This window comes from Microcaecilia unicolor, chromosome 1, assembly GCF_901765095.1.
Source record: "Microcaecilia unicolor chromosome 1, aMicUni1.1, whole genome shotgun sequence".
NCBI lineage: Eukaryota > Metazoa > Chordata > Amphibia > Gymnophiona > Siphonopidae > Microcaecilia > Microcaecilia unicolor.
Window position 1 is genome coordinate 735,223,489 of NC_044031.1, and position 288,358 is coordinate 735,511,846.

General features: G+C 43.7%; 3 protein-coding genes across 5 annotated transcripts in view; all 3 read left to right on the forward strand.

Moving 5' to 3' along the window:
• The first annotated feature begins 41,595 nt into the window (after positions 1 to 41,595).
• On the forward strand, positions 41,596 to 59,528 carry ARPIN (actin related protein 2/3 complex inhibitor). Its single transcript, XM_030189675.1, has 6 exons — positions 41,596 to 41,966; positions 46,021 to 46,096; positions 50,178 to 50,310; positions 50,726 to 50,932; positions 55,962 to 56,125; positions 58,199 to 59,528. The coding sequence occupies exons 1-6, from the start codon at positions 41,875 to 41,877 to the stop codon at positions 58,205 to 58,207; spliced, it is 681 nt and encodes a 226-aa protein (XP_030045535.1). The 5' UTR covers positions 41,596 to 41,874; the 3' UTR covers positions 58,208 to 59,528.
• An 11,388-nt stretch (positions 59,529 to 70,916) lies between these two features.
• On the forward strand, positions 70,917 to 194,853 carry LOC115459869 (AP-3 complex subunit sigma-2). Of its 2 annotated transcripts, none has more exons than XM_030189676.1 (6): positions 70,917 to 71,091; positions 76,062 to 76,153; positions 106,958 to 107,069; positions 165,230 to 165,301; positions 182,486 to 182,593; positions 193,809 to 194,853. In XM_030189676.1, exons 1-6 carry the CDS (start codon positions 71,023 to 71,025, stop codon positions 193,935 to 193,937), a joined length of 582 nt encoding a protein of 193 aa, XP_030045536.1. In that variant the 5' UTR covers positions 70,917 to 71,022; the 3' UTR covers positions 193,938 to 194,853. The 2 variants fall into 2 exon arrangements, with proteins under 2 accessions (XP_030045536.1, XP_030045537.1); XM_030189677.1 differs by lacking the exon at positions 70,917 to 71,091 and adding an exon at positions 72,587 to 72,685.
• A 54,099-nt stretch (positions 194,854 to 248,952) lies between these two features.
• The window catches only part of LOC115459871 (aminopeptidase Ey-like), a 188,222-nt gene continuing 148,816 nt past the window's right edge, over positions 248,953 to 288,358 (forward strand). The window contains exon 1 of one of the 2 annotated variants that reach the window (XM_030189679.1): positions 248,953 to 249,006. The gene's annotated coding sequence lies outside the window, so the exon portion shown is untranslated. Of the gene's footprint in view, positions 249,007 to 249,037; positions 249,301 to 288,358 lie in introns of those variants that run through there. The other variant, XM_030189678.1, reaches the window with a different exon arrangement.

Consider the following 288,358-nt stretch of genomic DNA (forward strand, 5'->3'; position numbering starts at 1 on the left):
AATTTGTTGAAGAAACAAGTATTTTTCTAACATTTGTTCTCCAGTGTAATAGGAAAGAGCCTCAGCAGGAAGGGAGGTTAGAGGGGAAGTACAGGACCATGAAGGTCAGGGGAGAAGGAAGCAGCAAACCACAGCAGAATAACACCAGCAGCAGTGGGAGGCAGTCAGTGGGCACCCTGTTTCAAAATCCATGCCCTGTAGTCTTGGGGAGGACGAATACCCCCCCCCCCCCCCCCCCATTGCATGCCCAAACTATGCCTATGGTTAGCATTTAAGATAATTGAAACAAGAAAGGATGAGTGACTAACCCATCTTACACTTGGGGCTGACACTGCTGCCAAGATATAATTTCTTCCGTGTTAAATTGTTGAAATTGTCAGTCTTTGATTTAAAGCAAGGAGAGGAGTTAGAGGCCATTTTACTAAAATGCTTTAGAAAATGAGCTTAGTGTGTTTTAACGCAGTAATTCCTTGCACACTAAGGCCTAGATTCTATATATGGTACCCAAAAATTTTAGCACTGAAAAAAGCATTATTCTATAAGCCACGCTTAAAGTTAGGCGCAGTTTGTAGAATAGCCCAGGAATCATGCCTAACTTTAGGTTCAGCCATTTGCACCAACTGAAACGTGGTGCAAATGTACGCACCTACATTAGGTGTGTATCCCCATTATTCTATAACAATGCGCATTCATTTTAGGAATGCCCCCATTCCACCCATGACCCCCCCCCCTTTTCAAATTGTGCATACATTTAGGGGTAGACCCTACCAATTAACACTAATAATTATCACCCAACTATTGGCATTAATTGGCTCAGCTAATTTAGTTGTGCACGCATCTCGGGATAGCGTGCATTTTGCATGCAGAAATTTGCGTGCCATTTATAGAATCTGAGGGAAAGGGGCAATTCTATAAATGGGCATCCTTTTAGGCACACTGAGGCTTCTTGGTGAGAGCCTATTCTACGACAGCATATGGACTCCGGGATTCTGTTATGGAATACTAGTGCAACCTGGTATCGGGGTGCCTACAAGCCGCAAGGGCAAGCATAATTTAGATTATTCAAGTGGCAGCTTCTCCCATGTGAATACCCTCCTTGCATTTATACACAATCACCGGATTCTATATACTGTGACTGAAATTGTGCACACAAATTTGGTCGTATTCTGGATTTGTGCGGGCAATTTAATTATTTAACAAGCCAACCAGTGCCAATAATTGCTACTTAAGCAATTATTGATACTAATTGGCATTAATTAGAATTTACGCACACAACTTGCTAGGTGTATTCTGTAAAGAGGTGCGCATAAATTCTACACACTGCCAAAAAGGGGGCGTGGATATGGGTATGGAATGGGCAGACCGTGGACGTTCTGAAAATCTACACGCAGGGTCATAGAATACACCTGCTCCGCGCATTACTTAGGCATCGGTATTTACACCAAGTTTTACTTGGCGTAAATGGATGCGCCTAGAGTTAGGCGCTGGCATGCCTGCTAGGCATACTCTATAAACTCGCTAAGTGTATTCTATAAATTATTTCTAAATGTAGGCGTGGTTGACAGAATATGCCTAGGTGGAAATATTTTCAGTGCCAATTTTCAGGCACTATATACTACTACTACCAGGGCCGCCGAGGGGGGGGGGCAGGGGGGACAAAATTCCCCGGGCCCGGGCCTCCAAGGGGGGCCCAGCGCTGCAGTCCCACCCGCCCTCCGTCGTCGACCGTCTGCCACCGGGCCGGGCCCCTTGCATTGAAATCACAGCGCCTCTCACCTCCATGTGAAAGCGCTGCAGGCAGCAGGGCAGTATTTCACCTCCCTTCGGGCCTCCTTCCCTCCCCGTGTCCCACCCTCTTCTGACGTAACTTCTGCAGGACACAGGGAGGGAAGGAGGCCCGAAAGAAAGCGATCTGCTGCCCTGCTGCCTGCCGCGCTTTCACATGGAGGTGAGAGGTGCTGTGATTTCAATACAGGGGGCCCAGCCCGCTGGTGGATGGAGGGGGAGTGGCGGCGGGGCCCCGGGGGTGGCCTTGCCCCGATACCGTCCCAGTCTCTCGGCGGCCCTGACTACTACTACTACTTATCATTTCTGTAGCGCTACTAGATGTACGCAGCGCTGTACACTTGAAGAGACAGTCCCTGCTCGAAAGAGCTTACAATATAATTAGGACAGACAAACAGGACAAATAAGAGATAAGGGAATTACTAAGGTGGGGATGATAAAATAAGGGTACTGAACAAGTGAGTAAGGGTTAGGCTTAGGAGTTAAAAGCAGCATCAAAAAGGTGGGCATGTAGCCTAGATTTGAAGACGGCCAGAGATGGAGCTTGATGTATCGGCTCAGGAAGTTTATTCCAGGCATACGGTGCAGCAAGATAAAATGAATGGAGTCTGGAGTTAGCGGTGGAGGAGAAGGGTGCTGATGAGAAATTTACCCAGTGAACAGAGTTCCCGGGGAGGAATGTAGGGAGAAATGAGAGTGGAGAGGTACTGAGGGGCTGCAGAGTGAATGCACTTATAAGTCAATAAGAAGAGTTTGAACTATATGCAGAAACGGATAGGGAGCCAATGAAGTGACTTGAGGAGAGGGCTAATATGAGCATAGCGGCATTGAGAATATAAGTCGTGCAGCAGAATTTTGAACAGATTGAAGAGGAGAGGGATGGCTAAGTGGGAGACCTGTGAGAAGCAAGTTGCAATAGTCTAAGCGAGAGGTGATAGTGTGGATGAGGGTTCTGGTAGTGTGCTCAGAAAGGAAAGGGTGAATTTTGGTGATATTATAGAGAAAGAAACAACAGGTTTTAACAGTCTGCTGAATACGTGCAAAGAAGGAGAGAGAAGAGTCAAAGATGCTTCCCCCCCCCCCTCAAGGTTACAAGCTGATGAGAGGGAGGATGAGAGAATGTGGGAAGAGGAAAGGTTGGTTTAGGGGGAAAGATAAGAAGCTCAGTCTTGGTCATGTTTAGTTTCAGATGGCGGTGAGCAGTGGTGTACCAAGGGCGGGGCAGTCCGCCCCGGGTGTCAGCAGGTGGGGGGACATGCTCCACTTGCGCCGCAGTCCCCACCTGCCTACCATCTCCATCGACAGACGGCCCTCGATAAGCATATGTCACATGTGATTGGAGGCTGTCTCACTCTCGCATGCTGTGAAGCCCCCATCTTCGCAAGCAGAATGGTTAAAGCAGCAATCTGTTTCTTTCAACTTCCTGCCAACCTTCTTATTTCCTTAACCAATCTCATGTAGAAAAGACCCAGGAGTCACTGCAACTACAGGTAGGATACAACCAATGGGAAGATGCTGGGGGCAGGAATACTTAAAGATAAGTTACAGACACGGGAAGGGAGGAGGTGAGGGAATGGTGTTCTGCCATGGTGCTAGTGATGCAGAACCAGCGGAGACAGTGAGTGTCCAAGAAAGCAGGGTGCTGGGAAAGGGATAGGGGGGAATGGGACCTGATAATACCTCCTTTTCTGTGGTTTTTGCAACCTCATTCAAGGCGGTTTACATAGTATATACAGGTACTTATTTGCTTCTCACAGGTCTCCCACTTAGCCATCTCTCTCCTCTTCAATCTGTTCAAAATTCTGCTGCACGACTAATATTCCACCAGGGTCGTTATGCTCATATTAGCCCTCTCCTCAAGTCACTTCACTGGCTTCCTATCCGTTTCCGCATACAGTTCAAACTCCTCTTATTGACCTATAAGTGCATTCACTCTGCAGCTCCTCAGTACCTCTCCACTCTCATCTCTCCCTACACTCCTCCCCGGGAACTCTGTTCACTGGGTAAATCTCTCTTATCTGCACCCTTCTCCTCCACCGCTAACTCCAGACTCCATTCCTTTTATCTTGCTGCACCATATGCCTGGAATAGACTTCCTGAGCCGGTACCTCAAGCTCCATCTCTGGCCGTCTTCAAATCTAAGCTAAAAGCCCACCTTTTTGATGCTGCTGTTAACTCCTAACCCTCATTCACTTGTTCAGAACCCTTATTTTATCAGCCTCACTTTAATATTCCCTTATCTCTTGTTTGTCCTGTTTGTCTGTCCTAATTAGATTGTAAACTCTTTCGAGCAGGGACTGTCTCTTCATGTTCAAGTGTACAGCGCTGCGTACGTCTAGTAACGCTTTAGAAATGATAAGTAGTAGTAGTAGTACTTATTTGTACCTGGGGCAATGGAGAGTTAAGTGACTTGCCCAGAGTCACCAGGAGCTGCAGTGGGAATGAAACCCAGTTTCCCAGGGTCAAAGTCCACTGCACTAACCACTAGGCTACTCCTCTACTCCAAGAAGGCTGCTGCAGTCTGTGGAAAAGAGTTGGCAGCAATTGCAAGAACTTTACATGATGACTAGTAAAAGAAGCCCGTTTCAGAGCAAATGAAACAGGCGCTAGCAAGGTTTTCCTTTCCAATACCCCGCTCCCTCCCTCCCTGGCCAACCCCTTTCTTTGTTCTGGCATTGCTCCGCCCCCAACGTCATGACGTTTGTCGCGAGGGCGGGGCCCGGGGCGATTTCCCACCCCACCCCCGCCTCCCTCCCTGCCAACCCCTTCGTTCTGCCATTGCTCCGCCCTCGAGGGCGTGGCCCGGAGCGATTTTGGTGGCTTCACCACCACGAACCTTCGAACCTTTTTGAAGGAAGTCAGAGCTTGGCTTCACTGACGTCACTGTCCTCAGAACGTTGAGGGTGAGTTTTATTATAGTAGATGTGGAAGTACTGGGATAGGCTGGAGTGGGGAGGGAGGATATGGAGACTACAACCTTTTCACCTGTGTATTCATTGGCTGCCAGGTCCCCTTCCTCCATGGGCCACACTGTCAAAGATTACAGGGCTTTCATTTCATAATATTTATATTCCGCTCTTAACCAGAGAGGAGTACAAAACAAAAAACATAATAAAAAAATAAACAACAATCAAAACTATCTATAGCTACATGCAGCACACAAAGTCTATCCACAAATTATGTGCACTGGCACCTGAAATAAAGTTCAATTTGGGGACTGCTTCAGCAAGTGCTGTTTCAATAATCTCTGAAACATGGCCACTTTTTTCTGTTTCCTATTGACAACAGGCATTTGAAAGATATGTGTGTTTGTCTGCAGACAATACTCCCTGGGGGACAGTGAAAAACAGGAAGAGACCCAACAGACAAATACCATTTGCGAGGGCATAAGTGTGTTATATATGGAGAGGTACATGGAGTCATGGAGTGCAAGGGTAAATTTGTAATACTGGCAAACCTTCAGCCTTGTACCCCTCTTAAATTTTCAGGCCTCTAGTTCCAGCGACACCCCTCCCCCCCAGGATTACAATAATTAAAAACTCAACAATGATGATTATTCCAACACCGTCTTCCTCAGAGCGATCATGTAAAAACATATAATTAGACATAATGAAAATGATATTCAAAGCCACATGCAATCAACAGTGAGTGCCAGATACATAAGTGACATTTTCTTGCAGCATGGGGAACAGATAACTTTTGGCTGTTTGGCTATTTGATTTACTTATGGCCATAGCTATACAGTCTATATTGTCTGAGTGGAAAGACAGTGCAGTCTAGTCTGTGAATGTGTGTGTGGGGGGGGGGGGGAGGGGGAGGGGGAGGGAGAACTGTGCGTCTCGCTAGGAGGTAGGAAGAAATTGCTGTAGTTAAGAGACTGGGACTTGTCAGTGTTTAGAAAGATCTGGACTCCATTAGACTTGTTTTGTCAATAGGTTGATATATAAAGAGGATTGACTTTTGGCCTTTGTTAAAAGGGACTATGTGGTGTATTTGTTAGACCCTGGGATTTTTGGGGGGGATTTATTATGTTACTAGTAAAAAAGGCCCGTTTCTGACCGCAATGAAACGGGCACTAGCAAGGTTTTCCTCGGAGTCCCCTGGTCCCGGCCATCCTTCCATCAGAGTCATACCTGAGCTCCGTCTGCACCGAACCCGGCGCCACCGTTTGCCTGCTGTTGCGCTCCGCCCCCGGTTTCTCACAGGGTGCGGAACTCGGGAGGAGGAGGAGGAAGAGGAGGAGTGTGGAAGAATAGCGTCACGGGGGCAGGATTCCGGAGGATGGAATGAAGCGTCACGGGGGGGGGGGGGGGGCGGTGCGCCTAAGGAGGGAAGTGACACGGTGTTGGATTGACGAAAGGATGCGGTAAGAGGCCAGTGCCATTGTTCCGCCCTCGACGTCATCACGTTGTGACGCGAGGGCGGGGCAAACACTCATGGCCAAACTGGATATCTAGACCACCTCAAGTTTCCAGCTTGAGGCTTCATTCTAACGTTGGAGGTGCGTTTTATGTCCAGATGGGGCATGGCTATGGGGGAGTCTATCAGTGAGGGTCAGTGGTGGTGAGACCCTATAGAGATGGTGCGTGGTTGAGGGCGAGTGTATGAGTCAGGGTGAGTGGTGCTGAGTGAGCTTCAGAACGTTGGAGGTGGGAATTGTTTATATAGATATTGTGTTTATATTTGTTTTTTGGCACCTCTGTGAAAATAAAAAGTTTAAATTTAAAAAGAAAACAAACACAGACAATCGCAACTATTAGATTAAGGGTTAAAGGGACTACAGTGTTCCCTCCCTCTCCCCAATGCAGTAAACTTTTATGCAACAGTAGAAAGGAAGAAACTGTGTCTATACAGAGAGATATGGGATTTCCATAAAATTGTGGATAGGAAAATTTTCTAATGCAAGTTTATCACCAGTTGCATAATTCTTTTTTACTCAAATGTTAGAATCCGCATTCTCCTATTTATTGTTCAACCCGATTGTTTGCTTATGAACCAAAAGAATCCCAAGATCTCAGTGTGCAGTTTCATACATTGCCTCCAAACGATAAAACATTATAAATGCAGAAATGACTAAGTATTCGCTTTTTAACCTGATTGAGCAAGTTTCCATTTTTCTCAAAAATCACTTTAGTTCATGAATAGTTGGCATAATATCGTTCCACAGTTTGTATCCCGTGTAAATAATAGCGGCCCGTCGTGAGCTCTCAAAATGTAAAGCTTACAATGGGGCCAGTGCCAGGCGATCCTGCTGAGAGGATCATACCGACCTCAATGGAACAGAAAAGGCTATTAAGGGCTTTAAGTAATCTAGTCCAATGCAATTTAAACACACTAATTCTATAAAAGTTGCCAAAAATTGCGTGCAAAAATTTGGGTGTGCGCATTTTAATTAAATAATGAGCTAATTAGCAATTGGCTTTTTAACAAGCAATTACTGGCACTAATTAGATTTAAATGGATTTTATGCTCGAGCAAAAAGAGGGGGTGAGGGTCATGGGTGGAATGGAGGTGTTCCTAGCATTTACGTGCGGCTTTGTAAATGGGGGAGGGGTGTAAATTAGAACCCTAAAATTAGGGACTTGGGGCCATTATTGGCACTAATTAGATTTAAATGGATTTTATGCTCAAGCAAAACTAGGGGGCAAAGAAAAAGTATATATATAAGTACATAAGTATTGCCACACTGGGATAGACCAAAGGTCCACCAAGCCCAGCATCCTGTTTCCCAACAGTGGCCAATCCAGGTCACAAATGCCTGGTAAGATCCCGAAAAAGTTCAATATATTTTATGCTGCTTATCCCAGAAATAGCAGTGGATTTTCCCCAAGCCAATTTAATAATGGCCTTTTTAAAACCCCGCTAAGCTAACCGCCTTTACCACATTCTCTGGCAATGAATTCCAGAGTTTAATTACATGTTGAGTGAAGAAAAGGTTTCTCCGATTCATATTAAATTTACTAGAAGGGTCATGGGTGGAACAGAGGTGTTCCTGGCATTTACGTGCAGCTTTGTAAATGGGGAGTAAATTAGAACCCTAAAATTAGGGATTCGGGGCCTTTTACTAAGCAGCGGTAATCACTAATGTGTGCTTACCACAGGTTGAAATCAGATCGGTGCGTGCTTCTCACACGCTAAAAAAATAATTTTTATTTTTTTAACACTGGGGCATGTATGGGAGCGGAGAATAGGCATGCGCAGTGCTAGTTGGTTAAAGCAGCTACATCGCCATGTGCTAATTGATTAGTGCATGGTTAGCATGGGAGCCCTTACTGCATAGAAAATGGGTGTCAGTAAGGGCTCCCGGGCTAATGACCATTCACTAATTGGGAAATTAGCGTGTGGTTATTAACAGGGGAAATAGGAAACGTGGCCATTTGACAGCAACATTAAAAGTGCCCTCAATGCTTGTGGAACCCACGCACTAGTCATAGCGCAGGCCACTTTCTAGCATAGTGGCCTCATGTATTTTTTAAATATATATTGTGTTTCTTTTTTTTTCTAGAGTTTGTATTTTTATTTCATTTTGTTTTGTCATATTTGATGTACTGATTTATATTTTAAGTTGTAGCTACAAATGTTTAAGGAGCCCTTTTACTGAAGCTTAGTGTGCGCTAAATACTAAGATGCTCATAGGTATAAAACGGGCTGCTTAGCATTTAGCGCATACTAAGCTTTAGTAAAAGGGCCCCTAAGTGCCAGTTTATAAAAGTGTGAATAGTCCTTCTAAAATGGCCACCATTGGCTTTCTTGGGGATGGAGAATAGACAGAGCAGGTGAGGGATTGGTATTTATTATGGTACTAGTAAAAAAGGCCCGTTTCTGGCTGAAATGAAACGGGCGCTAGCAAGGTTTTGCGCGGAGTATGTATGTTTGAGAGAGTGTCTGTGAGAGTGACTGTGTGAGAGTGAGAATGTGCAAGTGTGTGTGTGTGACAGAGAGTGGGTGTGAGTGTGTCTGTGAGAGAGCGTGTGTGTATGTGAGAATGAGTGTGTGCGAGGGCTTATGTGAGACAGTGAGTGTCCTTCCCTGTCCCCCCTGTCAGGTGTCAGGACTGGGGGGACTGTGGACAGTCATGAAGGCAGCCCCTACCAAAATAATGAAAGCAAGACCATTTGTATAATAATCACTGCATTCCAGAGAACAAAATGGAGCAAGTTCCCACATGCTATCTTTTGCTTTCTGTATTCAGTAGCTGACAGGCTTGCTAGACTTACCTAAGTGGCTGCAGCTGCAATACACTGAAAAGAAAGCAAGGAAACCTATGAGACATAGATACGGCCGTCCCCTTGGCCTCTGACGCTCCTCCCTTCTTCTATTTGACTTCCCTCTGATAGGTCTGTCATTCGGTGTGACGCTCCTCCCTTTTCCTGTTTCAGTTCCCTTTGATAGGTCAGAGCGGTGCAGCTGTGACACTCCTCCCTTCTCTGATAGGTCAGGGCGGGGCAGAGATGTAGTGTGCTTAAAAATGGTTACAGAGCTTCGAACATACGAACTGTTGAAGCCTCAGAGTGTGCTTTAGAACGTTGAGGGTGCTTTTTATGTGCAGATGGGCGTGGCTGAGACTGAGGGTGAGTAGTCCGAATAGCCTAGCCTACCAGGAGGACAGGAGTTCAGGACAGATGGAGTGAGCTTCAGAACGTCTGAGGGGGGATTTTATTTATATAGAAGATATTTTCTGTCTTCACACCCATTTTGGATTTTGTAGTGTATTCTGGGCCCCTTTTACAAAGCAGCGGTAAGCCCAAAACGGGCTTATCGCTCGCTAAAAAGGAAGTCCCGCCAGGCTACCACAGCGTTCCCACCCCAGCGTGTGTCATATTCGGCGCTACAAAACTATTTTTATTTTTATTACGCTGGCATATACCTGGCAGTAATCGGGCAGTGTCACGTGCTGCCTGCGAGAGCCCTTATCAGTACCTCAGTGGGTGGTGGTAAAGGCTCCCCCCCCCCCCCCCCCCCCCGAAATGGCCGCATGGCAAGTGCTTCACTTGCAGCACGACCATTTCCTGAAAAAAAAGGAAGACCTAACTTTTACCTGCTGTGGTAAAAGGGGGCCTTGGTGTGTGTCAAAAACACGTGTCGATGCTAGCGCACGCCCCTTTTTGCTGCAGCTTGGTAAAAGGGGCCCTCTGTGAGTCATGCACATAACTGTGCGGCCCGCCCACATTCCGCTATCAGATATACACACACTTACAGAATAGTACTAGTACTACTACTTATCATTTCTATAGTGCTACTAGACGTACACAGCGCTGTACTGTTGAACATGAAGAGACAGTCCCTGCTCGACAGAGCTTACAATCTAATTAGGACAGACAAACAGGACAAACAAGAGAAGGAGGAGTGGCCTAGTGGTTAGGGGGGTGGGCTTTGGTCCTGGGGAACTGGGTTCGATTGCCACTGCAGGGCACAGGCAGCTCCTTGTGACTCTGGGCAAGTCATTTAACCCTCCATTGCCCCAGGTACAAATAAGTACCTGTATATAATATGTAAGCTGCATTGAACCTGCTATGGGTGGGAAAGCGTGGGGTACAAATGTAAGAAAAAAAAAAAAGGGAATATTGAAGTGAGGATGGAATATTGGCAACACACACATAACTGTCATGCAAATGTTAGTACCTACTTTATATAATTTCTCCCTACATGTGATTTAAATAGTATTTATTAAGACTTTTATTTATTGCCTTTCTGAAGGGAGTCACCCAAAGTGCTATGCAGCAAGTTGTACAAAAAAGAAAAAAAATATCAAAGCTCGAAATAGCCAAGCTTCCCAAATATTGCACTGGCATCCATTCTTTGTTATTATTGATTTTTATGAAACAATGATTTGTTGGAAATGGAAAAATTTCATCCTGGTGTCTCTGTCTCCTGCTGCTCAGGATGCTGGTAGGTATTACTGCTGCCTGCCAGTATCATTAACAACCAGCACAGAGGAGGAAGATGTAAGGGATATCTCCTCTTCCTCTGGGAGGCAAGAGACTTTTGGAAGAGGGGTGGGGGAGGAGAAGGCAGGCAGGAGGGTGATCAGGATTCCAGGGGGTTGACTTTAGATATTAGTAGTTAGATCTCTCCCCCACCCCAACCCCAGGTTGTGGCCAGAGCCTCCCTCCATCCAGAGCCTTAGGCTTCTTGACTGAGAGGGAAAGGGTGGCAAGAGCCTGATCAGGTTGATGGAGGAGGTGGGGAAAAGGAGGCCGGCGACGCAAATACGGAGCAGCCGAACCTAACATGGCGGCTGCCTCGTGTTGGCCCCCGGCCTGAATCACCCTTCCGGCTTCCCCGCTTTCCCAGGTGACGAGGAAGGGAGACCCTCAGCGGCATTGGCGGGGAGACCGGAAGTGGGCGGGACCTCAGTGGGCGGCCTCCGTGCACTGCTTAAATGATTGCCGACGAGACAGAGCGGGTCTCTCGGTGGCAGGCAGGCAGTGCACGGGTTCCCCCCCCCCCCACACCCTTCCCTAGAACGTTCTCGAAGCGGACAGGTGGGCCGAAGGGATAACTTTGCTGTACTGTTCAGATAACTGTGGGGGAATCGAAATGTTAATTTGTATGTCATACCACCAGGGTATAGAACGTTAGCGAGCCTGACCATGTTAAGTTTTACGTAACCAGTAATAAGTTTGTTAGCCACTCCTATGCACTAATACCTTTGCGATAACTGCATGTCATACCGCTAGAGTACGGATTGTTAGCGAGCTTTTCATGTTAAGTTTTAATGTATCCAGTGTTACGTTTACTAGCCACTTCGATGCACCAATAAATGTCTGCGATGACCGTATAGCTGTGGGATTGCGGGAGGCCCAAGGGGGATGCCGTAGGGTATTACCGTTTGTCTCCAACTATGACTGTTCTTATCAATTTTGTATGCTGTCACAGCAGCGGACGCACCCGGGCCCGAGAACCTGGGATGCACCAGTGCGACAGGCAGAAGGAAGATCGGCGCTTCTGGCAAGGAACTGGGGCACTCATCGCTAGCAGACTAAACACCTTGCTGGTTCACATGGCAGGTGGAGCTCTGGGCTAGGAGTGCAGTTCCGAAACCGACAGACGCACGGCCACACTGGGGGCGGAGCATGGCTGGCCGCAGCGCCGGATTGAGAAGCGGGCTCTCTAGCTGGAAAGCATGGCGGAGAGCCGGAGCATCGACAATACCAGGTCTAGGGCTCGGGTGCTTCCTAGGGATTGTCAATGTGTTTTGATTTGTTTACAATAAAGCTGTGGCCATTTATTCCCAAAGAAAAACTCCTGTCTCATGCTTGGTCTGTGTGGCACGATGGGTTAAGATAAGGGAGGGGGATGAGAGCGAGTGCAACCTGCCCATGTTATGGGCTGCCGTAGCTTTCTCTGTTGACAAGCGCAAAGCCAAAAGAAATAATGAAAGAAAACTACATAAAGTTTGAAGAAAATGAAACAGAACAAATGAAAAATCAATCAAGGCAAACATTTTTGCTAAGCTTACCCCTATTTGTGTGAATGATCTTTATAAATATACTTGAGATTTGAAAAGCAAAAGAGCGATTTGTTTGGAAGAGACTACATAAGATGAAACCTTCCCCCTTCTCCTATCTCATCCTTCCCAGCTCACTCAGTCCCTGTTCACCTGGACTTGGTCAGCAGCCATGGTAACCACAAGGGGACCTTGCCTGGTCTCCCACCCCTTCCTCACACCAGCTCTGGCTGGGTTGGGTTCCTGTCAGAGACAGAAGATGTGCCTAATGAAGGCCGGTCACTTGGCGAAACGGTGTGAACATTGCAGCTGCTGCAGACACTGCAAGCATGCATCAAATTTGGGGTTTGTCTGTCAGAGCTGATACTATTTCATACTTAGTTGGGATCCGCATTTACCCTTTACCGTGACAGCAGCAAGCAAAGGGTGTCTTAAGTGTTGCAAGCAGCATTCTGAAATGTTTTCCACAGCTATGGAGCAGAGCAGAGGAAACTGGTAGGCAGTTCTTCATTGGAGGACAGATGAGATTAAAAAATGAGCAGATCAAAGCAGCTCTTTGCCATTTCAGAAATCTCTCGAATTAGTGTCTGGTAAGAAGAGGCTCCCACTGAGCGAAAAAGGAACCAATTGCAATGCAAAAAGTGCAGAATAGGCACATCTCACCTAAATTCAGGGCTTAGAAAAACTTCCATCAAGTTATGTAATCTATATAAACTAGCCATTAAGCCCGTAAAAACGGGCGAGTATTGCAGCCCTCCTCTCTCCCCTGGCCTCACCCCGTCCACCGATCCTCCCCCCCCCCCCATATCCCAGCAACCCTCCTCTTTCCCTTGGCCTCCCCTTCCCCCCATGTCCAGCTACCCTCCTCACCGCCACTCCCTCCCCCCTCCATGCCAGGCCCCCTGCACTGACCTGACAGCGCCTCTCACCTCCGTGTGACAGCGCTAAAGGCAGCGCCTCCACACGGAGGTGAGAGGCGCTGTCAGGTCAGTGCAGCAGCCCGATACGGAGGGGGGCAGGAGTGACGGAGGTTGGTTCGCGCGATGTTCGTTTCCAGGCGGCAGCGGTGGCGTCCGACAGTCTGACTCCGTTTCCCTCTCTGTTCCGCCCTCTGACGTCATGACGTCTTGACGCGAGGGCGGGACACAGAGGGAAGTCTGTACTACGCATTTGCAGGTGAGTCAGTCACTTGCCGTTTATATGTTTGATAATTCTCACCTGCAGCATTCTGAAGCTCACTCTGTGGGAGGGAAACGCTTGTCGTGTTCTCGAGGACCTTGGCATTCTGTCAGGCTTCTTCCCCGGGAACCCTGGGTACGTGAGTCCTTGGACCACGGCCGAGGAGCGGCAGTGGCAGGCAAGATGACCTTCAGAGCAGAGAAGAGACAAGGCTGGACTGGAACCCCGGAATGGAGTCCTGTACTGGAACACTTGAGCCCTCAGGTTCGAGCAGCCAGTAGGGTTTACAGGAAAACCAGAACTGGAACCAGCAACAGGAACAACCAGAGTCAGGATCCAGCAGTGCTCCCAGGTACCTAGGCTAATGTGAGACAGGCAGGCAGGGAATGTCCGGGATCTGGCAAAAGTCCGAGACAGGTGGCTGGCAGAGAAGATCTGAGTACAGGCAATAGGCAGAGACAGGTGGCTGGCAGAGAATAACTGAGTATAGGCAATAGGCAGAGACAGGCATGGTCAGGTTCAAAGCAGGAGTCTCTGGGCAGGCGGCTAGCAGAGCAGTAGATAGGTACAGGCAAGGGTCAGAACCAATAGCAAGACTAGGGCTGAAGCTCCAGAAACCAAGGAAACCCCACCGGGGAAAACCAGAGGCTAAACTCAGGAGACCTAGAAGCTGTACACAAGCTAACAAGCAGAGCAGTGCCCAAGCTAACTAGGCAAACACTAGGAACTCACACAGAGCAAACACAGAAGAACTAGTAAAGCTGTACACAGGCTACCAAGCAAGGCTGTGCCCAAGCTAACTGGTCAAACACTAGGCAATCACACAGAACTGGACAATGTAGCCGTGCACAGAGCACTCTAGCATACCAGGGACCTTATACGATGCAAAGGCTGCAGTCTCTACGTGATTAATAAAGCCCTTCAACACCAGAGACACAGCTGCAGCAATCTCTAAGTAACTATGGAGGCTGTTCAGGCACAAACCACAGAGCAGGCAGAAAGCACAGTGAAACACAGATAGGCTTCCCACACCCAGGTGTAGTGTAGTGAAGCAATTAGAGTCTTGCTGGAAGCAGCCAGCACACAGAGAGAGAGAGAGAGAGAGAGAGAGAGAGAGAGAGAGAGAGAGAGAGCTAACCCAGGCAACACCCACAGGTGCAGTATAGTGAGGCAATTAGTGTCATGCTTCTGGATGCAGCCAGCACAGAGAGCCAGAGCTAGCTCAGAAAGGACAGACAGAAGAAACAGGAGCCAGCTAGGAAGCTGACCCCCAGGAACAAGGTAAGTCTGAGGGTGGTCATAGCCACAGACATGACAACGCTGAAGCCCTGCACTGTTGGTAGGCTAGGCTGTCAGCAACACTCACTCTCACGCACCACTCACTGTCACTCTTAGACCCGCCCTCAGCCACGCCCCGTCCGCACATAATTCACAACCCCAACGTTCTAAATGAAGCCTCAACTGGAAGTGTGAGGCCTCGAGATATCCTTTTTGCCCATGACTGTGTGCCCCGCCCTCGCGTCACAACGTGATGACGACGAGGGCGGAGCACTGACACTCAACGAAACGCGATCTCCCCCTGCCCCTCGACGGCCATTTTTCATACGGAACCCGCATCACGGAGCAGACAGGTGCCTGGAGGGGGGTTGGGGGACAGCTGGGTCGCTGACGATGGGTGGCTGCAGGGGGGCCCGGGGGACAGGAGGCTCGCTGGACACCAAAACCTTGCTAGCGCCCGTTTCATCTCTCACAGAAACGGGCCCTTTTTACTAGTCTCTATATAAAAGACAGCTAAAGTGATTACGTCTTACCCAGACTTTTAGGTCAGCTGATGCTTGGAGTAACTAGTACATATCAGCTGTTGTAATATGCATAATACTCCATATAAAGATATTGCTCCCCTGAGACCTCCAACACGTGGTGGAGAAACTCATCTGGTCACTTTCCAGCCATGATTTAAGCATGAATGAAAGGCAAAAAGCTAAACTGCCTTATTAATTAGTTAAGGGGTTCTTTTACTAAACCACAGTAGTGTTTTTAGCTCATGGTAGAAATCAGCTGGCGGTAAACGCTGAGACGCCCATAGGAATATAACAGGTGTCTCGGCGTTTACTACCAGCTGATTTCTACCGTGAGCTAAAAAAACACTACTGCAGCTTAGTAAAACACTCCTTAAATTTATTTGAACACTTTTCTATCCCACTCTTACAAATATATGTATTCTGATGTATATTTGTAAGAGTGGTGTATAAAAGTGTTTAAACAAATAAAAACAGTGTTTAAATAAATAAAAGCAGATAAGAACCTCATAAACTCATTATTCATCCCCTCTGAATCAGCATCACAGGTACCCACTACTACTCAGGAGGAAACGGCCATGCCTTCAATGTCTTTGTATTTATTTATTTACTAGTAAAAAAAGGCCTGTTTCTGACACAAATGAAACGGGCACTAGCAAGGTTTTCCTCGGAGTGTGTGCGTGTGTGAGAGTGACTGTGTGAGAGAGAGAGAGTGACTGTGCGAGTGTGTGTGTGTGTGTGTGACAGAGAGAGAATGAGACTGGGTGCGAGTGTGTGTGTGAGAATGACAGTGTGTGCGAGTGCGTATGTGAGACACAGTGAGTGTGAGAGAGAGTGTGTTTCACACAGATACAGTGTGTGTGAGAGAGAGCGAGTGTGAGAGTATGTATGTGATACACAGACTGTGAGACCGAGAGTGTATGAAACAGAGTTTGCAGAACCCCCCTCCCCCTCCCCTTTCTCCCCTTCCCCCCTTCCGAGTTCCAGAAACCCCTCCCACTTCTTCCCATCCAAGTTCCAGTACCCCCTCCCACTTCTTCCCATCCCCCCCTCTCCCCTTCCTGCTCCGCCTCTCCCCCCCCTCTCCGAGTTCCAGGACCCCCTCCCCTTCCAGTTCCAGGACCCGCCCCTCCCCTTCCAGTGAATTTCCAGGAATCCTTCCTTCTTTCTGCCTTTCACCAGCCTCAAACGACGACTACTTCTGTTTCCTCATCAAAATTGGAGCTAACTCGGGACCCTCACACCTGTCATTCACTAGTTACTGTCTGGTCTGCATTTAATTTTGCAGAGCTCACTTTCTTAATGAAACTTACTGCTTCAGTTAAACTCGCAGCATGCACTCTGGATCCTACTCCCTCCACCTGGTACTGAATTTGCATGCTTGGGTTACCCCCCCCTTGCTTTATTAATTATTAATAACAGCTTGTGCTCTGGCACAGTCCCATTCTCTTGGGAAAATGCCCTGGTCCACCCTGTTTCCAAAAAGCTTACCCATGATCCCTCTGTTCTTTCCAAATACAGGCCTATTTCTAACCTGTCCTTTTTGTCAAAACTTGCTGAAAAAAAAAACTGGGGGGGGGGGGGGGTCATAGCTTCTTCAACATATTGAGGAATAAGACCAGTGCCGGAAGACTTGTACAGTCCGTACCCCTTACTGAAAATGGCAAGGACAACTCAAGATCAAGTATGCACATGTTACATCGTATCATATCTTGTTGGGCAGACTGGATGGACTGTGAAGATATTTATCTGCTGTGGTCTACTAAGTATGTGACTTTGTTGCACTCTCATCAGTCAGGCTTTAGACCAGGACACAGTACAGAAAATCTCATTATGACACGTACAGAAAAAGGAAATTGTATCAGAGGGAGGCAGGATAACTTAACTCTTCCTCCTTACGTTTCTCCAATGTGTCTTGTCACACATGGACTTTAACCTTCCACAACATCACTCTGTATTTGTTCATACCGGTATTGGCGATCGCCTTTACGGAACTATGTAAGCCACATTGAGTCTGCAAATAGGTGGGAAAATGTGGGATACAAATGTAACAAATAAAAAAAAATAAATACATCAGAGGAAAGGTTCTAGGGACGGCTGCAGGCAGTGAGTGAGAAGCCCTGCCATTGCCATGACCTTTATGAAGGTAGATATTTGTGTGTGTGTTGGGGGGAGGTTGAGAGAAATAGATGCAGGATTGTGGAAGGAAGGAAGTGGAGGAGAGTAATCGGGGGGGGGGGGGGGGGGGGGGGAGGGAGTCTTGTCTTGGTAGGCCTTAGGTTTAGAAACAGGCAGCCTCTACCATTAGGTGACCCTGGGTATATTGCCGGGTAACTACGCCACCTGCTGGATTCCCTAATTACTCTGCAGCAGTACCAGAATCTTCAGCACTGTACCAGAAAGAGATTATAGGGTTGCTAACTTATTCACCTGACAGGGATGGAACCGGTCTTGGGTTTATTCCATTGCATGTAGGAACCTGTAGTTCTGATTTCCCCATTGCATCTCCTAAGAAAAGCAAGACTACAAGTCCCTGCATGCAGTGGAAAGTGATAGCTTGAAGATATGTCAGATAAAAGTAGAGGCTAACCGAATTTCAGTTTTGGTGCCTTCCGAATTCAGCCATGTTTTGGTTTTGGGCAAAAATCTTCATCCCTGACAAAAAGAGACCACTTTCCACTCTCTGCTCCCTCCCCCCCCCCCCCAAAACGGACTGAAAGCTGGCACCCTCCCATCACCAGTAGGCTTTTTCTGGATCTACCTTGGAAGCCCGGGTGATCTAGTGGCCTCATTGGGACAGGAGCGATCCCCAGTCATTCCTGCCCATGCTAGCTCCACAGTCAACATGGCTGCTGTGACTTCCCACGGCAGCTTCACGAGACTGCCATGGGAGGTCACAGCAGCCATTTTGAGATTGGAACTGGCATGGCTCCTGCCCGTGCCAATTCCAAGTTTTGGTTTTGGCTGAAAATGTGCCAAATTTCAGCCACATATTTGTTTTTCACTGAAATTGAAAACCCTGGTTTCGGTCATCCACTAGATAGAAGGGACAGTAGAGGAGATAGAACTGAGTAGATGGGTGGGAATGGGATCAGAAGAACAAGTAGTGAGTTTGGAATTCAGTTTCCTCCTATCTCGGGGTTGAAGAAAGGATGTGAGAATGAAGTTGGGGAAGGGGGAGATGGAAGTAATCTGCTGGAGAAGAAAAGATGACTTAACCTGATTATGATAGATAAACAACAAAGCAGTGGAATCAAATGCATTTTTTTGGAATAATACCCGACATGGCCACGTTTCGCCCTCAGGCTGCGTCAGGGGTACAAACTATAAAAACAACACACAAATGTAAAAACATATATAACCATTTAACAATGTCATAAACATGATTCAACTAATAAAAAGCTATAATCTGGGCAGAAAATGACGGAGCGAGGGGGTTGGAAGTGGAGTCCCTTTGAGGAGGGAGTTCAGTGTGGCAAACAGACAGCGAGAGTTGGAGGTAAGAGAGTTTATGAAATGGACTTAGTGCTCTTGTTTCACAAGCACAACAGTGGACTGGAAGGAGGTTAGCAAGAACTATAGCTGCGTGATGCAAGGTTCCACGTTAGGGGTCACCGACCAGAAATGGGATATAGGAGTCATCATTGATGATATGTTGAAATCCTTTGCTCAGTGTGCTGTGGCAGCTAAGAAAGCAAATAGAATGTTAGGTATTATTAGGAAAGGAATGGAAAACAAAAATGAGGATGTTATAATGCCTTTCTATCACTCAATGGTGCAACCGCACCTCGAATACTGTGTGCAATTCTGGTCACCGCATCTCAAAAAAGATATAGTGGAATTAGAGACGGGCAACAAAAATGACGGGACAACTTCCCTATGAGGAAAGGATAAGCAGCATAAAATGTTATTGTACAGTTTTGGGATCTTGCCGGGTACTTGTAACCTGGATTGGCCACTGTTGGAAACAGGATGCTGCGCTTGATGGACCTTCAGTCTGTCCCAGTATGGCAACACTTATGTACTTGGGATTCTGAATGGAATCTTGCTACTCTTTGAAATTCTGCATGGAATCTTGGTATTCTTTAGAATTCTAGAATCTTGCTACTCTTTGGGGTTCTACATGGAATGTTGCTATTCTTTGTTTTTCTGCCAGGTACTTGTAACCTGGATTGGCCACTGTTGGAAACAGGATGCTGGGCTTGATGGACCTTCAGTCTGTCCCAGTATGGCAACGCTTATGTTCCTACGAATTTGAAATGTATGAAATCAGTATGGGTGTGAATTTTTAGCCCAAGACTCTCTGCATAGCAGGCACAGGAACATAGGTAGTGGTTTCTGAAGGTCTGCCAAGGCTGGGGTTTGGTATGTCTTACAGGACAGTAAGTGGGAGGAGTGAGAGAGTCCAAAACACAAAAGATTGTAGTGTTATATAAAGCATGGAAGATTGTAGTCTCACAGTAATGAACCTCACTCCTAAACCTGAATGGAGTATGATCTCAGTGTCTCAAATTTATTAGTAACACTCCTCGTAGTACTCACTTTGTGCCAAGGACAGCGTCTGCCTGGAGTTCATAGGATGTAATAAGCATAGGCAGTGTATCAAGGTGTGCGTGGAAACTGCTTTTAATCAGGTCTGTTTATCCAAACACACGGTGCTTGTGTTAGTTATTATTTATGCAATATAATAACAGTAATTCTTCAAACCAGCTTCAATTTAACAGATAAATTTATGTACATGAAAAATATTGCTAATTGCTTGACTCAGTTTTGCAGCTGGATTCTAAAGCTGCAATAACCACACTAGATAGCAGGTGATAGGGATTGGGATCCAGGTAGGAACAATCCCGAGCTGACAAAAGCTACCCCGGCTAGGCACTCCAATTTATTTCTAGGTTGCACCTCTGTTAATTCCATCTGCTAGATACTGTTAAACTTTCTGGCTGTGGAATCTGTTACACTGAATGGGCTCAGTCTTGTGCTTGTTACTCATATAATGAACTCATGGAGAGATAGCAAAGGGGGTGAGTAATCCTTCCCTGCCCCTTGGACATTCTCAAGTAGCTGGCCTTCTCTTCCACTCCCCTCTGCTCCCCAGCCTGCTGTGATAGATCCAGCATATATGGGGTCAGACCAGCATTGCTGGGGGCAGGCTTAAGTGTGGGGGAGGGGAAGGCCATTGTAGATGAGAGAATAGGATCTAGCCTGCTCAGGGCAGCTCCTTTGTATTCACTTTTTGTGTGGGGAAAGGACTCCAAGCTGACAATGTGCTCTCATCAGGCAGCCAGGGAAGCCAAAGTGTCTCTCACACACTCCCCTTTACTGAATTAGGGGTTCCTCCCATTATAGCCTTAACCTTTCTGGGATACTGATGGGGACGGCCGAGGGGGCCCCTATGTAGATCTGTGCCTGTATCTGTTTTTGTCCGAAATTTGCTGAACTTGCAAGTGAGTTTCACAGCAATTTACAGTTAATAAATAAAACAAAACAAGATGGTACCTTTTTTTATTGGACTAACTTGATACATTTTTTGATTAGCTTTTGAAGGTAACCCTTCTTCAGATCAGAAATAATCAGAAATATGGCCTACCTAGCTGCCCATCCATGCCATGAGCTTTTGAGGACCAGAGTCCACTTCGTTAAATGCATTTGCTGAAGTGGACTCTGGTTCTCAAAAGCTCATGGTAAGTCTATAAGGTACTACCTGTCAATTTTGTTATAACAGACTGAGTGTACTTAGTGGGCTACTGTTAAATGTGCTATTTTACCAGTAATTCGTGCTATTTTAACACAGGTCCCATTTTATGCAATGAGACTTAAATTGAAATCACTGCCATATGTAACAAAGGTGAGCCAAGTATAGGGCAATCAAGCCATTGTGACATCACTGATGAGGTTGGCTCTTAGGCATTGGTGGAATTAGATATTATGACATCACAATATCAGCTCCAGTTACCAGAGAGTGAAACTGTTCACACTAAGGGAGGAAGTAATCAATGTGGGCTACTGTTAAGGCAGGTTAACTTACCACTAACCCCTGCTATTTTAGCACAGGCCCCATTTTATGCAATGAGACCTAGTTACTAATAACCAGGGTCAACGGTAGTCCATGCTAATAATTTCCTCTGTTAATTAAAGAAAAAAATGTCTCTAGAAATCAAAATCACTGCTATATGTAATAAAGTGAGCCAAGTATAGGACAATGAAGCCATTGTGACATCACTGATGAGGTTGGCTCTCACGCATTGGTGGAATGAGACATGTGGAGGGGCATAATCGAAAGGGACGTCCAAGTTTTGTTGAAGACATCCTCGTAAAACGTCCCGATGGAGGGGTGGGGAAACCTGTATTATCGAAACAAGATGGATGTCCATCTTTCATTTCGATAATATGGCCAGGGACGTCCAAATCTTAAAATTTTGGTCGTCCTTAGAGATGGTCGTCTCTAGACTTGGTCGTTTCTGATTTTCGGCGATAATGGAAACCAAGGACGCTCATCTCAGAAACGACCAAATGCACGCCCTTTGGTCATGAGAGGAGCCAGCATTTGTAGTGCACTGGTCCCCCTGACATGCCAGGACACCAACCGGGCACCCTAGGGGGCACTGCAGTGGACTTCAGAAATTGCTCCCAGGAACATAGCTCCCTTACCTTGTGTGCTGAGCCCCCCAACCCCCCCTAAAACCCACTACCCACAACTTTACACCACTACCATAGCCCTTACGGGTGAAGGGGGCACCTAGATGTGGGTACAGAGTGCTCGCTGTTTTCTCCACAACCATAACAGGTAGGTGGGTATGGGCCTGGGTCCGCCTGTCTGAAGTGTACTGCACCCACTAAAACTGCTCCAGGGACCTGCATACTGCTGTCATGGACCTGAGTATGGCATCTGAGGCTGGCAAAAAATATTTTGAAACATATTTTTTTGAGGGTGGGAGGGGGTTAGTGACCACTGGGGGGTCATCCCCAATTCTCTCTGGTCATTTCGGGCACCTTTTTGTGCCTTAGTCGTAAGAAAAACATGACCAGGTAAAGTCGTCCAAGTGCAGGTCAGGGACGCCCTTTTTTTTTCCATTATGGATCAAGGACGTCCATGTGTTAGGCACGCCCAAGTCCCGCCTTCGCTACGCCTTCGATACGTCCCCTTGAACTTTGGCTATCCCTGCGACGGAAAGCAGTTGGGGACGTCCAAAATCGGCTTTCGATTATACCGATTTGGACGACCCTGTGAGGACGTCCGATTTGTGTTGAAAGATGGGCGTCCTTCTCTTTCGAAAATGAGCCCATATCACATCACAATATCAGCTCCAGTTATCAGAGACTGAAACTCCCCACACTAAAGGGAGAAGTTATCAATGCGGGCTACCGTTAAAACATGCTATTTTACAATTAACTCATGCTATTTTAGCACAGGTCCTATTTTTATGCAATGAGACATAGATACTAATAACTAGGATTTACAGTAAAATAACACATCTTACTGGTAGCCCATTTGATAACTATGCCCCTAACATGACCACCCCCTTTAAAGTTGCATTTAACATGTTTGTTATGCTGTAGCTCTGTAGAGCAGTGGCACAGCCAGACTTGACATTTTTTTTTTGGAGGGGCGGGGGAGGCCCAGACTTAACATGAGGGGGTACTAGGCATATAGGTGTGAGCAGTGCTTGGTATACTCCTAAATAATACCTTAGCGTGCACTTGATGACCAATTTCTACATAAACGGTCTATCCTGCGTCAATCATAAATCCCATACATACTTATGGAAACTTTGGGCTCCTTTTAAAAAGCCACGGTAGTATTCCCTTTCAGTTCGTATGAGCTTCATCACATTTGCTGCAGGGGAATCACTACCCTGGCTTTGTAAAAGGAGCCTTTTGGAAACACTGACATTTTAAAAGTAAAAGCAAAATTTGCATTATCCCATAACTTAAACTTTGCCATTAAAGTAGACTTCAGTCTGGTCAACATCTCAACACACATCCCAGTATCTTGCAAAATAATTACCACAATGGTACATATCTTCAACTTTGCTTTATAATAAACAACTTAATAAGCTGTGTTAATAAAACAAGCGAATACTTTTGAAGTTGTAGTTTAAATCTGTAGCCTAAGAAATCTAATATAAAAAATACCAACTCCTAACACTGCACACTGGACTATCAAGCTGTTAAACATATATTTTGCATCCACAGAAAAGGCAAGTACTATAAATATTACACCAGGCACTAAAACACCAATGCACTACCTACTGAAAAAAACAAAACAGGACTGCAACAAGATATCTACACAGACCCTACATGTTAGCAGAATACCACACCTTGGTCACACACATAAAACACCAAATAAGAAACAAGGGACCACAAATCAGTAATAAAGATATGAAGGCAAAAATATGAACTAGAAACCTCAAGGTCAGATTCTGCACACATCACTAATAGAGAAATAGAAACTTAAATGCAAAATATCAGAGATGCACATTTCCAAAAGCTAACATTTTCCAATTAATAAATTAAAAATAAAATACTTTTTTTTTACCTTTGTTGTCTGAACATTTTATTTTTCTATTGTCTTTGGTCCCAGTATCTCGTCTGCTTTTCTCTATTTTTTTTCTTGTCTTTGCAGGATCTCCAGTCCATTTGAAATTTCCTCTCTATTCTCTATCCCTATCCATCTTGTTTGCATATCCCCTCTGTGTTGCTGTCCGTGTCCTTTTCTCCATATTCAACATCTCCCCTCTGCATTCTTACCTTGACCCTCTCCCCCATGGTCCTAATCCTCCCCTTGTGATCAGCATCGCTTCTGTATCACTATCCCTCACTCTCCCCAATCAGCATTGCCACTGTATGACCCTATACCCTCTCTGCCCAGCATTGTCCCTTTGTGTCCCTGTCCCTATGCTCCCTTAGTACCCAGCATCTCTTTTCTATCTCCCCACATCTCTCTATGTGCCCCTATCTCCTTTTCCCTGTTGTTCAGCATGTCCCTATGCCCCCATCATGTCTAGCATTTCCCTTCCATCTTCATATATCCCCCACCGTGTCCATTGTCTTCCTTCTATCCCCTTTGTTCAGAATCTTCTTGCTATCTCTCACCTTCCATGTGTCCACCTCTCCCCTATCCAGCATCTGAACTCTCTTCCCATATCCCTCTACAGGTGTCCCATGCAACAGGTCTACTAGTGTCCAACATCTTTCATTCATATCCCTATGCCCTCATCATGCCCAACATCTCCCCCTTGAATCAGCATCTGCCCTCCGTATACCTTTTGACTGCCCTTCCTACCCCATGCCCAACAATTCCCTTTGGTCTCTTTTATGTTCCCCCATGTCTTCCAGACTGAACATCTCTCCCTCTGTTTTCTCTTCTCTCCATCTCCATCCAACATGTTGGACCCCAGGGAGGGAAGGGGTCATGTCTTCATCTCTCCTTTCCTCCTGTCCCAGCATCTCCCCATTTCCCAACCCCTCTTCCTTTTGTGCAGTATGGTTCTCTCCCTTCCCTCCATCCCTAGGTCGAGTATCTTCCTCTCTCTCACCCCCTCTGCGGTCTGGCAGCTAATTCTCATGTCTTCCTGCAAACGTGTCTCCCCTCAAGCAGTAACGTTCCATGTAACACTACCGGCACCGGTCCCGAAGCTTTCCTTCTGCCCCTGCAGCAGCAGGAAGTTTCGACAGCAAGAGGGAAGGGGAGCTGAACTCGGCAGAGAGAAGGCTTCGGGACCGGAAGCGCTGTACGAAACGCTACCGGGGACACGTTTGCAGGAAGGTGAGGGAGGGTGTTGAGAGTTGGGGGCGATGTCGGTGAGGTGAGAGATGCTTACCAGAGGCTTTTGTGTTGGCGCTCTGAGTCTCTCTGTACCTCTTGGCCTTCCCTGCTATACGTCCCGCCTCCAATGATGCAACTTTCATCCTCTTCCGCAAAGGCGGGATATGTGGCTGAGAAGGCCGAGGCTGTGAGACAGACTGTTTTAATCGCTGCAGTGGCAGTGCCGTTACCGACAGCGATCAAGGGAGTAGGAGAGATTGAAGCCAGAATGCCGAGGGGGAGGGGGAACCGCTGTGTTGTTCTTTGCTGTGTTTGTGGCTGGGGAGGCCTCCCCAAGCCTCTTATACCAGGCTGCAGGGGGGCCTGGGCCCCCGAGGCCTCCAATAGCTACACCCCTGCTGTAGAGGCCAGTTTGACTGAGCTGGAAGCCTAAAGCACGAAGCAGGGAGAAAACTTAGTGTTCAGGAAGGGCCTTAAATGCTTCTTTTCTACCCTCAAGGTCCACAGTAGGTTTCTGTGTTATTCCCTTGCTGCTATCCCCTTTCTACACAAATATTTTAAGGAAAAAAAATATATTAGAAGGTATGAAAACGCTTGCAGCACACCAAACTCATTTTGCAAATAAAGGCTGCTCGCTCCCTCTGTGTCATTTGATGTTTTGTTTCCCCAGTTTTGCTGTTTTTCACATTCTTGTACTGTCTCTTGCTCTGCGCTCTTTGTTTCTTTCAGGCTGCTCTTCTTTTCCTCCATTTCAAGCCTCCCTCCTCACACACATTTCCCCTTGTTTTCTCTCTTCCCTCCCCTCTGTTCTTTTGTTCTACCTCTCTCTACCCTCCTCCTTTCTCCCACTGGATCTCCCTCCCTCCCCCTTATCTCTCTCTGTTTTCTTTCTCTCCTTGAATATCTCTCTTCCTTTATCAGTCTGGTTTTTTTTTTTCTCTCTCCTTATTCTTCTCTACTGTTTTTTTTATTTTTTTTCTGGTTATTTCTTGGCATCAGTCTTTATTTTATTTCTGACGTGTAGAATTTTTGTTGGCCTACTTGGCCCCTGAGTACAAAAGCACAAAGCAAATCAGCCTCATCTGCCTAGCAATGCCTCTGAACTGGGGCAGCATGAAGGGAGGGAGGAAGCAGGGAGAGATGAGGCACAGAAATTCAGTAACCACACAAAGACAGAAGGGATGGAGATTCTCGCAGCACCCTTTCGGCTCCTGATGCAAGAAGTAAATTTCAGTTTACTGGAGTCCCTATTAAATTAGTGTCATCATCTCTGAAAGTTCTACATTCAGTGCCAGCGGCTGATCCATATGGGTGAATTACTGTTGCAAGATGCCCCAGGCTCCTTGCATGTAGTAGCTGAGGGTAGATCTTAGCATAAGCCCCCTGCAGGTCAGAGCAGGGAGCTAAGCAGGGGAATATAATCGGTGATATACTATAACAGGTATTCAGTCTTTGCAATCAAATATTTTTTATTTTTGTTACATTTGTACCCCGCGCTTTCCCACTCATGGCAGGCTCAATGCGGCTTACATATTGTATACAGGTACTTATTTGTACCTACTACTACTACTACTATTTAGCATTTTTATAGCGCTACAAGGCGTACGCAGCGCTGCACAAACATAGAAGGAAGACAGTCCCTGCTCAAAGAGCTATGTAATAAAAGTGAGCCAAGTATAGGACAATCAAGCCATTGTGACATCACTGATGAGGTTGGCTCTTATTGGTGGACTGAGGCATTATGACATCACAATATTAGCTCTGGTTACAAGAGACTACTACTACTACTTATCACTTCTATAGCGCTACAAGGCGTACGCAGCGCTGCACAAACATAGAAGAAAGACAGTCCCTGCTCAAAGAGCTTACAATCTAATAGACAAAAAATAAAGTAAGCAAATCAAATCAATTAATGTGTACAGGAAGGAGGAGAAGAGGGTAGGTGGAGGCGAGTGGTTACAAGTGGTTACGAGTCAAAAGCAATGTTAAAGAGGTGGGCTTTCAGTCTAGATTTAAAGGTGGCCAAGGATGGGGCAAGACGTAGGGGCTCAGGAAGTTTATTCCAGGCGTAGGGTGCAGAAGGCGCGAAGTCTGGAGTTGGCAGTAGTGGAGAAGGGAACAGATAAGAAAGATTTATCCATGGAGCGGAGTGCACGGGAAGGGGTGTAGGGAAGGACGAGTGTGGAGAGATACTGGGGAGCAGCAGAGTGAGTACATTTATAGGTTAGTAGTAGAAGTCTGAACAGGATGTGAAAACGGATAGGGAGCCAGTGAAGCGACTTGAGGAGCGGGGTAGTATGAGTAAAGCGACCCTGGCGGAAGACAAGACGGGCAGCAGAGTTTTGAACCGATTGGAGAGGGGAGAGGTGACTAAGTGGGAGGCCAGCAAGAAGCAGATTGCAGTAGTCTAAACGAGAGGTGACAAGGGTGTGGATGAGAGTTTTGGTAGAGTGCTCGGAAAGAAAGGGGCGGATTTTACGGATGTTGTAAAGAAAGAAACCACGATATAATACCCAACTCATCTATTATTACTTAGACAATTCTTTAAACCATTTCAAGCGGTATTCTTTGTATAAGATCTATCAGATACCTCTGTCACCACCATTCAGGCTAATATGAGCCAGGCACTTTTATGGTGGGCAGATACTCCTCATTTGATCTTATTTTTCTCATTACAAATTCAATTCAAACTTTAATTTAAATTCTACTTAGCTTTAAAATTGTAGTGTCACTATATCTATATCTCTTCCTTCAATTTTTTCTTAAGTTTTATTACGGAGACAATCAATCCGACATGAACTCATGTTTCGCAATAATAGCTGTTTCAAGGTATGTCTCCTACAAAATAGAACATAAATGATTAAGCTATATATCTTCACTATATGATAGATTTAAACAATAAAATACCTTATTTAAACTGGAATATATCACCGTGCTTTTTTCTCCATATATCAAAAATGGCCGCGGCGTTTTTACTATTTATATAGCACATTACGTAACCACTTTACGTCCAGTCATCTATTGTACCAATCCCAGAGTCCACACTTATAGCTCCTCCCCTTAATTCAAATCAATGACATCCATTCGATCTCCCGATTTAAATCTCCATTGAGAATACTGACCATTTAACCCTACTCTGTTTTCTTTTAACCTGTTTTTAATCCACCATAGAACACTACCTCTTATCCCATGACTCTCCAATTTCCTCTGGAGTCTTTCATGCGGTACTTTGCCAAATGCCTTCTGAAAATCCAGATACACAATCTCAACCAGCTCACCTTTATCCACATGTTTGTTCACCCCTTCAAATAAATGTAGTAGATTGGTGAGGCAAGATTTCCCTTCACTAAATCCATGTTGACTTTGTCTCATTAATCCATGCTTTTGAATATGCTCTGTAATTTTGTTCTTAACAATAGTCTCTACCATTTTGCCTGGCACCGACATCACTCACCGGTCTATAATTTCCCGGATCTCCTCTGGAACCTTTTTAAAAAATCAGCGTTACATTGGCCACCCTCCAATCTTCCGGTACTACACTCGATTTTAAGGATAAATCACATATTACTAACAATAGCTCCGCAAGCTAATTTTTCAGTTCTATCAGTACTCTGGGATGAATACCATCTAGTCCAGGAGATTTGCTACTCTTCAGTTTGTAGAACTGCCCCATTACATCCTCCAGGTTTACAGAGAATTCATTACGTTTCTCTGACTCGTTAGCTTCGAATACCATTTCCGGCACCGGTATCCCACCTAAATCTTCCTCGGTGAAGACCGAAGCAAAGAATTCATTTAATCTCTCCTCCATGGCTTTGTCTTCCCTGATCACCCCTTTTACTCCTTGGTCATCTAGTGGTCCAACCGATTCTTTTGCAGGCTTCCTGCTTTTAATATACCTTTAAAAAGTTTTACTATGTGTTTTTGCCTCCAACGCAATCTTTTTTTCGAAGTTCCTCTTAGCCTTCTTTATCAGCGCTTTGCATTTGACTTGACATTCCTTATGCTGCTTCTTATTATTTTCAGTCGGTTCCTTCTTCCATTTTCTGAAGGATTTTCTTTTAGCTCTAATAGCTTCCTTCACCTCACTTTTTAAGCACGCCGCCTGTCGTTTGGTCTTCCGTCCTCCTTTTTTAATACGCGGAGTATATTTGGCCTGGGCTTCCATATTGGAAAACTAAACAAGCCAGATTAGTACAGATTGATCCTGCAGTCAATGCTAACAGAAAACCATGTCTCTTTCACACACGCAGAGCACAGATCATCATCCAGTATAGATTAAGCAACTACAAACTAAAAATAGAAATACAAATTAAACCGAACCCACAAGAAACCAGACTCTGCAAACAGTGCAATACCAGAGAAATAGTGATGTATGTCACCGGTACTATGCAAAATATAAAGACAGCAGACATAAATTTCAAAAAAACTGATGTATTCCAGTCACTACATTACAAATTAAGAAATACAACTAAAATATGTAAAACATTTTATAATTTTAGTGGACTAAATATATTTTTCAGTTAGCTTTCAGAAGCCAAAACCTCTTTCCCATCCTGACCTAAGAAAGGAGGTTTTGGTCTCAAAGTTAGTCAAAAAGGTATTAAAATTAGTCCAATAAAAAGATATCACCTTATTTCACCTTATTTAGTTATAAATGTTTATAAACACAGCTACACACTACTTTAGCTAGAGAATGATATGGGGACAAAGTTTGTCCCTGTCCCCGCAGGTTCTGTCTCCATCCCTACCCCATTCCTGGAGGTTCTGTCTCCGTCCCCGCAGGTTCTGTTCTCATCTACAGAAAACTTGAACACTTTTATAATTTTATATTTAAATCTTTTAAAGTATAAAAAAAATATGCTATGCAACTGTTTATAAATCACAAATAGAAAACCAATAATAACAACAAGCAACTATAATAATCCCACCACCACCCTCTACCCTTCCAACCCCCAACAATAGCTTACTTCTACCCCAAGGAATCCTGTGCAGGGGGTACAAAATACAACCTGTTCTATATGCCCTAGCGGGAGAGCAATATGCCCGATCTCAAGATTCAGTCTAGCTCTCCTGTCTTCCACAGTCCTTCCTGAAACAGAAAATGTCTTCTCAGAAGAGGTGCTGGTAGCAGGAATGTACAGGATCCCCCATGCAAATTTTGCGAGTTACCGTCAGGATGTTTGCCTGTTTTCCCCCAAAAATCAAAATATTGTCTGCATCACTCAAACATAAGTAATGGTCCAGTTCATTAACAGGCTTCAAAGTAGAGAATGACACAGGGACAATGCTTGTTCCCGTCCCCATGGGCTCTGTCCTTGTCCCTGCGGTTACCGCTGATCACCGTGTCATTCTCTAGCTTAAATTAAAAATAAAGTTCCCCACCCAAACTTTGAGGAAAATAACCCTGCATAGCCCCTGAGCTGCAGCAGAATAGATGTTCAGGATACAAGTGACAGAGCTCTGTACTTTGTGACCTAGACTGGTCATCATTGCAGACAGGATGCAGGACCTGATGTACATTTGGTTAGATCTAGTATAGCAGCCCTTATATTTTGTGAGTTATTACATAGTTCATAAGCTTCATCTCATTGTTCTATTGGTATGACGCTGCTTTTAACTCCTAACCCTTATTCACTTATTCAGAACCCTTATTTTATCATCCTCACTTTTAATATTTCCCATCCTTCCGCAGATTACTGAAGACCCATCTATTTGAGACAATTTACGGAAAAAACCAAAACACATAGAGCCCACACTCACTTACATCAATGCATCACATATCCACTTATGATCTCTCACCCCCCTAATTCCACATTACTCATACATATACTTACAGGAATATGTACACCATGTGCCTATGTGTCTTAACACTGCCCTTAAGATTCCCATTGTCTCCTCCCAAACTCTCCCTGTTGATGTCCCATTGTGATATTCCTAATGATAATTCGATTATCTCGCATAACTTGTACAATGTAACCCATAACCAATTTGTAACAACTGTATTCTCATTGTTCATATCTTATTGTAAGCCACACTGAGCCCGCAAAGAGGTGGGAAAATGTGGGATACAAATGCAAACAATAATAATAATAATCTCTTGTTTGTCCTGCTTGTCTGTCCTAATTAGATTGTAAGCTCTGTCGAGCAGGGACCATCTCTTCATGTTCAAGTGTACAGCGTTGCGTATGTCTAGTAGCGCTATAGAAATGCTAAGTAGTAGTAGTAGCCTCTGGGATTCCGGAATCTTGGTACACTTTGAGATTCCGGAATCTTGCTACACTTTGAGGCATATTTTCAAAGCACTTTGGGAGGCTAAGTTCCATAGGTTTATATGGAACTTTGGGAGGCTAAGTGCTTTGAAAATGAGCCTCTTTGTCCTTATCTCTTGTTTGTCCTGTTTGTCTGTCCTAATTAGATTTTAAGCTCTGTCGAGCAGGGACTGTCTCTTCATGTTCAAGTGTACAGCACTGCGTACATCTAGTAGCGCTTTAGAAATGATAAGTAGTAGTAGTATGACCAAATGATGGATTGGGGGGGGGGGGGAGACAGAATGATGGGGCAGTTACCAAGGACAATCTAGAAAGGGGTGCTTGTAGGGTCAGATTAAGGATAAAGGTAAAGGATATAGAACAGTAGGAATAGGAAGGGGTCATGGCTGGAGTACTTCCTGTGACCCAGGGCATGATTATTCATACAGTAGGTATAATTCTGTATGTTTCCATAATCCTCCTGAGGCAAAATCATAACAGTTAATGTTTCATTTTGTATATATTAAAATTTGCTTCTGGGTGCAACATAGTAACAGACAGCAGTTAAAGACCAGAATGGGTCATCTAGTCTGACCAGTGAGTCAGGTTACGTTTCCTCCATCATGCCTTTGTTTAGGATTATACCTGCAACTCCATGCAGGTTACACCCTTCTATGTTATTTGTTTTTCTTTGATCCCACCCTCTTGCTAGATAGGGACTCTATATTTATCCTACACCTTTTTGAATTGTCCCAACAACCTCAGCATCCAGTAGAGCATTCAAGGCATCCACCACCCTTTCTGTGAAAAAGTATTTCCTGATGAAAGTGCAAAGAGGTAAACTTAAGAGCAACATATCATGTCCTTTAGCTCTCTAGCGTCCTAAAAAATTAGGACAGAATGTGTGAAGTAAGAGGAAAAAGTCTCCTGGGGCTTATGAATTACAGATCTGGCAAATAAACATTTTTCCCTGTCTCCTCTCCTCTCTCCATGATCTCTGCAGTCTGCTGCCTAGGAAGGGAGGTGCTGTATGAAGCAAAATGATGAGGACTATTGTCTGCAGGGCACCGGCTAGGAGAATCAGGGACAATACAAAACAGCACCAAAATCTGGGAGCTGGCCCTTCTATTAACCATACTGTACCCTGTAATTTTAATTACTAAAAACAGCAAACTTTGCCTGAACCCAGGTAAAACCTGTAGGTCCTTAACACAATTGGACACACACCTGACATCAACATCTCTTTTGGGAGATACAAACTCACCCTTAAATTACAAGTCAGGAATCTTGGGGCACAGCTAGATTAAACACTTACACTGATCCCCTAAATCCAAGCAACCTTCAGGAACTGCCTCTCTCCATGTATTGAGAAGGCAAGTGTTGTCACAGTGGTTCACACCACAATAACATCAAAGCTAGTTCAGTAGCATTCCTATGTCGGCAGCCACCCAGGGTGGATTGCTGTTCTCACCCCCCCCCCCCCCCCCCCGGCGCATCACCTCCTCGGGGTGGAGGGAGCAACTGTCAGTTCTGCCGGTTCCCTGCCCTGGAACAGGAAGTAACATCAGAGGAAGCAGGGAACCGGCAGAGTTGACAGCCATGGGGTTGCTCCCTGCACCCCTTGCAGCGTGCACCTGGGGCGGTCCTCCCCCACTGCCCCGCCCTTGGTACACCACCGAGCTGGATTACTGCAATGCACTCTGTACTGGTCTCACTACAAAGGGTTTGCATCAGCTCTAATTGATTCAGAACGCTGCAGCAAGACTGATAGAAATTTGTAAACAATGTGTTCACATCGCACCATTTTTGTAAAAACTTCACTGGCTACCAGTACGATACAGGGCTAATGTCTGATCTTCAAGACCCTTAAAGGAAATGGGTCAGAGTGCTTGAAGAACAGGACCTCCCTCTACAAGCTTCAAAGGTCACTAAAGTGCTCCCAAGGAGTATTCCTAACCACATCGTCTCCAAATCACATCGCACGTTGTGACACCCACCAAAAAGCCTTCTCCAGAGTATTCCCCACACTCTGGAATGTATTAGCTGTAAGGCTTCGCTCAGTGCAAAGCTATCTTTACTTCAGGAAGCAAGTGAAAGCTTGGCTTTCCTCTCAAGTCTTTAATGGAAGAAGCAACGAACTTGCTAGTCACAAGCACATGTACAAGGACAAAAATCAGCTACAACATATTGTAGCAGGCTTTCCTTATCCACTCCTACCCTATGCACCTTTCTGACTTTTACGTGCAACTTTCTTAAGTTAGAACCCTTATTTTCTAACTCCTGTTGTTCTACCTTATCTCTCAATATGTTCCACCTATGCCTACATTCCATGCTGTCAGTCAAGATGTTTTATTGCATTCCATGCTGACATTGTAAGTAGCATAAACTGTAGTAGTATGGCATAGTATTTGAATATTTTTACTGCTGTAATTGTCTACTGCCTATATCCAGACTGTTCTTGCTGTACATCATCTTGGGTGAATTTTTCAGAAAGGGGGTAAATAAGTCCTAATAAATAAATAACTTTTGGGTGAGTAGAAAATGTTCCAATATTCTAATCAAGATCCAATCTTAAACAGTAAATCTATTAAACTTCACACAGTGGTCCACAGTCTTAGAATCTGGCTTAACTCTGAGTTATTTGGGGATTTTCAGACTAACCCCCCACACCCTTTTTACAAAGCCGGGCTAGCGGCTGTCGGTCTTGCTGTGCAGCATTGTAAAAGGGGAAGGGGTAAGCGTTCAGTCTCCTCAGTATTCAGTAAACTATGATTTTTTTTTTAAATTCTTTATTTATAATTTCAAAATTTTACATCACAAGAAAAACTTGTTACAGAAAAAACAGACCCAAAATAAACATTAGGATAAAATATCCAAAGAAAACTTTTATAGTCATATATTGTATGTCTTCTTTAAATCACAAATAAGCAGATAAAGGGGGGGCATGAAACAGAAATGGGGAATCAAAACAGGTATAATTTAAAGAAAAAGCTTAACACGCATTTTCTCACCTATTACAAATACTTCTAATCAGTTGTTAGCTTCCGCAGGTAGTTTCCTTGAATCCAGAAACACTCTTAATTGCTCTGGCTGAAAAAATATATATTTTAATCCTTGATATTTCAAAACACACTTACTAGGGTAATTCAAATAGTACGAACCACCTATATCTAAAGTTTCCTTTCTCATACTCAGAAACAATTTCCTAAGTTCTTGTGTCTGCTTTGTCACATCTGTAAACTATGATTTTTATGACAAATTTGTTCTTACTTGTCAGCTGATGACACATTGCTACTCGAATACCTGGATCAGATAGGAGTAACAGAGACTGTGCTAAATTGTTCTGTGAATTCCTTTCAAATAGAAGTTCTTCTGTCAAGCAAAGCAACCAACTTTCCAACTACTGGTCTCCTAACTGCAGGGGTCCCACAGCGATCTCCCCTCTTATCTTCCCTGTTTCATCTCTTTATGTCATCCCTTGCCTCAATACACCCGGGTCTTAATGAACTACTATTATCCTACACATAGTAGATGACGGCAGATAAAGACCTGTATGGTCCATCCAGCCTGCCCAATTAGATAAACTCGTTACATATGGTATGAAGTGATACATCATATGTATATCTGATCTTGATTTATCCTTGCTATTTTTAGAGCATAGACCGTAGAAGTCTGCCCAGCACCGGCTTTCCTACTTAACCTCCTATAAGCTTCTTTGAATCTGATCCTTCTAAACAGGATTCCTTTGAGTTTGTCCCGGATGACATCCTGCTTCTCTTACCAGTGACGGCATCAAAAAAAGACCCAACGTAGTCGGTAGAGAATGGCATGACTGCTGTCAGCACCTGGGCCCTAACCAATAAGCTGAAATTGAATGCACAAAAAAAAAAACCAAGGTCCTATGGTTCCGAAATCAGGGAGTTGAGTTCCCATCATCAATATATTTGGCCAATGGTCAAAGCTTTACAGTTGAGTCTGAAACCACAGTACTAGGGGTCTTGCTTGGTTCTTCACTCACCTTCTCATCCCATATTAACCATTTATGGAAGAAAAAACATTATTCAAAATGAGACAACTATGTCTAGTCAGATGATTCTTCAATCAAAAAGCCTTCACACCAGTGGCGTCGCGAGGGCAGCTGACACCCGGGGCGGGTCGCCGCTGCGCACCCCCCCCCCCCGGGTGCAGCGCGACGCACCCTCCCCCCTCCATAGCGCAACACCCCCCCCCGCCCCGCCCGTGAGAACATACCTGGAAGGCGGTGAGGGGCGGGTGAGAGGGCCAATCCACCGAGAGCACGCCGCTGGGGGGGTGTCGGCGCCTCGCTGGTTCCTTGCTCTCTCTGCCCCGGAAGTAACCTGTTCTGGGGCAGAGAGAACAAGGAACCAGCGAGGCGCCGACACCCCCCAGCGGCGTGCACCCGGGGCGGACCGCCCCACCGCCCCCCCCCCCTCCTACGCCACTGCTTCACACTACTAGTCCCAAATGTTAGTCCTATCTCACTTGGATTACTGTAACGTTCTATTTATTTATTTATTTGTTGCATTTGTATCCCACATTTTCCCACCTATTTGCAGGCTCAATGTGGCTTACAATGTATCGTTATGGCATTCGCCATACCAGATTAGATAACAGTTGGTATTACATAGAGAACATGGATAACATAATAAGATTAAGCAAACAGATATGAGAGGAAAACAATTCCAAGTACAGGTAAAGTGGAGAAGTGTTACATTTACAATTACTGATCATTGTGATATGCCTTGTTAAAGAGGTAGGTCTTCAGAGATTTACGAAAGTTAGTTTGTGTATAGTTTTTAGGTTAAGCGGCAATGCATTCCATTGCTGCGTGCCCAGGTAAGAAAAATTTGACGCATGCATTAGTCTGTATTTTAGACCTTTACAGCTGGGGAAGTGAAGATTCAGGAATGTGCGGGATGATCTTTTAGCGTTCCTGGGGGGCAGGTCTACTAGGTCTACCATGTAGGCTGGGGCATCTCCGTGAATGATTTTATGAATGAGAGGGCATACCTTGAATGCAATTCGTTCTTTGAGTGGGAGCCAGTGTAGCTTTTCTCTTAGGGGTTTATTTGAATATTTTTTGGCATTAAGTATCAATATCAGAAAAAAAAAAATGCAAATCATACAGAATACAGATTAAATAGATATACCAGTGTTTCAACTCATCTCAACAAACTGCACTGGCTTCCCATAGCAGAAAGACACAGGTTCAAAGCTGCTTGTTTAGTTTTTCAAATCCTACAGCGTTTCACCTCTGAACTGCTGACTAAGACAGCTTGGCTACCTCTGGTTCAGTCTAACAGACTGAAAGAACAACTGATACTAGAGTCACCGTTTCAAAAGTCTACTCGATATCAGAAGATTTACAGCTCTCTATTCCCCGTACTTGGAGTTAAAATATGGAACAGTCTACCTATTGCCAACAGAACAGAAAACAGCTATCTTAACTTCAGGAAGAGGCTAAAAACCTTTCTCTTCTCTAAGACTGCTTCATAACAATCCATTATGACTTCTACCTCCTGGTACCACCCACTATCTTTTCTTATAATATTTTTGATCTCATACATTACATCAATGATATCTAATTTTCTCATACCTCACACTAACACTATCTGCTTTTGTCTCACCTAGATTGTAAACCGCACTGAACCCTGGAAAGGGGATATTAGTGGTATACAAGAATTGATTTGAATTGAATGACTTGCAAAAGGTTGTTCAGACGGGGAGGGGAGTGTGCAAAGGGTCCCTGTGTGCATAATCATAGCAGCTTACTTTGACTGTCACATGCTGTACCACTGGCCAAGGCTTGTGCAGCAAAGGAAGGCCTTGTAAGGCTCACAACTGCCCCCCCCTTTTCCCAGCCCACACCCCAAACCTTCATGCTTTGCATCTCAATTAGCCCACGGTGACGGGTAGGTGACGTCAACTGGCATAGGGCCTTCACCAGGCTGTGATACCAGTTGAACTAAGGTGGCCCATCAAAGCACCTGATAGAGGAGTCAAGGGAACCCTTAGACACATATTTATTTTATCACAATTGTAAACAGCAGGTGAGCTTGCCCATAAGTGTAACTAGCATCAATCAGGGATCAGCAACCATGTCTTCCGTGCGAGTTAATACCCATGCTTAACCCCTCTCTGCATTCCTGGGACATTAATGTGTGCGTACAACCTGATTAGGCTTGAGGTAACTTTCCGCATCGGCTCCTGTGTCATTTGCACTAAACAGCTTCTTGGTGTCTCTCATTTCAGTATGCACTGTCGGTAGCTTTTAAGAATTAAGAAGTATAGTTTTTTTTGTTTTGTTTTTTTTGGGGGGGGAGGGACATACAGGGTCGGTGAGAGGGTAGTGGGCACATTAGGCATAGCTTTAGCTTAGGTCACCTCAGTTAACTTCCAGGCCCCTAATCTTCCCCACCCCCAATGTGTGCTTTCAAAGATTAAACTTGTTTTGTGTATATGTATTTATTTACCGCCTTTTTGAAGGAAAGCACTGAAGGCGGTGTACCAGTGGCGTAGCCAAGGGTGGGCCTGGATGGGCCCAGGCCCACCCACTTTGGGCTCAGGCCCACCCAGTAGCAGCACACCTATGATGTGGCTGGCAGGGATCCTCCCTAAGCCTCACCAGCCCAAAACTCCCAACAACTGTCCCTCCTGCATACCTTGTAAATAGCAGATCTTCGCCTGCAGCGAGGAGTGACTGATACATGCTGTGGGGCCAACATGAGCAGTGTGTATTAGTTGCTGCATGCGAGGGAGGGAGGATGTTTGAGAGACCAAATGGCATGCAAGCGAGAGAGGGAGAGACCAAATCAATTGTGGGACAGGGCAAAGTTATTCTGCCCACCCATCCTGGGCCCAGGCCCACCCAAAATTGGGTGTCTGGCTACGCCCCTGCAGTGTACAGTAAGAATAAATCAAACATAAGCAATAGACAATTACAGCAGCAAAAAGCGAATAGAATGTTGGGTGTTATTAGGAAGGGTATGGAGTCCAGGTGTGCGGATGTTATAATGCCGTTGTATCGCTCCATGGTGCGACCGCACCTGGAGTATTGTGTTCAGTACTGGTCTCCGTATCTCAAAAAAGATATAGTAGAATTGGAAAAGGTACAGCGAAGGGCGACGAAAATGATAGTGGGGATGGGACGACTTTCCTATGAAGAGAGGCTGAGAAGGCTAGGGCTTTTCAGCTTGGAGAAGAGACGGCTGAGGGGAGATATGATAGAAGTGTATAAAATAATGAGTGGAATGGATCGGGTGGATGTGAAGCGACTGTTCACGCTATCCAAAAATACTAGGACTAGAGGGCATGAGTTGAAGCTACAGTGTGGTAAATTTAAAACGAATCGGAGAAAATTTTTCTTCACCCAACGTGTAATTAGACTCTGGAATTCGTTTCCGGAGAACGTGGTACGGGCGGTTAGCTTGACGGAGTTTAAAAAGGGGTTAGATAGATTCCTAAAGGACAAGTCCATAGACCGCTATTAAATGGACTTGGAAAAATTCCGCATTTTTAGGTATAACTTGTCTGGAATGTTTTTACGTTTGGGGAGCGTGCCAGGTGCCCTTGACCTGGATTGGCCACTGTCGGTGACAGGATGCTGGGCTAGATGGACCTTTGGTCTTTCCCAGTATGGCACTACTTATGTACTTATGTAATAGAAAGTATGGTATAGTATACTACTTACAATGTCAACACAATACGTAATAAAACATTTTAATAGACATCGTAGTGTATAAGCAATGATGGAACATATAGATAGGTAAGAGGAGTTAGAAAATAAGGGGACTAATTTAAAGAAAGTTGCACATAAAGTCAGAGAGGTGATTAAATATTAGCTCAGCTAGGGTAAGAGTGACTAATGTCCTGCTGCAGTATGTGCAGACCATGCCACTCGTATGTGTGAGACTAACAGGTTAGTTACTTCTTCCATTAAAGGCCTGGTTGAAAAACCAAGCTTTCAGTCTAGTGTTAAGTGGAGCCTTTCAGGGCGAGCATTCCAGAGTGTGGGGGCTACTCCAGAGAAGGCTTGCTTGTGGGTACCACAGTGTGTAATTGTTGGAAGGACAGTAATAAGCAGTGAATGAATTGAAAAGCTTGCCCTCCATTCCCTTCTCAGTCACCCTCCCAGCAGCTCCCTCCTTCATCACAACTGATTGGCTTCATACAAGGAGAATAAGACTGATGGTGCATCAGGCCTGCATTCTCTTCTGTCACAACTTTGGCCCAACTGATGCTTGGAACAACTTAAAACACAACTAGAGGAGGAGTAACCTAACGATTAGCTCAGTGGGCTCAGAACCTGGCAAACTGGGTTCAGTTCCCACTACAGCTCCTTGTGACTCTGGGTAAATCACTCTATTGCCCCAGGTACAAAAACCTAGATTGTGAGCCCACAAGGGACAGAGAAAGTGCCTGTATGTAATATGTAAACCACTTTGGTGGTACCACAGAAAGGCTTTGCATTAATCTTTAAAAGCATAATGCCCAATCATTCATTTTTACAAGATCATTCTGAAAGAATTCAAGCTGGTGTGATCATGAGTTTGATTATCAAAATGCTGTGAAAGGAAGGAGGGGAAAACCTACACACACACACACACACACACACACACATAACGAGGACAATTTACAAAAATGTCATTTACCCAAGTAAGGGCTTCTTTTATAAAGCCATGCTAGTGATTCCTGCGCGGCAAATGAGAGAAAGCCCATAGCAATTGAATGGGCTTCCTGTCATTTGCCACACAAGAATTGCTAGTGTGGCTTTGTAAAAGAAGCCAATGAGCTATTTAAAATTTGCTCACGCTTCCTTCAGGTAAAAGTACACATTGATGGTTCTGAGTCTGTGTTAGGGTTACCATATGTCCGGTTTTACCCAGACATGACCTCTTTTTGAGGACAGTGTAGGACATATGGGCGGGTTTTTCCAGCCTGCCCATTTGTCCGGGTGTGCGGACAAACAGGCAGGCTGGAATCTCCCACTCTAAAAGAGGACAAGTCTCCCTCTTGCTACCAGTGCTGCTTCAAAATGGCTGCCAAGACTTCAAGCGGCAGCCTCGCAAGACTTGCAGAAGTCTTGCACAAGGTCACCGCTTGAAGCGGCATCAGCAGCGAGTGGGCAGCAGTATTGCTGGACAGGAAAGGAGGTCCTTTCTTGCCCCGAAGAGACCTCTAGACCACCAGGGTGCGATAAGGTAGGGGAGGGGATGTGGAATGTGGATAGAGCGTAGGGTAGTGGGGCGTATCTGACTTTCCCTGGTAGGGGGGGCCAGAGCCCGAAGTGCGGGGGCCGTTTTTCGCCCCCCCACATAGGCTTCCATTGGCAGCATGGGGGGGGGGGGGTTGGCGGCGGTAGCGGGGGCCAGGGCCAAATGTACGGGGGCCAGGCACCCGTTGGCCCCATTACAGATACGCCCTTGGTAGTGAGGGAGCTGAAAAAAAAAGGTGGGTGGAGAGAGTCTGGAAAAAGATTTTTTTGGGGGGGCAGAAATATATAGAAGGGGATGGCTTTCTTGGGGGGGGGGTGAAGTCAAGGTGACTTTGTAGCGTGGGGCAGGGGCGTATCTGCGTGGGGCCACAGGGGCCTGGGCCCCCGCAGATTTCGCCCTGGCCCCCTCCCCGCCGTCAACCCTCCCCCGCTGCTTACTTTTGCTGGCGGGGGGCCCCAACCCCCACCAGCCGAGGTCCGACCCGCAATCTCCATATTTCGTCATCCTCCGTGGCCATGTGCTTCAAGGAAGTAACGCTGCAGTGCTGATTCGTTGAATCCAGTTCGGGGTCGGACCTCGGCTGGCGGGGGTTGGGGCCTCCCGCCAGCAAAAGTAAGCAGCGGGGGAGGGTTGACGGCGGGGAGGGGGTGGAGAGAGGCGGCGGGGGGGGGGAGGGAGGCAAAAATGTGCCCCCCCTCTCTGGCTCTGCCTCTGGCCCCCCCTACCGCCGGATTCCAGATACGCCCCTGGCGTGGGGGGGGGGGGGGGGGGAAGGAGCGTGACAGAGGGTGTCCTCTTTTTTTTTTTTTTGTCAGGGCAAATATGATAATCCTATGTGTGTGGCTCTTGGGATCTATTGTACTACTTTGATTGCTGCTGCTCTATGCGACCACCGAATCTTGCTAATTGTTGGGCCTATCCTCCTGGGGCGCACACACATCCTAAACGGGAGCAGACAAATGTAGAAAGAAACTGCTTGCTGCCCCCTACTAACGTTTGAGATCCCCCGCGCTCCCACAGAAAAATAAGCGTAGCGAGAGTGCCTCTACAGGAGAACCTGCGCATTACACGCCAGCCTAGAAAGCAATTGTGGAATATTCCATCCGTTACCGACCGGCGGGTCACAACTATTACATTAGCGCAGCACGAGTCATTTCTTCCCGGAATAGAACACGTTTCCTTCAATACCGGACAACAAAGCACCTAAAAACACTCTTAATGAGTACACGTTCAGACATCTGAGGTCACCCTGTGGAAACAGGCACAACAGGTTGTCTTGAGGCACCCCTACCTCCGGGCTGAGCGTGACGCGTCCCGGCTTCTTGCTGGGCCCCAATTCACAATCAGCAGCATCTTCTCTCTAGGTTGCTTGCAGGAGCTCGCGCTTACGTCGTCGGATGTCACGATGAGCCGCATATATCACAACAACGCCCTACAGAATAAGCCCGTGCATGCGGAGAGCGTATCCAGCGCCTGGGAACCGCATATCTATCAGCGGTAGGAGGTTCTCGCTCCCCGGCCTGGGCTTTGCTTTTGGATAGTGGGCGATAGGCGGGTTAGTCAGCTGGTCTCTGCTTGCAGGAAACGGGACAGCAGGCGCTGTGCTTGCAGGGAAGGGGGGGATTTAGTTCAGGGCAAGTTATTGTAGGATGCTGCAGTACCTGGAGGGCTGAGAAAGTTTATATCTGAGGCAGCAGAAGGATTAGTCCGACTAAGATCCCAAGTAGTAGCAGTGGGATTTGAATCCTGGCTTCTCTGGGTCTTCTTGGCCCACTTCTCCAACTAATTTTAGGCCAGGTTGAATACAGTCCTACTTTTTCCCCTCGTGCATTCACAGTGATTATGCATAAGGAGATAGTTGTGCACATATTGGGGTTTCAGTATCTGAAAGCTTCGTGCATAGTCCTTCAAGATATCCAGAAAATCCAGTTGGCTGTGGGGTCCCCAGGAAAGATCTATAAAGCCTAACCCTATTGCCTGCATTGATTGTAAATTCTGCGCTGGTCTGCTGTTACTTTCTCCCAGAAATGGAAGCCCGAGGGGTGGGGGGATTACATTAGAATTGGATCAAGGGGTTTTGAAAATTTGGAGCTGATTGGCTACTTACCTAACATAACCTTGGAGGGTGGAAAGGTGAATTTTATTAGGAAGTGCATGAAGCTAACCACCATCTCTTCTGTCAAGGTTGCTAGGACAATGGAACAATCTATAGCAAGATAGATGCAGAGCAGCCAAGTTAACCTGTTCCAGCAAGGAGTTTTATACCAGTCCTTGATTTCTCACAGTTCCCATCAGGGTGGATTATGGGTAAGGCTGGCAACTGGATCCAGAATCGCAGGACAGGATTGATCCAGTTCCAATTTTCACATTGCAGTTCCCTGAGTAAAGCAAGACTACAAGTCCCTGCATGCAGTGGGATAAACCCAGGGCTGTGAATCTGAATCCACTTGGCATCCTTAATTATGGGACATGTACTACCAAATTCCACCAGTTGACATCAGTGCTGCAAGTACACCAATGAGAACTGCTGATGCTTTCGGCTCACTTAAAAAAAAGCTCTATACATCATCAAGACTCTTTAACGTCCCCTTTACAAGCATTTATTTTTTATTAACTATTTTTGTCTAATGTCTTTATATTTTTATTTTTAGAAGTTTCTTATAAAACAGCAGGTCTTTGAGGTAATGAGTAAGTGCAAGAAATAACAATATCTGCTGCTGAATCCAGATTTACCAATTTAAAAAAGATAGGCGGGAATGTCCATAAGCCTCATTAATATAGCACCAGTTTTTCAAAGAGCAGAGGAAAGCATGATGCTTGAAGACCTGTATTATAAGAAACCTCTAAAAATATAAAGACAGACAGACAAAAATATTAAATGCGAAGGATGTTAAAAAAATGGAAGCGGTGCAAAGAAAAGCTACGAGGATGGTATGGGATTTACGTTCCAAGACGTATGAAGAGAGGCTTGCTGACCTGAACATGTACACCCTGGAGGAAAGGAGGAACAGGGGTGATATGATACAGACGTTCAAATATTTGAAAGGTATTAATCCGCAAACGAATCTTTTCCGGAGATGGGAAGGCGGTAGAACGAGAGGACATGAAATGAGATTGAAGGGGGGCAGACTCAGGAAAGATGTCAGGAAGTATTTTTTCACGGAGAGGGTGGTGGACGCTTGGAATGCCCTCCCGCGGGAGGTGGTGGAGATGAAAACGGTAACGGAGTTCAAACATGCGTGGGATATGCATAGAGGAATCCTGTGCAGAAGGAATGGATCCTCAGAAGCTTAGCTGAAATTGGGTGGCGGAGCAGTTGGGGGGAAGAGGGGGTGGTGGTTGGGAGGCGAGGATAGGGGAGGGCAGACTTTTATACGGTCTGTACCAGAGCCGGTGATGGGAGGCGGGACTGGTGGTTGGGAGGCGGGAAATACTGCTGGGCAGACTTATATGGTCTGTGCCCTGAAAAGGACAGGTACAAATTCAAGGTAAGGTATACACATATGAGTTTGTCTTGGGCAGACTGGATGGACCATGCAGGTCTTTTTCTGCCGTCATCTACTATGTTACTATGTAAATAATGAATAAATGATTATAAGGGGGATGTTAAGGAATCTTGATGATGTGTAGAGCTTTTTAAGTGAGCTGAAAGCATGGACAATTTTCACTGAAATTTGAGCTTGTTTGTTGGTTACATCCTATACTGAATTCTCCCATTCCTCTCTATATATTTTGGTTCTGTATTTGTTGGCAGGCTCTTGGGTATCTATTAAGTTCTAGCAAAAAAGTATGTTTGTGTATGGGATTGATTTTTTTTTTTTTTAATTAGATTTCATTTATATTTATCTCTCCCTTTGGGGTTCATAGACTGTGCAAGTTTGCCAGGGCAGGGTTGTAACCATGGGTGAGCCTGGATAAGTTATGACCTTTCTGCTTTGTGAGGCCCACTGAGTCAGTGGCAACAGCATAGGCCAATAAGAGGAACACTGGAGGTGATGTCAACATCCACAGTACCTTCTGCTCATCCAGTTTAACCTCAGTCTCCACCAACGTGTTTTCTGGCTACACTACAGCCCCATGTCTTTGGGATGCAAGCTTAAAAACCAGGAGTGGCCATGAATCCTGGAATTGAGCAACTTGGCAGCTCTGCAACCATAGATGTTGCCAACCTCCCCCCACCCCCGGCCTATCTACCTTATTTGTTCGTATGTACTGTAGTCCTGAGTTTTACTCCATGAAGGGCAGTGTAGTCTTAACAGACCGACGTTACTGCTGGCAGGGCACTAGTTAATCCTGTTCCTTTTGTAATCTGTATCTGACCAAACAAAGGCTGAGAGTGAGGGAAGGCATCTGATGACCAGAAATGTGGTGGCATCCAGTGGCCCTTAGTGAGCTCAAGTCCCATTTCAAACTCCTGCTTCATGGCAGGCGGAGTTTACTTTTTGAGTTAAACTCAGTGGTGTGCTGGAGCAGGCTCTCACAGGCTCTCGAGAGCCGTTTGTTAAGTTTTTAAGAATTTTGGGAGCCGGTTCTCCATGGCTACTTTAACAAATGGATCCCAAAATGTGGGCTTGGGCCCCTCCTGAATTCTCCTTTACTTTGCTGGCGAGAGAGAGCCTCCTGTTAACAGTTTACCAGCACACCCCTGGTTAAACTCATCTTGTAACAACCGCTTCTGCTTAGGAAGTAGTACAGGCAGACACTGAAGTGCCTGGTCTGTATATGGGAGGAAATATAGTTTTATTCGGTGTATTAATATACGTAATTTAATTGTAAATGGTGCTGCTTTGACCAAAGTTGATACTGTGTGGTATATATATTTTAATAAAGAAATGTGGGAAAGAGTTGAATACAGTGGCTCCTTGATAACGGGTGCAGGGGAGGATAAATGAAAGCTAATTAAATGAAAAGTAACAGCGGCAAGCATTGCGCATTCTGCTGACGCACCACGACCAGTGGCCTAAGTTCTTCCAGGCAGTCCCTGCGAAGCAGGAGGAAGCACGCTTCTTGTTCTCAGATCTTCTGATGTTGAACTCTCTTTCAGAAATTGCCTCACCCTGAATGTGAGCCGCCGATAGGACTTTATACCAGCCTGGCAATGAATGAAATCGATTACTTGAAGGGTTTGTGTGCACATTGCTTGCGCTTACTCTTGGAGCGTGTATGCTGTCAGGACTTTATTCTACTTAGATTTTCTTTCACCTTTTTTTTCTAGTTCTGAAATGCTCTCGCATATTTTTTAAGGATATGGTGGTATATGATCTTCTGGAATGTATATCGGGTTTGTGGTACTAATTCTGTACATGAGAAGGCAGCAGCTAAGAGCTCTCTGACTCCTTGACCAGCTAGTTGAGTACAGTAAGTGTAATCATAGGCGTAGTTTGAGGTGGGTGGTACTGCCCCATCTCCCAAATCCTGAAGGTGCTAATACTGAATTGCCGCCCCCCCCTCCCCCTACAGCTTGTATGGCATCCTTATCCTGTAAAGTAAACTGAAAAACTGCACCTATGTCTGACCTGTTTTTTTTTTTTTTTTATAATCCTTTCCACAGTGGGCATGGTGTGATCCTGGAGGGTAAGCTGGTTGACTTTTCTCGTCATGCCATATCTGACATTAATGGCAGGAAGGTGAGAAACAATATGTGTTACTTGACATGCCAGAGCCTTGATCAAGTGGGTGGCCATGTAGCAAGAACACTTGAGGCTCCTCTGTGCTGGATTCAGTGCTGCTACTAGGGCAGACTTTTTTTTTTTTACGCCTTTTCTCCTTCTCACTATGCCTCCTTGTTCCCACTCTGCTGCTCCCTCTGATTCCTAATGAGTAGTAAAGCCACCCTTCTGTCCTCATCATGCAGGTTGCTGTATATGCTGTTCTCTCATAAGCAGAGAATTCTTTGGGAAGCCTGATAAGTAAGAATTGTGAAACCATTGTGTGAAAGAATTAAACCAAATAAACACATTGCTACATTAGGGGGTTTGTTGTAAGAACATAAGCGTTTGCCATACTGGGACAGACCGAAGGTCCATCAAGCCCAGTATCCTGTTCCCAACAGTGGCCAACCCAGGTCACAAGTACCTGGAAGATCCCAGAACAGTACAATACATTTTATGCTGCTTATCCTAGAAATAAGCAGTGTATTTTCCCCAAGGCCATGTTAATAATGACTTTTCTTTTAGGAAGTTATCCAGACCTTTTTAAAACCCCGCTAAGCTTTTACAACACTCTGGTGCATTACTTTCCTATCCCCCCCCCCCCCCCCCCCCCCCCAATTTTGTAATCCTAGCACCTAAATATAAACACAGTTTGCATGCTAAGATGATAGAATCCTAATCTGGGTGGGTACTAAGCAGTATTGTACAAGCTTAGCAGTCAACCTGCATAATGCACAACTGCAAGGGGGGCATCGGAATGGGCAGGTCCCACACTTAGAATACCGTAAGTTACTCGCTAAAATCAGAACTTTTAGGCACTAAGATTTACACCTGCCTTGTTCACGGCGTAAGTGATAGTTCCTAAACGGTGCTGCGCAGATGCAGAGTTGTTCTCTGTTCTGTGACAGAAACGGGGTGCCCAGATGCCATTACAGAATTTGCACTCGGTGATGGCTTTCCAAATTTTGGACGACCTTTATGAAATTGAGCCATTTGTGTTTTCAGCTGATCTCTCTGTGGAGACATTATCTTCTGAAGAATTCACCCTACAGAGATAAATTTTCAGGCAGAGTAGATGTATGCAAGAACTGGGACCTGGAATAACATAGGCAAAATCCCTAACTGTTTGTAGTTTCCAGCGCTGTATTCATATTGGACCACTACACATTACTTGGGTTTGCCAGCCTGTCTTTCACCTGATTATCAGTAGCAAGTCCTAAAATCTTCCAAGCCAATTACCTGTTAACCTTGACAATAGTGACAAAGGCTTTCACTTCCGGTGTCATGGAAGCAAGGGGCGCCAGTGCATAAGGCATCGTGACTTGCCAACAGTTACTTGGCCCCCTGAGGAAGCTAATCGTAAAGTGAAACAGGGAGCCCCGTTGGGCAAAATTGTATAAGCTAAGTAACATTATTAATTCAGGCAACTGCCTAACATCACGCTTAAATGACACTCTAATGGGCCTTTATTTAACCCCCATATAGAGCTTTTACTTTCATACAAGTGGAGTTTTCAGACCGGTGATAACTGAGTCAATTGAATGCTGGCATTGAGTACAATTATTACACTGTTGCCAGGCTATGACTACTGAGGTTGTTTCTCCACTTTAAATAAGAAAAAAAAGTCTAGTTTGTCACTGGATACCACACGTTTGAACAAGACTGTGTTAGTTAAGCATATTTCAGCTCATTGTCAGTATTTTCACTCATTCGAGATTCGCTGAAGATTTGGTCTTATACTATCTGTATTCAACCCTGACAATAGTCAATCTAAGATTGGATCCTTCACAGAGCTGTTCATTTAGTGGTCTGGCCTCTTCACTGTGGAATTCATTGCCAGTCAACTTGAGGCTTGAGGGCTCATATGAAAACTTGAAAGAAGGGTGTTAAGCCTACTGGAGTGGCCTATGGTTAGTGGAGCAGGCTTCGATCCTGGCAACCTGGGTTCGATTTCCCACTGCAGCTCCTTGTGACCTTGGGCAAGTCACTTAACCCCCCCTCCATTGCACCAGGTACAAAAACGTAGGCGTCCTTTTACTAAGCTGCATTGAAAAATGGCCTGCACTGGTGTAGGCATGTGTTTTGAAAGTGCGCAGATCCATTTTTCAGTGCACCTGTAAAAAAAAAAAAAAGGCCCTTTTTTTTTTAAAGCCGAAAATGGACGTGTAGCAGAATGAAAATTGGTATGCGTCCGTTTTGGTCCTGAGACCTTACCGCCACTCATTCACTTAGCGGTAAGGTCTCATGCATTAACCGGGCAGTAATCGTCAGTCAGTGCAGTACAATGCCGATTACTGCCTGGTTAGCACCGAACGCCGGAAAATAAAATATATTTTCTGGTGCGCATAGTGAATGCACGTAAAAAATGGAATTACCGCCTGGGCCATGTGGTAGCCGGGCGGTAGTTCCAAATTGACATGCGTTGTGCGCAAGTAGGCGCCAACGCGGCTTAGTAAAAGGGCCCCTTAGATTGTGAGCCCTCTTGGGACAGAGAAAGTACCTTCATATAATGAGTACAGCGCTGCGTACTTCTAGTAGCACTATTTAAATGATTAGTAGTGGTCTCTACGCAGGCTTTCTCCAGTTATTTATAAGTTTGCTGTTTACTGTTACTATGATTAAGAGCCTAGGGCAGTTAGTAACTTACAGCAGGTATCATGGTTTTTTTTTTTTTTTTGTGGGTGTGTGTGTGTACAGTTGTTCAGGCAAATTTAGTTTTACTTGTCTTATATCAACCCTGGTTGCTGATTATTTGCCAGTATTATACACCACCTTGATACAACTTTCCAAAGAGCAGTCTATCAAATAAGTAAGTAAATATACCTGTCCTGAATATCTGGTTGATAGTTATAGCTATATAAATCCAGGTAATGTTTTCCTAGAAAAATGATGATATGGCCAAGTCTTTGGGAGGGAAGGAGTTGGAAAATCTAGGACTAGGGGGCATGCAATGAAGCTACAATGTAGTAAATTTAAAACAAATCAGAGAAAATTTTTCTTCACTCAACATGTAATTAAACTCTGGCATTCGTTGCCAGAGAATGTGGTAAAGGTGGTTAGCTTAGTGGAGTTTAAAAAAGGTTTGGACGGCTTCCTAAAGGAAAAGTCCATAGACCATTATTAAACGGACTAGGGGGAAATTCACTATTTCTGGGATAAGCAGTATAAAATGTTTTGTACTTTTTTGGGATTTTGCCAGGTATTTGTGACCTGGATTGGCCACTGTTGGAAACAGGATGCTGGGCTCGATGGACCTTTGGTCTTTCCCAGTATGGCAATACTTATGTAGCCACCAGGCGCTTGTTGATTGATTATAATAGCACTTGGTTCCACTGTGAGTACTGCAGAGGCAGAGAGATATTGGAAAATTAGCAGAACTGCCAAGTTACCCAGTTCCAGGAGAGAGACTTTTTGGCTGGTCCTGGTTTTAAAGTTACATCCCAAAGCAGTGTGGGATTTGTAGTCCCTGATGCTGCCTACTGAAATAAGTGTTGTAGATCTCGTAATGCACCACTGTGAGGATGTCAGAAATCTAGAACTAGCCTTAAATCGCCCTCCTGGAACCGGGTAGCTTGGAAGCTCTGAATTTGGTGTTGAGAGAATAAGAGCACCTCATAGCTATTTTAATTGAAAAACGGAACTTTCCAGATCTGAGCTCCAAACATTTAGTAGGTATCTCCCTGCTGCAGAAACTTTTGTAATCAGTTGGAACCTTCAGTTATTCCCTTACTTATTTGGTTAGATCATCCAGGCTGGCACAGATGTAATTTTTCTTTCCATTTTTGCCTAAGGGTCTCGTAAAACTGTTCTTCGGTCAATCAGTTCTATCCACACTGTTGTTGCTTTGATAAGATGCAGGTTGGGCTTTACCATTTTCGTAATGCTCAGATTGATGAAGATCTTGAATCTGTTTTTTTTTTTTTTTTAAAGGCTGCTGTTCGGCATAAACAGATTATCACAGTAGTGTTTCCACTTGATGTAAATTTCCAACATCACTGGGGTTAAGATTAAATTACTTCTCTTATGCTATTTATGATCTTCGCTCTGTTCCCTCCAGGAGCGCTGGTACATCCTATACTTGAAACCCAATAAAATCCATCGCCGGAAGTTTGACTCTAAAGGAAATGAAATAGAACCAAATTTCAGTGAGACCAGGAAGGTGAACACTGGCTTCCTCATGTCCTCCTTCAGTAGGTATTGGCAGTGTTTTCTGGTTTTAAAATCAATTTGTTGCTTTCAGTAGTTTGATTTCTACCTTCATTTTTTTTTTTTTGCCTATGCTGAACTCCTCCCTCTGTCACATCAGTTTTCCTTCCTATATCAGTCTGTCCTGTTTCCATGTACTTCTCCTTTCCAGCTTTATCACATCTGCCTCTCCTGTTCCTGCCTCAGCGAGTGTTCCATTACTGGACTTGCCACCTCTCCTTTTTCCTCACGTTCATCATGTCCTTAGCTGCCTTCCTTATCTCACTGGTATCACTTACTCCATTTCTATCAGATTTTGCTTTTGTCTTCCACCTAAAAATCTTCCAAAAGCCATCGGTAGTATACTCCAGCCTGGCATTTTACTGCACTTAACGTTTTGCGCATTTATTTTCCTTATAGAGGTGGAAGCCAAAGGCGAGACAGACAGACTGTCTCCAGAGGAGCTCAAGAGCTTGGTGAATAAAGCTGAGCTGTTGAAAGTAACTGAGAAGCACACCCCCACTGGGACCGTGGCCCTGTGGTTAGCAGAAGCAGAGGTGGAAAAGAGTGAGCTGGAGATGGAGGAGGAGCTTCGCGTAAAGACCCAGGGAGACAGTCCTTTCATAGGTGCGGGGCCTAGACTTGCCTTGACGCTGCTTTTATATTCCTAGATGAATTTGTGGGAGCATGTTGAATTTGGGGGAGAGGGGAGGGGGTGCTGATGACTCTTAATTTTGTGTCTGTAGGAGAGATGTTAAAAATATTGCAGGCAACAAAGATATCATGCCATCTGTTCACATTTTTGAACACAGTATTTCCTTTCCAAATTAGATTTTCTAAATTTAGTGCGTGTGCAAAGATTCTAGAACAGAGTAACAGATCCAGTGGTAAGGATTTTCAGTCCCTTGCATTCTTAGGCAAGTTTTGGACTAGCTCTAAAATTGAAACCCTGTTTATCTGTGTGCTAAATTTCGGAGCTGTTCAGTATTAGGTGAATATCAATCTTATCTTTTTTTTTTTTTTTTTGGGGGGGGGGGGGGGTGGAAGGGGGACATGGTCCCAGAACGTTTCTTTTGCTTCTTCAAGCTTCCAGCTGAATTAGAACTAGAGCTGGAATCTGGTACTGTGAGCCTTCATTTTCAACTTTTATGTTGCCACCCGGGTCACCTTGCCCAGTCGTCAGCCAGGAACCCTGCAGTCATGGGTTCTAAACCCAGGCTACTAGGTGTCATTGTTTTGTGATGAGTTGGGCTCTCTTCTCCTCAGAAGCTTGCGAGTTTTGTCTCTGCACTGGCTGGCCCACGGAGCAGAAAATCCGACCCAGGAACTGGATCCAGATCCTAAGGCAGTGTGGAGCACTACCCTGGGCCAGCATTTAGAATGTAATCTTGTTTACCGAAGTTATTGCAGGTGTTTCAGGCCTCACTGGAGACCACAGAAGACAAATTTGCCAGATAATCTTGAAAGTTAGCAAAGGTCAACACACTAATGAGAATAAACCGTATTGAAGTTACAGCCATCCACATTTCTTTTCCAGAGTTGAAATGTTCCAGCAATGTGATGCTGGTCACTGGGAGAGCCAAATGATTTAATGAATGGACTGGACTGTTTTTGTGCCTGCAATTGCAAGGGAGGCGTTGATTGCGGGTTGGCTGGCATTTTTTTGTTTTATCAGCACTTCTAAAGCTTTTACACTATGCTCTGTTGTTAGTGTGAGCGTTTTAGTGCTGATAGTTAAGGACTTCTGAAGAAGGCAGGTTTGCCGAAATGCAGCCTGTGTTGGGTCAATATGTCTATATAAAAAAAACTTTTTTGTGAAATGGAGAATTCTCAGAGTATTGACTCACCCAGGCGAAACAAAAGTATTGCCTCTAAGGGTGGATAGGTTTCTCGATCGTAGAACAACTCCAACAAATTTTTCTTGGAGTTGTTCTATGATTGAGAAACTAGGCCACCCTTAGAGGCGATACTTTTGTTTCGATTGGGTGAGTTAATACTCTGAGAACTTCTCCATTTGACAAAAAAAATTTTTTAAATATATATATAGAAATTTTTTTATTTTTTATTTTTTGTTATTTCTGTTTAAAGAATTTAGTTGGGTCAGTCCTCTCACATTGCACCGTCATTTTCTCTGGTGGTTGTTTTTTTTTGTTTATAAATTTTACCAGAGCAGATCTGGTGGGAATTACATTTTTTTTTTTGTTACATTTGTACCCTGCGCTTTCCCACTCATGGCAGGCTCAATGCGGCTTACACGGGACAATGGAGGGTTAAGTGACTTGCCCAGAGTCACAAGGAGCTGCCTGTGCCTGAAGTGGGAATCGAACTCAGTTCCTCAGTTCCGTTTGATATATTGGGTCAATATGTCTGCATATCTCTGCAGTTTTGGACAATAAACTTTTGCCTTGCTCCAGTTGACATTGTGTGTAGGGCATCTTCCATATTTGTGCTGCTGCTGTGCTGGTTTCTGGAACATTTCTTGTTTACTGTTTTTGATTTAATTTTATCTTTAACATATATTCCACTCCCCCTCCCTTTCTTCCTACCCTGTCTTTTCTGAATAGATTATAGCTGGTATAACTATATCCCCAAAACAACCCACTGTAGAGGCAAACAAGTATCTGCTCAAAACAAGAGTTATTACATTAGAAGTGTCATGGCCGTGCCTCCACCTTTATGTACCGGACTCACCTTTTCTTCTGGTGGTTGGGCTCTGCATCTTCTCTGAACTGCCTTCCTGGCACTGTGCCCCTCCTGTACTAATCTCTCTTAATCTTCTCTTATATATTGATTGGAATATAATATTTTTAATCTGAGAAACAGGCTGTATGCTAGAATTGTTTTTAATGCTCTAAAGTAATTTATTGGCTTTTTTCCCCCTTGTATTTATTTTCCCTACTTAAATAGTAACTTAGTAAATGATGGCAGATAAAGACCTGTACGGTCCATCCAGTCTGCCCAACAAGATAAACTTATTTTACATGGTATGTGATACTTTATATGTATACCCGAGTTTGATTTGTCCTTGCCATTCTCAGGGCACAGACCATAGAAGTCTGCCCAGCACTGTTCTTGTACTAAAAGTTCTGAATCTAACGTTGAAGCTTCTTAAAATTTACACTCCAGCCCATCCATATCTATTCGTTCACAATCAGGGCACAGATCGTAGAAGTCTTAAAGATAATTTTATTTGCCTTTGTTCTAGCTTCTTTAGTTTTGCTCATTCTTCTTTCCCTCATTTTCTCCTTTGGAACTGTCAGCATTTTTGAGATCCAGGACTTTGAGCTGCATGTGTCTGTTCTCTGCTTTAGCATTTCTATCACGGAGAGAGTAGTGGATGCTTGGAATACCCTCCCGCGGGAGGTGGTGGAAACGAAAACAGTAACTGAATTCAAACGAGTGGGATAAACATAAAGGAATCCTGTTCAGAAGGAATGGATCCTAAGGAGCTTAGCCGAGATTGGGTGGCAGAGCCAGTGGCGGGAGGCGGGGATGAGGCTGGGCAGACTTATACGGTCTGTGCCCTGAAAAGGACAGGTACAAATCAAGGTAAGATATACACAAAAAGTAGCACATGAGTTTAACTTGTTGGGCAGACTGGATGGACCTGCAGGTCTTTTTCTGCCGTCATCTACTATAATATATATATATATATATATATATATATTACTATCAAACCATATCATCTGATCACTGGTGCTTAAGTGGGCATCCACCCCCACACATTAAACAAACTGGGATGGATTCAGTAAATGGCGCCCAAATTTGGGTGCTGGAAAATATCGGCACCCAGTGCTAGTCTTTTAAAGGCGCTCCGGGATGAGCAGTTTTTATAGAATAACGTTAGGTGCCAAGTTCCGCATCCAGCTTTGGGCGTGAGGGCTGAAACTTGGTGTAACTCCTGGCATACAAGTTGGGCATGCATCTGCAGTATTTTATAACACCGTGCAATTTTTCCAAATGCTCCTGACCCGCCCATGCCCTCCCCCCATGGCCATGCCCCCTTTGGAGTTACATGTGAAAACACTTAGGTGCTATCCTATAACTGGGCATGTTAAGTGTATTTGCGCCATTTCAGCCCCCATTTCGGCGCCTTGCATCTGTTGGAATGCATTTCCTTGGCAAAATTTGGGTGCCTAATTAGCACCTATTAGGCACCATTGATAGAATTCCCCAGACTGTCTCCATTAGCAAGCACTAGGTGCAGCATCTCCTTCTGTGGTAGGCAGGTTCCTTCCCCATTTGTCTGAGTAGAGCCCTTTGCAAGGCATTCACAATTTTTCATCTATCGATTTTTTAATTATTTTATTAGATGGGATGCTCCAGTGCACATTTGGGAGGTTAAAGTCTCCCCACCTCTCCTTTCATTCCCACTTCTTCAATATCTGATAAGATTTTCATCCAGCCTCTTGAGTTGTAGATTTGTGCATCATGCTAGTGCAGATTAAGTACCGTCTCCTGTGCCCCTGCATTCCAGTCACTTTACTGTTTTGGACATAGAGAGCTACTCTTCCCTACTGTTTTGTTATCTCTGACTCTCTTAAATAGAATTTGTTTGCTATGGCTGTATTCCATGTCTCCGTAATGGCCGCAGTATTCAAGTCCATTTCTACCATTAGGGCTTCCAGATCTGTACCCTTATTACTTAAAGTGTGAGCGTTTGTGCTTGTAGCCTTCCATCAGTGTTTTGGGTGGCTTCTTTGTACACTTTCTGATCCCTTCTTCCAGTTTGCTGGTGAGGGATTTAAGATTAATTTCTCCGTTATCATGATTCTTTTACTGGGGGGAAGAAATCCACTTAGCATTTACGGGGAACGCACTCTTACCTAAAACATTTATCCAAAAAGAGCAAGGGGGGGGGGGGGGGCGGGTATATAGGCACACTATTCAACAGGACATACTTTTATTTATTTATTTTTTAAAGTATGCCCTTCACATTTTTTTTGCTACTTTTACAGTGTGGCCCCTTTTAAATACAGAATAAAGGTTCAGAAGTACTTTTCCTGCACTTGTTGCTGGGTCTTATGTTTGCAGCATTTTGTATGAGGTGCTGTGGATTTCTGCATTGGCCTCACGTGGTTTGGTAGCTTTGGGGTGGGGTGGGGGCGGGGTGACATCCCAAACTCTTTCTCTTCCATGTGTCTCTGCCCCCCTCCCCCCCCCCCACGCAGTCATTTTAAATGCCTGGCTATATATTGTTTGGATCCTTTTTCCTGCCACAGAAAGATATTGTCCATCAGTAAAGAAAAGGAAGGCCTGACATGTAAATTAGTGTGTTCAGAATAACATTTCTTTGGTTTAATGGCAGATCCATCTTACCCCCATGTGTTTCCCAAATTAAAATTTTTCTTTTCTAATTCACATCTTAGTAGTTTACATATCTCAGGTGAATTGTTCCAACTTTAATTAGAATCCACTGTAATTTATCTTTGCTGCCTTTAATTAAGGACTTCTGCAGATTAACTTGAATTCTCGATAGTTTTAGTCTGATGCTTCCTTAGATAAACATTTTCCAGCCTGTTTTCTCTTTCCCATGTACCTCTCAGAATTTTGCAGTCTCAGAACACTTTTGGGGAGAGATAATGACACGCACACGTTACTGTTTTGATATCGTATCTCATATTTTCCCCGGAATAATGCTTTGCTTTATCTCCAGCATCTCTAGCTATAATAAATGCTGGGACAGTGACCAAATGCAACTTTGCTGGTGATGCGCAGGCAGGAGCTTCCTGGACCGACAGCATCATGGCTGTGAAAACCCAAGGAGCGGCAGAAACTGAGCTCCGGGGACAAGGTGATGGGGCAGAAGATGATGAATGGGTAAGAAAATGATAGCCTTAAGCAGAACAGTACAGTAATCGTCTTTAGCATTTTTATTTTATTGATTTGATAGATCAGTATTTATAACTCATCACAAGGACGTATGTGCTCACAGTTCACGTACCCAAAATACTAATCTGATACTGTTCTTTTTCATTTCCTTGATAACCTAGTGGTGGAAGTGTCGGTTGCAGCTTTCCCATTTAGAGGGTTAGTTACTATGGGCCCCTTTTTACAAAGTGGTGGTAAGTCCAACGCGGGCTTACTGCTCGCTAAAAAGGAAGTACCACCGAGCTACCGCAGCAGCCCGGCAGTAGTTCCCACCCCGAGCAACCGCCATATCCAGCGCTGCCCAGTTATCACCAGGTTAGCGTGGGAGCCCTGACAAAATTAGGTCTTAATAGGCCACAAAATATATTTATTTGAAGTTTGAACAAAGATCCTGAACAAAAGAATATACAAGTATAAAATTATAAATTTACCATATATTATAATGTAAGGTTTTTTTCTGTTTGTTTTTTTTTAATTTTGAAGCTGGAGTTGGTATATACCGACTCCAACTTCACACAAAATTGCTTCTAACTCTGACTCCACAGCCCTGGTGGTAACTTCTCACGCAGTAATTTTTAAAAAATGGCCACACACTCATGGCAACAGAGGCTACGCAATACAGATACTGTGAGTAAATCATTTTGGACTCTTGCGCAAGAGTGCGCTGAGGCCACTTTTTTACCGCAGCCATAAAAATGGCCTTGTTCTATTTTTTTTTTTTATATTAAAGGTCACGTGCTAATGTTGACATTAGCACACGGCCATTAACATAAATTAGCATGTGTGCACTTAATGCTACCCATTTTGTAGGCCGTAAGGGCTCGTGGTGCTGTTCCTGTTCTGTCCAGTGCAGTAATGTAGCTGCACTAACTCTCCACTTCTCAGACATGCTCCCTCAAAAAACTTTTTTTTTTTTTTTTTTTTTAGTGAATTTGGCGTTTACCACAGGATGCCTGAGTGCATCCCACAGTACACCATTTTAAGTTGCGTTAGGCGTGTGTTAGTGCCCAACGCAGCTTAGTAAAAGAGCCTCTTTATTAAAAAGACATCATGGCCATGTTTCGCCATCTCATTGCATCAGGAGCACAATTAGATTGCAAATTCCAAAATAAAATAATGCAATGCAGCAAATGTTTGGAACAGCAGTTTCACATTCATTCACTGCCTAGCAGTATCATACATGTAAACATTTGTTGCATTGCATTATTTTATTTGGAATCTGCAATCCAATTGTACCCCTGACATAAATCAGAGGGCAGAATGTGGCCACGTCAGGTTTTTAATAAAGTGACTTGTTCGATATATATGGTAATACTGATAATTTGTGGTGATGTGACTGAATTATATTTTGTGACCTCTGAAGTGCGGTTTAGCCACAGGAGTCCTTATGAATATAGAATTCTCATTCATGAGAAAAAACAGAACCAAAAGTAGGGTGGGCTGTCTCTTCCCAAAAAAACAGCAAGGGAGACAATTGTTCAAATATATGAACCTTTATTAAAAGTCACCAAATGACTCGACACAGCTGCCGTGTTTCGGCACCTTAGCGCCTGCTTCAGGAGTCTTATGATGTATGTTATGAAAAGGTAGATATCTCAAAACCAAATGCAAATTGGTTCATCCAAGATTCAAGAGGACACTTCCAACAAAACGCCAGCGTAAGCCGAATGGAATCCTGTATTTTGGAAGAACCAGCCTCCCCCACCCTACTTTTGGTTCTGTTTGGTCGACGTTCGTAGGGACTGAGTGTTCCTCCATTCTTCATGGTTGTTTCATGTCATTCATGAGAACATACCATATTTAATCTAAGAAAAAAAAGCTTTTAAGTAACTGGATACTACTTGAGGAGTGAAGTTTTCACATGGTTTATATTACTACTCACTATAAAGACCAGAGAACACCTGCCAACATATGTAATCTGTCCTTGTCTGTTGATGGTCTCACTTACTGCTGCTAGGTCTGTGTGTAGAGTCTTATTAATTAAATTAGAATTCATTGCTGGCTGTTCTTTTGTTTTCATAGGAAGACTGAGAGTGGTGGTATATATTGAGAAGAAACCAGGGTCTTGCATACTTCTCTGTTGACGTTGCCGTGGCTTGGCAGTGCTGTGATGGGAACACTAAGAAAAGGTTTTCCTATTGAAGTATCACTTGAGCATGAACAAAGGACAATGGTTGAAAAACTCTTCAAATCTAGTCCCCATAGTCTGCCAATCTCCTAAGGATCATCTCCGCAGAGATATGTAAAGGTTTTGCCCATCTGTTTGTTTTTTCTTCAATTTATTATCAGCTGTACTGCTTAACCATTATTTTGCATATCAGCTGTGGTTTTTTAGTGTTACTTTAGCTATTTTAAATCATATTTCCACCCTATTTTATCACAATTTACGAAGATTTAAAACTTAATTGGAAACCTCAAAGATTTCCTGCTTCCATCTCCAAAATATTATTTATGCTTTGTGCAGATGAGGTGAATTTTAAGCAGGCAGAAGCAACTCATACCGATCCTGCTTTAGTACAGAAAAAACACCCATCTGTTGCACATTTTTTTCTGAAAATCCATTTCAGATAAAGAGCAGATGCAGTTTTATTTGGGAATAGTTCACAAAACCAAGCACCACTTTAAGGGCCCTGTTTACTAAGGTGCGCTAGCATTTTTAGTGCATGCACAGAATTAGCACGCTCTAACTGTGTAGGCGCCCATAAGAATATTGTGGCTATACAGTTAGCGCGGCTTAATAAACGGCCGTAAGTTTTATTTTTTTTTGGTGCACTTTAGTCTGTAGTTATGTCTTGTAAAAATATATAGTGATCAAATAACCAGTTGAGAAACTTTATTACAAAGCACAAGGGACCAACACATTCCAGCTCTCCTTTCTTTTCGTGGATACAACGTGCAGATGAATTTCGGTCTCGGCAACATGGTTGGTCATTCCCAGAGTTGGAGAAAACCAAGGCAGAGGTGACAGTATTCAGACGCAACCCTTTCCCAGCAGAACGACGTTCACACACTAAGATAAACTGTAGCTTTCTCAGAAATAGTTCATTACATGAATGCTTATTTTTCGGATATGTAGCCTCAATTGCAGAGGGAGAAAATATTTAAACAAACTGAGTATTTACATTTAAAAAAAAAATCATATCCTTGTACCTAAGTTTCGATGTAGAAATTAATAGATGCTTTCTCAGATTTTCCATCGTGTAGAACAAGCGTTCTGTTTATCCTAAAACACTGTCAGCTAAAATGAGTGCATTCTTTAAGGATTGAATGATATTCTGGTAAACTCTGATACCGCACAGTTGTTATACTTGTAACACTTTCACTTTGAATAAAGATGGTACTGGGAGAACAATTTGTGTAATGAAAATTCTAGTTTATTAAGAATTTCTATAAAAGAACCAGTTTCGTTTCTGTAATTTCCACTAAGACACTTAATATAAAAGTGTGAGAGAAATTGCTCTTGTAGCTGGTGTCAGCACCATGGATCGAGTCTTCAGTTCACCTCTTGGATTGTGGCTGAAACCAGTTTGTACCAGATTGATTCACTACTTGTACGTGAGGGGGGTATCTTGGGGGCTTCCCTTACTGAGGAGTGTGGACATCATAATTCTCTATTGTTTAGCACAACAGTTCAGGACCACTTGTCGATGCACGGGCCATGCAGTAGTGATCAGAGTCTATAAGCAGGTACGGATTGTTATCACAAGGTTAACTGTCTTGTGATAATATTTTTTAAATAAGTCATAGCAGGTTTTGAGAGCCATGGTTTTACCTAAGCTCAAGAGGGTTTTGGAAACTGTTAACCACAATGGTAAGAGAACATAAAGAGTTGCTCTACACGGTCATACCAAGGGTCCATCTAGCCCAGTATCCCAGCAGTGGATAATCCAGGTCACAAGTTTGCGTATTAAAAAGCTTACATATCCTGCCATTTCTGAGTGCAGGTCATAGCAGCTAACAATTAAAACAAATACAAATCAAACATATAAACGGCGAGTGACCGAACTCGCTCGCAAATGCACAGTAAAGACCCTCTCTGTCCCGCCCCCGCGTCAATACGTGATGACGAGGGCGGCGGGACAGAGAGGGTCTCTACTGCGCAAGGGGAGGGACGAAACCGCCGTCGCTAGCGCTTCCTCCCCCCCCAAGGTCGCCGCCACCACTCCCCCCACCCGGAGTCGCCGCCGCCACCCACACGGGCCGGGCTCTTGCTCCACTATAGAAACAGCGTCAACGCAGCACTCAGCTGAGCTGCCGTCGCCCTTCCTTCCCTGCCTGTGTCCCGCCCTCGCCCACGAGGGTGGGACACAGGCAGAGAAGAAGGACGGCAGCTCATCTGAACTGTGTGCTGCGTTCCCGCGCTGTTTCAGTAGCGAAGCGAGGGCCCAGAAATCTTGAATTTAGTCAAAGACAAATCAGATCAAATGTAAGGGGGGGGGGGGGGGTAGTAAATTCCAAAGTGAAGGTGCAAGAAAAGAGAAGGCAGAGGAATGGGTAGATTCATAGTGTGCATTCCTAGGAGAAGGGAGAACTTACTGGTGAGAATCTAGTGAACGAAGAGCACGGGAACGGGTGTAGGCAGTGGTGTGCTGGAGCAGGCTCTCACAGGCTCTCGAGAGCCGTTTGTTAAGTTTTTAAGAATTTTGGGAGCCGGTTCTCCATGGCTACTTTAACAAATGGATCCCAAAATGTGGGCTTGGGCCCCTCCTGAATTCTCTTTTACTTTGCTGGCGAGAGAGAGAGCCCCCTGTTAACAATTTACCAGCACACCCCTGGGTGTAGGGTTTAACTACAGAGGCAAGCTGGTGTACCAAGTTGCTTTGCGAGTCAAACATAACACTTTGAACATACATCTGAACTGTACTGGGAGCCAGTGTAACTGGAAAAAGAGGGGAGTGATGTGGTCGTATTTTTGAGCCTTCCACAAAAAACGAGCTGCAGAATTATGCAAAGTTTGTAACCTATGAAGATGAGATTCTACAGAAAACTGAATTACAGTAATCTAGACGTGAAATAACAAAAGCGTGAATAAGGGTGTGAGGAGAAGCAAAATCTAGAAATTGTCTAATAGATCGGAGATGACGCCCCTGGTAAAGTCCCTAAAAGTAACTAGATTCCATGTTAATTATTCCCAAGGATAAGCATTGGCTTTCCACAGGTCTACGTTAATAATGGTTTATGGACCTTTCTTCCAGGAGCTTGTCCAAATCTTTTTTTTTTTTTTTTTAAACCCAGCTGCATTAACTGCTTTTACCTCTTGCCGTGGTACTGAGTTCCAGAGCTTAACTATAAGTTGAGTGAAAAAATATTTTCTCGTATTTGATTTAAATGCACCGCTATGTAATTTCATGGAGTGGCCCCTAATCTTTGTACTTTTTGAAAGACCAGACAAAAGAGTAGTTTCCGTTTCTTAACCTAATTTCCGATCGGAAGACTGGCCTTTATAGCATGATCTTTAGCCCTCTAACTTTGAGCCATTAGCCCAATATTATTCTAATTTTGTTACATACAGAATGCTTATCCTGAATGCAGGTCATCTGTTCTGTAAGTCTTATAGAAACGAAACCCCCTGTAAGAAAAACTAGCAAACCTACACCTGCTACTAACAAATTGAGTAGGTGTTTACTGTATTATAACAATTTACTGCAATTTGTGTAACGTTTTACCAGGCGGAGGATGACCAAATTTTGGTTTTGGTTTCTCCACTGAAACCGGACTGAAATCCAGGTTCCGATTTCAGCTGAAATTGCTAGATTCCTGGGGAACCCCACTCACTATTCATTCTTCTCTATTGAGTCTTATTTAAATTTCTTTTTTTTTGTTACATTTGTACCCCGTGCTTTCCCACTCATGGCAAGCTCAATGCGGCTTACATGGGGCAATGGAGGGTTAAGTGACTTGCCCAGAATCAGAAGGAGCTGCCTGTGCCTGAAGTGGGAATCAAACTCAGTTCCTCAGGACCAAAGTCCACCACCCTAACCACTAGGCTACTCCTCCACTAGCAACATTCCATGTAGAAGTCGGCCCTTGCAGATCACCAATGTGGCCACGCAGGCTTCTACATGGAATCTTGCTAGTGGAATAGCAACATTCCATGTAGAATCTCCAATAGTATCTATTTTATTTTTGTTACATTTGTACCCCGCACTTTCCCACTCATGGCAGGCTCAATGCGGCTTACATGGGGCAATGGAGGGTTAAGTGACTTGCCCAGAGTCACAAGGAGCTGCCTGTGCCTGAAGTGGGAATCGAACTCAGTTCCTCAGGATCAAAGTCCACCACCCTAACCACTAGGCTACTCCTCCACTTCTAACCATGCTGTATTTCATCTCAAAAGTGAGAAAAGACCAGAATTACATTGTGAAAGAATGGCTCAGCATGTAGGAAAATCAAGATATGGGAATTGAACAGTTTGTGTATGGATGTAAGTAAAAGGTCACTGTTGTGCCAACACTGGCATTATAAATCAAGCAGTGGGCTTAACATGGGCGGAAAAAAAACTTCTATTTTCTTACTTCTGTTTCTTATTATTCTTGATTAGGAGCTTTCTAATGACCCAGACTGATTACTGTCAAGACAGAAAGCTGGGCTCACCAGCCACATCTTCTGTTCTGGAAACCTGGCAGGCATCAGACAGCTGTTCCCCAACTGAAGCAGCCTACTCTGAATCGGAATATAAATTAAAGGGGAGACAAAATTGCCCAGTGCTGACAAAGCAGTGCTACTGGGTTCTTAGAAAGATTGGGAAATGATGTGTTAGTTAGAAAATCAAGTATATAGAAAAGTGAACTTCAGAAAATGCAAAACTCTCCTGGAAGAAATTAAGCTAAGACACGCCCAAAATTGGCCTGCACTGGTATAGGTGTGTGTTTTAGACGCACGCTGGTCTATTTTCTCAGCGTGCGTGGGAAAAAGGGATTTATTTTTAAGGTGCCGGAAAATGGACGTGCAGCAAAATGAAAACCAGCACGTGTCCATTTTTGGCCTGAGACCTTAACACCACCCATTGACTTATCGGTAAGGTCTCTTGCGCTAACTGGGCAGTAAGTGTCCAGCACGTGCCAACTGCCGATTACCACCGGGTAAGCGAAAATACTACTACTACTTATCATTTCTATAGTGCTACTAGATGTACGCAGCGCTGTACACTTGAACATGAGACAGTCCCTGCTCGACAGAGCTTACAATCTACTTAGGACAGACAAACACGACAAATAAGAGATAAGGGAATTACTAAGGTGGGGATGATAAAATAAGGGTACTGAACAAGCGAGTAAGGGTTAGGAGTTAAAAGCAGCATCAAAAAGGTGGGCATGTAGCCTAGATTTGAAGACGGCCAGAGATGGGAGCTTGATGTACGGGCTCAGGAAGTCTATTCCAGGCATATGGTGCAGCAAGGTAAAAGGAACGGAGTCTGGAGTTAGCAGTGGAGGAGAAGGGTGCAGATAAGAGAGATTTTCCCAGTGAACGGAGTTCCCGGGGAGGAGTGTAGGGGTACTGAGGAGCTGCAGAGTGAATACATAGTAACATAGTAGATGACGGCAGAAAAAGACCTGCACGGTCCATCCAGTCTGCCCAACAAGATAACTCATATTTGCTGCTTTTTGTGTATACCCTACTTTGATTTGTACCTGTGCTCTTCAGGGCACAGACCGTATAAGTCTGCCCAGCACTATCCCCGCCTCCCAACCACCAGCCCCTCCTCCCAACCACCGGCTCTGGCACAGACCGTATAAGTCTGCCCAGCACTATCCCCGCCTCCCAACCACCAGCCCTGGCACAGACCGTATAAGTCTGCCCAGCACTATCCCCGCCTCCCAACCACCAGCCCTGGCACAGACCGTATAAGTCTGCCCAGCACTATCCCCACCTCCCAACCACTAGTCCCGCTGCCCACCACCAGCTCTGGCACAGACCGTATAAGTCTGCCGAGCACTATCCCCACCTCCCGATCTTGACTAAGCTCCTGAGGATCCATTCCTTCGGCACAGGATTCCTTTATGCTTATCTCACTTATAAGTCAAGAGGAGGCTGAAGTGTATGCAGAAATGGATAGGGAGCCAGTGAAGGGACTTGAGGAGAGGGCTAATATGGGCTACCACATGTTTGGGTGTGCACCAAAAATGGAATTACGGGGCATGCGGTAGCTGGGTGGTAGTGCCAATTTGATGCACATAGGCACCTATGCACCTTAGTAAAAGGGCCCCTCAGCAACCTTTTCTAATTCTGCAATATCTTTTTTTTTCAGAAGCGGTGAGCAGAATTGCGCATATTATGAAGTGATACAAAGGCATTACTATAACGTCAGTTTTGTTCTCCGTTCCTTCCCTAACAATTCCTAACATTCTATTTCCTTTCTTAGCTGCTAGTGTACACTGAGCAGAAAGTTTCAATGTATCATCAACAATGACACCTAGACCTTGATGTTTTATTTCCTGTAGTACAACCCTCTACTATTGGGTTGCCCCTATATAATTTGATGTATATGTTTTCTTAGTAATAGAAATTATTAAGCACAGTCAGTGCAATTACTTTAATAAACAGTTTTACATCACTGATTTGCCTGGCTTACGTTAAAAGTGGGGAAGCCACCAGACACTGGGAGCCAACAAAATCAATCTGCGTTTGCTGTTCATGGATCTGAGTCAAGGCCAGGGGTGTGGGAATTCCTGTAAGCCCCATTGAACCTACCAACAGGTGGGAAAATGTGGGATACAAATGCATAAATAAATATCAGATATAAGCTTGCAAGGCTTTCCTGGCATGGGCATGTGCAAGTGCTTCCACCTGGGTGCCTGTTACACCTCCTTGGTCCAGTGAGAGAGAGCAAAAACTATGAAGGGAAGGTGGGAGAGAGTATATCTCTGACTTATCCATGGAGAAGCCCTGTTACAGGTAAGAAACCTCATTTTCCCTATTGCCAAGCAGGATATAATCAGCCACTCCCCAGTGGAGAGGGCAAGTGCAAATAATATTTATGTAGTTAATGGGCAGGCCTGCACCAGGTGCTATGCTATGGCAGGTTGAAGCAAGTAAGACAAATGCATTCTGGAAGGCAATCTGTTCCAAGGAGCTTTTAGGTCCAGAGGACAGACCCTAGTAAGACAAGGCTGCAAATGTAGGACCAGAGGATCATGTGGCTGCTTTGCAGGTGTCAATTATGGGGGAAGAGCGAAAATTGTTTATTGACATGGAATTTACTCTAACGGATTCCTTTCAATGGTAAAAGTCATGGGTGAAGGAGTGACCCTTTGAAGGGGGGCAGACTCAAGAAAAATGTCAGGAAGTATTTTTTTCACGGAGAGAGTGGTGGATGCTTGGAATGCCCTCCCGCGGGAGGTGGTGGAGAGGAAAACGGTAACGGAATTCAAACATGCGTGGGATAAGCATAAAGGAATCCTGCTCAGAAGGAAGGGATCCCCAGAAGCTTAGCCGGTGGTGGGAGGCGGGGATAGTGCTGGGCAGACTTAGTCTGTGCCAGAGCCAGTGGTGGGAGGCGGGGCGGGGATAGTGCTGGGCAGACTTATATGGTCTGTGCCCTGAAAAATACAGGTACAAATCAAGGTAAGGTATACACAAAAAATGGCACATGTGAGTTTATCTTGTTGGGCAGACTAGATGGACCGTGCAGGTCTTTTTCTACTAATTTTTTTTTTGTGATAAGATAGATCAGCTCCTGCAGTGTCACCTGTTTCAGGGTCTGGAAGCATATTAGTTGAGGATAGAAAGAGATTAAGGCTCATCCTGGTTTATGAACAAAAAGGCGTAAGCAAGGGGGGGGGGAGGAACAAAGGAATCATGCCAGCAGTGACTCGGGTTATATAAATAAAACTCAGCAGGTAATAAGCTAATTATTTCAGTTAGCCACCCCGAGAGAACAAAGAGAATTAATAAAACTTAATGTGCACAATGAATTATGGGGATAATAGATTTAATTAGCTTTAGTTGCACGAATGTAAATGTCTTTCTTACACATATAATGAATTGGAGGGGGGGGGATGACAAGGAGTGCATCCCCTGGTTCCCCAAAATTATGATCACTTTGAGCCTGACATTCCTTGGAGTTTGAGGTGAAGCTCACTATTTCTGGGTGAGGGGCTATAGGCTATAAGGTATTTCTGGAATATCAAATAATTAGGTCCCCATCTGATGAATTGCAGGAGGGAATTCCACCATTTGGTACAGAGATAAGAGAATCCCGACATGTAAAGTGACTTGTAGATCACATTTTTGCAGATGAGATTGTGGAAGGTTAGATAATCTCTTGCTAATGGTGGAGATGAATTAAAGGTTGCATATAATCGGGGGTTAAACCATATAGAGTTTTGAAAATAAATTTGCATAGTTTGAATGTTAGCTTTAATTGGGAGCCAGTGTAACTTTATAAGCCAAGGGGCTGCACTTTCAAATCTCGTAGCCTTGTAGACTAATCTGGCTGCTATATTTTGAGCCGTCTGCAGTTTTTTTCAAGGAAGATTCCTTACAGCCAGCATAAATGGCATTACAATAAAGTGTTATAATACTAATGTTTGTACTAAGGTTCTAAACATATCATTAGGGAAGAGATGCCTAATTCTTTTTAGTTTTCACATTGCTTTAAAGGTTTTTGTGATAGCTGCTTGGACTTGGATGTTGAATAACATGTAGGAATCAATTATTATACCAAGGATTAAAACTGTTAGTATGTACTGAGTGTGGTAAAAGCTTCTGTTATAAGCACCGGAAGGGCAGTGAACATGGTAAAGCTGATGGCCTCTCCAGAAAGGAAGAGCCAGAGCCACCCTGTTACTGGACTATTGAGATCCGATCAGCAGGAGAAAGTGACGCCATGCTAGCAAATGGTGGACTAAAGTCAGAGCTCCGAGCCAGCAGCCAGTGCAGAGCAAAAATACGATAAAATACCGGGAGAGAGGTGGAAAATCGACTCGGGGAGTGGAAGGAGAAAGCACCCGGAGGCGGGTAATGACATTTGCGAAGCACAAGACACCCAAAACCGAGAAGTTAGCGCATTGCCGGAAGGCACAGAACGGAGAAATGCAGGCGGGAAAAGATGGCACCGACAAGGAACGGGTGGAGCAGAAAAACACGGGGCAGCAGGCGAAGGGCAGCTTGGAAGCAGGAGTGGAGGTGGATCCAGAAGTATGGGGCCAGTTATGTAGCTGGTTTCAAGAGATAAAAACAGATCTTAAGGAAGTTCAGCAGGATTTTGCCCAACTGCGTGCAGATCTGCGAGGTGAAATCCAGGAGCTGGGTAACCGCGTGGCGGAAGTGGAAAACACAGTGGAAGAGCAAGCAGAGACCCTGAGCTCCGTTGAACAGCAACTAGCAGATCAAAAAACAGAGACTAAATACCTCGCGGAAAAACTGGAGGATCTGGAGAATCGGAGCAGACGCTCCAATATTAGAATCCGCGGACTGCCCGAAATGCCCGAATATCTTAACTGCGAGGAGGTAGTGCAGGCAATTGCGGCGTATCTGTTAACAACTACAGAGAAACCTCCAGATAAGTTAGCAATCAAAAGAGCGGGCACACTGGGCGATGGGAATGCGGAAAGCGAATCAACCCAAAGATATAATAGCCTGCTTCACGGAGTTTAAAATAAAAGAGCTTGTGATACGCAAAGCGAGAGCAGTAAATCCACTAATATGAGACAGCTTGTCAATTGAAATCTATCAGGATCTATCGGCGGCAACCCTAAAACGACGAAGTGAACTGAGACCTCTAACAACACAGCTGAGAGAGGATGGCATTGTATATAAATGAGATCCGATCAGCAGTCTGTAGAGGCCGCAGTCCACTTTTAATCACTTATATATACTTTATTTATTGTATTTGTACCCCACATTTTCCCACCTTTTTGCAGGCTCAATGTGGCTTACAGAGTATAGATATGATAATGTTGTTACATGATTTAAAAACAGTCGATCGTAAGCAGAGGTGAAAGAGGATTTAGATGGAAGGTGTTAGGTAAGGTCGTGTGAGAGGTGTATTTTTGGTGTACTTGGGTGGTTTAAGGAATGATTTGTTCCATTGAGGGTGACTTTTGTAGGCTTTGTTGAAGAGATGTGCTTTCAAAGCTTTGTGAAAGCTGGTTAGATTGGTCATGGTTTTCAGGGCCATGGGTAGTGCGTTCCAAGCAGTGGCGTAGCCAGAAGTCAATTTTTGGGTGGGCCAACAGGTTGGATGGGTGGGCACTAGACAGTGGTTTGCTGGTAAATGTTTAAGAACAGGCTCTCTCCCCGGTCCACCTCTGCGCCCCCCCCCCCCCCCCCCCCCCCAACTTCCCTCAATATTGCAGAGCTGGCTATGGCTGGGGAGAGAGCCTGGGGTGGGGGGAGGCAATGCATTACTCTCTCCAGGAAAAATAAAATTAAATGATCCCAGGTTCCAATCTAATTCATGTTTAATGTGGGATAAAATGCCATAAATAAGTAAATAAATAAAATCTTTTAATGTTGAGCACCTGATTCTCAAAGTGGACATATTCCAAACACTATAATGAAAATAAAATGATTTTTCCTATCTTTGTTGTCTGGTGACTTTGTTTTTCTTATCATGCTGGCCCAGTATCTGATTCTGCTGCTATCTGTCCTCTTAACTCCGTTTCCAGGGCTTCCTTTCAATTTATTTCTTTACTTTCCTCCTTTCTTCTTCATTTCTTGCTCTACATCCGTAAGTAAAAGCTGGGTCCTCCGCAGACTTGACTGTCCAGTGGATCCAGCTTCTGCCTATTTTCTCAATCCATGTGCAGTTTTTCTTTTCTCTTCCTTTTCCCTCATATCATCTCATTCCTCTCTCTTCCCTCCCCTCCATCCATGTTCAGAATTTCTTCTTTCTCCCCTCCATCCATGTGCATCTCCTTCCTGTCTTCCCTTCCTTCACCTCCATCCATGTGCATCTCCTTCCTCTGTCTTCCCTCCCCTCCATCCATGTTCAGAATTTCTTCTTTCTCCCCTCCATCCATGTGCATCTCCTTCCTGTCTTCCCTTCCTTCACCTCCATCCATGTCCAACAAATCTCCCTGCCCTCCCCTCCATCCACCCATGTCCAGGAACCCTCCTCTCTCCACTGCCCTCCCCTCCATCCACCTATGTCCAGCAACTCTCCTCTCCCCTGCCATCCCCTCTATCCACCCATGTCCAGCAACTCCCCTGCCCTCCATCCATCCATCCATATCCAGCAATTCTCCTCTCTCCCCTGCCCTCCCCTCCATGTCCAGCAATTTCTCCTCTCTCCCCTTTGAGCTTTGACCATCTCTCTCTCATTCCCTCTCCAGCACTCTCATTCCCCCCTCTGTGTCTCCCTTACCCAGTCTCCTAAATTCCTCCCCCATCTTTCACCCACTTCATTAGTCCCCCATACTCCGTACTCACCACCCCTCCCAGACCCATCCTTCCCTCTGCTTACCAACAATAAAGAACGACAACGTGGATGCAGGCAGCAGCTCGGGTTGCTTGCTGTGTTTTGAGTAAACGGCGACGGCTGCGCGGGGGAGTAGAAAAAAAGATTTTCTAAATGGCTTTCTTCCTTCTCTACTCGCAGCGGCGAACTGGTGGGCGGCGGCAATAAAAGTATAAAGCAGCCAGGCTCCTCGACTCCGTCCCGTCCTTCGCTTTCACTTCCCTGCCCTCCCAGCGTCCCGCCCGAAAGGAAATGACATCAGAGGAAGGCGGGACGCTGAGAGAGCAGGGAAGTGAAAGTGAAGGATGGGACGGAGTCGAGGAGCCTGGCTGCTTTATACTTTTATTGCCGCCGCCCACCAGTTCGCCGCTGCGAGTCTGGAGAGATCATCATCAGCTGAGCCAGAGTGGGTGCTGTTTCTGCCCTGGAGCCGTGGTCGCTAAGCTGGTGCAGTGTGTGGGCGCTTGGGTGGGCGGGCCTGAGGTGAAATTGCGTGGGCCTGGGCCCACCCTGGCCCACCCGTAGCTACGCCCCTGGTTCCAAGACTGTGTGCTTTTGTATGCAAAGGTAGTAGCATAAGCCTGTTTGTATTTCATTCCTTTACAGATGGGGAAGTTCAGATTGAGTCCACTTTTAAAGGTAATCACTTATATATACTGTCATCTACCAACATTTGCTTATTTCCGATCTGACGAAGAAGGGCAACCTTCGAAAGCTAATCAAGAAATGTATTAAGTTATGTCCAATAAAAAAAGGTATCAACTTATTTTCTTTTACATGTTTTATTTCTATTGATTGCCAGCTACAATAAGTTTTAAGCTGTTTTAGTGATATGCAATGAATTCCTTCAAAAAGGTGGTAAATAAATCCTAATAAATAAATTTTATTTGTTGCATTTGTATCCCACATTTTCCCACCTATTTGCAGGCTCAATGTGGCTTACGGAGTCCTGTTATGGCATTGTCATTCCAGGATATCAGATACAATTAGTGATGTAAACAAGTTAAGTAAAGGGAGAAAGAAGAGCTTTAGGGGGAAAGTACAGAGGGTAGATAAAATCCCCTTCTTTCTCCACTTTCTAAAGCACTGCCTATCCAACTGGACCAGCTTTAGACTTTTTACAGATGGACCCCCCCCCAATAACGGATAGGCTCGTGCAGTCTCGTGCACTCAATCTAACCTCCTTGCTCGCGGCATATCAAAAAGTAGCAGGGGCCAGGCACAACAGAACAACACTCCTTGTTAAGGTAGGATCCGGGAGATCCGACTTTTATGGGTAGTTCCTGCCACTGTTCCCTGACGGCCCACTTTAACTGTAACACCACTCTGTGCCGTGTGTCTCCTGTGGCGGAAGTTGGGTTTCGCCGCTGGAACCGGAGCTGGCGTTTTGTTGACAGTTTTGGAGTGTGTTTGATTCGGGTTGTTTTTTATTTAGCCAGGGAAGATGATTAAAGCTATCTTGGTATTTAATAACCATGGGAAACCACGTCTTATGCGCTTCTATCAGCATTTCGTAAGTGTGTAGTGCTGGCCGCCAGATGGCGATGGGGGGAGGGGAGTCCCGTGTTAGGGGCAGCACTGGGACACAGAGACTACTGGGATGATGAGCCCAGGCCCTGTTATAGAGCAGCGACCTAGAGAAATTGTTTAAGCTGACAGGGTTCAGATAACTCATTTGCAATGCCAGTTTTCACACGTGTTGAGAGCATAATACATACAATTATTAAACTATGATTCATTATGGAGTTATTTTCTAGTTACCTTGATTTGCATAGTAAAAAAGGTGGTTTTAGCAAATCAAAATAATAAATGATAAACCGATAAAGTAGAGATAACAGTATGATAAAATTACAAGGTGGAGAGAGCACAATAATAAGGACAGCTCCCTGGTCAGAAAATGTTGGTAGTCTGGTGGCAAGATTCAGCCTATTTAACTGATGCTTCCCATAGGACAAAGTGTATATAGAGATTTTATGCTGCATGCTTTTCTGAGAGGTTTTTGATTTTCTCTGTCAGCTTTGGGCAATGTAAATCCGATACTATTTGTATAGTATTTGAGAAGAAACATTTCTGTTTGTTATAGAGTCTGTTTTGTTAGGGTTTCCAGTTCCATTTTCTGTTTCTGGGTTCTTATTCTGAAGTTAGAGGGGATTTGTGTTTTGCTTGTGTGATCAAGATGAGGTGTCCTGGTACTGTGTAATTTTTATGTAGGGATCTATAGTAGTTCAGTGTGTTCAGTTTTACAATCTGTATTTGCCAGTAGGAGGTGCATTGGGATTTTAGGGCACATTTCACTGTCTGCAGTAGTGTGTTTTCATAGATTGAGTTGTAGTTGTTGAGTTCTGCTGTTTGGTGTTATTGTTGGTTTTCCTGTTACAAGCTTGTTAAGTTTGTGCTGAATGTTTTTGGTTTTTGTTGGTGTTTTATGCTACTTCACTGAATGCCTCATAGTGGAAGAAGTTTGTGTTGTGGTTATTGAGATGACACCATAATTTGTTCTTTTTGAGTAGTATGGGAAACATCCTAATACTGGTTTTCCTCTGTTGTTGTGGGTGTTTCTGTATTTGCAGCACTGGAGGTGTAGGATTTCTGTTGGTGTCTTAGACTTCACAAGAGGACTGGTTGAATGTTGCTATCAAATCATTCTAACAGTAGTTCTACGGTCTGTGCCAGAGCCGGTGATTGGGAGGCGGGGATAGTGCTGGGCAGACTTATACGGTCTGTGCCAGAGCCGGTGGTGGGAGGCGGGACTGGAGGTTGGGAGGCGGGGATAGTGCTGGGCAGACTTATACAGTCTGTGCCAGAGCCGGTGGCGGGGCTGGTGGTTGGGAGGCGGGGATAGTGCTGGGTAGACTTATACGGTCTGTGCCCTGAAGAGCACAGGTACAAATCAAAGTAGGGTATACACAAAAAGTAGCAGACATGAGTTGTCTTGTTGGGCAGACTGGATGGACCATGCAGGTCTTTTTTCTGCCGTCATCTACTATGTTACTAGTGGGGAAGGCTTATATTCATCCAGAAGTTTCTCTGTCACATGACTGACAAGTTTTTCTTATAGTATGTTTGTTGCCAGTTTTAAACTCCCAGCTGCACAATCTCAGGCCAAGGTATACTCATCTTCTTGTTTATTTAGAAAGAATTTTAATCTGTGTTGAATTATTTTGCCTAAATAGAAATGTTCCATTTCCCATTTTACTTATCAGGCCCATGATTTGCAGCAGGTTGCTAGCAGGTTTAGGTTTTTTTGTACATCTTCTGGGGTAGGAGATCAAATGATCAGATCATCTCTGTGTTGAAGTGTTTAATGTTATTTAGTTATAATCCGGAGGCTGAGGATCTCTCCAGTACAGTGAGGGAGATCATCGATACAGTTGTTATAGGGGATGGAGTTAGGGTTACATACCTGTCTTGGTCGTCTTTTCCTCTCTGTCAGTGTCTGTTTGCACATTGTTGTTTTGTTTTTAGGTTACAGATGATGTGTGTGTATATTTATTTTGTTCTAATTTCCTATGCAGATTCAGTTCTACCAACATAATCATCAAAAACATGTTAAAATAAAACAATACAGTTAAATTACAACAACATTTTTTGTTTTCTCTTTATCTTCTCCTTTTTCTTTATCCATTATCTTTTCCTTTAATGTTTTTGGTCTCATGCATTACACCAATGGTCTCTAATTGTTCTCATACCTCACACTAACATTATCGGCTTTCGTCTGACCTAGAATGTAAACTGCACTGAATGAGTGGTATACAAGAATTGATTTGATTTGATATCTTACTTATACTCTTCCATTTTTCTTTTCCTCCCCTCCTGCTCCTAAATCACTCATTTGTCTCCACTTCACCATAATTCTCTAATTTTCACCACTTGCACTCCTCCTCCACACCTCTCTTCTTGCTTATTTTTCTCTACACCACCTTCTTTCTCCGTCCTCTCTCCACTTCTGCCCCTTCCCACCCATCTCTCACCCTTCTCTCTCATCCCTTCTTTCCCCTTCATAACCTTATTGTCTTTTTCATCTTTTCTCCTTCCTTTATCTCTCCCTCCTCAAATCCACCTCTCATCTCTCTCCTTTCTCCCATCTGTTTTCTTCCTCTCCTCTTCAACATTTTCTATTTCTGCCCTTTCTTATGGCACACACTCTCTCAGTTTCCTTCCTGTCCTGGAACCTTTTCTTCCCTCTTTTCCCCCTCCCAGGTCCAGGATCAGTTACTCTCTCTGCGCCCCCATAAGGTCCAGCATCTCTCCTGTCTCTTTTTCATCCCTCCCCCCACCACCTCCAAGTCCTGCATCTCTTCCCTTCCTCCTCCCAACTGACCAGCCTCTCTCCCTCTTCTTCCTGCCCCAGGATCAGCACCTTTCCCTCCCTGCACATCCCCACCCCAGCGGAGCATATTTCCTCTTCTCTGTTTCCTCCAAGTTCAGCATGTTGCCTCCCTCCTTCTCTTCTTGCCCCACGGCCCAGCATCTCATACTTCCCTTCCTGCCAGGTTAGCAACAGCTAATTTAAAAGCGAGAATCATCATTGCGGAGCCTTTCTGCTCCCATGCCGCTGAAGGACCTACTCTATAAGGTAACACGAAGTGCGTGTCTGAAGGTGTGAGATGACAGGGCTTCGGTAGCATGGGAATGTGAAGATCTCTATCACTGCCCTAATAGGAAGGAAGTTATGAAAGGGAGAGAGGCTGTTGGGCAGGTGGGGGAGAAGGGAATAGAAAATGGGGTAGCAATGAAATTTAGACAATGCTTGCCTGAAGCGTTTGGGGGGACATTCCTTCTCCCCCTGCCCAAACTATGCCCACGAAGAGTACATGGATTTAATTATATCTTAGGGTTTTTTCCCACTAGTTCCAGTATGCAGTAGTACAACATTGAGGCCAGGATGCCCAATAGAATGTAAAGTTTCTTGAAAGTTAATAAACTGCAAATATTTTCATCAAAGAGGTGCTTTTAATAAATTTATTAATCACTGTAAGGAAAAGATGTGATTAGTAGTTCAGTGCTTTGGGAGCAATCCAGTCAGTCTTGTGAGCAGACTTTTCCTTTTCAGTAGGAATTATAGTATTCATTTGTGGAGGACATTCTAGAATAGTTTGATGTTACTCTTGGTACACATCCCTCTGTAATTGGTTAGTGATATCCTCATTTGCTCAGTCATCTTGCAGTCTCTGGCTTTCAAATTGTCGGTGTAGTTTTCTGCAGTCCGGCTTTCAAATTGTCAGTGTAGTTTTCTGCAGTCCAGTACTGTGAGGCATGTTTGAAAACCAGCTTTATCAAGTAGGTAAAAGCTGTCAGGGACTCCTACTACCAAAGCCAGCCTGGGGACTGTGCAGCAGCAGAGGAAGCCAGTGACTGTGCTGCTTCCTTTTTCTTGTAGGATTCACCAGAGAGGAGGAGCAGGCCCAGGATCATTAGAGGCTTTCATAGTCTTCCCGTACCAAGAACAGATGCATCATAAGTGCAGATGAACCTTTATATTTATACTCAGTGGAAATAGCAGAAGAAGGGGGTACTGGGGACAGAGAGGAACTAAAGTTTTCTAATGCAAAAAACTACTATATAGAGGTTAAATATACTCTATCTAGTGCCAAAGCTGTCTTGGTGGGTATATCTTAACCTACACCTTCCCAATTGTAGAGGAATTAATTACAAGACCTACTAAGCATCCAGTTTCTCCTTTTTGGGTAGCCAGCTTTGGAACGCTCTACCAAGACCAATCCGATTTAATAAACGACTACTTACCCTTTAGAAAAATGCTGAAAGCTCATCTCTTTAAGCAAGCCTACCCTAATGACCCAACATAATCTTACCAACCTCCACTCCCAATTCTGTTCTGACTTAGATACCGACCTCCCATCTTTCTCTTCTCCATCTCTCCTTACTTCTATCCCTCCTTATCCCTTTTCTCCCAAATCATACTATCCTATCTTGTCTAACCTCTCTTTTCCTAGTCATGTATTATCAAGCTCAACTTATCATACACTACCAAGCCCAACTTTACATTGTTTCACTACTGTTTTTGAAATTTCTATTCTATAACTTTGTATTGCAAATTACTATGTAAGCCGCATTGAGCCTGCATTGTGTGGGAAAGCGCGGGGTACAAATGTAATAAATAAATAAATAATATATAGCTTTAGATATTCTAAAGTGGGAAAAGTTGAGAAGTGTGTCACTGTAGGAGAATCTACTATTCCACTTTAGTATGGCCTCAAACACTGTGATCACTCTCCTTCTGGATACAATTCTATGTTTCTGAAGGTTAGGGAAGCAAAAATCAGCCCTTGTGTTAGGCTTTCTTGCTGCTGCCCTTGTTAAGACTGCTGAGATAAACGGAATTACGTTAAAAGGCGGAGTCCTACTAAAAATACAAGAGCATTGCTTTCGTTCTGCTACTCCTGCTTATATTGCATAATACTTCAAAGTCGGACCACATTTCATCCTAACCAACTAGAGGTTTCTTTTCTTGTTCTCTCTAAGGCTGAAGACATGCAACAGCAAATAGTACGTGAGACTTTTCATCTGGTTTCAAAGCGGGATGAAAATGTTTGTAACTTCTTGGAAGGTGGAAGGTAAGTTCCTAGGGTTCAGATCTTGGGCCCCATATTACTCAGTATCTTTGTTGGCAGTCATCAGATTTAATTTTTTTTCATGTGTGCGGATGACATACAGCTGCTTACTACCTTGGATGACTACTTCCGTTTCTATCTCTAGCTTCTCCTCTAAGATGGTTAAAATTGCCGACAGGCAAACTAGAAGCAGATTAAGATTAAAGCTTGGAAAGACTTGTTGCTATTTGTTATCTTGATTCTCTTCATCTTCCATACTGTCCATGCCCTCTTGGTGGTGTTCCATAGATTCTTTAAGACTTGGTTAAAATGCTTCAAAACTTGCTTGATAAGCATCTTGCCTTGGACCTATAGATTACCAGCATCATTATAAAATCTCTTTTTATTTGAAATATATACTGTATGTTGTTTACTTGATAAGGGGTCTTCACATTCTCCATATGATTCTTGTAATACTTGTGATTACATTATATCAAGGCTTGAAATCATCCCAGTGGAGAAAACTTCAAACCATCCAGAACACTCTAGATAAGTTACTGTTTGGGGCTAAGAAATATTATATTAGCTTTCTCCTCCGTGATGAATATCCTATTCTATAGGATCCCTTCAGTGGTGTGCTGGAGCAGGCTCTCACAGGCTCTCGAGAGCCGTTTGTTAAGTTTTTAAGAATTTTGGGAGCCGGTTCTCCATGGCTACTTTAACAAATGGATCCCAAAATGTGGGCTTGGTCCCCTCCTGAATTCTCTTTTTCTTTGCTGGCGAGAGAGAGAGCCCCCTGTTAACAATTTACCAGCACACCCCTGGATCCCTTTCCAAATTCTTATCATATATCAGATTTTCTATTCCAGCCTACCACTTTTCTTAGCTGTCAACTCATTCCTCTTGTCCTTAGTGAGGTCTCCATTCATCTCAACTCAATCTGTTAGTAATTCATCCCCCTCCCTGCCCAGTAAAATTGGGCTTGACTGTGCAAGAAGCTCCTGTCCTAGTACCCTCCCTTTGAATAAACTTTCTTTGGATATAAGAATTGAATCTTCAGTCCAGGGGATCTTGTTTCAATTGTGCTTTCTTCCAGCAGTAATCCTGCTGTCCTTTTTGTGACTGGCTGGCGATCTTGCCTAATTTCATGGCACATTGTGGCATAGCCTTGTTTGCCTTCCCTCTTATGTGTTTGTGTTATAATTGTGTGTAATGCATCAAATTGTAGTAAAGCTCCTTATGACTTTTTTATGAAATGTCAATAATACAAATCGAGCAACACACTTGTACAGAAGAGCATCACTAAACTTTAAAACTTAAGAAGGAAAAAAACTAAACAAATTTCAGTCTAGGAAATTAACCATTAGGGCTCCAGCCCACAACTTAGGGATCCAGTAACAAAGGAGGAAACAAAGAAAAATTATAATGAAAGAAAAAAAAAAAAAACCAGGCCTTCATGCTAGGCAGCAGAGAGAAAAACCCATGTTACAACCCCTTTAAGCCCTATGTCTGGGAGCTTGATACAGTAAGAGGCCAAAAAGGAAGATAAATGAGAAGGGTTCCAAAAACATATTTTGTAGACTGATAACATTATACATTTGCATAGAAATTTTAAATAGAAAGTTGCACTCAACTGAAGAACACCAGGGCAAAACAATAGCAGTTGTTTCTGCCTTTTTGTGTGTCTCATGACATACATCAGGAAATACCATTAAACTGCACCCCATAAACGATTTCCCTCTATTCTTTAAGTGTTGCTTAAACTTCCAGTCTCTATCATAACCGTTACCAAAATTTACCACCAATGTCACATAAAACAGGGTTAGCCACATTTCCTGAAATTGTCTTCAGAGAATCTACTGTTATATTCCGCAGTGTTTCTGAACTTCCATGATGTTTAGATGGTGGATAATAGACTTGCAGGATAGATAGCTTCTCAGGCTGTGCCATAAGACCAATCTCGGAGAAGTATCTCATAGCCACTTCTTTAGGTGATACACTTGAAACCTAGGCAAAGTTAATAAGTCGCAAATTTACACTTCTAATGTAATTTTCCACTGATTCCAATTTTACTCTCACTGCAGATAAATCTGTAACCAAAGCCAATTGAACTTCTTGAGTTTGATAGTTGATCCAAAGTCCTAAGTTTTATTTCCAACTATTTAATCTTTAAGATCTCAGATTCTCTCTTGTTAGGATATTTTATCCACAAGTCTTTAACTTTGAAAAGTTAAAGAATTCACCACTGGAAGCATAACTTTTGGTAGGTCAGAAATTACTAACCAAACAGAGTCTAATGTCATTACAAGTGGCTTACTCATAAGAGTTACAGGGAGAGAAACAGTAACATTGTCAGCAAATCCCCTCACTTATTCTTCAGCGGCTCCAAGAGCTTTCTGAATTGGCTATTCCCCACTGAGCACTTTCGTAGCCTCTACACTCTGAAGCTGATCCGCAGCCTTCTCAGCTTGACCAAAAGCCTGGGCTGGCCCACTTTCTTCCCCTCTAACTGCTAGGAGCCTTTCTGCTTCCAAGCATTGTACCACAGGGAGATGAGAACTCATTGCTCAGGGCTGTAGATGCAGGGTCCTTTCTTCTGGGCTTAGTGTAACCTCTGGCTCATGGGGTCAGTCCACTTCTTCTTTTGGGGAACCTGGCCCCAGCAAGTTCACGCTCAGACCTTCACTTATCTTTCTTCCTCGGATCACATAAGAATCAATTGGGCTGGCAACAGGGATGACAGGGACCTGGGCAGACCGCCCTGACTGATGGCCCTTGTGTTTCCCCATTGAAAATAGGAAGAAAGAAGCAAGAAAGGTAAGAGACCCACTGCACAGGCTTAATATGTGGCCACCATCTTGGATCCTCGGGTGTCAGCTCCTTATCTTTTTTTTTTTTTTTTTTGCCTTTTATCAAGTTCCACCTTCTGTGCTATGTAAATTTTATATTACCCCTCGATATTTTATATATTTGTAAACTGCTTAGATTGGTCAGGATTTGTGGAATATCACATGTACAGTGGGGGAAATAAGTATTTGATCCCTTGCTGATTTTGTAAGTTTGCCCACTGACAAAGACATGAGCAGCCCATAATTGAAGGGTAGGTTATTGGTAACAGTGAGAGATAGCACATCACAAATTAAATCCGGAAAATCACATTGTGGAAAGTATATGAATTTATTTGCATTCTGCAGAGGGAAATAAGTATTTGATCCCCCACCAACCAGTAAGAGATCTGGCCCCTACAGACCAGGTAGATGCTCCAAATCAACTCGTTACCTGCATGACAGACAGCTGTTGGCAATGGTCACCTGTATGAAAGACACCTGTCCACAGACTCAGTGAATCAGTCAGACTCTAACCTCTACAAAATGGCCAAGAGCAAGGAGCTGTCTAAGGATGTCAGGGACAAGATCATACACCTGCACAAGGCTGGAATGGGCTACAAAACCATCAGTAAGACGCTGGGCGAGAAGGAGACAACTGTTGGTGCCATAGTAAGAAAATGGAAGAAGTACAAAATGACTGTCAATCGACAAAGATCTGGGGCTCCATGCAAAATCTCACCTCGTGGGGTATCCTTGATCATGAGGAAGGTTAGAAATCAGCCTACAACTACAAGGGGGGAACTTGTCAATGATCTCAAGGCAGCTGGGACCACTGTCACCACGAAAACCATTGGTAACACATTACGACATAACGGATTGCAATCCTGCAGTGCCCGCAAGGTCCCCCTGCTCCGGAAGGCACATGTGACGGCCCGTCTGAAGTTTGCCAGTGAACACCTGGATGATGCCGAGAGTGATTGGGAGAAGGTGCTGTGGTCAGATGAGACAAAAATTGAGCTCTTTGGCATGAACTCAACTCGCCGTGTTTGGAGGAAGAGAAATGCTGCCTATGACCCAAAGAACACCGTCCCCACTGTCAAGCATGGAGGTGGAAATGTTATGTTTTGGGGGTGTTTCTCTGCTAAGGGCACAGGACTACTTCACCGCATCAATGGGAGAATGGATGGGGCCATGTACCGTACAATTCTGAGTGACAACCTCCTTCCCTCCGCCAGGGCCTTAAAAATGGGTCGTGGCTGGGTCTTCCAGCACGACAATGACCCAAAACATACAGCCAAGGCAACAAAGGAGTGGCTCAGGAAGAAGCACATTAGGGTCATGGAGTGGCCTAGCCAGTCACCAGACCTTAATCCCATTGAAAACTTATGGAGGGAGCTGAAGATGCGAGTTGCCAAGCGACAGCCCAGAACTCTTAATGATTTAGAGATGATCTGCAAAGAGGAGTGGACCAAAATTCCTCCTGACATGTGTGCAAACCTCATCATCAACTACAGAAGACGTCTGACCGCTGTGCTTGCCAACAAGGGTTTTGCCACCAAGTATTAGGTCTTGTTTGCCAGAGGGATTAAATACTTATTTCCCTCTGCAGAATGCAAATAAATTCATATACTTTCCACAATGTGATTTTCCGGATTTAATTTGTGATGTGCTATCTCTCACTGTTACCAATAACCTACCCTTCAATTATGGGCTGCTCATGTCTTTGTCAGTGGGCAAACTTACAAAATCAGCAAGGGATCAAATACTTATTTCCCCCACTGTAACTGTAAATGTAATATATTTAGGGGCCCATTTTTAAAAGAGAAAAATGTCTCAAAAATGGCATAAAGTGGCATTTATCGCGATTTTCAAAACTCAGATTTGAGATGTTTTTCTCTGCAGTGTCTCCAAATCACAAGGGAGCGTGTTGGGGATGGGATTTGGATATTCCTAAAATTTTGATGTTTTTCTGCCATTATGGATCAAAGAGAAAACATCCGGAGCTATAAGTTAGATGTTTTGGTCTAGATCGGTTTCAGTCACAACTAAGTCCCTGAATTAAGACATGACCCCCTACCCCTAACTCCCCCAATGGTCACTGACCCCTCCCACTCCCCCAAAGATGTGAGAGAAACAGTAAATACCAACCTCTATGACAGCTTCAGATGTTATGACCAGTCCTTTTACAGCAGCAAGTAGGCCCCTGAAGTAGCATAGTGGTCGATGCAGTGCACTGTAGAGAAGGGGACCTAAGCCCATATCCCACTCTAACCATTACACTTGTGGTGGCATTCTTCGTGGACTGGCCACACAGACATTCCAGCAGAGCAGTGAGGCACTGCATAAAAAGTCCCAGGGTACACATTTCTCTGTTACCTCCTTATCCTGTATGGCGAGCCCTTCAAAACCCACCTAACATCAACTGTACACCATTACAATAACACTTATGTCTGCAAGTGTCACTTATATGTAGGTACAGTAGGTCTTAGGTAGATTTTGGAGGGCTTGCCATACGGGATAAGAAGGTAACAGAGAAATGTGTAACCTGGGACCTTTTATGCAGTGAACTACAGTGCCTCCTAGGGTGCCTCACTGCTCTGCTAGGATGTTTGTGTGGCCAGTCCACGAAGAATGCCGGTCCCCCATACATCCCAATGGCTTGTTTTTGTGCCTTTTTCTTTGGATGGTTTTAAATTTAAAAATGGTCCAAAAAGATAGACACAATGAGCACAAAAACATCTAAAGTTGGACATTTTTCTGGTTTGAAAGTGGCTATGTTCACTGCTGGATTTTTGGACATGTTTTGCAAAACGTCCAAAATCTGATTTAGATGTCATATTGCTATCAATAGAAATCAAACAAAATAAAACATGGAAAAAAAATAAGATGATACCTTTTTTATTGGACATAACTTAATACATTTCTTGATTAGCTTTCGAAGGTTGCCCTTCTTCGTCAGATCGGAAATAAGCAAATGTGCTAGCTGACAGTGTATATAAGTGAAAACATTCAAGCATTACTATGACAGTCTGACAGGGTGGGAGGATGGGGGTGGGTCGGAGGTATGCATGGGGACATCAAAGCATATCATTGATATTCTAACAGGATGGGTGTGGATAGGTGAGGGGTGGGGTGATCAACGGAGACATACAGCTTTATGGTTTATAATGGGCTAGGAACCCCAGGTCCTTGTTAAGTCCTTTCTGTTGGGTGTTAAAATATTCAATCATTCTGACATCCTCTACCCCACCCCTCACCTATTCCACACCCATTCTGTTAGAATATCAATGATATGCTTTGATGTCCCCATGCATACCTCCGACCCACCCCCATCCTCCCACCCTGTCAGACTGTCATAGTAATGCTTGAAGGTTTTCACTTATATACACTGTCAGCTATCTGACGAAGAAGGGCAACCTTCGAAAGCTAATCAAGAAATGTATTAAGTTATGTCCAATAAAAAAGGTATCATCTTATTTTCTTTTCCATGTTTTATTTTGTTTGATTTCTATAGATTCTACATGGAATGCTGCTATTCCACTAGCAACATTCCATGTAGAAGTCAGCCCTTGCAGATCACCAATGTGGCCGCGCAGGCTTCTGCTTCTGTGAGTCTGACGTCCTGCACGTACGTGCAGGACGTCAGACTCACAGAAACAGAAGCCTGTGCAGCCTTCTACATGGAATGTTGCTAGTGGAATAGCAACATTCCATGTAGAATCTCCAATAGTAGCAACATTCCATGTAGAATCTCCAATGGTATCTATTTTACTGTCATAGTAATGCTTGAATGTTTTCACTTATATACACTGTCAGCTAGCACATTTGCTTATTTCCGATCTGAGGAAGAAGGGCAACCTTCGAAAGCTAATCAAGAAATGTATTAAGTTATGTCCAATAAAAAAGGTATCATCTTATTTTCTTTTCCATGTTTTATTTTGTTTGATTTCTATAGATTCTACATGGAATGTTGCTATTCCACTAGCAACATTCCATGTAGAAGTCAGCCCTTGCAGATCACCAATGTGGCCGCGCAGGCTTCTGCTTCTGTGAGTCTGACGTCCTGCACGTATGTGCAGGACGTCAGACTCACAGAAACAGAAGCCTGTGCAGCCTTCTACATGGAATGTTGCTAGTGGAATAGCAACATTCCATGTAGAATCTCCAATAGTAGCAACATTCCATGTAGAATCTCCAATGGTATCTATTTTACTGTCATAGTAATGCTTGAATGTTTTCACTTATATACACTGTCAGCTAGCACATTTGCTACCTTCGAAAGCTAATCAAGAAATGTATTAAGTTATGTCCAATAAAAAAGGTATCATCTTATTTTCTTTTCCATGTTTTATTTTGTTTGATTTCTATTGATAACCTTAAGAGTGGACTAACACGGCTACCACATTCCTCTACTTAAGATGTCATATTGAAAATGCCCCTCTATGTAAACATTCTGATTTTCTCAAAAGCTGTGGCTTGAAATTTATCTGAGATAGTTTATCAGATTTCATTGCATTCTATAAATTGTCAATGAGATGCATACCCCTCCATACCCGGTATTTTAATACTATTTTATAAATGCAGTCATCACAGTAGGTAGTTCTTGTGTATATGTTGTTTAGTATATTTTGTGAGAATTAATTTATTGTTAATAAATAAGTATACTAGTTTTCTTTCAGATACTTTTGCCCAGAAATCATACCTGAGTGGTATTGGGGAGGGGTATTCTATACCCTTTAATAGGTGTCTCCCATTGGACACACTGTAACATCAGCATGAACTTGCTTATCCCTGTGACTTTGATCTTATTTATGTTTATTACTAGCCTTTGAGCCCGTAAAAACGGGCTATTATAGGAAGGGGGGGTTGAAGGGCCCGCCCCCGTCGCCGAGTTTGCCGCTGCCCCCCCCCGAGCAGTCACCACCCACCTTCCACCCGGCCGGACCCTCGCTCCGCTATTGAAACAGCGAGGGTCTGGGAACGCAGCACTGAGCTCTGCTGAGCTGCCGACGTCGGCCTTCGTTCTTCTTCTCTGCCTGTCCCGCCCTCGTGTGACGTAACATCGTCGAGGGCGGGACAGAGGCAGAGAAGAAGAAGGAAGGGCGATGTCGGCAGCTCAGCAGAGCTCAGTGCTGCGTTCCCGGACCCTCGCTGTTTCAATAGTGGAGCGAGGGCCCGACCAGAAGGTGGGTGGCGGCGGCGACTCGGGTGGGGGGAGCGTTAGACGGCGGTGTCCCTCCCTCAGAAATGCGCAGTACAGACCCTCTGTGTTCCGCCCCCCCGTCATCACGTATTGACGCGGGGGCGGGGCAGAGAAGGTCTCTACTGCGCATTTGCGAGTACGGTCACTCGCCGTTTATATTTGTTTGATTCTCTCTGCTTTTTGACCTCCTGTTTTCTGTCTGTCCCATTATTTAATCCAGTTGAACTTAGCTACATCTATTGCTATTGATCGTTTTTTCAATTTTTATTTTAAACATTTTCATCACAAAAAGGAAATAGCAACAGAATAAGAAAATACATTCCCATTCCTTTTCTTTCTCTTGTTGTTGATGGCCATCTGTGAGAAATGAGCTGCTAATAATTCTTTTTGGCATCCTTCCACTCTTTGTCAAGATCGTTTCTTCTTCACCAATCCAAATGCATTAAAGGGAGACTGTCACATTGTTTAAAATTTCCTGTGAAACCTAGGGCTTGATTGATGCACATTTTGCTGCTGTTCAGCACCATTGTTTGGACAGCTCCTGTAACAAACAAGATAGATCACAATTAACAACATGTTTCATATTTTTGAAACTCACTAAAAACAATTTTGTAATGGGTGCTCTGATAGTAATTACTTCTCATGACATCAGAATAATGCAAAACATAAAACTGAAACAACAGACACCGCATTGAATTCAGAAAAATAGATTTATTTACACTCGCAAAAAAAGCTTCAGTCTTAGCAAGAATAGACATCAAGGTCTTAGGACTGAAACCTTTCCTTAGTATTGTAAATAAAGAGGGGCATTTTCAATATGACATCTGTGAAGAAACAGTGTGTTTTAAGCCTGTAAAATGTGTTAGATATTTTCCTGTTTTAATTATGTCCTAAACTGTATTTCTCCTATTTGGCCAGCAGGTGGTGTTTCTTTGCTGTAAAGCTGTTATAGGGAACTGAGGGCCCCTTTTACTAAGCTGCGTAGGCGCCTAAGTGCGCCAAATTGGAGTTACTGCCCGGTTACTGCGTGGACCTTGCAGTAATTTCAATTTTGGCGCATCTGAAACTTTTTTTTAAATTTTCTGGCACGGGTAGTGGATGCGCACCAAGTGGCATCTGATGCGTGTAGGTCATTACCGCCCAAATTCTTTACCGCTGGGTTTATGGTTGGCGGTAAGGTCTCAGACCCAAAATGGACGCGTGGCAATTTTGATTTTGCCGCATGTCTATTTTCGGCAAAAAAAAAAGAGAAGGCCTTTTTTTACAGGTGCGCTGAAAAATGATTCTGCACGTGCCCAAAACCCGCACGTGCCCAAAACCCGCACGTACATTACCGCAGGCCATTTTTCAGAGCGCCTTTGTAAAAGGACCCCTGAATGTTCTTTTTCTTTAACACAAGCTGGAAGCAAGCAGCAGTATTTTTTTAAAACTTTTTGAGTGGCCTGGAGTTTGAAAAATTACCCAGGAGTACTGGCTGTTTTCTTCAGTCTTAGCCCAGGGAAAAAAAGAGCAGGATTTCTATGCTGAGGCTCTGTAAACAAACAGTTATATATCCTGATCTTCCCAGGTGCTTTTCAGAAAAATAAGCAAATGTTTAGTTAGTGTTATAATTGATCCATATTTCAGTTTGCTAATTGCACTATTTTGTTCCTCTGTTCAGTTTTTTTAAAAAAGTAAGTAAACAATATTTAGTTTATTGCTTGTCTGTCTGGACTGATAAAGAATCCTGGTGGTTTGTGTGTTGGGTCTGTGAGTGCTTTCTGGGAACTGTGGGACCACTGGGAGTGAGTGTGGACCCAGTAACCTAGAAATCACTGGGGATAATTTGAGAGCGGGAGACTCGCCCAGAGTTGGTTGTGACCCTGTCGGTGGCAGGAGGGTGCTAGTGTAGAGCACAAGCAGCAGGTGCAGGCTGACCTGAGCTATGCTAGGGATAGACTCTCTAATTGACTGTGGGGTATCCCCATGCGGGTGACTAGTCGTTTTGTGACAACTAAATCCAGTTTTGGACAGTTTGCGATAAATGTCCAAAAATCTAGTATCGAACATGGCCATTTTCAAAAAAAGTCCAGCTTTTTTTTTTTTTTTTTCCGAAAATGGCCATCTGCTACATGTCTTTGTGCTCACTGTGTCTATCGTTTAGGACTGTTTTCGAAAAAAACCAAACCCAAACCTGTCTAAGGGAAAAACACACAATAACAAGCCATTGCAATGTATGTGATGCCAGCACTCTTTAGTAGACTGGCCACACAGACATCCCAGCAGAGCAATGGGGCACCCTAAGGGGATGTCACCATTACCATCTTATATTGTATGGTGAGCCCTCCAAAACCCACCAAGAACCTACAGTACCCAACTGTACACCACTACAATAGCCCTTATGCCTGCAGGTGTCATCTATATGTTGGTACAGTATGTTTTTGGTGAGTTTTGGAGGGCTCACACTTTCCACTACAAATGTACCAGTTAGAATGGGACTAGTGGAAAAAACGTCAGGAGAGCCGAAACACAGGCTAAATTGAGCCCAGATAAAGAACTGCAGCAACATATGAGCTCCGCTCGAGCGCTACAAGATCTCTCGCGGTTTGCTTATACCGGAGGCGCGGCGGAGCCAAAAAAACAAGATGGCGGAGGCTCGGAAGGCAAAAGAGCCAACGAGCAGAGAAAGCCCCAGATCCCCAGGAAATCAGCCGGAACAGCTGAAAGACACGGAAATAGAGGGAGAGGAGGTCCCAAACTTACAAACATGGCTGCAAAATATTAGCGCAGACCTAAAAGCCCTGCGAGCTGAGGTGGCAACGCTCGGGGCCGATTTACGAGGGGAAATTCGAGAACTGGGCTCGCGCCTAGAGGATACAGAGGCACAAGTGGAGGCTCATAGCGAAACGCTGGGCGCAATCGACCATCAGATGACAGAAATGCAGGGTGAGCATCAACAACTGCTGGAAAAAATTGAAGATCTGGAAAATAGGGGCCGTCGTAATAATCTAAGATTTCGGGGCCTCCCGGAGACGCCAGCATACCAAGAGTGCGAGCAAGTGATTCAAAAACTGGTTAGTGACCTATTAACAGCACATGGAGATGCGGTGGAACCAGAAACAGTACAGCTGGAGAGGGCACACAGAGCGCTGGGACCAGCGCGCAAGAATCAATCTAAAGATATCATTGCCTGCTTCTCCAGTTATAAATTGAAAGAAAAGGTGCTCAAAATGGCAAGGCAGGCCCCAGAATATAAATGGGACACATATGCAATCGAAATCTATCAAGACCTAGCAGCAGCGACTCTGAGGAGGAGAGGCGAATTAAAACCCTTCACAAGATATTTAAGAGAGCTTAAGATTCAATATAGATGGAAACATCCCTTTGCTTTGGTCTTCTATAAAGAAGGGAAACTACATCAGATTAAAACAATACAGGAGGCACGCATAATTTGTCCAGAGGCAGCGGGCCAGGAAGAGAGACCGGCAACAACCCCTGGGAAACAACTCACTCGGAGCTTTGCTCCGCCAAAGTGGCAACGAGCAGGAAAAGGCCCAAGGAGACTACAGCGCCAGCAGTCAGCGTCACGAATCACTTGAAACAGTGGAGACTGATAAACTGGAACAAAATTTGATGACAATGTAAATGTTTCTGATGAAAGAGTTGCACAAGTTGAGCAACTCTCCAGACATGGTTGAAAGGTAGTTTTGTTACTGTTGTATATTGGAAGATTGTGGGAAGTTGTAATATGGCTCACTCCTCCTACTTTAGACACACACTGGGTTACACAGAGGTGTCTACACTATGCAGGGGGACAAAGGAGGGGGGAGGGGACATAACGGAGGGGAAGGGAAAGAGTGGGAAAAGCAGAGATATGATATATGATATGGTTCATAGGCATAGATTGATCAAAACGCATGCGGTGATAGAAGATGACCAACATGCACACTAAGGTATAATGGGAGACATTAAATGTGTATCACTCAATGTACGAGGGTTAAACATACCTAGAAAACGGCAGCTACTATTTTGGGAACTGCAGAGGCTTCAAATAGACATAGGGTTGATACAGGAGACACATCTTAAACCCCGATATGAACAGTTATGCAAGCATAAACTTTTTCCTTCCATTCATTTTGCTTCTAACACGGATGGTACGAAAAGCAAGGGAGTGCTTATAGCACTTAGTGGCAAGAAGCCCTGGGAAATAAGAAAGGTACAAAAAGACAGGGGGGGGGGAGGTACTTGCTGATCGTCCTAGCACTAGCTGGACGAATATACACGATGGTAAACATCTATGGGCCTAACATACCACAAGGAGACTTCTTTACAGAAATAGATCAGGTAATTACTAAAAATATTGAGGGGTCCTTGCTAATAGGAGGGGACTTCAATTTGACAATCAACCCATCCCTAGATAATTCAGCTTCCACAAAAAACTATGCCAAGCAAGATAGGAAAAAATTTCAGGACTTTATAACACATTGGCAGCTATTAGATTACTGGAGAAGGGATAATCCCGGACAGCGGGCATACACATACTTTTCAGCAGTGCATCAATCCTCCTCACGAATAGATATGTGGCTAGGGGATACTTCCCTCGTGGGGGTAGCTGGAGATCTGCAGATCCTCCCCAGTACTTGGTCTGACCACTCACCGGTGACACTCCAACTTACAGGGCAGGGACCGCACCAAAAAAAAAGAACTTGGGGCCTGGATGACGCATTGCTGATAGATCCAGCTAATATCTCCCAAATAGAACAATATATTAAAGACTATATTCAGTTTAATGATAATGGGGAGGTGTCGCCAACCACTGTTTGGGAAGGGCTCAAGGCTGTCATTCGGGGCCATTTAATAGCACTGCGATCGCGGGTGTGGAAGACACGTTGTGCTAGAGAAACTGAATTGCGCCAACAGTTGGCTACAGCCGAGGCAGAATTACATCAGGGGATAGATCTAGATCTCTCTAGCCGCAGGGCACGGGTGCTTGAACTTCGTAATCAATTACATGACCTTGAATTAGCAGACCTGGCGGAAAAATTACAATGAGTTAGACAGACACACTTTGAATTTGGCAATAAGCCCAGCAGGCTTTTGGCCCACAAACTAGCACAACAAGCTAGCAGGAACTTGATAGGGGGCTTACGAGATGAGGGGGGCAATATCCATTCAAACAATGAATTCTTAGAATCAGCATTCAGGGGATATTATAAGGCTCTTTATAGCCCAGAAGATGAAGGGGAACAGGAAGAAATTACAAAATATCTTGAAGATGTCGATCTTCCGACACTCCCTGAGCTCTCGGCCCACAAGCTAGGAGTCCCTATCACCTTGGAAGAGGTGGAACAGACAATCCGTGATCTGTCCCTCAATAAAGCGCCAGGTCCCGACGGATTCACTAATAAATTCTACAAACTGTTCGGGAAATTGCTAGCCCCCATATTACTTAAAGTGTTTAATTCACTAGATAAGTCAACAGGTTTACCACCCACCTGGAACTTGGCCACAATTACAGTTCTGCCAAAACCAGGAAAAGATCCCCAACTATGTAGCTCTTATAGACCGATCTCTCTGCTTGGAGTAGACTATAAAATATTCTCTAAGATCATGGCCACCAGATTGCAGAAATGTCTTCCTTTACTCATACATGAAGACCAGGCAGGGTTTGTGCAACATCGCCAAACATTTGATAACATAAGGCGAACCTTGCAAATATTGCAAGGGACACAAATTACCAAAACACCCCTATGTATACTATCGCTTGACGCGGAGAAGGCCTTTGATCGGGTCAGCTGGCCATTCCTCTTCGCGGTCTTGAAGAGAGTGGGCATGGGGGGGAAATTTGTAGAATGGTTACATCTTATATATAAGACACCAGAGGTAACTGTTCGTATCAATGGGACTTTAACTCGACCTTTTCAACTCCATAGAGGCACTAGGCAGGGATGCGCATTATCCCCATTGCTATTTGCCCTGGTAATGGAACCATTGGCGACTAAAATCAGAGCCAACCCAGACATCAAGGGCCTGAAGGGGGGGGGGGATTTGAAACTAAGATCTTATTGTTTGCAGATGACATTTTGCTTACCATAAAAGATCCAATAACAGCTTTCCCGATCATAGGGGATGAAATAAAATCATATGGGGCTGTCTCCGGATTTAAAATCAATTTTGAGAAGTCAGAAGCTCTTGATGTAAACTTAAATAGTACCACCCTAAAATTGTTGAAAGAGCAGTTTCCATACAGATGGGCCAGTAAGCACATTAGGTATCTAGGGGTTAACATACCACGCCGCCTAAAAGAGTGCAGGACTTATTCCAGGAACTAGAGCGTTGGGAAGGCTTGAATTTATCCTGGATAGGTAGGATTAATGCTGTAAAAATGGTGGTTCTTCCAAAGCTCCTGTACCTATTTATGGCCCTCCCAATATCCATCCCAGACTTCTTTTTTCGGGGTCTACAGGGTAGAGTATTCTCCTTCATCTGGAGGAAGAGACCACCACGGGTACGGCGGGAGACAATGTATCAGTTTAAAGACAGAGGGGGGATGGGGGTGCCCTGCTTTCGCAGTTATTACTATGCAGCACACCTGCGTATTCTGGCAATCTAGCTACAAGACACAAGGAAAATTTGGACCTGTATAGAACAGAGCTGGCTAGACCCATACCCACTCCGGGCAATACCCTGGTTACCGATACATAAGCTTAAGGAAATAACTAAAAAGAGCCCTTCAATTATCCAGTGGCCACTCACTATTTGGTGTAAGATTAGGGAACAATTTTTCCCGGAGCGCATGTACTTTAAGCACACATACTTAAGATTTGCCCCACGGTTTGGCCCGGGTAGAATAGACACAGCATACAAGGAATGGGAGAACATGGGTCTATGTGAGCTGGGACAAATGCATGATCAAGGTCAGACACCATCATTCCAAACACTTTGTCAGGAACATGAACTTTCCCCACTGCAGGCATTTCAATATTGGCAGGCAAAAGATTTTATTAGCCGGAGAGCAGCAGAGGAACTCAGTCTGGAAGAAACACAACTGGAGAAGGGATTGACGGGAGGAGGAGGGAGAGGGGGTGTCTCCAGGCTCTATAAAGTGCTACTAGCTCGTACCTATCCGGTAGAGTACTATACACACAGATGGGAAACTGCACTTGGGGCCTCATATGACCCCAAACAATGGGCCTTGGCCTTCCGATCATTGCTTAGAGTATCAGTGTCCAGCGCTATGGTAGAAAATGGGCACAAAATTTTATATAGCTGGTACTACACTCCCAGCCGACTGGCGAAAATGTATAATTCGGGCTCAGCCCTATGTTGGAGGGACTGCGGGATGGAGGGGGATATGTATCATATTTGGTGGTCCTGTACTCATGCAGCTCAATATTGGAAAAAGATATTGGCTTTTGTAAAATCAGTGACAAACATTCAATACCAGATGGGCATGGATTACTGTCTTCTACATTTTAGACCGCCAGCAGTCAAAAAGCATGTACACCAATTTGCCACACAGGTGTTTGTGGCGGGCAAGCTGGTATTGGCGGCAGCTTGGAGGAAACCTCAGTTACCTGACCTGCCATTGGTGCTGGAAAAACTGAATTACATCCAATTGATGTCAAAACTCACCGCAATGCGCAAAGGACAATTGGCACACCACATGAAGATATGGGACCTTTATAACACTTGGCTATCTGCAAATGTGAACATATAGAACCAATTACACAAACATTCTAAGGGGTGGGAGGGAATAGGGAGGGAGGGTAAATAAGGTTTCTATCTTGCTTAGCAATCGATGTTCATAGTCTCAGCGAAGTAAGAATACCAAAGTTGTATTAATTCACTGTGAAACTTGATCTATTGCTATTGATGTTAATTGTGAAAAATGATATAAATAAAAGATTGAAAAAAAAAAAGAATGGGACTAGTGGACTTACTGCCCAGAAATGCCAAAAGATCGGCCCGCAAATTCCTCAATCTGAACTTCCTCAGCTGTAAAGGAATGAAATACAAACAGGCTTATGCTACTACCTTTGCGTACAAAAGCACACAGTCTTGGAACGCACTACCCATGGCCCTGAAAACCATGACCAATCTAACCAGCTTTCGCAAAGCTTTGAAAACACATCTCTTCCAAAACGTCACCCTCAATGAAACAAATCATTCCTTAAACCACCCAAGCACACCAAAAATACCTCTCACACGACCTACCTAACACCTTCCATCTAAATCCTCTTTCACCTCTGCTTACGATCGACTGCTTTTAAATCATGTAACAACGTTATTATATCTACACTCTGTAAGCCACATTGAGCCTGCAAAAAGGTGGGAAAATGTGGGGTACAAATACAATAAATAAATAAATATGGGCTTGGGTCCCCTTCTCTACAGTGCACTGCATTGACCACTATGCTACTTCAGGGACCTACTCGCTGCTCTAATAGGACTGGCCATAACATCTAAAGCTATCATAGAGGCTATTATGTACTGTTTTCTTCACATCTTTGGGGGGTGGGAGTGGGTCACTGACCACTGGGGGAGTAAGGGGGTTATGCCTTAATCCCTGCAGTGATCATTTGGTCATTTAGGGCACCTTTTGGTCACTTAGCCACGATTGAAACAAGTCTAGGCAAAAATGTCTTAATTTTGACCTTAGACATTTTTATTTTGTTCCATTATTCAAGAAAGATGTCTTTTGGTGCCACTCATATCCTGCCCAAACAATGCCCCCAACACGCCCCCTTGAAATTTGGACAAACTGTGGAGCAAAACATTTAAAATCAGGGTGTTTATAAATGCAACTTGGATGTTTTTGAGAGAAAAACATCTTTCTGCGACCTTATGATTTTTATTTTTTACATTTTTTTTTTTCTTAATGAGCTCCTTTTTTTCTGATTCCATTGAGGTTCCTGCTGCTTCAGTTTAATGGCCTTCATTTAACTGGTGATCATTGTGTTCATCCCCATCTACAAGTAGTACATCTGTTTTCTTTTTTGCTGTATAGGACTTTTCTTCTAATAGCAGTTTTTACCCCAGATCTCACAGGAGTGTAGCAACTTCTAAAGTTACATTTTTAAAATTGTAGAGTCAATCTTATTTTTTCTTCCATTGTCTGTGTTTAGCCCAGTAATTTTCTCTTGCTCAGTCTGAATCAGCATCTACAGTTATGATTCCATGTGCCATTGTGCATGATTAACTAGCATATTTACCTCTATTTTTATCACCCTTCCCACTTGATTTATTCATCTTAGTGATTGTTCCTGGCTGGGAGCCATGCATTACAACAACCTTTGGAAAACATAAATTGTGGATCCTGATTATGGCCAGTAGATACTGTTAACTTGATGGATAAAGCTTTCTTCTTGTCATTGACTGTGAACATGTTCTTCACAGCATTTCTAGCTGTTCAGGAATCAAGTATCAGCACCACCAGTAAGTCAGCCCAATGTAGTAATTAAAAACATATAAGAAACCTAAGGGCTCTGTTTACTAAGCTGCGTTATAGGTGCGTTAGTGGTTTTAATGTGCATAACCATGTACGCGCATTAACTGTGTATATGCCTACAATATCCCTATAGGCACCTACACGGTTAGCGTGTGCGCTAATTGTAGGCACGTTAAAAACACTAACGCACCTTAGTAAACAGGGCCTAAATCCCAAATAAAGAGGTAAGTTGAATAAACTATGAATTCACAAAAATATCTTAATACTGACCATGAGAGAAATAACTTCACAGTTTGATTGGAAAACGTTTGACAAATTTTATTTTATATCTCAATAAAAGAAGTCATTCTAAAGGCTCATGTTGCACTTTTTCTGATTCTTTACTCCTTCAAGAACACATTTTGTGTAGGGATTTTTTTAAATACAAAAGTGCTCCATAAAAAATGCTGTCTTGCGATTTTAAATTAAAGAGAACTTGTTTGATTTAGAATACAGGGGTACAGCCTTCACCTTGGCCCTAGATTTCACCGGTACTGCTTCTTGCCAGCATATTTGGACCAAATTGGACTTTTTACACCTGTCCTGATGTACCTCCCCTGATCTGGCCATTAACTTGCAGTGCATTTCCCTTCCCTCCCTTCTCCCTCTGATCCTTTTGCCTCCTATCCTGTCGTTGAAATTGTAATTTGTTTCCTCAGTTCATTGTAAGCCGCTTTGAGGCCGCTTTAGTGGTATTAAGCGGGGTATAACTGTTCTGAATAAATAAATAAAAAAATATATGAAATGGGAACAGGTTCATATAATTAAACCCTCCATAGGCACCCTTAGTACATTTGTATGTTTCATTGAATCCCTAAGCAAACAAAATCTGACACAACCTCAACATTGTAAAAACTGAAAAACAATCAAAAAGCGAAAAGGCAACACCAAATATTATTTTTGTTTTTTTCAGTAACAAAATATTGAAAAACAAATCCAACACCATTAAAAAAAAATCTAATATTGAAAAAAGTTTATAAATTTATACTTTAGAAGAATTTTTGGTAATTGGGAATGAGGTATCAAAAAACTTATGCAAGAGACCCATCCAGTTCCTTTTATAATCATCTGCCTCGTTCCTCAATTATTTTTTATCAACTTGTTGAAGATACTCAGTATCCATAATAATCCAGTGTGATCTTGAAAATTTCAAGCAAAATTCAATAATTGACATAAAGTATTCCAGAATTTTAAGTATAAATTCAAACTGTACCGAGAAATTTTGGTAAGATGCACTAAATGCTGCACAGCCCATTGTTTGTGCAATTTAAATAATGAACTAATTAGCACCAATAATTGGCACTCATTAGATTTAATTAGCATTTACATGTGTAAATTTAGGCACACTGAAAAAAGGGGTGCAGAAATGGAAGGGTCATGGGCGTTATGTGGCGTTCCTAAAATTAATGTGCCATTTGCACTACGTTTCAGTTGGCGCAAATGGCTGTGCTAAAGTTAGGTACAGTTCCCCGGCATAAGCGCTATTCTGTAAACCACTTCTAACTTTAAGCATGGCTTTATGCTTTTTTTTGGCACCATATGTAGAATCTAGCCCTTAATGCACGCTAAGGGGGTCTTTTACTAATGTGTGCTAGTGTTTTTAGCTCGCACTAAAAATCAGCTGACGCACTGAGATACCCATTATATTCCTGTGGCCGCCTCAGCATTTAGCACCAACTGATTTTTTTAATGTGAGCTAAAAATGCTAGTGCACCTTAGTAAAAGATCTCTAAATCCATTAGTGCAACTTAGTAAAAGGATCCCTCTGAGACTCCTAACCTCTTTTATATTTTTTATGTACTTTTAACAACCATGGGCTTCTGTAAGCAACAGTCTGAACATTTGTAAATGAAAATAATGCTTGGATAGCTAGGGTAGGCTACAAAGGATCGTTGAAGCTTTCAACTGTGAGAAATATTAAGAAATTGAACTGTTGAATCTCTGCTAGAACTGCCCAAAAATGGCCATATTTATAAGGCAGAATCCAAAGATAACTGCAAACTGTTGAAAAGTTTAGCTGATACTGGAGTAGTTGTCCACAGAATTGCTTATACAAAGATGAGGAGAGTCGTCAAAGAAACATTTTTCTCGATCTCATCACAAATATACTTGCTAAGTAAGACTGAAATAAGCCTGAAACTTTTTAGATTGATAAAACAAAAATTGTTCTGTCATAACTACACAAGATACTTTTGGAGTAAAAGGGTGAAGAATTTGAAGAAAAGGACTCCTTGCCAAGCCTTAAGTATGGGGGGGGGGGGGGTAGATTTATTTATTTATTTGCTGCACGTGTATCCTACATTTCCCCACCTATTTGCAGGCTGAATGTGGCTTACAAAATCTAGTATGCTTTGGGTTATGTGGTAGCCAGTGGCATAGAAAAATATTTTGTGTGTGGAAAGAAGAGTGGATTCAACTAAATATCAATATATCCGAGAAGCTGTCTCACAGCCTGTGAAGAAATTGAAGCTGAAAAAGAGGTTGGTTATTTTAGCAACATAATGATCAAAAACATACCTCAAAATCAACAACCAAGTATGTAGAGAAAAGAAAGAAAGTTCTGGATTAGACTTCACAGTTATTGCATGCATGGAAGAATTCTGCAAGGTCAGCAAGTCTCTCCTTGTGTGGTTTGCAACGCAAATCCCATACCATTTTTGTAGCTTTTCTTTGCACCGCTTCCAGTCTTTTTACATCTTTAGCAAGATACGGCCTCCAAAACTGAACACAATATTCCAATTGGGGCCTCACCAACGACTTGTAGAGGGGCATCAACATCTCCTTTCTTCTGCTGGTTATGCCCCTCTCTACACAGCCTAGCATCCTTCTGGCCACGGCCGTCGCCTTGTCACATTGTTTCTTCACCTTCAGATCCTCCGACACCAACACCCCAGGGTCTCTCTCCTGAGTCGAGCTTACTAATCTCTCTGTATGTGTGTGTGTATATATATATATAGTTTTATTTATTCAAAGGCAAAACAACAATATGCCATGTACTTGCTATAAATACTTACCTTATATAACCATAGTTTAATATTCCCCCCTCCCCACGCAGACTTAATGTCCAGAGTAAAGTCAGGGTCATGAGTTAGACCTGCATAAGGTCAGAAAAAAACCCCCAAAAAGTGAGAACAAATTTGGGAATCAGAGGCGTAGCCAGGTTTTGATCTCAGGGGGAGCAAACTTTTATAAAATAGGCGCCGGTTGGTGTCAACTACAACAGTGTCTGTGTTGTTGCTCAGGGGCTGTAGCGGGCACTGATTAATATAGGCTTTCTCTGTTGCGTCCTGCCTACAAGGAAACAGTAAGTTACATCAAGAGGCAGGACACAGAAGAGATCCCTGGACTGGCCAGAGCAGGCAACCTGTCTTCTTAACTACAAAGTAAAAATATTCAAGTCGTGACCATCACCTCAGGAATAGCTCACACATTCCTTCCACTGCTAGACACCTTGTTTAAATCAGATGGGTGTTTGTGTGGTGATTCTACAGGATGTGAAGAACACTAGTCCTGAGCATTTTTATTTTAGGTGACAAGGGCCACCAAAGGCGGCCCTTGCTGCAGAGCCTACTTTCAAATAGGGCTAGACATTTTGTGAAATAACACAAACCCCTGCAAAAAGACACCCAAAACCGATACTGAAAACTTACCACACCATAACAGCCCTAACCTATGTATGAAAAGATGGTACTATAAATATTACAGTGGGACCTAGAGAAGTGTTTCCCTAGGTGATCCTGTCTCTCTGTACATTGGATGTTCAGTGTTGCGTGCATCTGGTAGCACTATACAAATGTTAATAATAATAATCCTGGAGTACCCCATTGCCATTCAGGTTTTCAGGCTATCCACAATGAATCTGCATGAAAAAGATTTGCATGTAATGGAGGCAGTATATGCAAATCAATTTCATGCATATTTAATGTGGATATCCTGAAAACCTGACTGGCAAGGGGGGTACTCCAGGACCAACTTGGGAAACACTGCCCTAGAACACAAAACTTACCACCTCATAACAACCCTAACCCACCTATGAAAAGACAGTGCTATATATATTACACTGGGCTCTAGAGCACCAATTAACCTACTATTGGGAAACTGAAACAAGCTGCACTGTTACACATCCCTACACAGATTTTACGTGCTAGCAGAATCCTTTACCTCAGGCATACATGCAGAACATGGACAGACCCTCATCTGTATAACATAAGAGTAGGCATACTGAGTCAGACCAATGGTCCATCTAGCCAAGTATCCTGTTTCTAACAGTGGCCAACCCAGGTCACAAGCACCTGGCAGAAACCCAAATTGTGACAATATTCCAATCTAATATAGAATAGGGAGCCACAAAAAAAAACAAAAAACCCAAAACAAAAGAAGCCAGCAACAACAACAACAATTGAAATAGAGAACCCTCTCCTCTCTGCCCAAGGAAGCCAGACTCTATAAATAGTGCAATACTGGTAAAAAAAAAAAAAAGAAACAGAAATGCATTTTCTCCTGTACTTTGCAAAATAAAAATACAAAAAATGTACATTTTTACAAAGCAGGTACGTCTCAGTCCTTACAAAGTATTAAATAAAAATAGTTTTTCTACCTTTGTTGTCTGGGAATTTGGCTGGTCCCAGTCTTTTTTTTTCCATGTTCCATGAGTCAGCCTTACAAATTTTTCCAGGTTGGCCTTTCCATTTCTTCTCTTACCTCTTGTCTTTTTCTTTTCCATCACTACATCTGTTTGGCACTGATCTTTTGTTTTATGTCCCCACTATTAAATAGCTGTGTATAGAGCTGCCAAGTGATCCAGTTCCTGAAGGGAGATTTTTCAACCAGTCCCAGTGTGAACTCACATCCCAAATTCATGTGGGATTTGCAGTCCCTGATTCTACCCATCAAAATCTGTGCTGCAGTACATCCAAAATGACTTAAGAAAATGCACTGAGACCCCTGCAGGGTTGCTAATTTGAAGGTATCGGAGATGTGCATTTTCAAATACTGTCATATTCCTAATATCAAATTGAAAATAAAATACCCTTTTCTCCTGTTTTCTACTCTGTGACCTACCTCCTCCCCCTTTCCATTAGTGCCCTGTGTCCCTATCCCCCTCCTTTTCAGTAGAGCACCTATCTGCCCCCCCCCCTTTTCAGTAGTGCCCCTGTGTCCCCATTTCTTCGTTCTCCTAAAAGGTAAACTACAAAACAGATGAAAGTGTGATTTAACGTGCCCCAATGAAAGGAGAGTTTAATTCTACTTTCATTTAATTTCAATATATTCTATCTTCCTATGGCAGATTACAACAGCAACAACAAAAATAAATCCTTTATCCTCCACCTTTTAAGACACAATGGGGCTCATTTTCACAGCACTTAGCCTTCCAAAGCTCCATAGGTTTCTATGGAACTTTGGCAAAGATTTTGCTTATTTCCGATCTGATGAAGAAGGGCAACCTTCGAAAGCTAATCAAGAAACGTATTAAGTTATGTCCAATAAAAAAGGTATCATCTTATTTTCTTTTCCATGTTTTATTTTGTTTGATTTCTATTGATAACCTTAAGAGTGGACTAACACTGCTACCACACTCCTCTACTTATGGAACTTTGGAAGGCTAAGTGCTTTGAAAATATGCCTCTGTGTATCCTGCTAGATAGTGATGGCACAAGGGAAGCAAGTTTGGTCCAGTGAACACTAACTCAAAATAACATGTTCCTTAGCTGGGCCCTAGTATTACCATATTAAAAATGCGACCATACCATGCCTGTGGCTATGTTCCACTAATGTTAAACGATTAACTGGATTTCTGACTAGGGACACAAACATACACTTATTTATTCAATACCACAATTCCTCATGTACAGCCACAAAACAAATTTTTAGGGTGGATAGTATTCCTTTTAGTATTCCTCTTATTATTGACCAAATAAAGAGTTTTTAGTTTTGACACAGTGTAAGTCATCACAAGAACAAAATATAAGAAAACCAATGGAGTGCATTAGGGATTTATAAAACAAAAAGTGAGGAGAGTGAATAAGGATACCAAAAAATTATTTATTCACATGAAAAATACAAAATAATATAATCTGCATTAAAAATGACCCGACACGGCCGTGTTTCGGCCCAAAGGCCTGCCTCAGGGGTCTTTGTAACCTCGGTAAATATGACTTGGAATGTGTGCTCCAAGGGAAATAATAAAACAAAACTCTCTTGGGTCTCCTCTCTTCTAAAAAGTGTTAAAAAACAAAACAACTTGTTATACTCCTCTCCGAAGAGATGTGTACAAATGTGAGATATATTGAAAAGCAAAAGAGATCTGCTGAAACAAAATATTTATTTTTATTTTGACTTATAAAACCACTTGCCCCTGAAACGTGTTCAAAACAGAGTAATCCATTTGTGTACCTAAAGGGTAAACTACAAAACAGATGAAAATGTGATTTCATGTGCCCCAATGAAAGGAGAGTTTAATTCTACTTCCATCTAATTTCAATATATTCTGTCTTCCCATGGCAGATTACAACAACAGTTAAGATGATGAACACATCAGAAAACAGGATATCTTCACTGAAATCTGGATATTTGTATTGTATAGAAGCACAGTGAAGAAAAATCAAACTATAGAGTTTATAATTGCGATTTCTACCAGCTACAATAATTTTTGAAGCTGTTTTAGTGATATTCAATTGTTACTACATCTACATTTCTCCTCCAGCTTTTAAGGCACTGCCTATCCAACTGAAACAACTTTAGACTTGTTACAGACATGGACCAACAATAAAGAACGACAACATGGATACACAGCTGCTAATACATTTGGCTTGCTTTATTTCGCGTGAACGGCAATGACAGCTGCGCAGGGGAGTGGAAATAAATCAACCAAACTGGCTTCAATGCTTACAGTGGACTAGATGGCTCACTTCCACTCCTGTCTATTAAGCTTTTTCTCCCTTCTCCACCCCCTACCCATTGACCGTTGACCGACCAACCGACTTCCTTGGCCAGCTTTTTCTCCCTTCTCCACCCCCCACCTCCCTCTCTTCAGCCCGCTCTCTCCCTTCTGCACGGTTATTTTTACTTCCCTGAAGCCTTTTCCCTCCTGCTGCACCGGAGATTCAGAGTCAGCTGTTTGCCAGCATCGGGGCCTCTCCTCAGGCGCGTCCCGCCTACTCTAAGCAACTTCCTGTTTTCCGCAGAGGTGGGACGCGCCTGAGGAGAGGTCCCGAAGCTGGCAAACAGCTGACTGTATCAATCGCCAGTGCTGGAGGGAAAAGACCAGGGCAGTAAGAACAACCACGCGCTGCGGATGGGAGAGAGAGCGGGCAGGAGAAGAGACAGGAGAACAACAGATGCAAGACTCACGCGGGGGGGGGGGGGGGGGGGGGGGGGGGGGCAGGGGAGAAAGATTTTGCATGTGGCGCATAGGTGACATTTTTTCAAAATATCTGCTTAGGGCAGCGACCGCTTCCCCTTCACCCCCCCTAGCTACGCCACTGTTGGGAAAATAGTCTAAATGGTATGGACAGCTGCCCTCCAAGTCGTACAAATATTCCATACGTTATGATGATATAATACGCCTATGTTTATCAGCAGTAAGTTGGGACATCAAGCAGTAATCCGTGTTTTTTTAAAAACGGTCTCAATTGGTGGAACAGCAGATTGTTTCCAGAGTTGTGCCAATACTGTCTTAGCTGCCGTGAAAGCATGTGTCGTCAAAGAGTGTATTTCCCTTATGATACCAGCAACCTTATGATGTAATAAACAGCACAAAGTGGAAAGATGACTGGCAGAAATGTAATAAGTTCTTGAAGCAGTGCTGTCCAAGATAGTTGCACTGCTGGGCATGTCCACCAAATGTGGAGAAAGGAACCTTGCTCAGTGCGATATTTTTGTTTGTTTGCTTTTATACAGTAGGCGTAGGGTATCTGCCTTGTTGGACTTTTCAACATAGGCACCCCTTTTATAAAATTACCCCAAAGAGGGTAGGGTACTGGCATATACAGTGGGGGAAATAAGTATTTGATCCCTTGCTGATTTTGTAAGTTTGCCCACTGACAAAGACATGAGCAGCCCATAATTGAAGGGTAGGTTATTGGTAACAGTGAGAGATAGCACATCACAAATTAAATCCGGAAAATCACATTGTGGAAAGTATATGAATTTATTTGCATTCTGCAGAGGGAAATAAGTATTTGATCCCCCACCAACCAGTAAGAGATCTGGCCCCTACAGACCAGGTAGATGCTCCAAATCAACTCGTTACCTGCATGACAGACAGCTGTCGGCAATGGTCACCTGTATGAAAGACACCTGTCCACAGACTCAGTGAATCAGTCAGACTCTAACCTCTACAAAATGGCCAAGAGCAAGGAGCTGTCTAAGGATGTCAGGGACAAGATCATACACCTGCACAAGGCTGGAATGGGCTACAAAACCATCAGTAAGACGCTGGGCGAGAAGGAGACAACTGTTGGTGCCATAGTAAGAAAATGGAAGAAGAACAAAATGACTGTCAATCGACAAAGATCTGGGGCTCCACGCAAAATCTCACCTCGTGGGGTATCCTTGATCATGAGGAAGGTTAGAAATCAGCCTACAACTACAAGGGGGGAACTTGTCAATGATCTCAAGGCAGCTGGGATCACTGTCACCACGAAAACCATTGGTAACACATTACGACATAACGGATTGCAATCCTGCAGTGCCCGCAAGGTCCCCCTGCTCCGGAAGGCACATGTGACGGCCCGTCTGAAGTTTGCCAGTGAACACCTGGATGATGCCGAGAGTGATTGGGAGAAGGTGCTGTGGTCAGATGAGACAAAAATTGAGCTCTTTGGCATGAACTCAACTCGCCGTGTTTGGAGGAAGAGAAATGCTGCCTATGACCCAAAGAACACCGTCCCCACTGTCAAGCATGGAGGTGGAAATGTTATGTTTTGGGGGTGTTTCTCTGCTAAGGGCACAGGACTACTTCACCGCATCAATGGGAGAATGGATGGGGCCATGTACCGTACAATTCTGAGTGACAACCTCCTTCCCTCCGCCAGGGCCTTAAAAATGGGTCGTGGCTGGGTCTTCCAGCACGACAATGACCCAAAACATACAGCCAAGGCAACAAAGGAGTGGCTCAGGAAGAAGCACATTAGGGTCATGGAGTGGCCTAGCCAGTCACCAGACCTTAATCCCATTGAAAACTTATGGAGGGAGCTGAAGCTGCGAGTTGCCAAGCGACAGCCCAGAACTCTTAATGATTTAGAGATGATCTGCAAAGAGGAGTGGACCAAAATTCCTCCTGACATGTGTGCAAACCACATCATCAACTACAGAAGACGTCTGACCGCTGTGCTTGCCAACAAGGGTTTTGCCACCAAGTATTAGGTCTTGTTTGCCAGAGGGATCAAATACTTATTTCCCTCTGCAGAATGCAAATAAATTCATATACTTTCCACAATGTGATTTTCCGGATTTAATTTGTGATGTGCTATCTCTCACTGTTACCAATAACCTACCCTTCAATTATGGGCTGCTCATGTCTTTGTCAGTGGGCAAACTTACAAAATCAGCAAGGGATCAAATACTTATTTCCCCCACTGTACATGTGTATGTGTGCATGTGCGCACATTAATACTATTACTAACTATTTAACATTTCTAAAGCACTGCTAGGGTTACGCAGCGCTGTACAATTTAACCAAGAAGGACAGTCCCTGCTCAAAGGAGCTTACAATCTAAAGGACAAAAATGCAGTCAATCAAATTGGGGCAATCTGGATTCCTGGATAGAGGTCAATGGTTAGGTGCCGAAAGCGACATTGAAGAGGTGGGCTTTAAGCAAGGATTTGAAGATGGGCAGGGAGGGGGCTTGGCATATGGGCTCAGGGAGTTTATTCCAAGCATAGGGTGAGGCGAGGCAGAAAGGGCAGAGCCTGGAGTTGGTGGTGGTGGAGAAGGGTACTGAGAGGAGGGAGTGGAGGAGTGGCCTAATGGTTAGGGTGGTGGATTTTGGTCCTGGGGAACTGAGGAACTGAGTTCGATTCCCGGCACAGGCAGCTCCTTGTGACTCAGGGCAAGTCACTTAACCCTCCATTGCCCCATGTAAGCCGCATTGAGCCTGCCATGAGTGGGATAGCGCGGGGTACAAATGTAACAAAAATAAAAAAATAAATTTGTCCTGTGATCGGAGGTTACGGGTAGGGGCGTAGGCAGTATTCCGGTTAAATCCTAAATATTATGGGGATACTATATTTCTTATTATTCTCCCTAAACATTACATATACCAAACAGTGGAGAAAATATATACATTCATAAATCAGTATTAAAGAATTTAAAATAAAGGTGAATGCGTCAGAATCTTACATGGTTTAACCCTTTAGTGTCCAATGTTCCCATATGGCTTATTACGGGAACATTGGACGCTAAAGGGTTAAGCTATCAACTGAAAACCAAGATTCCAATCGTAGCACCAGTGTCCGATGGATTCAAATGTCTATACCAGTTCATTTATAACTATCAACAATAGCTCTATACTCATGCGTAACTTAATATTTAAATCCTGGTATTGGGTTCTGATTCCTTCAAAAATCTTGCTGGAACAGATGTCTCTTCTGTATACTCCATTTTGTGATTATAAAACACTCATAACAACAAAAAAAACTGTCCACTCCAGTGTTTCACTAGGTTGCTGATCTCAACCTAGTCCTATATTTTGCTGTATAGTGTCCTCAGGAGAACACACTGCAAAAACGTTAGAGCATACTGGGGACTTATTTGGGCGAAATTGTGTATTATTTTTCATCTGCCTGAGACTGCAGCAATCTCTTATGATGTTGTGATACTGCGTGCCTCTTCCCCTACTATTACCCTTCTTGAGTCAGATAAAAAACTGTTTAATATTCTGTTAGCTGTCGCTTTGCATTTAATTGTTACACATTGGAAAAATAATTCGCATCTGGATTATAACGAATGGTGGAGTTACGTATGTGTGATCCGAAAATATGAAGCACTTCTTGCCCATAAGCATCACAGAGTGCAGTCTGTCTTGAAGACCTGGGCTCGCCTAGACTTATTTTGTCAGGCATCTCGTAGCACTACTTGATCTTGGCCTCTAGGTATTGTCCTGGAACGTATATGTATTTGCACTTGGAAGCCATGGTGTTTTTTTTGTTGTTTTTTTTTTTTTTTCATTCTTTTTGTTATGTGTTGTTTGCTTTTGTATATACTTTTCTGTTGCATTTTGAAAACCTTTAATAAAATGTGATACAAAAAAAAACCAAAGCAATCGCACTTCACTACTCATATCTTCCACTTGCTTGCCTACCTTATCAAAATGGTTTTCATATCTTATTGTTACCACTAGGAGGGAAAACCTGCTGGGCATAACTTGTCCCTGTATTAGAAAGACCAAGCGCCTGCACTTTTCGCATATAGACTTTCCCGCCCATCTCTGACGTATATAGAACCTTTATGATGTAATGGACCAATTTTATGTTAAATGGATAACCATTCAGTTTCTTTATTTAAGCCCATAGGGTATCATTCTTGGATGCATCTCCCCCCCATGCAATGTAGAAATTTGCAAAAGGACTATGTGGAGGGGCATTTTCGAAAGGGACGTCCATGTTTTGATTTGGATGTCCTCGCAAAACGTCCCGATCCAGGGGCGGGGAAACCCGTATTTTCGAAACAAGATGGACATCCATCTTTCGTTTTGAAAATACCGTCAGGGACGTCCAAACCCTTAAATTTGATCTTCCCTAGATTTGGTCATCCCTAGACATGAACGTTTCTGATTTTCAGCGATAATGGAAACCAAGGACGACCATCTCAGAAACGACCAAATGCAAGGCATTTGGTCGTGGGAGGAGCCAGCATTTATAGTGCACTGATCCCCCTGACATGCCAGGACATCAACCGGGTACCCTAGGAAGCACTGTAGTGGATTTCATAAATTGCTCCCAGGAACATAGCTCCCTTACATTGTGTGCTGAGCCCCCCAAAACCCACTACCCACAACTGTACATCACTACCATAGCCCTTATGGGTGAAGGGGGGCACCTAGATGTGGGTACAGTGGGTTTGTGGTGGGTTTTGGAGGGCTCGCTGTTTCTTTCACAAATATAACAGGTGGGGGGGTGGGGCTGGGTCCGCCTGTCTGCTGTGATGGACCTGAGTATGACATCTGAGACTGCCATAGAGGCTGGCACAAAATATTTTGAAAGATGTTTTTTGACAGTGAGAGGGGGTTAGTGACCACTAGGGGAGTAACGGGAGGGCATCCCCGATTCTCTCCGGTGCTCATCTGCTCATTTCGGGTACCTTTTTGTGCCTTAGTCGTAAGAAAAACAGGTCCGGGTGAAAAAGTTTAAGTGCTCGTCAGGGACGTCCTTTTTTCCATTAAGGGTCAAGGATGTCCAAGTGTTAAGCATGCTCAAGTCCCGCCTTCGCTACGCCTCCAACACGCCCCCTTGAACTTTGGCTGTCCCTGCGATGTAGTGCAGTTGGGGACGTTCAAAATCGGCTTTCGATTATACCGATTTGGACGTTTCTGTGAGAAGGATGTCCATCTTCCGATTTGTGTCGAAAGATGGGCGTCCTTCTCTAGAAAATGAGCCCGAAAATGTAATTCAGTTATTGAATGTTGTGCCGTGCACCAGTTCTCCACTAGGGGATGTTGATTTCATATGGGAGGACTAAGATGCTCTGCTATACCTAATTTAATTTTATGGTTTGTTTGCTCTATATACCAGAGAGAGCAAGGACATTTTATCCTGTGTACAGCTTGACAAGAGTCACAGTGTTCCAGTTATGCATTTTTCTGTAAAATGGTTCCTGAATATGATGTTAGAGGGTGGGTGTACCTATGGGCAGAATCTGGGCATGTCTTTAGCAATCTAGGCATCAGGATTTACACCAGCTCTGTGGCTGATATAAGTGGCTATTTCTAAATTATCTGTGCATATTTATGCTGCTATGCTACTATTTTATAATGCAAAGTAGGGACCTGCTTTCCTTTATAGACTAGGCTCTAAATAACTGTATTATTTATATCCTGCCTTTACCCTACAATAAAAACATACATATTTAAAACAAGAATGAAAACAGTATACAAATTAAAACATAAAAATACAGCCAAAGAAACAACTACATCAAAGGTCCAAAAAAAGCGATCTTATCCGAGCACTGTTCCATATGTTGCCCTGAACAGATGACATTTTAACACTCTTTTAGACATTGAGTTGCCTCCTAGGCTTCCCTTTGTAGAATTGCCTTGAAAATATATATATAATATGTGATAAACCAGAAATTGAATTACATCGTTCAGTCTTTATTTTTTTTTTTTCAGTTTGATTGGTGGTTCTGATTACAAATTGATTTACCGCCACTACGCCACACTGTACTTTGTGTTCTGCGTGGATTCCTCAGAGAGTGAGCTGGGTATTCTGGATCTCATTCAGGTGATTCTCTTTTACTGATTTTAAATTCATTAAAAGTTATAGGGCCCTAAGGCGTGTTAACGTTTTTAACATGACTACAATTAGCGCGCACGCTAACCATGTAGGCGCCTATAGAGATATTGTAGGTGCATACACGGTTAATGCAATTACATGGTTAACGCACATTAAAAACGCTAATGCGCCTATAACGCGGCTTAGTAAACAAAGCCCAAAGCTATTTGTGACCATCTCTGGGAAAAGGTGATTAAAGTCACTAGAAACAAAAACTGAGATTTTAATGAATCCTGTAAGAGCAAACAATTTGTAATACAGCAGTCCAAACCCCATCCTTTCTGTGAAAAAAGTAAAAACGTTACAGGAGTTCAAACGTAACTTTTGCAGACTGCTTGTGGACCCATGACTTGAAAAATTAACTGTTCTCAACATTTTGAATCCTCTGTGATCACATGGCCAATTGTGGCACCTTGTTCTTTGGCAGAAAGACCTGCTGACTAGCCAGGTGGACTTCTGGCTGTGCTTCCTGACATATGTGCCTGTTTCTGAGTGTGCTGCAGAACTGTTGCTAAGAGTGTCTAGAGCGAGAGAGCCTGGAGTTCTGCTTTAATATAAAAAGGAGTCTTGGAGGAGGAAAGAGAAGGAGAGTACTGAGGTGAAAAAAAGCACGTAAAGATCCATAGGAGATGTGTAACTTCCTCAGTGAAATATTTAAAAACCCAAAGATAGCGCTCTCAGCTCAGGTGCTTTTATGAGCGTGTACAGTGCCGAGTGGATACCATGAAACTGCACGAGTAGTCCTGTAAGTTGTTCGAATTATGAACTTTTGTGAAAGATGGGAGATTTTGTGCATTTTTTTTGTTTGTTTTTGTTACATTTGTACCCCGTGCTTTCCCACTCATGGCAGGCTCAGTATCTGAGCATGCCCTGTAAATGCTGTACATTTCTTCCTTAATTTAAGTGTAAAAGCTGTGCCTTCGCATCCCCTAGACTGTAACTGAGGGGTCCTTTTACTAAGCCGCTGGAAAAAGGGCCCTGTGCTAGCGGTGGAGGCCGTTTTTCCCATGCGCCATGGTCCTTTTTTACCCTAGCGGATAAAAAAAAGCCCCCAGCATACATGACCATGCAGTGAGAGAACTCTTACTGCATGGCCATGCGGCAGGGAGCTCTTACCGCCACCCATTGAGGTGGCGATAAGGGTTCCCACGCTAAGCCGACAATAACCAGCAACGCGTATCAATGCCCAATTACCGCCGGGTTATCGCCACACAAGCCATTTCCGGGGGGTTTCTTTTTCCCCCGGAAATGGCGCATGCTCGGGGGCAGGACTACCGCCGTCGGCCACGTTGGGCCGTCAGTAGTCCCAGAAGAGCAAGCAGTAAGCCTGCGTTGGGCTTACCGCCACTCTGTAAAAGGGCTCCTGAATGTGAGTCTGTGCTAGATGTTGCTGGCTAGCCAAGTTTAAGTTTGTGGAATTTACACAAGGTGGCACTGTGGTACAGAAATCTAATCCACTACTTCTTAGCCAGCGTTCTGTTGCTCACTGATGTATACCATGGAAAAAAAAAGTCACCACTGCCGAAAGCTCAGGTTCAGACCAGCACCTGACAGCAGCAAGAGAAGAGAGGCAGCAGTGGCTCCTTCCTGAACACATAGGAAGTTACACATGCCTTCCTTCATACAGCATGAGCCTCAGAGTATTTAGCACACACATTATATGCAACTTCTTTTCCATAGAGCCCTTCTACCCTCTGGAACTCTCTGTGCTTCCTTAGCTTTTCTTGTGGCCATATCGGTCTCTCCCATGTCCACTCTGCCTGCTATGTGGAGGCTGGAGTGCCACTCAATAAATTTCAAAATATAGGTGTGGCTTGGACTTGAAAATGTCAGGAAAAGCTGGTCTAATCCAACTCATCTTTTTAATATAAGGATTCTGTGCATCTTCGTTTCTGCAGCATATACATCCTAAAGGCTAGAGAGACCAAGAGGGGCATAATGGAAAGGGATGCCCAAGTTTTGTTGAGGACGTCCTCGCAAAACGTACCGATGGAGGGGTGGGGAAATCTGTATTATTGAAACAAGATGGACGACCATCTTTCGTTTCGATAATACGGTCGGGGACGCCCAAATCTTGAAATTTTGTTTATCCTTAGAGATGGACGTCCTTAGACTTGGTCGTTTCTGATTTTCGGCGATAATGGAAACCAAGGACGCCCATCTCAGAAATGACCAAATGCAAGCCCTTTGGTCGTGGGAGGAGCCAGCATTCGTAGTGTACTGGTCCCCATGACATGGCAGGACACCAACCGGGCATCCTAGGGGGCACTGCAGTGGACTTCATAAATTGCTCCTAGGTACATAGCTCTCTTACCTTGTGTGCTGAGCCCCCCAAACTCCCATAAGACCCACTACCCACAACTGTACACCACACTACCATAGCCCTTATGGGTGAAGGGGGGCACCTAGATGTGGGTACAGTGGGTTTGTGGTGGGTTTTGGAGGGCTTACAGTTACCACCACAAGTGGGGGATGGGCCTGGGTCCGCCTGCCTAAAGTGCACTGCACCCACTAAAACTGCTCCAGGGACCTGCATACTGCTGTGATGGACCTGAGTATGACATCTGAGGCTGGCAAAAAAATATTTTGAAAGATGTTTTTTGAGAGTGGGAGGGGGTTAGTGACCACTGGGGGAGTAACGGGAGGTCAGCCCGATTCTCTCCGGTGGTCATCCAGTCATTTCAGCCACCTGTTTGTGCCTTGGTCGTAAAAATAAAAACAGTATCAGGTAAAGTCGTCCAAGTGCTTGTCAGGGACGCCCTTTTTTTTCCCATTATGGATCGAGGACATCCATTTGTTAAGCATGCCCAAGTCCCGCCTCTGATACGCCCCCTTGAAATTTGGCCATCCCTGCAACGGAAAGCAGTTGGGGACGCACAAAATTGGCTTTCCATTATACCGATTTGGATGACTCTGGGAGAAGGACGCCCATCTTCCGATTTGTGTCAAAAGATGGGCGTCCTTCTCTTTTGAAAATGAGCCTGCAAGTGTTTCATACCATGTATTCAGCATTGTGGTTTTTAAAAGCCATTTGGTTACAGTGAAAAGCAAAATTATTGGCCTCTCCTTTTCTGTTAGATACAACATTTCAGGCTAGCTGTGTAAGTTGACTCGCTTGACGTGCTCTGTGAGGTAACTGTCTCACAGTTTGCCTCTTCCACTTTTTCTTATTAGTTTACTAGTAAAAAAAGGCCCGTTTCTGGAGCCAATGAAACGGGCGCTAGCAAGGCTTTCCTGTGCTCCCCCCCACCCGTCGTCGATGTGGGTGAATTGCTCCGCCCTCAACGTCATAACGTTTGACGCGAGGGCAGTGAATTGCTCCGCCTCCACCCTCAACGTCATAACGTTTGACGCGAGGGCGGGGCCCAGAGACTGTGATTTCCGAGGCTTCAGAGCTTCGAACATACGAACCTTGGCTTCAGTGAAGTCAGCAGCCAATAGAACGTTGAGGGTGAATTTTATATATATATAGATAAGGTGTTCCTGTTGTTAGTATTATTTTTAAAAACTTTTGTAGGGGTGTGATATGTCTAGCAGCACCATATATATATATATTTTTTTTACCTTTTCCTCTCTGCATAGTCACATCAGAATGCTGATTTCTTTTAGCTCTCTGGGTTCTTTCTGATCTTCGAGTGAAGTAAGTGACTAAAGACTGAAAGAGTCAAAGTGGAAATCAGTAAAATGGAAAATAAGCAATATAAAAACTTGTTTTAAACAATGTGTTTTATAGCAACAGCAAAATACACACAGATAAGTCGTTGTGACATATAACATGGGGGTATGCAAGGAAGTTTATAATTATAAGTGCATATAATTGTGTGCTTTCCCCTTCCCTCCTAGGCTTGGTTCATGATCTAAACTCCCCTCCACCTTTTCCATACACTTCTCCAGAAATAGTATACTGCAGGGCCTAACTCTGGGTCTGATGGAGTTGTGAGTGAGCATGAGGATTCCACAAGTAAGCGCATGCTTTGAGTGGAGCAGCCTAATGGTTACAGCAGTGGGCTAAGAACCAGGGATATTAGTCATGCCTTCTTCACTCTCCAGTGCCTCTGATAAGAACATAAGAATTGCCCACCAAAAGTCCATGCAGCCCAGTATTCTACTTCCAGTAGTGGCCAGTCCAGGTTACAAGTTCCTAGCAACAATCCAAGAAGTAGCAAGATTCCATGTCTCCTAGACCCAGGGATAAGCAGTGACTTTCCCCAGGTCCAGTTTGTGGACTTTACATCCAGGAATTTGTCCAAAATTGTTTTTTAAATACAGCTACCCTAACTCCTTTTACCACACCAGAGATAACAAGGGTAGCCTTCTCCAAAGGGTGAAATTTGCGGGCAATGTATTTGAGTTATAAATCTAGAAAGATCTACGTGTAAAACAAATTTCACAAATGAAAAAAGTAACAGAAAATATTTACCGGTTGATCTCCCATGACAGCAATTTTTTTAAAATGATGACTGCGGGTACAGAATTAAGAACATAAGAGTAGCCATACTGGGTCAGACCAATGGTCCATCTAGCCCAGTATCCTGTTTTCCAAACAGTGGCCAAGCCAGGTCACAAGTACCTGGAAGAAACCCAAATCCTGGCAACACTCCATACTACAAATCCCAGGTCAAGCAGTTGCTTCCCATGTCTGTCTCAATAGCAGACTATGGACTTTTCCTCCAGGATTTTGTCCAAACCTTTTTAAACCCACATATGCTAACCGCTGTTACCACCTCTTCTGCCAAAGAGTTCCAGAGCTTAGCTACTCGTTGAGTGAAAAAATATTTCCTCCTATTTGTTTTAAGAGTATTTCCATGTAACTTCCTCAAGTGCCCCCTAATCTTTGTACTTTTGGAACGAGTAAAAAATCGATTTACTTCTACTCGTTCTATACCACTCAGGATTTTGTAGACCTCAATCATATCTCCCCTTATCTGTCTCTTTCCAAGCTGAAGAGCCCTAACCTGTTTAGCCTTTCCTCATACGAGAGGAATTCATCCCCTTTATCATTTTAGTCGCTCTTCTTTGAACCGTTTCTAATTCCGCTATATCTTTTTTGAGATACGTTGACCAGAACTGAATGCAATACTCAAGGTGCGGACGCACTGTGAAGCGATACAAAGCCATTATAGTATTTTCTGTCTTATTCACCATCCCTTTCCTAATAAATTCCTAGCATTCTGTTTGCTTTTTTAGCTGCCACCGCACACTGAGCAGAAGATTTCAGCGTATTATCTACAGCACCACCCAGATCTTTTTCTTGAGTGCTGATCCTCAAGGTGGACCCTAGCATCAGGTAACTGTGATTTGGAATATTCTTTCCAATGTGCATCACCTTGCATTTGTCCACATTAAATTTCATTTGCCATTTGGACGCCCAGTCTTTCAATTTCCTAAGGTCTTCCTGCAATATTTCACAGTCCGCACGTGTTTTAAAATAGTTTTGTATCATCTGCAAATTTGATCACCAGTCCCAGTACAGATCCCTGTGACACCGTTCACTCTCCTCCATTGAGAGAAATGACCATTTAACCCTACCCTCTGTTTTCTGGCCAATAACCAATTCCTATGCCACACTAGAACCTTGCCTCCTATCCCATGACTCTTTATTTTTCTCAGGAGTCTCTCAAGAGGAACTTTATCAAAAGCTTTCTGAAAATCTAGATACACTACATCAACTGACTCACCTTTATCCACATATTTATTCACGCCTTCAAAGAAATTAAGGTTATCAATAGAAATCAAACAAAATAAAACATGGAAAAGAAAATAAGATGATACCTTTTTTATTGGACATAACTTAATACATTTCTTGATTAGCTTTCGAAGGTTGCCCTTCTTCCTCTTCTTCCAATTAAGCAAATTGGCGAGGCAAGACTTCCCTTGGCTGAACCCATGCTGATTCTGTCCCATTAAACCATGTTTGTCTACATGTTCTATAATTTTATTCTTTACTAGCCGTTAAGCCCGTAAAAACGGGCGAGTATTGCAGCCCTCCTCTCTCCCCTGGCCTCACCCCCCCCCCCCCATATCCAGCAACCTTCTTCTTTCCCTTGGCCTCCCCCCTCCACCCATGTCCAGCAACCCTCCTCTCTGCCCTGCTCTCACCCCATGTCCAGCTACCCTCCTTGCCGTCGCTCCCTCCCCCTTCCATGATCGCTCTGCTGCTGCCTGCAGCGCTTCCACATGGAGGTGAGAGGCGCTGTCAGGTCAGTGCAGGGGGCCCGAAATGGAGGGGGGAGGGAGCGGCGGTGGGGATTGGGGGGGGGAGGTTGGTTCGCGCGATGTTCGTTTCCAAGCGGCGGCGTCCCACTCTGTTCCGCCCTCTGACGTCATGACGTCTTGACGCAAGGGCGGGACAGAGAGGGAAGTCTGTACTGCGCATTTGCAGGTGAGTCGGTCACTTGCCGTTTATATGTTTGATAATAGTTTCCACTATTTTGCCCAGCACCAACGTCAGGCTTACCAGTCTGTAATTTCAAGGATCACCCCTAGAACCCTTTTTAAAATTCGACATCACATTGGCCACCTTCCAATCTTCAGGTACTGTGGACAATTTTAACGACGGTTTACATATTACTAACAGCAGTCGGCCATGTCTGGGAACAGACATTGAATTTCCGGGGCTATTTGCAACTGTGGTTGTTGCTGGAGCTTATCCGGGTCCCAGCCGATATTCAGCTGGGACCCGCAAAGACACTTATGCAGGCTCTAGCTGAATATTGGCCGGGACCCGCAAAAGTATGTGCAGGTGCCTCTGCCCCTCCGATTACCTCCCTCCCTGAGGCAAATCAGAGCCCAGACCCCTCTGGGCCTACCTGGAAGGTCTTTGGTGGTCTGGGGGGGGGGGGGTCATATGGTCAGCACCAATGCCCGCTTACTCCTGCCCATTGTGAGTCTAGCTACAAAATGGCCACCATGACCCCTAGCAGCAGCCTCACAGTACTCCTGCCCATATGATCCTCTCCTAGACCACTAGAGATTTTCCAGGTAGGCCTAGGAGATGGGGGGCTAAGGTTCTAACTCACGTCATCTTTGTGGGGGGGGGAGGGGGGATTGGGATGGTATGTATGTGTGTGTGTGTGTGTGTGTTGGGGGGGGGGGGGTAACCAGATGCCTGGAAGCTGGTACTTGGAAGTTAATAGCTTTTTTGTTGTCTTAACTTTAGCCACTTAACCAGTTAGCAGTCTAATTATGGCCGCTAACTGGTTAAGTCCTGGCTCCACCCAATCTCCGCTCATGGACTATTCTTGCACCAACTTGACAGTGCAGGGGCCTCTCCTGCTCGGTTAAATTGTTTTGAATATTGAGTGGTTAGTTTTCTGTTGATGTTTACTAGGGCTGTACAATTAACACGTTATTATCGCAGTTAACGCGCTAAATGCTTAACTAGCGTAAAATATTTTAACGCAGTTAATGCATTCCTCTGTCGCCCCATCCCCTGAATCCAGCTTTTCCCCGGCTTGACTCCCTGGCCTCACCTCCTCCCACTGGCTTACTTATTTTAGATGGTCTGGAGCTCATGCGACAATTCCCTGCTTCTCTCTTTACAGTGATCGTAGTGGCAGCAAGCAAAAGACAGGTACAGGGATGTTCCCCTCTGTTTGCTGCCGCTGGCTCTGCCAGACCCAGAAACAGGAAGTTAGCTATAGATAGTCTGGAGCTCTTGTGCCGATCCCCTGCTTCTCTCGTTACCGTGGCCCTAGTGGCAGCAACAGGACTTCCTATTTCTGGGTCCGGCAGAGCCAGTGGCAGCATGCAGAGGGGACTGTCCCTGTGCCTGTCTTTTGCTTGCTGCTGCTATAGCCACAGTGAAGAGAGAACTACTACTACTATTTAGCATTTCTATAGCACTACAAAGCGTACGCAGCGCTGCACAAACATAGAAGCAAGGGATTGGCGCATGAACTCCAGACCATCTAAAATGAGTAAGCCAGTGGGAGGGGGAGAGGACAGGGAGACAAACTGGGGCAAAGCTGGATACAGGAGCTGGGGAAAGAGACAGGGAAACTCAGGATATGGAGGATGAGGACAGGGCAATACAGGATATGGGAATGAGGTGAGTCGGAGCAGTGCACACTATAGGGAAGGGAAGAGAGACGGAGCAGTGCACACTATAGGGAAGGGAAGAGAGACAGAGCAGTGCACACAATGGGGAGGGGAAAAGATGGGGCAATGTAGGATATAGGGGAGACAAAGCAATAATAGATATTTGGGGGTGTGGAGAGATAGATGAGGCAGTGAGGGATGATTTTGTTTTTTTTGGTAGTGGGGAAAGGAGGAGAGACGGAGTGATGGTAGATGGTTGGAGGGTGGGACCGAGACAGACTAATGTTGGATGGTGATGGTATTATGAGAGGGAAGAGATGTGTGATACTGAACAGTGGGGGAGAGAGACAGGTGATGCTGGATGGTGAGAGGAAAGAGAGAGAGATGGGTCGATGGTGGATGATGGAGAGAGTCAGAGAGAGGAACAATGCTGGATGGTTGGGAAAAGAGGGAGAGAAAGGGGTGATGCTGGGTGGCAGGGATAGATGTGGAAATGGGGGATGAAAGAAAAAAGAAAGAAGGGAGATGGTGGTAATGAACAGAAGGTAGGAGAAGGGAAGAGAGGGAAAATACACATAGATGGCAGGAAAAGGAAGAGAAGAGAGAAGGAAAGATTTGCAGCCTATGGATGGAGGGAAAGGGAAGAGTTGGAAACTAGATAGACATGAGAAGGATTCGGAAAAATGGAAGAAAGTTGAACACGAAAGATGGATATAGGGCAGGGAGTGAAGAAGAAAGGAGGAGAGAAAAGTGAATGGACAGGAGGTCTTGGAAAAAGAGTTCGGAGCACAGAGAAAGGGAACAAGATGATTAGAAAATTAAAATCACCAGACCACAAAGGTAAGAAAAATGATTTTATTTTCAGTTTAGTAATTGAAACATGTCAGTTCTGAGAATTTACATTTTGCTGTCTATATATTGTACTGAACAGGAGGAAATGTGAGGGGGATGTTTTACGAAATGAATCGCAAAATCAAACATTTTAATCATCATCAATCGTGCGATTAAAAATTTTAATGGATGAACAGCCCTAATGTTTATTATTGATAGCCACAAGCATTGGTCTTTCAATATTTTTTGCAAATTGCAGAAGTACTATCTCTAAAAAAAAGTTTTGCCTTTTTGCAGATGATACCAAAATGTGCAATAGGGATAGACACCCTGGAAGGTATGGAAGACATGAGGAGGGATCTAACAAAGCTTGAGGGATGGCAGCTAAGATTTAATGCTAAAACATAAAGGGTCTTGCATTTTTGTTGCCAAAATCCGTAAAATATAGGGAGTGAAAGGGAAAGGGGATGGATTTAGAAGAGCGTGATGTGGGGGTAATAAGTACCTTTCTGTTCGCTGGACTGTCTGCTTCGGATGACTTGAAAATAGACAGGAGAGGCTCGCTCACACAACGGGGATGATTGGGGAGCTGCCGATAGCGCTCTAAACTCTGGGAAGTTTTCAGGCTGTTTAGCCATCCTTCTGGCTTACATAGTAACATAATAACATAGTAGATGACGGCAGAAAAAGACCTGCACGGTCCATCCAGTCTGCCCAACAAGATAACTCATATTTGCTGTTTTTTGTGTATACCCTACTTTGATTTGTACCTGTGCTCTTCAGGGCACAGACCGTATAAGTCTGCCCAGCACTATCCCCGCCTCCCAACCACCAGCCCCTCCTCCCAACCACCGGCTCGGGCACAGACCGTATAAGTCTGCCCAGCACTACCCTCACCTCCCAACCACCAGCCCTGCCTCCCAACCACCGGCTCTGGCACAGACCGTACAAGTCTGTCCAGCACTATCCCCGCCTCCCAACCACCAGTCCCGCTTCCCACCACCGGCTCTGGCACAGACCGTATAAGTCTGCCCAGCACTATCCCCGCTTCCCAACCACCAGCCCCGCCTCCCGATCTCGACTAAGCTCCTGAGGATCCAATACTGCAATAAGCATTTCCTACCTACTATTACAGCCTTACTCAGCAGTAATCTCCCACCTGTACCCACTGAACCAAAGGCCATTGCCCTCCCAAACAAAACTCCCAGAGGGGACAATAATACTGCTCTTTGTTATAAAGCTGCCAAATACTATTGTATGTGCTTCCAGAAATATTGCATTTTCCCACAATTTGTTTATTTATAGCAGTATTTATATCCCACATTTTCCAAACATATTTGGTTCAATGTGGCTTACAAATTTAGTTGGAAAGGTGGAAAATTACAATTGTAATAGGAAGGAGGGATGTTTGAGAAGAATGACAAGATAGAAACATTTTAGAAGAATTTTTAGAGAATTGTATATTAGGAGATTAGATAGGTAAGTAGATGCTTGAGAGAGATCTTGGTTAGGGAGGTGGGGGTAGTTGGTTGACATAGGGAGTGTTTGGGTTAGTTGGTTCGATTAGGGAGAGGTTGGAAGAATCAGCTAGCATGTTCGTTTTTATTGTATGTAGGTAGGAACTTTTTGAATAGGTAGATCTTGAGGTGTTTCCAAAAGATGGTATACAGTGTTAAGGACCTTAGGGATTTGGGAAGGGCATTTCACAGCTTCCAGGAATTAATTCAAAAATCTGTATATTCTTGAAAAAGGAAAGTTGGTAACCCTAGCTTCCTAAGCACATTTGACAGGATCCCCCTAAACATCTGGTCCCTAGCATGTGCCTAGTTTTGCATATGCCTTACTCTAGCCCTGGCAACTGCCGATATAGGACAGCAGAAACCCCGAAATGGTATAAATGTCGCTTAAAATTGCACGTCTAAATTTGGGCCTGCACCCAATTTGCACTTGCAGTTTGATTAACGAATCATATTAGGACCAATAATTGGGTGCTAATAATTATCAGCACTATTTGGCTTTAATTGTGTGCATAAATTTCATTTTTGGTCACATGGATCCATGCATAAATTTTATGCGTGGTTTTGAAAAGAGGGCGTGGCCATGGGAGGGTCATGGGCGGATCAGGGGCATTCCTGGAATTTATATGTGCTGTTATAGAATATGGGGGATCCGCACCTAATTTAGATGCGAAGATTTACAGCAGGGTTTATTTAGTGTAAATCCTCGTGTCTAAAGCTAGGTGCTAACCCCTGGATTCTATATAATGTGCTTAGATTTCGGTGATGAAATCGGCACGGATTCTATAACACCATGTGTAACTTAATTGGCTTAATCTAATGGGCGTTGATGATAACACTTAAGCAATAATGAGCACTGATTGACACTGATTAGAATTTAGGCGCACAACTCGCTAAACATTCTGTAATGATATGTGCCGAATGTCGAATGTCTAATGTGCAGAGGCAAAAAGGGGGCGTGGTTATGGGCGTGGAAATGGGTGTTTCATAGGTGTTACAAAATTTAGGCGCCTAGTTATAGAATATGGCCCAGTGTGCCTAAATCTATGCGCTGAGATTTACACCAGGTTTTCGTTGTCATAAATGGATACGCACAGATATTGGCGCTGAAATATCAACTCAGCATATTCTGTAATCTGTGCCTAAATCTAGGTACCACGCCAATTTTTTTTAGGCGCGATATATAGAATCTCCTCCTAAGGGCCTTATTCTGTAAAGTTTTTGCTCCTAAATTTACACTTCTAAAATTTATGCTTCTAAGTTTATGAGCATAATTTATGCTTCTAAATTTATGTTCCTAAATTATGAGCCTAATCTATGCTCCAAAATAGATTATGCTCATAATTTAGAATAATACATTTAGGAGCGTAAATTATGCTCCATAAATAATGTCATGAAACACCTAGCACCCACCTGGGGCTAACCCTGCAGCCACCTGAAGGGTCTGCTACTGCACTGCTCAGGCCGCCTACACCTGTGCGTGTGCTTTACACCTGCATACTCTCCACCCCACCGCACTGGGGTTTCTCTTGCCTCTGTACGAGTCTCCGACCTACAGGTTATTTCCTAGGTCGTTTCTAAGGACACTGGGCCACAATCCCAGGGGCCCACAGTTCCTAGAAAACGCCCAAAGATTAAGAACACACCAGGATTCTTAGTCCAAGACAACAGAGCTAATAAACTAATAAGTTTATTATCAGAAAAGTGAACAGTGAAAAAAGGTGTAAACAGCAAACAATAACAGATAAATTAACAAATATCAACATTAAACCTAACTAGACACTTTTTTACTACCTGAGTAGTACCTGGGGAGTTTAGGAAAATAACTGCTCACAGGTTTTGAACAGGGTCTCTCAGTGCAGAGATCTCTACTCTCCACATTGCCTCTCTGAGGGAATCCAGCACATTCTAGCTGGATTTTGTACTTCAGGGCCAATCAGAGCCTAGAGCATTAGCACTGAGGGGTATTTGGCCAATAGCAGTGCAGGTTACTTTCCCTCAGGGCTTAAGCTGAAAGAAAAAGTCACCTCTGCAATAGCTTTAAAGCAGACATCACCAGCTGGCCAAACAAGAGAAAGACGTCATAAAAATAGTAACAAATCACAGGCATGAAAATCTCCTGTTTCGCCACACATAAATTTTAGGAGTGTAAATTTAGGAGCATAACCTTTATAGAATAAGGCCCTAAGTGCATTCTATAAACGATTCCTAACTTTCAGCGTCATTTATAGAATAGCGTTTAGCGTGTTATTTTTTCAGCACTGCTTATAGAATTTGGTCCTAAGGGGGTAATTCTTTGTAGGTTGCCTAAAGTTAGGTGCTGGGATGCTGCATACTAAGTGTGAATTGTATAGCAGTAGTTGTGTACACAATTTTCTTTATAGAATACAAGCCTAAGTTTGCAGTTCTGCAGCTAACTTTAGGCCTAAGCACTTGTGCTAGTCAAATGGCTGGTGTAAATGTGTGTGCCTAACTGTAGGCAGTTAGGTGCATGACTGCTAGTATTGTATAACATGTGCATGCCCCTGACCCACCCTAGTCCCACCCTGACCTCTTGCAGTTGCATGCTATGGATTTTGTGCTTTCATTTTTTAGAATACCGAATATGGGCTGCTATGTGCATAAATGCTAATTAGTGCCAGTTAGCATCAGTTAATTCCAATTATAGCAGTTATTCTATAACTTGGGCACACAACTTTGCACATGATCTCCTGGATTCTATATAGCAGTCATATTCTGGATTTGCCTGTGCAATTTAATTAGTTTAACAAGTCAATCAGTGCTGATAATTGCCAACTAACAAGCAATTATTGACACTAATTGGCATTATAATTTATGCACACAACTGTCTAAGCGTAGTCTGTAATGTGATGCACATAAATTCTGTCACATAGTTGAAAAGGGAGTGTGGACATGGGCATGGAATGAGTGAGACATGGGTATTTCTAAAATCTACGCACGTCATTATAGAATACACCTGGTCCGCGCCTAATATAGGTGTCGGCATTTACACCAATTTTACTTGGTGTAACTGCCTACAATTAAATTTAGTCACGCGGATGGACACTTGGCGTACTCTATAAACTGCGCTGAAATGTAGGCGTATTCTATAAATGTAGGTGTACTTTATAGAATACGCCTAGATGTATTTTTTTCAGCACCGATTTTTTAGGCCTGATATATAGCATTTAGTCCTATATGCCAATTTGGGTGCTCAAGTTTATAGAATGAAGGTGTGATTGAAGAGAGGATATTGCAGATCATTTGGCTGAATGCCCGATGACAGACTGAAAGAACTGTTCATCCTTATAAATATCTATGAGACATGAGCCCTAGACTAGCACTGTGCTGTAATAATGACTAAGTTGTTTCACAAAAAATGATAAACTCCCATGGGTGGAGTGATACTAGACTTGCCTCACTGCTTCATCGTTCTTCAAAGAGAAGTTTATCTATGATATGATACTTGTATTCCACCAAGGTTCAAAGTGGATAACAGAAACATAAATGATTATAAAAGAAAACAGAGAAAGAAAATATTATAATTACTTTTTAAACAGAGGTTTTCCATCCCCTTTTAAAGTAAACATAGATTTCAACTCATTAGACAAAGAGCACCAGATATGAATATCATGGTATATAAAATATACTTAGCTGATGATTTTCATTCTGTCTGTGCTTTATGATGATGAAAGAGGTTCTATGAGTGAGCTGTGTAATGAGCATACTCTTTGAAATCCATCATGTAACTGAAGAACGCAGTCCTATTCTTGGAGGGGGGTAGTCAAATGGCCACATAGCAAGAAAGTGAATGCCCTGAAAGGAGTTGCACAAGTAGTAACATAGTAACGTAGTAGATGACAGCAGAGAAAGACCTGTACGGTCCATCCAGTCTGCCCAACAAGGTAAACTCGTACGTTCTACTTTATGTGTGTTCCTGACTTCGATTTGTATCTGCCATTTTCAGGCACAGAAATCTGCCCAGCACTAGCCCCGCCTCCCACCACCAGCTCTGCCACCCAATCTTCGCTAAGCTTCTGAGGAACCATTCCTTCTGAACAGGATTCCTTTATGTTTATCCCACGCATTTTTGAATTCTGTTACCATTTTCATCTCCACCGCATTCCAACTATCCACCACTCTCTCCGTGAAAAAGTACTTACCGACATTTTTCTTGAGTCTGCCCCTCTTCAATCTCATTTCATGTCCTCTAGTTCTACCGCCTTCCCATCTCTGGAAAAGGTTCGTTTGCGGATTAATACCTTTCAAATATTTGAACGTCTGTATCATATCACCCCTGTTTCTCCTTTCCTCCAGGGTATATATGTTCAGGTCAGCAAGTCTCTCCTTGTAAGTCTTGTAACGCAAATCCCATACCATTTTTGTAGCTTTTCTTTGCACCGCTTCAGTTCTTTTTACATCCTTAGCAAGATACGGCCTCCAGTACTCCAGGTGGGGCCTCACCAATGACTTATACAGGGGCATCAACTCTTCCTTTCTTCTACTAGTCACACCTCTCTCTACAGCCTAGCAACCTTCTAGCTACGGCCACCGCCTTGTCACACTGTTTCGTCGCCTTCACATCTTCAGATACTATCACCCCAAGATCCCTTTCCCCGTCTGTACATACCAGACTCTCACCGCCTAACACATACGTCTCCCTTTGGATTTCTATTCCCTAAGTGCATCACTTTGCATTTCTTCGCATTGAATTTTAATTGCCAAACCTTAGACCATTCTTCTAGTTTCCGCAGATCCTTTTTCATGTTTTCCACTCTCTCCCCGGTCGGTGTCCACTCTGTTACAAATCTTAGTATCATCCGCAAAAAGGCAAACTTTACCTTCTAACCCTTTGGCAATGTCGCTTACAAATATATTGAACAGAATCGGCCCCAGCACCGATCCCTGAGGCACTTCTCTACTCACCTTTCCCTCTTCCGATCGAATTCCATTTACCACTACCCTCTGGCGTCTATCCGTTAACCAGTTCCTAATCCAGTTCACCACGTCTGGTCCTATCTTCAGCTTATCTAGTTTATTCAAGAGCCTCCTGTGGGGAACCGTGTCAAAAACTTTGCTGAAATCTAAGTAGATTACGTCTACAGCACATCCATGATTCAATTCTCCGGTCACCCAATCAAAGAATTCAATGAGATTCGTTTGCCACGATTTACCCTTGGTAAAACCATGTTGTCTCTGTTCTTGCAACTTTTTGGCTTTCAGGAAATTCACTATCCTTTCCTTCCTCTGCCATCATCTACTATGTTACTATGTTCAGCATCATAGGGAGATCTAGGAAGAGTGCTGGGGGTGACCTGGAGGGGTGGGTGAAGAATGCTGTGCTTAGGCATTTTACTGCATTGCAACTAGTACTGCATGATATATAATGTGTTTTATAGCAAAGAACAATATTCATTCTTGGGTAAATGAACTTAAGTTCAGTTTATACTTGCTGTCACTAGTGCACTAGTACGCAGATCACTGGTGCTTTGGGGTGTAGAGTTAATTTGAATATTTGGTGCTTTGATGTGTGGAGTTAAAAGTTAGAATGGCCTACTTAGCCTATTTTGCAGTGTTTTACAGAAAAACATCCAAAAAGCAACACGAAGTGGCAGGTGGACATTTTTTTTTGCCAAAACGTCCAAATCGCTATTGTTGAAACCCATTTTTAAGACAGCTTTCTATGCAGTTCATATTCAGAACATCCAAATCACAAGGGAATGTGTTGGGGGCAGGATTTGAGAGTTCCTAAAACTTGGAGGTTTTTCTGCCATAATGGAACAAAGCAAAAACATCCAGGGCTAAAAGTTAGACATTTTGGTCTAGACTTGTTTCAATCATGACTAAGTTACAAAAAGATGCCCTAAATGAGTACTAGAAGGATTAAGGCATGACCCACCCCCCCAAAGATGTGAAAGAAACAGTACATACCGGCCTCTATGACAGCTTCTAATGTTATGGCCAGTCCTATTAGAGCAGGCCTCTGGAGTAGCATAGTGGTTGGTGCAGTGCACTGTAGAGAAGGGAGCTCTTACTTGTGGTAGAAAGTGTGAACCCTCCAAAACCCACCAAAAAGTTACTGTATCCACATATAGGTGACACCTGCAGGCATAATGGCTATTATAGTGGTGTACAGTTGGCTACAGTAGGTTTTTGGTGGGGTTTGGAGGGCTCACCATACAATATAAGGTGGTAATGGTGAAATGTGTACTTGGCACCTTTTATGTGAAGTCTACTGCAGTGCCCCCTAGGGTGCCCCATTGCTCTGCTGGGATGTCTGCGTGGCCAGTGTACTAAAAATGCTGGCTCCTTCTACATCTCAATGGCTTGTTTTTGTGCCTTTTGCCCTTGGATTTTTTTTTTTTTTTTCAAAAATGGTCCTAAAGGATAGATGCATTGAGCACAAAAACATCTAGCAAATGGCCATTTTTGAAACAAAAAGTTTTAATTTTTCTGGTTTGAAAATGGCCATGTTCGCTACTGGATTTTTGGATATTTTCCACAAAATGTCCAAAATCGGATTTAGACATATCAAAAATTCCCCTCTAATTATCCTCATTTGCTCTTTGCCACACCTTCTTCCTGAGATACTTGACAAGATGTTAGATGGTAGCTGTGACCTTGGGCAAGTTATTTAGAGGGGCATTTTCAAAAGAAATGTCTAGTTGGAATTTGGACGTCTTTGTGAAACGTCCAAGTTCGGAGGCAGAGAAAAGGTCATTCTCCGAGGACAAGCAGGCTGCTTGTTCTCATGACTGGGTGACGTCCGCGGCAGCCCCCACCAACCGGAAGAAGCTTCGCGGGCGGTCCGCACGCAGGGCACGCCCACCGCGCATGCGCGGCCGTCTTCCCGCCCGTGCGCGACCGTTCCCGCCAGTCTTGTTTTTTCCGCACTGGAGAGAGTCGTGCGTCGCCGCTCTCTCTTGTCAGCCCCGGAAAACCGTCGCGTTTTCGTGAATTTCTTATTTTTTTGTTTGTTTCTGGTTCCCGCGCGTTCCGGACCCTTTTCTTTTTCTTGTTTAAAAAAAAAAAAAAAGAGTGAACGCGCTTGTTTTTCCCTCGTTTTCTAGCGGGGGCGTCGCGTTGCGGCCTTGTGGCCGCGCGGTTGATTTATTTTTCGAGGTGTGATTTACTGCCACCATCGACGACTTTAATTTCGCCGACGCAATTTTTCCGTCGATGTCCTCGAAGGTCCCGAGTGGATTTAAGAAGTGTGGTCGGTGCGGCCGGCCTATCTCGCAGACCGACACCCACGCTTGGTGCCTCCAGTGCCTCGGGCCGGAGCACAATATCAAGTCGTGTTCTTTGTGTCTTGGTCTCCGGAAACGGACTCAGGTTGCGAGGCAAGTTCTTCGGGACCGTCTTTTTGGAACTTGCGCCGGCCCCTCGACGTCGACCTCGACGGCATCGGTATCGACGGCTAGTTCTTCGGTACCGGTATCGATGTCTGCGAAATCGGCACCGATGGCATCGACCCCAGGAGCACAGGTCCCGTCGGCCCGCCGGTCCTCCGGTGATGGTAGGGGTGAGAGGCCGCATGGGCAATCGGCCCCGGTCACTCCCTCTGCCCATGGCCCTCGGGACCGAACCCTGTCTGACCCGGTCCCTCGAGACCGAGGGGGATCGACCTCCTCCTCCTCCATTCCACCTGGCGCCGATGACGGGCACCGCAAAAAATCAAAGAAGCACCGTCATCGGTCGCCTTCGATGCATCCGGCTCTCGGTGCCGGCGAGGAGTCGACGCCGAAGCGTCAGCGTCGAGAGGAGAGGTCCCCTTCGGTAGTGGCGGTACCGACGCGTCAGGGTGCCAGCACTTCGGTGCAGTCTCCTGGACCCGAGCAGCTTCCGGCACCGACACCTCTACCGGCCCCCCCGTCTTTCCCGACAGCGGGCCTGGACGAGTGCCTTCGAGCCATCCTTCCGGGGATCCTGGAAGGGCTGATGCGCCAGGCTGTGCCGGCGCCGGGGGTGCTTGCGCCCTCGGCGCCGTTGACTGTGGCGCCGGCGAGCTCTAGCCCGGTGCCGAGGCCTTGCCGGTCTCGACCACCACGCAGATGGAGTCCCCGTCGACGTCGATGGAGGGAGCTTCGTCCCCGCCGGCGCGGGAGTCCACCGCTCGATGACACCGAGGCCTCGGTGCCTCGACGTCGAGCCGGGCCCGGTTAAGGACTCAGCTACATGAGCTTATGTCTGATACCGAGGAAGAGGCCTCGTGGGGGGAAGAGGAGGACCCCAGATATTTCTCCTCAGAGGAGTCTGTGGGCCTTCCCTCTGACCCCACGCCTTCACCAGAGAGGAAGCTCTCGCCTCCTGAGAGCCTCTCCTTTGCCTCCTTTGTAAGGGACATGTCCATTTGCATTCCCTTCCCCGTGGTCTCTGTGGATGAGCTGAGGGCTGAGATGCTCGAGGTTCTCGACTATCCATCACCACCTAGAGAGTCCTCCACGGTGCCGTTGCACAATGTCCTCAAAGAGACACTGCTTCGGAACTGGATGAGACCATTATCTAATCCCACCATTCCCAAGAAAGCAGAGTCCCAGTACAGAATCCACTTGGACCCAGAGTTAATGCGGCCCCAATTGCCCCATGACTCGGCGGTCGTGGATTCTGCTCTCAAGAGGGCACGGAGTTCGAGGGATACCGCCTCGGCGCCCCCGGGGCGGGAGTCTCGCACTCTGGACTCGTTTGAGAGGAAGGCCTACCAATCTTCCATGCTCGTGACCCGCATCCAATCTTACCAGCTCTACACGAGCATCCACATGCGGAACACTGTGAAGCAACTGGCGGACCTGGTTGATAAGCTCCCGCCGGAGCAGTCCAGGCCTTATCAGGAGGTGGTCAGGCAGCTGAAGGCGTGCAGAAAGTTCCTGTCCAGGGGTATTTATGACACCTGTGACGTGGCATCTCGTGCTGCGGCCCAAGGTATAGTGATGCGCAGGCTCTCAAGGCTGCGTGCCTCTGACCTGGACAACCGCACCCAGCAGAGACTGGCCGACGTCCCTTGCCGGGGGGATAATATTTTTGGCGAGAAGGTCGAGCAGCTGGTGGACCAACTGCATCAGCGGGAAACCGCCCTCGACAAGCTCTCCCACCGGGCGCCTTCAGCATCCACCTCAGCAGGTGGACGTTTTTCCCGGGCCCGGCAGGCTGCGCCCTATGCTTTTGCCAAGCGTAGGTACACCAGCCAGCCCGAAGGCCTCGTCAGGCACAGGGACAGCCCCAGCGCGCTCGTTCTCGTCAACAGCGTGCGCCTAAGCAGCCCCCTGCGCCTCCACAGCAAAAGCCGTGGACGGGCTTTTGACTGGATCCACGGGAACATAGCCGCCCTCAAAGTGTCCGTGCCGGACGATCTGCCGGTCGGAGGGAGGTTAAAATTTTTTCACCAAAGGTGGCCTCTCATAACCTCCGACCAGTGGGTTCTCCAAATAGTGCGGTGCGGATACGCCCTAAATTTGGCCTCCCTTCCACCAAATTGTCCTCCGGGAGCTCAATCCTTCAGCTCCCATCACAAGCAGGTACTTGCAGAGGAACTCTCCGCCCTTCTCAGCGCCAATGCAGTCGAGCCCGTACCACCCGGGCAGGAAGGGCAGGGATTCTATTCCAGGTACTTCCTTGTGGAAAAGAAAACAGGGGGGATGCGCCCCATCCTAGACCTGAGAGGCCTGAACAAATTCCTGGTCAAAGAAAAGTTCAGGATGCTTTCCTTGGGCACCCTTCTGCCAATGATTCAGAAAAACGATTGGCTATGTTCCCTGGATTTAAAGGACGCATACACTCACATCCCGATACTGCCAGCTCACAGACAGTATCTCAGATTCCGCCTGGGCGCACGGCACTTTCAGTATTGTGTGCTGCCCTTTGGGCTCGCCTCTGCCCCACGGGTGTTTACAAAGTGCCTCGTGGTGGTGGCGGCGTATCTACGCAAGCTGGGAGTGCACGTGTTCCCATATCTCGACGATTGGCTGGTCAAGAACACCTCGGAGGCAGGAGCCCTCCGGTCCATGCAGTGCACTATTCAACTCCTGGAGCTGCTGGGGTTTGTGATAAATTACCCAAAGTCCCATCTCCAGCCAGCCCAGTCTCTGGAATTCATAGGAGCTCTGCTGAATACCCAGACGGCTCAGGCCTTCCTTCCCGAAGCGAGGGCCAACAACCTCCTGTCCCTGGCTTCGCAGACCAGAGCGTCTCAGCAGGTCACAGCTCGGCAGATGTTGAGACTTCTGGGTCATATGGCCTCCACAGTCCATGTGACTCCCATGGCTCGTCTTCACATGAGATCTGCTCAATGGACCCTAGCTTCCCAGTGGTTCCAAGCCACCGGGAATCTAGAGGATGTCATCCGCCTCTCCACCAGATGCCGCACTTCACTGCTCTGGTGGACCATTCGGACCAATTTGACCCTGGGACGTCCATTCCAAATTCCACAGCCGACGAAAGTGCTGACGACGGATGCATCTCGCCTGGGGTAGGGAGCTCATGTCGATGGGCTCCACACCCAGGGTCTGTGGTCCCTCCAGGAAAAGGATCTGCAGATCAACCTCCTGGAGCTCCGAGCGATCTGGAACGCACTGAGGGCTTTCAGAGATCGGCTGTCCTGCCAAATTATCCAAAATCGGACAGACAATCAGGTTGCAATGTATTACACCAACAAGCAGGGGGGCACCGGATCTCGCCCCTTGTGTCAGGAAGCTGTCGGGATGTGGCGTTGGGCTTGCCAATTCGGCATGCTCCTCCAAGCCACATACCTGGCAGGTGTAAACAACAGTCTGGCCGACAGACTGAGCAGAGTCATGCAACCGCACGAGTGGTCGCTCCATTCCAGAGTGGTACGCAAGATCTTCCGAGAGTGGGGCACCCCCTCGGTGGACCTTTTCGCCTCTCAGACCAACCACAAGCTGCCTCTGTTCTGTTCCAGACTTCAGGCACACGGCAGACTGGCGTCGGATGCCTTTCTCCTTCATTGGGGGACCGGCCTCCTGTATGCTTATCCTCCCATACCTTTGGTGGGGAAGACCTTACTGAAGCTCAAGCAAGACCGCGGCACCATGATTCTGATAGCGCCTTTTTGGCCCCGTCAAATCTGGTTCCCTCTTCTTCTGGAGTTGTCCTCCAAAGAACCGTGGAGATTGGAGTGTTTTCCGACTCTCATTTCGCAGAACGACGGAGCGTTGCTGCATCCCAACCTTCAGTCCCTGGCTCTCACGGCCTGGATGTTGAGGGCGTAGACTTCACTGCGTTGGGTCTGTCTGAGGGTGTCTCCCGTGTCTTGCTTGCCTCTAGGAAGGATTCCACTAAAAAGAGTTACTTTTTCATGTGGAGGAGGTTTGTCGTTTGGTGTGAGAGCAAGGCCTTAGAACCTCGTTCTTGCCCTGCACAGAACCTGCTTGAATACCTTCTGCACTTATCAGAGTCTGGCCTCAAGACCAACTCAGTAAGGAATCACCTTAGTGCGATTAGTGCTTACCATTATTGTGTGGAAGGTAAAGCCATCTCTGGAGAGCCTTTAGTCGTTCGATTCATGAGAGGCTTGCTTTTGTCAAAGCCCCCTATCAAGCCTCCTACAGTGTCATGGGATCTCAACGTCGTCCTCACCCAGCTGATGAAACCTCCTTTTGAGCCACTGAATACCTGCCATCTGAAGTACTTGACCTGGAAGGTCATTTTCTTGGTGGCAGTTACTTCAGCTCGTAGGGTCAGTGAGCTTCAAGCCCTGGTAGCTCATGCTCCATATACCAAATTTCATCACAACAGAGTAGTGCTCCGCACCCACCCAAAGTTCCTGCCGAAGGTGGTGTCGGAGTTCCATCTTAACCAGTCAATTGTCTTGCCAACATTCTTCCCCAGTCCTCATACCCGCCCTGCTGAACGTCAGTTGCACACATTGGACTGCAAGAGAGCATTGGCCTTCTACTTGGAGCGGACACAGCCCCACAGACAGTCCGCCCAATTGTTTGTTTCTTTCGACCCTAACAGGCTAGGGGTCGCTGTCGGGAAACGCACCATCTCCAATTGGCTAGCAGATTGCATTTCCTTCACTTACGCCCAGGCTGGGCTTGCTCTTGAGGGTCATGTCACGGCTCATAGTGTTAGAGCCATGGCAGCGTCAGTGGCCCACTTGAAGTCAGCCACTATTGAAGAGATTTGCAAGGCTGCGACGTGGTCATCTGTCCACACATTCACATCACATTACTGCCTCCAGCAGGATACCCGATGCGACAGTCGGTTCGGGCAGTCGGTGCTGCAGAATCTGTTTGGGGTGTAAATCCAACTCCACCCTCCAGGACCCGCATTTATTCTGGTCAGGCTGCACTCTCAGTTAGTTGTTCTTCGTAGGTCAATTTTCTGTTGTATCCTCGCCGTTGCGAGGTTCAATTGACCTGGGTTCTTGTTTTGAGTGAGCCTGAGAGCTAGGGATACCCCAGTCGTGAGAACAAGCAGCCTGCTTGTCCTCGGAGAAAGTGAATGATACATACCTGTAGCAGGTGTTCTCCAAGGACAGCAGGCTGATTGTTCTCACCTACCCTCCCTCCTCCCCTTTGGAGTTGCGTTTTCATCATTTTTGCTTGTCATTCAACTGGCGGGAACGGTCGCGCACGGGCGGGAAGACGGCCGCGCATGCGCGGTGGGCGTGCCCTACGTGCGGACCGCCCGCGAAGCTTCTTCCGGTTGGTGGGGGCTGCCGCGGACGTCACCCAGTCGTGAGAACAATCAGCCTGCTGTCCTCGGAGAACACCTGCTACAGGTATGTATCATTCACTTTTTTGAAAAAAGATGGACGCCCATCTTTGTTTTTGAAAATACCATGGACGTCCTTAGATATGGACGTCCTTTGGATTTGAACGTCTTTGATTTTCAGCCATTTTCGAACACAAAGACGTCCAAATGCAGGATGTCCAAAACAGAGGAGGAGTGGTTTAATGGTTAATGCAGCGGGCTTTGATCCTGGCAACATGGGTTCAATTCCCACTGCTGCTTCTTGTGATTTGTGAGTTCAGTGCTATGGATTTTAGGTGCCCATTGTTATAGAATAGTGCATAAGCGGATGTTCATGCAAGTCCTAACTAGTGCCAATTAAGTCCAGTAATTGATAGTATCTAATTGACTGGCTAGTTTCCATGCACATACGGGGATCCGTGCCCAGATTTGGGCAACCTATGTAGAATCTGCAGGTTAACCTTCCATTACCCTAGGTACAAATTTAGGGACCCTATCTACAAATTTAGGGGCCCTTTTACTAAAGCTTAGAGCGAGCTAAGGTATAAAATGGGCTTCTTAGCATTTAGCACATGCTAATTTTGTTAGCGACCGTTAAGCTTTAGTAAAAGGGCCCTTTAAAATGTAAGGTCTCTGGGCAGAGAAATATCTGCTGTACTCGAATGTAACTCGCCTTGAGCTACAACTGAGAAGAGCTAAATCCAATTAAATGTGTGGAAAAAAACTTCAAAATTGTGGAAAATTTTAATTTAAAAATGTTCTCCTTGTTAAGATATTTAGCACTAGACTGTTATGATCTTAAAGAGCAGCTCAGCATAGCCGAGACAGCGCTAAAATGATTGATATAGTACATCTATTAGATTGTAAGCTCTGTCGAGCAGGGACTGTCTGTTCATGTTCAAATGTACAGCGCTGCGTACGTCTAGTAGCGCTTTAGAAATAAGTAGTAGTAGTAGTTGTATAGCCTGCTGAGGTATATTGAGTGTGTATAATTCTGCACAGAGGATTCAGTGTTCGGTGTTGCTTACATTTCCAAACAGACTATTATTTTTGCAGCTCAGTATTTTAGTGTAGTTCCTTTGGATGAGTGAAACAGTTATCTGTACTAAACACAGCTATGAGATCCTTATGTAATGCCTGACGTTCTGACCACATCTCTCCTCAGATCTCATCGTTGGCTTCCTGTAGAACAGCATATTATTTTTAAGGGTCTTTTTCTTGCCTTCAAGGCCCTCCGTATAGGCTTACTGCTTTACCTCTCATCTCTCACTATCCCATACTACCTTTCTCGTATACTCCTTTCTCTTTTCTAAAGGTCATATAGTTGCCTATGCTCAAAGCCCCACTGGGATTTTTTTTATGGTGCATGCTGTAATGGGGAGTTCTGGTTTATACCCAGATAGTGATGGGAACCACTACTTAAACATTTATTTGGTTGGGACCAGGGCTGGGACTGGTTATCACTGGAGGGCCATTTGCCACTTCTCATACTCTTTCCTTTTCCTCCACTTTCACAATGTGATTCAAGAAATGCCTATGTTGTGGTTCTGAACCAACTGTTTACTGATATTCTTTTGGGAACAAATACATTGTGGCAGCAGCAGGTATAAGGCAGAATTATTTACAATGTCTCTGGACACTTCCAATCCCAGAGAAAGTTCCTCAGTTCCTCTTTTCTAGTTTACATAACTCCCAGCGTACTCTCACACCAGTCCCACTACTGAAGGTGCAGGGGATATCTGTAATACAGTAAAGGATTTATAACCTGTTTCACTTACACTTACCACCTGTTTATGACTGCAGTCAGGCTCAGTTGCAGGTACTTGATATCTGGTTCAGCTCAGACATGTTTGGATCCTCATGTAGGGCTTTGGGCTGGAAGGACTGTCCCCTAATTTGTATGGTCAGTGGCTGGGAAGGCAAAAGAGCCAAAGACAGCTAATGCAAGTGTGGTACAGGGTTTTTTTTTTACTCAGGAGAGTTTCTTTACTTAACCAGTTCCCGCCATCCCTCTAATATTGGGTGATTAGATCCTCCTTCCTTCTAGAAGAGACTGGAAAGCCTAAGGGTTGTGTAGTGCTCTGCTCAGCAGCTACTGATGTCAGAGAAGGGTAAAATCACACTACTTCTAGTAGAGTTCCAGTGGTCCTACATAAAATAAGAAAAAAGGGAAAAAAGACTAAACGTCAGCCGGCGTGGCTAAACAGTAAGATAAAGGAAATCATTAGAGCCAAAAAACAATCCTTCAGAAAGTGGAGAAGAGAACCAACTGAAAGTAACAGGATAGATCATAAGGAATGCCAAGCCAAATGCAAAGCGGAGATAAGGAGGGCAAAAAAGGACTTTGAGAAGAAATTAGCGTTGGAAGCAAAAATACATAGTAAAAATTTTTTTAGATACATTAAAAGCAGGAAACCGGCCAAAGAGTCGGTTGGGCCGCTGGACGAAAATGGTGTTAAAGGGGCGATCAAGGAGGACAAAGCCGTAGCGGAGAAATTAAATGAATTCTTTGCTTCGGTCTTCACCGAGGAGGATTTGGGGGGGACACCGGTGCCGGAAAGAATATTTGAAGCGGGGGAGTCGGAGAAACTAAACAAATTCTCTGTAACCTTGGAGGATGTAATGGGTCAGTTCAGCAAGCTGAAGAGTAGTAAATCACCGGGACCTGATGGTATTCATCCCAGAGTATTAATAGAACTAAAAAATGAACTTGCGGAGCTACTGTTAGAAATATGCAATCTGTCCCTAAAATCGAGTGTAATACCGGAAGACTGGAGGGTAGCCAATGTTACTCCGATTTTTAAGAAGGGTTCCAGAGGAGATCTGGGAAATTATAGACCGGTGAGTCTGACGTTGGTGCCGGGCAAGATGGTGGAGGCTATTATTAAGAATAAAATTGCAGAGCATATACAAAAACATGGACTGATGAGACAAAGTCAGCACGGATTTAGTGAAGGGAAGTCTTGCCTCACCAATCTAATGCATTTTTTTGAGGGGGTAAGCAAACATGTGGACAATGGGGAGCCGGTTGATATTGTATATCTGGATTTTCAGAAGGCGTTTGACAAAGTGCCGCACGAAAGACTCCTGAAGAAATTGCAGAGTCATGGAATCGGAGGTAGGGTATTATTATGGATTAAGAACTGGTTGAAAGATAGGAAGCAGAGAGTAGGATTGCGTGGCCAGTATTCTCAGTGGAGGAGGGTAGTTAGTGGGGTCCCGCAGGGGTCTGTGCTGGGTCCGTTGCTTTTTAATGTATTTATAAATGACCTAGAGATGGGAATAACTAGTGAGGTAATTAAATTCGCCGATGACACAAAATTATTCAGGGTCGTCAAGTCGCAGGAGGAATGTGAACGATTACAGGAGGACCTTGCGAGACTGGGAGAATGGGCGTGCAAGTGGCAGATGAAGTTCAATGTTGACAAGTGCAAAGTGATGCATGTGGGTAAGAGGAACCCGAATTATAGCTACGTCTTGCAAGGTTCCACGTTAGGAGTTACGGATCAAGAAAGGGATCTGGGTGTCGTCGTCGATGATACGCTGAAACCTTCTGCTCAGTGTGCTGCTGCGGCTAGGAAAGCGAATAGAATGTTGGGTGTTATTAGGAAGGGTATGGAGTCCAGGTGTGCGGATGTTATAATGCCGTTGCATCGCTCCATGGTGCGACCGCACCTGGAATATTGTGTTCAGTACTGGTCTCCGTATCTCAAAAAAGATATAGTAGAATTGGAAAAGGTACAGCGAAGGGCGACGAAAATGATAGTGGGGATGGGACGACTTTCCTATGAAGAGAGGCTGAGAAGGCTAGGGCTTTTCAGTTTGGAGAAGAGACGGCTGAGGGGAGATATGATAGAAGTGTATAAAATAATGAGTGGAATGGATCGGGTGGATGTGAAGCGACTGTTCACGCTATCCAAAAATACTAGGACTAGAGGGCATGAGTTGAAGCTACAGTGTGGTAAATTTAAAACGAATCGGAGAAAATTTTTCTTCACCCAACGTGTAATTAGACTCTGGAATTCGTTGCCGGAGAACATGGTACGGGCGGTTAGCTTGACGGAGTTTAAAAAGGGGTTAGATAGATTCCTAAAGGACAAGTCCATAGACCGCTATTAAATGGACTTGGAAAAATTCCGCATTTTTAGGTATAACTTGTCTGGAATGTTTTTACGTTTGGGGAGCGTGCCAGGTACCCTTGACCTGGATTGGCCACTGTCGGTGACAGGATGCTGGGCTAGATGGACCTTTGGTCTTTCCCAGTATGGCACTACTTATGTACTTATGTACTAAAATAGTAGAAGGCCTTCTGCTTAAATTACACTAATCTTGGGTTGCTGTTGGTCCAGTAAAGCATACTGAGATGATTGGAGTTCTCTCAGGTCAATACCACTGGACATGCTTTTCTATAATATTTTGACATCTTTTTTTATTGGACTAACTTAATACATTTTTGATCAGCTTTCAAAGGCAACCCTTCTTCAGATCAGAAAATTGTATTTATTATTTATTTATTAGGATTTATTTACTGCCTTTTTGAAGAAATTCACTCAAGGCAGTGTACAGTAAGAATAGATCAAATATGAGCAATAGACAATTACAGCAGTAAAAAATATTTAAGTAACAATACAAAGTATGGCATAGTATACTACTTACAATGTCAGCACAATATGTAGTAGAACATTTTAATTGATAGTGAAGGGTAAAGCAAAGATGGAACTTATAGTAACATATAGTAGATGACGGCAGATGAACACATGTAAGCCCTCTAGGAACAGAGAAAGTACCTGCATATAATGTGTACAGCGCTGCATAAGTCTAGTAACGCTATAGAAATGATTAGTAGTAGTAAGTGATTTGCCCAGATTCACAAGGAGCTGCTGTGGGAATTGAACCCAGTTCCCCAGGTTCTCAGGCCACTGCACTAACCATTAGGCTACTCCTCCACTCAGTAGTTGCTCTTTCTCTCTATTAACTGGTCATATCAAAAATTCCCTATAAAAAAGACAGAAATAAGTGTTATCTCAATCAATAAAATAGCTATCTGATGACCATCCTTTTCAAGTTAGGCACTAGGTAGTTAGCTACACCTGACTATGTCAAATGACTGATCACTTATGTAATCATTTTCCTGGCACATAAGGTAAAAGATCTGTTTTATGGTAGTCATAGATGTATCTCTTATTCATTTTTGCGTGGGACTAGGTCCTAAGAATAGTTGTGACTGAGAAGAACGATGACCCTAATGCTTTGCCAAATGAGAGGGGGAGGAAGTGTTGGCATTCTCAAGACTGCTGGATGAGTAGCAGGGTTTGAGAGAGAGAGAGCATTTCTGTTGAATCAAAATCTTTTAGTATAAAGAGAGATATGAGTGCTGATGAGGACTTGGTAAAAGGTGTACAGAAATGTATCAGAATGTGAATGTAGCCTCATACCTTTTTTTAATTACATTTGATAACAGCAGTAAATGCATGATGTCAGGAGATCATTGAGTAAATACTAATTCTCAATACTGAAAATTCTTGTTATTCATGATCAAATTGTCACTAAAGGCAAACAAAATCAATGTACTGTTAAACTGTGTCATGTACAAATAGAGAAAACATATTTTCAAAATAGTATTTAGATTAAAATACAAGAACAATGTGAGAGAGAAAAACAATGGAAAAACTGCCCAAACACCTTCACTTGATCAATGACCTGTCTCAGTGGTAGGTATGACCAAAAAGGCAAATCCAACACTTATATTGTTCAGAAATACTTTATTGTTGCTGATACAGGTCACTCATAAGTACGTAAGTATTGCCACACTGGGACAGACCAAAGGTCCATCAAGCCTAGCATTCTTTTTCCAACAGTGGCCAATCCAGGTCACAAATACCTGGCAAGATCCTGAAAAAGTTCAATGCTTTTTATGCTGCTTGTGTCAGAAATAAGCAGTGGAGTTCCCCAAGTCAATTTAATAATGGTCTAGGGACTTTTCCTTTAGGAAGCCATCCAGACCTTTTTAAAACCCCGCTAAGATAACTGCCTTTACCACATTTTCTGGCAATGAATTCCAGAGTATAATTACACATTGAGTGAAGAAACATTTTCTCCGATTCATATTAGATTTACTACTTTGTAGCTTCATCGCATGCCCCCTAGTCCTAGTATTTTTGGAAAGAGTAAACAAATGATTCACGTCTACCCGTTCCACTCCACTCATTATTTTATAGACCTCTATCATATCTCCCCTCAGCTATCTCTTCTCTTCTCCAAGCTGAATAGCCCTAGACGCTTCAGCCTTTCCTCATAGGGTAGTTGTCCCATTCCCTTTATCATTTTTGTCACCCTTCTCTGTACCTTTTCTAATTCCACTATATCTTTTTTGAAATGCGGTGACCAGAATTTCACACAATATTCAAGGTGCGGTCGCACCATGGACTGATACAAAGGCATTATAACGTCCTCACTTTTGTTTTCCATTCCTTTCCTAATAATACCTAATATTGAATTTGCTTTCTTATCCGCCACATCACACTGGGCAGAGGATTTCGATATATCATCAGCAACGATACTGAGATCCCTTTCTTGGTCAGTGACTCCTATTTATTTATTTAGATTTTGCTCACACCTTTTTCAGTAGTAGCTCAAGGTGAGTTACATTCAGGTACTCTGGATATTTCTCTGTCCCAGGAGGGCTCACAATCTAAGTTTGTACCTGAGGCAATGGAGGGTTAAGTGACTTGCCCAAGATCACAAGGAGCAGCAGTGGGATTTGAACCGGCCACCTCTGAATTGCAAGACCGGTGCTCTAACCACTAAGCCACTCCTCCTAACATGGAACCTTGCATTATGTAGCTATAGTTCGGGTTCCTCTTTCCCACATGCATCACTTTGCACTTGCTAACATTAAACGTCATCTGCCATTTAGACGCCCAGTCTTGTGAGGTCATCTTGTAATTTTTCACAATCCTCTCGCGATTTAACAACTTTGAATAACTTTGTGTCGTCAGCAACTCGTCCCTTGCTTTGACTGGGCAGCAGCAGGAGTCTTAGGTGCACATTGTTGACAAGAACGAGCGCGCTGGAGCTGAGCCTGAGTAGACTGACAAGCTGCAGGAGTGTACCTGCGCCTAGAGTAATAATAGGGGGCACTCCTTGACTTGCCAAAAAAACCTCCTAGATAAGGAGGTGGATGCAGAAGGCGTCCGGTCGGAGAGAGAAGAGATGGTATCAGTGTGTTTCTTGATCTGGTTAGCGACCTCCTCAACCTTCTCTTCCAAACGTTTATCTCTCTGGCAAGGGGCATCTGCCAACCTCTGCTGAACAGAATATTCCAAGTCAGAAACATGCAGCCATGAGAGTCTGCGCATTGCTATATTTTGAGCAGAGATCCTTGATGCCACATCAAAAGTGTCCGTAAGTGCCCCTGGCTAAGAACTTTCAACATGCCTTCTGCTGCTTGACCAACTGGTGAAAAGGCTCGGCCTGCTCCGGAGGGAGCGTATCAACCAAGTCAGACAGCTGTCTCACTGAGTTCTGCAAGTAAACACTTGTGAAGAGCTGGTATGACTGAATGCGGGACATGAGCATAGAGGCCTGGTACATCTTTCTCCCAAAAGAATTCAGGGTTCTAGCTTCTGTGCCTGGGAGAGCTGAGTCATAGTCCCTAGTACTCCTGGCTCTTTTGAGAGCGGATTCCACAACCATGGAGTCATGAGGCAACTGAGGCCGCACAAACCTAGGCTCACAGTGGATCTGGTACTGGATGTTGATCTTCTTGGGGACAACAGGGACCGACAGAGGGGGCGCTCAGTTCCTAATGAGGATTGCCTTGAGTACCTCGTGGAGAGAAGCCGTCACAGCCTCCTTAGAAGGGGTGATGTAGTCCAGGACCTCACAAACCTAGGCTCACCGTGGATCCGGTACTGGGTGTCGATCTTCTTGTGGACAACAGGGACCAACAGAGGGGATGCCCAGGTTCCTAACAAGGACTGCCTTGAGTACCTCATGGAGAGGAGCCATCACAGCCTCCTTAGGAGGGGAGGTATAGTCCAGGACCTTGAGCATCTTGGCCCTGGGCTCATCCTCCACTTCTAAAGGGAATGGAATAGCATCAGCCATTTCTCTCACAAAAGATGGGAAAGAGAGGCTCTCGGGTGGAGAATGTCATCTTGCAGGTGATGGAGAGGGCTCAGAAGGGATCCCATAAGACTAATCAGAGGAAAAGTATCTGGGATCCTCCTCTGATTCCCATGAGCGCTCCTCGTTGTCGGATAAAAGCTCCCTACGAGATGACCTAGACCGAGCCTGCCTCAATGCAGAGGAACCATGTCTTCGAGAGCGACGTTGAGACACCGGCTCCCACCTTGATTCCGACAAAGCTTCCTCCACTGATGTCCTTAGGGTGCCAGCTTGGGTGACGACACTGGGGCCACAAGTGGCGCTGGCATCGGAGGCCACACTGCAGGCTGAGGACCAGGCGGGGCCGCAGCAGAAGGTATGGCAGACGCAAGCACCCCCAATACCGTAGTACATCGCTGCATGAGGCCATCCAGCAGCTCAGGGAGCAAGGCCCAGATGCGCTCATCTGAGGGCCGACCTTGGGAAAAGCTTGGGCATCGGATGAGGCCAAGGTTGTAGAACCGCTGGGGCTGATGTGAGAGCAGGATCTTGGCTGCTTGGAGACAATTGCATCGGCACCTCCTGGATGGAGGGAGAGTGGTCCTCCTGGCGCCGACATTTCTTGGGTGCCGCGTCCCTCAGTGCCCCGGAGCTTCCAGCACCATGTATCAAGGGTGACCAGTGACGGTGCTTCTTGGCCTTTGCCTGAAGCACGCCACCCATGCTCCTCGTTGCCGATAAGGATGACATTGAATCCTCACGTCGCCTCGGGGTCAGGTCCAACGATGGCCGGTCCTGGGGGGCCTGCACAGCAGGAGGCCTTTAGACAGGTGGAGACCCACTTGATGCTTAACTGCTCCCAGTGTCTTGAGGTCTCGAAGCAGCCATTCTTACCGATGCTCCCGATGAGGAACCAGAATTGGCTCCAAAAATCTTTTCACTTTGAGCCTCCCGGGAAACCTGGGTTCTCTTCTTCATTCGAAGACAGAGAACACAGCAGGGCTATGATCTGGCCCAAGACACTGCAGACACCAAGAATGCGTGTCTTTTCCTGAGATGGTCTGGTTGCACTGGGTACAACGCTTGATGCCATGGGCGTCTTCATGAACATGGATGGAAAGACCTCGCCGGCCAAATCAAAACGGCTTGATGGTGCCGGAAAAAGGGGCAAAGGCACGAAAAAAGATGCACCTGACCAGAGTCAGGGCCTAAAAGCAGCCCTCGTTGAAAATAAAAGCAAATGTTAATGTGGGCAAAAAAGACTGAAAATAAGGGTACTTTTTTTTTTTTTTTTTTAAAAGAAACAAACTGAAGGAAAAGAAGTAAAACAAAGGCCAAAGGCACACTAAAAAAATCTCTAACCCGGATGAGTGAAGAGAGACCAAACAAACGCAACTTCTCTTCATGCGGAAAAAACGAAACAGAGGACCGCATTCACATGGCAAGTGGGAAGGCACTTGCAAATGTGCAGTGGAGTGCGTCTCGTGCTTCACAAAGCTCTGTTTTTTTATTTGGGCAAAAATGCCGGACTGGACAACACAGATCGGCGTCTAACCACACTTGAGAATATGAGAGCTTGCTTGTCCTCGGAGAATTCTACTGTAGAGTTGCCTTGCTGAGATTTAGTATGATTTTGTACTGTGGGGTCACCATTTGAAGGTACTCAGCAAAACTTGGTATGTGAAATATTTATTCTCAAAGAGATACATAGCAGTTCATGAGATTGGTGCTGATTTTGATGTTGAAGTCCCTATTGTGCTTCCGTTTTGACTCCTGTATGGAACTCTTTATGTGTAAGGATCAGTATTTGGTATCTTACTCTGTGTGATATTGGAAGCTAGAGTTTGACATATGACAGGGCTGATATATGGGGAAGAGGAATGGTAGGTTGCACACTTCACCGTCAGAAGTCTGCAACCTTTCCTTTCTCGTTTCAGACCACTATGAATCAGTTTGTTCATTGTTAGTGGAGTTTGCTGCTGGGGCATGCAATTGAATGGCCACCCAGCTAGATGTTGATACCATGCAAAGCCCTGACATCAGTGTAGGCCGTTCCCTCGATAAAGAAAATAGTGTCTATATTGGAAGATATATCATTGTACAGTATTACAAATTTCAGTCTGTGCTAAGGGCAGTGCTGGTGGTTAAGAGCGGTCCTCCATTACTGCCTTGACTATCAAGGAAGTTGCTAAGCTCTGGGCTATAGATCATTTGGAAAGTCCTGACAGAAACTAGGGAGAATTTTTGGCAGCATGTGTTCAACCCAGCAAATGGAGAATGAGCAGAGATGACTTTTTGAAATACCAAAATGTGTTGGTAAGAAGATCTGCTATCACTCTTGACTCTATTTTGTGTTCTGACTTTAGTCAAGGCATCTTAAGCTGTTTTGAGATGATTCAGTCCTATCTAATAACTGGCAAAAGGAACAGCTTCAGCAGAGTGAAATGCTGAAGGCTCAAGATGGCAATGTAGTACTGTTTAGATTACAAGATAGAGACTCTGCAGGCAACTAACCTCTCTGATTCAGGATAAAGATGTTTTTCACAGGAGGCTGGAAAATTGTAAAAATCAGGCCAAGAGATTTAATCTGAGGTTTTTGAACTGTTCTCTGCTGCAACCTCAGAGACATGTTTAGGAGCTATCTATGTGCAAAAATATTTCATCAATGAATAGCAAGGGAGGAGGGAAGCTGCCGCTGGGATCATTCAAGATGTAAAGCTGCTCCAGACAGTTTGGACCTTATTTATTTTATGTCTCTAAAAAAATTGTTATTAATATATAAAGAGGCATATTTTCAAAGCACTTTGGGAGGCTAAGTTCCATAGGTTTCTATGGAACTTTGGGAGGCTAAGTGCTTTGAAAATGAGCCTCAAAGCATTCTAAGCAAGTACAAGAGAAAAGAACAGCATTTGCCAATCAGTGACCAGAAGCAAAGAGCAGAGATGGTCAAAGGCAGAGTGCAACCATAAGATGACTTTATTGATTCACAATAAGCTGACATGGCTGTGTTTTTGGCACATTGTGCCATCTACAATAATGGTAAAACATAAACAAAACTACAAATAATCAAAATCATAATAAAATATACATATAAGGAACCAAAAATTAAAAATCGCAAAAATCTGCTTGAGCATCACACATATATAATAAAATAGGCCAACAATAAAGTACTTAAATGCTATAGAAGGGAGAAGAGACTTTATCAAACTAAACATACATAAAAAGATTTTAAAAATAAAAAGAGTACCTTAAAGAGACATATACTTTTTGTTCAAAAAGAGGATTAGAGCAACATCTGATTAGAACATTAAAAATAGTTTAGTCGGTATGCTTTTATCTATTGTAATGCATCGTCACAGGAAATAAAATATAAAATCTTTGCACAGAGTGTATATTACTAAATAAAAAGGGAAAACCTGCCATGAGTGGGAAAGCGTGGAGTACAAATGTAACAAAAAAAAAATGCAACAAATGAAATTCACGTTGACATGTTTCTTCACTTTTATCTTGAACATCCAAAACTTCACCATCCAGGGGTGGACTGACCACTGGGGCAAGAGGGCAGTGCCCAAGGAACCACAGCAGTAGGGGGCCTACTACTACTACTATTTAGTATTTCTATAGCGCTACAAGGCGTACGCAGCGCTGCACAAACATAGAAGAAAGACAGTCTCTGCTCAAAGAGCTTACAATCTAATAGACAAAAAATAAAGTAATCAAATCAATTAATGTGTACAGGAAGGAGGAGAGGAGGGTAGGTGGAGGCGAGTGGTTACAAGTGGTTACGAGTCAAAAGCAATGTGCAGACAGGGGAGAAGATAAGCGTAGATAAGCGTAGATTCTATTCTGAGTTGTTAATTGGGGATATCAGCACTCCAATAGAATGCCACCTTCTGAGGCTTCATGCTGAAGGGGCATGCCAAAAGGGTACATCCTGTCCCTTTTTTGTGACCCTTCGTGCGTCCCTTCGTTCATGAACCTTGTGCATAACTCTAAAGCGGAATACTAACGTCTTTGTAAAGAGTTGTTTGTACGTACTTTACTCTCATTTTCCCTTGCATGACATTTTAACTTTAATTACCTCTCATGTCAAGCTTAGGTAAATGGTTTATGTTCTTACAGATTTTGTGATGAATTGCTGAGTTACATGTATTAATTAGTTCTTAATTTCTGGCACAATATCCCAGTATTAACCTGAGTTAAATGACGCTTAAAACACCAAGATTGGAGGTATATTGATGACAAATACTACACTGAAGACATCCAGATTTCAGTTCCTACTAAAGGACCAGGGTCAAACGGTTATGCTTTTAGTAACAAATTCAAAGTTTAGTGTCAGACACAGACAACTGATAAATAAACTGATCGTGAATTTAACACATCCTATGTGCGAATACCTATAGGATATGTTAATGCACGATCTGTTGTCAACAAGGTAGAAAAGATCAGAGAATGGGTGAAAGAAGACCAACTAAGACTACTGTTTATTACAGAATTATGGCTTCACCTTAAATATGACCCACTTCTACGTGAGCTATGTCTACCAGGCCATAAAAGAACCCACTTAACTAGAGATAAGAAGAAAGGAGGTGGGGTAGCCATCATTTATAAATCTTTCTTCCACATACACATTTGATGAATTCTCATCCCCCTCACAAGAACATAGTAACATATATATTAGCTTACAGAATATCAGGTGACACGTTACAAGGGCAACTTGGCATATATTATTGTATCATCCTCCTGGAAACTGGAATAATGTTCAGACTGATTTTATGGATTTTGTATCAAATGTTTGAATAATTTTTCCTGTGTAATTCTACTAGGGGATATTGATTTATACTTAGAAAACACTATGGATCACAAAACCATTGAATTAATGAACTTGTTACATTTATGGGACTTTATTACACCTGAGGCTTACTCTTCCCATGTAAAAGGCCATCAGTTAGATCTGTTAGCTTACAGGTTTATATTGAGTAATGACTACTTTTTAGAGAACCATATCTGGTAGGATGTAATATGGTCAGATCGTAGTAAACTCACCTTCACTCTTCATTGGTTAGAAAATGGAATACACAGTACTCAGGAACAAATACATACTTATCATACTAGAGGGAAAATAGATCCATAGACATTCTGGTCCTCATTGCTAAATCATTATAACACACTTACATCTAACAACATTAACTTTATGTATGACTAGGATGAGGTAAGCAAGTTAAATCTTGATAACATAGCTCCTCTAAAAATCAAAAATAAACCAAAAAAGAAAATAAGGCAATGGTACAATCAGGAGCTCAATACAATGAAAAAACTTTATAGGAAATTTGACCATTTCTTTTCTAATTTCCTATAAAGTTTTTTCATTGCTTTTCTAAGAGTAAGTCAGGTTCAAACAAAAAAAAACTGTGGAAAAAAGCACAAAGAAACTATAAATGCAAATTATTAAAAACTAAAACGGAGTATTATAGTAAACTAGTAAAAAAGCCCTGTTTCTGATGCAAATGAAACGGGGGCTAGCAATGTTTTCTTCTGTGTGCATGTGGGAGTGTGTGTGTCCCTGCCCTCTGGCCTCTCTCCCCTCTCCCCTCCCCCCTCTGAGTCCTTCACTGTTACAGAGCCAGCGATTTGATTTCATGCTCTGCTGTTTTCCTTCACTGACTGTGTTACAGAGAGAGCGGGGCAGACACTCATAGGGAAACCGGATATCTCGCCCCCTTCACACTTCCGGCTGGAGGCTTTATAGAACGTTGGTGTTGTCTTTTATATAGAGAGATATGTAGGGGTAGAAAACACTGATGATTAAAAATTGTTTGAATGCTGAACAATTTATTTAACACCCAAAGCATAACTTTAGTCTTGAACATTTCACCTTCAGCAACAAATTGGCTCATTTGGACATAAGATACCAAAAATTAGGAAAGACTTTATTAACCCGAAAATGTCCATAGTTGATTTTTTTAAAATGAGTTAGAGTTCTAATGATCAGATTAAAGTAAATAGAATTTGGGACTCTTTCAAACTTCCATCAACTTCCACTTTTAATGTTTAATTTCTTTTATTGATTTTTGATACAGATACAATCAAGAGCTCACAACATAACAACAAGTAATATTTTACAAAGTAAGACAATACCGGAGCTCACATGTAAGAAGTGGCAATCTATATAGTAACATAGTAGATGACGGCAGAAAAAGACCTGCACGGTCCATCCAGTCTGCCCAAGAAATGTGCCACTTTTTTGTGTATACCTTACCTTGATTTGTACTTGTCTTTTTCAGGGCACAGACCTTACAAGTCTGCCCAGCACTATCCCCGCCTCCCACCATTGGCTCTGGCACAGACCGTATAGAATCAAATTAAGTGAAAACAAGAGAGAGGGAGGAAAAAGGAAAAGAAGAGGGAAAGGGGAGCTGGAGGATACAAATCAAAGTATAAAGCATGCATATGCCAAAAAATACATCAAATTTAGTACTTACCTTTGTACCGTATCAAAATAAGAGATAAGTGGTAGCCATTTTTCCCTATATGAAGCAAAACGAGAAGATTTCTTTGCAAGGTGTGATTCAAATTTGTAAATTTGGAGCACTAAGTTCCACCATTCCTGGTAGGTAGCCTGATGTAAAGACTTCCAATGGGAGAAGATTACCTTCAATGCTAAAGAAACCAGGGTGCTAACAAGAGCCCCTTCACTAAGAGTCAGCAGACTCTTGTAATACTGATCCCTGAGAATCACAAATTGATAAGTGATTGAGCCAGCAAGGTGAAAAATGTCTACTAGCTGTGACCAGATTCCAGCCAATACTTACAAAGGCACACACAATCAAAGGTAAGATGCTTTATAGTACCCACTTGAGACTGGCAAGACCAGCATATACTAGAGTTAGAGGAATTGATAACATGCAATTTATATGGCGTCCAAAGAGATCTATGCATAAAGAAATACATAAACTTCCACTTTGAAATCACTATTGTTAAAATATGCCTGTGCAAATTGTTTATTAGGTAGATGTCCCAATTATCTTATGAAATTATCACCAGACTGGTTTATTAATTACGTTACCCAGCACCTGATCTACATGTTCTCCAATGGCTATTTCCCAACAAGCAAAGGAAATATCATACTTATGCCTATCCCTAAAAATCCTATGGCAAAAAGAAATGAGGTTACAGATTATACCCCCCCCCCCCCCCCCCCCGTTTTACTAAGTCATGTGGCAATGCCAACACAGCCCATTCAAAGTGCATTACTGCACCGACAGCCGCTAGCACAGCTTAGTAAACGGGGAATAGACTGGTTGCTTCAATTCCACTATTAACAAAAACAACGGAGGGATTGGTGGCAAAACAATGGATTACCTAAATCATCGTTCTATTTTACACGAATCACAATCTAGATTTAGACCACGATATAGTACTGAAACAGTGCAAACTACTCTGACAACAAGATTTAGGAACCTAATCAGCAAGGAACAGAAAATTCTGCTATTGCAATTTGACGTGTCCAGTGCTTTTGATGTGGTGGATCATACCATATTACTAAGAATACTGGTTTGAGGGATTCTTAAGAAATTGATCTTACGGGACTTCCGGTGACGTCACCAGCCCAGATGGCGGTCTAGGATCGGAGCTCCTGAATAAACCTGTGAATCCAGCTAACTTGAGCACCTAAATATTGCTATTTCACCCTACTTACTTGTCGGAGGTGATCTGGAGTGTGACCAGCGACGAGATGTCTCAAAAATCGAAAGCTATAGCAACCAAAAGTGGAGCGCGGAGCAGCGTGCGAGTATCCAAGATGGATGGACGCCATGCTTCCTCACAGAACGAGGAGCCGTCGGACTCCGAATCCATGAGATCAGACGAAGACGCAAGTAGTAGTCGGGGACCGCACTTTGCGAGGCTGTTTCGCGATCTCCGCAAGGATTTGGCGCTCATGAAAACTGATATTGTAGAGCGAATTGATAATTTGAGAGGCGAGATTAAGGAAGTTGGGTCCCGTATTGACGATCTCGAAGTACGGGTCGAGGAACATGTGGAAAATGTGCTGCAGATGCGTCAGAGAGAGGACGAACTTGCTACTCAAATAGAAGATATGCAGTATAAAATGGATGATATCGAAAACAGAGGCTGGCGCACTAACTTGAGATTTCGAGGGGTACCGGAAGCGGGTAATCAGGAGGATGTAACACGCATAGTACAAGAGCTATGCACGCAGATCCTGATGGCCGCCCCTGGCAGTGGGGTGCCTGAAATTGAGAGAGCTCACCGTGCCCTGGGAAAGCCTGTGAATAATAAACCAAGAGATATCGTGGTACGATTCTGGAAGTACACTGATAAAGAACAGCTGCTTACCCTGGCCAGGCAGAAGCCTGAACTTAAGTTCAATGAGGCTCCAGTGGGAGTTTATCAAGATCTTTCTGCTTTTACACTGCAGCAGAGGCGAAGCATGAAACCTATTTTAGATGTTTTGAACCAACACCACATCAAGTACCGATGGGCATTTCCCTTTGCGCTATGCTTTGAGGTGGAAGGCAAGCAGCATAGATTACGCACAGCTGCTGGTGCCAGGTTGATCTTGCAACAAGCGGGCCTTATGGGCCCGGAGCCTGCGACTCCCGTAGCGACGGCGAACAACAGAGAGAAAATACGTCAATGGCAACAGGTCTTTAATAAGGCCAAAAAACAAAAAGTGACTGAGACCAACTTGCCACCATGAACTGGTAAATTTTACTTCCTCTTTACGGAGAGATGACATTTCCTTTTTGACTTTGAGACAAGTGGGATGTGGTTTCAATATAGGGTGCCTGCGGAGTCATAGCTTAGGTTTTGGGGGGCTTAATGGTTCTGGGCAATTTGGGGGAGGGGTATGGTGACCTTGCTTGGGAAGTGTGAGAATATCAGGGGGTTCTTATCCTCTGTTCGGCTCACCTTGGGGATGTTTTGTTGTGTTCTGGGGCAAGGGGGAGGGAGTGGGTGGGTTACAATGTTTCCTTACAGGGTTCATAGTGTTGGATTGTTGACATGTGTTTGGCAGGATGGGACTTAACTTAAAGATAGTTACGCTAAATGTGAAGGGTCTTAATGCTCCAAGAAAGAGACAAGCGATTTGGCAGTAATTAATTCGTTTACAACCGCAGGTAATAATGCTGCAAGAGACTCACCTAAAGCGTGCCCATGAACATTTATTTCATCATGCCTTATACCCCAAGATTCTTTTTGCATCTGACATTTCTAATAAAAAGCAGAGGGGGGTTGCACTGCTCTTTCGGAAAGACCTTCCGGTGCAGATCCAACATGTGAAACGAGACTCTCAGGGTAGATTTGTCTTGGTCCGAGGGGTTCTTGAAAATAAAACTGTAACCTGGGGTTGTGTGTATGGCCCTAACACAGGGCAACCCTCCTTCTACAGTTTGCTTAAAAAGCAAATTCAATCATTTGTAGAGGGACAACTTATCCTAGGTGGAGACTTTAACGCAACCCTGAACCCGGCCATGGATAAGTCGGGCCCTGTGTCGAAGAATGACAAGATTAATGCTAAACACCTGAATAGTTTTTTGCAAGACTTGGGACTATATGACTCTTGGCGAGACCTTCACCCCATGGACAGAGATTACTCTTTTTATTCTCAAGTGCATGCTTCTTATTCCAGAATTGACTATCTTTTTCTCGACAAATCTCTGGGGGGCCAGAACAGAACTGCTCATATTGGAAGTATTACGATATCAGACCACGCAACATGTGTGGTATCATTAGAATGGTCAGGTGGTGTGACACGAGGTTCTCATTGGATGTTTAATAACACTATGTTAAGCCAAGATGCTATATGTAAAGAATATATTAATGTATTTAAGGAATATCTACATTTTAATATGAACTCGGGCCCATCCTTGTCAGTGGTATGGGATGCTCTTAAAGCGGTGTCCCGAGGTCACTTTATGAAAGTAGCAGGGAAACTTAAAAGACAGAAAGAAGCTGAGATGTTATACTGGAGGGGACAGATCAGAGAACTGGAACTTAAACATAAAAGTACGGGCTCTATTAGAGTTTATAAATCATTGCAACTAGCCCGCCTGCAATTGGAGGCCTTGCTGTCTAAAGATCTTGCATTTCTTAATGAGAAGTTAAGGTTGGGAGGATATGTGGAACGTAACAAGATCAGTAGACAATTAGCTATAAAATTGCGAAAATTGCAGGCTGAACGTAATGTATTTAGAATTAAAGGCCAAGGTGGAGACACCCTTAGAACATCTCAAGAGATTAGAGACAGATTCTGTAACTTTTATGCAGAACTATATACCCGTGACTCGTCAATAAGAGATGAGGCTATCCATGCATACCTTGGGGCGATGGAACTACCCTCTCTTACTCCAGAGCAAAAGGTAATGCTGGAGGCTCCGGTTGAGGTGCAGGAAGTTCTGGCAGCCATTAAAACATTGAAGAATGGTAAGTCACCTGGACTGGATGGATACACGGGTGAATTTTATAAGGCCTTTGCACCTCAGCTGGCGCCTCTTTTAACAGAGGTTTTCAATCATGTGCGCTCTGGAGGGGACCTTCCGCCTACAATGAAAGATGCATGGATTGCAGTCATTCCTAAACCCCAAAAGGATGTTTTAGACTGTGCATCATACCGTCCTATATCGATATTGAATGTCGATGTCCGTATCCTAGCTAAAGTGATGGCCGTTAGAATGAACTCTGTCTTACCAACCCTGGTTCATCCAGATCAGGTGGGGTTTGTCCCTAATAGGCAGGCTTCAGATAATATCAGGTGTACTCTAGACATTATGTACATAGCGAAACAACGTGCAATACCCTATTGTCTACTTAGTATTGATGCAGAAAAGGCATTCGATAGGGTACACTGGGCCTTTCTACATAGCGTACTAGAGCGGTTTGGTTTTGGGCCTTATTTTAATAATTGGATTAGAGAATTATACTCAAAACCAAAAGCAAGCGTCAGGATCAACGGTCAGACATCTTCTTCCTTCGAGTTACAAAGGGGCACCCGTCAGGGATGTCCTCTCTCGCCTTTATTATTTGCTCTAGTGATGGAGCCATTAGCCCATAGTATTAGGACTGACCCTGAGATTCGGGGGGTGGGAGCAGGGGGGTGGGAATCTAAAATTGCTCTCTTTGCTGACGATGTCCTATTGACCTTGTCGTCCCCCCTGGAGTCAATACCGAAGGTGTTTCAGGTGATGGAGAGATATGGTCGGGTATCAGGTTTCAAAATTAATATGACTAAGACAGAAGCATTAGCTATAGGACTGGCAGAAAGGGATTATTGCACTTGCCGACACCTTTACCCTCTGAAGTGGAAGGCTAAGGGTATAAGATACCTGGGAGTTTTCATTACTCGTACCTTTGAGGAAATAAACAATGCCAATTATACTCCCTTGTTGAAAACTATCCAAAATGATTTAGCTAGGTGGGATTCTTTAAACTTATCATGGTTTGGCAGGATAGCTACTGTAAAAATGAACGTTTTGCCTCGGCTGCTCTACCTTTTTCAAGCTATACCGTTGCCCTTAGCAGAACAGGTACTCCTGTCAATGCAGACCCGGATACAGAAATTTGTTTGGCATGGGGGTCACCCTAGAATTCCCTGCTCTGTTTTGTATAAAGCCCGTAAAACTAGAGGCGGGTTAGGGGTCCCTAATTTAGTATTATATCATAGAGCAGCCCAAGCTAAGGCAGCAGTGGAATGGTTCCAGGAGCCTGTACATAAACTATGGGTGCGGCTAGAACAGTATATGATCCGCAGTCCGCTGAAATTGGGCCATCTGCTGTGGCTGCCGCCTAGACATAGACGTCTGGGATTAGACTTATGCCCTATCATTCAGTTTACACTATCATGCTGGGACAGGTTAGAGCGAGTGAAGGACTTCTATAACTCCAGGCTGTCTCCTATAGCATATAATATGGCATTTACGCAGGGGTGTACTCCCTCTACATTTACTAGATGGAAAAGACAAGGTTTAGATTTGTGGGGGCAAATGGTGGAAAAAGGAAGTTTTATAGCTTTTGGGGAACTAGCAGAAACATATCATTTGCCTTCCAAGGATAACTATGCCTACTGTCAACTCATTCATTTTCTTGGCAGCCCAGGGATCAGGGAAAAACTGTTTGGAGAAGTAACATTTTTAGAGGAAATGTGTGTAAGAGATTTGGGTTCCAAGGGTTTGATATCTTTGTTATATAGATATCTGAGGGATGCGCTACCGACATCTTGTAGACACCGCATCAGTTGGGAAAAAGAATTAGGTATTTCATATGAAAAAGGGGAATGGGAACGGATGGAACGTGCTTCGGTTCGTGTTTCTCCTGCAGTTAACATTCAGGAAAATAGTGTTAAAGTATTGTATCGCTGGTATCTAACACTGGTGCGACTGAATCGCATGTTTCCAAAGGTCTCGCCTAAATGTTGGAGAAATTGTGGGCAATCGGGTACACTAGGTCATATCTGGTGGACTTGCAAGAAGGTTAAAGCGTTCTGGAAAGCGATCCAATACAGACTCCAAGTGTGGGTTAGATCTATTATGCCTTGGGACCCGGCAATATTCTTATTTAACAGGCCTATTTTAGGGATATCAGCGGAGGGGAAGGCGTTGGCGCAAGCCTGTTTTTGTGCAGGGCGTGTGACTATTGCCAGATCCTGGAAGCAGTGTAATAGCCCCTCAATAGTGAAATGGACACATCTGTTGGAGTACATAGCTGAACAAGAACGATTAATGGCAAGGGAGAGAAATACAATGACTAAGTGGACGAAGATATGGACCCCCTTTGTATCTATGGGGTAGTCAGGGGACATGTCAGGGCATGTGTATGATCAGACTTGTATGAACCTTGTGGGGGCGGGGGGAGGGGGTTCAGGATGGTTTTTTTTATCTTTGTACAAAAATATAACTGGGTCACATTTGTTTGATTGTGGGGGCTTTTGCTATTGTAGAACCTCCACAGCAGATGAATCTAATTGTTTGGTAATGTAATGTTGCACTGTTTTGTACAATGTATGATTGCTGGATTCATCAATAAACACTTGGTTTAAAATAAAAAAAAAAAAAAGAAATTGATCTTACCAGAAATAGATCTAAAAATGAATAATGATGTATCAACTCCATGGATTTCAGAGTGCGGTGTGCTGCAGGGATCCCCTATCTCCCCAATATTATTCAATGTCATGCTAGCACCACCAGAAAAGAAATTAAATAACATAGGCTTTAACCCTTTTCATCTATGTAGATGACATTATCATATATGTCCCTATTATTAATGACATTTCGGAGATATTAAACATATTATGGATAGGTCTAGATCTAATGGAAAAATGAACTGTGACTTTCAAACTCAAATAGAGAAAAAACTAAATTCCTGGTGCTATCAAGTTCACACTCATACACCTCTTATCCCAATTTCACAATTGATCAAACTGTCTATTGTATAGATGTAAAATTAAAATTTCTAGGAGTTGTTTTTGACCAGCATTTTTCCTTCGAAGACCAAGCTCATGTAGTAATTGCTAAGATGTTCAAGACAATGTGGAGATTAAAAAGAGTTAGAACTTACTTTAACAAGAACTCATTTAGATTACTGGTTTAAACTCTGACACTGTCATAATTGAACTATTGTAATACAAAATATTTAGGAAGCAAAGAATCTATACTTGCTTCAGACAGCACAAAATACAGCAGCTTGATTAATTTATGGGACACTAAAATTTAATAAGACCACTCCTTTAATTGTTGCATTACATTGGCTGCCAATCAGAGATCAAATTATGTTTAAAATAGACTATATGCTGAGTCTAATTGTCCTGTCAGCCAGAAATGCAAAGCCAACATCAAGAGAATATCTGCTATTACATTAACCTAGTGAAAATGTAACATACAAGACTGTTTATACAGCTGGATTTGGTTATCTAGGTTCCAGATGGGAGAATCTCATTCCAAAGTAAATCAGAAGCATAAGCTCCTATCTTCTATTCCAAAAAGCTTAAAAATATATCTGTTTAATGAATACATAGAGAAATATTTTTTAATGTAGAAATCTCATTCCAGTATATGTATACTGCTATATTCACTGTTTTATTGTAGCCATATTGAACTGAAATTTGCTTTTTGGATGATTTGGGATATACGAATAAATACATTTTAATCATTTTTGATAGGTGGTTAGGGGCCATGACCCTTAGTGCCTGTGGGCCCAGATCATTGTCAGTCTGTTCCTGGCGCCATCTGTGGTCAGAAGCATAGGAAGCAATAGAGTTGGTTGAACAGACATGGGACGTTATTAGTGACATATGGGTTGGCCTTACAAAGGGTACGACTGTTGGAGCCTCAGTGGCTGTTCACACAGTTAGCCATCCTGTAGTCCTGGGAGAAGTCAGTCGCACCCTCAAGTGTACAGTGGCAGAGAGCAATGCATGACACGGCTGTATGGGTGGTCATGGCGAGAAGTAAGATGATGAAATGGGAGAAAAACTTCATTGTGACATATGGAAGAAGTTTAGGGAGTTGCATCCAGATCACCTGACCAACAAGTAGGTGGTATTGAACTGCACCAGAAAGGGATGAGGAAGGGAGGAGTATAGAGAAAAGTATTGATTATCTGGTGATTCTCAGATGGTCTTGTTTTTATAATGCAAGCTTGTTTGTTACTTTTGATCTGTACTTTTAGTGAAGTGCAATGTTAATTGGTTTACTGTTATGCTTGATGTTTACGGATCACTAAAAACAAGGCAGGTGCAGGGATTTACACCAAGGTTTCATTGATGTAAATGGGCACACTTAAACGTAGTTGCTGTTTCCAGCAGTAAGCACTATTCTATAAACAGCACCTAACTTTGAGCATCATTTAAAGTTTCAAAAAAAATATTGAGGGGGCATTTTCGATAAAACATCTAATCAGATTTTAGACGTAGGTCCCCTTCTCTGCAGTTCACTGCACTGACCACTAGGCTACTCCTTTTGCTGCTGTAATAGAAATGGCCATCATTTCTGAAGCTGTCATAGAGCCTGGTATGTACTATCACTGTGACATCTTAGGGGACTGGGAGGGGGTCTGGGGGAGTAAGGGGAGATTATGCCTTAATCCCTCCAGTGATTATTTGGTCATTTATGGTAACTTTTGTTTACTTAGTCATGATTGAAACAGGTCTAGCCAAAAAAATCTTAATTTTGGCCCTAGACGTTTTCATTTTGTTCTGTTATTACAGAAGAATGTCTGTCTTTTGGTTCCGCCCAGGTCCTGTCCAGAACATGCCCCCTTGAAATTTGGATGAACTATGGAGCAAAACGTCTAAAATCGGGTGTCGAAAGTCGCAGCTTGGATGTTTTTGAGAGAAAAACATCCTTCTGCCACCTTATGACATTTTTTGTTTTAAAAATGAGCCCCATTGATGGACATGGATGGGATGGGAGGACAGTCATAGGCGCCCCATATAAGAGGCTTGGGGAGGAGCCCAACCGTGACCTTCCCCTGGCTGCTGCCCCCCCCCCCCAAATGCAGGGCTGACTGGTGCAGCAGCGCTGCAGCCAGGCAGTTCTCAGACGGTCCCTCCCCTCCTTCCTGCCCTCAGCGCCCCGATCGACAGCCCTCCTCTCCGTTCCTCCCCCGCTTGCGCGTGTTTAACCCTTTTACTTTCAGGCGCAGCGACGGCAGTGAAGAGGACAACACAGTGGGCTCGCCTCCAGCTTCTCCCTTCCCTCACACAGTGTCCTGCCTTCTGCGATGATGCATTTCCTGTTTCCGTGAGGGCGGGACCCTGTGTGAGTGAAGGGAGAAGCTGTGTTGTCCTCTTCACTGCCGTTGCTGCGCCTGAAAGTAAAAGGGTTAAACGCGCGCGCGGGGGGGGGGGGGGGGGGGGGGGAAGGAAAGGAGAAGAGGGCTGTCAGGGAGCTGAGGGAGAGCAGGGAGAATCGCTGGACCTGGATGGGAGAGCAGGGGGAGAGAGATGGCTGGAATTGGAGAGGAGGGCAGGGGGAGAGAAGAGATGGCTGGAATTGGAGAAGAGATCGCTGGATAGGAGAGGAGGGGAGGGCAGGGGGAGAGAAGAGATCGCTGGGCAGGGGAGAGAGGAGAATTGCTGGACATGGATGGATGGAAGGGGGAGGGCAGGGGAGAATGGAGAGTTGCTGGACATGGATGGATGGAGGGGAGGGCAGGGGAGAGAGGAGAATTGCTGGATATGGATGGATGAATGGGGGCAGGGGAGAGAGGAAATTTGCTGAATATGGGTGGATGGAGGAGAGGGCATAATGTCACGAGGTGCAAACTCGTTGAAGATGGTAGGAAGAACTGAAACAACCCAGCATCTTGTTTCTCACTATGCTGTTTCTTGAATTTTATGTTTCTCCTCTCCTTCCATCTTTCCAACCATCCAACAGTGGCTTTGAATTCAGTTAGTCCAAGACTTTCAGCTAGCTGATTAGCTTTCTCCATAAGCAGTGGACCACTGACAGGAAATTGTCTGCTCCTGACTCGAGAAAACCACCGAAGAGCATCTTCTACCTCCTCAGCTTTTCCCGCCCTTTTACATTTCCTGTGTGGATTTGTATTGTTTTGCCATTCTTCCAGAAGCTGATCTTTCTGCTTCAAGACACGTGAAATTTGACTGGGATAGATACCATATTCTTTAGCAATAGATGCTTGACTTTGTTTGTTTTCTAATTTTTTAAGAACTTCTGTTCGTTCAGCCAGTGTTAAAGTCTTACAGTTCCGCCGTGACGACTCCGACTCCAGTGTACACTCTAACAACATTCTTTCGCTTATTCTGCTGTGGCAGTTAAAGGGGTGGTAAATTTGAAATCTCGTTGGTTGTCACTCGCCAATCATCTTTCCTGCAGAGGAGCGGTCTTAAACCATGCATATAAGCGAATCTTGCACTTATCAGTGGTGCGCTAAACTGAAGTTTGTCCCCATAGAAATTGATGGCGCCAAAAACGGGACCGAAGTACGGCATACAGTTAAACAGAGCATGCGCTTATCTGACGTGCACTTAAATGGAGTGCACTGTGTGTGTATATAAAAAAAAAAAATATATATATATATATATATAAGATGTGAAGTCCAAATTTGTTTAGGTTTGCAATGGAAAAGGGATATCTAAATGTCCTGAATTAGAATACGTAAAGTATTTTACGGAAGGATTACAGTGCACACTTTCCCTTTGAAAACTTGTCTAACTTTGGTCTGTGTGTTTGTCAGCAAATGCCCAAGTCACAAAAATGATTTTGCCAGTGTGTGTAATTCATGTGAAGTTATCCCCCAAATTGTGCACACAATTAGTAGAATAAAGTCAGTTGCGCACACAACTTAATTCAATAATTGGCTGTTAATTGGAGTTAATGGCATTAATTGGTCCTACTTGGCAACAATTAGTACTTCTGCATGCAACGTCCCATAGTCCCTGTTTTATAAGTTGCGCAAACAGATTCCCAGAGTGCGTAACTTCAAGGTGGGTGTGAGCATTGGAGGGGCATGAGTGGGTCAGAGGCTTGTTAGGCCATTTGGTGCACATATCGTTTACACACCTAGCTGCTTACAGTTGGGGTTGGTCATTTACATCAGCTTGCATTTAACATTAGGCACAGAGATATGGACTTAGACTTGTATCTTATAACAGCAGTTCCACATGGAAGTGCCATTACCGAATTCACACGTTCAGTGTGCATCATCCTTGCACCTAAATTTTGGTGCCATTTCTTTAATTTCCCCCTATATGACCATGGTCGGTAATGTGAATTGTTCCACCCTGTTTAGGCATGGAGGAGAAAATGTCCTGGACCCTTGGGTAGGAGTCATTATAAGGAGTATTATCTTTTAGAAACAGAACAGGAAAATAAAAGGCTGATAGGTGCTTAGACCTTGACTGTAAATGATAATGTGTTAGTTTCTGCATTGTACAATCTAACTGATAAGATGAATAATCTGCTTTGGCACATTAACAGTGTCTGATACCTGTTGCACTGTTTCCTTGATTTCTATTTTTGTCAGAGGTTTCCTGTGGGACCCAGAGTTTTTAGTCTTTGAGCTCATTACCCCTTGAGCTTGCTTAATTATTTACTTAGGAACAGTTTAAAAAAGACAGTGTCCATATAGGGATTCTATTAACCAATAGTATATATATAACCATAGCAGTCGTAGGAATGAAGCCAGTGCACTTTCATACTTCTACAGGCATTTGCAGCTAGTTCATTGCCTTCCATCAAATACATTTGCTTGAACTTGAGAGAATATTTGCATATTGTGCCCAGTTTTGTGATGCTCCAGGAAAGCTTCCTTACACTTTCCAATTCTAAAGTAGCTTAATTTATGATGGTAAAAGAATAAGCCACGCATGGCCCTGCATAGTGTCCACATTTTTTACATCTAAATCCCTGAGTCAGAGACAAATTGATCGCAGCCTTGGCAGAATGAAGCCAGCACAGTTCATAGATCAGATCTCTTTTTTTGATGTCTGCTACGCATTACAAGAATGTCAGTATGCTGAAATTTTTGTGAGGCAGTTGTCAGTGATGATGCTGAGTTTTGACTTTTCAGTCTTGGAGTAGTAGCTAGTCAGATAATAGAGATGTGGGAATAGAAACTGGTTAGGGAGAAAGGATAAACTCCACAACCCTGCAATGTATTCCAGATACAGGCCCCTATTTACTAAAATACATTATCGGTCAGGAAAAAGAGTGTCAGGTCACTTGATGCAATTATGACCTTAAGAGCTATGAGGGCAGGCATGAGTGGGGAATGCTCTTGCCCCAAAGACCATTTGCAGCACTTCTGTTCTTACACCTTTGCATGTTTTCCAGCCCATTTGCAAGAAATGGTTGACTTGATGTCAAACATTAGCCGTTCATTTGTTGAGTGACTTGATGTAACTGCATTTATATTTTCTGAATTGCTTAGAAGGGGTGTGGGGAAACAGCTAAGGTGAAAGCCACTGTGCACATTCACGTAATTACTGTATGATGTTAATTTTTCTCTACAAGGGTTCTCAACCCAGTTTCCAGGGCATACCTAGCCAGTCGGGTTTTCAGGATACCAACAAAGAATATGCTTGAGATATATTTGTTACAGTGGACGTAGTGCGTGCACATTTATCATATTCATATTCACTGTGTTTATCCTGAAAACGTGACCTGCTGGGTGTGCCCTGAGGGCTAGGGGTAGAGCCCCTGTTCTAGAGTCAAACATTATGGAGAGGTCTGACTCCCTATAGGGATGTCATGTGAAAATAGAGTTCCTTAAAATGGTAGTGACATGGAAAGAGAAGTAATTAATTACCTACAGCAGTTGCATAGAGGCAAGATATGTCTTTTCTTCAGTGGTATAGGAACAGGTGCACAGCACTGCAGAAAAGGGAGGCAAAAGACTGTTACAGATCATTTTGGTTGCATTTTAAAAAGGATAATATTTGCTGAGTTTTTCTTTGTTTTCTCTGTCTGGGAGTTCATTTAAATATTGTTTGAGCATTGTAAGGCTTTAAAAAAAAACTTTAAACTTTATTAGTATTTTGTGGAAAACTCTCATAGCGCTTCACAGCTGCAGGAACACAGATTACAGGCCTTTATTTTTATTCATATAGGGCCTCTTTCATCAAACCATGATAGCGGCTCCTGGTGCAGTAATGCCGACAAAGCCCATTTACTTTGAAAGGACTCCATTGCATTGCTGAGCGGGAAGCGCTAGCGTGGCTTGGTAAAAGAGTGGAGGAGTGGCCTAGTGGTTAGAGCACCTGTCTTGACATCCTGAGGTGCCTGGTTCAGATCCCACTGCTGCTCCTTGTGATCTTGGGCCAGTCACTTAACTCTCCGTTGCCTTGGGTACGAATTTAGGGCCCTGTTTACTAAGTTGCACTAGTGTTTTTAGCGCACACTAAACGCCAGAGTCGCTCCTATGTTCCTATGGGCAACTTAGCATTTAGTGCATCCTAATTATTAACGAGTGCTAAAAATGCAAATGTGCCCTTAGCGCTGCTTAGTAAACAGGGCCCTTAGATTGTGGGCCCTCCAGGGACAGGGAAATATCCAGTGAACCTGAATGTAACTCACCTTGTGCTTCTACTGAAAAAGGTGTGAGCTAAATCCAAATAAATAAAAAAAATAACCCACATTATCTCAAAATGGCCCATTCTAGCAAGTTACAAGATAGCAGCATCCACAATGAAGGCAAGAAGTTATAAGAAGATTGAAAGATTATTATTTTGCAACATAAGACTGCAGACAAGGGAATTTAAATAGAGAGGTTTAAAGCAATATTTTAGAATAGGTAGTTTTATTATTTTGGTTGCTTGTAGTTTCCAATTTACTGTCAAATTTAATCTTTAAAATAGGACTACTGAGAGAGTTACACTGGAGGGAATATATCCTCAGGAGATTCGACACTAGATTATTAAACCTAAACTACTAATCCTTTATATACTATTAAATCACTATTAAATCACTATTTGTGAATTCCTAATCTGATTTCTAAGGCCAATTAGGGGCCTAAGGCCAAAGTGTGATAGGTTTGCACCTACCACACGTAAACAGCAAACATTAACATGCGGTAAGTGCAAGGCCTGTGTGGTAAATATCGTGGGGGGAAGGGGTGCAGACAGTTAATGGACAGGTACCACGTTACATGCCTGGACTTATAGCACTGTCATCCGGGGCATGTAACATTGTGCCTGTACATTAACTAGTTTCAACAGCAGCAAAACACATTGGGCTGGCTCTTTTTAACATCTTTGTGAGTGATATTGCAGAAGGGCTGTCTGTTGAGGTTTGTCTCTTTGCGGATGATAGCAAACTCTGTAATAGAGTGGACACCCCGTGGGTGTGGATGACATTAGGAAGGATCTGGCGAAGCTTGAAGAATAGTCCGATGTTTGGCAGCTAAGATTTAATGCTAAGAAATACAGAGTCATGCACTTTGGTTACAAGAATCCAGGGGAGCGGTACAATACAGGGGGTGAACTGCTTCTATGTACGAAAGAAGAGCAGGATTTGGGGGTGATTGTGTTTGATGACCTTAAGGTCTCCAAACAGGTAAAAAAAAGCGATGGTCGAAGCCAGAAGGATGCTTGGCTGCATAAGGAGAGGGATGACCAAGGATAATGGTATATAGAGCTTTAAGAAGCACCAGTAAGGCAGTGAACCTTTACCAACACATTAAATATAGGAAAATGAAGAAGATGGCTATGACTAGACCATGAACGGATTACGAATGAGCATGGAGTATTTAAAAAGATGGGGGGGGGAGGGGAGGGGGGAATAATAGTAATAAGGGGTTCAATCACGGAATAATGTAAGGTGTTACTATTGGAATTACGGTTTGAGTTTAATGTAACAAGCTGACTGGTTCTTTCAATGTACAGGGCAAAAGTGAAGGTAGTAAGGGGGGAGGGGGATAAAATAGGGTACTGTTATAAAAACAAAAACTGATGATAGCAACTTAAGATTAATGTACATAAGAATGATAGCTTTACAATTTGTTATGTATGTACTCTAATGGATGTGTTACCAGGTGGAATCATCAATAAAAATGTTGACACATAAGGAGAGGGATGACCAGTAGGAAAAAAAAAAGAGGTGCTAGTACCTTTGTATAAGTCTCTGGTGAGGCCCCACTTAGAGTACTGTGTGCAGTTCTGGAGACCACACCTACAGAAAGATATAAACAGGAAAGAGTCAATCCAGAGGGCGACTACAAAATTGGTAAGCAGTGTCAGTCATAAAACATATAGGGACAGCCTTAGGAACCTCAACATGTATTCGCTGGAAGAGAGGCGGGCGAGAGGGTATATGATAGTGTTGTTTAAGCACCTCAATGGCGTTAATGTACAGGAGGCGAGCATTTTCAAATAAAGGAAAGCTCAGGAATGAGAGGGCGCACAATGAAGTAGGCTTAGGAGGAATCTAAGAAAATGCTCTTTCATGGAAAGGGTGGTGGATATGTGTGAAATGGCCTCCGGGCACTGTTGTGGAGATGAGGACTGTGTCAGAATTTAAGAAAGCATAGGACAGGCATGTGAGATCCTTTAGGAAAGGAAGAGTTAGTGGTTACTGAGGATGGGCAGACTGGATGGGCCACTTGTCCCTTATCTGCCGTCGTATTTCTCTGTTTCTATGTTTCCCTCAGCCATCTCTTTTCCAATGTGAAGAGCCCTAACCTCTTTAGCCTTTCCTTATATGAGAGGAGTTCCATCCCCTTTATCTTTTTGATTGCTTTTCTTTGAACCTTTTCTAATTCCACTATATCTTTTTTTCCACCCTGCAATTTCAATATTTTCTCTTTGCTTGTATTTTATTTATTTGTAGCATTTGTATCCCACAGTTTCCCACCAATTTGCAGGCTCAATGTGGCTTACATTTGTCATAATGGCGGTTGCCTTGCAGACCATCGCCATTTCCGGATAACGGAGTTACAAATAGTATTGCGTTAAGGTGCATACATACTTAGTACTAAACATGTAACATAACATAGTTAGAATGGATCAAGTTGTATCCTTTTCCACTTTCTATTTCAATATTTTCTCTATGCTTATATTAGTGTCCCATTGGTTATCATCTATCCAGAAGATCTCTGAGATGTCTAGTATATCTTCTAGTTAGTGCCATACATTCTAATTTTTCAATCTTATTGTTAGATTTCTGGCATTTGCATAAAGAGAAATGAATCTATGATTTTTAATCCCATTCACCTACATTATTAGTAGTTGATGCAGGTAATTTGGAATCATTCTCATTCTTCTGGTCTTCAATCACGTGAAAACAATTAACGAAATCACTAACTTTCGCAAATCGCTGAAAACCTATCTTTTCACCAAAGCCTATCACTAGAATCCATAACTAATTCAACATAACACCACTCATCCCTTACTATGATTATCTTTTATAATTGCTTGATTAGACTACTTATGATCCTGTTATCCTTCATATCTCTGTAACATCAATTGTATCTTTGTACCCTGATATGGTGATGCCATAACAGGTTTCTGTAAGTCACATTGAGCCTGCAAATAGGTGGGAAAATGTGGGATACAAATGCAATAAATAAATACCCAATATATCTGAGCTTTTCAAAATAAACTGAAGCTAAACACAAACCAGTTAAACTACTCCGAGACCAATGCACCATAATGCAAATATTTTGTAAGTGGGACTATAAGTGCTTTAAAATGTGCAAGAGAGCGTGAAATACACAAACCACCAATAAATTGGGCATTTGGGCCTTCTATGCAATAAAGTTGCACGTGTAGTCCACTGTGCAGAAAAGTTCATTTAAATTCATTATTAATGAACTGCTGCAATTAATAATTTGTAAAAATAAGCATGCAAAGGTGGCTTTGCAAGGCTGTTTTGGCAAAAAAAGATATTTACATAGCGTTACAAGGATGCTTATAAACCACCAACTCTAAGTAGGATTCAAAACGGGATACAACAAAATAAAAACTGATACAACCATCAGAAATTACAAATAGCAAACAAAAATTTAACTATAACATAAAAATTTCATTAATTACACCTTTGGAAGTGAAGTTTATTTTTTGGTCCATCCCCAGGGCTGAAATCTAAGCAAAATGTTGCTACACAACTCATTTGAATGAGTACCAAATTTTTGTGTGAACAAAACCACTAACCTATTGGTTAGTATATCTTTCTCAAAGAAAGTGGATGTGGAAAGCAATTCAGAATTTAGTGTTTAAAAATAATATGAATTATGATGTTGGCCAGCTGCTAAATTCTAAAGCTGTTTCCATTTCAGCTTCAAGTTTTACCACGGGGATATGCTAGTTTCCCTGTTTTCACAGTATCCTTTGAATACACTTCTCTCTGGACTATGCACTCCTGAGTAACTGTTGGCTTTCCTCTATGATTTAGTTAAGTAGTTCCCAAACCTGGCTACTGAGATCCCTAGTCATTCAGGTGTTCAGTATATCCACAATGAATATGAAAGGAATACATTTGCACATATTGGGAAAGTGTGCTTAGAAATCTATCTTACGCCTATCCATTGCAGATATTCTGAACACCTGACTGGATGGGGCGGCCCCTTAGCACTGGTTTAGGAACTACTGATCTAGTTTAAAACCTGTTTTTTTTCCCCTCCTTTTTAATTGTTATTAGCAGCATCCAGGTTACAGTCTACTGAAGGTGGAGCCCATCCTGTTGGACTAGGCTGTCCTTTCCCCAAAAGTTCCCCTACTGCTAAGAGATCTAAAGCCCTCCTCTCTGTGCCATCACATCATTCGTGCATTGAAATTCTGGAGCTCAGCCTGCCTTTGGCTTTCACATCCTCCCTTTTGTACTTTCCCACTTCACGAGTACCCTCATGTAGCATGACAACTGGCTCTTCCCCAGTACACTCTGCAGTCCTGTTTAGGTGGTGAATGAGGTCCACTGCATTAGCACCAGGCAGCCAAGTTACTATGTGCTACTCATGTTCACTAGACACTCATTTATCAAGGATCCTAATTATCACCAATAATAGTGGCAGTCCTAGCTCTAGAAGCCTGTAGACATTCCTAGAGATGCATCCTTGATGCAAATGGGTCAGGCATTACAGGTCCATGGTTGATAGGATCACACTCTGCCATTCCACATTGATGCTATCATTTCTAGTACCCTGGCTCCTTCAAAAAACATATGAGCTGGCACACTTTGGGCTCTCTGGTAAAGCATGCTGTCAAATCTGGTAAAAGTAAAGTATTATGTCCTTGAAATAGAAAATGATGGCAGATAAAGACTATATGACCTACAAATCTGCCCATCCATACTAACTATACGTTCCTTTCCCTTAGAGATCTGTTTGCTTTTCCTATACTATCTTGAATTTGGATACAGTCTTTGTCTCCACCACCTCAACTGGGAAACAATTCCACGTATCCACCCTTTCGATAAAGAAGTATTTCCTTACATTACTCCTGAGTCTATCACTTTCACCTTCATCCTATGCCCTCGGGTTCCAGAGCTTCCTTTCAGTTGAAGGAAACGTGCCTTCTGTACATTTATGTCACAGGGATATTTAAATGTCTCTGTCATATGTCCCCTCTCTTGCCTTTCTTCCAAAGTTATACATATTGAGATCTTTAAGTCTGTTCCCGTATTCTGTGTCAGACCACTGACCATTTTAATAGCCACCCTCTGGATCAACTCTATCTTGTTTATATTATGAAGGTATGATCTCCAGAATTGTACACAGTACTGTAAAAGGGGTCATACCACAGACTTATACAGAGTCACAATCTCCTCCTTTTCCCTGCTGACCATTCCTCTGCCTATGCACCCAAGCATCCTTCTGGCTTTTGCTGTTGCCTTTGTTACCTGTTTAGCTACCTTAGGATCATCAGATATGATCACCCCCAAGTCCCACTCTTCTTTTGTGCACAGAAGGACTTCACCCCTATGCGCCATAACTCCCCAAATGCATGACCTTGCATTTTATAGCACTAAATCTTAGCTGCCAAATTCTGGACCAAGCATTGCTAGATCTGTCCTCATGTTTTTCATACCAGTGTGTGTCTACCCTTTTGCATATTTTGGTATCATTTACAAAGAGGCAAACTTTACCATGTGGGATAAACACAAAGGAATCCTGTTTAGAAGGAATGGATTTGCGGAATCATAGCGGAGATTGGGTGGCAACGCTGGTAATTGGAGAGTAAAACCAGTGCTGGGCAGACTTCTATGGTCTGCACCCTGATCGTTGCTGAATAGATATGGATGGCCTGAAGTGTAAATTTTAAGGGGCCTTGACATTATTTTCAGAACGTTTAGTACAGGAACAGTGCTGTGCAGACTTTTACGATCTGTGCCCTGAGAAAGGCAGAGACAAATCAAACTCGGGTATACATATAAAGTATCACATACCATGTAAAATGAGTTTATCTTGTTGGGCAGACTGGATGGACTGTTCAGGTCTTTATCTGCCGTCATTTGCTATGTTAATATGGTAGCTCTTCCATACATGTTAAAAAAAAAATACAGGATTAAGACCTAATTCTTATGGAACATCACTGGTAACGTCCCTTTCCTTATGAGCGCCAATTACTACTAACCTTTGTCTCCTTCCACTCAACCAATGTCTATCCCAGTCGGTCACTTTAGGACCTATATTGAGGGCACTCAGTTTACTCATTAGTCGCCTATGTGGAATTATGTACACACATCTAGCACTCTCCTTTGGACATCCGGTCAGAGAGATTAATCAGATTTGTCTGACATGACATATCTAGTAAAACCATGCTGCCTTGGGTTCTGCAATCCATTGGATTCAGTAAATCTCCCTTTTATATATACATCTCTGCCAGTTTGGCCTCTAGAGACTGAATTTCTTCCCTCACAGGTAGGAGAACTTTGTACCTTGGAATTCTGTTCGGGGATTAAGCAGCCACCTCAGTAATTGTATTACCGACAACACAGAGTCACTTACTACCACCTCTTCATAAGTGCCTCCCTGCTGTCTCCAGTTGTGACAGCACATAGTCACCTAAAAACAAGAGTGTTGTATGTGCAATTTTTACATGAAATGGAGTAGACCTATATTTCGGGACACACCAGGTTTTCTGGATATCCACAATAAATGTGAATGAGAGAGGTTTGCATACAAACAGGCAGTGTGTGCACATTTCTCTCATGCATTTTCATTGTGAATAGCCAGAAAACCTGGCCTGCTTGTGGACCTTGAGGACTGGAATTGAGTAGTCCTGCCATAGGGAATGGATCTTCCCATGTGAGTTTGCTGAATACTTCCAGGAAGCCTGACTTTGCCACTGTCAGAGAAGGGATGCTGGGCTCGATGGACCTTTGGTCTGACTCGGCATGGCACTTCTTGTGTTAGAAATGAAGTTTGCGTCACATACATGAAGGAATTGTGATGTGAAATGTTTGCATCTCTTTGTTTCTTTTCCAGGTGTTTGTGGAGACACTGGATAAGTGCTTTGAGAACGTGTGTGAGCTGGACTTGATCTTCCATGTGGATAAGGTATGTCCTAAGCTGGATGCAGTTACAGACTTTGAAGACGCCTCTGGTCTCCTCTTTTACATAAATGACCATAATCTTGCATGACCAAGAGGATCTTCTGTAAGTAGTCCCTGTACTGATCCTGAAGCATTGCATGATCAAGGATAGTTTGCTTTTCTTACCCCTGTGAGCTGGGCAGCATAGACAGTGCGGTACAGTACAGCCATACAATGTAGCAGGTTTTAGATCCCCCAGGAATAAAATTCGGATTTTCAAAAAAATCTTTTCTCAGTTGACCAGTCTCTTAGGTGGGTTGAAAACCAAAGTCCTCTGAGTTCTTGGTCAGGAAGAAATTGCTGGTGACTCTGAATAGAATGTACCGAATAGGACTACACAAGAAGCTTTCAACCTTCACAATACTAAGCCCTCCGGTAACTTCATGTGGACTCCCAAGTTCTTACGGTATACCTGTATTTTAGCTATTCAGGTTACTAGATAAATTCAATGGCTAGTTAAATGAATTCATCTTAGCCATTGAATTTATCTTGGTAAATTCTTCCTCCAAATTTGAGATCTTTCTCAATTTGAACGGCCAACATTTAGCTGCCTTGCAAAGCTAAACTGCTAGATTTAGCTAGACCATGGGATTTAGCTGTTTGACTTAGCTTTTCTCTCCCTTCCTCCATGTCTTTGAGCGGGGGGGGGGGGGGGGGGGGGGGGGGGGGGGGCTTGACAAATTCTGGGTGCCAAGTTGCTAGAAATTGCATTCTGGCACCCAGGATTTTACATCTCCCAGTGTTACTTTATTTTTATTTTATTTTTTTAACAATGACTGCTTTCACTATAGAAACAGCACTGCTCCTACACTTTGCAGCCCATAGTTGGTTCTCGGTAAGTTTGGGCTGTGCAGTGTTGCAGAAGAGCCAGACCATGCAGTGCAGATTGTAAGAGCAGTGCTGTCAAGGTGATAGGAACAGGTAATGAGCTGCACCATCTCTTTTTTATTTATGTAGATATTTAGCCTGTCCTCCCAATTAAGCTAAGAACAGGTTACAAAAGAAACATATATAATTAGCATAAAATAAACTAATAACAGCATAAACTTACAAATTAAGTAGAACACTTAACATATAAATAGTAATTTTTTAGCCATCAAATTACCCTATGTATAAGATTTAATTCGAGTACAGTTTTTATAGCTTTCCTAAACTCCAATAAATCATTAACAAATCTGCAAGAAAGAAGCAATTTGTTCCAAAGAAGAACTACAGAATAGGAGTAAGCTTAAGAGCGCAGTTGCTCAAGGTGACAAGATTTAGCTGGAAGAAGAGCAAAAAGCCTATCACCCTGAGAATGCAATGGGCGATTTGGAATCTACTTTAAAACCTTGGTCAAAAAATAGCCAGGAACAGTCTCATGACAAATTTTAACAACAATAACCATCAATTTAAATTTACATTGTTTTTCAATTGGTAACCAATGCAGAGGATGGAGGAGTAGCCTAATGGTTAGTGCAGCAGGCTTTGATCCTGGCAATCTGGTTTCGATTCCCACTGCAGCTCCTTGTGACCTTGGGCAAGTCACTTAACCCTCCATTGCCCCAGGTAGAAAAACTTAGATTGTGAGCCCTCTAGGGACAGAAAAAGTACCTGCATATAATGTGTACAGCGCTGCATACATCTATTAGATTGTAAGCTCTTTGAGCAGGGACTGTCTTTCTTCTATGTTTGTGCAGCGCTGCGTACGCCTTGTAGCGCTATAGAAATGCTAAATAGTAGTAGTAGTAGTAGTGGTAGCGCTATAGAAATGATTAGTAGTTAGTTAGTTAAAGCTGTGAGATTTGGTGTAATATGATCATAATGCCTTGAATTTTGTCAAAAGCCATGCAGCAGCATTTTGAACTTGCTGTGGTCGTTTCAAGCTCTTCAGTGGAAATCCCTGAAACAGCTTCTTGCAATAATCAAGTTGTGACAGAATATAAGCATATATCAACTGCGCTAAATCAGACTGAGAAAAATAACAAATTTTCCTAAGCTGTTGTAAATAGAAAAAACAAGTACAGAGAGCAAGTCTGCGGACTTGATCGTCTGCCATAAGGGTCACTCCATCCCAAAACAAACTAGACTGGGTGAAAACTGGAATGGTGCCAACTGGAAGCACACTAACCCCCATATATTATAGATTTTAAATCTTAGCTAAAAGGCCAAAGGTCTAGCCTTGGCTTAGAACTTTCACTTGAATGAAAACCAAAAAGGCCAAGATGTGATATGGAAGGGGGCAATAGGGTGAATCTGTAGGTCATGAACTAGCTGCACAGTCGAGTGCAGGAATCCACTTATCTCAAAGAGAAGTTGCCTCACCTCTTTTCAGATGCTTTATTGTTTGGAGATAAGATAAGGAAGTTTTCAAAGAAATTACTGATCGACGTTTTTCACCTTTACACTATCATTTTAAAGTTATTTTCAGTCCTTTTTTTTTTTTTTTTTTGCAAGTTAGTTTGCATAAATACCAAAGGCCATTGTAAGTCCTATGCAACAAAGGGATAGATTTGTATAATTACTACTTTAAAATGTATGAGCTTTCTAACGAGAGAGACCAAGGTAACCTTTCAGCAATAACGTGCCTCAAGTAAAGATGACCAAATTGTCTGTGACTTAAGACTGCACTCGCAGACTTCACCTACAATCCAAATGTTTCCTGTTGGCTGGATTTAGTAGATCACAATCCAAGATCATCCAAAACCATGGAATAAATTGCAATATCCCTTGTACACTGTCAGGCTTATTTTCGAAAGAGAAGGGCGCCCATCTTCCGACACAAATCAGGAGATGGGCGTCCTTGTCTCAGGGTCGCCCAAATCGGCATAATCGAAAGCCGATTTTGGGCGCCCTCAACTGCTTTCCGTCGCGGGGACGACCCCGGGATTGGTATCATGGAATGTTGCTACTATTTGGTTTTCTGCCAGATACTTGTGACCTGGATGGCCACTGCTGGAAGTAGGATACTGGGCTGGATGGACCATTGGTCTGACCCAGTATGGCTGTTCTTAATTTCTTATTTGTGCTGTTCTTCGGTGAGTTCGTTGTTTCCTGTGCTCCGAGCGCTGGTTAATGCAGGTGCTATTCTGGTTCTAATTGCCTCTAGCGCCTATGTTTGCTTCTGAGCATCGGGGCCTATTTGCAGTTAGATGTGTAACTGTAAATTAATGCTAATTAGCACCAATGAATGCCAGTTATCACCAATAATTGGTTGTTAGTGCCAGTTAGCAGCTAATTTGTTAAGTTACATGCATAATTGTAGGCATCCAGTTTTGTGCACACAAGGTCATAGAATGATGGAAATATTGATTAACTAGTAAAAAAGGCCCGTTTCTGTAAGAAATGAAATGGGCGCTAGCAAGGTTTTCCTTTGAGTGTGTATGTTTGAGAGAGTGTATGTGAGACTGACTGTATGAGAGAGAGAGAGTGAATGTGCGACTGTGTGTGTGTTACAGAGAGAGAGTGAGACTGGGTGCGAGTGTGTCTGTGAGAGAGTGTGTGTGTGAGAATGAGAGTGTGTGCCATGGGCCCCCCTCCCTCCCTCCGAGTTCCAGGGTCGTGCCCCTCCCTCCGAGTTTCAGGGTGGCCGCCTCCCTCCCTCCGAGTTCCAGGGTCGTCCGTCCCCTCCCTTCCTCCCTCTGAGTTCCAGGGTCGTCCCCTACCTCCCTGTCTCTCTCCGAGTTCCAGGGTCGTCCCCTGCTCCCTCCCTTCCTCCGAGTTCCAGGGTCATCCCCTTCCTCACTCCCAAGTTTCAGGTTCCCCCCTCCCTCTCTCTCTCTCCTAGTTTCGGGGTCTCTCTCTCCTAGTTTCGGGGTCTCCCTCCCTCCCTCCCAGAGAGCCTCCTCCCTCCCAGTTATAGAAATGCTAAATAGTAGTAGTAGTAGTTTCAGGGTCCCCCTCCCTCCCAGTTTGAGAGCCCCCCCTCCCTCCCTCCCAGTTTCAGGGTCCCTCTCCCTCCCAGTTCTAGGGTCATTGTCCCTCCCTTCCTCCCTCCCTCCCAGTTCCAGCCACATTCCTTCGAAATTTGTAAAATCATCTGTTTCGGTGGCCGAAAGCAGCGTTAAAAGGCGTGCAGCCTCGGCCCTTCTCTCTCTGTTAGCTCTGGTCTCGCCCTCATTGCGGAAACAGGAAATGAGGGTGGGACCATAGCTAACAGAGAGAGAAGAGCCGTGCCTGAACGCCTGGGGGTGGCGACCTGGGGGCGTGGTGTTGCGGCAGGGGCGTGGCCTCGTGTTGGTGCCGTACCCGGAACTACGTGATGCATCGGTTTAGTAGCTGCCTGGAGCCAGAGAGCAGGAATGCCTCAAACACGGAGTCAGCTTCAGAACGTTGGAGGTGCGTTTTATTATATAGGATTGTGTTAAAAGCCGTTTTCCCTGGCTTTTGTTGTATGACATTAAACAGATTTAACATAAAAGTTTAAAATAGCATAGGAAATTGTTTCTGCCCAGAAAAGCACAGTGGGAAAAATGATTTCTATGTTTAAAAATGTGCTTTTTCATGAAAATTCCTTGTGACCCCTTCTGAATGAATTTCTTGGCAGACTGCTGCATTGCATGGCTTCCAGCATGATTGGCAAGCCTCAGAGACCAGTGGAATTGTAGCACATGGCGTCCTTGTGAAACTTTCAGGGCCCATTTCTCCAACTCATAATTATTTGTGGTGTTTTATATTCTGAGCTGAAAATCCTCCAACCTGTCTTTCCAAGCATAACAATAACAATTTTAGCAGAAACGCCCGTAAAAAATTGATTCACTGGAACAATTAGCAACGAATGTCTGAACTTTATTATGCAGCCAAATGGCACTGATAAAGTTTGAGGTAGTGCTGACATAACTCATTCGATAAAGGCTTTAAAAAAATGTTTTCTCTCCCTTTAAACCCTGCTGTTTTTGGTCCTCCCTTCTCAAACAGCTGCAGAAACCCTCACTGGCTTGAGGGCTGTCTCTTATGTGGCAAATCTTCCTAAGTTTATCAGAGATTATATACTGCTCTGTCGGTGTGATTGAAAAGGTTTAACAAGCTACACTTGATGATGTTAATAATCGACTACATTTATGAGTATCCCGGTGCAAATACAGCGATAGAAATACAAAGGGAGAATTGTAACACAGTAAATGACAGCAGATAAAGACCTGCACAGTCCATCCAGTCTTATAGTCATTCATGATTAAACACTAGTTGGCAATTTCCTTTCATGCCAGCCACATACAGCCAGTTAAGTATGACACAGAGGGGCGTTTTCAAAAGAATTGGGACATCCTGCTCATAACGCCCGCAAAAAATGTCCATCTCGCAGCCATTTTCAAACAGGAAAAAACGTTGGGGATTTCCTGTTTGAAAATACACAAGAAGAACATCCTTGAACTGAAAATGTCCAAAATGAACAGCCATTTTCCAAAATGAAACATACAAAATATGAATGCCAAAAAAGCAGGCACAAAAATATCTGTGTGGCATCATTTGTACAAAAATGGCTACATGGACATCACTGCAGAGCAGAGGGGCAGCCCAGTGGACTTTAAACAACGGGACCCAGGTAGAAATCTCTCCTTAATTCCATTATATGTTATTGTGAGCCCTCTAGGAACAGATAAAAACCTACTGCACCTAAGTGGCAGAAGCGGCTAAAAAGACTGGGATTGGCAGCCGCAAAATTGGAGATTGCAGCTCATTGGAAACAAAGATTAGGCCCCACAATCACAGACTGGAAAATGAGAATTAAGAGCATTGTGGGCCTAGAGCAACTGACTGACAAGAGACAAGGCAGATATAAGCCTGATGCAAAAGAGTGGACACAATTAGAGCGATTATGTAGTAGTGATGTGGTTATACAGGGGATTCAGCCATGAAGGAGAATGTAGTGGGTAGGGAGAAAACTATCAAAAATTGTGAATTCAAGTTGAGTTGGAATTTGATTGTTTGGAGAATATGAGCAAGTCTGTAGGTTGTATTGGCAAACACTGTATTATTTATGTTGTGTTTAATAAAACTTTTCAAATTAAAAAAAAAAAACCTACTGCACCTAAATGTACACTACTACAATAGTCATCTTACTTGTTAGGTGTCTTATAAATCCAGGTACAGTAGGTATTTCTGTGTTCCAGGTGGGCTCACATATTTGTACAGAAATAAGAGTTAAAGTGGGAGTAAACCCCACTGGGCTCCTCACCACTTCATGCACTTTGTTCTATTTGCAGCCTTCTGCTAGTGTATGGAATGGCTCATAGATTTTGGCAGCATACATCTCTCAGTATGTCTGATCCACGTTGTGCCGGTACTCTCCCGCCGAGCTCTCATTTAATTCTCACTAGAAATGCATGAGACTACAGACACTGCAAGGCTCAAAAACACATTGAGAGCTACACAGTGCCTGAATCTGAGCCCTTCCAGGCAGGGCTGTCGAGACGGGGGGGGGGGCAAAATTCTTCTGGCCCAACGCCAGCAAGCTTCTTCCTTCCTGCCAGTTTCCAGGTCTGTTTTATCTAACTTCCTTGTTCTCCTTCTGTCTGCCACCCAGGACCCGGATGATTGCATTTACGCGATATCACGTGAATGCAATCAGCCGGGTCCTAACTCCAATCCTGACACACAGGAGCAGGAGAGGACAGCAGCAGTCAGAGACAGGAAGGTCAGGGTAAAGGGCATAGAGCGACGGTCTTGAGTGTGGGGGGCGGCCCGGAACAGTGGGGAGCTGGGGGTGGATGCGGCAGTCCAGCCCTGCCCCGCTCCGGGCCCAGCTGGTTTTCTCGGCGCTCCTGCTTCCAGGCATTGCAAGAAGTCACTGCAGATAGAGTAAAGCAGAAGAACTAACAAGCGAGGAACCCCGTGGCTTTTACCTTCTTTGATCTCAGTGGCCAGTCACATTCTGCAGGCCACTCAAAAAGTCTGCGTAGGGATAACTCTGTGCAAATTCTGCCTTGTTCAGTTAAGCAGAATTCCCTCATGAGTAAAAATCACCAAATAACAAAAGGAGGGGGGGGGGGGGGGGGGGGGTGGAAATGGGACTTGATATACTGCCTTTTTGTGGTTTTTGCTACTACATTCAAAACGGTTTACATATATATACAGGTACTTATTTGTACCTGGCGCAATGGAGGGTGAAATGACTTGCCCAGAGTCATTAGAAGTTGCAGTGGGAGTAAAACCCAGTTCCCCAAGATCAAAGTCTGCTGCATTAACCACTAGGCTACTCCTCCACACAAAAATTAATCCAAGACGGAACAGATCAAAGATCAAGAAAATTCAAATCTCAGTGTCTGACAGGTCAGCCATTTTCTTTCCCCAGCATGTATGCAATTCCGTTCTTTAAATCTGAGGGCCTGAGTGCACAAAAACTCAGTCCAAGGAGGCCTAAATTTAAAGGCAGGTCTAGAAACTAACAATGCTTCCTATTTTGCAGGGTTTATTTAGAGTTTATTCATCAACATCCATTCTTACGTTTGAGCTTAGCAGTGTGCTAGCTCTCTCAAACAAGCTTTTTTCATTTGGCTTCCAAATTCTATTAAAGGTGGGTTTGATCTGGGTAGAGATGATACTTTAATCCTGATGCCCTAATAACCTGTGTAAACTGCCTTATATATAGGTATTGAAAAGCCTTACTCATAGATTACTTTTAAAAGGTGAAATTACATGCAAAAAAAAGGGGGGGGGAGCAAGAGAGACAATGGAGGGATCAGAATGGTGGGGGGGGGGGGGGGGGGGGGGGAATCATAGAGACGAGCAGAGAGAGCATCATCAGTGACTGTCCTTACTTCAGAAAGTTTCAAAAGCAAATTTTCGCCTTGAAATTTGGTGCAGAGCTCATGGGTAAAAAGTACATGTGATCCTTGTCCAGATGTGGACAATTTAAAATTTGCTGCACAGTAATTAACATAGTAGCAGCAATATCATTTGTGATGAAAATTGTTCTCTCCATCAAAGGTGGGATTGTTAATAACAGGTGAAACTTTATGAAAATGGAAAAGCAATATGAATAAATTGGTCTGGCTGAATATTTCTGTCAGTGCAGTTAAATGTATACACTGGGTTTACAATGCATATACTTTTACCCATATAAAAAAAAAAGGACATTGGGGAGGAAGAAAGAATCCATGCATGCTATTTTGGAACATATACATGTCATTATCTGCTACTTGGCTGCCTATACAAAAGCACCAGAGCAGAGTACACATATAGGTTTAATGCACATACTGCACATGAATGTTGAAAATGAAAAGTAACCTTGTGGTTTGCCTTTGAAAATGAGGATAAACATATGCACGTAAAAAATGCCCACCTAGTTCGTGACTATGCTGGCTATTTGAAAATTGTTGCTTATACAGTGGGGGAAATAAGTATTTGATCCCTTGCTGATTTTGTAAGTTTGCCCACTGACAAAGACATGAGCAGCCCATAATTGAAGGGTAGGTTATTGGTAACAGTGAGAGATAGCACATCACAAATTAAATCCGGAAAATCACATTGTGGAAAGTATATGAATTTATTTGCATTCTGCAGAGGGAAATAAGTATTTGATCCCCCACCAACCAGTAAGAGATCTGGCCCCTACAGACCAGGTAGATGCTCCAAATCAACTCGTTACCTGCATGACAGACAGCTGTCGGCAATGGTCACCTGTATGAAAGACACCTGTCCACAGACTCAGTGAATCAGTCAGACTCTAACCTCTACAAAATGGCCAAGAGCAAGGAGCTGTCTAAGGATGTCAGGGACAAGATCATACACCTGCACAAGGCTGGAATGGGCTACAAAACCATCAGTAAGACGCTGGGCGAGAAGGAGACAACTGTTGGTGCCATAGTAAGAAAATGGAAGAAGTACAAAATGACTGTCAATCGACAAAGATCTGGGGCTCCACGCAAAATCTCACCTCGTGGGGTATCCTTGATCATGAGGAAGGTTAGAAATCAGCCTACAACTACAAGGGGGGAACTTGTCAATGATCTCAAGGCAGCTGGGACCACTGTCACCACGAAAACCATTGGTAACACATTACGACATAACGGATTGCAATCCTGCAGTGCCCGCAAGGTCCCCCTGCTCCGGAAGGCACATGTGACGGCCCGTCTGAAGTTTGCCAGTGAACACCTGGATGATGCCGAGAGTGATTGGGAGAAGGTGCTGTGGTCAGATGAGACAAAAATTGAGCTCTTTGGCATGAACTCAACTCGCCGTGTTTGGAGGAAGAGAAATGCTGCCTATGACCCAAAGAACACCGTCCCCACTGTCAAGCATGGAGGTGGAAATGTTATGTTTTGGGGGTGTTTCTCTGCTAAGGGCACAGGACTACTTCACCGCATCAATGGGAGAATGGATGGGGCCATGTACCGTACAATTCTGAGTGACAACCTCCTTCCCTCCGCCAGGGCCTTAAAAATGGGTCGTGGCTGGGTCTTCCAGCACGACAATGACCCAAAACATACAGCCAAGGCAACAAAGGAGTGGCTCAGGAAGAAGCACATTAGGGTCATGGAGTGGCCTAGCCAGTCACCAGACCTTAATCCCATTGAAAACTTATGGAGGGAGCTGAAGCTGCGAGTTGCCAAGCGACAGCCCAGAACTCTTAATGATTTAGAGATGATCTGCAAAGAGGAGTGGACCAAAATTCCTCCTGACATGTGTGCAAACCTCATCATCAACTACAGAAGACATCTGACCGCTGTGCTTGCCAACAAGGGTTTTGCCACCAAGTATTAGGTCTTGTTTGCCAGAGGGATTAAATACTTATTTCCCTCTGCAGAATGCAAATAAATTCATATACTTTCCACAATGTGATTTTCCGGATTTAATTTGTGATGTGCTATCTCTCACTGTTACCAGTAACCTACCCTTCAATTATGGGCTGCTCATGTCTTTGTCAGTGGGCAAACTTACAAAATCAGCAAGGGATCAAATACTTATTTCCCCCACTGTAATTTGATTTCATAGTTATATTGTTATAGCCTTCAGCGCCACAATTTATGAAGCCTTTTCCTTAGATAAACAGGGATTGTGACAGCTCTTTTGTTGATCTCTATATTTTTCTGGTTGGAGAGCAAGAAAGGTGAATGGAAATTTTAGTTCTGTTGTCATTTTTGTTCAGACCCTGTCTTCTGCTTTTCCTCTGAAAGTCAGTGGCCCACGCTGAGTAGAGGGAATGCTTTCAAGTAAATCAATAATTTATTTAAGAGAAGATTTCCCTTAACTCTCAAAGAATCACATACGGATGACTAATAATCAAAATGTAGATCCACTGAATATTTATCATCTGTGGGGAATTAGAGGGAAGGGGGCAGCAGGCAGGTTGTTAGGAAGAACAGAGGTGGGAACAGACCACTTACACTCGGAGAAAGAACAGCTAGGAGGAAGGTGATTATGTAGCAGTGGAACTCTTCCCTGTATTTATAGTTTAACAGGTATAAGTACGCTGATCCAAAAATCTTTTAAATTATTTTATAGCCCTATGAACATTTACAATTCAATACAATACATTAGTTGCCAGAGAACGTGGTGAAGGCGGTTAGCTTGGCAGAGTTTAAAAAGGGGTTAGACGGTTTCCTAAAGAACAAGTCCATAAACCGCTACTAAATGGACTTGGGAAAATTCCACAATTCTGGGAATAACATGTATAGAATGTTTGTACGTTTGGGAAGCTTGCCAGGTGCCCTTGGCCTGGATTGGCCGCTGTCGTGGACAGGATGCTGGGCTCGATGGACCCTTGGTCTTTTCCCAGTGTGGCATTACTTATGTACTTATGTCCTCTACTTGGCTCACTTTTATTACATAGAGCAGTGATTTAACCTATTGTGATGTCATAGTGGCTCATTCCACCAATAAGAGCCAACCTCATTAGTGATGTCACAATGGCTTGATTGTATAGAATGTTTGTACGTTTGGGAAGCTTGCCAGGTGCCCTTGGCCTGGATTGGCCGCTGTCATGGACAGGATGCTGGGCTCGATGGACCCTTGGTCTTTTCCCAGTGTGGCATTACTTATGTACTAATATGTCCTTTTCTATTCCGCTAGATACTATAAGTTCACTTAGAATTTCAGTAATAAGAAGCTGGAAACAAAAACAGGAAGAGGACATCGTCACTTAAAATGTAAAATAAATTAAATCATCACATGTAATACATTTTTCAAAGCACATTAGACTTGCAGAGTTATGTGACAGCGTATTTTCAAAGCACTTTGACTTACAAAGTTACATAGAGGGGCATTTTCGATATGACGTCTAAACCTGATGTTGGACATTTTGCTGACAACATCCAAAAATCAAATGATGAACATGACCATTTTCGACCCTGAAAGTCTTATCTTTTTTGTTTCAAAAATGGTCATTTCCTGGACATTTTCTATACATTTTGTGCTTAGTGTCTATCTTTTTGGATCATTTAAAAAAAAAAAAATGTCCAAGGGAAAAAGGCACAAAAGCAAGCCATTGGGATGTATGAGGGACTGGCATTCTTAGTAGACTGGCCACACAAACATCCCAGCAAAAGCAGTGGGACACCTGAGGGGACACTGCAGTGGACTTCACATAAAAGGTCCTAAGTACACGTCTCACCCTTACCCTCTTATATTGTATGGTGAGCCCTCCAAAACCCACCAAAAACTTAACTGTACCCAGTTGTACATCACATCACTACAATAGCCCTTATGGCTATTTGGGTACTTTAGGTTTTTGGTGGGTTTTGTGGGGCTGATGCTTTCCACCACAAGTGTAACAGAGTGGATTATGGGCCTGGGTCCCATTCTCAACAGTGCACTGCACTGACCACTAAGCTACTCCATGGACCTGCTTGCTGCTCTATTAGGACCAGCCGTGACATCTGACTCTGTCATAGAAGCTGGTACGCATTGTTTCTTGTACATCTTTTGTGGGTGGGAGGGGGTCAGTGACTACTGGGGGTGTAAGGGGGGTTATTAATTTATTCTTCAAGTGGTCATCTGGTCATTTAGGGCTATCTCAAAATGTCTTAGTTTTAGTCCTGGATGTTTTTGTTGTGTTCCATTATGGCAGAAAAATGCCCAAGTGTTAGGAATGCCCAGATCCTGCCTCTGACACACCCCCTTGTCATTTGGACGCACTGCAGACGAACTTCATACATAAACATCTGCAACATAGGTTTCAAAAATAGTAATTTGAAAATTTTGGCAAGCAAAATGTCCAAATGCTGCTTTATGCCACTTTTTAAACGTTTTTCTCTTTTGAAAATGAATCCAATTGTAACCTATGAAACTTTGTAAGTCCAAGTGCTTTGAAAATAAGTCCTATAGGATACTATCAGGCTCATTTTCGAAAGAAAAGGACGCCCATCTTTCGACACAAATCGGAAGATGGGCGTCCTTCTCACAGGGTCACCCAAATCGGCATAATCGAAAGCCGATTTTGTGCGTCCCCTACTGCTTTCCGTTGCAGGGACGACTAAAGTTCACAGGGGCATGTCGGAGGTGTAGCGAAGGAGGGACTTGGGCATGCCTAACACATGGGCGTCCTCGACCCATAATGGAAAATAAGGGTGTCCCTGACGAGCACTTGGACGACTTTACCTGATCCTGTTTTTCTTACGACCAAGCCACAAAAAGGTGCCCGAACTGACCAGATGACGACCGGAGTGAATCGGGGATCACTTCTCCTTACTCCCCCAGTGGTCACTAACCCCCTCCCACCCTCAAAAAAATGTCTTAAAAATATTTTGTGCCAGCCTGTATGCCAGCCTCAAATGTCATACTCAGGACCATCTCAGCAGTATGCAGGTCCCTGGAGCAGTTTTAGTGGATGCAGTGCACTTCAGGCAGGCGGATCCCGGCCTCCCCTACCTGTTACACTTGTAGTGGTAAATGTGAGCCCTCCAAAACCCACTGTACCCACATCTAGGTGCCCCCCTTCACCTGTAAGGGCTATGGTAGTGGTGTACAGTTGTGGGTAGTGGGTTTGGGGGGGGGGGGGTTGGAGGGCTCAGCACACAAGGTAAGGGAGCTATGTACCTGGGAGCAATTTATGAAGTCCACTGCAGTGCCTCCTAGGGTGCCCAGTTGGTGTCCTGGCTTGTCAGGGGTACCAGTGCACTACAAGTGCTGGCTCCTCCCACGACCAAAGGGCTTGCATTTGGTCATTTCTGAGATGGGCGTCCTTGGTTTCCATTATCGCCGAAAATCAGAAACGACCAAGTCTAGGGACGACCATCTCTAAGGACGACCTAAATGTCAAGATTTGGTCGTCCCCGACTATATTATCGAAACAAAAGATGGACGTCCATCTTGTGTCGATAATATGGGTTTCCTCGCCCCTCCACTGGGATGTTTTGCGAGGACGTCCTCAACAAAACTTGGGTGTCCCTTTCGATTATGCCCCTCCACGTAACTTTATAAGTCTATGTTCTTTGAAAATGAGCACCATAATGATTCAAAGTTTTTCCTGTCAAGAAGTTTTTGAAACAGTATAGTCTTCAGCTTCTTTTGAAAATACATATAGAGGGGCATTTTCAATATAATGTCTAAATCCAGTTTTGGATGTTTTGCTGAAAACGTCCAAAAATCAAGTGGCATAAGAACAGCCATACTGGGTCAGACCAGTATGGTCCATCTAGCCCAATATCCTGCTTCCAGCAGTTGCAGATCCAGATCACAACTACCTGGCAGAAAACGAAATAGTAGCAAGATTCCATGCTACCAATCCAAGGTCAAGCAGTGGTTTCCCCGTCTCTGTCTGAATAACAGACTATGGACTTTTCCTCCAGGAACTTGTCCAAACCTTTTTTTTAAACCCAGATCAACTACTGTCACCACATCCTCCAGCAATGAGTTCCAGGGTGATGATAAAGACTGCCCATGTGCTTCTGTGTGACAATGGTTACATAGTAACATAGTAGATGATGGCAGAAAAAAAGACCTGTATGGTCCATCCAGTCTGCCCAACAAGATAAACTCATTGTATGTGATACCTTATATGTATACCTGTCCTTGATTTGTCTTTGCCATTTTCAGGATACAGACCATAGAAGTCTGCCCATTGGCGTTGCTTCCCAATTGCCAGTGTTGCCACCCAATCTCCACTAAGCTTCTGTGGATCTGTTCCTTCTAAACAGGATTCTTTTGTGTTTATATCACGCATCGGTGCTAAATGAACTCTTAAAGAAGAATACTTGAGACATCGGAATTTGAAAGATGAAGAAGATACCAAAGTAAAATTTGGATTGAAGGAGAAATGGGGTTGTGACTATTTTGAGTACACCATGTGCAAAAATGTTTCCATTTTAAAGAGTAAGATTTCTGAGTGGAATGTTTGTTGGCTGCTTGAAGAAGCTCTTGGATCACTAGTAGGAAGTCAGTCGAGTTGAGCCCTTGATCCTCCAAGCTGTGAGAGCTTGGATGGAGGAGTGTCCAGTCTTGCTGTGAATGAAGCTTTTATTATATAATTCATTAAGGTGCCAGGGCAACAGATATTGGGAGTAGTGGGCAGCCCCATCCCTGTCCCCTGGAAGAAGCCCCTTCCCGAAGATCTTTATACTTCTGACAACAGGGGAATAAAGCTAGATCAGGCAGCCCAGCCAGATTTAAGATTTCTTTTGGACAGCCTGGAAGGAATCCACCCAGAGGGGGTGCAGGAGAGCAGAAGGGGGGTGGGGGGGGACCTGTGGTGACCAAGCCGAGTGCCTCTAGTTATTGCCCATGGGTGAAGACGGGGGTGGGGCTGCAGATCCAAGCATCATGCGCTACCAGGTCTTGGTCCATGAACTGGATACCTAAGAGGCCGTTGGGCTCTACCAAGCAGCATGGCCTCAGCCTGCATTGCTGGGAGTTAGGTCTAGGACCAGATGCACCATCTCACACAACCTAACCTTTGCTGGAGGTAGAGAAAATACTAGTGTTTTCCACAGAGCACCAGCCCTTATACCACTGAGGTCTTTGGAAAACTCACTTTCCCTTGATGATGCAGCAGGACTAAAGGAAAGGAAATTAACAGGTACAACAATGTTTTACCTTTTCCTGAACTAATACCAACTCCCTATATGTATTTTTGTGAAGGAGGTATGTTCAGGGTGAAGCTTAGAAGTTATATTTTCTAAATCGGTTTACTCCTGAATTGTGGCTTTAAGTGTGCATACTAGGGCAAAAAAATATTTCCTTTGAGGACTTTTTATTTTTTAATAAGAGTTTCCTAGAGGAGGTCAGGGAGTACTCTGAGGATGGTGTCAGCCATGAGAGATTGGAATTCTGGAATTCTCTCCTGCTGATCAGGGCAACTTATTTTCAAAAGCGTGGGTTTCAAATTGGTGAAACCTGAAAGCTGCACGATCGTGGTTGGAAATACTACTCTGTAAAATTGTGCTTATTGGTTATCTGTGTCACCAAGAGGATCAAGCACAGAAAATAGTCAATTGTACTAAATGAATTGAAGTACCCTGAATTTGCATGTATGATCCGTGCCTGAGAAAATGTGTTTGCACCAATCGGAAGCCAAAACCTTTGGAGGTGTGTACAAGGTTGGATCCAGTATCCTCGCTGTTATCTTGTTTTTGTACTGCTTGTACTAAAATATACTATTTTTTGTGCTTGCTTTGTCTGTGTAACTCTAGTAATTCTGATTCTCACTCTTATCACTTTTAAAATATATTTGTAACTGTAAAAACTGTGATATAATCAAAGTGTACAGGAGCCACCAGTAGCTTGAATTTTGAGCAACACCAATTGACCTTCTTAATGTAAATGTCTGTTTCAAATTGGAAACAGTTTGATTTAGCAAGCATCAATTATATCAGATCCTGTTTAGTAAGATAGGTTACGTGACCTGTCATTCTTATATCTCTGCATCTCCTTTCATTGGGAACATGTAGATACAGATGTTTGTTTTAATTGCACCAGAAATAATTTATGCAATGGTTTTCCTTGTGTGTTAGTATGGTGTCTGTTGCTGACAGGTACAACATGACCTCAGTAGATCTGCTGATGTTTACAAAGAATGAAAGGGGATATATTGTTTTATAGACTTTTAAATTGAGTGGTTTCATTGGATGATCTAGCCCATTAAGTATGAACCTTAGAAGAAAATTTAACCCATAGCGTCCATAAATTTTGTTATGATTAACTATAGTCAAACAAAATAAGCACGAAACTGATAAGCTCCAGAACATTTGCCTCACTTCACATTCTGGTTTAGAGAAATGGAAGACAAAGCGCCCCATAACAACTAGGTTACTGGAAATTCATAGGCATTGTGAATGGGTTGTGTTGAGTTGACAACCATATGGATGTGCTGTGTGCATGTGGTTTCTGGCTCTCTGATCAGCCTGTTTACAATATAAGATTAGAATAGGAGAGGGATAACTACACAAGGCAGTTTCCTTTGATGTCTGATGCCCATGGTTAAATGTATCCACAAATTCATGCAACAGCTTCCCATTGCTTGCAACGTGAACTGTCGTTCCAAGTGCTGAATTGTATACTAAGAAAGTCACAGTTAGTGGTAGGTTTGAGTATTCTTGGTCGAATAGCATCTTTGCTGCAATAAATTTAAAGCATGTTTCTGTAGCGGGTGTCCAAGAAAACATTAAATACATGGAGCAATTACCAAGGATATTCTGGATTCTACTTAACATGAGGTGTGTTGATATGCAAAACAGCTGAATTTTTGGGTGGCTGTGCATCCACCTAGTTTGTGCATATACCCTTTCATTAGCTCTGAAGGTAACAATGGCAGTTGTGTTTTATATAGTGATATATATGTAAGTGCTTTACAAGCATGGATTTAATCCTCATTTTAGGTACCTTGTCTATGTGAAAGGCTAAGTTGGCCATACAGAAATTTTTAACGCTAGATGCTGATAGATGTTACACGTTAATGAATTGGACAGGAGTACTGTCCTTCAGGATATTAAACTTGTTACACCATTTCATTTTTGTCTGGATCTGAAATGTACAGGTTTTGAAACAAAGGCTTTGCCTGTGTCTAAAAAATTATTTCTGTCTGAGTGGTGGCAAGCACTAATAATAGTTTGATAGGGTTACATCATCAACATAGCTAGCTTTAAGCCACTTAATGTTGAAATGTTGCTTTACCAAATGGATTTTGCATTAATTAGCAAGGAAGATGTTTTGATGTTGGTTCTTTGCTGGAATTATTGTGTGGTCCTTCATGCATCAGCACTGAAACCCAAGTCCTGTATGTCTCTTGTTTCTTCAGGTTCATTACATCTTGCATGAGGTGGTGATGGGAGGGATGGTGCTGGAGACCAACATGAATGAAGTAGTTTCTCAGATAGAAGCCCAGAATCGACTGGAAAAGTCTGAGGTAATCGACTCACTTAAGGCAAACTATTAAAGTTGCCACTGATTATAGTCTCAAAAAAAAAATTTTACCTACCGTATTTTTCGGACTATAAGACGCACCGGACCATAAGACACACCTAGGTTTTAGAGGAGGGAAATAGGAAAATTTTTTTTTTTCCTTTTTCCCTCCTCTAAAATCTAGGTGCTCCGGTGTGTCTTGTCCAAATCCCTCCCTCCAAGTTCGGGATCGCCGTCAGGGTTACCTCCTCCCCCCCCCCCCCCCCGGCCCTGTCACCACCTCTCCCCTTACGCAATCTTCCCTGGTGGTCTAGTGACGTCGGGGCAGGAAAGAGCCCCCTCTTTCCTGCCCAGCGCGCTGCTCTCCATCCTCCTGTATGCATTGCTGCCTGACGGTCTCGGCGAGATTCAAAATGGCCGCCGAGAATTGAAGTCTCGGTGGCCATTTTGAATCTCGCCGAGACCGTCAGGCTGCATACAGGAGGATGGAGAGCAGCGCGCTGGGCAGGAAAGAGGGGGCTCTTTCCTGCCCCGACGTCACTAGACCACCAGGGAAGATCGCGTGAGTAAGGGGAGAAGTGGTGACAGGGCCGGGGGGGGGGGGGAGGAGGTAACCCTGACGGTGATCCCGAACTCGGAGGGCGGGCGGCCTGCCAGCCAGCCAAATCTCTACCTTCGGACTATAAGACGCACCCCCCCATTTTCCTCCCAAATTTTGGGGGAAAAAAGTGCGTCTTATAGTCCGAAAAATACGGTAATCCAAGAAAGACCAAAAAGAGCTCATACAATGTTGCATTCTTACCAGGATAAAAGAGCCACGATGTGAAGTATTTTGAAGCTATTGTTAATTGTGTGGTGTGGCTATGAGGGTCTCAGTGTATGTAGTAAGCCGAGCTGCTACGTTCGCTTTTCCAGTGAAGAGCACTCCTCTTGGTTTGTATGGATGTATTTTTTTTTAAAACTTTTGGAGAGAAATATCTGATTTATAACTAGATGTGAAGAGTAGCTAGAAAGATTGCATCAGCATACTTTGTTATTATGTTTTATTTTCACAGTTGGAAGTCAAGCCCAGCCTAAAATAATATCCACTTGAAAATAAAGGCAGACTGATGGCCACCATCCGTGCTGTCACTGGTCTTGAAATAGTTAGTTGTGGTTTTGTAAATGCTTCTTGGGCTTTAGATTACATTGTCCCCTTTTTCACAGCACTTTGGTATTTCACAGAGCCCATTATTTCCTTTCTGACATGCATCCTGGTTGTCTAACAAAAAATATATATTGGCATATAAGGTCTAAGTAAAAGGTTATTTAACACTTGATTCTACCATTTCATTGCATTCAGCACCTAATTTAGCTACATTGAGTGAAAATCCATTACAGTTTCTTTGTCAAATTTAGCAAGCTGACGTAGTTAAAAGCTACTCTATTGCTATTGGTGGTCATGTTATTTTCTAGTTTGTAGTTGTGCCATTTTGGTTCATTGTGTCATTAACAGCAGTCCAACTACTAAATCTTTTAATACCTTAAACAGATATTTTTAACATACAGTGTGAAATGGGATATGTGGGTGTAAAGCACTAAAATCGTTCAGATAGAGAAATCTCATGATTTGTTTGGGTGGTGTACATGAAGAGAGCATCAATTTTTTCTTACTGAGGTGTGTCATTAGTAAGGCCTTACTTGGATTACTGTTTTCAGTTTTAAAGGCCATATCTCACTAAGGATATAAAAAGACTTGAAGCAGTACAGACGAAAGCAACAAAAATAGTATGGGGTTTGTGCCAGAAGATATATGAAAATAGACTTGAATACCTGAATATGTATACCAAAGAGGAAAGGAGGGACAGGGGAGATGTGATACAGGCATTTAGGGCCAGTTTACTAAGGTGCGCTAGCATTTTTAGCAGCACCCTGTCAAAAGAAACCAGACAAAAAAGTTCCAAACAAAAAAAGTTCCGGACATAAAAGTCCCTGACAAAATGGACTCCTGACAAAAGGGCCTGATGAAATAGATTTACTGAGAAAGTCCACGGCTTGTCTCTTGAAAGTCCTGGCACCTGCCTATGGCTTAACTTCACTATCCACACTTGGTATCTAGTGAGAATCATAAATCTGCTTGACATGATAATCCAGCGTCATTAAGGAGGTTTCCCTGCCCTGTTTTGTGTAGAGTCTATTTTGTCTTTGGGTTTTTTTGGGAGGTTTTTTTTTTTGTCATGATCTATTTTGGTTTTAGTCTGTTTTGGTGGGTTTTTGTTGTCGGTTTTTATTTATTTATTTATTTGTAGCATTTATACCCCGCTCAGTAGCAGGTTCAGTGCGGCTTACAATGTACAGTACAAAGTATTACGGAGATGATGGCTTACAATGTATGGTATAAAATATAGCAGAGATAACACAATTGTATAGAGTGGGACAAGAGGAAGAGATGTGGGGGGAGGGATTATGGTAAGGGTGGTGTTAGTGGTGTGCGTTGGTTCGTGAGTTATGTTGGGTGATTTGGATAGGCTTGTTTGAAGAGGTAAGTTTTCAGCAGCTTTAGGAAGGGTAGGTGTTCATTGGGTGTTCAGATGTGTCTTGGTATTGCGTTCCAGAGTTGGCTGCCTGTAACGGAGAAGTTGGATGCGTAATAGGTTTTGTATTTGAGACCTTTGCAATTGGGAAGGTGAAGGTTGAGATATGTTCGAGAAGATTTGGATCCGTTTCTGGCTGGAAGGTCGATCAAACTGGTCATGTAACTTAGAGCTTCTCCATGGAGGATCTTGTGGATCAAAGTGTGGACTTTGAAATTTATTTTTTTTTGTCATGGTCTATTATGTCGGGGTGCCATTTTTAGCGCATGCACAAAATTAGTGCACGCTGTGTAGGTGCCCATAGGAATATTGTGGGCACCTACACAGTGCGCGCTAAAAGCACTAACGCGCCTCTAGCGCAGCTTAGTAAACGGGGCCCTTAAATACTTGAAGGGTATTAATGAACAAATCTTCTCCAAAGACAGGAAAAATATATAACTACAGGAATTTCACACTTCAAAAAAGGCATAGAGTAGTATAACCTTCGCACAGCAGCAAGTACTGGGCAGAGTAGTTGGACCATGCTGGTCTTTATCTGCTACCATTTACTGTTACTATGTGCTAAATTTGCCAAGGAAATCATTCACTACCAGAATGACTTTTTGCTAGATACAGCAACAGAAGATAGTCCAATGTACAGTACCCAAAAGGGCCATGAATTACTGAGAACACTTTTAGTTTCCTTGAAAAGGAAAGCAGATAGGCCCTGTGGTACCATGAGCGAGGATGGGCCGTGGAGCCCGGTAAAACAAGCCACACACACACACATCCACAAGTTACGGTGAAAACAAATAATATTTTATTAACGGTTTCCGGGAAGGACTGCTGTTTACTTCACAGGAGGGGAGAAACAATATCCAAAACTAACTGTAAGCACAACGTCTTTGGGTGGCCTGCTCCTGCATGGCCACAGCATACCTGAATGTCTTTTCCTCAGCAACTACTACTACTACTACTACTATTTAGCATTTCTATAGCGCTACAAGGCATACGCAGCGCTGTACAAACATAGAAGAAAGACAGTCCCTGCTCAAAGAGCTTACAATCTAATAGACAAAAAATAAATAAAGTAGCAGTTCTTACTAGTCTCTGACCTGGTTCCTGGATCCAGAGTTCCAGTACAGTCTCTAGCAGGCACGCAAGGCTGACCTGCAGCAGGTCAGGTCAAAACTGAAACTCTTCAAGGTTCCAAGCTGAGCTTTTGACCTACCTGCACGAAGTGGTTGCGGTTTCTCAGCTTCAGGGTCAAGGTTTCGAGGTTTATTAGGAATTTACTATCCTGCCCATCATAGATACAAGTCTATTAGTTACAGAACAGAAAGGGGAAGTACCTGGCAAAATCCATGAAAAGCTGAATACATTTTATGATGCTTATCCCAGAAATAAGCAGTGGATTTTCCCAAGTCAAGTTAATAATGGTCTATGGACTTTTTCTTTAGGAAGCCGTCCAGACCCTTTTTAACCCCGCTAAGCCAACCACCTTTACCACATTCTCTGGCAATGAATTCCAGAGTTTAATTTACACGTTGAGTGAAGAAACATTTTCTCCGATTCATATTAGATTTACTACTTTGTAGCTTCATCGCATGCCCCCTAGTCCAAGTATTTTGGGAAAGAGTAAATAAATGATTCACGTCTACCCGTTCCACTCCACTCATTATTTTATAGACCTCTATCGTATCTCCCCTCAGCCGTCTCTTCTCCAAGCTGAATAGCCCTAGACACTTCAGCCTTTCCTCATAGGGAAGTTGTCCTATTCCCTTTATCATTTTCATCGCCCTTCTCTGTACCTTTTCTAATTCCTCTATATCTTTTTTGAGATGCGGCAACCAGAATTGAACACAATATTCGAGGTGCGGTTGCACCAAGGAGAGATACAAAGGCATTATAACGTCCTCACTTTTGTTTTCCATTCCTTTCCTAATAATACCTAACATTCTAGTTTCTTTCTTAGCTGCTGTAGCACACTGAGCAGAGCATTTCAACGTATCATCAACAATGACGCCGAGATCCCTTTCTTGGTCGGTGACTCCTAATGTGGAACCTTGCATTACGTAGCTATAGTTTGGGTTCCTCTTTCCCACATGCATCACTTTGCACTTGCTCACATTAAACATCATCTGCCATTTAGCCGCCCAGTCTCCCAGTCTTGTAAGGTCCTCTTGCAATTTCTCACAATCCTCTCGTGATTTAATAACTTTGTGTCATCAGCAAATTTAATTACCTCACTAGTTACTTCCATCTCTAGGTCATTTATAAATATGTTAAAAAGCAGCAGTCCCAGCACAGACCCCTGAGGAACCCCACTATCTACCCTTCTCCATTGAGAATACTGACCATTTTATTTGTTGCATTTATATCCCACATTTTCCCACCTATTTGCAGGCTCAACATGGCATACATAGTACTGTGATGGCGAAATACAGAGTGGTATATTTAACCCTACTCTCTGTTTTCTATCCTTTAACCAGTTTTTAATCCACAATAGGACACTACCTCCTATCCCATGACTCTGCAATTTCCTCCGGAGTCTTTCATGAGATACTTTGTCAAACGCCTTTTGAAAATCCAGATGTCACTTCCCCCTTTGGTGAGACTAGGGTTTTAAGGTGGACCTGACACTTGGGTTTCTGCCACTGTTGGAAGCAGGATACTGGGACAGATGGACCTTTGGTCTGACCCAGTATGGCTACTCTTATGTTCTTACTAGTGGAACCCAGCCCGTTTTCCTTAACAATGAAACGGGCCCTAGAAAGGCTCTCTTGTAAGCGATTGTTTGTGTTTCCCCTGCCCTTCCCTCCATGTCCAGCGATTCTTCCTTTCCCTTCCCTCCCCTCCCATCCCCTCCCCTCCATGTCCAGCGATTCTCCTCTTCCCTGCCCTCCTGTCCGTGTCCTGCGATTCTCTTCTCTCCTGTCCTCTCCTCCCATTCCATCCCATCCATGTCCAGTGATTCTGCCCTGCCCTCCCTTCGATGTGCCACGATTCTCTCTTCTTTTGTTCCTCATCGTTTTCTGGCTGGCTTCCCTTCCGTTGGTAACATCCTGACGTCAGCTTGCCTCCAGCGTTCCCCTCCCTCTCACAGCTCCGCCCTCTGATGTCATGTTTTGATGCGAGGGCGGGGCAGTGAGGGGGAATGGAACACTGGAGGCTGGCTGACGTCATCAGATGTTAAGAAACCCAGGCAGCCAGACAGCGATGGAACATTGGAGGTGCACTACCGAAGGCCATAAAAACAACGCAAGACCTAACTATCTTCCGAAGGCTACTGAAAACAGACCTATTCAAAAAGCCATACCACAAACAACCATCTTAAATATGACATAATAAGACTATAAACGAACCAGATACTACTGAAATCTTAATTAATCATACCTGATTGATTAACATCTTAGCTATTAGTAAACAAGAACTATCACTTCAATCCTTATATCGAATATGGTCTCTCCATTGTCGATGACCTAATGTATGTTATAATTCAATTATCACTCAGGAACCTTCATGTAATACCATAATGTATTCCTCTTTATCATGTATGTATGCACATGGTATATATATATATATATATACACCATGAACTGTTCCATGTATATTATGTTCCATCTATATTACCATATAGGTATGCACCTTAACGTAATACCATATGTTATACTGTTACCCGGAAATGGCGACCGCCATTACGGCAAATGTAAGCCACATTGAGCCTGCAAATTGGTGGGAAAATGTGGGACTCAAATGCTACAAATAAATAAAATAAATAAATGTTCTTATGTGGCAGCATCCTATAGACTCACTCACAGATGCAATAACGCTGTAATAGGATGCAGTTACTATTAAGGTGTTAAAACTTAAATATTTGTATGTTATGCCTCTTTCTTCTACTGGTTGCAATGGTGACATTTAGAAATGGGAATCAAGTACAAAACTGAACCCAGTCCTCAGCTATGTGGAAGTGTGTTGCAGGGGGCTCTAAAAATTGTACTGACCCTACTTTGTTCTTATCCCAGCATCACTGCATCTCTCTGTACTTCTGGTGTTGGATGGAAGGTGGAGGAAGGGGCAGGGGAGAGGGAGGGTGTATTTTTAAGTCTACCCTAGGCATAATTTGGATGGTTACAGCTCTGGGGAGAGCAAAGCGGTAAGAGAGGAGTGAGCAAAGGAGGTGAGGATAGAGCAAGAGCAGGCAAGGAAGGTGAGAAGATGGGAGAGAAGATGCTTTACAGAGAGTGAGAGGTGCTGAGGATGGAGCATATATCCAGAGTAGTGAAGAAGGGGAGGGAGCAAATGCCCAAGGGAGGAAACACAGGGAGAAAGGAGAATGGAAATCCAAGAGATTTGCACAGGAGGGAGAGAGAAGAAAATAGATACTTGGTAGAAGGAGGGACAGAGAAAGAAAGTGGGGGGGGGGGGGGGGTTGAGGGAAGGAAGGAGGGGAATATGGGGATTTCCCTAGCTGTGGGAGTGTTCTACTGAGATGGATGTCATAGGAGGAAAACAGTTTGTGTTGTTCTTACCCTGGAATTAATCTAGCAGCTGCAGAAATAGTGCACACGGTCCATTTCAGTCCCTGGTGCAACTTCTGATGCTGTTGGATACATTCCAGGAATGGTGAGAAGAGAGAGTGAGGAGAATGCAGCAATTCCTCCCCCCCCCCCACCCCCCCCCACCCCCACCCATGTCTGTGCCTTCTGTTGTGGCCTGCCAGGAGCTCTCTCTCTGTTAGTCCAATGCTCTGGATGGCCTGATTTTAGAGAGGGAGAGAGAGAGGTAGAGGCAAGGAGAGGTAGGCTGAAGGAGGGGTGAAAGGGAATCTTAGCTAGGGAAAGAGTGAAGGAAGAAATGTGACTTAGGGATAGAGAAAAGGGAAAAGAGGGAAAAAAAGGAAACTGAAGGAGGAGTCTTTGGGTGCTAGGTAGAAGAAATGGGAGAATAATGAGGCAGTTAGAGGGAAGAAAGGAATGAAAAAATGGAAAGGAGAGAAATAATAAAAAAAATAGTAATGGAAGAAAGACACCAAAAAGGCAGAAGGAGGGTAGGGAAAGATGGAAAGAAAAACCAGATTCACTGTTCATGAGGCTTTTAAGTGAAAAAGTTTGCATGTATTGAAGAGAGCCGTTATTTCTGAACACGCTAACTTCTAGTGCTATAAACTCGCAAGCCACGTTGCAATCTAGCTGATGTTTTGCTTTCAGGTAGTCTAAATAGGCTCTGTAACCAATATATATATATTTTTAAGTATTGAGAGGCAATTAACATTACATGTTTATTAAAAATTTTGATATACTGCCCTTAGCAAATCACAGCAAAGCAGCTTAAAATTATGCAGTAGATAAATAAAACTTAGGCCCAGCTGCACAAAACTTACTAAGCCAGTAGCATGCTTTTTTTTTTTTTTACTGTTCTAGCCGGTTTAACGAGCACAGAGTTCAACGAGATATCCACAAAAGGGTCCTGTGGGCTCTTTTCCTATCACTGTAGCAGCCAACGAAAATTGTATGCAAAGTTATTTTAATTAACTGATTACTATTCTTATGTGCATCCCGAATGATGCACAGCCATTTTCCGAGCAATGCAAAGAAAGGACTCCCTACCTTTAGAATTAAATTTGTACAGGTGATCAGGAGCTGTCGTCGTATGACCGCTGTTTCTTGGCAGTGTGTAGTCAACAGGAGGATCCGAGGGTGAGTGTAGAACTACCACAGTTCAGAGGCCCCTGCTCATACGTGGAAGGAGCCCGTCTACAGCATGATAGGCTTTGGGTAGTAGCAGGTCAGGTTTTTCTAGGCGGGCACAGGCACTGGCTCGGTTTTCTCAGCTGCTGCAGCCCCAGCTCCTTGCTGCCGGGCTGAAGAGCACAATAGGGAGGATTAACAGCACCTGCTTGGTCTTCTCGGTGCAGATCTGTGCCATGAAAAGTACTTATGCCGTTGAAAAGTTTGAAAAAAAAACCTATACACGGCTTTCATACATGCAGCTTGTGGATTTATTTTTACTGGCTAGAAACAGATGCAAATATATGTGTAGACATTGGACATACTGTCCCTCTTTAGGCTGGATTTTCAAGTGGAAACCCCATATAGGGGTTTCCTTTCAATCTATTTGCGGTCAGGATGTGCACGGGCAAGAAAAATTCAGTTGTCTTTTTTTTTTTTCATGGATTGTTCCTGATTTTGGTTGTCCTTGATTAGTTTCATACATTCATTTTAATAGAGAATTTTTAGTACATGCCGTCCCAGCCACTCCTCAACTCTGCCCATTCTGGAACTTTGGAAGGCTGAGTGCTTTGAAAATATGCCTCATACTGAGCCTCATACTGAGCCAAATCAACACCAGTTTTGGCCTCTTCTTAAGTCCCACTTCTTCCTTCAGGCCTAGGTCATTCCCTTTCTCTCTTCCGTATGATCCTTAATTGCTGCCTGCCCTGGTACTGGTCCTCTGACCATCCTTCATCTCCTGCCTCTCTACTCTGCTATCCCTGTTATTCTTGGAGTTGTAGTTCTTTTCTGCTTCTCTGAATTTGTATTTTTGTGCACCGCTTTGATTGTTTGTGAAGAGCGGTATATCAAGTGTTCAATAAACTTTATATACCATACTATTTTGCAGTAAACTAATCTAAAAGCTGGTGAAAGTGAATAAGACCTTGCCTAGCCCATCGAGTGAAAAGTCCCCCACCCTGCTCACCTAAAAAGGAAGGGTCAAATTGATGCCTTAGCTTTGTGCCCGAATTTTGTTTTCACTAAGCACCAAATATTCAAAAGGTGTTATGATTGGAAATCAAGGGAATGTATTTTTTATTTAAGTCTGAGATCCACAGTAAATGCTTTAAGTTAAAGTTTGAAAAACACTGTTGTTCCAGCCTCACTGGAATCTTATTAGGATATGCCTCCCAATCTAGCAAATGTGTCAGCTCAGCCACCCAATAATACCAGATATTACTAAGGACTGCCCAACCCCCCCCCCCCCCCCCCCCCCCCCCCCGAATTTGTTGGTTGCCACAAAAGGCTTTTTGAAAGTCATGGGAACTTATTTCCCACCAAATAAAGAGCAAAATGTCCCATTGGAGGCTAACAAGACGAGGGTGCAGAAAAGTTTGAAATAGAAAAAGGAGGTATGGGAGGACATTCATCTTTATAACAAATATGCAACCCCATCATGGTAACCATCCCCCCTTTTCATCTAAACAGATCCATCTTTAGCTTGTTCAGTAAAGGAGTATGATTATGTCTGTAATGCAGACTAAGATCCTTGGTTAATTGTATACCCAAATATTGAAAGCTCCCCTTGGCCCATTTAAAAGGAAAAGATTGTCACAATCTACCCTCCTTAATGTTAGACTGTTAGACCCACCAATTCAGATTTATCTTTAAACCTAGCTAGGGACCCGGAGATTGAAAGCTCCTTCAAAATATTTGACAAAGCTGTAAGGGGCGACTAATATACAGTAAAATGTCATCTGTAAAAAGGGAAATCTTATGCTCTTACCCTTCAGCTGAGATTGCCACTATATCCAGATTTGGGTTTCTGCCAGGTACTTAGGTGTACCCACTTAACACCAGCCATTAACCTGGCTTAAGTGATCATGCCTAATTTTTGGCACACCAAAACAGTTTTACACCAGTATTCTATAACATCTTAGGCACATCTAAGTGCTGTTATAGAATTGGCACCAATCTCACCCCATCGTGGCACTTAATTTTTTTTTTGGGGGGGGGGGGGGCAGGAGAATAACTTCTTTAGAAACACACAGGCAGAACAGACAGCAAAGGTGATCCAGGGAATGAGGAACAGACTAGAGTTCACCAGAACTGATTTCATTAAGGAGGGACCCAACTTGGCCAAGTTTCGGCTTTGCCTTCGTCAGGGGTCACCAGACTCCTTTAAAACAAATGCTGAAAGGTTCAGCAAAAAGACACATCTTCAGTAGAGTGTTGCGAGCATCACCTTCTTGTTGCATCTGTTCATCAGCATTTGTTTTGACGGAATCTGCCCTGACAAAGGCAAAGCCGAAACTTGGCCAAGTTGGGTCCCTCTTCAATAAAATCTGATTTGGTGAACACTCGCCTGTTCCTCATTCCCTGGATCACCTTTGCTATCTGTGCTGCTTAATTTGAGATGCCAAGTTATAGAATTACCTTCTTTATGTTAAGGCCAGAGGCATTGGTCTCCAGTAGATTTCTTCCTTTATTCTCTGACATGTCTACTCAGGCTGTCTTTCGTCCATGCATTGCAAAATATGTATGATTGTTCTGTTGCCACTTAGCAGCTTTCTTCACCAAAAAAAGAAGAACAGGTCACAGCATTTGGTATTAGGTATGGCAGCCTGGGAACGTTTAACTCTGGTGCTTACAGTTAGCATTTTTTGAAGTGAAGAAATGGATTTTAACTTAGGTACTGATACCTTCATAAGACTAAGATGATAAAAGAAATTGATTTAGCACGTTTATGTAATGACGTCTAACTGGTGGAACTACACGCTGCATAGAACTTTATTACCATGCTTAGAACTTGGAAATTCTAATATGACATAACCAAGTCATAGTTTGTCCAAAAAAATCATCTACTGCAGCTTGTTACTTGTATCTTTTAATTTCATGAATCAACAGGTGAGGTCAGTGTTCTTAACACATGTTTTCCCCTCTCTTACAGAGTGGTCTTTCAGCAGCTCCTGCACGTGCAGTGTCAGCAGTGAAGAGCATCAACTTACCAGAAATTCCACGCAACATTAATATTGGGGATATCAACATTAAAGTTCCCAACCTGTCACAGTTTGTATGAGCGCTGGGTGGAAACTGACCAAAAAGATGCTCGTGATACACTCCTGGAGCGTGGAACTTCATATCTATAAAAAGACATTTCTCCAAGCCAGTCCTGCAGGCTTCTGTTTGGGCTGAACTGGGCTTTTAGCTGGCGTGTCGGAACAGATGTCAGCCAAGATAGGATAGTGTTACATCAGTGTAGACTCTATAGTGACTATTTATATTCTTTTGTGTGTGAGTGTAGAGATTTATGATTTGGATTGGACTGGATGTATTTTAATTACTCACCTTTCCAGATCCAAGCTCAAAGTGAGTTACAAAACAGGCACACAACTTATTTTCTTGTCCAAGTGGACTTACAATCTAGGTAGTACCTGAAACGGTGAAAGACAAAGTGAGCTGCCCGAAGTCATAAGGAATATCAGTGGGAGAAGAGGAATTTGAACCCTGGTTCTCAGCTTCTTGCTCTAACCACAAGGCTGCTACTCCCCAGTGCATCCACTGTGCCATCCTCTTTATAATGTTTATTATTATGACCAATCATTGTGCATGTTGTGTGTGCTTTAATGATGCAATGGATTCAGAATCTAGGACAATGATTTGCAGCCTAATTGGCCTGATTTTCTGGATATCTGTAATGAAAATGCACTATAGACTTGGTATATGCAAATCTATCTCATGCATATTCATTGCGACGATCAGAAAACTAGACCAGCTATGTGCATCTGGAGTACTGGGCTGAGAAATACAAATGTAGAGTTTAATTCTCTTTGCACTATAATAGAGAACCAGCCTCATGTATACATTACAGGAGCAATTTTCATTCTCCCTGTTGAAAATACCTGTAGACCTACACGCTCATTTTTAAAAGGAAAATCCTCATGTAGTTTCCCTTTGAAAATCTGCCTTACACATCATGAACTAGATTCAGTAAATGGCACCCAAACTGCCCCCAAAAATCTGCACGGAGTGCTATTCTATAAATGACGCTTCGCGTTGCGTGCCATTTATAGACTAGCGCTTAGAGCCAATTTCCACGCCAAACTTTGGGCATGAGGGTTTACACCGATTGAAATCTGATGGAAATCTTGTAGCGTAAGTTAGGCGCAAATCCCCCGTATTCAGTAATACTGCATTCATCTTTAGTGAACGCCCTGACCCACCCATAGCCACACCCCCTTTTGAGTTGTGCGCTAAAAGATTTACATACGGATCTTTATAGAATAGCGCTTAGCAAGATGTGTGTACAAATCCAGATTGTTGCCAATTAACACCAATAATTGATTATTAGCACTAATTAGTTTATCAATTTAGTTGTGTAGAATAGCGTGTAATTTTGTGCATCTAAATTTGCACGCCAATTATAGAATCTGGGGGCGTGTGTACTTTCCATCCTGTGACCTAACACATTCATACTTCATTTGCACTAGAAGGGGGGGGGGAGCAATTTTTAAAAGAACTTTTTATGCATTAAAAAACTTTATGCATTGAAAAAGCCTATCATCTCTGTGTACAATTTTGAAAATTATCTTCTGTATATATGGATGAGATTGTGAGGTTAAATTTCAGCTGAGAAATGTACTTCAAAGTATTTTTGCCCCGTAATATTCTCAGAGACCCTACAGTGTGGATCACTTTTTAGCAGGATCCCACATTACAAAGGCAAACTGTTTCTCTTTTGTAGACCTAGGTTGCTGACCTGATTTGCTTTGGGAGAGTTGTGTTGAATTACTAGTTTTCACTTTCCTGATACTTTTGTTTTCTCAAATGTTACTTTCCTGTTTGATGGCCTTTAAAGCGTATATGATAAAATGTGTGACCGGTCAGTTGCCTCAAACAGTTCTGATGTGTGGATGGTGAGGACTCCTATCCTTTTTAAATGTGTTCCGAACAAGGATTGCTCGACATGTCACATGCTGCCTTTGTTAGGTATTTTCAATCAGTCCAAAATACTATGTTTATGGGTATTTATTAAATTTGTCATCATTTGCTCATTTCTTATCTGAAGAAAAGGTTATTGCCTTTGAAAGCTAATCAAAAAATGTATTAAAATATTCCAAGAAAAAAGATATCCTTTTTTTTTTTATATCATTAAATTTTGTAAAATTTGTCCTATTTCTGTTCCTGAGCATTCCATTTTACATGTAGTTCTCAATTTGTTTGTCATGTGTTCAGTCACTCACTGAAATGAAATAAACCTGTGCTACCGAAATGTCCAGCTGAATTTTCGCCAAACTTTTATTACGTAGCTTTGAAGCTGACGGATTCTCTTAGCATCTGAACGCAGACTCTAAGGGGTAGATGCTTGAAAGGGCGCCAAAAATATGGGCACTAAACACCAATTCCTTAACAGCAATTGCTGTTATAGAATAGGGCGTAAGTGTCCATGTGCGCACCTCAATTTAGGCATGAGCACTCACGCCATGTCATAGACTGGTGTAAATAGTGGCACTTAAAGTAGACAGTCGTGCGTGTATGTGACAGTGTTCTATGATTTACACATGCAATTGAAAGCCCCGCCCATGCACACGCCCCTTTGTAGTCACATGCTAAAGCATTTAGTAGCTATCCCCTAAACTCTATAAAGGTAGCCCAAATTTGGGTGTGCTGGGCAGATGTGCATTCAAAGTAATTGATTAACAAGCCGCTAACAATTATTGGTATTGGTACCAGTTTGCGTTCACAGAGAGAGTGGTGGATGCTTGGAATGCCCTCCCGTGGGAGGTGGTGATGAAAACGGTAACGGAATTCAAAAATGAGTGGGACAAACAGAAAGGAATCCTGCTCAGAAGGAATGGATCCTCAGAACCTTAGTGGAGATTGGGTAGCAGAGCCGGTGGGGGGAGGCTGGGCTAGTGCTAGGCAGACTTCTACGGTCTGTGCCCTGAAAATGGCTCCGCATGTTTCCCTACTCCTCCCCCTGCTTGGTTGCGATTCGTTCGTTGACTTCTACTATTATAAAACGCACCCTTAATGTTCTGAGGGCAAAGGTTCTGAACTCACAGCACAATGTTAAAGGGTTCGTACGACGTCATGACGTTTCACGCGAGGGCGGGGCACAGAGTCATAGTGGGATGGCTCACCACCATGAACTTACGAACCCTTTATCGTTGTGCTGTGAGTTCAGAACCTTTGTCCTCAGAACGTTGAGGGTGCGTTTTATTATAGTAGATGTACCAGGAAATTCTTTTTATTGAGGCCGGTGTCACCTAATACAATTAGGCAAATTCTGTATCTTTCTGCTACATTTTCTTGGTGATACTTGCATATCTCTGTCTCCATAGTACAGAATAGTCAGTTGGTACTGACACTTCATTTATAGTGCTGTTCTTGTGCTTTTCTCCTTCACCACAATTGTCCACATGTCTTGCACTAGTCTTTAATCTATGGGAATTAGAATGTCCCAGGTAATCAAAACGTTTCCATTCTCCATAATTCTGTCTGGGTTGTGATCCAAATATTTTTCTTGCACATTAATCTTAGTATATACATAGCTTTCTCTGTATACAGTTTTTCTGATGTCTGTTTATCACAGCCAGCAGTGAAATGTGTGACCATTTCCAGTTGAGTATTACACAATCTGCATTTGTCTGTTTTACCAGGCTTATTTTGTACTGTGCTGCTTTGCTACATAGTGCAGTACGTTTTAACATTGTTTGACAGAATACTTCGATGAAGTTCAGAGAAAGCAGGTTCAAGACGAAAGAAAAAAAAAAAAAGCCAACTTCCTTTTTTTTTTTTTTTTGAAAATACAGCTGTCATCTATGAAATGTAGCAATTGAATTTGTGCAAAGTACAACGAAACTATAAACGTCAGCCAGTTATCTGTCCCAGTTTCTAAGCAATCTGTTACCACATTCAGTCATAAAGATGATTTCACGAAGTAGGTTTGACTCCAAGGGGTTATTAGCCTTCTTTGTCTCTTTGGAGAACTTGGCCAGCAATAGAGCTCCGTTGTGCTATGCGCTGTTCAAAAAGGACTTCTGTGGAGCAGTGCTAGATGTGACTCTTTAAATGCTGCTAAGAAAAAATTCTCAGGACGCTGTTGAATAAATTTGCATTGGTTACCTTCTAAAAGCATCTCTACAATTCAAGGGGCCCTTTTACCAAGCTGGGGGGGGGAAAGGACCCTGCGCTAGTGGCGGGGGCCGGTTTTTTTTCTGCAGCTGGTAAAAGCCTGAAAAAAAAAATGGCCGTGTGGTGAGATAACACCGTGTGGCCGTGCGGCGGGAAGCCCTTACTGCCACTCACTGAGGTGGTGATAAGAGCTCCCGCACTAACCCAGCAGTAGCCGGGCAGCCTGCGGCGATGCCTGATTACTGCTGAGTTATCGCCACGCAAGCCATTTCTGGAGGCCATACCTTGCTAAAGATGTAAAAACACTGGAAGCAGTTCAAAGAAAAGCGACAAAAATGGTATGCAGTTTCCCTAGCAAGATGTATGAGGAGTACAGAGTTACTACTACTATTACTACTACTTAACATTTCTAGAGCGCTACTAGGATTACGCAGTGCTGTACAGTTTAGCAAAGAAGGACAGTCCCTGCTCAAAGGAGCTTACAATCTAAAGGATGAAATGTCAAGTTGGGGCAGTGTAGATTTCCTGGATAGAGGTATGGTGGTTGCACAGGAACAGAAATCTTACCCCCCCCCCCCCTGCAAGAATTTAACCTGTCCCCACCCCTCCCCGCAATAATTTAATGGCATATAAAAGAAAATTCCGGTCAGCTCTCTCAGACTCTCTCTGGATTTGAGCCACAGCACTGCAGGCAAGGAAGGAGTGGAAGCTGGAACTTGGAACACTCTGGTGCGCACATGTAAGATTTGTCTCTGATTCACTGGCACTGTGTGCTGAGAAGTCACCACATGCATGCACCAGTAGGTCAGGTGACATCTGATGCCCGTGCCTGTGTCAGAACTGAGGTCTGCACATCAGCCTGGGAGCAAAGAGAGTTAATAGTAACAAAGTAAATGGCAAATAAAGACATGGACAGTCCATCCAGTCTGCCCAATAGTCACACTCATTATCAATTCATGATTAAATCGAGTGTGATATTATATACTTCTTTGGTGATTCTGGGACATAGACCATAGAAGTCTATGCAGCCCTATCCTTATGTTCCAACTGCTGGAGTTGCCATCAAAGCCCACTCCAGTCTATTCGTCTTCTCATTTGTGGGACACAGACCGTAGAAGTCTATCCACCACTGTCCTCATGTTCCAGCCACTGAAGTTGCTGTCTAAGGCCTTTCCAGCCCATTCTAAACCAGATTGCCATATATGAGACACATACCATACAAGTCTGCGCGTTATCAGCTCTAGTTCATCACAGCCAGAGTCGCCATCTAAGCGTCACTTGACACATCCACACATGCAGCCATGTAAGGTTAGTTTTTTTTTATAACTTCTATTTTCTAGTTAGAGATCCTCTGTGTTCATCCCATTCCTTTTTTTTTTTTTTAATCTTTTTATTGTCAACAAAGCCAATTCATATTCTTAGCAGGCTATAAAGTATGGAACATTAACATAGCATCATCATAAACTTTAACATCATCAGACATTATCACAGACCTGAACTCGATGCTTTACCTGTCTTTTAGCTGATAAGAAAATAAAGAAAGAAAACCAAAGATCCCCCCACTTTCCCTGCTCATTTACCCCTCCCTCCCTGTGTCCGGTAATTATACAATAGAAGCAGAAGTGGTGGCCGAAGGCGCAGCAGGTAATCGCTCCAAACACCGTTTCCATAAGCCACTATATTCTCAGGAGGACCTTAGGGTCAAAGTGGCACTCCTCTGGCCCTCCCGATCCGCCATCTGGCACATATGGCCATACCATTGTTCTATGGGTGGGGCAAGTTGGCTCGTCCAGTTCTGCAGGATTACCTTTCTGGCCAAGAGCAACACCAGCAAAACATATTTACACTGGTTTCTGTTAAGACCCTGACCCTGCAACTGCAACTCAATATCAGAGCCCATCAGCAGAGTCCCATAAGACCATTCATAGGAGCCTGCCAAAGCATCCTCCAAAACAGTCAAAACTTTGGGCCAGTAATCCCTGAGCGTGACACATTCAAGAAATTGATGAACTAATGACCCTAATGACCCTCGCCCCACACGACACCTATCACATACATCCATCTTCCACAGGCCCATGGATTTACCCCTACTTTTAGTGATGTAAGCATTATGTAGTATTTTAAACTGGATCTCATGAAGGCCCACATAGGGCGTGAACCAAAAAGCTAGGCCAAAGCACCGGGATAACTCATGATCAGAGACCTCCACCCCCAAGTGTGCACATCACTCCATCGCCTGTGCTCCCTCCCCATTCTCTACCAGAGGGAAAGCGAGTTCTGGGTGGCAGGCACCTGCAAAAACATGTCTAAAGCCATGAAAGAAGCAAGGCCATAATCTCGCCCCTTCAGAGAGGCTAGATAATGTCTAAGTTGTAGAAAAGAATAAAAGTATCTTTGTGGTATGTTCCAGGCAGCCTGACATTGCGAAAAGGTAGGGCACTGTCCCTGTCTCAGTTCCACCACTTGCCCCATATACCTGCAGTCCCCTTTCAACCAACACCTAAAAGGAGACCCAGGCTGGCTAGCAGCAAAGTCGGGGTACCGCAAGATCTCCAAAAATGGAGATGCTCCTTTCGCTCCCCCTATTCTGGTTCTCCACCAATCCCATGCCTTCTTCAATGGGCGCGTGAGGGGAGAAACATAAGCTTTCTTGTTTCTGCAATGGAAAGCATTAAACACAGAAATAGATATGTCCGTGCTCTCCCTCAGGTGTGAATTTAAATTGTCCTATGTGAAGCTCATGTACCCACCTCAAGACCGCTGCCACATTGTACAGGCGAAGGTCAGGTAGACCCCCCCTCTACTGCAATCCCGAATAACTTTGTTGTAGCCTATCCTTGCTCTGCGCGCCCCCCACACAAAGGAAGATATTGTCCCCCAATAAACTAGATCATCCCTATGAAGGACCCACAGGGGCATCATCTGTCCTGCACATTTTTCTTATACATAATACTCACTTCTGGGTGGAGATAAATCCCTAAATATTTCAAGGGCCCCATAGACCAAGCAAAGGGAAAGTCAGACCAGTGTTTGCAACCACAATTTATCGAACGCGCCATGGCTTCTGACTTTTCAAAATAAATTTTGAGCCTCGAGAAATTGCCAAACCGTTGTATTAAATTCACCAAGACGGGAATCCCCCGGGACGCCTGTTCCAAAAAAATCAGCATAGCATCTGCAAAAAGATTGATTTTATATTCTTGTGACCCCACCCAAATGCCCTCTAGCTCTGTTGCTTGGCGAATCTTGCAGGCCAGCGGTTCCAGCGCAAGGACAAATAACATAGGAGAAAGGGGACACCCCCTTTTTGAATTCTGGCATCATTTGTGTCTCTACCACCTCCTTAATGGAAGACTTTCCACATTTGCACTGTTAAAGCAAAGAGGAGGAGACAGCACTCAAAGAACTTGGTATTCGGTGGATGAGAGGCTGGTGCAGGTGCAGTTTACACTTCTACCGGAACCCCTTAAGAATTGTTACTATCCCCACAGGAACCCCCTAGAACTGCTTCCTTCCCTGCGGGAACCCTGTAAACCCCATTCCCATGCAAGTCTCTAATGAGGAGAAACTTGATGACTTGAGTATGTATACCCTGGAGGAAAGGAGAACCAGGGGTGAAATGATACAGATGTTCAAATATTTGAAAGGTATTAATCTGCAAACAAACCTCTTCCAGAAACGGTAAGGTGGTAGAACTATAGGACATGAATTGAGATTGGAGGGGGGCCAACTCAGGAATAATGGCAGGAAGTATTTTTTCACTGAGAGAGTGGTGGATACTTGGAATGTTCTTCCGCGGCAGGTGGTGATGAAAACCGTACCAGAATTCAAAAATGTGTGGGATAAACACACAGGAATCCTGTTTAGAAGGAATCAATCCAAAGAAGCTTAGTGGAAACCTGGTGGCAACACTGGTAATTGGGAAGCAAAGCCAGCATTAGACAGTCTTCTACGGTCTGTGCCCTGATCGTGTCCTGGATGGGATGGACTGGAGCTTTTCAAAGGCTTTGATGACATCTTCAGAAGTTTTAGAACAAGGACAGTTCCGGGCAGACCTCTACTGTCTATGCCCTGAAAATGGAATGAACAAATCAACATCAGGTATACACATGTATCACCTCATACTACTACTACTACTACTATTTAGCATTTCTATAGCGCTACAAGGCATACACAGCGCTGCACAAACATAGAAGAAAGACAGTCCCTGCTCAAAGAGCTTACAATCTAATAGACAAAAAATAAATAAAGTAAGCAAATCAAATCAATTAATGTGAACGGGAAGGAAGAGAGGAGGGTAGGTGGAGGCGAGTGGTTACAAGTGGTTACGAGTCAAAAGCAATGTTAAAGAGGTGGGCTTTCAGTCTAGATTTAAAGGTGGCCAAGGATGGGGCAAGACGTAGGGGCTCAGGAAGTTTATTCCAGGCGTAGGGTGCAGCGAGACAGAAGGCGCGAAGTCTGGAGTTGGCAGTAGTGGAGAAGGGAACAGATAAGAAGGATTTATCCATGGAGCGGAGTGCACGGGAAGGGGTGTAGGGAAGGACGAGTGTGGAGAGATACTGGGGAGCAGCAGAGTGAGTACATTTATAGGTTAGTAGAAGAAGTTTGAACAGGATGCGAAAACGGATAGGGAGCCAGTGAAGGGTCTTGAGGAGAGGGGTAGTATGAGTAAAGCGACCCTGGCGGAAGATGAGACGGGCAGCAGAGTTTTGAACCGACTGGAGAGGGGAGAGGTGACTAAGTGGGAGGCCAGCAAGAAGCAGATTGCAGTAGTCTAAACGAGAGGTGACAAGGGTGTGGATGAGGGTTTTGGTAGAGTGCTCGGAAAGAAAGGGGCGGATTTTACGGATGTTGTAAAGAAAGAAACGACAGGTCTTGGCGGTCTGCTGGATATGAGCAGAGAAGGAGAGAGAAGAGTCAAAGATGACCCCAAGGTTTCGAGCTGAGGGGACAGGGAGAATGAGAGAGCCATCAACAGAAATAGAAAACGGGGGGAGCGTGGAGGTGGGTTTGGGGGGGAAAATGAGAAGCTCGGTTTTGGTCATGAGTTTATCTACTCAGGCAAACTAGATGGACCATACAGGTCTTTATCTACCATCATCTACTATGTTACTATGTTAAATCATAGAAAGATTTTTCTCTACATTTTATAATTAAGTTGTTGAATCTGTTGCTGGAGGATGTGATCAAGGCAATTAACAGGGTTGAAGAGAGGTGTGGATAAGATCCTGGAGGAAAAGTCCATAAAAAATGATTAGCCAGATAGACATGGAAGAACCATTGCTCATCCTTGGAAATTTGCTCGAGAGAAAGATTTATTTTTTGGGATCTGCTGAGTATTTGTAACCTGATGCAATGGACCTTGTGCTGTGATAGTTACACATCTCTGTCAAAGTAGATCATCAGATCTCAGAACAAAGGAACTGGGGGGAGAGGAGGATTGGGGACTGTTGATTGGAAGACAATCTCGTACATGAAGTACCCCAAAGAATGCCATAGAAAAAGTGCATAGGAAAGGGTATATCTCAGCATATTTCTTGCAAGGATATTTAACATTTGATACAAGCAGGCAAACATTATGAGCTGCCTTTCGTCAGCTCGGCATCCAATCAAGGGAAACCATTCCATCAACATTTTTTTTATCGGTGTTATTGGTAGGGGTGTTGGAGCCTTAGACATTCCCTCCCTTTTGCATTGGAAGATAAATTGAACCATAGAGATGCTCTGAATTGCCACAAGGATCCTATGGTTATTCTGCTTGGTGACTGATAATCTATGGGTGCCCTCATATTGCTCATCCTAGTCTTCCATGATAGTTGAGTATGAGAAGTTACGTATCTGAGAGCCAAATTGCCAAACTGATTTTCAGCATGGGACTATCTTGTTATATCAGCATATAGGACCAGAGACCTGACAGAGGTCCACAATCCTTTTGAGAGGTAGCATCTGTACACACGAGCTGTACTCCTGTCTTTTTATACTCTGAAGAACTTGCCTTGAGCCAGAGAAAAGCAAGAAGAAGTTCTTATCCAATTTATTGGCACATATCACCCAATGGTATGCTGGAAGAGGCTTGTGGAATCCTCTTCTTAAATTATTAAAAATACCTTCTCATTGATTGGAAGAGAGATAGGGAGAGCCCCTTGAGAAGAAATTGGCAAAACATCATTGACTTCCTTATTTCAAGCTTTATAGTACCCTCTTGGAACATTATCATCAGGGCTTTTTTTGAGGGGGTACTTGGGGGTACTGAGTACCGGCACCTTTTCCATTGTCTGCTAAAATTGACCCATGGTCCACAAGTTTGAAAGAAAAAGCTCAGGCTCTACACAGCAATTCTGCCTTGTCATAGGTTCTGTGACTGGTTGCAGGGGGGCTGGCTATTGTGGGGTGGGTCCCTCAGTGATCACCCCACCTCTGAAGGGTGGCCTATCATTTGAGTACCGGTACCTTTTTTGCTAGTACAGACACACCGATTATCATGATGTACGTGTAGCCATCAAACTAAGATACAATGGCATGAATAGTCCTAAAATGTTATATTTTATCTACACTTTATACAGACAATGCAAAATAAATGAATACATTGCAGTCTTTAAAGATTGTCTAATATGTTTTTGCCATGTATCCCTGATATTTTAGTAGTGCATTCGAGAAAGAGATGAGGAATATTTATTTTAATTTTACCTTGGTATGAAGGAGTTAGCAAACATTTCTTTGTTTAACTTGTTTTAGTCTTACAGAGGTTTTCCGACAGGAGAATGTGTCGACTGAAATATGTTCCTAAATCAGAAAGATAAATCCTGTATGCAAACAGGATTATAAGAAAAAGGTTCCAGGCACCCTATCCTAATTTTAGTGTCACTTCTCTGCCTTATAAGGTGCTCTTTCAGTGCACTGTCTTTCAAGAAACTCTTGTAGTTTGGCTTCAAATGGTTGAACAGGCATTCATAGTGAAGCAAGGGAAGATGGAGAGTAAAAATCAGAAGGTTAATTTACCAAAAATGAGAATGGGGAAAGAAAGAAATATGCTACCTCAGCACATGTGTTGAAACAGAGTGCAGCTATTAATTAAGCTTATGAGTTTGGCTATGAAGGAGCAGAGGCAAACACCTGCTGGAAAAAGTATGTTGTTAATTGAGATGTGTCATGTTTGAGCTCTTCCTTGGTCATGCTGTGACATGAGTTAGTGCTGGGCTCTTATATAATGCATGTATTTTTATCTTTAGCACTTTCTGTAAGTCTTTGTTTTTCTCCCCCTCCGTCCAGAGTCATTCACAAAGATATCATGCATGACCTTCAGTATGCTTCCTATCAACCCTGTACAAAGAGTTACATGAGTGGCACGGCCAAACAGGGTGCAGATATGGAGGGGTGCAAAAATTGTTCTTAGCTAACCATCTCCTCTCATTGGCGGTGGTGGTGGTTCTACTAGGTGAGTCTCAAAGGGTGCAACTATAGTTCTGTATGGTCCTGTTCTCTATGGCTGAAAAAGTAAGCTTACTGACTATTTCCAAAGTTTCTTTGCATGCTAGGTTTCTTCATCCAACGTGTAATTAAACTCTGGAATTCATTGCCGGAGAACATGGTGAAGGCGGTTAGCTTGACAGAGTTTAAAAGGGGGTTAGACGGTTTCCTAAAGGACAAGTCCATAAGCCGCTACTAAATGGATTTAGGAAAAATCCACAATTCCGGGAATAACATGTATAGAATGTTTGTACGTTTGGGAAGCTTGCCAGGTGCCCTTGGCCTGGATTGGCCGCTGTCGTTGACAGGATGCTGGGCTCGATAGACCCTTGGTCTTTTCCCAGTGAGGCATTACTTATGTACTTATGTACTTATATATGCTACTTTATCACTACAAGGTGTTGCCTTAGGAAACAGTAGTCCCCCTCTCCCCTCCATTCTATAATAGGTTGCCTAAATCTTTGCCGTTTGCATGCTTAAATTTATAGAATAGTGCCATTCAGATGGATAAGTTTACACAGCTGCATAAATGGCAATAGCCTGAGTGGCATTCTGTAATTATGCACTAAAATGGCTTACTGTGTAATTGCAAGGGGCATGGGTGTGGCCAGCATTTAGAAAATACTGCAAGTTATGTATGTAAATGCTGCATTCAGGTGCACTTATTTTTTTTATAAGCAATTTGTGTTTTGCTCACACTTTTTTCAGTAGTAGATCAAGGTGAGTTACTTTTAGGAATTTCTTCCTTGGGCTCACAGTCTAAGTTTATTCTTGAGACAATAGCAGGTTAAACATCTTGCCCAACATCACAAGGAGCAACAGTGGGATTTGAACCAGACACCCCTGGCTGTCAAACCCAGTACTCTAACCAATAGGCTACTCCTCCAGCTGCAGCAAAACTAATCATTTGAGACAAGTTGTGCAATAGCTAAGTTCTATGTTATACAAGAGGGGCGGTCCATTCTCAAGAGAGACCATTTTACTGTGCTGCATAAGAGAAATATTACCTCAGTTCCACCTAGCAATACTACAGTTCATACATTTAGTGCAAAAGCAGCACTGGGTTGTGCAAAAATTTTCATTTATAAAACGCAACTTAAGCAGAGAGGTGTGGTAGCCGTGTTAGTCCACTCTTAAAGGTTATCAATAGAAATCAAACAAAATAAAACATGGAAAAGAAAATAAGATGATACCCAGAGCTCGAGAAACTGAGGAAAATCATAAGAGACCTACAGCCACTACTCCAGGAAGATGAATTACTGAAAGAGATATTCCCATCCCCACCAGTGCTGGCCTTCCGACAGCCACCCAACTTAAAACGCAAGCTGATCAGAAGTAAACTTCCAACACAGATGGAAAAAGAAAAGGGCACGTTTCCCTGTAACACAGCCAGCTGCAAACTATGCCAAAACATTTCACAAGACCCCACAGTCATTCACAAGGGAAAAATATTCAACATAAAGGACTATTTTACATGCTCATCTTCCAATGTGGTATATATCATTCAGTGTAAAAAATGTAACGAAGGATGCTATATTGGAGAAACAGGCCAGATGCTTAAGACAAGATTCAATCTGCACAGACATCACATGAAGAACGCTGGTGCCAGTCAGACCCCCACCCCTGTGGGCCAGCACTTTACAAGACCAGAACACTGCACCAGTGATTTCACAGTAAGAACACTGAAAGGTAATTTTAAAACAATACAGGAACGTAAGACCTTTGAAATAAGAATGATTGAATATTTTGACACCCAACAAACAGGACTTAATAAGGATCTGGGTTTTCTAACCCATTATAAACCATGAAGCTGTATTTCTCTGTTTATTTCTCTGTTTATTACCCTCCTCTCACCTACCAACACACATCCTGTTAGAATATCAATGAAATGCTTTGATGTCCCCATGCATACCCCCACCCTCCCACTCTGTCAGACTGTCAAAGTAATGCTTTGATGTTTCTCTTATATATACTATCTGCTACCACATTTGCTTATTTCCGATTTGACGAAGAAGGGCAACCTTCGAAAGCTAATCAAGAAATATATTACGTTATGTCCAATAAAAAAGGTATCATCTTATTTTCTTTTCCATGTTTTATTTTGTTTGATTTCTATTAAAACATAACTGAAACTATGCTAGCTACCCTTTCCTGTGAAGTAAGCTGTCTCATAGGCACTTTAAAATTTAGTTCAAAATGACATCACTGAGGCTAATGATTCTTCTGAGTAGGTTTTGCCAATTGAGATTCAGAAATATACAAGACATGTTCATCTGAATTAAGGGAAGCAAACAAGGCAGTGGTAGTGGATAGATATCTACTCCCTGCTGTGGAAGGTTTTTACTAACTGTGGGCAATAGCCCACCCAGTTTGGGTTCAGGCCCACCTAGCAGAGGAGGCAGCGGAGCGGAGGGAGCAGACTGAGCTCCGATCCTGCATCTGCCTTCCTCTCTCTCACAGCAGCGCTTCCCAGATCGCAGGATCTACCTCCCTCCGTCTCAGCACTCAGCAGCAGCGGTAGCGATTCATACACGCTGCCTCCTGCTTCTAACCTGGAAGCGTCTCCTCTGCCGCGTCCTGCCACAGCAGAAACAGGAAGTTGTGACAATGGGGGCGGGATGCGGCAGAGGAGACGCTTCTGGGTAGAAGCAGGAGGCAGCGTGCATGAATCGCTACCGCTGCTGCTGAGTGCTGAGACGGAGGGAGGTAGATCCTGCGATCGTGGTGGCGGTAGGCAGCGTCTGGGAAGCGCTGCCGTGAGAGAGAGGGATGCTGATGCAGGAACGGAGCTCAGCCTGCTTCCACTGTAAATTTTTTGGGGGAGAAGAGGGCGGGCAGGTGGAATGGAATGGGAGGGAAGGATGGGGCAAAGGAGAATCGCAGGACATGGATGGGAGGGGAGGGCAGGGGAGAGAGGAGAATCACTGGGTATGGATGGCTAGAGGGAGGGGACAGGGGAGAGAAGAGAATTGCTGTGTATGGATGAATGGAGGGGCAGGGGAGAGAAGAGAATTGCTGGGTATGGATGGATGGAGGAGACAGGGGAGAGAAAAGAATTGCTGGGGATGGATGGAGGGGACAGGGGAGAGAAGAGAATTGCTGGGTATGGATGGATGGAGGGGACAGGGGAGAGAAGAGAATTGCTGGGTATGGATGGATGGAGGGGAGAGGAGAGATGCTGGACATGGGTGGATGGAGGGAGGAAAAAGGAGAGAGGAAGGTTGCTGGACATGGGTGGATGGAGGGGAGGGCAGGGGAGAGGAGGGTTGCTGGACATGGATGGATGGAGGGAAGGGCAGGGGAGAGGAGGGTTGCTGGACATGGATGGAGGAGAGGGAAGGGAGAGAGAAGAAATGCTGGACATGGATGGAGGGGATGGAAGAGTGAGGAAGGAGATGAGATGAGGGAAAAGGAAGAGAGGAGAAAAACTGCACATGGATGAAGAAAATAGGCAGAAGCTGGATCCACTTCTGCGGAGTCTGCGGAGGACCCAGCTTTTACTTACAGATATAGAGCAAGAAATGAAGAAGAAAGGCAGAAAGTAAAGAAATAAATGGAAAGGAAGCCCTGGAAACGGAGTTAACAGGACAGATAGCAGCAGAATCAGATACTGGGCCAGCATGATCAGAAAAACAAAGTCACCAGACAACAAAGGTAGAAAAAATCATTTTATTTTCATTATAGTGTTTGGAATATGTCCACTTTGAGAATCAGGTGCTCAACATTAAACGTTTATATTTATTTACTTATTTATGGCATTTTATCCCACATTAAACATGAATTAGATTGGAACCTGGGATCATTTAATTTTTTTTTTCCTGGAGAGAGTAATGCATTGCTTCCCCCTTCCCACCAGGCTCTCTCCCCGGCTATAGCCAGCTCTGCAATTTTGAGGGGAGGTGCACAGGTGGACGGGGGGGGGGGGGGGGGGGGGGGGGGGGGGGGGGGGGGGGGTTGCAGAGGTGGACCAGGGAGCGAGCCTGTTGTTAAACATTTACCAGCACACCACTGTCCACTGTCTAGTGCCCACCCATCCAACCTGTTGGCCCACACAAAAATTGACTTCTGGCTATGCCACTGGCTAGAACATGCTTGCCACTGGTATCATGGAATCCTGCTACTCTTCTGGGATTCTGCCAGCTTGGGATCTGGATGGCCACTATTAGAAGCAGGATAGATTGTCCTTCGGTCTGATCCAGTGTGACTGTTCTTATGTTCTTAGAAGCATTTGCAGGCTGCCTTTTAATATATTGTATATTGTAATTTGTATTTAAGATGAAATGTAAGACATGGTTTTGAGAGGTGGGCTTTGCTCATTATTACCCCCAACTTTGTTGGAAAGTGTAGTGGATTCAACAGTAAATATTTGACTGCTTTTTATACCACTGTTAGTGCCATCTCTGTTCTTATATTTTTTACATGCTGTTTTTGCTTTGTATTTAATTTTCTTGGGAGCCATTGGTTGCTACATTTTGTTTTATGAAGTGCATTTTATCTAGCAAAAAAGATGCCGGTGCTCAAATGCTAGGCCACCCTTCAGGGGTGATCACTGAAGGACCCACCCCACAGTAGCCAGGGCCCCTGCAACCAGTAACAGAATCTATGACAAGGCAGAATTGGTGTGTAGAGCCTGAGCTCTTCCATTAAAACTTGCAATCCATGGGTCAATTTTAGCAGACAATGAAAAAGGTGCCAGTACTCATTACCCCCAAGTACCGCCTCAAAAAAAGCCCTGGTTTTATGGTACATTAACGCCAGGCACCAACGAAGTTCAGTAGGGCAGTTAAATCAGTCTTAATATTTATCATTTGCAATAGGCAAATGATAGAAAAATCCTCTGAGCTTGCGCTCTCAGGCAGTGAATACGGAGTACATGTTTCCTGGATTCTGGAAGTTCCTTATTATTGAATAGAGAACACAAAGGTATCAAACATTCTGATGCAAACAGCAAATGGAACCTGCAGGCACTGACCTGGATGTTGAAGGAAAGCTGATGCTAGTCAAAGGTAAGGCACATCCCATCGATGTGACCAGATTTTGACAATGTAGTGACTTCCAGAAAGGCCACCAGCTAGCAACACAAAAGAGGTTTATTTCAGGAACAAGAACACAAAATGATAGCAGCTCATCCACCCATACATGGCAACTCTTCTTCCAGCACTGTCTGTGTGGTTTACTCTGTAATCGGAGGAAAAGTCTCAAGCAGATGATGGGACACTCCTTTGTCAATATAAGTTGACTTATTGGGAGACCCATGTACTCATCATAGGCTAAAAAAGTCGCATGTTGAAATTCTGACAGCTAGCCACGGCCCGACTTTGGCCAAGGTTTCGTCCTCCTGCTTCAGGGTCCACGGTCGCCAGCTGGTGCCTGCAAAAAAGTGGATCAATCAAACCACACAGTCCTGTATACATAACCATATTACTTGTCCCCTTAGGAATCTCTTACTTTCTTTTAGTTGGATCCGTGTTTTAACATCCAACCCGATACACAAAATGGCGTGGGTTTATAAGGACTCTGACATCACACGCCATCGTCTAAGCCCCGCCTCATGTCTTGACTGTCATATTAAAGGACCAATCATTGAACCTAAAGTATATTTTTCAGAAGAACTGATTCCATTCAATTCTGATATTTAACCCCCGTGGTTGAGTTGTTTTGAGGCGGAAAGCTAAGTCTCTTTTTTAGTTTATGACATTGAACAGTAACAGAGAGACATTACAATAAAGATAGGAGGTTTTTTTTTAGCCTATGATGAGTACATGGGTCTCCCTAATAGTCAACTTATATTGACAAAGGAGTGTCCCATCATCTGCTTGAGGCTTTTCCTCCGAATACAGAGTAAACCACCCACAGTGATAGAAATCCTATATTTGATTAGTTGTTTGAACGGAAGAGATTTTCTACAACCTTCACTGTGATATTGAACTCTTCTTAAATCACATCAAACTATAGCTCCCAACCTACTACAGTATTACAGGTGTGAAAGTTTACAGAAGAAAATCTGTATAGTTCCATAGTTTGGTGCTACCGTTGATCAGTTTTACACTTATGCTAGCACCCATTTATGTAGAGTTGGGGACAAATCAGCAGGATGGCCATGAACAAGGGTCCATTATGCTTTAGTTTTAGATCCTGCTGATAAGTTATTGACACTGTAAAGAAACAACAGGGTCAATATTCAAAAGCCTTTATCCAGGTAGTAGTTATCCAGATAACTTTGGTCTTCGCCCCTGAGGTGCTCCAAAACTACCTGGGTAGCGGTGATTTTCAGCACTGCTACCGGATAATTATCCGGATTACTTAGGATAGCAAAAAGGTGACCTAAATGTATCTAGATAAGCAATCCAGATAGGGCCAGATTCAGGAAATGGCATCCAAAGTTAGGAGCTGTTAAAATCCACTCTCAGTGCTAATGCTATAAAGGTCACTTAGGGGCTGAAGATCAAAGGTAAATGCAGATGCTAGAGGCCACTAGCACGGGCATTTACCAGTGTGGGATGAAGAGAGGGCCATGGCGTGACAAACAAGGAGCTTGTCAGGGAATACTGCAGAGCTCATTGTAATTATATTTAAATAAGATCTTCGCTATTCCGTCCGTATGATCAGAGCACTGCGCTTTGGTCGTATGGGTGGAATAGTGCTTTAAACCCTACACCAGCTTGGAGCTGGCATTAGGGTTAAAGCTCCTCTCTTTCCCCCCACCCCCCACCCGGTCCAAGCCAGGCAGTCTGAGCTGTCACTGTCAGTCCTGACCCCGGACCCCCTAATGGCTAAGGCCCTGGAGGTCCAGGGGCCCCCCCAGCCAAGCGCAAAAGCCCCTGCCCCCCAGATACCAACATGCTGCCATTTTGGAGATAATGCTGGTATAGGGGGTGGTTTGGAGGACACTAGTCCACTCATTATTTTATATACCTCTATCATGTCTCCCCTCAGCCGTCTCTTCTCCAAGCTGAAAAGCCCTAGCCTCCTTAGTCTTTCTTCATAGGGAAGTCGTCCCATCCCCGCTATCATTTTAGTCGCCCTTCACTGCACCTTTTCCAATTCTACTATATCTTTCTTGAGATGCGGCGACCAGTCGAACTGAGGTGTTCTGAATAAGCTGTAGCTTATTCAACATCTTTGAGGAAAACCCCAAGTATAGCACGTTGCAGTAATCTATGAACAATATTACCAACATCTGAACCGATACAGTAAAGGATTGATGATCAAAAAATGCTCTGATCAGTCTTAGTCGTCACAATTTTAAAAATGTGTTTTGCCACAAACTGTTTATATTTACTTTTTAATATATTTATAAATGATTTAGAGATGGGAGTAACTAGCGAGGTAATTAAATTTGCTGATGACACAAAGTTATTCAAAGTTGTTAAATCGCGACAGGATTGTGAAAAATTACAAGAGGACCTTACAAGACTGGGAGACTGGGCGGCTAAATGGCAGATGACGTTTAATGTGAGCAAGTGCAAGGTGATGCATGTGGGAAAAAAGAACCCAAATTATAGCTACGTCATGCAAGGTTCCACGTTAGGAGTTACGGACCAAGAAAGGGATCTGGGTGTCGTCGTCGATAATACACTGAAACCTTCTGCTCAGTTTGCTGCTGCGGCTAGGAAAGCAAATAGAATGTTGGGTATTATTAGGAAAGGTATGGAGAACAGATGTGAGGATGTTATAATGCCGTTGTATCGCTCCATGGTGCGACCACACCTCAAATATTGTGTTCAATTCTGGTCGCCGCATCTCAAGAAAGATATAGTGGAACTGGAAAAGGTGCAACGAAGGGCGATAAAAATGATAGCGGGGATGGAACGACTTCCCTATGAAGAAAGACTAAGGAGGCTAGGGCTTTTCAGCTTGGAGAAGAGACGGCTGAGGGGAGACATGATAGAGGTATATAAAATAATGAGTGGAGTGGAACAGGTGGATGTGAAGCGTCTGTTCACGCTTTCCAAAAATACTAGGACTAGGGGGCATGCGATGAAACTACAGTGAAGTAAATTTAAAACAAATCGGAGAAAAGTTTTCTTCACCCAACGTATAATTAAACTCTGGAATTCGTTGCCGGAGATAGTGGTGAAGGCGGTTAGCTTAGCAGAGTTTAAAAAGGGGTTGGACGGTTTCCTAAAGGACAAGTCCGTAAACCGCTACTAAATGAACTTGGGAAAAATCCACAATTCCAGGAATAACATGTATAGAATGTTTGTACGTTTGGGAAGCTTGCCAGTTGCCCTTGGCCTGGATTGGCCGCTGTCGTGGACAGGATGCTGGGCTCGATGGACCCTTGGTCTTTTCCCAGTATGGCATTACTTATGTACTTATGTAATGACAGCAATTCATCAGCAAACCAAGGGGATTTCCTACAAGTATAAGCATAGAGATTAAAGGTGCAGCCCTATCCAATATCCTTGCTACAGCAGTATCCCAAAACATTTTTAAAATACAAGGCTCAATTGAGCTTAGAATTATCTCTTTGATTAATTCATACCAAAACTCACCCTTATTAATCCTGCATCTGGAAGATATTACTTTCATCTGTTGAGTGTGTGTTTGTCTAGACATATATAAATATAATAAAAAATTCAACAAATAATGGTTGGACCATGGAACAGCCATACAAGTGGCAGAATCAACAATGGAGGAAGGATATACTGCTAAAAAAATCCAGGGAATGACCTCTCTCATGAGTCGGCCCAATAACAAGAAGGGTCAAATCCCAGGATATTAAAGAGCTTAAATTCTTGAACATTATGATTAGAATTGTCATCCAGATGCAAATTCAGATCACCCACTATAATAAAGCTTGTAAATTGACATTGTAAGAAAGAAATGGTATCAAATAACAAAGATTCAACTTTAGACCAAGGATTTGGAGGGTGATACATCACCGTAACTCCTATAGCATTAGAAGACCTAGTTGAATCATCTGTTAATTTACAGATCAAAAATTCCAGTTTCGGAAGCACACAGGACTTAACTGGATTAACTTAAAAAAAACAACTCTTATAAATAACAGCCAATCCCCCTCCCTGTTTGTTTAATCTACGAACATGCAAGATTTTATAACCTAGTGGACAAAAATGAGGAATAAATGGACTATCCAATTGAGTTAACCAAGTTTGAGTAAAGAACATAAAACCTAAAACCGATGATACAATGAAATCATGCAGTTTACTGATCTAATATTAATATAGCTAAAAGGAAGTGCTGTAAAATCATGTACATTGGATAATACTGGCTTCAATTTAACCAAATTGGCATATAATTTACCAGTATGAGAAACTGAGTTTGAAGTGGATTTCTCCTCCCAGTTGACCCCTAGATTGACTGCCCTGGACTGGATAGCAAGACTCTGATGAGCTCTATACTTATTGCTCATATTTCACATCTCCAAGGAGGGGAAGGACCCATCGGAGAGATACTTGTATAGACTCATCTTCTTACTGAACTGTGACGTTATGATCTTGGACAAAGTACTTATCTCTAAGCTGGAGCATTTTCTTCTTGTCCTGATTAATTGGGATCAAACTGGCTTTGTCAAGGGGGAACAGGGTCCAGACAATGTTAGACATGCTTAATTTAATGAGGCAGAGCTAACGCCTCAGGGGCTCAATCTGTTCATTAGATGCCTCTTTGAAGACTTTTGGCTTTGAGTTTAATTTTCTACGACAGACGTTGAGTCTGTTGAGTCTTAATCAGTTACTGAGGGCTCTGGTTAAGGTTAATGGTTCTGCCTCCTTCCTTTGATAGGGGGATGAGGCAGAGATGTTGTTTGTCCCCTGTCTCATTTGCACTTGTGACAAAACTTCTCTGAGATGAGTGGGCCTGATGGTATTGATCATAGGATTGCCCTTTCTACCCATGCTCATTACTTTATGTTTGTTCAGCACTCTCGTCTACAGCTGCTTTGACAGAAAGATTGAATATCTATTTATTAGGATTTATTTTCTGCTTTTTTTTTTAAATAGAAATTCACTTAAGGTGGGGTACAGCAAAAATAAGTCAAACATAGGCAATCGACAATTACAACAGCAAAAAATATTCAAATAACCATACAAGGTATGACGTGGGTATGCTTCATTACAATGTCAACGCAATACACGATAAAACATTTTAATAGACAGCATAGGGTGTAAGATGGAACATATAGATAGATAAGATAGAGTAATAGAAGTTAGAAAATAAGGAGATTTATTTAAAAAGCACCTGATATCAGAAAGGTACTTGGATATTATCTCAGCGAGAGCAAGGATATATATTATATATATTCAGCTCTTTCAAGGGGAAGTCTGTGATTTTAAGTCTAAATATAAATAAGTATAAATACATTTCCGTCTCTCAATATCTTTCTCTCTCTCTAAAGTATCTAGGTATTCTTATTTCTGTAGATACAGATAAGCTGTGCTCTCTGACCTGTTCAAGGCTGCTTAGTGAGATTAGAACTGATTTAAAGCATGGTCTCACTTTCCGTAATCTTAGCTTGGAAGAACAGCAGTAATTAGAATGAGTATTCTTTCACACTTTACCTTTATGTCTGATATGTTGCTGATATGTTAACTGTTAACCCTGCCTTAGGTCAGTATGGCTGTATATAATATGTGAACCCTGAGATGTTTTTAGAGACCTACACATTAATATGCTCATTTATCTAGAAATATAAAAAATACAGAATCTATCACTAGATCCTTACACTTAATAATAAAAAATGAGGCTTCAGGGTTCCACCTTTTAAACTTTATTATTGATCAATCTGTTGAAGAATTACTTTTTTTTTATCACGGAGAAGCAAAAGACAAACATTGTGTACCAACGGAACTAGACTGTACTGAATATGTAAACTACTATCAGTTTTCTTGGGGGTGGGGGGGGGGGGGGTGAGGAAATTATCAAACCAAATTGGACAGAGATTCGCAAATTATTTTTTCAGTTCTGAGGGCTTGAAGATCGACCTCTCATTAAATGAGGTTGACTTCCTTTTCCTCTGCTGGTTCCTTCTAAGTCTAATCACCCAGCAAGATCAGACAAATCCTTGTCTTCTAGAGGAGAAGACATTTAAATAAGGAAAGCATCCCAAAATCTTTTATAACATGGGAAGAATTCAAATTGTGTTTTAATGTACCCTATGCCTTTATTTTGTTACCTTCAATTTAGGAGTTTATTTGTTAAAGGACCCTTTACATCTGGATGTAGCAGAAAGTTTACTTCTTTTAAGCACTTGATCTCTAAGCCATCCAACAATAAAGACTTAATATCTATACTTTATCAAATTCTGTTGATTCCAAAGTCTTCTGCAGTTCAGATGTTGAAATCCAGTTGGGAAATGGGTTTGGGGAAAAGCCTTACTGAGTATTTAACTGTACTTGTTTGGTAGACTGAAGAAGTGTAACTATGGATACAATATTATACCCTGGAATGCCTGTTTAAGTCTGGTTGGAAATTCTCACCACTCTACTGGTAGAATTTTGGGGTATCTTTTCTCATGTTTGATGGACTTCTCCAGTGAGGCAAACTTTCTGGGCAGCGATTAATTCGTGGATATATAGAAAATTACTTGTTAGACTGCTCCCCTTCCCATCTTCAAATCCTTGCTCAAAGCCCACCTCTTCAATGTCGCTTTTGGCACCTAACCATTATTCATCTATTCAGGAAATCTAGACTGCCCCAATTTGATTGACTGCACTTTTTTGTCCTGTAGATTGTAAGCTCCTTTGAGCAGGGACTGTCCTCTGTGTTAAATTGTACAGCGCTGCGTAATCCTTGTAGCGCTTTATAAATGTTAAGTAGTAGTAGTAGTAGACTACACTTAAGACCAAGCCACCATTTTAATATTTATAGGCCTAAACTTAATAAAAGTATCCTCTTAGATGATTACCTGCTTGTTGCTGCATACTAGCATTTTATTCTTTTTTGGCTCCATTGTATCTGGAAATGTATTTACTTTGGAAAATTATCCCGATGACTTGCTCACCAGGAAGCTTTTTATAGAGGCTGTAGTGGGAGGAGTTTTTCTTCAGTCAACATTGATTTGCTTCACCCTCTTGAGGATTGTGTTCTTTTCTGGGTAGTATTAGTCCTTGCATATCTTCATTTTTTCTTCTTTTACGATATGAGCAATTTAGGTAGCAAAGTGTTGTAGCTGATGGAGCCTGGATTCTTAATATACCTGATAAAAACAGAGAACATAGCTGCAGTGCATAACCAGGGCTACGTTTATGGTAGGGTTTGAAGATAATATGGGTGGGCACTTGGCCATGTAGATATTGACTCCACCTCCAGTGCTCTTCTCATTGACTTATACTACCACCACTGGCTGGGTGGGCTTGACTACAAAGTGGGGTGGGGGTGTGAGGAGTGAGAAACACAGTCCACCCATGGCTACCCTCCTGCATTATTTCCTATATTATGGGCATTAGTATGCATAGCTTTCCAGATGGTGTCTTTTTTTTCCATTTCTATAGAACTGTTTACTATTTTACTCACTTGAGGTCTTTGTGTACTCATCCCTAATTATCTTACTTTAAAGCCAGAGTTGGCCCAACCATTAGGCAACACTAGGTGGTTACCTAAGGCTCCTTTACCTGGGTAAATGACTTTTTGAAAATTGCTTTCACTATTTGTGGGCACATACACACACACACAAGTTTAATATTTTAAAGCATAGTGTCTTGGTGGGGGGAGGCAGATTAGGGGCCTGAAAATGGAGTGGTCCAGGGGGGTGGGGTAAGGTTGAAGGTTCATCCAGGGCACCTAATGCCCTTGCACTGGCCCTGTTTATAGCTCTCATTAGAAGCTTTGCCTGTATGTTCTGGAAGAAACTTCATCCCTTCTTCAATAGGTGGATGCCGTTTCTGCTCAACAGTCTTTGGAATATTATGTTATATTCCAGGAATCTGATATGATCTTGTTGATACTATGCAGACATCTATACATTTAACTCTGGAATGTGAGTTTCTCTGCCTTGGCCTTTATAATTTGCTGGAAGGATTGAGGAGAATACCACCTATGCATGTGCTTCATACTCAACTAGATCATTAAGTTACTTTTGATATATTCAGAGGGATACCTAGCAGTATCTTTCATGCCAATGTGGATGAGTAACATTGGATAATTGTCAGTAGGCTTGATGATTCCTGGCAATTTATCCATAATATCTCTGATCTTGGCACCCAGGAGACAGCACACCTCCCAGGACATCAAGTCTGGTTGGCAGATGGTTGCTTCTGTGCCCTTCAGAATAGTCACCAAACACCAGTACACTTTGCTTCCTATGCACAGTAGCTGCTGATCCCATAGCTTATGAGTTCCTTTTCCTCCTGTTCCTGGGATGGTATCTCCTCCTTCACTTCAAGGGCAACACACCAGTTCTTCATCTTGAGTGAAGATGGAGTAGGTGGCTGGGGGGGGGGGGGGGGGGGTAATAGTCTCAGCTGTGGTAATCTGTGTCCAGCTGTCATCTTGCAGGCCAGTTTACCTTCCACTCTGCTGGAGTATTTTTTTTGTAATCTTAATTTCACTAATGTAGTCTTTATTGACACAGATGATTCTCAAGACTTACGGTTTCCACTCTCTGTTCTGCCACCCATTTCCTAAGGAAGCTCACCTCCAGGTATCTTTCACACTGAACCAGTTCCTCACTGTGGATGAGGGTATCTGTCTGGGTGGAGCTAAAAGTAGTAACAGCGGCAACAACTTTGGTGAGATAATGTTTCCTAGACATTTGGAGTTTTGGTTCACATTGAAAGAAATGAGAAAGACCTACCCAAAATCCTTGACTTTTCCTCAGTTGTTCTGAAAGTAAAATCAGCTAACCTCGACTGTGAAATCTAACACTTCACCCTCTGATTCTTTGTATGCAATCCTGTTTGCTCACTCATGTGTTATTTTGAACTATGGAGTAGTTTATCTTATGCTTTTACACTATAAAATGTGTTGATATATCTATGAGGTGTGTACTTGTAATGTGATTCCCATTGTAGAATCTCAGTGCCTAGTGTTAAACACCAGACCAACTACAAATAATTACTTCAGAAATCTAGCAGAATAACACTAATCAAGATCCCCTCTGAAGTTTACTTAAGTATTCTTTCACGGTCAGCAATTCATTTAAATGATTTCCTTATGCTTCCCTTCCAAGCAATGCCAAGTCATTTTTATCTAATTGAAACCCCTCATTAGTGAGTCAATGTATTTAGTAAGATTGCAAGGTGCGCTGAGGGGGAGGGAACTTCTCAGAAATACTAAGATTTCAAAATAACAATTTTACTAGTCTTTCCCTTTGAACTCCTGAGATTTAAATTAGAACAAAACCCACAATAAACTTCCTTTTACTAGTCCAAGCAACAAAATAATTTAGTATACAGTTCTTTAGAGGGAGAGGGGGAATTCTAATTGGGGAAGTTTATTAACTTGGTTTAAAAATTAAGGTCACTATTTTGACATGATAGTTTGATTTGAGTAAGGTCCTGGATGGTACTATACTTATTCTTTTTATGATAGTAACCACATATGGTTCATCTTTGTTGCAATGTATTTCTTTTTCTTCAATAAATAGACCTTCCTTTAGAAAACCAAACAAACAGTAAACTACCAGACATGACTTTTCAAAAATATCAGGCAAGACCCTTGAATTAAAGGCTGGAAAAATGCCCCATTCATTATTATTATTATTTGTTACATTTATATCCCACATTTCCCCACCTATTTGTAGGCTCAATGTGGCTTACATTGTACTGGAGAGGCGTTACAGACTCCGGTGTAAACAAATACAAAGTGATGTTGTGGTAAGATAAAGTTCATGTGGCACAGCCACACTAGGGAATCGTACAACGGAAGAGTTGTCTTATGTCCATTACGTTCTTTAGTTTTGTTGTGTTGCAGAGATCAGGCATTTATGTTGGATTGGTAGGGTATGCCTTTTTAAACAGGTTAGTTTTTAGTGTTTTCCGGAAGTTTAGGTGGTCGTTCGTAGTTTTCAAGGCTATTGGTAATGCATTCCACAGTTGTGTACTTATGTAGGAAAAACTGGACGTGTAAGCTGATTTGTATTTGAGTCCTTTGCAGCTTGCGTAGTGCAGATTTAGGTACGTTCGTGTTGATTCGGATGTGTTTCTAGTTGGTAGGTCGATCAAGTCTGTCACCGTAGATAATTTTGTGAACCAGAGTGCAGATTTTGAAAGCAATGTGTTCTTTGATTGGGAGCCAGTGTAATTCTTTTGCAAAGGGGTTTTGCACTTTCAAATCGCATTTTTCCGAAGATAAGCCTAGCTGCCGTGTTTTGAGCAGTCTGAAGTTTCTTTAAGGTTTGTTCTTTGCATTCCGCATAGATTCCATTGCAGTAGTCTACATGGCTTAGTACCATGGATTGTATTAGGTTGCGAAATGTTCCCCTCGGGAAGAATTGTTTCACGCGTTTGAGTTTTCACATTGAACATTTTCTTTGTTGTGGATGTCACTTGGCTCTCTAGTGTTAAGTTGCAGTCCACTGTAATGCCGAGGATTTTCAGGCTGTCTGAGACTGTGAGGGTGTAATCTGGGGTGTCGATAATTGTGGGGTTATCCGCGCTGTGCAGGGATGAGAGGATGAGACTGTTGGATTATTTGTAGTAAATAATTAGCAGATCTTTATACACACAGCTTCAGCTTTAGAAATGTTAATTTCTTTTCTTCATCTCTCTCTCATACACCCCAGAATAATTCACTGCTGAGTCACTTTAAAGTTGAAGTAACAAAACATCTGTTTACTCACAGTTTGTAGTTAGATTATATTCAGACAGGCTTATATATACATAATACTATACATTTGGATTATCAGCTCTTTCCATGTGCTTAGATGGTAATGGATGCTCACACCATGAATTCTCTCAGGTTAGGAGAGACCATGAGCTCCATGTGCTGTGCCTAACCCCCACAGGAAGTTGCATGGGTGTGACCTCTCTAAGTAATTCACATCAGAGGTCACAGAGTAATCACAGAGAAAAACATTTCTGACAGGCAATGCATGTAAAATACAATACATTCCAACAAACCCCTTCTCATGCATAACTGTCATGCAATTATTAATTCATACAAAGTCCAAGCTTTATACGCAGATTCTCAAAACGTTCTCTGGGTAACGGTTTGGTCATGATGTCAGCTGTCATCTTACTGGTGTGACAATAGTGTAGACTGATGACCCCTTCTTTCGCCAACTCTCGCACGTTGTGGTATTTTGTTGCGATGTGCTTGGTGCGTGACTGAACCTTGTCATTCTGTGACAGTCTGATGCAGCTCTGATTATCTTCCATTATCTGGATTGGTCTCTGTTCAGCTATTCCAAAATCCAGCAAAAGTTTTTCAATCCACATCAGTTCTCTGCATGCTTCTGATACAGCCACATATTCAGCTTCTGTAGAAGACAGACTCACAATACTTTGTTTATGACTGGCCCAAGAAATTTGTACATTTCCATACATAAACACATATCCACTTGTGGATTTATAATCAGAATGATCCCCTGCCCAATCTGAATCACAGTAACATATTAGTTTTGGATTACTATTGGCTGAAATCTTTAATTTACAATCAATGGTACCTTTTAAATACCTTACCATCCTTTTAACTGCAGTCCAATCTGATTTGGTAGGTGAGCTGACCCTTCTGCTCAAAATTCCTACTGCATTTGCTATATCAGCCCTGTATGTGGTAGTCAGATATAAAAGCTTACCTATGGCTGATCTATATTGGATGTTATCTGGTAAAGGTTCTCTTACTGTTTCATCCTTCAGAAAATCAGTGATCATGGGAGTGCTTACAACTTGGGCATCTTGCATACCTAAACTTTCAATAAGCTCATTTATTTTCTGCTTCTGGCTTAGAAGATAAGAACCATCGTTTGTTTCTCAATTTCTATACCAAGATAGTATGACACATTACCAAGTTCTTTTATCTCAACATTCAGGTTTAAATATTTTACAATGTCCTTGTACTCTTGCTCACTTTCGCTTGCAATGAGCAGATCATCAACAAAAGCTAAAATGTATGCATATTGTCCATTTCTGCACCTAGTGTACAAGCATTTATCTGCTTCACCTTGCTTAAATCCTAAATTTGTCAATATTTCATGCAATTTGTCATTCCAACATTTTGCACTTTGCTTTAATCCATAAAGACCTTTGTTTAATTTACACACTAGCTGTCTTTGTTTTGTATTTATGAAACCTGTTGGCTGTTCCATGTACAAGTCTTCAGTTATATCTCCATGAAGAAATGCTGTTTTCACATCAATGTGGTTGACTTGCATGCCTTTTGAGACTGCAATGCTCAGAAGTGTTCTAATTGTCGTGTGTTTCACTACAGGTGCAAACACTTCATCAAAATCTTCTCCATATTTTTGAAGATATCCCTTTGCGACTAATCTGGCTTTATACCTTTCCACTTTTCCTTGTGCATTCCTTTTTAACTTGAATACCCATTTGCATCCTATAGCTTTCTTGCCAGGAGGTAATTTTGTAAGAATCCAAGTATTATTTTTATCCAATGCATCAATTTCTTCTTGTGCTGCTTTATGCCATTCAGCAGCTTCTTCTGCTGGCATTTTCTCAATCTCATCCCATGTTAAGGGCTCTTGAGCTTCTGCTGACTTTGTTAGGTAAGACAGTCTTGGGGGTGGAACACCTTTGTTTTCCCTGGATGAGCGTCTGACAACAGGTTGGTCCGACCTTTCTGCATCCTCTAAATCTGAGAGTCCTTCTCCAATTGATTCCCCTTCTCCAACTGTACTGTCTCCTGCGATGATCCTTTCTGTGTCTGCTTCCTCTGCCTGTTCCTCGTTAGATACAGATGAGTTGCTTTCAGACATCTGCCTTGGTATGGCATTTATATACACTGGCATGTCTATTATGGTTCTAGTTTCATATTCTGGATGATAAGGCTCATCTGGGATAATCCAGCCTTTATCAACCCTTTTGTTTTCATCAAAATATGTAACATGTCTTATGCCAACAATGCCAGTTTTCAGATTCAAAATTCTATATCCTTTGTGTCCTGGAGCATAGACAACTAAAATGCCCCTTTCTGTTGTGGAATCCAGCTTATGCCTTCTTTGCTTTGGTACATGAGCATATGCTGTACTTCCAAATGTTCTTATGTGTGACAGGTTTGGCTTCCTACCATGCCATGTCTCATGTGGTGTGCGCTCAGCGCCTTTAGTTGGCATTCTGTTTTGTAGGTACACTGCTGTGAGAATGGCTTCCCCCCATAGTCTTTTAGGGAGATTGCTATCTGACAGCATACATCTGGTCATTTCCACAAGTGACCTAAATTTTCTCTCTGCAACAGAATTTTGCTCTGGTGTATAAGCTACTGTTTTGATATGCTGAATGCCTTCTTGTTCTAGAAATGTGCGCATGCTTTGTGAAGTGAACTCACCACCATTGTTGGTCTGAAGAACCTTTGGTTTTCTTTCAAATTTATTGCTCACCATGGCTACGTATTTCTTCAGCATGTCTGTGACTTGATTTTTTTCTTTCAGCAAATAGGCCACACAGTATCTAGAGAAATCATCCAAGAATATTAGCACAAATCTGTTATTTCCCAATGATGGGATATTAAACGGTCCACATAAGTCACTGTGTATTAAGTCCAGTACTTTATTACTCCTATTTCCTGTGTATGCAGGAAATGAGGGTCTCACACCTTTTTGAGTAACACAGTCTATGCATTTCTCCATTTTACCAGTATCTGCACTTATCTGAATGCCTGTGGCTAGTTGCCTACTGTAAAGATCCTGGATCACCTTAAAATCACGATGTCCCAGGCGGCGATGCCAGATTTCCAGACTACATTTACCATCATTCTTCCTTATTTGCGCCAGATGTGAGGCTTCACCTGAAATGCTCAGTTTATAAATATCATTATGCATAAAAGCTTCAGCATACACTTCATCATTTTTAGAGATTGTGCACTTATTGTTTTCAAAATGAATCACAAATCCCTTCTTATCTAATGTAGATACACTAAGCATATTGCAAACTGCTTGGGGAATATACAAGACATCACTTACAGGAATTTCTTTAACTTCATTAGACACTTTGCATTTTAAGAATCCAATGCCTTTTGCTTGGATCTGAGTAGTCCCTGCGTTTGCAGTTTTAAGAATACCTTCTTCTGGACTCTTTTCCTGAAAGAAATCCTTAGAAATGGTTAAATGGCATGTGCTCCCCGAATCCAAAATCCAAGTATTTTCATTTGAATTATTATTTACCATAGTCAAAGATTTTTCTACCATTAGAAAGCTCTTATGTTTATTATTGTCTTTCATACATTTCCTGGTTGGAGAATTCTTTTGTTCTATTGGCTTAGGTGAGCTAGAGGGAGTGTTTTGTGTTTCCTTACACCATTTAGATACATGTCCCTCCTTTCCACATGAGTAGCAAATCAGCTTGCCCTTGGGTGGAGTTTTCCCATAGCTCCGCCTTCCTCTGTTCTTTGCCAAGAAATTTGTTTCATTTCTCTCTGACTTGCTTTGAGAACACATCTCCTCAGAATCATTAATTATGCATTCCTGCCTCAGTTTTGATGCTGCCTGTTCAAAAGATTGCCCTTCAATGGCTTCATTTACAGACCTAAAAACATCAAACTTCTTTGATAGTGAGGTAAAAAGAAATGCTCTTTTCAATGCATCACACATGGGAATTCCAGAAAGTTCTAACTTTTGAAATGAAGACATAAGATGCATAATGTGATCATTACACTTACTTTTATCCCTTAATTTGGTTTCATTCAACTCTGCCAACCAAATTGGTTGCTGTTTTGCATATGTAGTTGCATACATAGTTCTCAGTTTATATAAAATTTCATTTGCTGTATCTTTTTCTTCCAGCAATATGGCTTGTTTCTCTGAGAGAGCTTCCAAAAACATGCACTTCACATAATAGTTTGCATTGTCCCATTCAGCCATATTTTCAGCTGTTCTGTTTTGGTCTAAACATATATTTAATTTCTTTGCTTGAAGGAGACATCTGAATCTTAGTTCCCACTGCTGATAATTAAATTCAGTTAATTTAGGCACCTTGAGAGAGTAGAAAAATGGTGAATTTCCTCCCTCAGCCATTTTCTTAGCCTTGCCTTCTGTTTGGTGTGTGGGGGGGAGAGAGAGACAGACTGAATCTTTCTTTTAAAACTTAAGAGAAAAAATGTGGCTTTTTTACTGCCTGGTAATATTTCTCCCTTTTTCAATTCCTGGCCCTGGGCCCATAACCCTTTTGTTGGATTATTTGTAGTAAATAATTAGCAGATCTTTATACACACAGCTTCAGCTTTAGAAATGTTAATTTCTTTTCTTCATCTCTCTCTCATACACCCCAGAATAATTCACTGCTGAGTCACTTTAAAGTTGAAGTAACAAAACATCTGTTTACTCACAGTTTGTAGTTAGATTATATTCAGACAGGCTTATATATACATAATACTAAACATTTGGATTATCAGCTCTTTCCATGTGCTTAGATGGTAATGGATGCTCACACCATGAATTCTCTCAGGTTAGGAGAGACCATGAGCTCCATGTGCTGTGCCTAACCCCCACAGGAAGTTGCATGGGTGTGACCTCTCTAAGTAATTCACATCAGAGGTCACAGAGTAATCACAGAGAAAAACATTTCTGACAGGCAATGCATGTAAAATACATTACATTCCAACAGAGACAGTGTGTTTTTTCTTTGTTTAGTTTTAGTTGAAATGCCTTTGCCCATGCGTCCATGATGTTTAAGACGGTCTTGTTTCATTAGTGATTTCTATCAGGGTGGATCTGTAAGGAATGCATATAGTAATATCGTCTGCATAGATGAAAGGGTTAAGGCCATGGTTGGATAAGGTCTTAGCTAGGTTGAAGAGGATCAACGATAGTGGTGATCCTTGTGGTACTCCACAGTCTGCTTTCCATGATGATGATATGCTTGATTTTGAATTTACTTGATATGTTCTTGTGGTTAGGAAACCTTCAAGCCATTTGAGTATGTTTCCTCCAATCCCAAGCTTGTTGAGTAATCTCATTAATATGTTATGGTTTACCATGTCGAATGCACTAGACATGTCGAGGATGTTATGACCTATTGCTATTTGCTGTTTGAATTTGGCTAGGAGAGTGAGTAGTACTGTTTCTGTGCTGTGTAGAGGGCGAAAGCCTGACTGTGATTCATGTAGTATTGAGTATTTGTTTATGTAGTCTGTAAGTTGTTTGGTCACCATGCTTTCCATCATTTTGATTGACAGCGGGATGGATGCTACCAGTCGGTAGTTGGTGCTTTCATTTGCTTTTTTCGAGGTGTCTTTTGGTATCAGAGTGAGTAGAATATTGCCGTGTTCCTTCAGGAAGAGACCTTGCTGGAGCATGTAGTTTAGGTGGGATGTGAGATCTTCTATGAAGCGCTCAGGGATGGATTTCAGTAGGTAGTTGGGGCAGGTATCTAGTTTGCAGTGGGTATTGGCGAACCTGCTGAGCGCCCATGCTATTGTGTCAGTGGTAAGGGGGGCGAAGTTCAACCAAATGCAGTCAGTGGGGTATTCACCCATGGGCGGGTCAAGTTCATCAAGGAAGTTTTTGATGTCGGTGTTATCTTTGAGTAGCGTGTTGCGTAGGTTTACTATTTTTTCGTAGAAGTACTTTGCAAGTTTGTCTGCAGACAGGATGTCTGTGTTTGATGCTGTGATCGGGTTGGTATCTAGTAGTTTGTTCACAAATTGGTATAATTTCTTTGTGTCTTTGTAATCTATCCCTATTTTGGTTTTATAGTAAGATCTTTTGGTCCGTCTTATTACGTATTTGTATTTTATTTGTGATTGTTTCCATGTGTTGACTGCATGTTCATCTTTTGATTTTTGCCATGCTCGTTCGGATTTCCTAACTTGTGTTTTTAGTTTTTTCAGTTCATCGTTGAACCATGGTATCAAGCTATGCTTGCGTGTGGATCTTGTTCATAATGGTGCTATTTCATCTAATATGTGTTTGCATATTTTATCCCATTCCAAGTGGTAGTTTATGGTTTCTGTTTGTGCTGTCCATTCATTGTTGTATATCAGTTGCAGAATGTTTCCATGTCTACATGTTCTCTTGTTGAGTATGATGAATGTTCTTGGGTTTGGTGTTCTCCTTTCCTCCGCCATTGTAGGGATAGGTTTGGTTTATAATGATCAGACCAGGGGGTTTCTGTCCATTTAATCTGTTATTATTAGGTTCTGGTCTGCAGCAGTTTTGTGTGAGATGAGATCAAGTGTATGCCCTTTAATGTGGATTGCTTGCATTTGTGGCCATTTGAGGTCCCATAGGTGGAGGAACTCCTTACATTCTCAGGCATTGCTTGAGTTTGGGTCTTCTAGGTGGAGGTTGATGTCTCCTAGTATTAGTACATTGGAATTGGTTGTGCATGTGTTTGAGATGAGATCCATAAGGTTAGTCTGGCCTTCGTTCCAGTTGCCTGGGGCTCTCTAGAACAGGACACAGTTCAAGTTTTCGCTTAGGAAGCAGAACTACATGGGCCACATTATTGCTAACTTTGCTGTTATCCTCTGCGATCACATGTCACGCAAGGGGCCTCCACCAGGTCCTGTAAGATGCGATAGTACTCCACATCCATCCCATCAGGGCCCGGCGCCTTTGTCAATTTAAGTGACTTAATGCTAGTCACTATCTCAGCCTTAGTCATAGGTCTATTGAGAGCTTTTAGCTGTTTCCCCTTAAATCTTGTCTTGGGAAGCTTCCCAAAATACTGAACCAGGGCTTCCAAATCAAGATTCCTCTTCCTGTAAAGGTTCCTATAAAACAAAACAAACTGCTTGATTATTTGGTTTTATTTATTTAAGTTACACTTTGTACCCTGCGCTTTCCCACTCATGGCAGGCTCAATGCGGCTTACATGGGGCAATGGAGGGTTAAGTGACTTGCCCAGAGTCACAAGGAGCTGCCTGTGCCAGGAATTGAACTCAGTTCCTCAGGACCAAAGTCCACCACCCTAACTACTAGGCCACTCTTCCTCCTGATTATATAGGGTCCTTCTCGCATCCCAAATGAACTGAATAACGTGTCTCTTCCTAGGTGTTTCCACTAATGTTGCTAACAGTTTCCCTGCCTTACCTCCCCATCGGTGAACTCTATACCATTGACAGTACAATGTTTGCTCTGCCTTCTGTTGAAAGATGGCATTGATCCTCTTCCTAATCTCCCCCAGTCTCACATGTGCAGTTGGGTCCAAATGCTGTATATGCTGCCTTCAGCTTACAAACTTCTGATATTAGTTACATAGGGGCCAGCCCAAGGATATCTGACACTCTAGCAGGGGCATTTTCGAAAGAGAAGAACGCCCACCTTCCGACATAAATCGGGAGATGGGCGTCCTTCTCTCAGGGCCACCCAAATTGGCATAATCGAAAGCTGATTTTGGGCGTCCTCAACTGCTTTCCGTCGCGGGAATGAACAAAGTTCATGGGGGCATGTCGGCAGTGTACCGAAGGCGGGACGGGGGCATGGTTAAGAGATGGGCGTCCTTGGCCGATAATGTTCAGTCCAAAGTAACTAAATTATCATGTTGCCCAAGATCCTTCTGTAACACTAAATGTCTATTTTCTAATATATTTCCACTATTCATAATTATTGTAAGCCACATTGAGCCTGCAAAGAGGTGGGAAAATGTGGGGTACAAATGCAATAAATAAATAAATAAATAAATAAATCCAACAATCATCTGAAGGTACCCTGGGAAATGCTGGGTTTTGAAAATCTACATAAGAACATATGGTCCATCTAGCCCAGTATCCTGTTTTTCAAACAGTGGCCAAGCCAGCAGAAACCTAAATCATGGCAACACTCCATACCACAATCCCAGGGCAAGCAGTTGCTTCCCCATGTCTGGCTCAATAGCAGACTATGGACTTTTCCTACAGGAATTTGTCCAAACCCTTTTTAAACCCAGATATGCTAACCGCTGTTACCACCTCCTCTGGCAAAGAGTTCCAGAACTTAACTATTCATGGAGTGAAAAAATATTTCCTCCTATTTGTTTTAAAAGTATTTATGTGTAACTTCCTCAAGTGTCCCCTAGTCTTTGTACTTTGGAATGAGTAAAAAGTCGATTTACTTCTACTCTTTCTACACCACTCAGGATTTTGTAGACCTTAATCATATCTCCCCTCATCCATCTCTTTTCCAAGCTGAAGATCCCTAACCTCTTTAGCCTTTCCTCATAAGAGAGGAGTTCCATCCCCTTTATCATTTTCGTTGCTCTTCTTTGAACCTTTTCTAATTCCGCTATATCTTTTTTGAGATATGGTGACCAGAACTGAACGTAATACTCAAGGTGTGAACGCACCATGGAGTGATACAAAGGCATTATAGTATTTTTGGTCTTATTCACCATCTGTAAGGTCTTTTTGCCCTCCCCACGTGACAAACTACCAGTTACCTATGGCCTGGAGTGTCCACCATTCCAGACAATATCTGTACTTATCATTCACTAACTGAGGAGACAAAAAGACACAGAAGGCTACGGATATATGGGAATAATCATTTATTTCGCTTACCAAGCAATGATACAGAATATAATCAGATAAGCTGAGTAGTACAATCAATTCTCATATGAGAGACTAACCGTGACACAAGCGTGATCACTGACATTAGTTCTCTGGCTACTTTGGTCCATGGTTCTAACTTTTATAACTTCGTGTTCCATATACTTATTTGTGAGTGACATTGCCGAAGGGTTAGAAGGTAAAGTTTGCCTATTTGCGGATGATACTAAGATTTGCAACAGAGTGGACGCCTGGGAGGGAGTGGAAAGCATGAAAAGGGATCTGAGGAAGCTAGAAGAATGGTCTGAGGTTTGGCAATTAAAATTCAATGTGAAGAAATGCAAAGTGATGCATTTAAGGAGTAGAAACCCACGAGAGACGTATGTGTTAGGCGGGGAGAGTCTGATAGGTACTGAGGGGGAGAGGGATCTTGGGGTGATAGTATCCGAGGATCTGAAGGCGAGGAAACAGTGTGACAAGGCGGTGGCCGTAGCGAGAAGGTTGCTAGGCTGTATAGAGAGAGGTGTGATCAGCAGAAGAAAGGAAGTGTTGATGCCCCTGTACAAGTCGTTGGTGAGGCCCCACCTGGAGTATTGTGTTCAGTTTTGGAGGCCGTACCTTGCGAAGGATGTTAAAAAAATGGAAGCAGTGCAAAGAAAAGCTACGAGAATGGTATGGGATTTGCGTTCCAAGACGTATGACCAAAGACTTGCTGACCTGAACATGTATACCCTGGAGGAAAGGACGAACAGGGGTGATATGATACAGACGTTCAAATACTTGAAAGGTATTAATCCGCAAAAAAATCTTTTCCGGAGATGGGAAGGCGGTAGAACGGGAGGACATGAAATGAGATTGAAGGGGGGCAGACTCAAAAAAGATGTCAGGAAGTATTTTTTCACGGAGAGGGTGGTGGATGCTTGGAATGCTCTCCCGTGGGAGGTGGTGGAGATGAAAACGGTAACGGAATTCAAACATGCGTGGGATATGCATAAAGGAATCCTGTGCAGTAGGAATGGATCCTCAGAAGCTTAGCTGAAATTGGGTGGCGGAGCAGGTGGGGGGAAGAGGGGTTGGTGGTTGGGAGGCTAGGATAGGGGAGGGCAGACTTATACGGTCTGTACCAGAGCCGGTGATGGGAGACGGGACTGGAGGTTGGGAGGCGGGAAATACTGCTGGGCAGACTTATACGGTCTGTGCCCTGAAAAAGACAGGTACAAATTCAAGATATGAGTTTATCTTGGGCAGACTAGATGGACCATGCAGGTCTTTTTCTGCCGTCATCTACTATGTTACTATGTTACTATACTTATCATTGAAAGTGCATAATCATCATGTCATCGCATATTTCATTGGAGTTACATGTCCATCATATTATAACAGCAGAATCATCATGTTAAAGCATTTTTCTTAACATCAGCAAAGTCATTCTGATTTGCAAAATCATCTTCCTTGCAACCATATTTGGGTTTCTCCTCCCACCTACTTCCATGGTTAACAGAAAATTCCCTTTACATCAACAAAGTTATAGATCATATTCTCCATCCAAGCATATTTCTATTATTTGTTCATGTCAGCTTATTTTTCCTTATCATCAGCAGAAAAGGACATGATATTCTGTGTCACCCTTGTTAACCAGCTTCTCAGTGACTTGCCCTCTTGACCTGTACTGTGAGGCCTAGCTTTACTCACAACTGTCAGGCTGCCATAACAGTCCAGTCCTTTAGGTTCATATCCAGCATGTCCTATATCTACACATCCCTTTCCTAATAATTCTTAGCATCCTGTTTACTGTTTTGGCCACCACTGCACACTGCGCAGAAGATTTCAGCGTATTATCTACAATGACACCCAGATCTTTTACTTGAGCACTGACCCCCTAAGTGGACCCTAGCATCAGGTAACTGTGATTCAGATTATTCTTTCCAATTTCCAACACCTTGCATTTGTCCACATTAAATTTCATCTGCCATTTGGACGCCCAGTCTTCCAATTTCCTAAGGTCTTCCTGCAATATTTCACAGACCGCGCGTGTTTTAACAATCTTGAATCATTTTGTATGATCTGCAAATCTGATCACCTCACTAGTTGTTCCGATTTCCATATCATTTATAAATATGTTAAATAATACTGGTCCCAGTACAGATCCCTGCGGCACTCCACTGTTCACCCTCCTCCATTGATAGAAATGACCATTTAACCCTACCCTCTGTTTTCTGTCCAATAACCAATTCCTAATTCACCCCAGAACCTTGCCTCCTATCAAATTACTTTCTAATTTTCTCAGGAGTCTCTCATGATGAACTTTATCAAAAGCTTTCTGAAAATCTAGATACACTACATCAACCGGCTCACCTTCATCTATGTATGAATGATATGTATCAGTGTTCACTTCATGTAGACAAAATGCAATGTCTGCAGTAGGCCAGCTAAAAGTAATTTCTGATGTATCACAATATACTTATTCTGGCAACTTAATGATGTGTAGGCATAACTGCTTAACAGTAACTGTTGTAATTTCATCTATTGAGTTACTGTATTTGTGTTCTAATGTGGTAATGGACCAGTAACAGAAAGAATTGTGCTATATGTCTTTTGTCTCTTGGAATTCCAAGTGCGGGGTTTCCCATTGGACAATACCCACAAATTTGTTTAGTTGGAATATATTTTAACTTAGCTACACAAAGAATAGGGTGAGGTTTGTCTGGATTGGGTAAAAGTGAATCATTAGTCTTTAAAAGAGGTCATGGATAAATGAACGCTTCTGTCAGGTTTACAGTCTTGTACAAGTTTATGAAAAGTGTACAGTTACTTATAGTTTGTCTTATTTCGGCTATGCATGTGTTGTATGCTCTCTCATCTCGTGCTCTCATGGTTACAGCTGTATGTGATGGATGTAGTGCCCAAGATCAAGATACTGGGATAGGTTTGTATGAAGGATGCTCACTTACTGGCAAAGTAAACACAAGTACCTTACTTTTCCAAGTAAAAGCAGGGGCGGTCCGACCATTAGGCTACCTGAGGCAGGGGCTTCAGGTGGCTCTCTTCAGGGAGCGGCATCTCTCCACTTTTCGGGGAGTGGCATCTCCCCTTCCTTCCTCCACCCTGCTCATGATGTTTACCTGTTTTGTCACGTTCCAAGCCCAGCAGCGATTCTCATATGCTGCCCTGCCGTTGGCACCCGCCTGTTCCCTTTACTGCGGCTGCTTCTCTGATATAACTTCCTGTTTTATCAGAGGCTCAGGCAGCCCTAGTAAAGGGAAGAGGCGGGTGCTGGCAGCAGGGCAGTGTATGGGAATTGATGCTGCTGTTGGGTTTGGAACGTGATGAAGCAGGTAAACGCCACAAACGGGCTGGAGATAGGACGGGGGGGGGGGGGGGCGGGTGGCATCTCAGCATGGGGTGGGAAGCGGCATCTCAGCCTGGGGGGACGGCATCTTAGCTCTGCCTCAGGTAGCATCTTGTCTTGGGATTAGCACTGAGTAAAAGTAGTCCGACATCTTTGCAACAAACACTTATCCGCATCCCTTATATCCACTGTAAGCTCTTCTACCCCAATTTCAAATCTAAAGTTAGTGAGCAATATCTTCTTTCTGTGTCTCCACAAGCTGTAAGTTCTCTATTATATTTATTTATTTATTACATTTGTATCCAGCGCTTTCTCACACACGGCAAGCTCAATGCGGCTTACGTAGTAACAATATAAAGAATTACAAGGTCGTAAGAATATACAGTTTGTAGTAAACGCAATATTAATGGGATTAACAGATAAGTAAATTGAACATAGGAGGAATTGGGCGCAGAAGGAAATGAGCGTTGGGAGGTAGGCGTAGGAAGATGGAGAGGAATGGATATGGGGTAGCAAAAAGGAAAATGGGAAACATTTATATGAATTTTGTAAATATATGGAACCATTTTTTGATGGCTTCCATATAAATGCTGCTTCTGCCTCATAGCCTAATACTGTTGCATGTGGAACTATAGTGTAATTGTGTTCAAAATACCATTTATGAAGTGAAGTGAAGCTCCAGGGCATTTTCCTTTCCTGGATCATTCTTCTCCCTATCATACGGTGAGTGTCTGTGTACAGGTTTCTCAGAAACTTTAATACCAGTAGGGAAATTCCACAAACGTGGGTGGAGAACATACAGGATTAATTTCTAATTCTGGTAAGTCTAACTCTGCAAGTGTAGTGGAGGAGTGGCCTAGTGGTTAGGGTGGTGGACTCTGGTCCTGGGGAACTGAGGAACTGAGTTCGATTCCCACTTCAGGCAAGTCACTTAACCCTCCATTGCCCCATGTAAGCCGCATTGAGCCTGCCATGAGTGGGAAAGCGCAGGGTACAAATGTAACAAAAATCAAATAGATACTATTGGAGATTCTACATGGAATGTTGCTATTCCACTAGCAACATTCCATGTAGAAGGCTGCGCAGGCTTCTGTTTCTGTGAGTATGTGCAGGACGTCAGACTCACAGAAGCAGAAGCCTGCGCGGCCACATTGGTGATCTGCAAGGGCCGACTTCTACATGGAATACTGCTAGTGGAATAGCAACATTCCATGTAGAATCTCAAATAGTAGCAACAGTGGAGGAGTGGCCTAGTGGTTAGGGTGGTGGACTCTGGTCCTGGGGAACTGAGTTCAATTCCCACTTCAGGCACAGGCAGCTCCTTGTGACTCTGGGCAAGTCACTTAACCCTCCATTGCCTCCGTGCAATAAGTACCTGTATATGTAAGCCGCATTGAGCCTACCATGAGTGGGAAAGCGTGGGGTACAAATGTAACAAAAAAAAAAAAAAAAAAATCAGGTTCTTGCATAGGTACTGGTGTGGGATGTATATGTGCTTCAGTACTAGTTTGTGTACTAAGAATAGCTGTTCAGTAGATTGTGGTGTTTCAATTACTAAAGGTTTAGTATTTCCTTGTCTGGTAGTATTAAAGTTCCACAACAATGTTATCTTGCAAAATGCCAAAGGCACATTAAAGTTTCTTTGATAAATTCTTACTGTAATGTTTTATATGTTCTGTACATAATACATGTTCAGTGTGCAAAATGTATAATTCTCAAGTAGATGTGTTTCCAAATTCATTCACTGTGCATCTTGTACAGAAACTGTTAATGGAACAACACAACCTTAGAGAGACTACCTCTTGTGCTTTCTAGCCTTGCTTTTTAATGACTTCAAGTATAGGTATGCGTGTATTTGGGTAATAATCTTCCCACTGTACTGGCTCTGAGGTGTTTTTTTCTCCTAGGGGTCCTTTTGCAAAGGCGTGCTGAAAAATGACTTGCGGTAGTGTAGGCGCTGGTTTTGGGTGCTCGCCGATCCATTTTTTAGCGCGCCTGAAAAAAAGGCCTTTTTTTGCCGAAAATGGATGTGCAGCAAAATGAAAATTGCCACGTGTCCATTTTGGATCTGAGACCTTCCTGCCAGCCATTGACCTAATAGTGGTAAAGACTCAAGCGGTAACCAGGCAGTAATGACCTAGGCACGCCAAATGCCACTTCGCGTGCGTCTGTTACGCATGCCCGAAAATAAAAAATATTTTTTAGACGCGCGTATCAGGTGCGCACCAAAAATAAAATTACCGCAAGAGCCATGCAGTAGTCGGGCGCCAACTCCATTTTGGTGCATGTTAGGCGTGCGTAGACGCTTACACAGCTTAGTAAAAGGGCGCCCTAGCTTTTAGTTTCTAATGACAAAGTGTAGGTGTTTCCCTTCTTACTAAAAGAAGCACTTCTCTTGCATGGCCTAATTGATGTGTATGGCATTTTCTTAGCTAAGTTATGGGAAAAAGTGGGATGTCTGACCAGGGAAACCAAAGACTGGAGAAATAAATTCTTCTAAAAGCAAACGTTTATTAGGTAAAAAGCCGCTAGGCCTGCATCAGGAGTCTCAGTGAACAAAGAGCATCTGATGCGCAGATGTTGAAGAAAAAGACCTTTTTGGGTGAAAATAGAGACTTGATTGTCAATGGGTTAAGTTACCAGCATGAGCTTCTCGTTCATGCTAGTAACTTAACCCATTGACGATCAAGTCTCTATTTTCACTCAAAGGTCTTTTTAAAGACCGACTTCATTGGCATCATACTTCATCAGTTCTTTTTCTTCAACATCTGCGCATCAGATGCTCTTCGTTCATTGAGACTCCTGATGCAGGCCTAGTGGCCGAAACACAGCGTTTGTGTCGAGTCTTTTTACCTAATAAACATTTGCTTTTATTTTATTTTTTTTTATTTAATTATTCTTTATTAAATTTTCAAAATTTACAAGATAATACTTATAAATGGCAATACAGCAGTAATAATTACAGAGATTGCAATATTCATCACCAAAAGAAAACATTTCCAACCCTAACTAATATTTGCATTCTCTAAAAAGGTAAAATAAACATTTTAGAAATAAAGATTGCTTTCTTAGACCACAATCCAATTAGGGAGGGGAGAAATTGTAATTGAAGGAGAAATAAAAAATAATATTACATCAAAGTAAATGGCCTGACTCTCAAACCCCCAGCATTATATAATTATTTCTTAATTACTCAACACATTCTACTTGGACAGCTTTTTACTGTCTATAAAAACGATCTTCGTGAGAAAGTTGGATTTCAGTCCCGAGTTTAGGGAGTAGTAGTACTATGGTTGTGTTTTTAACCACACTGGAGACGGGGATCCCCACAAGACTCTGACACATCTGAGCACAGCTATCGTCCTGGAATGAGCTAAGTAGTAACATCCGTTCAACATTTCTTCAACTTTTGTTGGATGCAATAAGTACAAGCTTTATACTTTGTGCAGTAGAGAACAGGGTAGGGAGGTGGTGTGCAATGATGTTTTAAAGGGGTTTAATGCAGTATATACTGTGAGTGAGTCCTGTGGACATAACCCCCTCCTCTGAGCACTATTAGCATATTTAAAATAAATTTTAAAAATAGAGTGTTTCACAGAGCACTGCTATATATTTTTAGTTTATATTTTGAGTTTACAGGTTTCTTGATATTGTACTTGGAAACAAGCTGGTGGAAATCGGACAATATCCACCCCAGAAGAGTGTATTAAATTTTAACTGCCAGACCCTCAACCATTCTTCTAACTTTTGGAGATCCCTTCTCATCGTTTCTACTCTCTCCAGGGTATCCACTCTATTGGCTATCTTTGTGTCATCCACAAAAAGGCAAACCGTTCCTTCCAACCCTTCAGCAATATCTCTCACAAATATATTAAACAAAATGAGGCCCCAGACCCGACCCCTGAGGAACCCCACTGCTCACCATTCTTTCCTCCGAGCGGATTCCATTTACCACCACCCTCTGCCACCTGTCGGTCAACCAGTTGTCGCGTGCTCGAGGACCTTGGCATACTGTCAGGCTTCTTCCCCGGGAGCACTGGGTTCATGAGCCCATGGGCCACTACCGTGGAGCGGCAGTGGCAGGCAAGATCACCTCCAAGCTAGAGATGAGACAAAACTGGACTGGAACCCCGGACTGGAGTTCTACACCGGAATACACGGAACTGGAATGCACCGGACGGGTGCGCACTGGAGTGGAGCCCGCTGGACTGGAACACACTGGAGGGCCCCACAGGACTGGAACATACAGGAGTGAAACCCGCTGGACTGGAACACACTGGACCTAGGCTTCACCTACGCTTGACCACCTTTCCCCGAGGGTTGAGCCCTCAGGTTCTGGCAGCCGGTAGGACTTACAGGAAAACCCGGAACTGGAACTTGCAAGCAGGAACAGCAGGAATGAAGATCCAGGAGTGCCCCCTGGCACCTAGGCGCAGGCAAGGCCGACAGGCAGGGACTGTCCGGGTTCTGGCAGTCGACAGGTTTAAACACAATGACTAGTAAACTGTACCTAGGCTAATAGAAACGCTATACCCAGGCAAACCAGTCATACACAAGAAACATACACAGAGCACACTCAGGAGACTTGAAAGCTATACACCAGCTAACAACAAAGCTGTGCCCAAGCTAACAAGTCATGCACTGGAAACAAACACAGAGCACTAGCAAAGCTATACACAGGCTAACAACCCACACGGTGCCTAAGCTGGCTAGTCTAAACAAACACAGAGCACTAGCAAAGCTATACACAGGCTAACAAGCCACACGGTGCCTAAGCTATCTAGTCAAACATAGAAACTCACACAGAGCAAACACTGAAACAGTGTACAGAGCACTCTATACACCAGGGCCCTTAGATGAAATGCAAAGGCCAGGGCTGTAGTCTCTAAGTGATTAATAAAGCCCTTCCACACCAGAGGCACAGCTGCAGCAATCACCTTGCATCCAAACAGAGGCTTGACACACAGAGAAGTCAGCCCAGCGGGAGCCATCTTGGATACTGGCATAGAGGAGTCGGCGGCAGCCATCTTGGAAAAGGCATAGCCCACACAGGTGAGGTTCAGTAGGGCAATCAGCACACAGAGCCAGAGAGAAACTAAGACAGAGACAGACACAGAGACAAGCAGAAGCCAGCACAGCCACTGACTCCCAGAAACAGGGTAAGTCTGAGGGTGGTCACGGCCACAGACGTAACACCAGTTTTCTATCCAGTTCACCACTTTTGGTTCTAAGTTCAGCCCTTTCAGTTTATTCACAAGTCTTCTGTGGAGGACCGTGTCAAAGGCTTTGCTGAAATCCGAGTAGATTACATCTAGCGCACAGCTTTCATCCATTTCTTTTGTCACCCAGTCAAAGAAGTCAATGAGATTCGTTTGGCAGAATTTTCCTTTGGTAAAGCCATGTTGCCTCAGGTCCTGTGACCTGTTGGCTTCTAGAAAGTTAACTATCCTTTCTTTCAGCAGCAACTCCATTATTTTTCCTACCACCGACGTGAGACTTACCGGTCTGTAGTTTCCCACTTCTTCCCTGTCTCCACTTTTGTGAAGAGGGACCACATCCGCTTGTCTCCAATCTCACAGAACCTCTCCCGTCTCTAAACATCTATTAAATAAATCTTTAAGAGGTCCCGCCAGGACCTCCCTGAGCTCCCTCAGTATCCTGGGATGTGTCCCATCCGGCCCCATAGCTTTGTCCACCTTCAGATTCTCAAGCTGTTTATAAACTCTTTCTTCCGTAAACGGCGCAGTATCCACTCCATTCCCAGATATTCCTTTGGCAGCCATCTGCGGTCGTTCACCAGGATTTTCCTCTGTGAACACCGAAGAGAAATAATTGTTTAGCACATTCGCTTTATCCTCCTCACTTTCCACATAACCATTCTCATTTAAATGTAAGTGTAGGTAATTTGAACAAAAAATGGTTTTTCCACTGGAAGCCAGTGAAGTTCTTGAAACAGAGGAGAGACATGATCAAATTTGTGTGGATGATATATATGTTTAGTAGCAGTGTTTTGTATCAGTTGAAGTCTTTTCACATTTGAAGTAGAACAACCCAATTAATTATATTACAGTAATCGAGTCGTGAAATTAAAAGGGACAGAACCAGGGAATGGAAAGTTTTCTTATCAAAATATCTTCAGACTGATCGTAATTGACGAAGTAAGAAAAAAACGGTTTTGCAGGGAGCAGGAATTTGTGGAGAAAAAGTTGAGTGAGAGTCCAGGATAACACCAAGATATCAAAAAGATTCAACAGGACATATGGGGGTATCGAAAAGACTCAAGGAAATTGTGGGAACAGATAGTCCTCCAGAAATCCAACATGCCACTGTCTTTTCTTTATTTAATATTAATTTGTGATTATTTAAGCAAGTAGGGATTTGTACAAGACAAGCCTGAAGTGGACCGAGAGATGGATTATATAAGTGACACCTGCAGATATAAGGACTATTGTGGTGGTCTACAGTTGGATGCAGTAGGTTTCTGGTGAGCTTTGAAAGGCTCCCCATACAATATAAGGGGGTAATGATGAGATATGTACTTGGGAGCTTTTATGTAACATTCACTGCAGTGCCCTCCTAGGGTGCCCCACTGCTATGCTGGGATGTCTGTGTGGCTAGAATGCCGGTCCCTTCTACATACCAATGGCTTGTTTTTGTGTGTTTTTCCCATTGGATTTCCCCCCCCCCCCCCAAATGGTCCAAAAAGATAGATGTCTTGAAATGGTCGGGGTTCCTTTTAACTTGGGCAACAGGTCCCTTAAACTATTTAGGGGTATACCTCCACCTGGATGCTAATCTTATGTATAAGAAAAGTGTTAGCGAAAAACTGGAAGCAATTCGGGCCTTGTGTGCTTGATGGAGGGATTATCCTACCTCATTTTTAGGCCGGGTGGCACTGGTCAAAATGGTCCTTTTACCAAAAATGTTGTACCCCCTGCAGATGATGCCCCTTTGGGTCACTAGTTCGGAGGAGGGTCGTTTTTTGGGGGGGGGGGTGATTTTGTCTTTCATCTGGGGGGCGTGTTGCGCACACATATGGTATCTTAAACTTACATGTGATAGAACTGAGGGTGCAGTTAACTTGCCCGACCTAAGACTCTACAACATGGCTTCACGAGCTACACATGGGGGTTTTCATTTTTGCCCCGCCTCATGTGTGGGAGAAGGCTGCTGCCCCATCTTCTGTTTTTAATGCTCTTCATACAAGGGGGGTCAAAGCAGCCGCTGTCATCTCTTTTGCGGCCGCTCAAACTGGCATGGACTTGGTGGAGGGGGCGGGTAGGGGGAGCAAGGGGCCTGTCTCTGTTTTTAGAGCTCCAGAAAAACCCGAACTTCCCTGCAGGAATGGAAAACTCCCCCTTTCAGGGGTGGGCTCAGAAGGGCTGCAGGAATGTGGGTCAGGTGGTGGCTATAGGGGGAGGCCAATGCCCATCTTTCACTCTCTGTCAGGAATCGTGGAGCCTCCCTCAGAGCTTTTTATTTTCGTACATTCAGCTTAGGCACTACCTTTACTCTCTCTGATAAGCAGTTTCCATCATTTAACTCTTTAGACATGGTGTTCATGCAGATACCACATGAACATAACAGGCTCTCTAGGAGGTATAAGGTAGGCAGGAGTTGGAAAACGTCTCCTTCTTTTGCTAAGCTGGCTGGACAGTGGAGGGACAGGAGTTATCCCGCTGCTTTCTGCTGGCTTTTAAGGTAACTCCTAATGTGGGACTGCATGAAATACAGCTTAAAATACTACACAATGCATACCTCACCAGCAAGCAGATGATCAAAAGCCCCGCGCTGTTCTAAACAGCTCTCTAAAATAGCGCTGGAACAGCGTGGGGCTTTACCGCACTGATGATCAGAGATAATTGCATGCAAATTTAAGCACGCAATTATCTCTGATCATGGGGTAGAATTGCGGGAGCATTGTGCCTGACCATGCGCTCAGCACAATCCTCCCCCACTTGTTGGACAGGTCTGGGCTGTCAAAAGCCCAAACCTGTAAAAACACAGGGGCTGGAGGTCCATGGGACCACCAGGCTCCAACTACCCCTGCCCCGAGCAATGGGGGCTGGAGATACGGTGGACCTCCGGTCCCCCCCAATGATCCCCCCCCCCAGGAATAGGAGGGAGGCAGGCTACCCTCCCTCCTCCAACCCACAAGGTAGGGGGTCTGGACCACCAGGGACCCCTTGCTGGGGGACTAGGGGGGGACTGGAGACCCACCGGATCTCCAGCCCTCCCTGAACCTGGGGGGGGGGGATCGTGGGGGGGGGGGGGAACCGGAGGTCCAGCGGACCTCCAGCCCCCCTGTCGCTGGGAGGGGGGTTTGGTTGTTTGGCCACTAGGGACCTTTTGCTGGGGGAGTTAGGGGGGCTCCAGCCCTCCCTGAACTTGGGGGAGAGATCGTCAGGGGGAGAGATCCACTGAACTTGGGGGAGAGATCCACTGGACCTCCAGCCCCCTGTCGCTGGCAGATTTGCTGTTGGGGGGAATGGGGGCCTGCCAGCATGCAAATGCATGCTGTACAGGGCTCACCATTCCTCCCCAATGATCTGCAAACCCTAACGCCTTGCCGCAGCCAGCCACCCAAACTTTTGCGCTGGCCGCTGATCATTGGGGATGAATATGTTTAGCCCTGTTTAGCATGCATTTGCATGCTAGTTGCGTTCAGAGCCCTCGAGCGCGTTGTTTCACACGCTCGAGGGCTCTGATCATGGGGCGTTAGCAAACACCAGCGCTAGTATGGCGCTAACAGCCTCTAGTGCCGGTGTTTGCTTCTGATCATCCCCCTGAGGAATGCAATAAGTGTTCAGGAACTATTGTGCATAATTTTTTGGAGTGCAATACACTGCAGGTGTTCTGGCGTGGAGTGCTTGCCATGTTGGAGGGGGTTGTAGGGGCCTCCCTGGAGTGGTCCTACGGGATCCTGCTTTTGGGGTCAGACTCGGAACTGGCAGCGAAGGGAATGTCCTCCCCCCAATGTAAGTTTATTCTCCTAGCTATAGTTCTGGCTAAAAAAGTTATACTGCAACATTGGGTGGACGACTCCCCCTCCCCTTTTCAAATGGTATGCTAGTATGACGCAGATGGTGGAATGGGAGAGGGGGTGTGTCTTTAACCCTTCCAGGGGACTTTCCCACCCTAGCGGTCAACTCTGGCAGAGGTGTCAAGAGCATTTGATGCAACTATATGATAAGTAATGTTCGATTGCGATAAGCTAAGTGGTAGTCTAGCCTCAAGGGGAAGGGGGGAAGGGAGTGAGAGAGGGCATTTTAGTGTGGGGGGTATTGGTGGATTCCGGGGGAGGGGGTTCTTCTGTGGGGTTCCTTTGGGTCGGGATGGGATGATATGGGGACTTTGGTTCAGAAAAAGATCAAGAGAGAGCATATGTTATGAATGTTCAAATGTTTAGAACCATGAACGGTTATAGGTGCAAATATTTTTACTGATCTGGCTCTGACTAGAGGTAGCATGCTGTAGTAATATTTTAAGGTACTGTTCTGTTCATTGGCAATTTTCATGTTTGAGTTGTATTCACTATGATGTGACATGTGTTCTCTTCTTGTCAATAAAAATATATATATAAAAAAAGAATGTTCCTTCTCTCTCTCTCTTATGTGCATTAAAGTGCAATGTAAAATTTGTCTTTGTGGCAGCTCGGTTCCCTCTGATGTAGTTCCAGCAGTAAGCCTGCTTGGTTGGTATGAACTTGCATTGTTTGGGAAAGTGTGTATACAGCTGTGGCCAACCCTAGCCGGAAGAGTAGGAGGTGGTAAAACTGGCATCCTGTGTCAACATCTCAGGAGCCAAAGTAATCTGAGATGCAGGAGCAGATTGATGATCTGATTTCCTACTTTACTTCTAGGCTTGGAGACCATTTCACTTCCAAACACACTGCAAAGTAAATAGAGAATAGAGGAGTGCTAGAAGGGGTGCCCTTTCTTTTGTCTGCATATCTTTATTTTTTCTCTTTTTCTGTCTTTCTTTGTTTCATCTCCATCTTTTCTTTTTCCTGCCACCCTTGTTCTTTTTAAAATTCTGTTTCCTTTAAATATCGTCAACTTGTCTTCAGGGCCGGTCCTAGGGTCTCTGGCGCCCCCCTGCAGACTATGAGTTGGTGCCCCGCACCCCCCCCCCTCCGGCAGCCGTGCGCCCCTGCCCCCCAGCATCTTCTTTCTCTCTTCTCCCACCCTGCCCCTGTCCAGCGATTCTCCTTCGCCCCATCCCCCGCCGCCCTTGGTGCTTTAAATCTTTAATTTACCTCTGTTCCAGCAGCCGTGTCATTTGAAAGCCTTGCCCCGTCTCTAGCCTTCCCTCCCTTCGTGAGTTCGTTCTGCAGTCCCGGGCTCAAGGAAATGACGTCAGAAGGCAGGACTGCGGAACAAACTCACGAAGGGAGGGAAGGCTAGAGACGGGGCAAGGCTTTCAAATGACACGGCTGCTGGAACGGAGGTAAATTAAAGATTTAAAGCACCAAGGGCGGCGCGGTATGGCGGCACAGAGCCGCAGCGGCGCCCTTGAAGGGAGGCGCCCCCCTGCAGTGCTTACCCCGCTTACTGAGTTTGACCGGCCCTGCTTGTCTTCTAACTTTGCCTTTCCAGAGAGTCTTGTTACACAGAAACTCAGGAAGGTGCATAACCTTTATCTTCTGTTTCCTGTGATGATCCAGGTCACAGGTTGTATTGAAGAGTACAGCCACAACTGAATATGTTTGTTCTTCAAGGCTATTTGATCCACAAATACAACTGGGGATAGGAGAAAGCTGCAACTACTTAATTGCATGCCAGGTGTTTGCTTCATCCCGTTTTGTCAACACAGTGAGCATACGAACTGAAGTTCCACTAGAACAAAGATACAAGCACAAAAAGAGGGAACCCATCAGTTGAACAAAAACATTTGTGACAGGGGAGGGGGGGGGACACAATCAAACCAAAAAGGAAAATCAAACCTTCCAAGGGAAACAATATAAAAATAAACGTATAGTGATATAGTAAATGACGGCAGATAAAGACCTGAACGGTCCATCCAGTCTGCCCAACAAGATAAACTCATTTACATGGTATGTGATACTTTATATGTATACCTTAGTTTGATTTGTCCTTGTCTTTCTCAGGGCACATACCGTAGAAGTCTGCCCAGCACTGTTCTTGTACTAAAAGCTCTGAAGCTAACGTCGAAGTCCCTTAAAAGTTTAACTCCAGCCCATCCATATCTATTATTCACAGAGATACACAATGACTTTGAAATCTATTCAGTTACGATCAGGGCATAGATCGTAGAAGTCTGCCCAGCACTGGTTTTGCTTTCCAATTACAGGCGTTGCCACCCAATCTCTGCTAAGGTTCCGTAGATCCATTCCTTCTAAACACCTGCCGCGGAAGGGCATTCCACGTATCTACCACCCTTTCCGTGAAAAAAATACTACCTGACATTACTCCTGAGTCTGTCCCCCTTCAACCTCAAATCATGTCCTCTAGTACTACCACCTTCTCGTCTACAGAAAAGGTTTGTTTGCGGATTAATACCTTTCAAATATTTGAACGTCTATATCATGTCACCCCTGTTTCTCCTTTCCTCCAAGGTTTACATATTCAGGTTGGCAAGTCTCTCCTCGTACGGTCTTCAACTTGAATCCCATACCATTTTTGTAGCTTTTCTTTGCACCGCTTCCAGTCTTTTTACATCTTTAGCAAGATGAGTGGAAGGCACCAAAAATGGAATAAGCACCATAACATGTATTGAACTTTTTTGGGGGATCTTGCCAGGTATTTTTGACCTGGATTGGCCACTGTTGGAAACAGGATGCTGGGCTTGTTGGACCTTTGGTCTGTCCCAGTGTGGCAATACTTATGTACTTATGTAATAAGGCCCTAGGATGGCCAAGGAAATGAAGTTTATTCCGAGATAATACAATATATAGGATGCACTTGACAATTCAAATCCCAACACAGGCCATGTTTCGGCAAACAATGCCTTCATCAGGGGTCCTGTCAAAACAGGAAAAGCCAAGTGGTGTCCTGTTCTGAGAAAAGGAGGAAGAGGATGCCACTTCACTTTCATTGTGAGTACTGCTCTGTTTAAAATTCAGAGTAGCATGGTAGCTGCTTGTATTATTACTGTGTTTTGTAATACTTAACGCTGGTTGCTGCTTTGACAGGACCACCTGGCCATCCTGAGACCTTGTTTTTGATACTTTCCAATATCTGTTTTCTAGAGGAGGGGGGGGGGGGAACATAAATAATAAAGTGTGGAAAAGAGCTGTATGTAAAATACTTTAACAATAGAACAAATGTCAATAAATCAGCAAAACATAACCACAAAAGATGGGCCATTGAAAAAATTAAATGAAAACCCCCAACATGACCATGTTTTGGCATGTTGCCAACATAAGGGGTAAATTCTACAAATTTTAAGATGACAGAACCTGAAAAATAAATGAAAAACACAATAATGTATGAAAAAACCTCGACTTCTTTCTACTAGAATATGCAGAAGTCCTAAGATGAATTCACAAATATGTCTGGTGATGTTAGGGCTGAAAACCAATAAGGGTACAAATCGGCTCCTAAGAGACACCATGATCACAGACACAACAGGATTCCCAGAAAGCAACTGGAATAAAGCAGTTGGAGGAAGGGGTGTAATTACAGTGATCTGGGCCCTCGGGCAATATGTGTCATGGGCCCCTAACCATCTTTCAAAGGTGAGTAGTTTAGATAGAAGCTTGGGGAGAGTGGGACCCCTACTGCTGTGGGCCCTCGGGCAGTGCCCTATTGTTCCAATGGTCAGTCCACCCCTGGTTGGAGGTGACTGAGCCCCATAAGCACTGGCAGCCGCACACTGCATTTGAATGTCAGAGAGCACAGCTAGAACTGAAGCATCTCATGAGTTCAGAGCCAGTAGCATTCTCTAGACTCAGGAACGTGATTTCCAGCTGCTAGAGCTTGTTTGTCCCAGTCCTCAAGTGCTTTTTTCCGACTGCTTCTTTGAATCCTATTGGGTCTGTAATTATGAATTTGTGATGTCACTAGGGATCTGATTGTAGCCCTTATAAGCATTCCTCCCTTGCATCACTTGACGTATTCCTGGATTACTGATTTATTGCAAATTAAGCTCGATTAGGATTCAGGCAAATTCTTTTCAAATTAGAGACAGACAATTTTAAAGACATTTTTTTTGTTTTATTTGTTTTTCATTTTAAAATTTGTAGGTGAATTTCCCCTCATGCAGATGACTGCAGGAGCGATATACTAGATCACTCATGGAATTCAAGTGGAAGCAGAAGTGTACCCTGTATCTATGGGTATGACAAGCACATAAGCACCGCCATACTGGGAAAAGACCAAGGGTCCATCAAGCCCAGAATCCTGTCTCCGACAGCGGCTAATCCAGGCTTCAAGAACCCGGCAAAACCCATTTTATTTGCTTCCCTAATTTCCTTTGACATTGCTGTTTATGGTTGTATGCGGAGGGATTAAGGAGCTAAAAGGAGACAGAATCTCCGTAATCCCAGAGGTTACTAATGTGTTAAGCACAGTCTCTGGAAACATGGGGAATGAAAGGTGCAGTATTCAATCATGTACCTGTATGGGCTTATTGGAAACTGTAAATAGAACCTGTGGCCCTGTGAATACAGGAATGTTACTTTCCTTGGTGATATCAGACAATCCTATTGAGAGAATACACAAAGCAAGAAACTTCTATGAATTTAATAGCCATGATCGGGAAACTGCAAAGCCTACACAAACACAAGTGGAGGGTAATTCCATAAGGGAGTGTCTAGATACCAAATACAAATTGACACTCTTTTCCTGCTTTTCTTATATATGCACCAAAACATGGAACTCACTCCCATTTAAAGGCCCACCTCTTCAGCAAACACGTCCCTGTTGAGCCAACTTAACCATACGGCAGACCATTCTACGCTACCCACATAGTCGACAACTCGAACGGACAAGGATCAAGCTTCACGACCCACCCATACTGAACTTCTAAATAACCCCTCCCAAGTCTCATAATCCTATACCCTAAGCACCAAGCTCCTTACTCATCGGTTCTTCATCCTATCTGACCAATGATACTGCCCTATCGACATGCTGTGTTCCTATTCAACTTGAGTCTGTAATGTACCAACAATAGTCCAACATTCCCTCTGTATCCCCTAGGAATCAACCCAACCCCGCCCTCTCTGATAAACAATCCCTCTGACTCGCTCTGGTCTACTCTAAATGCAATCTGTCTAATATCTTGTAACTGTTAACTGTGGTTCATTGTAAGCCACGTTGAACCTACCACTAGGTGGGAAAATGCGGGATACAAATGTAATAAATAAATAAATATAGGCATAAAGAAAGGGTCTATTTGAAGCTTGTTTTCCTTTATAAATATTAGCACGTGGCTGAAAATGTGCCTATATTAAGGCGAATAGAGCTGGGTGTAAATACTTGTGTCTAGATTGCAAAACACCACGTGCAGATTATAAAATTTTATAATCTAGACTAGTAAAAAAGGCCCGTTTCTTAACGCAATGAAACGGGCGCTAGCAATGTAATGAGTTCCTGCCATTAATGTTTCCACGGTTGTATTCTGAATATAATTGTTGTTTACATGTGTAAGATTTCTTTATATACAATATTTTTTGTGTAAACTGTGTTACAATGTGGTAAAAGTTTTCCTTGTTCAGGCCCTTCAATCAGTTTAACAATCACATCAGAAGAGCTCCTTACGCCTGAGAATGCAACATACAGTTGCCCATGTGAGAGACAGAGCGACAGTGTGTTTTACAGACAGTGTAAGAGAGAGATACATAGAGTGATTGTGTGTGTGTGTGTGTGTGTGTGTGTGATGTGTGTGAGTGACAAAGTGATTAAATGTTTGTCTTCCCTTCCGTTCTGTGCACTTGCCTCCACTGATGTTCGTACCTCCCTGTATATGGTTGTTTGTTAGAGATTCAATCCACTCCACTTCCCTCCTCCAAGTTCCGTTCTGTCTGATTGGTTCTTTGTTGATAGTGAGAGCCAATGAAACGCTGAACTACAGACTTACGAACCCTACACTGCCACAGTGCCAAGGAGTCAGCTTCAGAATGTTGGAGGCGCTTTTTATTATATAGGATATGTAAGTATGCACCTCGCCCATACTCTGATCATGTGAATGCCCATCCTAGGCAGTTGTCTAGTCTGTTTACTCAGAAGACCTTACCATGCCTCTTTTTTGCGTGGCTAAATATAGCCGTTTACTTCCACTATAGCTGCCCAATGGGAAACATTTTTCATATCCTCTGGACTAGCTGGCTAATTTCTTAGTTAACCGGCTGTATTTTTTGAACACGGTCCACCTTCCTTTCAGATTACAAAAACCGAGATCCTTTAATAAGCCATATACATGTTCTTGTAAGGTTTAAACTTAGGTATTGACAACTGTGGCACGAGAAGACCCCTACAATTCACTTCAGAGGTGCTAAATCAGAATTGCTTATGGCTGTACCGTTGCTAGCACTGAAGAGGTTAAGGCTGGGCGAGAACACTGTTGAAACCGTAGGTCAGGTTACTTGCCTGTAAATTCTTAGAAAAGCTTCCTTCTCTGTTTCTAATTTGGACAGAGAAAGAGACAGAGGGAGAGAGAGAGAGGGAGAGAAAGCCAATGTACAGCTAATTTGGAGGTGATATAACTGTACTGCATATGTCTGTCTGTATGTATGTGTGTGTGTGTGTGTGTGTGCGCACGCACATGCATGTGTGTATGTGTGGAGGCTGAGGGAAATTATGAGTAATTACAAGTATAAGAACCACAGCCACTCACATCCATTACTTGGGATTTTATGAATGCCAGGGGCTATTCCTGTAGATAAAGAAACTTTAAAGCAGAAAATAGAAAACTTGCTTGCTTTTACTCAGGATCCAGATGGGCTTCAAGTTTAAGCAATGCTGAAATCTGTGAGATGAGAAAACAAAAGGTGAGTGAAACCCCCCCCCCCCCCCCCACTTCGTTTTAGATTCTCTGCTTGGGGGGTGGGGGGAGAACACAAGAGCTTCTGTCTCTCTGTTCATCTGAGCAAGGAGAAGCCATCTGCATCTAGGGCTTATGCTTCTAATGCCATAAACAGGTTTCCCTCTTTCAGAGCAATGAAGTGGAGGCATGAAAGAGTTTATCAATATGCATTAGCTCTTTGTGGTTACAGTGTGTGAGCTTCCCTGGGCACAGGAGAGTGCGTGTGCTTGAGTCATATTTTCTGGTTCTGAAGTAGCTTGAATATAGTGTCACAAGCAACGAAGGTTCATGCGAGTAACAAAAGGTTATGAAAGTAATAAGCCTGACAGAAAATACATTTCTTTTGTATGCTTTGGTCTGAAAAGCACTTTACCTCTGCTGCCAGGTAAAATTAGTCTTTAATAGAGCGATATCGTACTAAGAAGATTGTCTTGGGCAGGTTTGGCTCTGATCACCGAAACTTTCCAGAACGTACATTAGCAGGAAACAGTGGGAGTGCTATTGGCAGAGGGCAAAATGACTACAATGGTTGATGGGTGATTAAAGCAGGGAATCGTTAAGAGAGAAATAGTGCTTCTGCGTACTACGCCATAGCAGACAGTTCTGCTCACCCTGTGTCAGTTATAGATTTCAAAGTCATTGTGTATATCTGTGAATATTTCCTCTTCAATTTAGGGAGCAGCTATGTTTTACGTTTGGAAGAGCGTCACAAATGGGCCGTAGCAGACAACTCAAAAGGGGCCATGGGCAGGTCAGGGGCATTCCCAGAAATTAGGCACATTATAAAATAGGGTCATTTATGTGCCCAACTGCCATTAGTTGCGTGCCAGCATTTACAGCAGGTTTCAGCAGGCATAAGTGCTGTGCCCACAGTTAGACGTGACATCTGTGCCAAGCTAGTATTCTATAAAGGGAAGGGAAAGGGAAATGGGACTTGCAAAAACCTCAGAAAGGCGGTATATCAACTACATTCAAATCAGTTGACATATATTCAGGTACTTATTTTGTACCAGGGGCAATGGAGGGTTAGGCGACTTGCCCAGAGTCACAAGGAGCTGCAGTGGGAATTGAACTCAGTTCCCCAGGATCAAAGTCCACTGCAGTAACCACTAGGCTACTATCCCACTAGCAACATTCCACGTAGAAGCCTGCCCTTGCAGATCAGCAACGCAGCCGCGCAGGCTTCTGTTTCTGTGAGTCTGACGTCCTGCACGTAGGTGCAGGACGTCAGACTCACAGAAACAGAAGCCTGCGCGGCCGCGTTGCTGATCTGCAAGGGCAGGCTTCTACATGGAATGTTGCTAGTGGAATGGCAACATTCCATGTAGAATCTCAAATAGTAGCAACGTTCCATGTAGAATCTCCAATAGTAGCAACAGAATCTCAACAATCCATTTAGAATCTCAAATAGGGAAAGGGAAATGGGACTTGATATACCACCTTCCTGTGGTATTTTGCAACTACATTCAAAGTGGTTTACATATATACAGATACTTATTTTGTACCAGGGGCAATGGAGGGTTAAGTGACTTGCCCAGAGTCACAAGGAGCTGCAGTGGGAATCAGTTCCCCAGGATCAAAGTCCACTGCACTAACCACTATGGGTTCAGTGTGCAGAGTGTCCTTGGCAGAATACTAGTTTAGAGCGGATCTTCCTGGTGCTTAACTTTGGATGCCATTTCTAGAATTTCCCTTTCTTGATTAGATTCTTTCATCTATTAGAACGCTTTTCCTTGCTGAAAAGCACCTAATGTTATGTGCCTGATAGAGAATCTGGTGGATTTAGTACAGGAAAACGTGTCTTAGAATAGTCAGCCGTCCAGAAGCATACACCATGTGGATTTGTATTTCAAATTACTATGTAAGCCGCATTGAGCCTGCATTGTGTGGGAAAGTGCGGGGTACAAATGTAATAATAATAATAATAATATATAATGCCTACAAAATCAGCAAAGCGTATTCTATAAAGTTTGCCTTAATCTAGGTGTATTTTACAGAATAAGCCTAAATTTCCATGCAGTTTATAGAATATACTGAGTGCCAGTTGGTGTGACTAAATTTAGTCGCAGGCAGTTACGCCAAGTAAAACTTGGTGTAAATCCTGATGCCTGAATTAGGCTCAGACCGGGTGTATTCTATAACAATGTGCATAGATTTTAGAAACAACCACGACCTGCCCATTCCACACCCATGACCATGACCCCTTTTCAACTATGCGACTTACAATTTACATGCTTCACATTATCGAATAAGCTTAGACTGTTATATGCATAAAATCGAATTAATGACAATTAGTATCAATAATTGCTTGTTAATTGGCAATTATCAGCGCTGATTGGCTTGTTAACTAATTAAGTTGTGTGCGCTAATACAGAATATGACTGTATTTGCAAATGCAAATTTAGTCACACTATATAGAATCCAGGGGTCTATATCTAAAGAGGGCCGACTCTTCCTGAATGAGCATCCTCTTCGCAAATAGTGTACACTCTCTTGAAAGATTAAAGAAACATTCATTTTTGTTTTTTTCTGCTCACTTTCATTTGATAATGATAGTCATTAACATTTCCCGTATTGCAGCAAATGAATGCCCATCCCTAGTAAAAACATCATTAAGATAATGACAATCATCATTAAACAATAACAACATCCTACTTACAGTACAGCCATATCTGTAACAAATTATAGTCCACGTAAAAATATTTTCAGAACAGTCAAGTTTTCAATTGATGTCTGAAGGTACAATAACCATCAACAGACCTCGGAGGTATAGGTAGAGCATTCTAGGATTCAGTCCTCTACCTATTATAGATTTGTTTTCCTTGTTATTGCTTTACAACATCTATTCTTGAGCGTAATGTGTAAAGAAATAAAAGTATATAGTAGATATTCTGGTGCAAGTCCGTACAAAATTTTAAACACGAAAAAAATCAGTAATTTAAATTCTATGCTGGCCTCTATCAGGAAAGTCACAAACAAAACCACAACAGGAAAAAAAAACCCTACGAAAATGTAAGCAAAAGTCACAAAGTAAGGATTAGACGATGGTGATGCAAACAGAAGGAGAAGAGTCATCTCAACAAATTGTAGCAATCTCTGTGTTTATTGACGAGGAGTTCAGAAAAAGACTTGACATGGAGTCGTGTTTCGGTGGACAACCGCCTGCCTCAAGAGTCGTATAATCAGATACTCCAATGTGTGGATATTTTGAAAGAGTAAAGCTTTCTGGTAGCAAAGTCAAAGAAATAACTGCTGCAATTGCAAATCAAGCAACAAAGTTAGGGTGAACAAACATGTGGATAAAGGTGAGCTGGTTGATATTCCAGCTTATTTTCGAAAGAGAAAAACGCCTATAGTGCGACCTAAATCGGGAGATAGACGTTTGTCTCGCAAAGGCGCCCAAATCGGTATAATTGAAAGCCGATTTTGGGCGTTTCCCACTGCACTCCGTCGCGGAAACGAATAAAGTTGATGGGGGCGTGTCGGAGGCGTGGTGGAGGCGGAACTGGGGCATGGTTATCAGCTGAGGAGAGATGGGCGTCTTTAGCTGATAATCGAGAAAAAAAGGCGTTTTTACTGTGATTTTGGGTCACTTTTTTTTGGACCATTTTTTTTCACGAACAAGTCCCAAAAAGTGCTCCAACTGCCCAGATGACCACTGGAGGGAATCGGGGATGACCTCCCCGGACTCCCCCAGTGGTCACTAACCCCCTCCCACCAAAAAAAACCCCACTTTACAAACTTTTTTTCCAGCCTCTATGCCAGCCTCAAATGCCGTACCCACCTCCATGACAACAGAATGCATTCGATCCTGTCACAGCCTTTCCCTGGGTCAGATGTGGCTCTCGGGTGCAGTACAGGGTCACATCAGCATTGCATTGTGGTGGGTGTAGGGTATTGGGCTCCGTGATTTCATTAGCTTGTGTTACAGTCTCCCGATGTTGGTAGTTGGTAGGCTCTTCTCCCATGGTGCTTTTCCCCCTGCCTACTGGGTCAGAGTGTGCCCTGTTGTGTTTCCTGTTGTAGTCCATGCGGTAGTGGCCATTTATGTAAGCCAGTTTTAGTTCCCTTTCCTGTGTTAGCCACGTTAGACAACTTAGTTCTTCCCTTGAATGTGGCTGAAAGAGGGCATTGTACAGCATTCTGCCAGCTCTGACCTACTGCTCATCTCAGTACCAGGGAGACTCATTGCCAGTGGGGCACAACCTCTGATCTGTAGTTAACTGTGAGTAAAGGCGGTTATTCCACCAGCCTGCCCATTTGTCCAGAAATCCGGACAAACAGACAGATTGGCAAAACCTGCCTGTTTGCCCAGACATGTCCTCAAAAAAGGACATGTCCAGGTAAATCCGGACATATGGTAACCCTACACCTGCAGCCATAAGGGCTATTGTAGTGTTGTATAGTTGGGTACAATAGATTTTTCGAGGGATTTTGAATGGCTCACCATACAATATAAGTGGGGTAATGGTGAGATGTGTACGTTGGACCTCTTATGTGAAGTCCACTGCTGTGCTCCCTGGAGTGCCCCACTGCTCTGCTGGGATGCCTGTGTGACCAGTACTAGGAAAGCTGGCTCCTCCTATGTCCTAATTGCTTGATTTTGTGTGTTTTTCACTTGGACTTTTTTTTTTTTTTTTTTGGAAAATGGTCCAAAAAGATAGCTGTACTAAGCACAACATCTAGGAAATGGTCATTTTCACTTCTTGATTTTTGGATGGTTTTAGCAAAACATCCAAAGTCGGATTTAGACATCATTTTGAAAATGCCCCTCCGAATAAGTCTAAGTGCTTTGAAAATACTCCTCTCCATCACTCAGGATAAGACAGAGTAAATAAATTCGCCTTCACTGAGTTATGAGAAGCAAGTAATCTTGTTATCTGCTGAAGTGAACGAGGAAGTGCGTTCCAGAATACAAAGACCTGCACAGAAAGGAGTTGAGCATGACCGCAAAGCAAACAAATCTCTCACACATTGGAATAAGATCAAACACTCAAGCTGACATGAAGGCAAGATTCATAAAATGGTACATCTCTCCAAGAAGAACTCCAGTTTAGAGGGGGGCCATATCATGGAGAATCTTGAATATCAAGCATAGGCATTTACAATGTACCCATAAAAAGTAAACTGGCAACCAATATAAAGAAACCACACGATCAGACTAATGTAAACCATCAATTAAATGGGCCACAACATTTTGAGCTAACTGAAGTGGCCCAAGGGAAACGTGGCTCTCCCAGATACACCATATTGCAGTAATCAAAATACCGACAAAGAAGAGCCTGTATCACTCAACACTCAACTGCTGCGGCTAAAAAAACCAATAGAATGTTAGATATTATTAGGAAAGGAATGGAAAACAAAAATGAGGATGTTATAATGCCTTTGTACCGCTCCATGGTGCAACTGAACCTCGAATATTGTGTTCAATTCTGGTCGCTGCATCTCAAAAAAGCTATAGTGGAATTAGAAAAGGTACAGAGAAGGGCAATGAAAATGGTAAAGAGGATGGGACGACTTCCCTATGAGGAAAGGCTAAAGTGGCTAGGGCGCTTCAGCTTGGAGAAAAGGCGGCTGAGGGGAGATATGATAGAGGTCTATAAAATAATGAGTGGAGTTGAACGGGTAGATGTGAAGCGTCTGTTCACACTTTCCAAAAATACTAGGACCAGGGGGCATGCGATGAAGCTACAATGTAGTAAATTTAAAATGAAACGGAGAAATTTTTCTTCACTCAACGTGTAATTAAACTCTAGAATTTGTTGCCAGAGAATGTGGTAAAGGCGGTTAGCTTAGCGAAGTTTAAAAAAGGTTTGGACGGCTTCCTAAAGGAAAAGTCCATAGACCGTTATTAAATGGACTTGGGTAAAATCCACTATTTCTGGGATATGCAGTATAAAATGTTTTGTACTTTTTTGGGATCTTGCCAGGTATTTGTGACCTGGATTGGCCACTGTTGGAAACAGGATGCTGGGCTTGATGGACCTTTGGTCTTTCCCAGTATGGCAATACTTATGTACTTATGTGCACAAAAGGCTGCAGGTGGTGCAGTAAAGAAAACATTCCTAGTATGTGGAATTAAAGGTTGATAAAAACAGAAACACGTATCTTGCTAAGGATGTAAAAAGAACTGAAGGTGCAAAGAAAAGCTACAAAAATGGTATGGGATTTGAGTTACAAAATGTATGAGAGACTTGCTGACCTGAACATGTACACCCTGAAGGTAAGGATAAACAGGGGTCATATGATTTATTTATTTTTGTTACATTTGTACCCTGTGCTTTCCCACTCATGGCAGGCTCAATGCAGCTTACATTGGGCAATGGAGGGTTAAGTGACTTGCCCAGAGTCACAAGGAGCTGCCTGTGCCTGAAGTGGGAATTGAACTCAGTTTCTCAGGACCAAAGTCCACCACCCTAACCACTAGGCCACTCCTCCACTGTTGCTACTATTTGAGATTCTACATGGAATGTAGAAGTCGGCCCTTGCAGATCACCAATGTGGCCACGCAGGCTTCTGCTTCTGTGAGTCTGACGTCCTGCACATACGTGCAGGACGTCAGACTCACAGAAACAGAAGCCTGCACAGCCTTCTACATGGAATATTGCTAGTGGAATAGCAGCATTCCATGTAGAATCTCCAATAGTATCTATTTTACTTTTGTTACATTTGTACCCTGCGCTTTCCCACTCATGGCAGGCTCAATGCGGCTTACATGGGGCAATGGAGGGTTAAGTGACTTGCCCAGAGTCACAAGGAGCTGCCTGTGCCTGAAGTGGGAATCGAACTCAGTTCCACAGGACCAAAGTCCACCACCCCAACCACTAGGCCACTCCTCCACTCAGACACTCAAATATTTGAAAGATATTAATCCACAAACAAACCTTTTCCGGAGATGGGAAGGCGGTAGAACTAGAGGACAAGAAATGAGGTTGAAAGGGGGCAGACTCAAGAAAAATGCCAGGAAGTATTTTTTCACGGAGAGAGTGGTGGATGCTTGGAATGCCCTCCCGTGGGAGGTGGTGGAGAGGAAAACTGTAACGGAATTTAAAAATGTGTGGGATAAACATAAAGGAATCCTGTTCAGAAGAAATGGATCCTCAGAAGGTTAGCGGAGATTGGATGGCAGCACCGGTGGTTGGGAGGCGGGGCTAGTGCTGGCCAGACTTCTACGGTCTATGCCCAAGAAATGGCAAGGATAACTCAAGGTCAGGTATACATATAAAGCAGCACATATGAGTAGCAGACTGGACGGACAGTACAGGCCTTTATCTGCCATCATCTACTGAATATAACAACAGAAAAGGAAACTCCAGGGGCACAGTTTGAATCACAGCGTCTTTTCCAGAGGGGCAGATGAAGCTTATGTATGTTGTGGAGGTGATGGCTCTGAGGAGAGAAGGAAGGATGCTGATGGTACTGGTACAAAAATGGTGCTGAGGGCTAGTTTGAAAAGTGACATCCCTCTAGCTCTGAGCCTGCAAGAATATTTGCTTTATCTATTTATTTAATTTAAAAATGATATATACCGCACAATACAAATGTTCTCAGCGGTTCACAAAATGTACATGCATAAAATTAAAATACATTTCTTCACACCACCATAACATTACAACTAACTAGAGAATAATCACATATAAACAATCAACATAAAATCTTAGCTTCAATCTCATTACTCAACCTTAACTCATCCAGTTATCATCTGATCCATATGCTTGTATAAAGAGGTAGATTTTCAGTTCTCTTTTGAACTTGCCACGCCTGCAGCACGGTCATATCTCCATCTACACTTCCCAAACTGTAAAGGCAGGGGCGTAGCCAGACACCCAAGTTTGGGTGGGCCTGGACCCAAGGTGGGTGGGCAGAACTCCACCTTGTCCTACAAGTGATTTGGTTTCTCCCTCTCTCATATGGTCTTTCAAACATTCCCTCTCCCCCACAAACCTTTTAAATAGCAGATTTTCACCGGCAGCAAACAGTTGTTGGGAGTTTTTGGCTAGTGTGGCTTGGGGTCCCTGCCAGCCACATTATAGGTGTGCTGCTACTTGGTGGGCCTGAACCTAAAGTGGGTGGGCCTGGGCCCACCCCAGCTCACCCTTCATGATCCCCACCCTGCTTGGTTTCCCATTGTTAGCTACTGCTCCTTCTGTCTATTCTTTGTCTTCTTTGCAATATTTCCTTTCTTGTAAATTTTCTTAATTTTCTGTAAGCCACATTGTGCCTGCATGAGTGGGAAAATGTGGGATACAAATGAACCATAAATAAATAAATAAATAAAATAAAACTGTTTAATCTCTTGCATTTTCCCCGAGTCTTAATGGTAAACTGGTCCACTAGGTAGGATCTGCTACGTAAAAAAATAGCTGCTCTATATTCATTCAATCTTATAACTCGAAATGAAAGACTATCTTGCCTTGTGTGGTCTGAGCTAGTCACATGGAAAGGGTGACTATAAAGTGACAAAAGTATAGAAAAAAATCTCCGTAGTCAAAGACTACCATGTAACACAGAAGGCTGAAACCTTTCAACTGGTCTATTGTTTGCCACAATTCTGCCTGCAATAGCCATGGCAGTGAGTTTCACTGAAGTCAGTGAGAGGAGTGTGGTAGCCGCGTTAGTCCACTCTTAAGGTTATCAATAGAAATCAAACAAAATAAAACATGGAAAAGAAAATAAGATGATACCTTTTTTATTGGACATAACTTAATACATTTCTTGATTAGCTTTCGAAGGTTGCCCTTCTTCGTCAGATCGGAAATAAGCAAATGAGGTAGCAGATAGTATATGTGAGAGAAACATCAAAGCATTACTTTGACTGTCTGACAGAGTGGGAGGGTGGGGGTATGCATTTCATTGATATTCTCATATATACTATCTGCTACCTCATTTGCTTATTTCCGATCTGACGAAGAAGGGCAACCTTCGAAAGCTAATCAAGAAATGTATTAAGTTATGTCCAATAAAAAAGGTATCATCTTATTTTCTTTTCCATGTTTTATTTTGTTTGATTTCTATTGATAAACTGAAGTCAGTGGAGCCCCAGCAAGTTGCAATGACAGCCCCTGGGAAATCCGCAGACCTCCAATGATCTGCAAGGGCCAGTGTTGTATTCCACACTCAGTCTATAAATGCAGGGATAAACTGGTGTGATCCAACTGTAAATCTATACTAGACAAAACAACACACCAGTCTAAATCGCCAATCACCTAGTGATATTATAGGAGAAACCCCCCCAGAACCTATCGGACCACATGTCCTAGGTATACAACATGCCAAAACTACTTCTTCATTGTAGCAATCCTGGAAGCGCCAAATATGGGCAAAATATATATACTCTGCTAAAGCAAAAAATGTAGCACTTAGCTTTATGTCCAACGGCGCCACCGTTTCACTGTAAAGTGGCTTCCTCAGGGACTTCTGTGCTCACCTGCTTATTGTGATTATAGAGCTTTCTAATTTTTATTCTGCCCGCCCACTTCAGAAACAAAATGGCGCCATATTTGGCGCTTCCAGGATTGCTACAATGAAGAAGTAGTTTTGGCATGTTGTATACCTAGGACATGTGGTCCGATAGGTTCTGGGGGGGTTTCTCCTATAATATCACTAGGTGATTGGCGATTTAGACTGGTGTGTTGTTTTGTCTAGTACATATTTACAGTTGGATCACACCAGTTTATCCCTGCATTTATAGACTGAGTGTGGAATACAACACTGGCCCTTGCAGATCATTGGAGGTCTGCGGATTTCCCAGGGGCTGTCACTGCAACTTGCTGGGGCTCCGCTGACTTCAGTGAAACTCACTGCCATGGCTATTGCAGGCAGAATTGTGGCAAACAATAGACCAGCTGAAAGGTTTCAGCCTTCTGTGTTACATTGTTGTTTTGGCCAGTGTTGTATCATTGATCTTTAGCGAGCATGTGGCCAAAATATATCAGCATTATAACAGAGGAGTCCTCAAACATATTTCTTGTCCTTCTCACATGCTAGTGAGCAACTAAATTCTATTTCAAGGGAATAATAGCACATAGTGTTTGTTTTTCTGAAGTACCAGGTCAGGGCACATTCAACCTCAGAAGCACGGGAGGGAATCGTGGCTTCCTTCCACTGCTCTTTCTTCTTAAAGTACACGTTTGTTTATTTTTCAGTAAAACAATTGCAGTTTCTGTGTTAGTGCATTGGCTATGCAGGAATAAGGGTCAACAAACACAAGGCAGGCGATACCTTGTTATTGGACTAATTAATTACATCAGTGACTAGCTGTTGAGTGTTATCTTCTCTTCATTGGGTCACTAAGAAAACAGCACAGTGACATTGGGTTTAAACAGTACAGTAGAACAGGGAGCTGCATCTCAGATATAGTGGAATTAGAAAAGGTACAGAGAGGGATGTCGGGCACATGGGAGGGAAGTACTGGGCTCCCCACTGCCCTGGGCTCTCGGGGCACTGCCCAGTTGTTCATACGGACATCTGGAAAGAAAATGGGTGATGTCCTTACAAAAGGTGCAACCCCACCGCTCTCCTTCAAAGCCATATTTCTTTTGGCACATTCTAGAATGAATATATATAAGGAAAGGATGGATGTTTTTGAATGTATGAATAGTACAGCTAAACCTTAAAGAGAATGTGGGGCTCATATTCAAAGCAGTTTAGCCCGCCAGGCAGATACTCGTGCAGGGCTCTCTGCTGATATGCAGTGGCACTTTACCGGTTAGTGCCGCTGAATATCTGCACTAACTGTGAAAGCCATAGCCAGCGATTTTGTGGGCAGTCTGGGGGCGGAGTCAGCACGTATGCGATTAAGTGCCAATATTCAACATGTAACTGCCTATGGGGTCCTTTTACTGAGCTGCAGTAAAAGGGGGCCTGTGCTAGCATCAGTGTGCGTTTTTGACGCGCGGTGAGGCCCACTTTTACCGCAGTGGGTAAAAGACTGTCTCTTTTTTTTTTTAAAAGTAATGGTCATTTCGGGAGCGGTGGGGGGGGGGGGGGGAAGCACTTACTGCCACCCATTGAGGTGGCGGTAAGGGCTCCTGCACTAACCCAGCGGTAACTGGGCCGCACGTTGTACACCGGTGCTACAAAAATAGAAAATATTTTTGTAATAGCACAAATGGCGTGCACTGGGAGTGGGAACTGCCACTGAGCTCCTGAAGTAGTTCTGGATTGGTGCACGGCAAGCCCATTGCTGCGTGCCAACCTTTTAGTAAAAGGGCCCCTAAGTTAAATGCACAAATCGGACCACGTAAAACAGTGGAGGAGTGGCCTAGTGGTTAGGGTGGTGGACTTTGGTCCTGAGGAACTGAGTTTGATTCCCACTTCAGGCACAGGCAGCTCCTTGTGACTCTGGGCAAGTCACTTAACCCTCCATTGCCCCATGTAAGCCGCATTGAGCCTGCCATGAGTGGGAAAGCGTGGGGTACAAATGTAACAAAAAAGTAAAAAAATTCCTATCTTTATCTGGTTTCACTTAGGTGCTTAAGTGCTGAATATGACACTTTAAAAAACAGAGCTGCCAAGTTACCCATTCCAGGAGGGAGACTGTTTGGCCAGTCCTGGATTTCTGCCAACCTCATCCTGGTGCATTATGGTACCTGCAGTACTGATTTCAATGGATAGAATCATGGACTACAAGTCCCACACTGCTTTGGGATGTAAGTTTACAACCAGGACCGGCCAAAAAGTCTCCCTCCTGGAATGGGTAACTTGGCAGCTCTGCACTACTTAACCGCGTAAGGGATAGCCAGCCACATGGCCCTGCATTGAGTTTATCTGGGCATAATGATGCCACCAGCCAAAAAAATACTGATCACAGCCAGCTGAATATTTACTCCTTTTCTGTCTGGCAGTTTTCTCTTGCTCATTTGGCTTCCAAATTAGATCAAGGCAGCACGAGCTTTCATTCACAACTACCTGTGGATTTTTTTCCTCTGTTTCATATCCTCCAGTTGACTCTTTAGCCCAGTCATTGAACCACAGTCCTCAGCTGGATGCCATGTAGGAAGGCTCCTATGGAAACTCTAGGTGATTCTGGTTCAACAATCTGGCCACTAGGTGTCACCGTTATATGATGGACGTTACTCTTCCCAGGGGCTGTGAACGATGTTTCCACAGCATCCTCAACCAGCTTAGGAAGCGGACATCTAGGAAACAGAGCCAGGTCCTCTGTATACCAGTACATAGCATTGCCACTACGCCATCCCAAAACCTTAGTATATTTAAAGCCAAAAAAGCCTCCTTGTATCTAGCATTAGACATGGAGAGGTAAACAATGCTAACTCAAGCAAGTACCCGGGATGGAAAATTACATCTCCACCCATCCCCATGGTTAAAATTGGCCACCGATTTTCATAAGGAGGCTAGATTTAGCTGCAGAGAAAAAAAAAAGACTTTCCTGGAAATGAATGGATTTAACTTTCAAGTCCTGTATTATACTTCCCCCCCCCCCCCCCACCCCCGACTTTGCTTACAGATAAAGCAATAGCAAAGTCCACTTCCGTATTTACAGACATTGCTGATGCTAATTTTCAAAAGGAAACTGTGTGGGTGGTTGCTGTTTTAAAAGCTGCCATGAAGCCCTGTGGACCTTTAACCTAGCTGCGGTTTGGAAAATTGCAGACTGCACATGGAAGTTAAAATAACTTCTAAAGAAGTAAACGGCTTTTCTTATTTGGGAGGTTTTAGGATGAAGTGGAAGCAACCCCTCCACTTCTGCAGTCCCTTAGATCAGAATGCCCCCAGGCCTATACCTGCATAGTTAGGGTTACTGTATGGGCTCCAGAAAAAGGAGCCCTCTTTTCTATCTACACTTCTTCCCTTGGTTCATTAATCTCATCCCATGGCTTTTCCTACCATCTCTATGCTGATGACTCCCAAATCTACCTTTCTACCCCTGATATCTCACCTTGCATCCAAACCAAAGTTTCAGCGTGCTTGCCTGACATTGCTGTCTGGATGTCTCAACGCCACCTGAAATTAAATATGACCAAAACCGAGCTTCTCATTTTCCCCCCCAAACCCACCTCCCCGCTCCCCCCGTTTTCTATTTCTGTTGATGGCTCTCTCATTCTCCCTGTCTCCTCAGCTCGAAACCTTGGGGTCATCTTTGACTCTTCTCTCTCCTTCTCTGCTCATATCCAGCAGATTGCCAAGACCTGTCGTTTCTTTCTTTACAACATCCGTAAAATCCGCCCCTTCTTTCCGAGCACTCTACCAAAACCCTCATCACACCCTTATCACCTCTCGTTTAGACTACTGCAATCTGCTTCTTGCTGGCCTCCCACTTAGTCACCTCTCCCCTCTCCAGTCGGTTCAAAACTCTGCTGCCCGTCTCGTCTTCCACCAGGGCCGCTTTACTCATACTACCCCTCTCCTCAAGACCCTTCACTGGCTCCCTATCTGTTTTCGTATCCTGTTCAAACTTCTTCTACTAACCTATAAATGTACTCACTCTGCTGCTCCCCAGTATCTCTCCACACTCGTCCTTCCCTATACCCCTTCCCGTGCACTCCGCTCCATGGATAAATCCTTCTTATCTGTTCCCTTCTCCACTACTGCCAACTCCAGACTTCGCGCCTTCTGTCTCGCTGCACCCTATGCCTGGAATAAACTTCCTGAGCCCCTACGTCTTGCCCCATCCGTGGCCACCTTTAAATCTAGACTGAAAGCCCACCGCTTTAACATTGCTTTTGACTCGTAACCACTTGTAACCACTCGCCTCCACCTACCCCCCTCTCTTCCTTCCCGTTCACAATAATTGATTTGATTTGCTTACTTTATTTATTTTTTTTGTCTATTAGATTGTAAGCTCTTTGAGCAAGGACTGTCTTTCTTCTATGTTTGTGCAGCGCTGCGTACGCCTTGTAGTGCTATAGAAATGCTAAATAGTAGTAGTAGTAGTAGTAGTAGGACAGATTGAGCCAGTCTGGATTTTACTTCTGTTGCTTTCAATGGAAGCAAAACCCGGACTGGATCAATGTGTCCTTCTTTTTCTGGAAAAAACAAAACAAATAGAGAGGCCAATACAGCATACAAACAAAGTATACAAACAAAAAAAAGCAACACTGGGCCTTCAAGACTAGGACAACAGGAGTACTTTATTGACAGGTGACCCGACACGGGCCGTGTTTCGGCATCAAATAACACCTGCCTCAGGGGTCAAAATTTGATTCTGCAGTGTATAAGTCATGCAGGTCAAATGTCTATATAAAGAGAGAGAAAGAAATAAAAAAATGGAAGCTCAATACATCAAAATGTTCGCCACAGCGCGAAAAATCGCTCCTGTAAAAGCCGTTTCTTATGCATAAATAGCCAGCTATTTATCTATAAGAGACGGCTTTTACAGGAGCGATTTTTCGCGCTGTGGCGAACATTTCCGAATGACAGCACTTTGATGTGTTGAGTTTCCGTTTTTTCTTTCTTTCTCTCTCATTATATAGGCATTTGACCTGCATGATTTATACACTGCAGAATCAAATTTTGACCCCTGAGGCAGGCATTATTTGATGCCGAAACACGGCTCGTGTCGGGTCACCTGTCAATAAAGTACTCCTGTTGTCCTAGTCTTGAAGGCCCAGTGTTGCTTCTTTTTCTGGAGCCATATGACAGCACAGCTCTCTCTGCTACAAATGGGAGACATCATACGTACCATCATCTCTGTTCCATTCTGCTCATTCCTTTCCAGCAGACAGTACAAGGTTGGGGGTGTTGAAAGTCACTACTGCTGTTGCCCCACCTCCAGGGCCGCCGAGAGCCGGGGGCCGGGCCCGGGACAAGGCTGCCCCCAGGCCCCCCACCCCACCCGAGGTCGCCCCCCACCCGAGGTCGCCGGGCCCCCCCTCCACCCGCTGCCGGTCCCTCTGAACTAACCTTAAGCGCCTCCGTCCTTTCACCTTCGCAGCAAGCAGCAGCAGGGCAGACCTCTCCTTCCCTCCGTGCCCCGCCCTCGCGGACGTTACGTCAGACGAGGGCGGGACATGGAAGGAAGGAGTGGCCTGCCCTGCTGCTGCTTGCTGCGAAGGTGAAAGGAGGCGCTTAAGGTTAGTTCCGGGAGCGATGAGGACAGAGCGACGAAGAGCGACGAGGAGCGACGGAGGGTGGGCGGGCCAGACTGCGGCGGCGCTGGGCCCCCCCCTGGAGGCCCGGGCCCGGGGACTTTTGTCCCCCCTGTCCCCCCCTCTCGGCGGCCCAGCCCACCTCTGCCTTGGGACGCTGTTGTCTGTTGCTGCTGCTACCTCACATTGGATGGAAAACCACAGTGTAATAGGCAAAACTTCCCCTTTCGTTTTAAGGGAAAGGACACAAATCACACCAACAAAACACAGAGGAAAACAAACATAACATAGTAACATAGTAGATGACGGCAGAAAAAGACCTGCACGGTCCATCCAGTCTGCCCAAGATAAACTCATGTGTATACCTTACCTTGATTTGTACCTGTCTTGCTCAGGGCACATTGTTGTCCTGTTGTCCTAGTCTTGAAGGCCCAGTGTTGCTTTTTTTTGTTTGTATACTTTGTTTGTATGCTGTATTGGCCTCTCTATTTGTTTTGTTTTTTCCAGAAAAAGAAGGACACATTGATCCAGTCCGGGTTTTGCTTCCATTGAAAGCAACGGAAGTAAAATCCAGACTGGCTCAATCTGTCCTACTACTACTACTACTACTATTTAGCATTTCTATAGCGCTACAAGGCGTACGCAGCGCTGCACAAACATAGAAGAAAGACAGTCCCTGCTCAAAGAGCTTACAATCTAATAGACAAAAACAATATCAATGATGTAAATGGCAAAGAAAATATTTTCTTTTTTTTTCTTTCTTGCTTATTTGATAGACCGCATTATTACTGCGTACAAATCCTTGTATAAAAGGCAGATAATTAAAATAACATAATGAGAATTACAAACAAAACAGGACAATTTATTTAGATTTTGCTCAAACCTTTTTCAGTAGTAGCTCAAGGTGAGTTACATTCAGGTACACTGGATATTTCTCTGTCCCAGGAGGACTCACAATCTAAGTTTGTACCTGAAGCAATGGAGGGTTGAGTGACTTGCCCAAGATCACGAGGAGCAGCAGTGGGACTTGTATCTGGATTGCAAGACCGGTGCTCTAACCACTTGGCCACTCCATGTCTATGAATATCAACCTTGTTGTTTTCACCTCAATGGGCTGCAGAGTTTCCCTTGAAATTTTGAGGGGCTGGACAAAGCTTCAGGTATTTTCAAAATGAAATCACCATGTGTTGCTTGCCAGTCCCACACTCCTCCCCTTCCTCCGGTCCTTTATGTCAGGGAACAAGAGGAAGGTAGAATGAAGCAGAACAACGAAAGGCCCAAGAGATAATTGTTAAAAACTGAGGGGTCCTTTTACTAAGGTGCGCCAAAAAGTGGCCTGCGCTGGTGTAGACGCGTGTATTGGGCGCGCAAGTCCATTTTTCAGCGCACCTGCAAAAAAGGCCTTTTTTCTTGGCTGAAAATAGATGTGCGGCAAAATGAAAATTGGTGCGCATCCAATGGACGTGCGGCAAAATGAAAATTGGTGCGCATCCAAATTGGGCCTAAGAACCTTACCACCACCCATTCAATTAGTGGTAAGGTCTCACAAATTAACCGGGCGGTAATCGTAAGCTGATTGCTGCCTGGTTAGCGCTGCGTGCCGGAAAATTTCCAGCGCACGTAGTGGGCACGCATAAAAAAATGAAATTACCACCCAGGGCACACGGTAGCCAGGCGGTAGTTCTGAATTGGCATGCGTTAGGAATGTTAGGCGCAGGTAGGCGCCTACGCGGCTTAGTAACAGTCAAATCAGCCGAACACAAAAGGAGGGGTATAATATAGCAGAATTGGAGCCTCCAAAGCAAAAAAGTATAAAAACTGAGCAAATAAACTAAGATGTCAGAGAAAAACATGATTTAAAAAAAAAACAAAAAAAAAAACAAGTCTTCAAAGCTGTCTTAAAGCTACTCAAAAAGGATCAGAACATAAGATGGTTGGCAATTGGTTTCACAAGATAAGGAGCTATATTTAAAAGCTGTGGAACAGGAAGTATTGAGAGTAAGGGAACTGTGAAAAGATTAGCAGCAGAAGAATTAAGTGTTCAGGAGGTTATCAATAGAAATCAAACAAAATAAAACATGGAAAAGAAAATAAGATGATACCTTTCTTATTGGACATAACTGAATACATTTCTTGATTAGCTTTCGAAGGTTGCCCTTCTGTCCTAATTAGATTGTAAGCTCTGTCGAGCAGGGACTGTCTCTTCATGTTCAAGTGTACAGTGCTGCGTAAGTCTAGTAGCACTATAGAAATGATAAGTAGTAGTAGTAGTCTTTGGGATTCCAGAATCTTGCTATTATTTGTGTTCCGGAATCTTGCTACTCTTTGGGACTCTGCACAGAAGCTTGCTACTCTTTGGGATTCCGGAATCTTTCTACCCTTTGTCCTTATCCCTTATTTGTCCTGTTTCTCTGTCCTAATTAGAGAGGTGTGGTAGCCGTGTTAGTCCACTCTTAAGGTTATCAATAGAAATCAAACAAAATAAAACATGGAAAAGAAAATAAGATGATACCTTTTTTATTGGACATAACTGAATACATTTCTTGATTAGCTTTCGAAGGTTGCCCTTCTTCGTCAGATCGGAAATAAGCAAATGAGGTAGCAGATAGTATATATGAGAATATCAATGAAATGCATACCCCCACCCTCCCACTCTGTCAGACAGTCAAAGTAATGCTTTGATGTTTCTCTCACATATACTATCTGCTACCACATTTGCTTATTTCCGATCTGAGGAAGAAGGGCAACCTTCAAAAGCTAATCAAGAAATGTATTAAGTTATGTCCAATAAAAAAGGTATCATCTTATTTTCTTTTCCATGTTTTATTTTGTTTGATTTCTATTGATAACCTTTAAGAGTGGACTAACACGGCTACCACACCTCTCTACTTAAGTGTTCAGGAGGGTAATAAGAGGTAAACAGATTAGCAAAATAAAGGGATGTATCATTGTAGCAAGCCCTACATGTTAAAAGAAGAATCTTATTTGCTCAATTAGGAAAGGGGTCGTGGTCATAATGCTTAGAATTACAAATCAGTTTCACCACAGTGTTTTAAAGAAGTTGCAACACTGTAGGACAGATTGCGGACAACAATGTCCTTTCCACATTCACGCTAAGCTTGGAATCACAACTCAGGATCAGTAACAATGCCCTGAAGAACACAGGTACAAATCAAAGTAGGGTATACACAAAATTAGCACATATGAGATATCTTGTTGGGCAGACTGGATGGACCGTGCAGGTCTTTTTCTGCCGTCATCTACTATGTTACCATATGTAACAATGCTTTATTGTTGATACTTCCTGAGACATCGCAGGTTCGCCTTACGATAACACGAGAGAGTGTCTGGGTTTTTTTGGCATGCTCCTTCTTTATGGGGAGCTTCTTTTAGTCAATTTAAAATGAAGTTGAAAACGTATCTTTCTCGGCAAGTGCTTGGATCTGTCAGCTAACTGGTGTACATGTAACTGGAGGCCTGCAGGATTGCCGAGGAGTGTGATGATTTGCTGGATGATGGATGAGATGATGAATGGTGTAGTGTCCTATTATGTTTTGGCGTTCTTTTCTGCTCCTTATATTTAGGTTGTGAACCACTTTGGCTTGTATTAAAAGAGCGGTATATCAAGCATTTAAAACTATTTTAACCTATTAAACAACCTCAGGATAGACTATTTCTACATCAGAGACTTATAGTCAAACACTGAGGTGCCCTTTTACTAAGCTGCGTAAGCGTCTACGTGTGCCCAACGCATGCCAAAATGGAATTACTGCCCGACTACCGCATGGCTCGCGTCCGAAAAATATTTTTTCTTTTCGGGCACACGTAACGGATGCGCGCCAAGTGGCATTTGACGCGCGTAGGTCATTACCACCCGGATTCTTTATCACTAGGTCAATGGCTGGCGGTAAGGTCTCAGACCCAATGTGCAGCAATTTTGATTTTGCCGCATGTCCATTTTCAGCAAAAAAAGGGCCTTTTTTACAGGCGCACTGAAAAATGGATCGGCGCATGCTGAAAACCTGCAAGCCATTTTTCAGCGTGCCTTAGTAAAAGGACCCCTGAGTCTTAGAGCAGAAAAGCACTGGGATCCTAATCCTAAGACTATTATGTCATTATCTGGGGCATTCAAAAACAACACGGGTGGAAGTGAGGGGAGTTCCAAATGTCCACGGCCAACAAGGAGTAAGCGCATCCAAGAGTTTATCTGCCAAAATAAGCTGACCCATAAGACCCTACATAGGCCCTGTTTCAGCACAATGCCTTCATCAGGGGTCGTAGCGGTTCAGATAAAGTCAGCTTCGTAGAGTGTATAAATGGGAAAAATAAACATTGACGCACTGGAGTAAAACGCAAAGATAGATGGTCTGCAAGGCGTAGCAACCAGTCGTCATATACTCTGCAAAGCTGACTTTATCTGAACTGCTATGACCCCTGAGGAAGACATTGTGCTGAAACACGGCCTGTGTAGGGTCTTTTGGGTCAGCTTATTTTGACAGATAAACTCTTGGACGCTCTTACTCTTGTTTGCCTTGGTCATTTGGAACTCCTCTCACTTTCACCCGTGTTGCTTTTGCTTGACTTTCTGTGAAAGTTGTGAGGACCCCCTTCCCTTCTTTTTTCTTGCTTGGATTATCTGGGGCATTCCCATTCCGATCAATAAGCAGCTTGATGCAAGGAGATAAACATCAGAATGACATTGCTCATAGAGATCAGTGCCAAATGATTATTCTATACATAGTGTGGAAAGAGAGAAGATCCTCAAATACAAAGAAACGCAGCCACAAGCCAAGAAAAGTTGCAGAATGAAACAAGAATATTTCCCATTGTATCAGGTGTCACAGGCTTGATTGAAAGGAATTTTCAAGCACACCTTGATAAGTTACATCTTTTGAACTCCAGAGGGAAGTCTTTTTGGCATGATGGAAGTACTACTGTGAGCATTAGCAGTAAATCTGAGACTGAGATCTTATTCCATATACCTTGACTTAGGAGTAAAGTTCATTACTATCATGGTATGTGTAAAACTAACCAGTCTGAACACTTTGCTCCCAATAGATAACTATTGTTCTCACATATGTAACATAGAAACAGAGAAAAATGTTGGCAGATAAAGACCGTATATGGCCTATCCAGTCTGTGAGTTGTTACAATTCTGAGCTTACTGTGGACCTTGATGAAGGATAAGAGGTGGCCTAAGTTGCTGGAGGGCCACTCCAAGCCAGACCCCTTACTTGGTTTGGTAAATGACGGATGAGGAAAAATCCTCTGAAAGGACATTGTATTTGAATGTGAGGCCGGGGCTGCTATAGGCGAACAAGATTATAATACCCCTGGTATTATAATACCTATCTCTACACATAGACCCCCTAATTCTAGACAGTTGGGTGCCCAAATTTATGCTTGGGACTAGATTCTATATATCACGCCTAAAAAAATCGGTGCTGAAATGAAATATGCTTAGGCTTAAAGTATGCCTAAATTTATAGAGTAAGCCTAAATTTTTGCGGTTTATAGAATACACCAAGCACCCATCCACACAACTAAATTTAGTCACAGGCAGTTACGCCAAGTAAAACTTGGTGTAAATGCCAACGCCTAAATTAGGCGTGGACCGTGTGTATTCTGTAACAACACGTATAGATTTAGAAACACCCATGACCTGCCTATTTCATGCCCATGGTCATGCCCCCTTATCAACTATGTTATTTAGAATTTACCATATCACATTATAGAATACGCTTAGACAGTTGTGCGCATAAATTCTAATTAATGCCAATTAGTGTCAATATAAAGTAACTCTTCCTCTCAACGATTCCCTAATGTGTCTGTTATACGTGACCTTATTCTACCACAACATCACTTTGTATTTGTTCATACCGGAATTGGCGAACGCCTTTACGGTACTAGTAAGCCACATTGAGCCTGCAAACAGGTGGGTAAATGTGGGATACAAATGTAATAAATAAATAAATAAATAAACAATTGCTTGTTAAGAGCCAATTACTGGTGCTGATTGGTTTGTTAAGTAATTAAGCTGCACGCGGAAATCCAGACTTTGACTGGATTTGTGCATGCACTTAAGTCATGCTATATAGAATCTGGGGCTTAGCGTACAAAATTGCATGCACAAATTATAAAATAAGGTAATCTGTGCACAATTTAATTCAATAAGTGGCTGTTAATTGGAGTTAAGAGCCAGTTGACTATAGTTGACCTTAATTGGTGCTAATTGGTACTGATTAGCAGTTAGTTGCTATTCTATAAGTTGGGTGTTCAAATTCCAGACCGTGCAACTTCATAGGGTGTGTGGACATGGGAGGGGCATGGGTGGGTTGGAGGTGTGTCAGGAAGTTAGGCGTGCAGGTTACAGAATGCTATCGGTTACATGCCTAATTGCCCGCAGTTAGGTGCGACCATGTACCAGCCTTTGAGTTGGCATAAGTGCTCACGCCAACAGGAGGTGCGTAGATATGGACTTACACTAGTATTCTATAACAGTAGTTCCATGCAGAACTGAATTAGACTGCCCCAACTTGACATTTCGTCCTTTAGATTGTAAGCTCCTTTGAGCCAGTGGCGTAGCCAGACCTGACATTTTGGCTGGGCCCAGAGCTAATATGGGTGGGCACTATATATATATATATACGATCTCTGCGACACATCAAAATTAAAGTACGTAATGGTCATATTCCAACTCCTCCCTGCACATTTCCCAAACCGTGGCTGTGCCACATGAACTTTATCTTACCACAATATCACCTTTTATTTGTTCACCGGTGCGGGCAAATGCCTTCCGGTACTAAGTAAGCCACATTGAGCCTACAAATATGTGGGAAAATGTGGGATACAAATGTAACAAATAAATAAATAAATGTAGGTTATATGGATTTCTGATCAATAAATCCATCACTAGAGGCATTTTTAACAACAGGGGAAAACTATGTAACAGTGAATGAATACAGGTACTAACTACCAAGGCAGCTTTTTAAAGTTTTAATATCACCACAATTGCTTCACACTCCCCTGAGAAGGTCAGCAGACCTGGCCTACTTCAGTTCTATTGGGGGTCACTAGGCACATGTTTGAATGAAATTAGATGAACGATTCAAAAGTTATAGTTATGAAAGAATGACAAAAGACGAGACAGATCTGACGTCATATATACACAGATTAAAATACTAAACAATTCAGTGTATGAAAAAAAAAAAGTGACCTAAAATCTCCAATAGGTTCCTAATGGACAACCAATTGTTTAGAAACCATTAATCATGTGCACGGTTTATAATCACATTTTAGTAGCTTTACTATATATTTATTAAAATACAAAATATGCATATTCACACTTTTTATAAAGTGGTTCGTGTATATACCTCATACTTGTATCATCTTTGCTCTGGCCTCATATCAAGCCACAAACTTTCCACAAATACTGCAAGTGTTCCAGAACTAGAACTTATTTCCACACACTGACTTATTTACTAGACACCTCCAAGTTGACCATTCCTATTTTCCAGTTAACTAGGTAGAAGTTACTGTTATGATTCTGCCGGTTTGGCTGAGGGGGAGGGGGGGACGTCTCTTCTGATTGGCTGCCAGGGGTTGTGCTGACGTCAGGGGATAGTACTTTAGCCTGCAGCTGAAGAGTTTCTCTGCTTTTGCGTTACTGACTTGGTGGTAACAGGAAAGCCTGATAGGTTTCTCTCAGAACGTGCTCTAGGTTCTGACAGGGATCTGTGTTGATTTAGAGTATTCTTTCCCTTCCCTCTGGGTTAGCTGCTGCTGTGTGTGTGTGTGTGCGTAGCTCTGCAATCAGGGTCAGCTGCTCGTTTGTTTAGTGGGGGCTGGGCATTGCTCAGCCTCCAGGGCTCTGGGCTGAGTGAGAGCTTCTCTGTTGTTGTTTGTTTTAAGGATTTCTCTTCCCAGTGTCCCGCTTGCTGGCTCAGTGAGTTTAACCCTTTGTGTACTGTGTGTATTGTATTCCTGCTTCTGCCAGTGTGTTTGTTGAATGGGCCCCACTCCCTCTCGGGAGGGGAACAGTTCTCCTGATTGTTTGTTGATTTATGGCACTCTCTCTCTGCTGGCTCTACAAGCTTAACCCTTTATGTTCCGTGTGCCTCTGTCTACAGTGGGTTTGAGGCAAAGGCTTTTCTGCCTTCCTTTTGTGTCTGGTTCCTCTGGCTTCTGCCTGGGGCTCCTACCCTGGTGAGGGGGTTGCTGTGTTAGTTCCCCTGTCCTGCGCTAGTCCCCTGCGTGGGCCGCTCTGGTCCTTTGTTTCCCCCTCTGCCCTTTTGCTGGTGTTCAGCGCGTGTCTGGCATCTGGGGCCCCTCTGGGTTCTTTCACCCCTCCCTGTGTGTGATTGGGTTCCAGTTCAGCCGTGAGGCTCGCACGAGTGGCTCTGCGTGCGTGGGTTCCGGTTCGGCCGCGAGGCCCGCCTGTATACCTATTTCCCTTCTTCCTGAGGGACTGTGGGGAGGGGTAGCTTAGAGGGTATTGTGTAGCTGGGGTGTGCGGTGGTGGGTCGGTCTCCCCTTGGCCTGGGTCGGCGCCCTGCTGGCCTCGGCCAGGGCCCAAGGGCTCACAACCAACCCCACGGATTACGGAACGCAAAAGCCATGAGCTCGACCGATCCATCCCCCATGCAGCTGCTCCAGCAATTGCATGCTTAGCTACAACAGGTATCGGGAGTCGTGAACGCACTGTCTCAATGGGTAGACACGCTGACTGTCACGGGGGCTGCGGAGGGCCCACCAGCTTTTACTCCGGCGGGTTCCCACGCATGCGGCCGAGGGATTCGGGTGGCTACGCCCCCGAGGTACGAGGGCGACAGTAAGACCTGCCGGGGGTTCCTCAACCAATGCCAAATTGTCTTCGAGTTGCAGGCCCGGGATTTTCCTTCGGATCGGACGAAGGTGGCTTATATTATCTCTCTACTGGCAGGCCCCGCTCTGGCCTGGGCCTCGCCCTTATGGGAGAAGAAGGATCCCCTCCTGGATAATTTGGCAGAGTTCTTGAAACAATTTCGGCTCATCTTTGAGGAACCCGGGAAGCCCTCTTCGGCGGCGACTCAGCTGTTGAACCTACATCAGGGGCGACTCTCTCTGGGTGAGTACGCCATCCAGTTTCGGACCTTGGCCGCGAGCTGGTTGGGATAACCCAAGCCTGACTGCGGTATTCTGGCATGGGGTCTCGGCCAACATTAAGGACGAACTCATAGGCTGGGAGCTGCCCTCAGATCTGAATGACCTCATCCGTCTCTGCACCCAGGTGGACATTCGGTTCAGGGAGCGGGCCTATGAATGTCGCGCTGGTCAGCAGGTTGCAGGGGCTAACTCAAGGAGCTCGCACAGAGCCCTGCTTCCCCGTCGCTGGGTGTGCCCGATGGGTTCTGAACCTATGCAGGTTGACCGGGCGGCCAGGAGAGGACAGCGGAGGACACTCTAAGGGGCTGTGCCTGCATTGTGGAGTGAAGGGGCACTTTGTCCGTGAGTGCCCGAAGAGAAAGAAGTTGGGAAACCAGCAGCCCTGATACCGGCTAGGGAGACCGGGTCAGGGCCAAAGTCCTTCTCCCCTTGGATGCAAGTTTTGGTGCCAGTTCTACTGGCGATTAAGGATACCCCTTGTTTTGAGGCGCTAGTTGACTCGGGGGCGGGAGGCAACTTTATCAGCGCGGACCTGGTGCGGGTTCATCAAATTCCTACGATAGAGTTACCTCAGTCCATCACTGTCTCAGCGGCTTGGGACTGTTCGGGAGTTCTCCGCTCCAGGACCGTGCCTATGACCATACGGGTAGGAGTCTTACACAAAGAAGTTATTTCCTTCTACGTCCTTCCGTCGGCCACTGAGGCCATAATCTTGGGATTACCCTGGCTTCGCCTGCATAACCCTTGCATTGATTGGGCCCGGGGTGAATTGACGGCGTGGGGCCCCGGGCTGGCCAGAAGGTCTGTTTGGATAAGGTCTCGCCAGCTCCAGTGACGCTTCCCTTTGGATCGAGCCAATGTTATGTTACCCGGGGCCCTACAGATCTTTGGAGATGTGTTTCCAAACGCAAGCAGAGATTCTGCCTCCTCACCGCTCCATAGACTGTGCCATAGAGCTACTACCTGGCACTGAACCTCCCCGTGGCCGCGTATACCCCCTATCCCAGCCAGAGACGGAAGCCATGTCCCAGTATATTTTAGAGAACCTAGCTCGAGGCTTCATCCGGCCCTCTAAATCGCCCGCGGGGGCTGGATTCTTCTTTGTGGAGAAGAAGGATGGGGGGTTGCGCCCCTGTATTGACTACAGGGGACTCAATGCCATCACGCAGAAGGACAAATACCCCCTTCCCTTGATTTCTGAGATGTTTGACCGCCTCCAGGGGGCCCAGATCTTCTCCAAGCTCGATCTCAGGGGGGCCTACAACCTTGTGCGGATCAAGGAGGGGGATGAGTGGAAGACGGCGTTTAACACCCGCGACGGGCATTACGAATATCTGGTAATGCCATTTGGACTTGCTAATGCTCCAGCCGTCTTCCAAGCCTTCATGAATGACATCTTCAGGGATCTCCTGTATAGGTTTGTGATGGTCTACTTGGACGACATTTTGATTTTTTCAAGGGCTGAGGAAGAGCACCAGGAGCACATGAAGACCGTATTGCAGCGGTTGAGGGAGAACCACCTCTATGTGAAATTGGAAAAATGTGAATTCCATCGCTCCGAACTGCTCTTCCTGGGGTACATCATTTCTAACCACGGGCTGCGTATGGACCCCAGTAAGCTGACAGCCATCCTGCACTGGCAGCAACCTACGGGGCGTAAGGCTCTACAGCGCTTCTTAGGGTTTGCAAACTACTATAGGCAGTTTATTTGGAATTACTCGTCCCTGACTGCCCCTCTTACTGCCTTGACTAAGAAGAACGCTGATGCTCGCAACTGGTCGCCTGAGGCGTGTCAGGCCTTTGAGAATCTGAAACAGGCATTTGTTGGAGCTCCAGTGTTGCGCCATCCCAACCCGACAAATAAATTTTTCGTGGAAGTGGAAGCATCATCGGTTGGTGTAGGAGCAGTGTTGTCCCAGGCCCACCCCAGTGGGAAACTTCTCCCATGTGCATTCTTCTCTAAAAAGTATACCCCTGCCGAGAAGAATTATGCCATCGGGGATCAGGAGCTATTAGCCATTAAATTGGCCCTGGAAGAATGGCGTCATCTGCTGGAAGGGGCGCAGGAGCCCTTCACGGTGTTTACGGACCATAAAAACCTGACTTATTTACGAGAAGCGAGAAGGCTGAATCCTCGCCAGGCCCGGTGGGCACTATTCTTCTCCCGCTTTGATTTTATTCTGACTTATCGTCCAGCGGAGAAGAACATCAAGGCAGACGCCCTCTCCAGGTCCATGGAGGCTGACCTGGAGGAAGAACCCCTGCAGTATGTAATTAAACCCGATGTCATTGTGCCCGCGATGACGCTAGCAGTACCTGCAGGTATGACCTTTGTGCCATCCCGGCCTCTCGAATGGCAGGACATCCCGGGATCCTGGGAACCAAGCGGTTCATCTCCCAGCAGTATTGCTGGCCTTCACTTGATCGGGATGTGCAGGAGTTCGTGGCTGCGTGTCCTGAGTGCGCCCAGCATAAAGCTGACCGTCGGAGACCCCAGGGGTTGCTGATGCCTTTACCGGTACCTGAGAGACCGTGGACCCACATTGCCATGGACTTTGTTACGGATCTGCCTATCTCTGAAGTGCACACCGTTGTCTGGGTAGTGGTGGACCGGTTTTCGAAAATGGCCCACTTCATACCCATGCCTACCCTTCCTTCGGCGGTGAAGCTGGCACAGTATTTCATCAGCGCTATTTTTCGTCTCCATGGTCTGCCAGAATCTATTACCTCTGATCGAGGAGTACAGTTTGTCTCAAAGTTCTGGAGAGCCCTGAATCGAGCCCTTGAAATAAAGCTGAACTTTTCGTCGGGATATCACCCACAATCCAATGGCTAAACAGAACGAGTGAACCAATGCTTGAAGCAGTTCCTGCGAATGTATGTCAGTGAGCACCACAATGACTGGAGTCAGCTGCTGCCTTGGGCAGAATTCGCTCATAACAACCGAGTGAGCTCGGCCACGGGCGCTTCGCCCTTTTACATCGTATATGGACGACATCCGCGGATACCAGCCCCCTTGAAAACCAACTTGGATGTCCCGGTAGCGGCCGATGCGGTGACCTCGCTCCAAGCAATTTGGTCATCAGTTCAGAAAGCGCTGCGAGTGACCTCCACTCGTATGAAACGCCAAGCGGATCGGTCTCGCAGAGTGGAACCGCGCTTCCAGCCTGGCGACTTGGTGTGGTTGTCCACGCGTAATCTTCGTCTGAAGATTCCCTCCTCCCGCTTTGCACCTCGATTTGTGGGCCCGTATCCCATTGTGAGGCAAGTGAATCGGGTCTGTTATCAGCTAAAGTTACCACCTACATTACGGGTACATAACACCTTTCATGTGTCCTTGCTGAAGCCTGTGATTCTGAGAAAAGGGGCTTTGCCCGCGTTGCCTGCTAGTCCAACCATCTCAGCCTCCCAGGGGGAATACGAAGTCCAGGATGTCTTGGATGCAAGGCGCTTCCGGGGACATCTTTAGTATCTCATTGCGTGGAAGGGATATGGACTGGCAGACAACTCCTGGGAGGACGCTACTCATGTCCACGCACCAGTCCTAGTCAGACGGTTCCATCGCCTTTTCCCTCACAAACCTAAACCTCGTGGAAGGGGTAGGGGGGGCCCTTGAAGGGGGGGTGATGTTATGATTCTGCCGGTTTGGCTGAGGGGGGGGGGGGACGTCTCTTCTGATTGGCTGCCAGGGGTTGTGCTGACGTCAGGGGATAGTACTTTAGCCTGCAGCTGAAGAGTTTCTCTGCTTTTGCGTTACTGACTTGGTGGTAACAGGAAAGCCTGATAGGTTTCTCTCAGAACGTGCTCTAGGTTCTGACAGGGATCTGTGTTGATTTAGAGTATTCTTTCCCTTCCCTCTGGGTTAGCTGCTGCTGCTGTGTGTGTGTGTGTGTGTGTGTGCGTGTAGCTCTGCAATCTGTTTAGTGGGGGCTGGGCATTGCTCAGCCTCCTGGGCTCTGGGCTGTGTGTATTGTATTCCTGCTTCTGCCAGTGTGTTTGTTGAATGGGCCCCACTCCCCCTCGGGAGGGGAACAGTTCTCGCTGATTGTTTGTTGATTTATGGCACTCTCTCTCTGCTGGCTCTACAAGCTTAACCCTTTATGTTCCGTGTGCCTCTGTCTACAGTGGGTTTGAGGCAAAGGCTTTCTGCCTTCCTTTTGTGTCTGGTTCCTCTGGCTTCTGCCTGGGGCTCCTACCCTGGTGGGGGGGGGAGGGGGTTGCTGTGTTAGGTCCCCTGTCCTGCGCTAGTCCCCTGCGTGGGCGTGGGCCGCTCTGGGCCTTTGTTTCCCCCTCTGCCCTTTTGCTGGTGTTCAGCGCGTGTCTGGCATCTGGGGCCCCTCTGGGTTCTTTCACCCCTCCCTGTGTGTGATTGGGTTCCAGTTCAGCCGTGAGGCTCGCACGAGTGGCTCTGCATGCGTGGGTTCCGGTTCGGCCGCGAGGCCCGCCTGTATGCCTATTTCCCTTCTTCCTGAGGGACTGTGGGGAGGGGTAGCTTAGAGGGTATTGTGTAGCTGGGGTGTGCGGTGGTGGGTCGGTCTCCCCTTGGCCTGGGTCGGCGCCCTGCTGGCCTCAGCCAGGGCCCAAGGGCTCACGACCAATCCCACGGATTACAGTTACACTGACCCAATTGCACACTGAAAACTAATTGTGAAGATATTTTCTCTCTCTTCCCCTCCCATCTAGTCCCAATGGCCAGCACATCTCTCTCTCTCACACTCTCTCACCACACAAATGGATTCCCATCTCCACTCCTGAGTCCAGCGCCCTTCTCCCCTGAAGCATCACCAGCGAGTTCACTCCACCTGTCACCTCCCTGGGTGCTCCCATCTGACCCAATCACTGGCAGCACTGCAGCTGCGACCATGGCAGACCACCCCCGGCGCCGACATCAGGATTTTCCCTGTAGGATGTCCCGCCTGCGCAGAAACAGGAAGTCGCGTGTTAGCAGGTGGAGCACTGCAAAGGGAACACTCGTCTAATGGCAGCCACGGCACTGGCAATCACACAGCCACTGACAGCGATCAAGCCAGGTGGGAGGACCCAGGGAATCGATACCGCCGCGGGGGGGGGGGGGGGGGCTGTGGAACAAGGCAAAGAAGGGTCGCTGGACTCGGGGGAGATGAAAAGGGAAGAGAGTTGGGAAGCTGCTGAACGGAAGATGACTGCGAGAAGATATTTGGTCTGATGTTGGGAGTCAGTAGCACAGGGTCCCTGGGCGGGCCTGAGCCAAGATTGGATGGGCCTGGGCCCACCCGTAGCTATGCCCCTGCTTTGAGCAGGGACCGTCCTTCCTGTTAATTTGTACAGCACTACGTAACCCTAGTAGCGCTCTAGAAATGTTAAGTTGTAGTAGTAATTATATTTTTTATTTATTTTTGTTACATTTGTACCCCGCGCTTTCCCACTCATGGCAGGCTCAATGCGGTAGGCAATGGAGGGTTAAGTGACTTGCCCAGAGTCACAAGGAGCTGCCTGTGCCGGGAATTGAACTCAGTTCCTCAGTTCCCCAGGACCAAAGTCCACCACCCTAACCACTAGGCCACTCCTCCACTCCTACACATAATTCGTGGTGCCTAAAGAATTTATCCCAGAACACATAAACAAATCATCTCCATAATGTTTCTTAACAGGAAATACTCGGAATAATATTTCAACTTCAGCAACTCAAGCTTTGGCTGCCATGTTTGATCCTCCTCCTTCAGTTTATAAATTTGGCCAAATATAGGATATAAAAGCTTCCATTGGAGCCCTCCCTGTGTAGACTCAGGGGCCACTTGTGTATGCTGCGGGGTCTTATGAAACTTGCTGGTGCGGATTCAGAACTATAGATTAGGGCTGGGGAATATTTCAGCGTTGGAACCTGCATTCTCTTCTCTTTTTTATTCTGTGGCCTATTTCTCTCTTCCTTCATAGTAACATAGTAGATGACAGCAGAAAAAGACCTGCACGGTCCATCCAGTCTGCCCAACAAGACAACTCATGTGTGCTACTTTTGTGTATATAAGTCTGCCCAGCACTAGCCCCGCCTCCCAACCACCGGCTCTGGCATAGACCGTATAAGTCTGCCCAGCACTAGCCCCGCCTCCCAACCACCGGCTCTGGCACAGACCGTATAAGTCTGCCCCACACTATCCCCGCCTCCCAACCTCCAGCCCCGCCTCCCACTACCAGCTCTGCTATCCAATCTCGGTTAAGCTCCTGAGGCTCCTTTCCTTCTGAACAGGATTCCTTTATGTTTATCCCACGCATGTTTGAATTCCGTTACCGTTTTCCTCTCCACCACCTCCCGCGGGAGGGCATTCCAAGCATCCACCACTCTCTCCGTGAAGAAATACTTCCTGACATTTTTCTTGAGTCTGCCCCCCTTCAATCTCATTTCATGTCCTTTCGTTCTACCGCCTTCGTATCTCCGGAAAAGGTTCGTTTGCGGATTAATACCTTTCAAATATTTGAACGTCTGTATCATATCACCCCTGTTTCTCCTTTCCTCCAGGGTATACATGTTCAGGTCAGCAAGTCTCTCCTCATACGTCTTGTTACGCAAATCCCATACCATTCTCGTAGCTTTTCTTTGCACCGCTTCGATTCTTTTTACATCCTTAGCAAGATACGGCCTCCAAAACTGAACACAATACTCCAGGTGGGGCCTCACCAACGACTTGTACAGGGGCATCAACACCTCTTTTCTTCAAGAGGGGGCAGTGGAAACTGAGTAGAGATCTATTGACCCTCCTTTAGCAAGCATACTACAACATGTATAGAACTGCATAGGTGCCAGTAGATAGGGTCTGCCTTGGCTTGTTGTGGCCACATTACTTTAGTGATCTCGGTCGCCGATTGTTGAAGGGTTGATAACATTGATCTAAACCAGTGTGTGTTTTCTAGCAAAAAAGGTGCCGGTACTCAAATGCCAGACCACCCTTCAGGAGTGAGGTGATCACTGAGGGACCCACCCCCACAATAGCCAGGGCCCCCTGCAACCAGTTACAGAATCTACGAAAAGGCAGAATTGGTGGTAGAGCCTGAGCTCTTTACTATAACTTGGGGACCATGAGTCAATTTTAGCAGACAATGAAAAAGGTGCCGGTACTCAGTACCCCCAAGTACCCCCTCAAAAAAAAGCCCTGATCTAAACTGAATGTTTATTTGGCTACAGTAGGGGTGGTCTGATGATCTGGGAAAGACTGTGAAAAACTGAAGAGAAAGCAGGCAGCATGGGTCAGCCCTTGTCACATGCCAATAGTAGCGGCATTCATCGAGGGGTCCTTTTCCTAAGGTGCGCTAACAGATTTAGCACATGCTAATGATTAGTGTACACCAAACGATAAGACACCCATAGGAATACAATGGGCATCTTATTATTTAGCGCCTTTTGTAAAAGGACCCCTGAGTGAGGTGCTGCTGAGCAACTGTTTCACTAGATCATTGCACATCATCTCCTCCCTTCCTTATGTCAGCAGGGTAGTTGAAATAAAGCATTTTTCACCACAGAACAAAGAAAGCATTTGAGCAGTTTTGAACGGTATCAAGATTTGGCCGATGTTTAGCTGGTGTAGAAAGGAAAAGCGGAGTGGGAAGATGAGAAAGCAAAAGCAGAAGGTAGGCATTCCCCCTGTTTGATTTGCCAAAAAAACAGCACCTTCCTTTGTACATTGTTTTCAGGGATTTGTTACTTTTCTTGATGCTTTGTTATGCTTCAGAAAGCAAAGTTGCTACTTGCAGGTTGCGGGGGGGAAAAGCTTCCTCCATTTCTAGACTCAAGTTTTTTTGCAAAGCTGCTGCTGCACCACTGAATCGAATTTTGTCAAAATATTTCCATCACAAGGAATGTGCTTTAATCTTCCTAGAGGGTGAGTACCAGCTTAGTATTCATACCTCTCTAGGATAGATTAGCTGCCATGTTATTCCACTCGAATGTACAGGAATAAAGGTTTTTGGGAGCTAAAATCCCCATAGGACACTATGAGGAAAAAAGTTAACAATTTGGTTTGTACTATTCTGGCCTGAAGAAGGGGGGCTTTAGTTCCTGAAATAAAGTTTTTAAAAAAATGTGTTAAGCTAAGTCCAATAAAAAGGTTTCACTTTATATTTTGCTGTTTTTGTTTTGATTTCTTAACCTTCATTTCTCTTCCTTCACACCTATCATCACTGGAAACTGGTAATTTCTTTAGGGCAGCGTTCCGTCAAATGCAATGCAATGCAAAAAAAAAAGTCTGGATACATTTTTGTCAAATATGAATGTAATTAGAGCATGAAATTGCGTTATCAATGATGAGAATGAGTGTCAATGCTTCTTTTCTAGAAGAAAAATGCTAGTACTCAAATGCAAGGTTGTCCTTTGTGTGTGTGGTGGAGGGAGGGGGAAGGGGTGAATAAGGCAGCTGCTCAGTGCCCTGCCCTCCCACAGTAGCCCCCCCCCCCCACTAGCTGCAGAGCTCTGTCATTTATCTATCTATTTATTTATTTATTTATTTGTTGCATTTGTATCCCACATTTTCCCACCAATTTGCAGGCTCAATGTGGCTTACATTATGCCGTAGTGGCGATCGCCATTTCCGGATAGAGAATTACAGGTGATGTTGCATTAAGGTGCATACATGGTAGAGTAGAATGATACAGTGATATTACATTGAAGTTTCTAAATGATAAAGTGAATTATAAAATTAGTTAGATAATCAGCTATAGAAAGTTCATTTCGGCATGAGACATAAAGTGGTAGTGCGTATTGCGCAATTTTCAGTAGTAACAGCGGCGGTTATCAGCCTAGTGTAGAGAGTTCAGTTTTGTCTAGTTCATGTACAGTCTAGTTATCTAGTGTTTAGGATGGATCAATCTTTCCACCTTCTCATCCTTCCTTGCCCCAGCATGAGGCAGAAATGCTCTTACCATCTGGTTGGTCCCTTCTCTGCTACCCTCACATCATAGGAAAAGCATCAGGAAACCTAAGTACATAAGTAATGCCACACTGGGGAAAAGACCAAGGGTCCATCGAGCCCAGCATCCTGTCCACGACAGCGGCCAATCCAGGCCAAGGGCACCTGGCAAGCTTCCCAAACGTACAAACATTCTATACATATTATTCCTGGAATTGTGGATTTTTCCCAAGTCCATTTAGTAGCGGTTTATGGACTTGTGCTTTAGCAAACCGTCTAACCCCTTTTTAAACTCTGCCAAGCTAACCGCCTTCACCACGTTCTCCGGCAACGAATTCCAGAGTTTAATTATGCGTTGGGTGAAGAAAAAGTTTCTCTGATTTGTTTTAAATTTACTACACTGTAGTTTCATCGCATGCCCCCTAGTCCTAGTATTTTTGGAAAGCGTGAACAGACGCTTCACATCCACCTGTTCCACTCCACTCATTATTTTATATACCTCTATCATGTCTCCCCTCAGCTGTCTCTTCTCCAAGCTGAATTTGAAACACTGAAAGGCACCAATGGGGCTGTTCTAACTCTCTCTCTCTCTCTTCCCGTTCCTTCCACTACTAGTTCTCTTTCCAGAGAGGTATGGTACATTTGTTGCCAACATAATACATGATGTTATTTATTTTCTTTCTTAAGTTTTATTAGCCACATTTAAGAAGAGATTCTCCCAAGGTGGTATATAATAGGTGTGGCTCAATGGACAGCTAACATTCAAGTAACAGCATATCATAGTAAACTGACCACGTCAGCGCAATAAGAATATTGAGGCAAACTTGGAATTAAGCAATATCAGGGCAATATATAATTACAATGATACTACTACTTATCATTTCTATAGCGCTACTAGACATATGCAGCGCTGTACATTTGAACATGAAGAGTCAGTCCATGCTCGACAGAGCTTACAATCTAATTAGGACAGACAAACAGGACAAACAAGAGATAAGGGAATATTAAAGTGAGGATGATAAAATAAGGGTCCTGAACAAGTGAATAAGGGTTAGGAGTTAAAAGCAGCATCAAAATTGAGGTAAACACAATATTGAGGTAAACGTGTAAATAAGCAAATTAAATGAAAGTAATGCCAGCAAAATACAGTGAAACACCTTACTAGTCAGCATAGTAGAACATGCATATAACACAAAACATTAAAAGCTTGGGACAAGACCCAGAATTTCACCTGCTTTCTGAAGCATCTGTTTACTCTTTCCAAAAATATTAGGAGTAGGGGGCATTCAATAAAGCTACAAAATAGTAAATTTAAAACAAACTGGAGAAAATGTTTCTTCACTCAACGTATAATTAAACTCTGGAATTTGTTGCCAGAGAATGTGGTAAAGGTGGTTAGCTTAGCGGGATTTAAAAAAGGTCTGGACGGCTTCCTAAAGGAAAAGTCCATAGACTAAATGGACTTGGGGAAAATCCACTGCTTATTTCTGGGATGAGCAGCATAAAATGTATTGTACTTTTTTGGGATCTTGCCAGGTATTTGTGACCTGGATTGGCCACTGTTGGAAACAGGATGCTGGGCTTCATGGACCTTTGGTCTGTCCTAGTATGGCAATACTTATGTACTTATGTAAGTAGAGGTAGTCAGTGTAGCCCCTATGGAATGAGCTCCAGAGTGTGGGGGCTACTCCTGAGAAGGCTTGCTAATGGGTATCACATTGTGCAATTGCTCTTACTAAGAGAGGAGTGGAGAAATAGCCTAATGCAGTGGTTTCCAAACCTGGTCCTGGAGGCACCCTAGCCAGTCAGGTTTTCAGGATACCCGCAATGAATATTCATAACAAAGATTTGCAAGCAGTGGAGGTTGTGCATGCAAATCTCTCTCGTGAATATTCATTGTGGATATCCTGAAAACCTGATTGGCTGGGGTGCCTCTAGGACCAGGTTTGGGAACCACTGGCCTAATGGTTGGTGCAGTGAGCTGAGATCTTGGTGAATTGGGTTCAATTTCCACTGCAGCTCCTTGTGACTCTGGGCAAGTCACCTAACCCCTCCATTGCCCCAGGTACAAACAACACCTTTGATTGTGAGCCCACCAGGGACAGAGAAAGTACCTGCATATAGGACTAGATTCTGTGTATCACACCTAAAAAAAAAATCAGAACCAAAATGAAATTCATATAAGCATGTTCTACAAAGTACACCAAACAGGGAAAGCCTCCCATTGCGATGAAACTACAGTGTAGTAAATTTAAAACAAATCGGAGAAATGTTTTCTTCACCCAACGCATAATTAAACTCTGGAATTCGTTGCCGGAGAACGTGGTGAAGGCGGTTAGCTTGGCAGAGTTTAAAAAGGGGTTAGACGGTTTCCTAAAGGACAAGTCCATAAACCACTACTAAATGGACTTGGGGAAAAATCCACAATTCCAGGAATAACATGTATAGAATGTTTGTACGTTTGGGAAGCTCGCCAGGTGTCCTTGGCCTGGATTGGCCGCTGTCGTGGACAGGATACTGGGCTCGATGGACCCTTGGTCTTTTCCCAGTGTGGCATTACTTATGTACTTATGCACATAGAAAGTCGAACCAAATAGGAGTAGAGGGTGGCCAATAGATGCTCCAACACTGGAAATGGTACTCAAAAGATGCTTTATTCACTGCTTGTACAGAAGGACCCGACATGGTCTGTGTTTCAGCGTAATCAAATGCCTGCCTCGGGGGTCACAATGATGTTCAAACTGGACAGTCTTATCTATTCACTCCATTTGGAAAAAAAGTCCAAACAGCGTTACCCGAAGGCATACTTTATAGGATAGCCTTGAACCATTTTAGAGATTTTTTGATCCTGCTCCTTAATCTTTTCAACAACATCCACAGTGAATTTACTAATCAATGACAAGTTCTTTTAACAATTTGTCCATATTGAAAATCAGTTCTTTCAAAGAGATATCACCAGTCTTTATAGGCGTGCTAGCAATAGTATAGGAGAAAGAAATACTTGAATATACCTTCCCATGGGGTGGTTCCAAATCAGAAACAGAATTAGGAACTGCAGCATTCCCAGGGATGAGGACCAACTTTGGACCTGCATCACCGTGGAATGCTGTCTTGTTCCTTCCTCAGAGTGGGCTGTGGGGGTGGGGTAGGATCCCCAGATGAAAGAGAAGCACTTGGAGAAGGAAGAAAGTCCACTAGCAGAGGCAACGACACCACCTTTGGCATCTGCAGATGAATATCTGTGGGCCCCTCCGGGACCAACTTCTTTGCCCCTTTGTGCTTCCCCATTGAAGTAGGGCAGCGAGACTTGTTCCTTTCTCCTAAGGTGCTCCAAAGGGGTGGGATCTGCCTCTTAGGCCATGCCTCTTCAGGCACACACCCATGACCATATGCACATGGCTGCATCATGCAGCAGGGCAGAGTGGAGGAGTAGCCTAGTGGTTAGTGCAGCAGACTTTGATCCTGGGGAGCTGGGTTCGATTCCCACTGCAGCTCCTTGTGACTGTGGGCAAGTCACTTAACCCTCCAAGTACAAAATAAGTACCTGCATATATGTAAACCGCTTTGAATGTAGTTGCAAAATACCACAGAAAGGCAATATATCAAGTCCCATTTCCCTTTCCCTATATATGCGGGAAGAAGAGGATTAAGCCAGTAATTCTGGCAGCCCAAGGCACCCACCACACTGCCTGCAACCAGGTCCTCCAGCGGAACCTCGCAGTTCTCTCTCAGAGGCTCCGGAGGCAGGGCAGCCTATTTATGATTCACAGGTAAAATTGTGTTAATCTGCTGCAGCCACAGATAGATTAACAGTTCATTATAGACTGGAAGCTCTGGAAAATACTTCCAGGGTTTGTAATCTACATTTGCTAAACTTTCAATTTACACATTATCTTTTTTCTATGGAGTTCTTTAAAATGTATGTCAAAGATGTGCTTCAGTTAACTTTTGAATCTTTGGAAATTAAATCTTTGTATTATTCACCTAGGCCTACTAAGCAGGTTTCTCAGGAGGGAGAACTGGATAATTTATGTTTACCACATAGCTTGGATTTAACCAAGTCCCTGGATCTCCAAGAGAGCTGTTTTGTTGGTAGTCTTAGGATCAGTAGAAAAAAAGATTTTGTTAAAAGTTTATTTCCAAAAGAAAAAGATACTTTTTTATGGTCAATTAGTTTTGATGTTTCCTGATGTGGCCAGGCCAACTCAGTTAAGACGTAGAGCCTTCCTGCAGCTTAAGCCTAGAGTTTTTTGTTATCTAAGGAGGTGGTTGATAATCTTAAAATTGCTAAGTCGTAGTGGGTTTTATTAGGTTTAAAATTGTTTTTCCTCACTGCTGCATGTGTTTTTCTTTGTTTTTATTGTACAAGAGGTTAGTCTAGGTTCTGTCTTCTTGATGTGGACTTGTACTTATGATGTGTATGAATATTGACATCGCATTAATGTTTTCCCTGTGTTCAATTCTGGTCGCCGCATCTCAAGAAAGATATAGTAGAATTGGAAAAGGTGCAGCGAAGGGCGACTAAAATGATAGCGGGGATGGGACGACTTCCCTATGAAGAAAGACTAAGGAGGCTAGGGCTATACAGCTTGGAGAAGAGACGGCTGAGGGGAGACATGATAGAGGTATATAAAATAATGAGTGGAGTGGAACAGGTGGATGTGAAGCGTCTGTTCACGCTTTCCAAAAATACTAGGACTAGGGGGCATGCGATGAAACTACAGTGTAGTAAATTTAAAACAAATCGGAGAAAATTTGTCTTCACCCAACGTGTAATTAAACTCTGGAATTCGTTGCCAGAGAAAGTGGTGAAGGCGGTTAGCATAGCAGAGTTTAAAAAGGGGTTGGACGGTTTCCTAAAGGACAAGTCCATAAACCGCTACTAAACGGTCTTGGAAAAATCCAAAATTCCAGGAATAACATGTATAGAATGTTTGTACGTTTGGGAAGCTTGCCAGGTGCCCTTGGCCTGGATTGGCCGCTGTCGTGGACAGGATGCTGGGCTCGATGGACCCTTGGTCTTTTCCCAGTATGGCATTACTTATGTACTTATGTACTTATATTCAAGTTGAATCGCAAATAATTAAAAGAAAAAGAATAGCCTTAAATTTCCGCATGATTTCCTGAAGTTCAGGTGGTCATGGATTGTTTTCACCGCTTTTGGGAGGCCATTCCATAGTTGTGCGCTTATGTAGGAGAAGCCGGATGCGTGAGTTGTTTTGTATTTCAGTCCTTTGCAATTTGGGTAGTGTAGGTTTAGGTAGGATCTTATTTATTTATTTATTGCATTTGTATCCCACATTTTCCCACCTTTTTGCGGGTTCAGTGTGGCTTACAATATGAGTTAAATGATGGAAATACAATTTGTTACAGATTGGTTATGGATTACATTGTGCAGAGTTATGCGAGACAATCGAGGTGTCGTTAAGGAATGTAACAATGGAACACAAACATTGAAACATTGGAAGGAGACAATGGGAGCTTAGAGGGCAATAATAAGGCATGAAGACATATGGTATATATCTTTCTGTGAGTAAAGGTATGGGTGATGTGATATTACGGGAATGAGAGTTCAGAAGTGGATGTATGATGCATTAATGAACAGTAAGTATGGACTTTATATGTTTTGGTTCTTTCCGTAAATTTTTTCAAAAAGATGGGTCTTCAATAATCTGCGGAAGGAAGCTTGCTCGTGGATCGTTCTTAAGTTGCATGGTAGTGTATTCCAAAACTGCGTGCTCATGTGAGAAAAGGTTGACGCGTGTAGCGCCTTGTATTTCAAGCCCTTGCAGTTGGGGAAGTGGAGGTTAAGGAAGGTTCGGGATGATCTTTTGGCGTTTCTGGGTGGTAAGTCTATTAGCTCAGACATGTAGGCTGGGGCTTCGCCGTGGATGATTTTGTGGACTAATGTGCATACTTTAAAAGTGACGCGTTCCTTGAGTGGAGGCCAGTGCAG

What these genes read in the sequence shown, in the direction of transcription:
- ARPIN (XM_030189675.1), top strand. Translation starts at nt 41,875, where the DNA reads ATGAGCCGCATATATCACAACAACGCCCTACAGAATAAGCCCGTGCAT. An exon ending in GAACCGCATATCTATCAGCG is followed by an intron (nt 41,967 to 46,020) that starts GTAGGAGGTTCT and finishes TCCTTTCCACAG; the next exon opens with TGGGCATGGTGTGATCCTGG. An exon ending in CTGACATTAATGGCAGGAAG is followed by an intron (nt 46,097 to 50,177) that starts GTGAGAAACAAT and finishes TGTTCCCTCCAG; the next exon opens with GAGCGCTGGTACATCCTATA.
- LOC115459869 (XM_030189676.1), top strand. Translation starts at nt 71,023, where the DNA reads ATGATTAAAGCTATCTTGGTATTTAATAACCATGGGAAACCACGTCTT. An exon ending in TGATCTTCCATGTGGATAAG is followed by an intron (nt 165,302 to 182,485) that starts GTATGTCCTAAG and finishes TTGTTTCTTCAG; the next exon opens with GTTCATTACATCTTGCATGA. An exon ending in ATCGACTGGAAAAGTCTGAG is followed by an intron (nt 182,594 to 193,808) that starts GTAATCGACTCA and finishes CCTCTCTTACAG; the next exon opens with AGTGGTCTTTCAGCAGCTCC.